Source organism: Acomys russatus, chromosome 31 (genome assembly GCF_903995435.1).
Source record: "Acomys russatus chromosome 31, mAcoRus1.1, whole genome shotgun sequence".
In the NCBI taxonomy this organism is placed as follows: Eukaryota; Metazoa; Chordata; class Mammalia; order Rodentia; family Muridae; genus Acomys; species Acomys russatus.
Genome location: NC_067167.1, coordinates 7,636,363 through 7,924,720, shown reverse-complemented (window position 1 = coordinate 7,924,720; position 288,358 = coordinate 7,636,363). Strand labels below are relative to the sequence as shown.

At 43.4% G+C, this 288,358-nt stretch overlaps 5 protein-coding genes across 12 annotated transcripts in view; 2 read left to right on the top strand and 3 right to left on the bottom strand.

The window, feature by feature from the left end:
• Ric8b (RIC8 guanine nucleotide exchange factor B) overlaps nt 1-94,503 on the top strand; it is a 97,997-nt gene extending 3,494 nt beyond the window's left edge. The window contains exons 2-13 of one of the 7 annotated variants that reach the window (XR_007830056.1): nt 5,054-5,101; nt 27,577-28,185; nt 37,562-37,656; nt 50,680-50,908; nt 51,616-51,711; nt 60,037-60,181; nt 69,641-69,785; nt 80,449-80,568; nt 83,705-83,788; nt 87,380-87,518; nt 88,176-88,347; nt 93,847-94,503. Coding sequence is in view for 4 of the 7 variants with exons in the window: in XM_051139936.1 (XP_050995893.1) it covers nt 5,054-5,101; nt 27,577-28,185; nt 37,562-37,656; nt 50,680-50,908; nt 51,616-51,711; nt 60,037-60,181; nt 69,641-69,785; nt 80,449-80,568; nt 93,847-93,958 (1,599 nt within the window). In the remaining 3 variants the exon portion in view is untranslated. Of the gene's footprint in view, nt 1-5,053; nt 5,102-27,576; nt 28,186-37,561; nt 37,657-50,679; nt 50,909-51,615; nt 51,712-60,036; nt 60,182-69,640; nt 69,786-80,448; nt 80,569-83,704; nt 83,911-87,379; nt 87,519-88,175; nt 88,348-93,846 lie in introns of those variants that run through there. The other 6 variants (XR_007830058.1, XR_007830057.1, XM_051139936.1 and 3 more) reach the window with 6 other exon arrangements.
• A 56,530-nt stretch (nt 94,504-151,033) lies between these two features.
• LOC127183648 (four and a half LIM domains protein 1-like) lies at nt 151,034-155,778 on the bottom strand. The gene is made up of 2 exons (XM_051139723.1): nt 155,534-155,778; nt 151,034-152,593 (listed from the first exon to the last, which is right to left on the bottom strand). Exon 2 carries the CDS (start codon nt 152,041-152,043, stop codon nt 151,201-151,203), a length of 843 nt encoding a protein of 280 aa, XP_050995680.1. The 5' UTR covers nt 152,044-152,593; nt 155,534-155,778; the 3' UTR covers nt 151,034-151,200.
• Nucleotides 155,779-156,109: 331 nt separating this feature from the next.
• On the top strand, nt 156,110-170,670 carry Tmem263 (transmembrane protein 263). The gene is made up of 3 exons (XM_051139725.1): nt 156,110-156,289; nt 163,973-164,039; nt 169,332-170,670. Exons 2-3 carry the CDS (start codon nt 163,979-163,981, stop codon nt 169,616-169,618), a joined length of 348 nt encoding a protein of 115 aa, XP_050995682.1. The 5' UTR covers nt 156,110-156,289; nt 163,973-163,978; the 3' UTR covers nt 169,619-170,670.
• Nucleotides 170,671-173,807: 3,137 nt separating this feature from the next.
• Nucleotides 173,808-175,215, bottom strand: Mterf2 (mitochondrial transcription termination factor 2). Its single transcript, XM_051139722.1, has one exon. The coding sequence runs from the start codon at nt 175,121-175,123 to the stop codon at nt 173,966-173,968; it is 1,158 nt and encodes a 385-aa protein (XP_050995679.1). The 5' UTR covers nt 175,124-175,215; the 3' UTR covers nt 173,808-173,965.
• Nucleotides 175,216-183,422: 8,207 nt separating this feature from the next.
• Nucleotides 183,423-243,672, bottom strand: Cry1 (cryptochrome circadian regulator 1). 2 transcript variants are annotated; one of them, XM_051139721.1, is made up of 13 exons: nt 242,812-243,671; nt 210,042-210,150; nt 203,012-203,154; nt 200,039-200,223; nt 199,267-199,355; nt 197,873-198,013; nt 197,480-197,791; nt 194,942-195,093; nt 194,242-194,444; nt 194,045-194,140; nt 185,098-185,169; nt 184,917-185,024; nt 183,423-184,091 (listed from the first exon to the last, which is right to left on the bottom strand). In XM_051139721.1, the coding sequence occupies exons 1-12, from the start codon at nt 242,967-242,969 to the stop codon at nt 184,921-184,923; spliced, it is 1,764 nt and encodes a 587-aa protein (XP_050995678.1). In that variant the 5' UTR covers nt 242,970-243,671; the 3' UTR covers nt 183,423-184,091; nt 184,917-184,920. The 2 variants fall into 2 exon arrangements, with proteins under 2 accessions (XP_050995678.1, XP_050995677.1); XM_051139720.1 differs by lacking the exons at nt 183,423-184,091; nt 184,917-185,024; nt 185,098-185,169; nt 194,045-194,140 and having other exon boundaries at nt 194,147-194,444; nt 200,039-200,178; nt 242,812-243,672.
• Between the last annotated feature and the right edge of the window lie 44,686 nt (nt 243,673-288,358).

The window sequence follows — 288,358 nt, the reverse complement described above, 5'->3', positions numbered from 1 at the left end:
GAGGAGAAGAGTTGAGGCTATATCCTCTCCCTTTTGTCAGGATTGCATGAGTTCAGTGTGGAGAGAACCCAGACTAGGACCTGCTGCTTCTGTGGCTGCTCGAGTAGCCCAGGGCTGTCTGCTTTCAACAAAGCATGTGGCACTGACCTGATGTCACACAGTAAGAACTTTGGGGATCTTTCGCACTCTTTATCTTAACCTTTGCACCTTCTAATGGTGTCATTACCATGGGCTATCTCTTACCATGGTCAGAGAAGCCAGTACCTATCTGATTCAGAATACACCTGATTTCTACCGAGGTACAGAAATTCATTTTGATGTAGTCTTCCTTCTGATTCAGAATACACCTAATTTCTACCGAGGTACAGAAATTCATTTTGATGTAGTCTTCCTTCATTCACTGGCCCTTGTTAACTTAGTGAGAGCAATCTCTATTCCAGAAAGGAAAAAAAAAAAAAAACCTTGTCTGTATGTCAAGGGTAAATGGCTTCAGAATAGGAAAATAATCCTTTGAAATAAGAGTGGCCGTTTCTCACACCTAAATTCACTTATTAACATTTACTGAGTACCTGGTAGGTACTGTGTATTTTCCTAGGAGTTTACACATATAATTCTCTTATATTAAAATAAGGGAGACAGAAGCATTTCCATGTATCTTTACATCGGAGATCAAGGTCCAGAAAGACAAGACTGAATACAGGCTCAAGAGCACACGGCTAGGAAGTGGCACGTGTGTGTGGTCTTAGATTCTGCAGCGCTGTGTTGCCTTTCCTTTGTTGCCTCTGGTTTCGAGCATAGGATGGTTTTGTTGTATTTTCAGGAGTAGTATACTACTTTATTTGTAACTGTTGAGCCGTAAGCACTCTCCTGTAGTTGCAGAATGGGCTGTTCGTTTTGAGATGTTTTGCTATAGTTTAGACTACCAGACTCTCGGCCTTCTTCAGGCTCTGTTGTGATAATAGGCTTTAGTAGAGAGGTCCCCGTTTGCCGTTATCTTCCTTGTCGTGGGGCCTGAGGTACATTGTAACATTGTGATTTTGTTGTTTTTGTTCTATGGAGACAGATTCCCTGTGTAGCCTTGGCATCTTGAAATTTGCTTTGTAGACCAGGCTGGCTTCAAACTCAGAGACCCACCTGCCTCTGCGTCTCAAGTGCTGGGATTAAAGGCGTGTGCCACCGCCGGTCACGTTGTGATGGTTTGAATCGCAGGAATTGGAGGTGGTACTGGACATTGAACCCAGGGTCTTGCCTGTGGTGAGAATATGCTCTGCTACGGAGCTGAAACAACCAAGCCTGTCAGTAGGTGAAGAAACTGACTTGATTAACTATGACTGCTAAATCAAAGAGATGGCGTGAGAACCCATAGAGGCCACCTGGGCATGCCACTGTCCCACAGCCATCTCCAGCAGGATTTTGCAAGTGTGGCAAGTTTATGGTCAGATGACGGCTGAGATACTTGAGATCCTGTCATTTAAGTAAGTCTCCAGGAGTTAGTTACAGGGCTGATAGCTCTGAGTTTGTCATTTCTGTGCTACAGAGCGAGACCGGTGAAAACTAACATGGGAACAGCTCGAGAGATGCGGCCTCTGCATTTGAATGGGGGATTTAAATATCCCGGATCATGTAGGAGGACGATTTGCTTTCTATTTTTGAGGCTGAGCTTTGACTTTGGGCTCGCCCTAGGTTTTTGCATAGAGATATCCTTGTTACACCTTGGTCTTAGTTCCGGATTGTTTTACAGTCTGTTTGGACTTCTAAGAAGTAGTCTTTGAGTGCATCTGTGGACATCAATGAACTAACTCCGAATTCTCTAATAAGTCAGTGTTCACCCAGGTACTAGAGCAGAAAGCATGCAGTACCAATACGAGCAGCAATTTAATGAATACTTACCATGTGCAAGGTGCCATCCATACCATATAAAAAGTAAGGGAAACCTCATTGATTGTAATGTGCAGGCTGACCAGGCTTGCACCTAGTGAGCAATATAGGTCTGGACTCAGACTTGAGGTTGTGTGATGCCTGGGTTTTTTGGGGGCTTCTCTTTAAGGAATAAAACCTGCAGTCATGAGGCTGGTGTATCTGGACTCATGAGAGGTTCTAGCTTGCTTGATCTTTAAATTGAGCAGTGATTTTACTCTTTGGTGTTTATTTGATTTGCTCCTGTTCTGGAAGCAAAGTGTATAAAAAGCTGATGTTGAGTGGCTAGCAGCTCTAGAGAGGCATGTATACCTAGAACGTTAGTTTTTTTCTCACCATCCGAACTTTAGAAAGGGGAGTGAGGCAACAGGACCGAAAGATCAAAGCCAGCCTGGGACACTCCAAAAGCCCTGTCTCAAAAAACGGAAAAGTATGTGGAAAGTGTTGGAGGGAGAGTACGTTAGGTCTGATGTAACCTGGGTAAATGAAGTTAATCTTGTAGACCCCAGCATCTGTTAGATACAAATGGTCTTTGACACCTGAGTTTCTTAATAGCTTGGTACACTCAGAGTTTAATTTCTAGTGCCCCATGCTAGTCTATTTTCTACTTAAATTAAGCTTTCATGCTGGCTAGATGGGGCTTTTGAAAACCTTTATTTTTAAGATGCTGTTTTTTTTATTATGTTAAAATTGTTATTTAAAGTTGTTATTTTATAATCAGTCTTGCAGTGATAAAGCAACAGAAAAGTGAAAAATTGGCCCCTGATCCTACTCTAAATTCTCACCTAAAGAGAATAATTCTATGTAGGAAATACGTAGAAGATATTTTTGTAACTTACTGAGTATCTCTCCAAAAAAGAGTTACTTTTTTCTGTCCTAAAAGTATTTAGAGAAGTATAAAGTTTTAACAACTAGATACATTTATTCCAAATAATTTACAGAATTAACATTTTATGTAGAATGGCAAAAACTAAGCCTTTTTGGTTTCTAAGTATAATTCTCATTTGTAGGGAGCCTTTACTGACTTTCCACTTAGCACATTATTAGCCCACTAACAGTGTGAACCTCAGGGTCTGTAAATTCCTGAGTGTAGTCCTCAGATTTACGGCCTCCTCTTCACTTTCCCCTTCCTTTCCTTCCTTGTTTGTCATTTTTTTCCTTTTTTTTTTTTATTCCTAAGATTTTTTTTTTTTTAAATTATAAAGTAATCCCAACGAGTCATCTTCCTTTTAGTTGCTACCTAGTATTTACTCAGATCAGTATGCTATATGTTCAGTAGCATATTGTGGCATACACGTACACTCATTCAGCTTGCCTCTTTTACTACATTACAACAGTTGTGACTATGCTTACTTACATAATTTTTCTCTTCATTCTGCATGACTCCATTAAAATAAATTCATAGGAGTAGGAGTTCTGGGTCAAATGGGGTAAATATTTTTATGACTTCTTGTATGTGTTGCCAAATCACTCCCGTGAAAGCTTTGTGTCAAATGGTACTGTTTCGGGCAGCATTATGCCAGCTTGCCATGTCCGCCCCTCACATGGCTTTCTGCCTTCAGTCTTGTTCTCAGTCTTGCTCTTGAGCCCATGAGCTACTGCCCAAAATACCCTTCCAGAATGTTGTGCACAGTCCACCTGCCCCTCCCCCGGTCACCGAAAGCTTACTGTCATTTTAGATGTGACGGTTGAAATCCCTACCTTTCTCTCTTGGGTCACCTGGTTCAGTTGGTTTGATCCACGTGTGAGTAGCCTCCCTGAGCGCTCCTTAAGTGACCCTTATTTCTTAACCCCCTGTCTTCCCTTTGACTCTTTCTTACACTCAAAACTGCTTCCCTCCCAGCATTCCTATAGCTCACTTCATTTCAAAAACCGTGTCTGCAAAGCTATAAAACAGAAGTACCAAAACAATGCTGCCTTTCACTTAAAATAGTTATTCATTTTATATGCATCCGTGTTTTGCTTGTATGTATGTCTGTGGCATGGTGTTAGACCCCCCCTGGAACTGGAGTTAGAGATGGTGGTGAGCCACGTGGGTGCTGGGAATTGAACCTAGGTCCTCTGGAAGAGTAGCCAGTGCTCTTAACCCCTGAGCCATCTCTCCAGCCTCTGTTTTTCACACTTAATATCTTTATTTTATGGTGCGTTGCTAGTCCTATATGGACAGTGAGATAAACGTGAAGAGCAGTAGGGAGTGCAGAGGAGTGGCCTGTTGGTTTGCCTGAGGAAGCATTTAGGTGGGACTCAGGAGAGCACTTGCTAAATGTATGTGAGAGAATCCTAATGCTGTGCTCCTGGTCTTGTGACCACCATGCTTATGCAGACAGTCGTGACTCTGTCCGTTCTCTTCTGTTTCCGCTACACAGTGGCAATTATACACTCCGGCCAGTCATTTCAGGGGAACCACGACACTCTCTTCTCTTTCAGTTAATTTTTCCTTAAAATCATTAGTAATAGCATCAGCATCCTAAAACATATATAACTGTTTACTGTTGTCAGGCAGTGAGGTGTTTTATGTGCCATAGCTATTGGAACCCTCATGTCACCCTCTGAGCTAAGTATTACTTGACTTTCACAAGGGGAGCCCAGGTACTGTTTACTAGCCTCAGTCACAGCTAGTAAGGGAGGGAGCCTCTTTTCCAAAGTATTGTCTTTCTCTGCAGTTTCTCCGATGATTTCTCAAGGAATGCAAAAAAGAAACGCCCAGCACACTAAAAGGCCTTTCCAAACCTCTGTCCAGCCTCGGTCTCCACTCTTATCTTCATGCGGATGCTGTCCCCTATTGTCCCATGTTTTAGGCTCTCAGAGCTGTCAGGCTTGTCACTGTAGCACTCAGGTCCACACATCTACAGCAAACTCCTTATTGTCCCTCGAAGTCCAACTCAAGCATCCAACGCCTGGTGCTAAGTGTCCCATCTCTTTTGGGTAGTTGCTATCTTAATTCTGCCTCCTACTGTATTTTTGCTATAGTCTTTTCATGTGGCTTTACATTTATTTACTTACATGTCTGTCTTACTTTAATAAGAATATTGAGATGAGCAATATTTTATATGAAAATTTGTTTGTGTATTTTGTTTTTAAAATCTTTAAAAATTACATATTAAAATGACATTGTTTACTTTTTTCCCCCTCTCAGCATAGGGCTACTTTCAAATTCGAATCAACAGATGAAGATAAAAGAAAGGTAAGGCCTGTGTGTGTGTGTGTGTGTGTGTGTGTGTGTGTGTGTGTGTGTGCGCGCGCGCGCGCGTGTGTGTGTTACTCCTGGGCGGTTTAAGCAATGGACTTGTTTTCATCTGGTGGTTGTTGGTTACTTTTTGGTTTCAGTTTAGTTTTTTAGGCATCCTGAGAGGAAAGAAAGGTGCCAGGTTTAGGACGGGTCTCACACAACCCCTCCTCTTCACCCCGCAGAGCTCCTGGGTTTACATAAATGGGGGAATGGTTCAGATGGGACACTATCACTAGACTTTCTTACTGCTAAAAGGTTGCCCTCTTTTGGTGGCAGAATTCCAGGATGTACAAAATGCCAGGTGAATATAAAGCTCATTAAGTGTGGAGCAGGCAGCTTTTCCTGCTGCTGTCCCTTGAGCCGCGTACTCTTCCCAGCACTGTGCTTACTCATATTGTTACTGTGGTCTAGGCCACTGGCTTCATAGTGACAGAAGAGACTAGACTCAAGAGACTCCCACATAAAGGAGTTAGGATGAGAGACGGTGTGTCAGAAGTGTGATTGTTTAACATATGCCTGCCTGTTGGCGTTGCCTATGGCTGCCTTTCTTGGTGGGTTAAGGCATGTTAATGGGGATAAACCGCTCCTGCCTTTTGTTTGTCTGGATTCTGTACCTCTGTCCCAGCCTCACAGCTTCCAGGGTCAGATCAGCCTGTGGCTGGGTCAGGATTCAGTATCAGCATCTTAGATGCTGTAGTGGATTGGTACCCTTACATATGCCCACTTACCTCTCTATGTCCAGCCTGTGCCGGCTTTTCTTTACCTCCTAAGATTTAGCCTTCTAAGTCTGACCTCTATATGGATTACTGCTTCAGTGTTTTGTTTGTTTGTGTTGCTATTTCTGAGACAGGGTTTCTCTGTGTAGCCCTGGCTCTCCTGGAACTCGCTTTGTAGACCAGCCTGGCCTTGAACTCCGCCTGCCTCTGCCTCCAGAGTGCTGGGGTTAAAGGTGTGTGCCACCACCACCCTGCACTGCCTTAGTTCTTGAGCTGTCCTCCTTTCACTTTCTAGTGACATGTGGTTCTAGTTGCCTGTCCGTAAATCTGAGACAGCCATCTGGTCGTGTCATTCTTAGCCTTAAAATCTTTCCGTGATTTCCTACGCTGACAGAATGACATAGTAGTGTCAGTGATCTGATCTTGGCTTACTTCTGCAGCCTGTTTTTTTTTTTTTTTTCTAGTTTCCTCTTGTTTGATGTTGTCGTAGTGAACGTTCATAGCTACCCGCACAGACACACTCTTTATTTCTTCCTTCCTACCTTGCTAATTTACCTCTGCCTGTTGTCTGTTAACTCCTCTCTCTGCTAAAGCCCGAGGCCGCTGCTGACTAGTATTGTTACTCATCTCTGTTCGTCACATCTGCAGTGCTGAGTACACGATGAGCACTCAGAAAGTCTATTAAGCGAATGCCGTGGAGTGTACAGAAGGCTTACTTCTGGATTTGGACAGTGTAGGTGAGACAGAAAGATACCGTTTGGAGTAGAGACTTATTGAATGAATATGCTTTTGGGGTAGCTTTTAAAACTGGCCTCCTTAGGAACAGCTCTTTTCTCATGAGCCAGAAGCTGAGGAGTAGACAGCAAGCACAGGCATATCTGTAGATGATCGTCAGGAAATGCGTACTTGACAAAATAGCATAGTATCTGTGGAGGAGAACCAGGGGGTAACTATTAAAAGTTAAGATGCCTTTTGCCCCCTGACCCAACTAGGTCACTTTCGGGGATCTTTTTTGTTTAGATTGAACCCAAGTGAACAAAATTTTTTTCATCAAAACATACATAAACAGCAACAAATTGGAAACAACCAGTTAGGGTATATTGGGAAAAAACAATGGCATATAGACAAAACGGAGTACTATGAGGCAGTGAAAAGAGAAACACTCTATTATGTGCCATTGAAAAAAAAAGCAGAGTAAGGTATTAAACAGAGCCTGTGGAATGACAGACTTATGATAGAAATTCAAGCTAGGAAGGCAGCTACTCTGAGTTTGATGGGGAAAACCCATCCTCCATTTGTAGCATTCCTGCAATACTAGGAGTCACACTTCAGAAACTTTAATAGCGCTTTTATTCATCATAAGAAGTACATTCAGAGCAGGAGAGATCACCCAGTCACAGAGTCAGGACTCAGAATTCTGTCCATAGTGCCAGCGGGAAATTGCCCGGCGCAGTGACACATGTGTAATCTCCGCACTGGAGAGAGACAGGGAGAGGGAGAGAGAGAGCGCACGCGTGCGGTGGATCCCTGGAATACACACTCGAGAGCACACACCTGCACATACACATAGGCGTATATGCATGGGCATACCTTGTGAATGTTAGTGGGGAGGAGAATGTTCATGTATTAATGATACGTGTTGTGTGTGTTCTGTACGGGGAATAGAAAACCCTGACATTTTCTAACCATTCTCCCTACTTACTGGCTGTGTACATGGGTTTGATTCCAGCAACCTTCCCCTGATATACACGCAGTCCCCCAGATAGTCGGGCTCCTTCTAGTCCTAGTATTTGCGTGTAAGTGCACAAGTTCCCGTATACTTTAAATCATTGCTAGATTACTCACAACGCCTAGTACAATGTGAATGCTGTGTGGGGTTGTTCCCCTGCGTTGTGAGTAGTGTGAAAACGTTGCTATGTGTTCAGTGCAGAGACAGTTTTTCTGCCTACTTGTTTTGATGCACAGGTTGTTTGGATGTGTTGGTGTGGAGATTGCCCTCTGCTGCCTTTAGATCTCAGGAGAGAGTAACTTGTGCACTGGTGTTTATTGCAGTTTGTGTGTCGGCTCCTGCTTCTTGGGAGGTCTGTTATAAACAAGTGTCATTAGGGACCTCGCTAGGTGATCTTCATTAATGCAAAACATTGGCAAACAAATCCATCTCAGTCTCCAAGGGTTAAAACCATTAGTGGCGCTTTGATGCCTAGGGTGCCTTTCAGACACTGATAGGGAAACCGTGGATAGCCCCATGCTGACAGCAGTAGAAGAAAGTAGTAGGCACTTCTCTGCCTTGAGCCCAGTGTGAAAATATAAGGAATCAAGTTAGTGTACTTTTTCTCTGGCTATCCGTGTACTGTCTTTTTTTTTTTTTTTTTTTTTTTTGAGTTATTATTTTTTTTTGTTTTATTAGTTTATTCTTGTTACATCTCAATGGTTATCCCATCCCTTGTATCCTCCCATTCTTCCCTCTCCCCCATTTTCCCCTTATTCCCCTCCCCTATGACTGTTCCTGAGGGGGATTACCTCCCCCTGTATATGCTCATAGGGTATCAAGTCTCTTCTTGGCTACCTGCTGCCCTTCCTCTGAGTGCCACCAGGTCTCCCCCTGCAGGGGACATGGTCAAATGTGAGGCACCAGAGTACGTGAGAAAGTCATATCCCACTCTCCACTCAACTGTGGAGAATGTTCTGAGCATTGGCTAGATCTGGGTACTGTCTTAAATGTGCCTCTAGAACAGTGATTCTCAGCCTGTGGATCCTGACCCCTTTGGAGGATCAAAAGACTCTTTCATAGGGGTTGCTTAAGACCATCAGAAAACACAGATATTACAACTCATAACAGTAGCAAAATCACAGTTATAGAGTAGCATGGAAATAACTTTATGATTGGGAGGGGCACCACGACATGAGTTGCTGTAGTAAAGGGTGCCAGCATCGGGAAATCTGAGAACCACTGGTCTAGAGCCTTCTGTCAGATCTCCCTCACTTTCATAAAGTACAGTGCTGTGCTAAAAAACACCAACCAAAATCCACCCATAGTAATATCTTTCTTATAGAAAACAATCTTTGTGACAACCTAGAATAGTGGAAGGGGCAGTGCTCTTCAAAATAAATTGCCATTATGTTAATTTCCGTTGTGATTTTCAATTTTACAAAGATTTGCTTCTCCCCACTAGTGCCATTTTACAGTGAGAAAAGCGAGGTGTATGCTCACACTGCTGGAATGTGGAGAAGCCTCACATGGCCAGGGTCGTCCATTGTGTGGAGTTCTTCGGTACTCACTGCTCCGTAGCCCTGTCTCACTACCTTTTGAAGGGTATTTTGGGATACTTGAAAATATGGTCTGGTGGCTCACTTATCTCTTATGTCATCACCATTGAGAGCTCATTTCAGAATCAGGCTGAAGTTGGGAGCTAGCCTAGGGCAGTGTATATACTTCTTAAGGAAGAAAGACGGATGTGATTCTAATGGTTGCGCGTATGATGCAAATCGTGCCAGGTGCGTGTAAAGCGTGGCAGAGTTGGATAGACGCACCTGCACTTGCTTTACATCCTCCATCCGCAGTGATGGGCTGTGGTTACCTGGCAGTGCACACCCAAATGTAGCATGCAAATGTGTCGGGTGGGGGAGCAAGGGATGAATAATGGGCAACCCACGTCTTGAGACAGTGAAAACTCTTGGTTCAACCTTTAACACAAAACTTCCCTCAAAGACCAGTAAAGAGTAGCACAATAAAACCTGAAAAAGATGTGTCATAAAACGAGTAGGGCTGGATCACAGCTCAGGGACATACTTTGCCTAGCATGTGTGAGGCTCTGGGCTTAGTCTCTGTCCTAGCGAGTGGCAGAGGAGTTAAACGCTTGAAGCTCCTTGACTTGTAACTAATGCTACAGCTCTGTCACCTGTGGAAAAGCTCCAGTTGTCTATGGTAACCGTGTATAAACCCAGTTTCCTCAGAAGAGTGAACACTAACCTATATGTCTACCCTATAGGCATATTTCATAACTTCATTCTCATTTCTCCCAAGCCAGGGTGCAGTTGCTCAGTTGAAATCGTGAGCTCTGTATGGAGACAGGACGCCTGGATTACTTACCTTGGTTGTTAGCTCCCACTACTGCTTGCAGCTCTGAATAGGCATCTATAGTAACGTCAGCGAGGGGAGGCAAGGGGACTTGGAAGTTGAGTGGAGGCTGGAGTTAGCGCATCTTGTGTGACTTTGTGTTGTATATTCTATTCTATTCTTTATTTCTTTATTTATTACTATGTATACAGTGCTCTGACTGCACGTACACCTGCATGCCAGGTGAGGGCACCAGATCACATTACAGATGGTTGTGAGCCACCACGTGGTTGCTGGGAATTGAACTCGGGACCTCTTGAAGAGCAGTCAGTGATCTTAACCTCTGAGCCATCGCTCCAGACCCTGTGTTGTATATTCTTTTAGTTATACATCAGAATTGCAAAATGCAATGCACAATGCTGTTCACTGAGGAAGCAGGATACAAAAGTATATTTGAAAGTGATCACAGCTGTGCAATTCTGATAAAAACTACACAGAAAAGTGCAATAAGGGAACCCACTAAGTGTTGCCACTTGAGTATTTCTGCTGTGGAATAGGGTTTTTTTTTCTTTTGTAAACTTTTGGATTATAATATATTGTACTGATTTAAGAACATAATTATATAATAACAGTATAATATAAAATAGTATTTTAGAATAATGTCATTGGGGCGTACATAAACATAAAGCAATGCTTTCCTTTTTTTTAATTGTGTAATTTTTTTTTTTTATAATTGAACTTTCTTGGTTACCTTATTAAATTAGAATAATGTTATTTACAAAGTCAGTTTATATAGTGAAATAAATGTATATGAATACAAAAGCCATTTCGTTATATTAGATATTTCAGTTTTTATATTTTTCTTTTAGACTTGGATCTGCCCAGCACATTATAGCATCAGCAACCCACACATTTCCTCAGGAGTCCTCTATACCAGGACACGTGTTAGGCTTGGCTTCCCAAGTTGCCTGTTGGTCTGTGGTGCATCCTCAGTTACAGACACACAGGTGCTGGCAATTGTCACTGTGACTATAGAAAACCAGCTGCAATTGTGTGTATCACCTTCCTCCAATGAAAATGTGCCAAGACAGAATTGTCGTTAATCCCTGACTTTGAATCTACTCTTGGGATAGCTCGAGGCACGGGTGCTTGTTCTGACAGCCTTTGGTTCTTACTCTGTCAGCAGAAATTGTCAAACTCTCTTTTTTACTTAAAAGAAAAGGCTTAATATGGCTTATAAATTTGAATCGAACTTTATTTGATGCCTTTACCTAAGGAAATGCATAGGTTACTTAAATATAGTGCTTACTCTGAAACTAGTCTCCCGAAAGGTAATTTTCGGGCAGGAGACAGAGTTCAGTTGTGGAATGTTGGCTCTCAGCGCCTGCCTCCCTGCCTCTTCCTCTCCCTCTGTCCCTTCTTCACAGCTGTAGAATACATCCTTGCATATCCAAGGTTTGGGGGCCCCACCCCTACAGATGGTGACTTTAAATACTTTTAATCTCATTAAAATACATGCACACAATACCAAGTGTACACATTAGGTTTTTGTTTTTTAAAGCTCCTGCCTAGCAGGACTCTAGCCCAGATCTTAACTTTAGTTCTAACCAAGCAGCTAGGGTTGTATTCCAGGCTGTACCTTCCACTGAGGGTGCTTTACCAGGGAATTGGAGGGGTACGTCTAGGGGGAAAGGACAGAAAAGCTTTTCTAATTTAGGGTCTTTATGTGATCTTATAAAAAATTGTGTGTGTGTGTGTATGTTGTGTGTGTGTGTGTGGACAGGACACTGTAAATGTGGAGATCAGAGTCTTGCGATGTGGGACTCTGTCTCTAGCCCCGTGGCTGGAGTGATGGCTGCGCTCTCCTCCCTGTCAGGAAGCAAGGTCTCTGGTTTCTGTTGTGCGCTGCCAGCTTTGGCTGGTCCTCCTGTCTCCACCTCTTGTTTCTCCATTGGAGCACTGGCCTTACTGATGATGGAGTCTAGCACACCTAGCTTTTTGTAGTAGGTTCCAGGCTAGAACTCATGTCATCAGGCTTGCTAGCAAATGCTTTTACTTATTTATTGAGCCATTTCCCTGCGGCCCCCCCCCCCCCGTGATCTTTGTTATATTTTAGGATGCCTGGCTGCACTAATACAAATAGCATCTTTAATTTACATTCTGGCATTTGGGTATATTTTCTCATTTAAACATGCCACTAAGCTCATCTTTCAGCCATGATAGTGTGTGGAGCTCTATAAAGTGTCACCCCAATGAAACCTGTCAAAATTACTTTTTAAAATAAGCATACTTAAAAAAAAAATAATCTCGAGTATATAATGAAGAAAACATTCACTGAAAAAATTCTGGAATTCAGTAAGGAAAGTGAAATTGGTGATACGTGTACGAAGACCTGCAATAAACAGGTGCAGTAAAAAGAACGTTCCAGCTGCTGGTTGGGGGCTGTTTCTCAGGAGGAACACAATGTTTGCATTTGTCATCTTGCCTTTCTCTTGCTGCCAAAAGAGTTTGTCCCGTCTTTGGCTTTTAGTAGTTGGTTCTTTCCCTCCAGCATGGGTGTGGGGGAAGGGGGGCTCTGATTCAGGTTGATAGGCCCCCGTCTTCCAAGTGCTTTGACCAGCTGAACCATCCTGGGACCCCCTTTTGTGATTTTAAAAGCATCTGTGTAAAGCATTGTTGCCTGTTATGTTATGGTGAGCACATAATATATATGCATACAATGTTTTTGCCAAACTAGCACAGAGGTGAATGGGAACAAAGCTGTATTGAAGTGATTCCAGATGGTAACTGGAATCCACCAGAACAAATCAAAAGAACCAGAGGTGATAATAAATAAGGCCAATAAAACAAATATATGCTTACTCTCCTTAACATGGCTTCTTTAAAAGGTAATAGAAGGTAGCAATTATAATTATTGTTGGGTTTGCGACATTTCCAGATAAAACATATATAACAGTATTACCAAAAAAAAAAAAAAAAAAAAAAAAAAAAACCAAACCAAAACAAAAAAAAACTATATAGGAATGGTATTTCTATACTTTCCAGAATCTGGAGCTGATTCAATAAGATGCAACCCTTTAACAGTTTCTCATGTTGTGGTGACCCCAACCATACAATAATTTTTATTGCTACTTCACAACTCTAATTTTGCTACTGCTATGAATTGTAATATAAATATATGTTTTTGATGGTCTCAGGTGACCCCTGTTTCAGGGTTGTTTGACCCCAAAGGGTCCCGACCCACAGGTTAAGAACCACTGCCTTAAAGTAACAATTTAAGTACATAACTCAGAGATAGATGTAGGTAACTATAAGACTTCACTGAGAACAATTAAAGAAGATCCAAATAAATGAAGAAGAAAAAAAAGCCTGTCTATGGGTTGGAAGACTTACTGCTGCTAGAGTATCAGCCTTCTTCCCTCTTGTCCACCAATTCATTATCATCACTTCTAGAATTCTAGGTGGCTTCTGGTTGGAAATTGACAGGCCAGTTCTGAAGTTAAAACAGGCATAGAGTAGCCAAAAGAATCAGGGAGGGGAAAAAGGCAAATGGAGCTAGGTATGGTGAGGTATGCTTGTAATCCTGGTATATGGGAGGTAGAGGCAGGAGGCAGGGGCTCGAGGCCAGCCCTGGCCACTTCAACAGTGTGAGTCCATCCTGAACTACATGTCTCAAAGAGGAGTGGGAGGCAGAGTCAACAGTTTCAGAAATGGACAGAGCATTGGTAGTCAAGACTGGAGCTAGTGTGAAAGTGACTGTGGCTGCTAACCAGTGAAGGATACTTAGATAGCCATGTGTAAAAGATGTGGCTGGTCCTTTCCTTACTCCACGCCACATTCAAAAATGAAACTGGATCAAAGATCTGAGTCTATGAGGTGAAGAGGTAAAACTTACTGGGGAAAACAGAAATCTCCATGCTTAGATGATACCTAAAACATAAGCCAACGGACAGATGAACTGGACACTGTCAAAGTTAAAAAAATTTGTGCTTTAAAAGACACTACCAGGGAGACAAAAAATAATAATCTGCAGAATTAGATGAAACATTTGAAAATCATACATCTAGTAAAAATTTCACCTAAAATATATAAGAAACTCTTTGAAAAAAATTTTGAAGCCTTATGTAGTTGTTTTTGTTTTTTGAGACAGGGTCTCTCTGTGTTAGCCTTGGCTGTCCTGGACTCACTTTGTAGACCAGGAAGGCCTTGAACTCACAGTGATCCTCCTGCTTCTTCCTCCCGAGTGCTGGGATTAAAGGCGTGCACCACCACACCCAGTGCCTTATTTAGTTTTTAAAAGTGTGTGAGTGTTTTGCCTGCATGTATATATGTGTGTGCTGTGGGCATACTTGCTGCCGGTGGAGGTCAGAAGACAGGATCAGATCCTCTGATAGAGTGATAGATAACTGTGGCCATGTAGATGCTGGGAACTGAGCTCGGGTCCTCTGCAAGAGTAGCACATGCTCGTAAACTACTGAGGCATCTCTTCAGACTCTTTGTGTGTTTGTTTTTTCCGAGACAGGGTTTCTCTGTGTAGCCTTGGCTGTCCTGGACACCTCGTAGACCAGGCTGGCCTAGAACTCACGGAGATTTCCCTGCCTCTGCCTCCCTGAGTGCTGAGATTACAGGCGTGCACCACTGTGCCCGGCTGCCCTAGGAATTCTTCATCAGAATATAACTGAATTTAAAATGAACAGAGAACCAAAGATTTAGGTTCCCAAAATAAAAAAGTGACATCATTAGTTATCAGAAAAAGGTAAATCAAAAGTGCCGTAAGAAACAGGCTTACCCCTACTAGGATAGAACAAGAGATAACAAATATTGACAAGCATGTGGATGTATTCAAGCCTTCACACTGCTTGTAAGAGGTGATACAGCCAGTCTGGAAAATAATGTGACAGTAACTCACAAGTTAAACTGAGTTACTAGCTGGTATACCAGTTGTCTCCTCAGTGTTGAGAGTGTTACAGAAAGAAATATGGACGGAGTCCGTGTAAAACTGCATGCTCACAGCTTTGCTGCATACAAAATAAAAAAGTAGAAACAACCCAGATGCCCATCAGCAAGCAAATGATGAACAAAATAGATTATATTCCTACAACAGAATAGTTTTCAGTTAAAAAAAAAGAAATAAAGCAACTGATGCGTGCCAAATGGCAAATGGACTCTGAAAAGCATGGTAAGTGAAGGAAACCAGACACAAAAGGCCAGACAGAGGTCGGATGACTTCTGTTAGTGTTAAACATCTTGGATAACAGGTCCTTGGTGACAGAAAATAGATTAGTGGTTGCCAGGGACCTAGGACTAGGGAAAAAGAGGAGTCAGGATTTACTGCTAATGGGTATTGAGTTTCTTTGGGGAGTGATGAAAATATTCTAAAATTAGCTAGAGGTGATGGCTGCACAAGTGTGAATATGTACTCTAAAAACAAATAGGTTGTGCACTTCAGCAGGATGGCTTTATGTGACTTACAGCTCAGTACAGCAGTATAAAAAGAAGGGTTAGTATAAACAGTATACTATATGCCCGTGAGTCTTACAAGCCCTGTATGTGCATTTAACCTTCATGACAAAGCTTTAAGGTACACACTATAGTTTTTCTTGTTTTACAGGAGAGGAAACAGAGGCATACAGGGAAAATACTGTCTAAACTAGTGAAGTGGTAGGCAAAGCTGAGCCGACCGGTTCCATAGCCCATGTGTTACACATATCAGGCTAGACTGACCCATTACGTGGCTCATAAACCCACTTATTTTCTGACTTAGCTATCTAGAATTTGAGATTTGTTGCAGAGCGTAGACAGAGCTTTGACACTAAGCTGATGACCAGCATTGAGAGGCCACCAGAGGGGCTGGGTGCACGTGAGAGGACGTGCCTCCAGAAGTTAGATGTAGTGCAGATTTTTTTCAGGTACATGAGAACGTTTTGCTCTTGCTAAAAGTGTAAGGTTCCTTTAGTTAGTAGTTCACTTCTCAGAAGTTTTGCGCATGTGTCAAGGCAAGTGGACTGTTTATATGTCTGCAATCACTCCAGCATGTGGGGACTAGATAGACATTAGCAGCGGTCCTAATCTTCCCAACAAAGAATGCAAACTTGAGATGGGGCGCGTTTGTTTGTTTGTTTCTTCACCTAAGATCACAGCTTGTGTGGAAGAGCAGGGCCAGAGCAAGTCTTCCTTCCCTCTTCCTGCCTCTAGTGATGGATCATCCCTGGGCAGCTCATCCACAGCTCACAGGGGAGCTGGGGGCCCTGATCTCTTCCCGTGATCCTCTGAGCTACCCTGCGCCAAAGTCATCGTGCTGAATGCTTCTACTGATGCCTCTTTCCCAGCAGCCACTCTGCATTAGTTTTCCCAGGCTGTTCACCGTTCTTCTGTTGCTCAGTGTACTCTTTCTCCTGCCTAACAACACACTTACAAGAAGCTTTCTCTTACTGAATTCCTTGGATTATTTATTCAGTATTTTAATATATAGCTCAAGTTGTTATATATTGAAAAACACTTAGCACTTATTTTACATATGTTAAATTTCTAATATTATAAATTGAGTCATGTTCTCTTATTGCTCATTAACCCAAAATAGATGTTTTTCTTTTTCACTTAATATCTCTATTAAAATTTTTTTCTCATTTGGGGACTCCTGATATACAAGAAATGAAGATATTTCTGTAACTGCCAGTATTAACCTTAAAAACCTAATTTTTCTCCAAGGCTAAAATTTTGTATATGTACTGTGGAGAAAAAGAATTTTTTTAAAAAATGAAGACACTTAAATAGTAAGAGAAACATAGTGGGCTGGTTTTATGTTTGAAGAGAAAATGTTTTTCCGTGTGCATTTCTGTCTTCATTCAGGAAAGGAAGGGCAGCTGATCATTTGTAAATTTTCCTTTACACCTAAGCTGTCTTTTCCATCTGTTAAGGAACATTTGATAGCACGGAATGTCATTCTCAGGATTGCTAATTAGCAAAGAAACTTGAGCCAAACCAGTTTCATGGTTGTTACTCCGAGCTCTTGGGTCTTCTGACAGATACAGAACTGAGCCAGCAGGAGTGTACTGCTGAACAATGACGTATCCAAGAAGGGATGGTGGGCTGGAACTTCAGAGTAAAGTAAAACTTCCCCCACAGAGACAGCATCTAGTAAAAACGAGAATTACATTATCTTCCATAATAGGAGATGGGAAAAAAACCCTCAAATGTGTAAACATAACATTGATGTAAATAAGCATGAACTAAGATGAGTATGTATTCATTTAGAAAATCTGATTAACTTTTTTTATTTAAAAAAATTTAAGTTTGACTCCCAGAATCATTTTCTATAACCTTTATTAAAAGTATGTTTCACTATTCTAGCAGCAGTTCATTAACTGTTTAGTATTTTTAAAATACAATTTTTGAATAGCTCTCTTACAGAACTGACAAGCAATTACTGACTTATTTTCCTTGGTTTCCTCCTCTCCCTCCCTCCTTCCTTCTCTCCTTCCCTCACCTCTCCTCCCTCCCTCCTTCCATCTTCTCCCTCCCTCCTCTCCCCCCCTCCCTCCCTCCCTCTTTCCTTTTTCCTTCCTTCCCTCCATCCTCTTTCTTGCTTGCTTTTGCTCACCATAGAGGGCAAAAGTTTAGAACTATCTATCAGATTCAGGTGGCTGACCTTCAGTTCCAGTTAAGAACTAAAATTAGATCCCCATGGAATACATACCCACTGTCGTCTGGTGGAGACAGTGGGCACAGCCTTGAGCAGTCAGAAAGGCATCAATCCAAGGGAGTTTGCTTTGACTATAAAAATTCCTTTGACATCTCTCATCTTTAAAAATGTAAAAATTCATATGACTTTTGTATTATAATTTGTAACGCGTCTTTAACATACACATTCCACACCCCAGTGTTTTAGAATCATCATGCGCTGAGATGTACTAGGACTCTGACATGGGGCCATGTCCCCAAATAAATGTGCGTGGTTCTATTTTAAGATCAAAATCTTAGGCTGTCACTGTAGGGGTCCTGGTTGTTTTCAGTGAGTACAGATGATGTAGCGCTGTAGTCAGGATGGGGAAACTAGCAAGTCCATGCTCATTGAAAAGAAAGTGGGAGACTGTACATATAGCTGATCTCATTACCAGTACAAAAGAAGAGCAGAAATGCTTAAAAAAAAAAAGATAAAAAGTATCAAACTGTGTTTAAGGATGCAGGTCTCTTGGGGGGATGGATTACAATCCCCATTTCCCCTCACTGGACTAATTTAATACAGAGTAAGTTTAATGTTGAGGATACCCATTTTGTACTTTATTTTTTGTATATGACAAGTATCACACACATGTCATCTCCTTTACTCCTCCCCACAGCTCACAAGACAGGTACTCTTTACAGATGAGGAAGTTAAAGAAGCTTGTCATTGTCCAAAGCCATAAAGCTGAAGGGCATGGCAGCCGGGAGTGAGACCCAGAGCTTTAGAGCCTGTTCATTATCGGGGACATGGTGCTCTGTACCTCTCGGGGCTGCAACAGTGACATGCTTTGTATGTGTGTGCACAGATATTCAGTGTATCTGATGTACCTGGGGGAGGTCAGAAGCACATCACAGAGTCTACCTGCCACCAAGTCAATGAGAGAGACTTCACAAAGTCTTCACAAAGACAGTTCAGTGTCACAAGTGTCCAGTGCTGTAGCAGCAGGCGTTAAGTACTCCGGACTTAGAGCTGTAAGAGATCATTTCCTGCTGTGGGATGGTGAAAGAGATGACATTACTTTGAAGATAGGACTAGCTGAGCGAGGGGGGCAGTTGAGAATAGGGAATAAAGAAATGAGAGTGTAGAGGGGCTCATACAGATATTCACAGTTTACTCTGCTGAACCGAGGACATTGTGACACTAGTAGTTGCCTATGCATTTTATAGAGGTCAGTTACAGGGGCTCTGACCTCTTTCTTGCCAGCTGTTGAGCTTGCATGTGTTTTCTTCGATGTGACCATTACGGGACTATGGCAGAGAAAAGCTTGCCACCAGCAGTGTTGTCTTCTTGTTGCCAACTTAAGGAAAAAGCCCCTTACCTCGGAGGGAATGCCACTAGCCAGGTTACCCAGTCGGACAGCAGGAAGTTCTTTGGCTTCACTTTCTCCTCCACCCTCCAGATCGTTCATCCAGTTCTGCGTCTCTGCACTTTCCCCAGCGTCACCTCTACTGTATCAATTCAGACTCTGTCGTTTCTCACTGGGGCTCCTGCACAGCCTGGGAACTGCTCTCTGGGCTTCTGGTCCTGCCTCCCCTTCTGCTTACCCATTTTCCACATTAAGCTAGTGCTGTTCCCAAAGCACAGATCTCATCATTCTCCTGCTCAGCACCCTACTGTATGTTCCTCGTTCTTCTCTGGATTATGCACAGACTCTCCATCCATCTCACCATGCAGACACAGCCTACTCTGTCTCCGCTACAAAGAGAAAGGAAGACTGTCTCTCAACCAGACACCCCTCTGTTACCACCACAGCTGTCTTGAGTGGTATCTACTGTCCACTTTCCCCTCTTCTGGATACACCTTAGAAACTTCTTTCATCAAGGTCCATATCACAAGATCTAGCACTGCCAAATCTTTAGGCTATTTGACCTCTCTAATTGAAACTGCTGAGCCTTCCATCCATAAATGCTTTCTTCTGTCTCCCACAATACCCACACTTCTAAATTTCCTCCTAAAGACCAGCCATGCTGTTGGCATTTTCCAGGGCTCTCGTACCTTCTCTTTCTGTTTTCCTGTATGCAGCCCAATCCAGTCGGAGCCTACTCACATATAGAAGCATAGCGTCAGCGGCTGCTGAAGGCTCTCCCCCACACATCCAGCTTCCCGCTTGACAGTTTTATAAGCATTTCAGACCCCTCATGACCTCACAGAGCTCTCTACGCCTGCCCTTTCCATAGTCATATTCCTGTCTTTGTTAAGTATGTTGATTAAGCCAGAACATTTCTCGCAGACAGCACGTCCTGTCTGTCTCTTCCCTCTCCTGTCACCACTACAGCGGAAGCTGTGTTTGCTCTTTTCCGATCTTTTCTACACACAACCAGGTTGATTTTCTTTTGCTTTTACGTTTTAATTGGGTTTATCTCTTCTCTGCATAAACTCTTCAGTGACTTTTCATAACAGTAGAGTGAGACCCCACAGGACCTGATTTGGGTCCACCCCACAGCAGCCTGCTGCTAGTCTCACCACGCGGGCTTTTAACACCTCAGACACACCAGGCTGTCCGTGCTGCTTTCTGCTGCTCTGTGCACTTAGCAGTTTCTCACAGTCTGAGCTTGCTTTAAGTATCAACCAGGCTAACGTTTCTTTAGTTACTAAGCATCTTGGCTACTTCCATTTGATGTTTCATAATATCTCAGTCATGTTTATGTTTATTTTCTGCTTTTATCATTCGTTTGTGATCCACTCATCAAAATTAGGCCTTTGTTCAACCCACCCCCAAACACACATACACACAATGCTAGACACACACCTAGTCTGTGTGCTAGGTGCCTGATCAGGGTTTCTCAATGACGGATGCTGACTTGGTTCTTGGGAGACATTTGACAATTTTTCCATAGATATTTTTTATTGTGGTGACTTGGTGGCAGTGCTGGTGTGCTGTTAACATTCTATAGAGGTTAAAAATGCCAATAAATGTCTTGAAACACAAAGCAGCCTTCCAAAACAAAGACTTTTTTTTTCCTAATTAAAATTGTCAATACTACAAGAAACTTCTGGTTTAGATCTATGAGAACATTTACTACGTTAGCATAGCTTATAATAATTTGTATCTTTCCATTTGACACTAAACTTAAGCCTTTACCATTGTCTTTCCCACACCACCTGGGATTTATAAAAGAGACACTTAGGGAATTCCTGATTGTGGCTAAAGAAAGGAACAAATGACTGTACAAACTAGCCATGGGAAAGCTAGCCTGTCTTTTGGCATTAAGTAGAAAGAATAGCTGCTCAGACTCTGTAGTAGACCGTAACAGCCATCATATGCAAACTGGTAGCATATAGAGAATTATGGGAAGAGCATGCATGAGATCTATATTTCAAGCGTGCACTCTGCTCAGCTTAAAACTAAATTGTAACCAAAGAATCAACACATTTAAAATGACAACCAAGATAGAAGTGGCTTAAGGAATTAAGGTGTTACCTTTTGCCAGGCGTGGTGGTGCATGCCTTTAATCCCAGTACTCGGGATGCAGAGGCAGGTAGATGGCTGTGAGTTTGAGGGACCCTGTCTCGGGGAAAAAAAAGATGTACCCTTTACCTTTCAAGTAACAGTTCAGAGGTGACCACCTAGGCATGCGAATAGCTTTGCTCCAAGAATTTATTCAGAGAGGCCTCGTTTCCTTCCAAGTCAGACATCATGGGGTAAGGAAAATCTCAGAGTTTTAAAAGGGCCTAGACTGGGCAGGCATGTCTAGGCTGTGCTGTGGACGGGAACAAGAAAGGGGAGAAGGCAAAGCCGCTGCCTTAGGTAAATCATAGCCATACTGCAGCAGCAGGAGCTTGGTGACACTGTGTCTCAGTGGCTGGTGTGTTGTACCTGAGCAGTCGGGGTTACTACCTAAGAAAGGGGAGGTGGAGCCTTGGTGGACAACTCGCCATTTTCACCTCCCACCTAACAATGACATGCTATGTCAGCATACTTGGGAAGCTTTATGTTTTTATTCTCTGGATTCCAGTTGGTTTTAGTTCCTTTGTTATATAATCAAAGAAAGCTTACAGAAGATAAACTGTACTATCTGTAACTGCACCTCACAGGTCACCTGTGATGAAGGGCTCCTTATATCCTAAACTGCAGTAGAATAGTACTTTTGTGAAATACAATCACAATCACTAAAAGAAATAGCCATATTCTTTTTAAAATTAATTACTTAATTAATTAATTTTGAAATAGCCATATTCTTAGCTGTCCCGTCAGTGTTAGCCTCCTGTGGAGATGGCAAAGTGAACACTCTCAACTTTTACACCTGTCTCAGCGTTTGTCCTCATCTCTCTCTGTCTGGTAACGGGCTCTGAGTGGCCCCTTACCCAGGTGATGTGGTTTCCGAAGTGTTTTCTGAAAGCCTCTCTTGGGTTCATGTGTAGACCATGATGTTAGGTTTTTAAACGAAGGTCTTTTCTCTGTGTTTTAAACTTGATATTTGCTTTTAAGATAGTTTCCTCCTGGAGTACAAATCAGAGCAGGTGATTTGAATGTTCCTGTTTGTTTCCTAGCTTATCTTGTTCGTTTCCCAGCCGAAGCCAAAGCTGATCTTAGTTCTACAGATGCATAAGACCCTGCCACCCCGGGCTGGGAGAGGGGCCCTTTAGGGCCTTTCATATTAAAGCCTAACAAAGTGACATGCTCAAGATCACAGTTACTAAGTGGGAGGCACTGTGGCACAGCCATTGGTCTACAGCAGAAACTGCAGTGGCCTCAGGGGATCTGGGAGGAATCCTGGCCTACCCTTTAGCTCGGGGGTCTTCATGCAGTCATGTGGTCCTGCTAAGAATCGTAATGAGTATTCAATATGTATTTCTTAAATTGCGTGGCATGTATAAAGGTTCTTAGTAAACTGCAATGCACAGAACAAAAATTAAAATTGGGAAGCTATACCTTGTAAAGCTGAATCCACTGAGTTTTCTGGACTCAGTTGCATTTCATGCTGAAGCTGCAATGAACAGGAATTACATTCAATGTGTCCACGTAAAGTGCTGTGTGCGAAGGCCTGGAGAGGAGCCAAGAGTGCATATTGCTCCTCTAGGACCCACGTTCAGTCCCTAGTGCCCAAGTACACTGTGTGTAACTATCTCCAGGGCATCTAATGCCCCTTTCTGGCCCCTCAAGGTACCAAGCATGGATACATGTAGGCAAGCCACTCATACATATAAAAAAAAAGAAATATTTTAAAAATTTTTGTTTATATAAGGATCCTATAGCAGCTGGGGGAAAAATGAAGGTTTTTTTTTTTTTTTTTAAAGTTTATATATTTTTAAAATTTATTTTTAATTTATATATTCACTTTACATCCTGGTCGTAGCCTACTCCCTCTTCTCCTCCCAGTCCCTCGCCCCACCCTCTTCACCCTATCCCCTACTCCCCTTGTTCTCAGAAAGGGAGCCGCCCCCCCTCTATCCTCGCTACCCCCACACCCCAACACATCAGCACTGAGCTCCTCCTCCTCATCCACTGAGGCCAGGAAAGGCAGCCCAGTTAGGGTGAAGTGATGGAAAACAGGCAACAGAGTCCATGTCTTAGCGCCCACTCAGCTTTCTAGGGACCCACATGCAGATCAAACTGCCCATCGCTTACATATGTGTAGAGCTGGAGACCTGCCACAGGGCAGGCTACAGGGAGGGTATGGGGATGTCTCTAGCTGAGCCTCCTAGCAGCAGAGGACATGAGACTGGGAAGACCACCTTCTAGCCAGGCAGGACTTATAGTGGTATGAAGGGAACACCAATCTACTTAGAAAACCTTCAAACCAAAATTTACCCTACCTACAAGATGTATAGAGAGAAAGAAACTGAGGAAATGACCAGCCAATGCCTGGCCCAACCTGAGACCGACCCATGGGAGACACCATTAAGGATACTCTGCTATGTTTAAGTTTGTATTTTAAATAACATATGCATTAAGTAACCGAAGCCATTCTGGAAAACTTTCCTTGTGTCAAAACCTTTTTCACAAGAATAGACATCCCTGCTGCTTTCTTTCCTTCCTAGAAAGAAGTGTTAAAATAATGTTGCTAAGATGCTAATGTTTGCAGTCTAAGAATTTCAGTTAGTTTTGTGGTTTGCCCTGTGCTCCGTGTGCTCTTAACAGTTACGAGGAAGTAAAAGAATGAAGGTCACCATGAAGGACTGTTGGTGTCTGTGTCATGGCGTCTCTTAGAAGATGCATGTGATATTGCTCCCATTATACAAATGGGAGCCTGAAGCGCAGAGCGTAGCTGCTCTAAGTTAAATGACGGGTCTGATGATGTACCTAGCAGCCTACCCCACCAGGATGATGTACCTAGCAGCCTACCCCCACCAGGATGATGTACCTAGCAGCCTGCCCCACCAGGATGATGTACCTAGCAGCCTACCCCCACCAGGATGGTGTACCTAGCAGCCTGCCCCACCAGGATGATGTACCTAGCAGCCTACCCCACCAGGATGATGTACCTAACAGCCTACCCCACCAGGATGATGTACCTAGCAGCCTACCCCACCAGGATGATGTACCTAGCAGCCTACCCCACCAGGATGATGTACCTAGCAGCCTACCCCACCAGGATGATGTACCTAATAGCCTACCCCACCAGGATGATGTACCTAGCAGCCTGCCCCACCAGGATGATGTACCTAGCAGCCTACCCCACCAGGATGATGTACCTAGCAGCCTGCCCCACCAGGATGATGTACCTAGCAGCCTGCCTCCACCAGGATGATGTACCTAGCAGCCTGCCCCACCAGGATGATGTACCTAGCAGCCTACCCCACCAGGATGATGTACCTAGCAGCCTGCCCCACCAGGATGATGTACCTAGCAGCCTGCCTCCACCAGGAGGAGCAGGCTCATAATGGCAAGGTCGATTTCAGCCAGGTCTTTCTGATTTGGACGCCATTGTAGTACATTTTCTTCTTTTATAAAAATGAAATCTTGTGATAGCTTTTAGTTGTTGAGGCAAACCCAAGGGAAAAAAAGGGGTGCATATACTAAATACAAGGTGACAATGACTAATTATGGCCATGACATTCCTTGGGAGGGAGAATGTCGGGGGTTAAAATGGTCAGGGAACTTGGAGTAAGAGTTAAGCTTAGCTTAGAAACTGACTAACGTATAGGCAGAGGATTGGTGTACATAGAGGGGAGAGGGTCAGAGCACAGAAGAGCTAAATGTGAGGTAATTTGTCAGGAACTGCAGACACAGAGGGTGCCTTGTGTGAATAGTATGAGGGAAAACTCAAAAGACAGGGTAGGCCAGCAGCAGATGGCTCTACAGGTAAAGGTGTTTGTTCCCAGAATTCATATGGTCACATGTTAGAAGGAAAGAACCAACTCTCAAAGTTGTCCTATGACCTCTGCCCATGTCCACATGTGTGCGTGTACGTACACACACACACACACACACACACACACACACACACACACACACGTAAAAACATTTTGAAGATAGATCAGAGGGACTTAAATACCACATTGAAGACTTTAGGATTTTTTTTTTTTTTTTGTCTTGCCATTATGCATAATAGAAACCTGTGTTAAATGCCCATCACATGCCAGGCCTTGTTCTAAGTGTATAGATACGTGTGTGATATTAAAGATGAGTGCAATGTCTAAAGAAAAAAATAACTTACCAAGGTCATAGCAGCAATAAGTAGAAGGAGCAGATTGAATGAGTCAAGTTAATGCCAATTCCTGTTCTAATCACATCACCCTATGTGGTTGTAGGTCATCACACCATCCTATTCGGGTTGTAAGTCCTTAGTAAGTCAGACAACCTTGAACAAGTGTTGCCTCCCTCCTGTATGGTTTCTTACATTTAAGAAAGGGCTTGTGATCTGACAGCGATGCTCATTTGTACCACAGCTGTGCTTACACATCAGCCCAGGACACCAAAGAAGTTACTGTATTTGGGCTGGTGGCTTTAGCTCTGCTTACTGTTCTGTGTTCTATGCATCTGCATTTCAGCATTCATCTGACAGAGAGCCTTAGTTAACTTCCTAACATCTAAGCTGTATTAGTTTGTGCTGACTGAATTTAGTACTTTTCAGAGTGTGGTTTCTGAACCACCAGAGGAATAGCATCATCAGTACCCTTGGTAAAGGTGCAAGCCTCCTCCTTCCCCCATACCTGTTGAGGCAGAAACTGGTGGTGAAGTATAACAGTTTTTAATGGCCTCTTGAGTTCATTCATTCATTCATTCACTTTATAGGCTGATCTCAGCCCCCTCCCTCTTCTCCTCTCAGTCCCACCTCCACACCCTTTTCTCCCCATCCCCTTCTCAAGAGAAGGGAAGGCCCCCAATAGGTACCAACCCACCCTGGCACATCAAGTCACAGCAGGATTAAATGCATCCTGTCCCATCAAGGCCAGACAAGGCAGCCCAACTATGGGAAAGGGATCCAAAGGCAGGTACCAGAGCCAGAGACAGCTCCCACTTCAGTTGTGAGGGGACTCACATGAAGAACACGCTGGACATCTGCCACATATGTGTAGACCCAGCCCATGCATGCTCTCTGGTTGGTGGTTCAGTCTCTGTGAGCCTCCATGGGCCCGGGCTAGTTTCCTCTGAAGATCTTCTTGTGGTGTTGCCTGAGCCATCTTTCTAGTTCCGTATTCTAGGTTTCTTATGCAAGGTGATAGGTCGTTTCTTTCTTGGAAGAAAAAAAAAAAATGTGGTGTGGTGCAGACTGTTTGACATTCCCCAGGATCAAATCACAGAAGTAGTGTGCACAATGTATGTGTTTGTTTTAATTTGACAGATCTGAAATGGAGGGTTTCCCTGCCTTAAATAGTTTTAACAACTGCCATACTTACCTCTAGCTCTAGATGACACCCATTGAAACCGCCGCCTTAGGAGTGGTGTTAAAACAGTAAAAGAAAGCCTTTCTATCTGGCATGACAGGGATAGAGTTGACATGGTTATGGGATTTTTCTTCAGGTTGTCAAGTAAAGCCCTTCATACCTTTATGTAGAGAACATATTTATATTTAAAATCAATATTTTCATTAGATGTGTTAATATTTCCATTAGACATATGACTAGGCTGTATCAAAGTTGCCTATGATCTGGGAGTCTTGCCAGAATTGTGCTTGACCCTAGGTAGCTTCTTTTTGAAGAGTTAATGTCTAATGGTAGGCTAACAGAAACTATTTTAAAAGTCTTACAGGCTGTACTTGTTGTTTTTGAAAAATAATGAATGAAGTATAGAAATGTCTTTAACAATAGAATAACACTTGCTTGGCCTATATATGAAATTAATTTGGGAAATGGAGACCTGTAATTTAAGAAGAAAACTAACATTGAATTTTGAGGCACTGCTATTGAATTTGGCAATAATACGAATAATTTTGAACCATAAGGTAAGCACTCAGCCGTCAGAGTGCTGGCTGCTCTTCTAGAAGACCCAAGTGTGGTCAGCACCCACATTGGGTGGCTTACAACTGCCTGTGATGCTGGCTCCAAGGGAGCCAACATCTTCCTCCCTCCACGGACACCTACACACAGCATGGACCAGTTCCCACACTCTAGCCTTACCGCTCAGGAGGGAGCACCTGGGGTTTGCCCTGATTCCCCTTTGCCCCAATACTACACTTTTAAAAGCCCTGATAAGATTCATGCTCCCAAAGACATTTTATTCTAGTGGTTTAAGACAAACTATGTGGTTTTAAGAGAAAAAAACAGCGGACCCAGAAGGCAGTGACTACATCTCCCAGCTCTTCGGTGCCACTGATCCACTGCCCAGTGCAAGGTCCTCACTCTCTGGCCCCCATTTCAGTATCTGTAGAAGTGAAAGATGTGTATGACCCAGAAGCTGTCTTCTAGTTGAAATGTTTTTGTGATTTATAGAAACGTTAAAGCCCTCTTATAGCCACGTCTTTAGCCTGCATTAGTAGACAGCGTTTTGTTTGAACTCATTTGTGCCAAATAATGAAGGCTTTTTTTGCATGCTTGTTCTTGTTTTCAGAAACTCTGTGAAGGCATATTTAAAGTCCTTGTAAAGGATGTCCCAACAACATGTCAAGTGTCCTGCCTGGAAGTACTCCGCATCCTCTCCAGAGACAAAAAGATTTTAGTTCCTGTAACAACTAAAGAAAATATGCAAATACTGCTGAGACTAGCCAAGCTCCACGAGTCGGATGATTCTTTGGAGAAGGTGTCTGAGTTCCCTGTTATTGTGGAATCCCTGAAATGTCTGTGTAACATCGTGTTCAACAGTCAGATGGCACAGCAGCTCAGCCTGGAACTGAATCTTGCTGCAAAGCTCTGTAACCTCCTGAGAAAGTGCAAGGACCGGAAATTTATCAATGACATAAAGTGCTTTGACTTGCGTTTGCTCTTCCTCTTGTCACTCTTGCACACTGACATCAGGTCACAATTGCGCTATGAGCTCCAGGGACTACCGCTGCTAACCCAGATCTTGGAAAGTGCCTTTAGCATCAAGTGGACCGATGAGTATGAATCAGCCATAGACCATAATGGACCTCCTCTCTCACCTCAGGAGACAGACTGTGCCATTGAGGCCCTCAAAGCTCTGTTTAATGTGACAGTAGACAGTTGGAAGGTGCATAAAGAGGTAAGGTTGGGAAGAGTACGCACACCTGCCTGGAATTAAGTGTGGGTTGTTCTTAAAGCTGCACACAAAAGAGGAACGCTTGCCAGGCGATGGGATGTAGGGCTTTGATCCCGGCACTTGGGAGGTAGAGGCAGGGGCATATCTGTGAGTTTGAGGCCAGCCTGGTCTACAAGATGAATTCCAGGACCGCCAGGGCTCTGTTACACAGAGAAGCCCCATCTTAAAAAGAAAAAAAAAAAACAAAAAAACAAAACCAAACCAAAGAGGAATGCTAAATTAGGAAGTGTAAAAAGTCCCCAGATCCCTCATTAGTCTGTTTTCTGAACTGCGAGGCATTTTCTAAGTCGCATTCTTTCAAGGGCTGGAGAGAGAGCAGTTAAGAGCACTGGCTGCTTTTCTGGAGGGCTTGGATTCTGTTCCCAGCACCCACATGGTGACTGAACCATCTGTAACTCTCCGATGCTCTCTTCTGGCCTTCAGGGGTAACAGGCACGTATATGGTACAGACGTACACACAGGCAAATCCCATACGTGCATAAATAAATAAGGCTGTGCTGAAGAAGGGCTGCTGCTTTGTAAGATGCAGGCAGACTCTGTGGAGTTGCCTAACTACTTGTCGTCTTTGAGTGCCCTTTAAGAACAATGTTCAAGTGACAGATTGGAGAGAAACAGTAGCCAACGATAGAGTATTGTATTGGCTGCCATCTTCAAAGTCAGGATAAACCTGATCAGTTGAAATTGACCAACCAAAGCTGATATCTGTTAAGAAGAGTAAAAACCATTAAATGCGCTGTTGTAACAGTCTCCAAGGGTTGCTTTGTGGTGTGTGAGAGCCTCAAACCACAGCTAGATGTTCATGTATACATCAGTCAAGAAAACAGGCTCGTTCCACCAGAAAGTCGGAAGTGTTGTTCTAAACCACTGCACTTGTTTCTTGACTAAGATGGCTCTCTGTAACTTGGACCTTCCAACAACCCCAGCTGAGGCAGAGTTGATAGTCTACATCTGAGACCCTGCAAGAACAAAGTGCTAAGTGTGAAGTTTAGTTCGAGGGAGCCACAGTTTTAATGGAAGTCTTCCCTTCATCAAGAATCCTAGCATTTCCTTTTCCTTTTCATTAACCTTAAGAGCCAGCACAGTTCAGCTCGTGCCTTTGAGGTTAACATTTTGCCCTGCCCATTTAAAGTAATTCTCCCCCATGTTTTTGCCAGCAGCCCACTGGAGAAGGATTACCTCAGCACCGCTATAGTGGCAGCATACAGGCATCTGAGCTGTAAAGTGCAAATAGGTCTGTATTTTGAAAGCAAATATTTGAAGATCAGTGCTAACAGCTGTCTCAGATGACAGCAGTGTAGTCAGCTTCTACTGAGACTTGGCAGGAAAAGATGTGGAAAGCCCACATGCTCCATTTATGCTTTGAAACCAAATATTTGGAAGTGTTTAAAATGTTATGTCTCTGCTTATTTGGTACCTTCTGTGATTATTTTCCTTACACAGTTTGTTTTGGTGCTTTTTAAGATCTCCCTTTAGTTGTACAACGCCTCTGAGACTGTTGGTTTGCCATTGTTATGCTGCACTGTTTGGATGCCTGACAAGATGGCTTCTACCTCAGTGGCTGCTCAGCAGGTTGTGTGTGGGAGGCACGTGGTAAGGATCAGGACACTAAGATGAGCTTTCCGCAGTGTGCTTCTGCTAAGTGACAGTGCGGGTGTGGAGCTCTAGAAAATGTTGATGTAGGAAAGCCTCCCTCAGTGTTCCAGAATGCTTCTTCTCCAAGCCATAGGCTCTCTCCAGAACAGGCCAGTGGTCCGAGAATAGGTTTGTCTATGTAAGCCATGGGGGCAGATAATGCTGCTTTTTTGAAGTATGTGTCATGAATGTGACACTGGGCCAATCCTGAAACTTTCAGAAATATAAACAGTACTGAAAATAGGCTCTTTGACAACCTATTTATAAAAGAATGTCTTCATGTGGCGCTGTATTCAACAGTCGCTCAACAGGTGTTTATAAACAATTGCTAGACATTATCCCAGGCAGTGCAGAGCGCACTGGCAAATGCTAATCGTTGTCTTTGCGTTCATGGACCGTTAGTTTTGTAGGTAGAAATGGTCACTAAGTCAGCAAATAGATGTGTAAAGTTGTGGTTAGTGCCAGGAGAGGAAAGTGCCTGCATGGAGACACTCTTGGAGGTCTCGCCTGGGGTGTGAGGGCTGAGAATTAGCCACCTGAAGCAGGCAGGGACAGACGTTTCCTAGGATGAAACATCACTTACAAGACACAAACCAAAGCACAGAGTGTCTTTTTCTGGGGCACTCACAACTCAGCCTGCAGAGATTTCTCATCCAGTACAGGGAGGCTTGGGGGAAGAGTCCACGTACCTGGAAATCAGTGTCTTCTGGTTTTGTCAGACTAAAGATAATTACTTCAACCAAGTGAACCAGTGGAATGGTTAATGTTTTAGATACCAACCGAAATAAAGCAATATGAAAAAGTTATTGAGAATCCACTTTTAAAATAAGTCATATTATTTTTCTTCTTAGGAAAACAGTGCAGACTCAGGCAGTATAAGAAAATGCCACAGAAGGGACAAAACAATACAAATTACCTGCAAGCTCACCACTCGGAAACAAGCACCGCTTGCACTTCCCAGGCATTTCTTCATTGCATAACATGAATAGAAAGAGGCAGCTTTACAAAACGCAGTCATATTACAGTGCTCATCTCTTCCCACGCTGTTCTTGAGGAACAGTGGTCTTCAGGGCTGAGGGTGTGACTCAAAAGCCCTCCTTAACGTTGTGAGCTCTCCACAGATTGGAGCCTCCAGCTTGCCAAGATAAATTGCTTTTAAGAATAAAGCTTTCACAATGTGTTCCTTCTGGCCTCCGGGGGTGAGTCTCCTAGGTTCCTCGTCTCTATGCTGAAAAGAGACATTTTAGCAAGAAAGAAGGAACCTTTGATAATTTTGCTATTGCCATTGCTGTTGTCTCTTTAGACTTGTGTGGAATAAAAAGGTTCTGCAGCCAAGACAAACTTTTGATCCTTCTCCCTCACTGAGACGTATCTGAGGTGATGAATCTTCTGAAAGAACACTTGTAAGCTTAAAAGCACTTGTGAGTGTAAACAATGCTGATAGGTATAAATATGAAAATAGAATTCCTCATATTTATCTGCCTTTAACAAACCTTACACATTTAACAAACCACATTTAAGCATAGATATATTGAATTTTCTTGTGTGGTCTACATTCCTAAAGTTGAGGGGCTAGACAATTTTAAAAGCTTAAGGTTTTTAAAAATAAATCTTGACTTAATATGTGCACCTGCACTCTTAAATGTAGGGCATCTGTCTTTAAAATGTGTATAGCCCAACAGGTAAAGAAAATAGAGACGCTTGCTTTGGTTTTAGCTGGTTTCGCAGACATTTTTTGATGTCTCCTTTCATTTACATTTGACCAAAAGCAGAAAATTAATGGCTGGGTGTTTCTTGTTGTTTAACAAATTAGTACCACTTGTTCCTGTCCCAGGGTTACATCCCTGCCGCCTGCAAATGCAGCATAGCAGATTAATTTGAGGATTCCTTTCCTTAAAGGCGTCTCATTTCCACATGTGAATTGAGCTGCCTTTTCTCTCCCTCCCTTCTCTCCCTTTCTTAGAGGTAGTCTATCTGAAAGGGTGAAGTGGTTTCTCTAGCAGGGTACATATAAGGTTAGTTCTAGAAAGTTAGTTTTAAAATAATCTTGTCTTTCCCTAGTTTGGTTTCCTCAATAGCTCTGTTGATGGAGCGATTCATATTTCCCAGAGACCCTTGACTTAGCTCACATTCCCTCTCTGCCTGCCCGAGTCCAGGTGCAGTAAGAAAGCTCAGGGCCAGCAGACAGTAGAGACAGACAGGCTGTGCAAACAGAGGAGACGAGTAACAGGTGCTCAGAAGATGTGTGCACCTAGTAGGAAGCACCAGAAACAGTCACTGAGAATGCCACATGGGCTTAGTCTAGAGACTGCAGGAGATGGGAGAAAGGATAAAAAGCTACAGGCTATGCTGTTGAACCGTTTCGACAGATTCTTCTTTGAGCTGGTCTGCACCAGGTTCTGAGTGAGGCACAAATGCAAGGTGGAGCAGCCTGCGCTAACGTAAGTTTAACAGGGAATGACTGCACAGTTGTACCTCATTCCATGGCTGCTGCTGTGTAACACCAGACATAAATTGGTAATTTATAAATACTAAAACTTTACTTTATGTTTCTAGAGGTTGGGGAGTCCCAGATGAAGATGTCATAGCTGAAAAGGTTCCCCATTGTATCATGATGTGATAGAGATGTCACATCAGGGAAAAGACTATAAAAGAGCATGCTGAAGGCTGGGCAGTGGTGGCACATGCCTTTATCCCAGCACTGGGGAGGCAGAGGCAGGTTGAATCTCTAAGTTCGAGGCCAGCCTGGTCTACAGAGTGAGTGCCAGGGCAACCAGGGATTCACAGAGAAACTCTTGCCTTGAAAAACCAAAACCAAAACCAAAACCAAACCAAACCAAGCCAAAAAACGAACGTGGCCGTGACAGGCCTAGAGTTCCTCTGGTGATAGCTTTCACCTGTTGATTAGGGCAGGAGTTCGCAGTAGTGCCCATTTTAGCATTCTTCCTAAAGCTTTTAAAAATTTATACATATATGTGTGTGCCTGTGTGAATTTATACACACGAGGTGCATACAGGCACTCACAGAGACCAGAGGGCTGATATGAGTGCTGGGGACTGAACCTGTGTCCTCTGGAAGAGCAGTAAGCAATCTGAACCACTGAGCCATCTCTTAAGCCCCTGAGCCTATTTTATTTTATATCATTCTATTTTATGTTTTTGAGACTAGGTCTCACTATGTAGCCGTAGCTGGCCTAGAACTCACTATATAGACCAGGCTGGCCTCCAACACATAGAGATCCTTCTGCCTCTGCCTCCCAAGTGCTGGGATTAAGGGTATGTTCTATGATACTCAACTGTAAATTTTATTTTTAAAATTTATTATTGTATGTATGTGTTTTTGTTTTTTTGGGATTTTTTGGTTGTTGTTTTGGGGTTTTTGTTTGTTTGTTTGGTTGGTTGGTTGGTTTTTCGAGACAGGGTTTCTCTGTGTAGCCTTGGCTGTCCTAGACACTCTAGACCAGGCTGGCCTCAAACTCACAGAGATCTGCCTGCCTCTGCCGCTCGAGTGTTGGGATTAAAGGCGTGTGCCACCATGCCTGGCTGTATGTGTATGTTTATGTATGGTAAGGGTGTTGCACACATTCTGCCATGCACATATGGAGATCAGAGGACAGCTTTGTAGAGTTGGATCTCCATCTGTCTTAGTTCAGGGTTTGAACCTAGGTCATCAGGTGTGCGTGACAGGCATTTTTTTTAACCTCCTGAACCATCTCTCTGGCTCTACTCTCCTGGTTGACTAAAAGTTGCTAATGATAGCACGCCTTTAACAAAACTTGTTGAGTTATAGACTAAAAGGGGAAAACAAAGTGTACAGATAAACCTACCAGCACGCAGTTGACTGTTCATGATACCTGGAAGTAGAACACAGAAGTGGATTTTTAAAAGAGAAATGGTACTAGTTCAAATGGACGCAACAATGGGTTTCAATCCTTACTCTATATCTTATACAAAAAAACCTAACCTGAGTTAGAAAAGAGACCTAAATACATCAAATTAAATACTAAAGCTTATAGGAGACTTTATGACTTTATCTCAAACAACTCAAGCGTTTCTGACATAAGCAATGACTTGTAAAGAAGACAAAATAAGGACCAAACCGTAACAGAAAATTTAGCAATTGGTCTTCATTAAAATAAGTTTTGAAGATGTTTTAAGGAGAGGGACTCACTCCTAGAAGCCTAGTGCTCAGGAGGCGGGATTCAGTCCAGCCACGGGCACAGTGAAGGAGAGAGCGGCCGCACTTGGGTGCCCTGAGCACATGGAGAATGCTTACAGATTTGTGCACATGGTCTTCCCAACAGGACTTTGGGTGACAGGCTTGGACAGGAACTGTCCAAAGAGCTGCACAAATGCCAGGGAACATAGGCAGAACTGTTTGACTCTGTCATCTTAATGTGATATTCAAACCAAGAAACTACCACATGCCTATGAAGTGATTGTGCCGTGCAGAAGATGTTGCTAGAATTGGCTGTGGAAGGTGCATCCTTCTTTTTGAGGTGTTGGCTAGTTGTATGCTTGAAAATACTGCTTGGCAGTGCTCTCTAAACTTCAGAATCTAAAGTGTGACATGTATACAGTCCTTATGACGCAACCTTCCCTCTCCTGGGTATGAACCCAGTACATTCCAGACAACGTATGACCGGTATGTTTATGGCAGCAGTCTGCAGAATCCCCCAAACAGGAAACAGTTAAAGTGTCCATTGAGAGGAGGATGGATATGTACATTGTGATGTAATATATTCAGTGAACTCACATTATATCAGCGCTCTTTTGGAAAAACTGCGATATGCATTATGATATACGTGCATGTATACGGCGGCCAGAGGTTCGCGGTGGTTGGCTCCTCAATCACTCCCCACTTTGTATGTTTGAGGCGGGGTCTCTCACTGAGCCTGGAGCTCACGTTATCCACTGAGCCATCTGTCCAGCCCCAGTAATCCTTCCGCACTGTACCCAGTGTTTTTTTCTTATCTGTAGTGAAGGCCCCAAACTTTCTCATGGCATTGCAGACCAGCGACAGGTAAGCTGTCAAGCACCAGAAAGAACCAGTGCAACTGGGTACGACATGGATCAGTCTCAGGACTAGAGAGACTGGGAGTCTGTGTTTTGTGGTTCCAGTCATACAAAGTTCAGTGGCAACAAAACTCACTAATGTGGTATTGGACATTAGGGCTCTCGAGAATGCCCTCTGTGGGACCAGGAAGTTCTGGAGTTCTTAGTCCTGGCGTTACGCGACATTTGTGCTGGTCATTTTGTGGAAAGTTATTCAGCTATACTCTCAGAAATTGGGCCGTTTTCTCTCTGTATATTATACTTAACACTTGGATTAGAATTTATTGTTCACCTATTTAACATACGCCTTTTGCCTTCATGATGATAATTAGTGGAGGAAACAAAGTTGAATTAAATGTGTGAAGTTACAAATTGAGATTTCACAAAAGAAACTTTAACAAGACCAAATAAAGGAGCTTCTTGGTGGTAGAAAAGGAATTATCAGGAATTATCAGACAGCCCAGGTTCAGAAGTTGCTCTGAACAGGGATGGACAGAGACTTAGATATGGGCCAAGGGGACATTTAAGACAGAAAATACAGTTTGGGAAGAAGTGGTGGGAGAGGAAGGGAATGGGGTAGAAAGCGGTGTTTGCAGTTGCAGCCTGGGGAGAGACCACCGTGGTTAGTTTTGTAAGAGGCTTGTCCTGGTCATCGTGAGCAGAGTTTGGTACCTCTGTAATAAAGGACTGCCTGGCTTAAAAGGAAGCACAACAGGGTGTGGTAGTGTGCACCCACAATCCCTAGCAGTGAGCAGGAGCAAGGCAGGGGTGTGAGTTCAAGGACACCTTGGTTTACATAGTGAGACCCTGTCACAAAATAACAAGATGTGGAGACGTGGCTCAGTGGCACAGCAACCAGGGGCCTATCCCGGGTTTCAGAGCCAAGCAAGAGAGCATGGGATCTTACCAGTGGCAATAGTTCAGTTTGACATAGGTTTCATGTGCTTCATGTAGTTTAGGGCAAGTAAGAGTATACTTATTTACAAGAGAATTTTCACTCAAGTAGTGGGGATGGATGGTGAACGCAACAACTTGTATTCCTGCCCTGCAGGTTCTAGCGCCCTTGGTTCCCCCTGGCCCTCCGTCCTCTTACCTTCGCCAGCCCCCTTCACTCCCACGGTGGATTCTTCGCCACACCTCATTGCAGCACTAGCAGTCACACTCCATTTCCTTTCTTTCCCTCACTTCCAGATCTTAGTCACAGTTTTAAAGTGCTGCTGTGCAGACCATTTTCTTTAATTCTCACAGAACTTTTGTGTTCGTGGTAATGTGTGGGAGGGAACTGAAGCTCAGCAGTGCGGGGCTGATGTGAGGTCACGGCCTAGGCCCTTGCTGGACTCCCAGTGCAAGCCCGTCCCACTTTATGCCTGAGGCCTCCATCTTTCCCCATCCGTATGTGATGTGTTGTTCAAAGGATTTTCAGCTGTCGTATGATAGTGACAGTGTGTCCTTTTGTTTGTTAGGGTCTGTGAGAGGAATCGTAGGAAGACTGAATTCTGTATGTGCGCAGGCATGATCAGTGCGCGCATTTCGCTTTAGGTGAACATAGTTGTATACTAGGAGCTTTTAAAAATTAATTGCTTTTGAAGTAACTCTAAGGCAGGCGAGTTAGAGATGCGGGGCGAGACCCTGTCTCAGTAAAGAAAATAGAGAGCAATGAAGAAAGACAGCCGACGTCCACCACTGGCCTATGCACACATGCACACACACATCACATATGCGTGTACATCACACACACACACACACACACACACACACACACCCAAAAAAGAAAAAAAAAGATGGTAATGGCCCAAGATCTTGTTATAGATATAAAGGTGCCAAAGATAAAACAAATGATTATTCAGAGCTTGATTTATTTTTCATTGTTAGTTTCCTTCTCTTTGGTTCTGTGTCTTTAGTTCACTGCCAGTGAATAAGTATTGGGAAGGTTCTTACTGGGGAGACAGTTCTGATCATTTGTCATAGTCATGTGGGACCTAAGAGATGAAAAAGATGGATGAAAATGAAAGTGGTGGTCATCCATGGTGATATATACCTATTGTAAGCTCAGTATATTTGAGAGGCAGAGGTACAAGGCTTACAAGTTCAAGACCAGTCTGGGCCACATAGCCAGACCCTATCTCAAAAAAAAAAAAAAAAAAAAAAAAAAAAATTATTGTACTCATTACTTTTTTTTTTTCCGTTCTAAGAGAATGCCGTTTAATGAGGAGGGGCCCTGTACTCATTACTTTTGAAAGCTAAGAGATGAAAGAATTTTACTAAAAATGGACAACTAGTAATAAAAGAACTCTCTCAATATAGCTTACATTTGTCCAAACTTAGGTTAGTAAACTGGCATGGTATAATACAAGGAACAAAGGAGTCTAATCTGTCTGGAAATGAAAAATTCTTAAGTGGAATTGAATTTTCTGAACAATAAAACAGGGTAGCTAGGTCAATACCTACTGGCCCTGGCCGTTGCTGCAGGTGGTCGCGCTCTTCATGTGAAATGGAAACAGTTTGTTTATTGCTTTGGAAGTGTTGGAGTGCCTTGCCGCCTCCCTGTATGGCAAAGGAATGTTTGGGAGCAAGTGCTGCTTGTCAAGGCTTCCGACCACCAACGTCTCTCCTCCTCCTCTTATTTACCACAGAGTGACTCTCATCAGTTCCGTGTCATGGCAGCTGTCCTTCGCCACTGTTTACTAATCGAAGGCCCAACTGAAGACAAGACGGAAGAGCTGCACAGGTGGGTGCCCTTGGTGTTGCTATCTCGGCGAAGTGCACCGTCTATCCCTGCTGTCTCAGGGTATCTGTTCTTGATGGTTGGTTATGAGCACAAGAAAGTGAAAGTACTGTACTGAGTCAGGGAAGCTAGACCCACGCCTGCGTGTGAGGCCTGTGCGCTGTCCGCTTTGACTCCGTTATGGTGAGCTCCGTAAGACTCTCGCATTTGTTGTATTCAACAGGAAAACCCAGCATCGTGGTATCACGGCTGTTATTGATCCCTTTGAGATTAGGTCCCGGACCGGGAGTGTCACTAGTGGTAGGTAGAGTGTTGGCCTACCAGGTATTGAGCCTTTTTTTTTTTTTTTTAAAGGAACTATTTTTATCATCACACCAACCTTTTTCTTTTTTTTCAAAAGGTAAGAAAACTGAAGTCTCCTTATTACTAAACTCAACTAATATTTTCATTATTTCATTTTAAGGGTATTTAACAAAAAGGTATATCCTATGTAGTAATCATTTAAATAAAAAACAACAACAAAATAAGAATAGTGTCTCCTATTAAAATATATAAGATAAGGTTGAGGAAGGTGGCTCAGTGGGTAAAAGTGCTTGCCATTAGACCGTGAGGATCTGAGTACAAATGCCCAGATTTCATACAAAAGCTGGATGCAGTAACAAGAGTGTTTGGAACCCCAGTGCTCTTCTGGGGGAAATGGGAGGTGGAGACAGAACCTCATGGGCCAGCTAGTGTGATGTATGCATCAGGACACCAGAGCCATGTCAGAACAAGGTGGAAGACAGGGACCAAGGTCACCTGAGGTTATCTTCTGACCTTCCCGTGGCAGCGGCCATATTCACACACACACACAGCAGTGCACATACAGCGCTCTCTCTCTCTCTCTCTCTCTCTTTCTCTCTCTCTCTCTGTCTCTGTCTCTCTCTGTCTCTGTCTCTGTCTCTCTCTGTCTCTCTCTGTCTCTCTCTGTCTGTCTCTCTCTCTCTCTCTCTCTCTCTCTCTCTCTCTCTCTCTCTCACACACACACACACACACACACACACACACACACACACACACACACAGAGTTATAAAGGCCCTTCCAGTACGTAACTTGACTGTTGGAGACATTAATGGCATGCTGTTCATCATTCTCTGGGGCTTGGCGTGGGCAGCTCCGTGCAGTGTTTGTCTCCTGTGCACAAGTCCCTGGGTTTAGTTCCCAGCACTGAAAATACAGATTACTGTTCTCTGAGAGCAGCCGAAGAAGAGTTAATGACATTTCAGTGCTCTTACCTGCTGTACATTAGGTTTGTAATAACAAAACATTTGACTTCAGTATAAGAACTATATTCTGTAAGACTACAAATGGCGGCCACGCATGGTGGTACACACTTTTAATTGCTGTACTTGGGAGGCAAAGGCAGGTGGATCTCTGTGAGTTCAGGTCCAGCCTGATCTACAGAGTGAGTTCCAGGATAGGCAGGAGTATTACACAGAGAAACTCTGTCCCCAACAAAACAAAACAAAATGAAAATACAAAACCAACCAACAAAACAAAGGCATGTTAAATTGTATAGAGGTACAAAGAAATAACGTAGGCATCCACTCTGCTTTGTAAAGAAGTTAACATGAACTTTTCTATTAAGTTACCTGTGGGCACTTAATAATTTCCAGATATGTCTTAATTAAAAACTGTATAAAAGCTTAGAATAAATTACACAACACGCTAACCCTTAGCTGTTATTTTCAATCAAATCTATATTATTTTACTTATGTGGAGTAATATACTTTACGTCACGCTGAGTTTATAGGTAGATTATTTATATACACTCTCTACCCTGTATGTAGCCCTTCAAAATGTTTTCTTCATGATTGGTGAGGGGGGCTAGGGGGGTGCCATGATGCAGCGCTCCAGCAACACTGCAGAGGTGAGGGCATGGGCATGCTGTGTCCAGTCAGCCTGACTGTGTGCTGTGAGACACCGACTCTAAAAGCATCGAAATGTTTTCCTTCGCCACAGATCAAACAGTCCTTTAATTTTCTGGAGACAGTGCCCACATTATCTGCAATAAGTCACATCCTAAATGACGGCATTAAGCATTTTTACTCTTTATGGGTTTTTTTCTATAATTAAGAGACACTAACAATTCAACATCAAAATTAAAGGTGTTTTTATTTTAAAAAAAGCTTAGTGCATTGATTTCTATTTTTTCTTTCTTTCTTTTCTTTTTTTTAAAATCATATGCCCAAGGTTATATGGAGAAAGAATTCTGGTGGGCACCACTGTGCTAGCCACACATAGCTCTGCCAGGATTTTCCCAAGGATGGATTTCAAATCTTTTTTTCCCTTCTCCTCTTCTTTTTAAAAAAATTTATTTAATTTTTATTTTATGTGCATTGGTATAAAGGTGTCAAATCCCTTGGAACTGGAGTTACAGACAGTTGTGAGCTGCCACGTGGGTGCTGGGAATTGGACCCGGGTCCTTTGGAAGAGCAGACAGTGCTATTAGCCACTGAGCCGCCTCTCCAGCCTGGACAGTGCTTAGTATGAGTCAAGAGAATCAACCTACAGACAGTGTTCAGATTTTTAAAAAGTAATCAAATTTCTTTACCTTTATGAGACTCACATGGCCTTTTAAAATCTGTCCCTTTATTTTATCTAAAGAGTTACTTTGCTTAAATCCATTAGCTACATCGTTGAGTATAAATTTGTATCTGAGAGCACAGCCAGGATTATGAGTAGTTCTCAGAGGCACTCTGGAGATTAGGCTTGCTGCTGTCTTAGCAGTTTGCCTATGGTGGCCTTGTATGCCCTTTTAATCAGAAGAAAGTGATTAGTATCAGGGTGAGCAATGATGACATCCAGGTTAATACACACACACACACACACACACACACACACACACACACACACACACACACACACAGAGGGGGGAGAGAGGGAGGGGGGGGGGTGGGAGGGGAGAGCTGCTCCAATGTCAGGAGCTACTGGGGACCTACTAGAGCTGTTAAATCTGTGTCGTTGCAATGACCTGAAAATAGTAATTATATAAAACTGTAAGGTGCAAGGCATAGATTGGATATTTAAAAATGATACTTAAAAGTCACCTTAAAAAAAAAAGGTTTATTTGTTATTTATACAGTATTCTGCCCACATGTGGGCCTGCCCGCTACAGGAAGGCACTGGATCTCATTACAAATGATTGTGAGCCACCATGTGGTTGCTGGGAATTGAACCTGGGACCTTTGGAAGAGCCGAGAGTGCTCTTAAATTCTGAGCCATCTCTCCAGCCACTCTATTCTTTTTCTTTTTTAGGTATTGTTTTTATTAATTTGAGAATTTTATACAATGTATTTTGAGCATATTCACTACTGTCCCTGTGTATTTCTTTACAGGGTTTCTTTGTGTAGCCCTGGCTATCCTAGAACTCTCTCTCTCTGTAGACCAGGCTAGCCTCAAGCTCAGAGATCTGCTTGCTTCTGCTTCCCAAGTGTTGGGATTAAAGGCATGTGCCACCACTGCTCAGCTCTGTGCCCTTTTTCAGCGCTTCGATTTATTTTAAGAAACACTGTGGTGACACAGGTAGTACTGGGCAGGTAATGTGTGGTGTGCTAATGAGACTCCGTGGCTTCCTGGCCCTGGCCCTTCCTAAGCTCTTAGCAGCAGCTCCATCTACTGTTTCTTCTGTTAAAAGCGTAGTAACTTTTAAATGTAAGATTTAGTCCAAAAGTTTTTCATCGCTTCTTGAATTTTTAATGTTTTATCTTAGAAATTTATTTTTGTGTTTACCCTTTGATCATATAAAGATACTTGTTTTCTGATAGTCTGTATTTTTCCCCAAAGCCAGAAATCCCATTCATATTGATGATAAAGATACTTTAGAAATGAGAACAAGAGCGAGCCTGACAAGTTAGTTTCTGGTCTGTTCCTCTGTAAGTCTGCAGCATTGCGTTCATGAGAGAGGTGAAGAAGGCGAGGCATGATGAGTGGGTTAGCCCCACGAGGCCTGGCCTCCGTTTTCAGTCTCAGCTTTCTAAGCAGCGTGTCTGTTCTCAGCAGCTAGGTCATTATCAGCACTGTGATGTCCTGTTTCTATTCCATCTGCGCCGTAGCAGCACCCCTCCCCGGGGTCACTGCACTCACCGTAGGGACTTAGGCCCCAGCCTGCTTCCTTAGGCTTATGTGGAAGTAGACAAGGGCAGCCTCCAGGCTGCAGGAGGATGACACCTAGACTCAGCGTGGTTGTTGTAGGTGCTCAGTTCTGGTTTCTTCTTAACACTGTATCAGCACATGCTCACCCATGTCTTTGGTCTATGTTGAGTGAATTTTTGTGTGTGGTGTACAAAATCCTCTTCTTTCATTTTGTGTGTTGGATATACAGCTTCAGCCACCGTTTATTGAAAAGGCTTTCCTTTCCCTATTGCTCTCCGTACTTGTATGCACATGTACGTGTGTGTGTGTGTGTGTGCGTGCGCGCGCGTGCGCAGACACACACACCAGAGAGAGACAGAGAGAGTGTTTGTGTGAGTTTCTGGATTCTTTATTTATTGGCATTGGTTTGAGTATCCTTAGGCCATTTGTATACCTTTCTGCTTGAAGTAGCATAGTCAGTTTTCACACCAGGCAGCATTATCCTCCAGGCTTTCCTCTTGCAGGATCGTTCAGACTGTTCAGTCTCCTGACGTTTTATATGAGTTTAAAGGTGATGTTTTTAAATGTTCTATAAAAATACCAGTGAGATATTGGTAGGAATCATCTTGAATTTAGAATATCCAACTCCTAACACTATTGTCTCCTAATCACGCTTTAAATTAAGTATTTGAAAATGAGCTGATTTTTATGTCTACTTATATTTATTTGTTAGTAAGCACTTAACCATGTGTTAGGCACCGATTTGAGCTTTAGGGTTAAGAAAATATCAAAGACCTTATTAGTTGTTTTCTAGATTTACAGTACCAGCCATTAATTCCTGCCTATTGAGGACAAATTAAGTTTAAATAGATGGCTGCTGGTTACCTTAAAAATATAAAGCCGCTCTTACACCTTTGGAAATATCTTGTCATTGTTTTGGTTTGTGGCGTTACAGTTGAGTAGGGCTATTGCTTCCTTTTCTCCCTTGGTTGATTTCCTAGTACCATGGGATACTATGAAAACTCGGCCTCAGTATGGTAGCTTCCACGTCAGTGGTGGAAAGACTCTCCAAGTCCTTGTACACAGTGTGTGCTGTCTTCAGCAATAACATGTTAGGTTCAAGACCTGGAAGTCAAGTAAGGGCAACACTAACAGACTCTATGGCTTGCCCAACCCCCTGTACTCCCCTGACTACCATTGGAAGGGAAAATTTCCATAGTTGGCACTAGCATTTTTGGTAGCTAGTCTATGGCTCCTGAGAGAAGCAGCATCATCCCAGGTGATATCATCCCAAGTCGTATAATTTTCTCTTAAATAAATAAATAAACAATATTTTAAGGAAAGAAAGAAAGAAAGAAAAGACCAAAGCCGGTAGTCCATTCTCCGGGAGATTCGCCAGTTAGTACACACAGGAGTGGTGAGTCTCTCTCTCTCCCCCCTCCCTCCATATCAGTGAACAAGCTTGTATGAGAACAGACAAAGACATTGACTTTGGAACGGTCAGAGAGGGAGACATTTTTGTTGTCGTTGCTGGCTCTTTTCTATCGTATTATCTGTACATTAGTTTTTCAGGTGAGAAGGGTTCTCTAGCCTGTGTGTCCCGCTGAGTGCTGTTCTGAGGTGTCTTAAGGACACCCACGGCGCATGCCCGGAAAGAACCACACTAAATGGAGAGAGAAGACATAAATATTATGAAAAGTTAAACAACAATTCAAGACGAGAATAGAAAGAGACCACAAGACAGTTTGAGTTGTCTTCAGGGACTGACTCCAGTAACAGTTGCCAAAGGACAAGCTCCCTGCGGTGTGGGGTGAGGGGCTTCCTCACAGGCCTGTCCTCCGCCTCTTCTCACCCACTTCCCCACCTACCCAGTGGGTTCTTTTCCTGTTATCTAAAGACTTAGAGTGTTACTTTCTTGCCCGTCTATCCCTAACCATCAGTTCATCATTTCAACCTCCTTCTCCCTCATACCCCGAGAGTCTCAACACCCCAACTCCAGGTGAGGCCGACAGCCTCCTCAGCCTGTGGGGACATGGTCTGCACTGCACGCAGGGCTGTGCTTCAGAAAGCCAGGGTCTGCCTGAAGCCGTTACGGCTCTTCTCAGTCACAAGGATCAAGAAGCCTTCTTCATGGTTATCATCCGTCCACTTAGGGCCCGTGGCCCTGCCGGGGAAAGCTGTGTCCCCTGATCACTTCCTTCTTTCCTCCTCTATCCATGGCTCTGCCAAACCTTACAGCCTGTCCCAGGCCCCACATAGCTCTGTCGGCTCATACCCCACTTTTACTTAGCTACATGGCTTGGCAGCATGGGGGAGGCGGGCATGATTGCTGGAGCCCTAAAAGCCTTCAAACTGTTTCTTGGCATAGTCATAGAAGCCTTGGCTTGTCTCAGCCCTTCCTACAAGACTTCAGGGGAAAATACTATGCCGAGTGTCACGTAGGCTCCCTGCAATGGATGTGGGAGTATATTCTCACCATGGCAACATGCCAGTTGCATCCAATTCTTCTGAATGAGAACTGTCTCTCACTGTGTAGTGTTGGATGCATCCATGGAATTAGATCTGAGGCGCTGGCCTCACTCTGACAGTATCCTCCTTTCTGTTGTCAAGCAGAGCGTTCTCATAGCACCGACCCACTCCTCCTCCTGCCTCTGGAAGCCTACCATTCTACAAACCAGATGGCTCTGTGTTCAAAATAGTCTGCCCTTCCTTTCTAGACATGGTCTGCTTACTTGGGCCTTTGCATTTGCCCCATCTGGAAGCTTTGGAAGCTTTTTACCCAGGTGTTCGTGCGGTTGGCGCCTTCTCATCATCTAGAACTGAGTCCAGATGCAACTCGCTCAGTTAGGCCTCCTCCAGCCTCCTAATCTAAACTCGTGTGTACATATGAACATACATGTACACATACATAAACAGTTCCTATTCCTATTTTTTCATCGGCTTCTTTTTTTGTGACATTTGTTACTAAAATAATATTGTTCCTTTATTTTCTCGCGCGTTTCTTATTTCCTTCATGTTTATTATAACTTCTGAAGTTAGAAGCTTAAAAAAAAAAAGTTCAGACTGCAGAGATAGCTCAGCAGTTAAGACCACATACTGCTCTTGCAGAAGACCCAAATTCAGGGTCTGGCACACGTTCACGCAACTCACACCACCTGTAACTGACTCAACTCCAGAGGATCCAAGGCCCCTTCAGGCCTCCAAGTGTACCCAACACATGTGTGCATTCCTACACACAGACATACAGACAAAAATAGGCTTTTTAAAAAGGGATACAAGATATCCTTAACACCTAGGCAAGTACTCAAATGTTCATATGTGCATATACATACATACATACATACATACATACATACATACATACATACTGCATACACACATGTATGTATGTGTTTGCTTACAGAACAGATTAATTGGATGGAGGGATGGATGGATGGACAGATGATGATCTTGCGAGCCGGTTAACAGTAATTGGAGACTCAGGCAAGAGCTTCCCTAAGCCCTCAATCCTTTGCCAGTACCAATAAATTTGTTGCTATCTGTATCTGTTCTTGTTTCTTGCCGGTCTCAGACATTTAAACGGCTCTCTTCCTGTACAGTGCTATTTTTACACCTTTGCTTTTGCCTCCTAAGACCTTATTCTAGCATTATCTCCCCTTCTAGATCTTTGATCTCCTTGAGTGTCTTCGAAATATGAATATGCTAAGAGCGATCTCATTTGTAGGAGAATGATAGGTCCTTAGGAAAACTCTTATCACTGGGCTGGAAGATGACTCGGTGGGTGAGACACTGCTCTCTCAAGCCTGCAGCTAGTCATCTAGCGCACTGCTGCCTGTAGCTGTAGCTCCCGAGTTCCCACACCCTCTTCTGGCCTCTAGGGCACCTCTACCACCACACACACTTGCTCGCACGCACACACATGTGTGCACATACACATATAATCCCCCAAACCTGTGTGGTGGAAGGAGAGAATTGACTCACGTAAGTTGTCCTCTCACTTCCATTTCAAGTACCATGGTGCGCGCACACACACACATAAACACACACAAACACATGCAAAAGAAATAAGATGTAATTTTTTTAAAAACTGTATCCCTCAGACCTGTTATCATATTTGTTACATTCCCTTTACAACAATCGTTTTTAGCGTTCCCTGTACCATTGGTCTCCAGAGGTTTTGATCATCTCTAAGCCTCGTAGGAATTCTTTTTTTCTTTTTTTTTTTAATTTATTTTTATTTTATGTGCATTGGTGCTTTGCCTGCATGTATGTCTGTGGGTGTCAGATTTTGGAGTTACAGACAGTTGTGTGCTGCCATGTAGGTGCTGGGACTTGAACTTGGGTCCTCTGGAAGACCAGTCAGTGCTCCCAACCACTGAGCCATCTCTCCAGCCCAGGAATCCTTTTTGAACACACCCTCAAGTGTGTTTATTTCCTTGTAAATTATGTTCATATATAGCCATTTTATGTGAAATAAATCATGAATTCTATATAAAAATAAGAAAGGGGACAATAAAGTAAATTTTAAAGTAAAATTTAAAGTTAACCTACCACAAGCTTATTGTATTCTCAGTTACCAGCTTTTTCTGTATATTTTACACATTTGGCATTCAGATGTGTTGCTACTGGTGATGGCTTTTTTGTTAGCTCATTTCTCAGGGTACATTGCATGTATCAGACAAAAATGATCAGTAACACAATGGATGTAGCTCATATTTTATAAGTCCCATCTTTAAATTTTAAACTTTCTTATTTCTGTTTTATATATTAGATGAGGTCTCACCATAATATAACCCTGGCTGGTCTCCAGCTGGGAATCTTGCCTCAGCCTCCTGTGTGCCGAGATCATGCCTGTTTAATTTACAACTAAAAATAAAAATTATGTCTGGGTGTGTATATGAGGTGCGGGTATGTGTGCAAGGGTACTCGCGTGGAGGCCAGTTTTGTGGAGGTGGTTTTCTGTTTACAATAGGGACCAGCCTCAGGTTGTCAGGTCTATACTGCAAGCACCTTTACCCTCTAAACCTGTCCCAATTTTCAAAATCTTAAAACAAATTTCTAGTGGTGCATTTTTGTAATCCCCGCACTCAGGAAGCAGAGGTCATTGTCAGTCAGCTTAGAACACAGGATAAACAAGCGCATAGACCTTGATTTTAGTAATGACTTGTTGGTACGACACCAGAAGAACAGACAACAAAGGCTAGATGGGAATTCATCAAACTGCAAACCTGCAGTGCACAGGAAACTGCCAAAGTGAAAACATACCTGTGCCACCGGAAGCTATCTACAGGCATCCCCTTCTTCCTGTCTGGTCAAGGTTAGCATCTAAAGTATACATTGGAAATTTTTTTGCTTTCTCTTTCTTTTGATACAGTGTCTTGCTTTGTAGCTCAGTCTGGTCTTGAACTCACTCTGTAGCCTAGGAGTGCTAAGATTGTGGGCGTGTGCTACCATACCCAGCACGGGATTCTTATAGCCAAGAAAAAAGAGAAAGGGAAAGGAGGAGGGGAGAGGAGGGGGGCAGGAAGGCAAGAAGGAAGAACAAAGGATCTGAATAGACATTTCTCCAAAGAAGACATGCATAGGAATGTTTAGCTTTTACTAATCTTCTGTCAAATGCAAATCAAAACCTTAAGATTCCCCTCACATCTGTTAGAGTGGCTGCTTAGAGAGCAGGGTGTGGAGAAGGGAGAATCTTTGTACACTGGCAACAATGTAAATTAATATAGCCATTGTGGGAAATAGTATGGAAGTTCTAAAAATTGAAAATAGACGTGCCATTTGCTCCAGCAAGCACACTGATGGGTGGATATCCAACAGAAGTAAAAATCATCGTCCCAAAGAGATACCTGCACACTCGTGGTCATCACAGTGCCACCCACAATGTCAAGGACGACCACATAATTCCTGTCAATGAATAAATAGATACAGAAAGTAGGAAGAGAAGGATAGAGCGGGGGGTGGGGGGGAGGTGGGGGGTTGGGGGGGAGACAAGCTAAATGTCTAACAGCCGGTAAATGGATACATGTAGGAAGTGTGTGCGTGTAACAGAATAGCATTCGACCTTCAGAAAGAAAGAAATCTTACCACTTTCAAGAACGTATGTAGATGTAGAAGATACTATAACAAGTTAAGTAAACCGGACACAAAAAGACAAATACTTCAAGATCCCCCTTTAATAATCTAAAAAGGGCCAGGTAGTAAGATAGAGGTGAGGAAGGACCTGGGGGGAGGGGCATGGGAGTGCTGTCATCAGTCAGAGGCACAAAGTTTGTAGTTCTGACTCAGTGTTGCTGTACAGCAGAGTCTATAGTTAACAATCTCGTAGCATATAATTGACATCAGTTAAAAGGGTAGATCGTAAGTACTCTTACCACAAAAGAAAAAAAAAGTAAACCATGTCTTTTTAAATAAATAAAGAGAATAGGGGAATCTTTTGAAGATCTTGGTATTTGTTTCTACTGGCTTTCTTTCCAAGCTTGAAAATACACATGCAAGCCTCAAATGTAAAGAAAATATATTTGATTATTTGATTGTACGATGTGTTACTTGATTGGTTTGAGCCGTTAACATGCTCCTCGCTGTCATTTGGCATTTGTTGAGTTCACCAATTGATGGTGAGACTAGATTTGAGGTTGTCCTCCCCTTCCCACAGCTAACAAGCCTTTAATCAAGGCACAGAGGAGCTCTAAGTAAACCTTGCTTTTGAATCTGCGTATCAGGAGGGGGCTGGGTGCAGGAGCTAGAGGATGTCATGGCACAGTGATTAATGGTCCCTAGGAACTGAAAAGGAGAGTAATATACACAGCATTTCTACCCCCTGGAGTAGGAATGCAAACACCATTGTGCAAAGCTGTGCATTGTCACTGACTTCCTGGTAGCTGGAGAATCTCATGCACTCTTCTACCACAAATAAAACTGTCAGAGAAGTGACAGAGCTCACAAGGTTGACCTTCCTACTTAAAAAGAATAGCTCAAACACAGTGAGCCAGAAAATTAATTTTGTAGCCGATTGAGAACTGAATTGTTTAATAAGAAATGAGAAAATTGGAACTTTTCTTGAAAAGCCTCAAACACCCAAATATCTGTTGATTCCAGCTCTACATTTGGTTTTCTTAAATGTGCCGAATTCCTGGAAACCTCTGCTTAGAGCCATCTAAAGGAAAAGCATCTCTTTGTAATGGAGTGGCATCTATTTGGCCTGGTCTGTAATCGATTTAGAGGACTACACTGCTGATGGTCTCCAGAGATGGTTGTCTTGTGTGTAGGGAGAACCCTAGCATTTCAGAATGGCTTGTACCGTTTCAGAAAGTAGTTCTTAGGTAAAGCTCTCTCTCTCTCTTCTCCCCAGTGACTCTGTGGTTTTTAATAATAACCCGTTTCCAAATGCTAAGTGAGAAGCAAGCCATTTTAAATTATAAGTAAGGAACTGTGGAAGCCTGCAAAAAAAAAAAAAAAAAATCTAAAGTTTGTGTGAAAAGTGGTGGTTTAACTGCCTTTGGGTGTCACAAACGACAGGAGAGTGTGTGACAGTAACAGTAGCTTCACTGAGGACAGCAGTAACGTACACTTTAGCAGAAAACCGTCTATTCACAAAAATTGTTGGATTGTTTGTTTGCCTATACTTCATATTATTTTTATTCCCACTCATTTTCTGCATTGTCTGATTTGTATTGAATTTTTTAAAAAATTATTTTCCATAATATAAAAAGAGTGAAATATTGATTCATGGAAATAAAGCCATACTTCAAGTAAAAAGAAAGAAAAACCTTGGGATTCTTTTTCTATTTGTCTTGTTTTTTAGAGTGTCACTATAAATTACATCTTAAATCGTTGTGATCTAAATTAAGACAGCATCAGATGGATTAAGCCCTGACTTTGGTTTCCAAGTGGTTACACTTTTCAACTGTATTTGCAAGAGTTATTTTTAGTCAGGCTGTGGTTATTTTTAGACTCGCTTCTGTGTCACTAGGAAATGTGATGCCTGTCTTTCCATTGTTGTTTATCCGGAAGTCCTGGGGTACAGGCTGTTGAGATCAACTCACACTGGAATGCTGCCTCTTCTGGCAGATAAAAATATAAAATATACATGGAGGAAAATATGTATATTGACAATATGCCAATTTGTACTAAATCTCTATTATTATTTTAACCTCTTCTGTACTGAGCAGTAGACCAAGGTTTTTAGAGAATGCCAGAAATACAAGGTTGGGGTTCCCCCTGCTGGCATGCATCCTGGACTCCTGAACAGACCTTGGAAAAGCAGAAAGGCCTGGGAGAGAGATTAGAAACAGCAGTGCTGGCTTCTTTCAAGAGACCTGATGACAGAGAGGGGAAACAGGGCACCACTTCTTTCCCCCTGAAAATGTCATATTAAAAAAATTGGTTGATTTAAACATTGTATTTTATACATTAGAGAAAACAAATCTTAACACTACAGTACTATACTACAGTACAATACTACGTTGCTTTTGAATGCTGCTGCCTCTGTGATAAGCTGCTTATACACACTGCTTCTCAAGTGCTTTATGTTGTAACCTAAGGAATAATAAACCAGCGGATCCACAAAAGGAGTTCATTCCCCCGAAGAAAGTGCAGAGCGGGCATTGTCACAGTAAATTAAAGCGCGCGCATTACAGCCGACAGATTCTTGTTTTAGCATTTCAGAGGGTGACGTGGCATCCTGTGATTGTGTCTGCCCATTTACCATTGCTTCTTTTTAACTTGCCATGTGCATGTTTGAGACAGTTCTTTATTTTCCTTTGTAAATGCCAAGTAATATTAATGGCTCATTTTGAAAAAGAAAAATTTTAATTGACTCCTAAAAGTCACCTCTGAACTTTGTATTATGTTTGCATTTTAAAAGCCTGTTCAATCAAATTAAAATATTGTATTTTCAAATTGCCTTTCAGTAATGCCGTCAACCTTTTAAGCAATGTTCCAGTCTCTTGTTTGGATGTTCTCATTTGTCCATTAACCCATGAAGAAACAGCCCAAGAGGCGGCGACTCTGGATGAACCACCCAGTGATAAAACAGCCGAGGAAGACCCAGCTTTGAAGAGCAGTACCATGGTATACAATGGCATGAATATGGAGGCTATTCAGGTCTTGCTCAGTTTTATGGAGAAGAGAATTGACAAGGTAAGGCTGCTAGAGTGGAGGCCTTGCGTAGGTGCATCTAAAGACCGGGTGTGCCGGCAGAGAGGCAGGTCACACGGCATGGGCTCCCATGGAAGCTCGTTGTGTATACTTGGCATGCTAGGTAGTTTTACTTTAAAAGTATTTTATCATAATAATGATGAATGAGCAGAAACCAAGTGAGTTTATTTAATGTTGAAAATTGCATTTTTACAACACCAAATTTATAACTCGTGTCTGAAAGTAAAGGAAGGAGTATTAACTGCTTTGCATAGCTACTTTGTAAATGTTAAAGTAAAAACTAACCTACTCTAAAATAGCATCTTCAAAAGTGTTTCCCCTTCAGTTTTCTCTAGTCCATCACTCAGTTTCTCTGGCAGATGTGTTGAAAGGCAGCAGTATAGCACAGATGGATCTGAAAAGCTGTTGCTTCATTGAAGCACATTAGCTGCGCTGGTGTAAACCCAAGAAAACATAGGGGGAAAAAAACCAGAAAAGACAAATCTAGATAGTAAAATAAAGATAGTTTATGGAAATATTATTTAAAGTAAAGCCTTGGTATCATAAGCTGTATCCTCCCATTGCTCCTCTTCCCTCCCCTCAAAAAAAAAAAAAAAAAAAAAAAAAAGTCTTCGTATTCTCAGGTTACGTGGAGGAGAGCCACACCCTTAGGAACTGAACTAATATGGCATGCATGGTTTTCTTTATAGGGAAGCAGCTATAGAGAGGGTCTAACTCCAGTTCTCAGCTTATTAACAGAATGTTCCCGAGCCCATCGGAACATCCGAAAATTTCTCAAAGATCAGGTAATTGCTTCCATCTTAAAGTTAAAACTTTGTGTATATGTTGTTAACATAGAACTAATAAATTCTCGTGATAGTTCTCTTTCAGAAAGTCAGAAACCTCCCAGACAAAGATAAATGATCTTGTGTACGTTGTTACTCATTCATGTACCTAGTAAATGTTTCCTGAGGTCTGTCACGTGCTGTTCGTTAAACACTGCTCTGAGTACTCAGCCCTGTGAGGGTTTCACTCTTACAGGCTGTACCTTATAGGAGATTTTTTTAAAAAGCTGTGTAAGAGTAGGGCGTGATGAGTGTCCTATAGTCGGGGAAAGCAGGGATGGGAAGGAGAACGTCCTTAAAGAGGTGAGAGCGAGCAGAAAGTTGCATAAGAAACAGTGTCTCTGAGAATGCTGAGAAGACTCTATCAGAGAGAAAGCCTTTAGGGTGCTCAGATGTGAAGCTTTGGGGTGCTTAAGAGGAAGGAGGCAAGGCACCCAGTGTGACTGGACAGAAGACTGAAGGGAGAGACTGTCAGTGCAGTGAGAGAGTACACAGGGCCGATGATGAGGTTGGAGAGCACTTTGGATTCTCTCTTAATAAGATGAGAGAACACTGGAATGTTTTCAGGGGGATTGAGAGGACCCCATCTGTGTTGAAAAACACTTCAAGTGCTGTGGGTAAGAGAGCAGAGTGGAGCCTGCGTGGATGGCTGCCATAGTACTTAGTGAGAGTGTCCTAAAAATGACCGAAGGGGGTAGATGGTGGTACAGTAGTGGCCAGAGTTCCTTCGTGGAGCTCCGTCTTGACAGTGCAGCTCACACAGTGCACTGATAGATTGGGCCATACACTGAGAAGAAGTGATAAGCTTTGAGCCTTTTAGATTCTGTCTTAAACTCAAGACGTTGACAGTAGTGGACTCCCTAAGATTTCAGTTTCAAACACCTTCTTTCAGTGCCCCTTAGTGCTTTCTTCCAGCCTGTCTCACCCCATAAATACTGTGCCTTTCTTGTCGCTCCTCTGCACCCTCAGCTCTCTCTAGCTGAGGCACACTCTTCCACACTTCATGACTGTAGTCACTGCTTTCCAGACAGCTTGAACTGCGCTCTACCTCCGCCTGCCCATTTTGAAAACAAAACAAAACAAACCAACAAAACGGTTTAGTCAGCCTTCTACCTACTGTTGGCTGCTACTGAGCACTTGGACTGACCAGTGTCCCTTAAATTTAAGACCACCAACATCAAGTGGCTTCCCAGCACACTCCAATACATTTTAGGCTCGTTTTTCTTCAAACAGAATCCCACGTAGCCCAACACTGTCCTCAGACTCACTATACAGCTGAGGAGGGCCTCCAGCTGCTGATCCTCATGCCACTGCCTCAGAGTGCTAAGGTTATGTGTGTGCACTACTGCACCCGAGTGTATGCAGTGCTGGAGCTCCATCCCAGGACCACGCATGCTAGGCGAGCCCTCTGCGGACAGAGGAGGTACATGCACTGCATGCGGGTTTCCACCTCCTTGAAACCCTTGCTTCCTTTGGCTCTTGGGACACAGTAGAGACCTTTGCTAGCCAGCTTCCCAGTCCTAAATGTTTGCATGCCTAAGCCAATGCATCTTGTGCCTTCCTCTCCTCCCTTGCTGCTCACACTCCAGGGTAGTGATTTCAAACATATCTATATGCTGATGGTTCTTAGGTGTGTACGCTGAAATTCAAATCTGAGCTGTCCTCAGATCCTTGGCGTTCATGATGAAGCGCTCATGTTGACTCTGGCTATGTCGTGGTTTTCCTCTAGTGCAACCCAAATTGACCCCATAACCTCCCACCTCCTTTCCTGGTGCTTCCTCTTCTTTTCCCACGCCATTACTAGCACCATACTTTATTTCACTGGCCATTTATAAATTAATCCGGGCCATTTGGTCAATGGTGAAAGTTAAGTAGGCACCTTACTGTGTATCAAGCACATGAATAATGCCGATAAAAGGCACCAGAAAGCAGGAACTTGTTACTTTAACACAGATACCTTAAAAACATGGTCCCTGTTTCAGCAAGATAAACTAGCCAGCTCAGCGTGTTTATAAGTTTGATTCATTTAAGGCATTCTACCTTTACTAGAAGAACTTGATAAAGAATAACGAATGAAAAGATTTAATGGGGCTGGAAAGATGGCTCAGGTTAAGGGCACTAGTTGCTCTTCCAGGTGACCTAGGTTCGATTATCAGCACACATCTGTCTATAATTCCAGTGCCCTTTTCTGCTTCCACAGGCATTGCATGCACACCTTTTTTTCTTTTTGTATCTCGCCTGGCTTGCATGTACATCTTGCATAGACAGACATGTAGGTAAAGCACTCATACACATAAAATAAAAAGAAATACTTCTTCTTAAAAGAAAATATTTCATTTTCTTTGTTTTTATGTGTTAAAGGAAGATGAAGCTTCAAGTAAAATGTGTATGTTTACTTTTTCTAATAAGGAAAGCTAAAGAACCCTACTTGTTAGCCACATACTGTGTAGATGCATGGCAGGACAGGTAAACGCATAACTAAATTTATAAGGTTTATTAGTCTTTGTTTTGTCACTGTAATGAAATCCTTGGGCAGGACATTCTGAAGAATACTGTGGGGTGGGGCTGGGGGTCTCACCATTCTGGAGGCCCAAGGTCGAGAGATCAAATCCAGTGATAGCCCTCTTACTGCCATCCCAAGGGCATGCAGAGCTTCACATGGCACATTAGTTACACTGCTTGTTGCTGGGACGAAATCCCTGACAGAAGCAACTCAAAGGAGGAAGAACTTAGCCTGGCTCATGGTTTAAGGACATGGTCCACCATAGTAGGGAAGGCATGGTAGCAACAGCAGCTTCAAGTTGTCACATAAGGCATATAAACTGATGGTTCATATTTCATCGAAGCATTCCTTCAAAGGTACAGAGTGGTGGCACCCTGTCTGAAAACAGTAAGAGGTGGCTGGGGTGGTGGCCCAATGGGTAAGAACGCTTGCTATATAATCACGAAGACCTGAGTTCAAATCCTCATTACCCTCATAAAGAAGTTAGGGATGGGCATGCGTGCCTGTAACTTCAAGCTATAGGTGCTTAAGACAGGAAGAATGGTGAGGATTAGTGGCCTAGCTGTAGGTACACTGAGAGACCCTGTCTCAAGGGAATAAGACACAAGAACGATAAGCAGATGCGCAGTGCCCTCTGGCACCCATGTATATGCCTGCATGCAGGTGCATGCACAGCAACAGCAAAGAGTACAAGGTTTCACAGAGGCAGGGCAAGTTTCTTCATCTTTAAATATATATATATATATAAAAAGACTATTTCTTCCAGTATACAGCGATGGCACAGCCACTAGGTATATATTTCCATTCCAAAAGAGAAGCAGAAGTTGGGGAAGGGGCTCAAAGGTCCAGGGATGGGCAGTGGGAGTGGGACCTCTAAAAGTTTGGCGTCTAGGGCTGGGCGTGGTGGTGCACACCTTTAATCCCAGCACTCGGGAGGCAGAGGCAGGTGGATCGCTGTGAGTTCGAGGCCAGCCTGATCTACAAAGTGAGTCCAGGACAGGCAAGGGTGCACAGAGAAACCCTGTCTCGAAAAACAAAAAAACAAAAAAACAAACAAACAAAAAAAAGTTTGGCATCTTAAGCACTCTATAGTCTCCTACAGGTTTGCTGTACGTTGCCCAGATGGCGGCTTGCCACTGTCCGTGGCTTTTCTGAGCTGGCATGTTGCTGCTCAGCCCTTGTTCCTTGGGTCCCTTGGGCACCACTCCAGCATCTCCCCTGTGTGCCATCCCTCCAGACACTCGTGGCAGAGGCTCTGAGCCCGCTGCACATTTCTGCTTGGCCTTCTTTGAAGTCTTGGTTGTCGCCATCAAGACCTCATGAGCCTTTCACTCTGCACACCTGCAGAACCAGCGCCGTGCCTGCTTGAGCCACTGCCACTGGTTGAACACAGGGAAACAAATCCTGAGGTGGTCTTGGATAGTAAGCCAGTAGAGAGTGCCCTGGACTCAGTCCCTGAGACAGTGCTATCCTGAAAGGTCCCTTGGCCTGTCCTGAGGGGTGGAGGGTGGCCTAGAAGATTGAGGAGATGGCCTCGAGGCTTTTATGTAACCCTCACAATTAGCATTCTTGCCGGTCTGTAGCAGTCTCTCTGAGTACCTTCTTTAGCCTTAGTCCCTTTTCCTGTTCCTTCCTCGGGTAAGCTGCAAGTTTTATGAGTCTTCCGTTTCCTTTTGCTTCCAACACTTACTATAAATCTAACAGTAGCCAGTAACACTAACATCATAACCCAAATGGTTTATTGTTTTGAAATTTTCTCTAGCCAAATAAACTAGTCCAGCATTCCTAATTTCAGCCTCTGCAGTCTTAGGACATGGAGCCAGTGTGGTCAGATTCTTTATGACTGTGTAATAGTGATTGCCTTTTTTTTCCATGTTCCCATCAGAGTCTCATTCCTATCCAAAATTTGCTTCCTAGTTTCCTTCTTTTCTGAGCCCTTACCAAAATTCCAACTATACTGTTCACAGCACTCAAGACTTTGTAGCCTGTTCCTCCAAATAGTCCTAACCTCTTCTAGTCACCCAGTTCCAAAGCTGCCTCCCCATTTTCAGGTATAGTTATAGTAACAACCCTACTCTGGTACCAATTTCCTATGTCAATCTGCTCATCACTAGTATAATGAAATACCTGGGGCAGCCTAACTTAATAAAGCAAATAGATTTTCTTTAGCCCTGGAGATTTTAGAGTAAGGCACTGGCATTGGCTTTGCTCTGATGAGGACTGCATGGCATGTGACAGAAACACATATGCAGGAGCAAAGGGTCACGTCTCATAGCAGAAAGCCAGTGTGAGCTCACCCTAGGCATATTTGCCCCAACATGCCCCCAACCCCTGTTCTTCAACTGCTTCCCGACTCCCAGGGCTAATTCTAACTCAAAGACATGACTTCCTCTCTTCCTCTATCTCCCTCCTATGAGCTGCCAAAATATACAGCTTTCCTGTCCTTTTGTTTTTCTTTCAAACTCTTAATAAAATGGCCCTTGGACCTCAAAGAAAGGGAAGGAAGGGTGGAGGGAGAAGAAGGAACAAGAAGGAAACAAACTTCTGTGCATAGTACTCAAGAAAGGCAGACTTGACATAGTATGTGGTCCAGGGTGTGGCTCCTTGGTGGAACATGTGCATGCCATTCAGAAGGCCGTAAACTCAGTCTCTAGCACCAACGGGCACATAACAGATCATTAGCTTTGATAATACTATAGCTGAAGTTATGCCTAGCTACTTACTGTACGTAGTAGCAACCACCTTATTAAATCCAACTCGTGCATACACAAAGGAAATTGGCCTTGAGTGCTCTTGTGTTTGAGCAATTACAAATGAAAACCGTGGAAATTTACTGACCCAGGTTGTATTGATCTAGAGACTTAAAGAAAAGATACTGTGTTTGAAAGAGAAACTGGATACAACTTATCAAAAAATTGTTGGGGTATATAATGTAAGAAGAGATATATGTGTCATTTAGGAGTGACGCACAACAATAAAGTATTAAATCTTTAAGAGACCCCAAAAAGTAGCTGACAAATTTTTACATGCTAACCTTTGTCTTTAGTTGTACACACTGAATATTATTAAGGTAGATGCATTCTGTAGAAACCACCTGCCGAATGTCTCAGCCTTCTAGAAATGGGAATTACGCCTGGTAGAACTGACTCAGTCAAATAAGAACGTGTTCTGCAATGACATTATTATGCCTTCCATTCTGCTCCACCCTCCTAGAGATATTTACATATGGGCCTTATAGACATTTGGACAGATTCCTTGTCCGGCATTTTTGTCTCCATGTTTTAATTTATAAGCTATATTTCCAGTCCCTGTATTTCCTTGTATACTCACTGTGGAAAAAGAGAGATGGAAGGGGGAAAGTTAGTTAACTGTGTCAAATAAATGCTGCCTGTCTACAGTCTGTACAGGTGCACAGTAAATTGTTCTTCAGCTGTGCAGTGTGCCTCGTTTCCTGGCTCAAGGCCTGTTACATAGAAGGCCCTTGCTGTGGTTTGGGTGTAGTTTCTCCTCTTAAGAACATGTGTTAGAGACTTCATGTCCCCAGAGTGACCATGGTGGGCGGTGATGTGGAACTTTTAAGAAGAGTGGCCTCATAGGAAGTCCACAGGGGGCACTGCCTCAGCCAGATCAGGGTAGTTCCTGTGAGGCCCTTCAGCTCACTGGAGCTGGCCTGACCCTTGAATCACTCTCTGGCTTTCTGCTTATGTATGTGATTCCTTTCTTCCTACAAACACCCACGCCTCCATTAGGCCCTCAAGAGCAATAGAACCAGGGGATAGGATCACCTGATCTTGGGCTTTAAATCTCCAGAACTGTAAACTACATAAAACTCTTCTTCTTCATAAAATTAGCATACCTTGAATATTTTCTTATGGTAACAGAAAATGGATCCATATGCCATCTATTGAAAATCACTTGGATTTATTCATTTCCCTCTAAATCAACAAATATTTATTGGATATCTATAATATTCCAGGGACCAGGAAAAAGACTAATAAAGAAAGGGGGAAAACTGTCCCTATGGAACTTTTTTTAATTAGGATAAGCATTAGGGTTAGCAGAGATGATCAGAAAGCAGGACACATCCCAGAGCATGGATGTGTGCTTTCTAAGAGTCACAGAGTGCACTTTAGTGGAAAGAGGCACACAATAAATACTATGCCAGGTGCTTGGAGTATGAGGAGAATTGTAGAAGACTAATAATGGGAGATGGGGAAGGAAGCATAAAGAGTTAGTGAGGGCGAGGTCAGGGAATATTTCCTCTAAGTGCCAATTGCACAGAGAACCACAGGGAGAGATAAAGGCGATGGAGGCGGGGAGGGGGGGTCCTGTTGTTATAGCTAGCAGAGAGAAAAATACCTGGTGAAGAAAGGTCATCTCTTCCTCCAAATGCTTGAATCTAGAAATGTTTTAGATTTATAATATTTTAGATTTGGGGGTATCTGCATAAGATATCTTGTAGTGGGACACCAAGTATAAATATGAAAATTTCCATGCTTTGTATGATACCTGATACTCAGAGATTTAAGATAAATTATACATTTTTAGCATACCTTCACTTAACCTATTTCATGAAATTCATTTCCCTTGCCATGTACAATTCCTATTTGTGACATCATGTCACCACTCAAAGGTTCCAGATTTTGGAGTTAGGAATATTCAACCTGAAATAGCCATTTTAATTATAAAATTAAACAACTAAAAAACATAAATACAGATTTTTTTAAAAAATTAAATCTTGCATATGTTGCTAGAATTGAAAGAATTAGGAAGTCAGTATGGTCAGGCACTGTGGCTCACACCTGTAATTCCAGCACTCAGGAAGGCAGAGGCAGATGGATCTCTGTGAGTTCGAGGCCAGCCTAGTTTACAAAGTGAGTCTAGGACAGCCAAGGCTATACAGAGCAACCCTGTCTCAAAAAACACCAAAAACCAAAAACCAAACCAAGTCGTCATGGCTTGGGCTCTGAGGAAGTATGGGAAAGAATGGGAAACCATGGGTGTTGGTGCGTGTGGGGAGGGGTGTGTGTGTGTGTGTGTGTGTGTGTGTGTGTGTGTGTGTGTGTGTGTGTGTGTGCATGCACACGTCTGTACAGGGCAGAAGACAGGACAACCTCAGGGGTTGATTCTTAGACACCATCTACACACTCTCTCCCCCCTTACCCCTCCCTCCCTGTCCCGAAACTGGCCAGCTAGGCTGGGCTGGCAGGCAGCAAGCTCTAGGAATCCTCCTGTCTGCACTTGCCCCCATGCTAGGACTGCAAGCCCACGCCTGGTTGTTTTCTGAGTACTGAGCTCAAGTCCTCACGCTTACACAGAAATTGCCTTACTGGCTTTACTCCTCCCTTTTTGTTTCTGGAGTCAGTCTTGCTCTGAGGGGCTAAAGCAGACTTTGAGGTCTTCTCCTCTCTCACCCTTCCATGCACGTGGATCCTAAGCCTGTGTGCTGTCATAGCCAGCAAGAAAGAAGAACGTGACAGACTTTTAAACTCATTTTTGCTGGACACCAGCAACACTGCAGGTGCTGAGATAGCCAGATGACATGGAAGACATGTTTCTGTCCAGACAGAACCTTAGTGCACACATGTGATTATGTGAGGTCTGGTTATTGTTGGCAATGCTGAGGGCTTATTTCATTTTATTTAGAAGTAACAGTTATTTGTATTTGTAACTCTTATTCAAAACTAAGTGTAGCTTTTCTTAAGACTGACCAGTTGCATGGTGCCGTTCTCATGGACGCTAGGACCCTTGATTAATGATTCTTTTTTCATTTATGCAATCAGGTTTTACCACCATTGAGGGATGTGACAAACCGACCGGAAGTTGGCTCAACCGTGAGAAATAAGCTGGTGCGCCTCATGACGCATGTTGACCTTGGAGTCAAGCAGATCGCTGCTGAGTTCCTTTTTGTCCTTTGCAAAGAGAGAGGTAGGTTAAACTCTGTTTGCCTTATGCTTTTTATCATATGGAGGAAATTTGAAAAAATTCCTGTTGGGTATAGTATTTAATTCCAATCTTTGCAGAGCTGTCTACTTACCTGTTGTTAAGAGTGGCTGTGCAGATGACAGGGAGTAATAATCTTACAGCCTTGCTGTATGCTCCCGAATTCCTTAGGCCATGCAGAAAACACACTTTCCAAACACACAGGCAGTTAAACTTTGTCCTGTATGTGTTTAACCCAGACCTCAAAGCATCTCAGGCTTGGGAACCATTGTATCCCAGCAACTACATGGTGGCCCACAGCCATCTGTAATGAGATCTGGTGTCATCTTCTGGTGTGCAGGTGTGCATGTAGGCAGAACACTGTATACATAATAAATAAATCTTTTAAAGAAGAAGAAGAAGAAAAAGAAGAAGACGACGATGACAATGACTGCCCAGTAGATCAGACACTGCTGTTTTAGTGACCAGGTGCAATTCTCCTAAATTGCAGTGAATGTTTGATTTCCTCACTGAGTCCTTCAGGCTGTAGTCACAGAATGTTACCTGTTTAATATACTGGATAAAAGTCCAAAAGTCTAATAAGACCTGGCCTGTACCCTTGAGATAACAGTGATAATATCATTTCTTCTTGTTTATTAATATCTTTGTACAAAAACCACTGATTTTTATCTCACTTTTTTTTTTTTTGAAGAATCTTAGTTTTGAGAGATAATTCAGAGATGAAAACACTTCCCTCAAAATATTTATTTATTTTTCACTTTTGGGAATTGAACTAAGGGTCTTATACATGCTGGTCAATTGTCTTCAAAAATCCTAAATCTTCTCTTTTCTTAAACCGCATACCTGACTTTCTAGTTCAGCCACTTAAGTTCCTGTAAAGATGGTACATTATTAGCAATATAATTGAAGTGTTATTATAGTGTTGATAACGGCTTTCAGACGTGACAGTTGTCATGTGCTTGACATCCTGTGCTTAAACCCACTCAGTTCCCGCAAGGGCCCTGGGAAGGTGATACACTTCACTTTCATCTTCTTGAACTTGTAACTTGTGTGATCTGAGAAAAGACTGATCTTAGCGCTGCGTCTTGTCGTCAGGTGCTTATCATAGCTCCTTACGTGCGCTGCCAAAATAGTGGCTGATTGAGTCTGTTTTTCTTAGATGAAAAATGAGCTATATGGAGACTGGAGAGATGGGTTAGTCAGTGCTTACAGAATAATCTGAATTGGAAGGAAGGAAGGAAGGAAGGAAGGAAGGAAGGGCCTCAGTTATTGGTCCCACCTTCTGCCCTGTTGTAAGAGTCTCTAGTGTGTAAAGTGACAGATGGAAACTGACCCTTTGCAACAGTGTGCTGCTTGGAGAACAGAAGGCTTCAGGGGTTGGAGAGGAGCCACAGCTGTTGAGCCGCAACCCAGTGCTGCTTAAGGAACTGTCAGTTCCCCTCCCTTCACTCCTCCCTGCTCCTTATCTTCTCTCCGCTCCCCCAGATCCACCCCCCTCCGTCTCCCATCAGAAAAGAACAGGCCACCAAGAGACAGCAATCAGATGTGACAAAACAAAACGTAGTAAGACAAGGCAGAAGCCCTCGTATCGAGAGTGGACAAGGCAACCCCACAGTAGGAAGGAAAGAGTCGGAGACACACCCATTCCCACAAAACCACCAAGCTAACAGCTGCAACATCTATGCAGAGAGCCTTGTGCAGACTCCTGCAGGACCCATGCTTCAGTCTCTGTGAGCCGATCTGAGCCCCGCTTAGTGATTCTGTGGGCCATGTTCTCCGGCTGCCCTCCATCCCCTCTGGCTCCTACAATCTCTCCATCCCTCTTTCCTCTGAGGGGAGGGACCCAGTGAAGCCCTCTCTCTGCGCAGGCTCCCATCTGCTGTGGGAGCACCACCATTGCCCTGGTATATTTTGCAGGCAGGACAGAGTGCTGGTCAACATGGTTGGGTAGGTGTCCGGGTTTCTCTTTCAGGAGCCTGCGGAGAACCTTCCTGCACCAAAGAGACTAGAATGTAGGGGTGAAGGGCCCACGCGGGCACCAGTTTGACCTCTGCGTGTTTAATGAGCTGTGCAGATGTTTGTTTTCTTGGCTTTCTTTAAGGTATTTATTCATTTCCTCCAGTTTGTGTTTTCCTGGCTTTCTTTAAGGGATTTATTCGTTTCCTCCAATTGTTTGCTTGTATTTTCCTGGATTTCTATAAGGGATTTATTAATTTCCTCCTTAAGGACTTCTGTCATCTTCATATAGTTGGTCTTAAGGTCTTTTTCTTGTGCTTTGGCTCTATTGAATAATCAGGATGTCTGTGGTAGATTGCTTGGCTCTAGTGGAGACGTACTGCCTTGGCTGTTACTCTGTTCTTATGCTGCCATCTGGGTTTGGGGCAATTATAGGTCTAGGTACTGATTTCTGGCTTCGTCTTTGTTGGGTATCTACCTGTTCCTGGTTTCTGTTTCCTCTCTGGATTTTCAGAGTGTGGTGCTGTTGCTCCCTGTTTTACTGGCCTGCTCAGCTGGTGTGCTCACAGAGAATATGCCTGCTGGTGTTGGAGGCTGGGACACAGCAACAAATGGGGGAGGGTCGGGAGGGGAAGGCACAGCTGGTGATGTATTGCAGTTCTGCAGGCAGCCCACCTGGTCTTCAGGCAGCTGTGACCTGCAGTTGAGCATGGGGCATCTGTTTGAGTTGGGGGTTGGCATATAGCAAAGAGTTGGGAGAGGGAGGTTAGCAGGTGACGGTCTGTGGGATCCACTGGAGATGGGGCGTGGGGCAGGGGGTCAGGGAGGCTGCAGCTGGTGTTCTGGTGCAGTGCTAGGGATACACCTGAAGGATTGGGGTAACAGAGAGAGAGCAGAGAAGGTCTGTGGGCAGATCAAATAACATTCTTTTCTTTTCTTTTCCTTTTTCCAAGATGGGGTTTCTCTGTGTAGCCTTGGCTGTCCTGCGCTCACTTTGTAGACCAGGCTGGCCTCAAACTCACAGAGATCTGCCTGCCTCTGCCTCCCCGAGGGCTGGGATTACAGGCCAGATAATGTTCAAACAGTCACAGTAGCTGAACGTTCTCTTAAAGACAGACAGAGCTGAGGGGAAGGTGCTGTGGTCAGTGCTCAAACCACAGAGTAATCAACACTCAGAAGCAAGACACGGAGGATGAAGTCTTAGAGCGACTAGGCCTGGCGGGAGCACCCAGGTGTCGTAAGTACTCACTTGTGTGAGGCCAGCCCGCTTCTCCAGCCAGCCGGAGCCAAGGGTGCTAACTGTGGTCATGCTACTGGCCTGGGTTGAGCTGTGACATAGCTAAGGTTTCATTATTCTCCACAAAGTTGGTGCTTTCTGGAGATCATGCTACAAGAAAAAAAGCTAAATTCAGAAAATCAAATGCTACTACCTATTTTCTTTCATATGTGAAGTCTAAATGAGAGAGAGAATATGAATCCTCGGTGTAGAAAGAGGACCATGAGATGGGGGAGAAGGCCTTGTGGTACCTGGGTAATGGAATCCACGTAACATGAAAGCAGGAGCGAAGGCCGTCAGGAAGAGAGGAAACCAGCGGGAAGTGGGCAGAGGAGATGGAGGAAGTGGGCGAGTAAAAACCAGATATAATGATATGTGCATGTGAGAAAAGCATAATGAAGCTTATCACTTTGCATGCTAACATTTTAATAAATTTTTTTCTAAAAATAATCATTTAAAAACTACTTTCTTCAGGCTCCATAAGAATAGTCTACATAGTATAACCAAAGAAAGTGATATGTGAAATAATTGACTCTCTCAGTATGTGGCAGGCACAGCAGTAGGGGCTAAATTACAGCAATAAATTCAGCCCAAACTCCCTTGGCCTGTAGCTCATACTTGGATTTCTCCTTGTGCCTCTGTCCCTGTGTCAGGGCCGTAGGCATCTCTCTAGCTTGGTGGTAAATTGCTTCTTATGTTCATGCTTTTCTTCCTGTCTTTCCAGAGGCTTTCCTCTGAGCTGTTCCCCTCTGTTCTTTGCTTTAATCTTTAAGCTGCCCTTGGTATCTTCCTTTACCTGTCAGTAGCCTTTACATCTTGGCATCCTAAAAGACTGCTTTCTTTTCCCAGTATCCCTACTGCTTGGGGAGAGCTCCCCTTGCTGCTCACTAGCCATTTCCTTTCTGGTTCCAGTAACAGTGGAACGTGCTTCCCACGGCCACGCCCTACCTACCGACAGTGCTTTCAGCAAAGGCACAGGCTGCCTAATTCTCTGAAGCTATTGGTATTTTTCATCTTTTTAAATTTTCATTTTGTATGTACTGGTGTTTTGCCTGCATGTATGACTGTGAAGGTGCCAAATCCCCTGGAATTGGAGTCACAGACAGTTGTGAGCTGCCATATGGTTGCTGGGAATTGAACCCGGGTCCTCTGGAAGAGCAGCCAGTATTCTTAACCACTGAGTTTGTGGTCAAGTGACAGACCTCACATCTGTGTAGGCTTTCAGCGCTGTGCCTGCCAGGGCCGCCTCATTAGGACACGCTGTAGGGCTGCACACTCCAGCGTCCTCACAGCATCAGCTTGCTGAGAGCCCTTTGATTCGGCAGCATCTTCAGGTGTAACACAGTCAGTCACCATGACAAAGGAAAGTACCTTCCTGTGCACCCACGTGCATCTATAGAGCAGCACCAGAAAATGCCCCTTTCCTCAGTAAGCCAGGGGGTCAGTTTCTGCTCCTCCTTTCAGTGTCCGACGGGGTGTTGTACGGTGTGTTAGGCACTGCACTAAAAAGTAGCTAAAGAATTCTCCAGTACTTCTCTGCTGCAGCTTTCTGCTCCATTTGTCTCCTTTCTTTGGTTCTTCCCAATTTTGAGTTGTTTAAAATCCCAACAAGATTTCATTTGACTTTATTTTGGAGGCATTCATGTGGCTCAAATCATCTCTGCAACCTGCTTGTCACAGAATTGGTATATTGTTCCAGTAAAAAAGCAGTAAACATTGGTGTCATTAAAGTACCAGGGGTCATGTTATTAACTTAACTTCCAGAGGGGATTTCTTTATAGAAAGAAAGCAGTTAATAGTGTTGTAGTTACTTCTCTTTAACCTCTTCGGGTCTTTTATGGCTGTTGGGGTCTTAGGCCATTTTGTGTCATTTTTTTTTTTGAAGATTATTTTATTCGTATGGATGTTTTGCATACATCCGTGTCTATGCAGCGCTGTCATGCCTGGTACCTCCGGAGGCCAGAAGAGGGAATGGACCCTTTGGAACTGGAGCTATAGACAGTTACAAACTGCCATCTGGATGCTGGGAATTGAACCCAGGGCCTCTAGAAGAGCAGCCAGTGCTCTTAACCACTGAGCCATCCCTCCAGCCCCTGTTGCATCATTCTTAAGTATAGTCAGTTAAACTATTTGTTCATATTATTTCAGTTAGGCTGTGTGTGTGTGTGTGTGTGTGTGTGTGTGTGTGTGGTTGTTCGAGACAGGGTTTCTCTATGTAGCCTTGGCTGTCCTGGACTTGCCTTGAAGAGACCAGGCTGGCCTGGAACTCACAGGGATCCACCTGCCTCTGCCTCCTGAGTGCTGGGATTAAAGGCCTGCGCCACCACTGCCCAGCTGAGGCTTTAAATTTTTTAGTTAATTTTTTTTTTATAAGTTTCAGGGTTTTTTTTCTGGAACCGCTAAACATCTTTATTTTTTTAAAACTTGTAGATCGGGTACAGCTCAGTGGTACTTTGTGAGGCCTGGGGTTCTAGGCGTTAGTGTTCTAAGGGCTTAGATTTGTGGTCCTTGATCATCAGTGGATTTGTATCTGGCCGTTAAGATCCTGTCTGGCCTCTGGGAGTATTCAGAATGCCTGTATACCCCGGGCATTTATTTTGTCCCCTTAATAACCCATCATGTTTTCTCTTACTTACTTCAATCACTGCATCTTGACGCACTGGCAACAAGAGACAGCGTATCAGATTTATTCAGAGATTCAAATTACTATCCCTCATTAAATACTTATATAGTGTCTGCCAGTACCACTGAAAAGGAGTGGAGCTACTAATAGGTTTTAAGGTTAAAATTGTCTAGTTTAAGCTGCATGAGGTAGCACCTGCCTGGGATTTCAGCATTCTGGAGACCAAGGTAGGAGGTAGGTGAGGTCCAGCCCAGCGTGGGCTACATACTGTAAATCTCACTTAATCTACTTATATTACTAACCCATGCTTCCATGATCACTAACATAACCAGTTTTTATATCCTTGAAAGGAAGAATAACTTCATTTGCCCCAGGAGTGGGTATTTTCTCTACCAAAGGAGTGTTCTCCAGTTGAAGTATTTTAAAATTTAACAACTTTATTCATGTTGTCCATGCTCTCTATAATCTCATACTCTGACTAGAAGCTCCCCTTTTCTTATCTATTTCTCTATGTTAGCCCTTTTTAAGGGCCTCAAGGGGCTGGAGAGATGGCTCAGAGGTTAAGAGCACTGACTGCTCTTCCAAAGGTCATGAGTTCAATTCCCAGCAACCACATGGTGGCTCACAACCATCTCTTCTGGCCTGCAGGCAGAATGCTATATACATAATAAATAAATAAATTTAAAAGGGCCTCAAGATAATTTTTGTTTTTTAAAATTTATACATGAATACTATATATGCATTATTTCTACCACCTCCACTCCTCCCATGCCCCCACTCCTCTCAAATTCATGACTTGTAATATAATTATATAGTTTTACACACACACACACACACACACACACACACACACACACACACACCCTGAGTCTTTCGTGTTGCTGTTATCTATGTGTGTTTAGGGCTGACCACTTGGGGTTGGATAGCCTATGGGGAGCTCATCCCTGGAGAAGGCTGACTCCTCCTCTCTCAGCAGCCATTGAGTGCCTGTAGCTCTTCATCTAAGGGTGGGACCTTGTGAAATTTCCTGTCCATGCTGGCATGCTGACTGATAGTGTCATGCAGCCCTTACTTAGGAAGCCATAGTGTTGCGGTTTGATGGGTGCAGCCTCCCCATTGTGTGTGCAAGACACTGTCCAGGAGCAGACACACTGCATCTCTGGCTCTCACAGTCTTTCCACGCAATCTTCCACAGTGCTCCCTGGGTCTTAGGTGTAGGTATTCATGTAGGTGTGCCGAATGGAACTGTGCACTCCCACTGTCACTTCCTCCCTGCGCTTTGTTCAGCTGTGGACCTCTGTAGCAGCGTCCATCTGCTTCTTTGGTGAGGGATGAGAGCTTTATTTATCTGTGGGCATCAGAATAAGTACTTAGATGGAGTTAGAAATAATACTGGATTAGGAAAATGGCAGTAGTAGATTCTCCTGTAGGGTCATGGCCTCTCCTGCTAGGGATAGTTAGCTAGCTTTACAGTACCAGGCTTGAGTTCCTTCCTATAGAGTGGGCCTTCGCGCCAATTAGACAGCTGTTGGTTAGCGTCAAGATAAATGTGCCACAGCTGCACCACGGGGAACATCTTGCCAGGCCAGTCATAGGCACTGCAGCTAGGACTGTTGCTAGCTTTTCTCCCTCGGCAGTTGTGTAGCACCTTGAGATGCTGTGAGAGTTAATCCTTAGAGAGGATTAACTTCCAGGGCATTCCAGCTTCAGTCTTGTGTCTGAAGTGTGTGGCATCCTCAGCAATAGGCTCTTCACTTCAAGTTCTGGGAAGCAACTGAGGGCAGTGGCAATGGCCTGTATTGTTTTGGGAATCCCTTTGGGCCCTCCCTGACCAACAGCTCAAAGTGAGGTTTCCTGTGCTTACAACTGGGGTTTCTGTTAGTCTATGGCACTTTGTAGGGAACATTATTACCCCACGTGGCATAACTCTATGTGAACTACACACACACACACACACACACACACACACACACACACACACACACTGTATGTGCTTCCTGTGGCTTTTTCAAACATTCTTAGTGTTACTTACCTCTCCTTCCATCTTGAGTGTGATCCTCCATCCCCAGCTGAAGTCCACGCAGACATTTTCCCCTTCCTTCTTCTCAGCACCTATTCGCCCTTCTCTGGATTTTTTCCAGCATTATTTTTTTGAGGTAAATGCTATGAGTACTGGTGCTATTTCAAATGTATGTTTCATCATGGCTTAGTACATAGAAAAATGTATGGTTTTGTTTTCTGAAGTTGACCTTAGGATATCATTTTATGAACATTCTTAAAGCCGAGTAAATGTTGGTTTTTAATCTTTTTATTATATACATAATTACGCGTCTTGAAGTTGTACCTGAAGAAAACAGAGCACTCCTATATAAAATTGCCAGTGATTATTTGCTATATCCCTTAAAAGGTTGTAAGTCTCACACACACACACACACACACACACACACACCTCTACAGTACAGAGTTCCTTTGCAAAGATTTTTGTGTCGGCTCATTTAAAGGATAGTACTCTGTCACCAGGGCAATACTTACAAAGACTTGTACCCTGTACCCAGCATCTGAGACTGTGTCTGTCTGTCTGTCTGTCTGTCTGTCTGTCTGTCTGTCCATGTCTGTGTGTCTCTATGTCTGTGTTCTAACATAACAGTTTATTTAGTATACATCAAAGAGAAAAGAATGAGGGGTTACTTTTGCCACATACCTTTCTAAAGAGCTCAATGGTTTTAGTTTGTGAGATAGGCAGTTTGTATTCTATTTCCACAGATGAGAAAACTGGGCTAGAACTACAAAATATTTTACCCAAGTTCAACCAGCTAGTAATGGTGATAGTATTGAAATCTAGCCAGTCTTACTCAGTGGGCGTCCAATGTTTATATCTTGTTAACTTTTTATGTTTGTGTGTGTAGGTGCACATGTGTGCACATATGAAGGTCCAAAGTTGACGTTGGAAGTCCTCCTCAGCTGCTATCCACGTGATTGAGGCAGGGTCTGTCGGCTGGCTCTGGAGCTTGCCAGTCCCTAGGAAATCCTGTCCGTCTTGCAAGTGCCTGCCCAGCTTTTACATGGGTCTGTGGATCTGAACTCTGGTCTCAGACCTGTGTCACAAGCACTTTATCCACCGAGCAATATTTCCAGCCTGCCCTGCCCTGCTAAGTGGCACTTTAGCCTGTCCTATTTGCTAATACCCTTTAAGTGTTATTATTTCTTATATATTTTCCTTCCTATCCTAAAAAAAATTAAGGTTGTTCATGCCACACATGAAATTCCAATCTGACTTTCATCATCTTTAGTTTAAAGAAATAAGATTAGAGAAAGCGAACGGGCAGCTCTTACCATTGGGGGCAGAAGGTCTCACATGTGCCAGAGTGTGTGCAGAAGAGGAATGTCAGAATTCCGATACCTAAAAACAGTGTCTGAGTCTTCATGGCAGGTAGGAGCGTTTGCAGGTAGTTCAGCCTCACCACTGTGTGCTTCACAGCCTCCCAAAGGGCCTGCTATGGAGGCGTCTGCACCGCCCCTGTGCTGGTAAGTGGGTGCGGACGGTGAATACCTTAGGATCCCTGTCTAAAACCCTGTTGTGTTTTTGCAGTGGATAGCCTGCTGAAATACACTGGCTATGGGAATGCTGCAGGACTGTTGGCGGCCAGGGGCCTCTTGGCTGGAGGAAGAGGAGATAATTGGTACTCAGAGGACGAGGACACGGACACTGAAGAATACAAAAATGCAAAACCAAAGTACAGTACCAAGTTTCTGTTTACTTAAGTAGCTGTGTCTTTCAGTTAGTGGTTTGCCTTCTACTTTCTTTGCTTTCGTTTTCCAGTTCTTTGTCTGGGGAGTTTGAAAGTTTTCCATCTACTGGTGTTTCTAGAGACAGTTTCAAATAGTTAGTACCGTAGAGTGTCTTCAAGTGATTGAAGAAGCAGAGTATTTCATGAACTTCATTCAACAAGTCCATTGCCCTCTTTGAAGCAGTAAAAGTGCTGGCGATTTTAGATGCTGACCATCAGCTTAAAGGAGCGTGCTACTCTTTGCCTTTCTTTCCTTCCATGAGACTTTATGACATGGAGCTAACATCAGGTGTTTAAGTTGGCTGTTTGATGTTTCAGTCATTTTCAGTACCCTTGCATAAAACCCGTTACAAGTCAAAAAGTACTGCAACAAAGCACATGACTTTAAAAGGAAAGAAGCTGGCTCCGCACCGCATTGTCATCACACGTACACGTAGGAACTTGGCTTTTAACAGGTGTCTCAGTACCCTGAAGGGACAAACCTGAAATTCTGTGTTGTCTCTGAATCAGTTTGCACAAGTTATGGGCATTCTTACTTTCCTAAAAGAACCACCACCTCTCCTCCTTGCCTTTCTCTTCCCTCTGTTCTTTTCCCATCCTTCGCATCCTCTCCAACCATCATCTTTAGTTTTCACTTTCTAGGTGTCATTTGAGCTGAGTTTGCACTGGGTCCCATCACTGGCTGCTAATAAGGCACCCTTCATTTTGGGCATTGTAGGTAGTTCTACTGGCCTTCTTTTAGAGAGTGATATAGGTCATGAAGTAGGTAACCAAGAATAGAAAATCGGAATCTGTAAGATCAAGTATAGATTGTGTTCTGTTGTCATGAAAATACTAAATTGCATAAAGTGAAAAAAAATTACCAATCTCCAATCAGGCAGGAACAACATGGCCTCTGTGTGGACAAATGGGGTTTGAGTACATAGTGTTATTCTTAGCATCCTAACACACTGCTTCACCAGGATCTTACAGAATGTTAGCCAGGAGACAAAGGCTCTAGAGAGGCAGGGAGTACCAGCAGTGGCTCTTCAGCAGTGAGATTTAAAGACTGCTGCCACCTAGAGGCTGTGGCTTGAACAGCTCCATCAAGATTTTGAAAATAAAATGGAGTTGCATGTCTTTAAGTCAATATTCTGAATTAGTCTTGCAAGCTCTTTTTTTTTTTTTTTTTTTTTCACAAACTGCATATAACACTTCATGTCTTTTCATTTGAAGCTTAAAACTATACTAGTTGCAGAGTCTCTCTTTTTGTTGTTGCTGTGTGTTTGGGGTCGGGGCTGTACTCACTGTGTTGCCCAGGCTGGTCTCAGCCTCACAGACTCAGGTGATCCTCCCTCCTTGGTTTGCCAGGAGCTGAGGCTACAAGCACACACCACTATACCCAGCTAGAGTCTCGTATTGCAAATGATGACAAAGATGACATCAGCGATGTCTCACATCCAGGGCATGTGGACACAGTCACATGCTGTAGAAAACTCCTAAGCATTCCTAGATGGTTGGTGTCTTTGCATTTCAGTATATCTGGTTGATGTTATCTAATCGCTTTTATAGTGCTCATGGCCATGTGACTAAGAAATACGGATGGTACCATAACAAGAAGGAGCTCAAAGAAAGCACAGGAGCATTGGGTCTCTCCCAGCACTGTAGGAAACTAACTTCCATTGTGTTTTAGAGGTGATAGAGGCCCCAGGAGCACACCTTTTCTTTGAATCAGGGGTGTCTGACTTCGTTACTGGCTTAGCTCTCTGCCATGGGATGAAATTGTGCTTGGGCTTTGCAGCCTTAATGAAATTTTTCTCAGCTCTTAGACTTGGCCATTTTTTTTTTAATCAGTAAATTTTTTAACTGATAAATCATAAAATCAGTAATGACTGATTTCCCATTAGTTATTACTAAATGTAAAATCATGTGTCTTTGAAATGTAGCTCATTATAAGCATAAATGCATATTTTCAAGTAGATTACACTCACACCCCCTTTAAATAGGTTAGCGTCTGTTTTTCTGTCAACATACCCCCCTCTCAAGAGGGAACCTGGTGGAATCTTTAATACTACTTTAAAACATATTCTTCAGCCGGGCACGGTGTGCATGCCTGTAATTCCAGCACCCTAAGAGACAGGGCTGGTGGATCTCTGTGAGTTCAAGGCTGGTCTATAAATGGAGTCTAGGACAGCCTAGGCTACACAGAGAAATCCTGTCTTAAAATCAAACAAATAATACATACATACATACACACATATACACACATATACACACACACACACACACACACACACACACACTTCCAAGGGTTCTTGTGGAAGTGACAGTGAATAGCATACTTTATCAACAAAGGCACCCTTGTCACTCTAGGGAGTGACCCACGGCTCTGGAGGAACTTGTTAGCAGCACTTTTTGCCAATCTGATCAAACTTAGAGTCGGCATCTGAAAGGATTGCTCGTTTTACTGTACCCTTTACCATTCAGCGTTGTCAGGGTCCTACTCCGCTTCTCTTATGATACATGTATTCACAACAGTTGCTAGTGTTGGCAGAAAAAATCATTCCTCATCCAGCTGGCCCGAGTCCCGTTGTCAGAAATGTAAGTGGATTCTGAGTAATGCACCAAGGTAACCTGTAATCTTTTATTGGAATCTAAAATCAAGAATTGTGTAGAGCTTTCATCCAGGCTTTGGGACCCAGCTACTTTTATAGCAGTTTTTCCTGTGTCAAAATAAATGTATTTAATAGACTGGAAATGGCTTTCTGCAACTAGGCACTTTTAAACAAAACACACTCATAGACTCAAGTTCTGTGCACATGGACATCTAGCCAGTTGGGCTTTAAGTTTTCAAACGTAGTCCTTTATCAAAGGGAGCCAGCTAGCTAAACTCTTTTTGTCTGTTGGCTTGTTTGTTTAGTTGGTTTTAAAGAGGATCTTTCTTTGTAGCCCTAGCTGACCTAAAACTCACTAAATAGGTTAGGCTGGCCTCAGATTCACAGAGATCCACCTGCCTCAGCCCACCAAGTGCTAGGATTACAGGCCTGTGTCATTACAGCCAGCTAAATTTAATTTTACACTGCTGTCTTTCATGCTTCTGAGCATAGAGCTTCTTAGTCACTGTTGTGGGAGGATGCACGGTTACTGTGTTTGGCTTCCTTTCAGCTTTGGACCCGTAGCTTTCAGGCTTGGTTTCCAGGCACCCAGAGGGGTCTGCAGGAGGACAGAGCCAGATGTAGCCAGAACCCTGGGTACTTTCTGACTGTTTGCACACTAGTTTGTAGGGTCCAGAAGCATAGAACTGTGCTCAGCACTACTGGGCTAGTTGTCTGACTGCGGTGACCTCAGAAGGGCAGTGTCCCCAGCAGCTGTCTCCTGAGCACACGGTGTCGAGCCTGGCTTTCCCTCTCTCTCCCAGGACTTTGTTGTGCTGCGCAGGTCTGGCCATAACTGTCTTGTTGTCCTGCAAATTGTGTAGTTTCAATATTCCTTAAAGTGAATGAACCACAAATCAGGACTTGTAGAGTTTTCTCTTTGCCTAATCTGGGCTGTGTTTGTACATACTAGGATTTAATTAATTTTTTAGGGACTAAGGTTTATGACTAACAAAATACATCTAAAATCTGGTCACAAAGAGACCCTAATTGAAAACAAAATTACTACTCCTTCTGCCCCCTCCACACCACCTCCACATACTGTTAGCCTCTGTAATACTTGCACTTTCCAAATGGAGCTTTATCAATCTGCAGGCTGACACTGAGGTGAGAATCCTTCTGCGTCACCTTCTCAAGCACTGAGGTTATGGGCATGTACCACCACACCGCTTCAAAGAAAGCTGTCTCATCTTCACCCTGCCTACACAACGTAAAATTAGCACTCTAGCCAATTTTAAGTGTAAAAATCAGTGGCAGTCTTTTTTTTTTTGGGGGGGGGGCAGGGTGCAGGTTTCTCTTTATAACCTAGGCTGACCTCACACTCAGCCCTCCTGCCGCAGCCTTAACAGTACTGGGACTATAGGAGTGTACTACTGAGCCCAGCCTATCTCCAGAACTTTTCATCTCCCCAGTAAAACTGTGCCTTGCCCTGCACCCTATCCTAGCTTCTTCCTGTATGAAATCAAGAAACCTCATATGTGTGAATTCATATATAATAGGTGTCCTTCATGATTGGCTAATTTCACTTAGTGTGTCATCAGGGTTCATCATCCATCCTGTAGTACATATCAAAATATCCTCCCATGTTAAAACTGAATGACTCCGTTCTATCTAAACATTGTATTTACCTGATGACTATCGAGGGCCTCTTGAGACGTCTCCACCCTTTTGCTCCTGTGAATAATGCTGCTAAACGTGCGTGTCTGGTGCTTCTTCAGGTCGCTGCTTTTGTTTCTCTTGCGTCTGTATCACCTGTGGTTACATGTTCAGTGTTTTGAGGAACTGCAAGTTGGTGTACACCTCAGCTGTACCATTTTACGTTCCTAGCAGGACCACAGGGCGGCTTTTTTTTTTTTTTTTTCCTATATGCTCACAATGTGTCATTTTCCAGATACCAGTGGGTAAAAAGTGGGGCTTGTGATTGAATTGCTCCTGCAGTCTACCTGCCACTCCATTCCACCAGTCAGACAGGAGCATGAGCTTGCCCTTCATGAATGTCCCTATTCCTAGCTCCTTGACTTGGTGAGCTTTCTTTGATAATTGCACAACAGAAAACACATGTGTCTTCACATGGCCTGCCATCCGTGAGAGCACAAGAATGCCACGTGACTCACTGTCATCCAGTAAATATTCATATTCATCTTAATAATGCACTCAAAATTTAGTTATGTCGTTTGCTCATAACTTGTCACCAAGCTGAAACTTTGGCTTATTCCGCAATCCTTTCCCCTTTGGCTGTACTAGTGACAGAACCATGGCTTCGTGCATGACAGGCTAGCTCTCCACTGCCTAGCTCTCCGCTGTGTTTTCAATCACCTTTGACCCTTTGATTCTGTTCTCAGGTCTGCAGTTACTGTGATCATGTAAATTCTGAGTCAGACAATGACAGTTGCTTAAAACTGTAAAGTGACTGAAAACCAAGGTTCCCACTGTGCTTTTGTGCACCTTGTTTCACTGTGCTGTCACCACCTAACCTCCTCACTACTTGTCACTCACTGGACATGGGCTCCTGCCTGAGGCCCTTGTGTTGAGTGTCTTCTCTGCGGAGCACCCCTCCTCCAGATAGCTGCTGTCTCTCGTTCCCTCCCTGCCTCCAGGTACTGCTCAGGTCTGTTCTCTCTGTACAACCTGCTTAGTCCCCTGGGAAGCCTGGTTTCACCCTTACATCTCCATTCCACCTCACACCCTTTACTGCTACACACACACACACACACACACACACACACACACACACACACACGCACAGCACTTCCTACCTTCATCACACCATTAGAAGGTAAGTTGCATAAGAGAATGGGACTTTTTTTTTAAAAGTCTGTCTTTGTACAAATGTTTGTTAACTGCGTTTATAAAAATTTAATTATTCTATGCTTGAGTCTTTTGCCTGCATGTATTCTGTGCCCCATGTGCGTGTCTGGTGCTCCTGGGTACCCCAAGAACCTGGCAGATCTTCTGGAACTGGAGTCAGAAACAGTTGTGAGCATCTGTGTGGGTGCTGGGAATCAAAGCCAGTTCCTCTGTGAGAGCAGCCAATGTTCTTAGCTGCTGAGCCGTCTCCTCAGTCCCTATGTTAATAAATGCTTTGAGCTGTTGAGTGTTTGAACCAGTCAGCACCTCCCATGGAGAAACACTGTAGCCAGGGTGGGGCTCAGGAGAGGAAGGCATGGATCATTGCTTTTGGTGTTTGCTCGGGGAAGTGCAGGAACCAAGTACCCTGGGCATGCGCCCAGGAAAGACAATTTGAGCTTTATCCCCATGGAGCCTTTTCTCCATGTATGCTCCCTTCTTTCCTGGTCCAGGCATACAAAAACGCCTTTTCCTAAGAATCTTTTAGAGGGTGCAGCTTTATCAGCATGTAAGCAGGACTTTGCCCACAGTTACGTTTTGTTTGGCTTGTCCTATGTAGTATGGAGAGGGGGGGCGTGTATATTTTTGTTATCATTTAAAAAAGTGCTTTTTAAAATAATCTGATCCGTTGGCAACATTTAGAATGCAGGTATTTCAGATGAAGATCTGTTTCTGGCATCTTTATATAAGTGACAAGTTCTCCTGCTGTTTATGGCCTCACCTAGCAGGCCACTGGTGGAATTGGTTACAGGTTTCTGTCGTACCAGGCAAGCATTCCTTTGCTGACCTGTCTCCCATCTGAGGACTTGACAGTTTCATACATGTATATATGCTTTCTATAGTACCCCTGCTTTCTCTTTTCTCCCTTCCATCCCTGTCACCAACCGTTCCCCACAAATCCCTTTCCCACATCTGTGGGGTTTTCCGTTTGTTTGTTTGTTTGTTTGTTTGTGTTCTACTGTGTTTAGCCAGTGCCACCTATGCAGCAGTGGATTTGGAACTGTCCCTTGTAGTTTGGTGGGCGAAATCTGAAGGTACTGACTCCTTCTTCCCCAGAATCTTTCAGAAGTCAATAGTTTAGCAACAAAGGTAGGCCCCCTTGAGCCCCTCACCCACGTAAGCCTAACTGTTGGCAGGCCCATTCTTGTCCCTGACCAGGGCAGGCAGCTGCATGACTTGATTGCAGTCGCTCTCTCATCCTAGAAGACCGCATTCTGCTTCCATGCTCCCTGTTTTTCTGCTCTTATGTTCTTCCTCTGTTTTCCGTGAGCCTTAGAGATAGTGATATAAATGTCTTTTTAGGGCTAAGCTCAACTGTTTGTTTGTTTGTTTGTTTGTTTGTTTTCCAGCACCTTTTTCAGCCAAGAATTTCTGCATTTACCACCATATATTGTAAAGAAAAACTTCCCTAAGGCTGTTTGTTTTCCCTAAGCTAGCGTTTATCTGTGGACAATAACATGGATGCTTAGAAGGCAGTTTTGAGGCCATGAAAATTTAGCTCAATGAGCCTGTGGCCTCTCCAGCCTTGGATTTTTAAACCTGGTTTGAAGTACCACCAGACTTGAAATGTCATGCAGAGGAGCCAGGAATCCTATCAGAGCAGTTGGCTGCCCCCTGTTGGTACTGCCACTGTTGGAGCAGTGTGGCCCCTTCTTAGCGAGATTTTTGAGTAAAACTTAAGCCCTGCCTTAAGAGGCTTGACGCTTTCATATAGCTGAGTTTTCATGTAGTTCTTTTTTGTTAAGTGATACTGATATTGACCAGAACAGCAACAGCTAAAAGAGTAAACAAATTGAAGTGTATTTCAGCTTTTATACACATGTTCATTTGCTCATCGTGTTTTATTATGTCATAATCCTCCTGTTGCTGGGCCATAACATGCCAGTTTATGAAATGGACTTACTTTTTAAAAGGAATTATGGTTAGTAGCCACAGGAGTTCAGACATTTGTCACCTAATTGGAATATATAACTAATCACTGGGCTGGATGGTGGAAGAGGGGAAGAAAACCAAGGTAAACAAACAAACAAATAAATAAATGTATGTGGCTGCCCTGCATAGGTCCATCACAGTTAGTGTCCTTAAAGGAATTAAGACTCAGTCGTCAAACAACATAAAAATAACCCCAGAATTTACAGTGGTACGATTGTGAAATGTAAGCGTTTAGTCTTGGATTGTAGGGCTTAGTGGTGCTGTGTGTTTATTCATCCCAGAATGTGCACCTTTATGTTCTTGTTGCCATGGTGACTTGTTTTCTCTCCTGGCTGGAGAGGAGAGATCAGGTCCACCTGCTTCTGACACTGCTCACAGGCGTTTTTCTCATGTGAGGGTGACACACTTCATTATCCTGGCTTGTGGGTTATGTGGTTTTGTTTACATTCTCCTGAATAGCATAAGGAAAAAAAAATCTGTTCAAAGGCAGAAATGAGCCCTGAGTCCCTGGAATTATGGGAGGTGGGGTGTTGGGAAGGCATTAGGATGTTTTCTACATGGGTGGGTGAGAGGCTCAGTCTAAGAGAGCTCAGACAGCAGGGGACTTTGTCACTTGGGAGCTAACCTCTGAGCAAGCCCTGAGTCATTTTGGCAGTCAGTGGACTCAAGAGCAGCTTCTAAAAAATGAGCATCATTCCAGCAGTGGAGGCAGAGGCAGGCAGATCTCTGTGAGTTTAAGGCCAATCTGGTCTACAGAGTGAATTATAGGATAGCCAGAGCTATAGAGAAACCATTTCAAAACAAAAACAAGATACCAAAAGAAGAAGCACTCTGCCTAACGTAGGAACCCATGGCTGACTGTACTGAGGGGCCCACAACAACACAGAGCTTACCAGTTTCTCACTGGCATGTTTCTGAGATACATGGTTGCTTGTGCTAAGATCATTGTTTTCAGGAAAGTCTACAGGTATGAGTCTTCAAATCACACTTCTATCAGTGTGAGAAGCTGGCTCTCAAGTGACAAATGAGTGTGGTCAACATAGTTTATGTATCTACCTTCACTTCCCTAGAAGGCCTGGTTTCATTTGCTTGAGGGTAGTGTTTATCTCTAGCAAGTATCTTTATTTATCTATAAGACTAGCTGGTTTTTTTTTTTTTTTAACTTAACAAGTAGCAAGAGCCATGTGCCTGAGCAAATAATGAAGGGTGAACACAGCATTTCTATACATTTTTCCTTAGAAACCTTGTTCAATTGTTCCTTTAGTTTGGGAAATAGAGTGACTCCTTTAGGCATTTTGTGCTGGCCTCTAACTAGAGGTCTCTTTTTCTTCTCTGGGAGAGTAAAGAACAGTGTCTGAATCAGGCACTTGAGCCTAGTCTTTCAAGATCACAGGGACTTACATGTGGATCTGAGGTAGGGCCAGCTCTGAGTTCCCCGCGTGATCCTCATGTACAGTCAAGACTGGGACTAAGTGACCAATCTGCATGTTTTCAGCCTCCTAACGCACCCTAAGGGCTACCTAGAAGCAAGTGGGTAGGAATGAACAGATTTGGGGCCTCTAGATCCCCAAATCGTCTGTTTGCCCTTATTCCCACCTTTTTCTCTGAGTAATTCTGCGATTTTCTGTCTTGCACATAGTTCACTAGTGGGAGCAAGGGGGTTTCTTGGTTTGTTCATTTGTCATTTTAGGGGATGAGGGAGGGGTGCTAAGGATTTAACCTATGGCCTCACACCCAGATTTCCAGCAAGTGCTCTACCAGCAGCTCCCTTTAACCCTTGATAAATCACTCAGGCTGACCTTGAATTTACACTCTTCCCTTTCGGCCTGAGGCAGGAATCTCAGACATGCACCATCAAGCCCAGCAGTGCAGAATTGCTAACCACGGTTCTAGTCACAGGCCCTATCAAGAGCAGACAGACTTCACATCTCGTTTGCTAAGACCGCAAGTGCAGACCCTTCGCCAAGAATCTGTGTTGTGTAGCCTTTGAGGAGTATAGGAAATGTAATGGTAGCAAGAGGTGGTTTCCCATGAGCTAACCTTCACTATGACTAAGAAGTCTCAAGTAGGATGGACACTGGCCACCAGAGGAGCACTTGATTTTGGTGTCTTTAGTTGGCTCACGTGACATTTTTCCAACCTCTCACAGTTTGCTCTTGACCATGTCACCGCCTTGCTTCCCCTGGCCTGGCCGGGAAGCATTGTCCTTTATCTAAAGCCCTTAGAAAGCCATTGGCTACGCACGTGCTGCCTGCCGGGGTATTGTGATTTTCATCATTAGAGCAGGTCCATACTTGGCTGCTACATGAGGCCATAACTGTACTCATGTCTTCTCAAGAGTAATGTTCTAAGGTGTTGATATTTAGCAGACACTGAGAAGGCTATGTTTTATTTCCCTTCCTCAGTAAAAAAGGAAAGATAGGAATGTGGCCTTTTATTTAAGAGTATCATTTGTTTGGTGTTAAAATTTCATACGAAGTTTATAAGAAAGCCATTGCTGTTGAGTACTGCTCTAGACCTGTTTGCAGAAAGCTCAGGTGCCGTGCTTGTCTCTTGGTGGGCTAGAGTTTTCCCTCCGTCAGATGGATCCTAATTACTCCTCTGCCTTACCTTTTACGTTTGAAACACTTAGTACTTCCGTGGTCACACTAATGGACTAATTTCCTGAGACTATACATTGGCAGGCTTGCATTTCCAGATTGCAGCCTCTCTGCCATCATTTTTCCAGGTCGGGGGCTTTTTTCCTCCTTTTTTTTTTGGACATGTTTGTTTTATGCTGTATCACAAATGGATTTTCTCACTTCACTTCTGAAAGTATTTGACCTCTTACAATTAATGAATAAGAAGTGCATCCAAGGATATTTGTTCAACTGCACCAATCAAATTTTGTATTTTTAAAAGCAGCCATGCCTTAAAAAATAGTTGGCAAGTCAGCTTTAATTTTTAAAAAGCCCATTTTCCAAAACAAACTAATAATAATAATAATAATAATAATAATAATAATAATAATAATAATAATAATAATAATAATAATAAAAACATTCCTATAGCAATTCTATACAATAAAATTACTATTGAAATTATTGCCAATTTTTGGCTATTATACTCTTTCTTATATAACTTAAAATTTGGACCAGAAAAGTATAGAAAGAGCATAATTCTAAAACATACAGCATAACTTTTTTTTCTTTTTGTAGCATTAATCTTATCACTGGTCATTTAGAGGAACCAATGCCAAACCCTATAGATGAAATGACAGAAGAACAAAAAGAATATGAAGCCATGAAACTTGTCAACATGCTTGATAAACTTTCCAGGTATTGTATTCCCGTCCATTTTTTGCTTGGTTTCTAAGAATGTTCTATTTCTTTGTCTCTCTCACTGAGAGTTACCATAGAACAGCAACTCTGGCAATCCATGTCTATTGGAACAGGGAGGCCCAGGCAGCAGCAGTCAAGGGCCGCCGATGGCTTTTCTCCACGTGCGGCTTCTGGATGTGCGTTCCTGAGAGTGTGAGCACTCAGTGCTGAGGCAGTAGCTAGCCGTGGCTGTGCTATTAACCGACTAACCTCCCTGTCTTCCAAAGGGCGCTGTGAGTTAGGCTCAGTGATCTTGCTGCTTCTCGTATTTTTGTTTCAGTCTGTTTTGGTTTTGTTTGAAGCCATGGTGCGCTTTTTCTCCTTTCCTTTTTTGATGTGCAGGTTGGCAGTATTGCTTTTTGAGTTGCTGCTGAAACCAAGAACTCTAAAATGCCTTATACGCAACAGGAAGAAGTGAAAAGAATAGCTCAAATAAAGGACTTTTTTTTAAGCAGGCACTTTTACTAATTAGGAGTTCCAAACACAACCGGCCCATCCCCTCCTGCTTCACATCTCCTTCCTTTCCAAAACAACCCGTTTTGTAAATAATTAAATGAAGACACGGTAATCAACAACTAGCTTTTCTTGAGGAGTTATTAGGAGGTGATCCCTGTAGGCTTAGATGGGCTGCCTTCTTTTCCCGTCATGTATTCAGCCACTGTCTCCTGTGAGTCATCTTGAGTGAGTGTTTCTTTGTGTTGCTGACAGCCACCATGTCAAGGTGAATCTCTCCCTCTCATCTCATTTTTCACATAACCATAAGGCTGCTATTCATCCCTCAAGAGAAATAACAGTTAGAACAGAACAGCCATGAGAAGGGAGGGTCTCTCGGGGAAGCTAAACTGAGAGATGGCTGCGCTGTGGCTTCACAGAATTGTGGCACATGGGACTATTTTGACATTCTGTAGTCTTAAGCTTTCAGCAGTGGCACCGGTAATGTGTAGAAGCTGGTTAACAGCAGGAAGCCTTGTTATCTACAAAATGTTCTAGAATTTGGTGACTGCTCACTACTCACTACTAAGTGCTTTGTCCTTCCCCAGCATTAGAATTTACTACTCTATTTGTGCTAGTCAAAAGGCATTTGGCCTGTTTGCAAATTGCATTCTCTTTCTTTAACACAGTTCTCCTTTATATAACAAGTTCTTTCCCAGAAGGACTTAATAGTAGTCATAGAGACTGTTACTGGAGCAGCCTTATCTACAGTAAACAGAATAGCAAGCTCTGTGTGAATATATAAAAATAAAATCTGATAGCTGGGGAAAGAGTTCAGTGCTGAAATACAGGCCCTGGGTTCGGCCCCCAGCAGCCTTCTTTCTCAAAAAAAAAAAAAAAAAAAAAGAAAGAAAGAAAGAAAATAAGAATATATATAAAATAAGTTGTGTGTAGCTGACATTGTCCACATGGGCCTGGTGCAGATAATGAAACATGGCGGCATCAGTATGTTAGAATGAACATCAGTTAGAATGAAGTCAGTAGAATCCATCTGGTGGGAGCTAGAAAGGAAACTGTAAGCAAGGACCTGAGTGGACTGTATTAGGGCTTGAGCACAGCAGATCACTCGGGTAGTGTACGTGTCTTGTCGTAACAATAGGAGTTGCTGGCAGCTAGCATGGATGCTGTACTGGTCCCCTTTTAACCCACATGAGGAAACACCCAAGTACAAAACACAGAAAACAAGGAACAAACTACCCAAGATAATGCACTGTAATCTAGATACTCAGCTTATTCTTAGAGACATCATCAATTTCATACGGTGCCCTATTGGTTTACATAAGACAAAGAGGTCCTTCTCCGTTTAATCTCTGAGGAATCTACATATTTTTTGCATAGTTTAGAAGCTACCAATAAATAAACCCATAAGTATCAATTCTGAAATGCCCAACTTCCATCTTATTTAAACTGTGTATCAAAGAAGACATAGCATTCACCAGGAGCCCAGCAGGTGCCTGGCTCTCGCGGAAGGGGGTACTGCTGTTTGCATGTATAAGGCAGAGCTCAGATGTCTTGTGTTGGCTTTGATGGTGCCTACTTTGCCATTAAAGCAAAAGTAAACTTGAAAATAGTCATAAATCTTGTTGACTTTTTGCATGGTGTATGGTGGGTTTTACATTGTCTGCCTCTGTGTGCTTTCTAACATTTGCTCTCACTGATGACAATGACAGCCACCTGAAGGTCAGCAGCAGGTGTTCCAGAGCAAGAATGCCAAGAATAAAAGCATTCTTCATGCGTCTTTCATGTTCAGTATTATTCATCAGTCTGAAGCGTCATCTCTCTTTTCACTTTTTCTTATTTTTGACAAAATAAGAAAAAAAAATGCCATACAGCCAGGTAGAGTTAAATTCAGTGCCATACATACAGGAAGCAGTTACTAAGCAGCCCCACGCGCGTGGCAGTGAGCGAGAAGAGAGGTTTGGAGGTGAGGGAGACCGTTTATGCCGTTGGAAAGCTCCTATGCTAGTGGGAGAAAAGGCTGCATGGTTTATTCCAGAATACAAAGTAGAAATGGCGACAAACAAGGTCTGTATTGAACCGTATGCCCCAGGGAAAAGGAGCAGTCAGTCCATCCTCTCTGAATGGCTCAAGGAGTCTTTCTCAGGGAAAGGAGGTGGCATGTGGCTGATGATCACGTTTAGGAAGTATTCTAGAGAGAAACAGAAGTGACCAATCAGTGTAGGGAGAAAGACTTCATCCTTTTAAGTCTTTGGACTTCACGTACTGCATCTTTCTTGCCGAGAGCTCAAGCAGACACACCTCCTCGACCAAGGGGAGGTGCAAGGACCACAGAAATGCCCAAACACTTCCAAGCTCATAGTCCATTTACTTTTGACAGTTTATAGAACACTCACTCATGTGTTCTCTCTCTAGCTCCATGATAAAGTGAGACTAGGAACTTCCTTTACCAGAGCCCAAGGCCTCTGTCCTGTCCACTGTGTTACTGTGTCTGTCTGTTAGTGTTTGCCAGAGCACTTCTTAGCATCCTCTCAGCAGTCTCTCCTGCACCTGATAAAGAAAGGCATGTGAGTAGAGGATAGATAGGACTGGAGGTGACGTGGCCAAGGCATGGACACTAGACACTTCCTTTTTTCATCCATAGGAGAGCAGATGTGAAGGACCTGCACCAGGATGGTGGTTAGCAACAGTGGCCCATGCCAAAGCACTTACCACAGTGATGACTAAGGTTGGTCATGCCAAGTACTGTTCCTGAGCCTGGTGTAGGATGTAGATGTGACTGCCCAAAGCAGGAGACACTGCTGTGAAACTTGAGGTCTCATTTCCATCTTGCCTTCATGCTAGACACAGCCACTGCTTTACGGGGCCACAACCTCCACATCTTTATCTCAGCTAGACTTGGAAAGGTCGAGTGAGGAGGTTAGCAGTCAGAAGACCTCTTACTGAATGTGCAATGACCCCCCCCCATTGATTTTTTTTATTTCTTTACCATAAAGATCATGCCTGTGTCTAACATTTCAACTCCTTTATGTGGGGATGGCAGCACTTGGAGTTTTTCAAAGCCAGGAAATCATCAGAACCCTATAAACACTGTTCTGTCTTGCTAGTTTGGTGCCTTGTGCCCCTGGCATCCCTAGTGTGTGAGGATGGAAAATGGAAAGGACTTACCTCCACATTTGAAAGTCTCCTTTTGTTTTTCTCTTTTTCTTTATAAAATAACCTGCAGGGTTCAAGGCTTCAAAGTGTAGTTGTCAGTTCCATTTCTTGGCCACACCTTATCAAAGTAGAGGCTTTAAAGGAATGCCATAAAGAAATGTGGGCCATGGCTAACTAATTTAGATAAGGGGTATAGATTTTTAAAATCTAGAGTAAGTATGATATTTAGTAGTCAAGCCTGAGGTATTAGTTTACAGAAGACATCATTTGACATTTGTAGCATGCCTGCCTCTCCACCTCCTCTCTCCTTCTCAGACTGTGAAAACAATAGTAAACCCCTGTGCTGAAGCATGGCACCACAATGGTGACTGTGCAGTGGGCAAGGCCAGTGGGCCTAGCACAGCTGCCTTCATCTAGCGGCACCTCGCTCATTCTGCTGATGCCTTCAGCAGGCTCTGGCCAAGGGCAAGAACACTGTCATTATAGTGTTGTTTCTACTCCCCTGACCCCCTTTATTTCCTTAACTGAAACCAGATGAGTTGATCGTATGCTCCATTCTCACTCTAGAACTGTCTAGTAAGGCACATCGCCCATTTGCTTATACCAACAAAACCTGTGTTTTAGATTGTATGTTAATAAATAAATGATGCCTGTTCTGCTACCACTTCCTTCCCTCATCCACTCACTGGTCACTAACCATGCTCCCCACCCCACTTCTGTTTTGCCAGCAACATTGATATACAGACAGGGACATGGCTTTCTTAGAGCTGCCGTCAACTATAAGAGGAGTACACTTGAATCAAGAGATTAGTGTTGAACTCAGTAAGGTTCTGAGTGACTTAGGACTGGAAAGTAAGAAATACATACCTTTTTTCTATGTAAATAAATCCTATTGTTCATCTTACAGAAATACCAAAGTCCGTAATTGCACGTGGCTTTATCTAGTCTAGGATACACTTTCTGGGTGCTTTTCAGAAACACAACCCACCTTTTTTAAGTAACCTAATGCAGGCACCAGAGTTCAAAGATCATAATTGTTCAGGTCAGGCCATCTTTTACAGGGTCTGTACTGTCCGTTGTGAGACTACTAAACACTTGACGTGAGGTTAATCCAAATTAGGGTGTCCTCTAAATAGAAAGAGAATGGAAAGTGTCTCCTTAATTATGTAGTAGACTATTAATTGAAATGACCAATTCTTGTACCGGATTAAATTGAAGCCAACTTTACTTCAATTTCCCTTTCTGTCTGGCTAGTTGGACATTGAATATCAATATGATCAGTCCGCAGCTCATGTGGTGGCTTGCCTCATATTTCTAGCGTACAGCACTATTCTCCATCATTGCAGTGCCATGAAAATTCAATTAAGAGAGCTTGGCGCTTTCTATAAAAACCAAGAGGATTGTTTTGAGAAGCTTGATTGTAATCATCTTCAGATGATAGAGGACTGTCTCAGTGGCTAGACACCTAAGTAGGGTGTCCTGTGCCCATTGTGGCTGAAATGGCTTTTGACAATTTGAAATAAAAATACTCTGCCTCATAGTTGCCTTTCCTCCTTTAACTCTCAGGTCTTCCCGGTTAGAAGCGTGTGTTAGAACATGCTTTATCTAACATGCAGACCTCCTATTTAATTTTGTTAATTTGGGCAACAATGTAAAAGAGTTTTCTAAGAATGTTACCAAGAAGTAAGAAAGAATGCCGTTGCTTAAGGCTCGAACTAAACTGTGTTCTTTCTGTACTGTCCCTAACCTCACCCTCTAACGTGTCCCTAACTGCTGTCTAACACGAAGCCATAGCAGATTTTTTAGAGGCTTTGCGTGCTATCTTCTAACAGAAATGAGAATAATAAAAAGCTAGCTTGGTGCTTCAAAATGTGAAACTGCTTCCATATGCGCTCCCTGTTTCTCACCAGCACAGTCTTGTGGTCTAGATAGGATGGGAGTTGTATTAAGGAGTGAGCCATCAGTGGGTTAAGTGACTGACGAAAGAGCAGGCACTTAAATGACATGACACCCCCAGAACACCTCAGTTTCAAAACTTCCAGACACTGTACTATTTTGAAAAATTACCAACAAATCTGAGAAGTTCACCAGTCTTATTATTTTTAAATGAAATGTGTTTTAAATAAGTACAAAGCACCAAAGACCAACAGTGAGCATGTTCACTTTGACAGGTTGGAGGTTGGAGATACATCATCCACCCCTGTTTTGTCATTTTTAAAACAGAGTGAATATGCTAATCTTAACTTTAAGACAGCTTCTCATTACAGAGTGGAAGGGTGTGGTGTTATGAGAAGCACACCATGTCCATTTTTATTAGGGCTGGCATGTTTTACCAATGGTGGCTTAGTGGAAGGTCTCAGAATTCTTTATTAAGATGCGATTGGAGGACCAATTTTATTTCCTGTGAAAAAGCCACCATTCCCATTATTCCTCCTCAGTCAGTGTCCTGGTGAAAGATCAGTAAATCCAGTCATCTGAGAAAAGGTGAGGAAACAGTGTCCACATCCCAAAGCCACTGCACCCAGAGCATCCCACGTGCCTGTGTAACTCCTGCTCTGAGAAGGGCTATCACCAGCTGTGAGAAACCCATGTACTTCAGAGGCTTGTGACTACCTCAGGCACTCACTCCAGGCTTGGAGTTCAGCAGACACTGCAGAGCTATACCCTCTGGGTCATCAGGGGATCATCCCCATAGGCATTTTGTGTTAATTAAAATACTTCATTTATCTACTAATGTCTCATGCCATCTTTCAAAGGCAGAAAGGAACTAAATATGAAATGGCTAATTTAACATGTCAGGGCTCTTTTTCCAGGCCAACCTCACATTAAGAAAGGAATCCCTGGGCCAAAGTAATGGTTTCCCAATTATCCTGTCTCAGGTTTTGTTGTACATTGAACAGAAGTCAACAAAACAAGTATGTAACAGAACCTGGCTAAATAGCAGCACCCTCATTAAAACTGGGAATTAATCAGGGGTGATTAAAGGAAGCGATGCTTCCTAGGCCCCCCTTTTTCTTCCCTTCTAATCATAGAACAAAATACGTTACACAAAAGGCTCAGAACTATTATGCAGTGCTCAATTAGAGGGAGGTGAATAGGTCTCTAACATGCTGTTTTATCGAAAGAGCAGACTGGTGTTTGCATGACTGTTGTTTCATTACAGACCCTGTCATTAATTCCATGTGTCAATACTGCCCTGTAGTACACAGAGCAGACAAGAAAGAAGAGCCCTTGAAAACAAGGGAATGATTTTTGAGTCGTTACCAAGCTAAGTGGCAAGCGGGAAGCTGAAACTCGTATAGGTAAATTCGAAGGGACTCTTGGGAGATCTGCAAGTGGGAAACAAAGATGTGTTTTTACCAACTGCTTGATTGTGTCCTGCTTTCAACAAGTGCCCTTGACTCGAACGCTTTGTTTATATTGCACAAAGCATGTGCTGTGGCAAGAGTATTCTCTTGCTTCCAGGTCAAGCAAGGTGTTACACACACACATCTGACCTATTCTGTGTCGTGCAACTGGGCATGTTTTTCTCTGAGACCCAAAACTGCATCATGGCTGCTGGGGGAGTCAGACAGCTACTTGAAGCCCTAAAAGAGTGTGCCCATCCCGACAGTTCTGAGGAGGTACTGAGGCCCAGCTACCACAGAGTGCCACACCCACAGGAAGACGTTAAAGTGTCTTTGGAAAACATGTTATAAAGAACAGAAACTTTTAAATATGTTTAAATTCTTTAAGTTCCCACCCCTAGGTTTAAGGACCACTTTTTTTTTTTTTTTTTTTTTTTTTTTTTTTTTTTTTTTTCGGTTTTCATTGGCAGTCCCAGGGGTGAGGCTGGGGCGAAGTAGGGTTTCTTTTCTCGGCCGTGCGTTGTCTGTGTCCTCTTGCCTGGCCACGCCCTTATAGACTATGGTTCCTTATCGTTCAGTAAGATCAAATTTCTAAATGATGTTTCGTTCCAGTTGAACATTCTTGGAGGCTTATCTCTTCCCTGGCCAGATGCCTGATCAGATGAGAAGCCATGATACTGTCACAGTGCCTAGAATGGGCTCTTTATCCAGTAGACATCACTGTACTTTTTGGTGATAACGGGGGCAGTCTTAACTGTGTTAAGGCCTGTGTATAGCATTGAAGGTAAGTATGAAGCAGTTGTTGCTATGTGAATATCTTAACCCTGATACACATTTCAACCATGATGTTTATTGGACACCCGGCCATCATTTTTTTAGAGAGGACCTCCATAAATGTAGGGCCAGTGGTAACTCTTCATAAAATGGCCCAGGGAGGGCCACGATGCCATCTGGGTCCTGTGTGTGCTACTTGCCATTGCTTTCGTAATCATTTAATCACCTGCTGGCCGATTGCAGAAAAGGTTTGTGGTCGTGATATATGTTATTGACAGGCAGGTGCTGTGGTGACCATTAGGTTTAGAAGCTCTTGATTAGGAAGAAAGGACTAAGAAAGGGCTAGGATGGTGATTTTGAGTGTCTTAAAACCACAGTAGCTTTTTAAGTAACTCAAACTTACTTAGTACCCTCATACTTACTCTGACAATTAGTATAGAATATTGGGGATCATCTTGTCCAACCCCTCATCTTATAGCTCACAGAGGCAAATGGCTTGCCCAAGGACTTGTAACAGACCTAGAAGATAGAATGTAGACCTCCTAATGTCTCAGACGTGAGAAGTTGAATCTGTACCAGATGGTGGCTGGCTTCTGCTGGCCTGTCTGCGTCATCTGATGATGGTGACTCATTGTAGAAGCTGTCACAGCTAAGAGAACTTCCTGACATGTAGTCCCCTGCCATTCTCCACTTATACCTTGGCCCATGTACTGTATCCTTTCAGGAAACATTTATTAAGCATCTACTGTGTGCTCTGCCCTAGACTAGATCCATGAAAACCACAGCCCCGGAAGAAATGAACCCTGCCCACAGGTTGAGCATAGTCTAGGAGAGAGCTGTAAAGCCTTGGAGAGCCTTCTTCAGGATCCCCTGTGGATTCGTCACCCTTTCCCGACTCTGCAAGTCTTGAAAACAGCTGTGCTCTCAGATTGAGCCTGTCTTGTTCGTGGCTCAGTTATGAGGAGTCTGTACAGTGCATGGCTTCTGTATAAAGGCCAGCTAAATGCAGTTCACGTGCTTAACCGAGGCTCTGCTCTCTAAAGCACTGTGCTAGAACACAGGAGGAGGACGTGAAAACTGATGGAGGAAAGCATAGAATGGAGTCTCTTTGTATGTCAGAGCAGTGTTGTTTGTAGCTTTCAAAATTTGTAGCAATGATTATTTTTAATGAATACTCTTATAGGAGATAAAAGTACCTTCGTCCTTGATCCAGCCAGCCAGCTGTAGAGCCTAGGTTTCTAGCCCCTCTTCGTGCCTCATAGCACTTTTGAGCTTTCTTTTTCCTTTTCCTCAGCTGAGCCAACTTGCTTGCCAATCCTGCACATAACTAACTCTTGCTTCTGTGCCTCCCCTTGACTAATTCTGCTTCTGGGACTCCTTTCTTCCTGTGACGACGCCATGTCTTTGCTGCCATTACAGTGTGGCCCCAAGTCCGCCTCCTGCAAGGAGCCTGTAGAAATGTGTTTCCCCCATGCCACTCCGGCATGTGCATCACCGTATGATGGTGAGGGGACATTGCTGTGGGGTTCATAAGTAGGTTCCGTTCTCTGTCCAAATTTTACCGACCTGGACACAAACAGATCACAACAAAACTGAGATACCCGCAGCGTTCAGCAGGCTGTCAGCAGTGAGTCTCCAGAGCAGAGATTTTGTTTGGTGTTTGTATGGTGCTAGCATTAGGGCAGAGAAGGAGAAGAACAGACAAGTCAGACTGAGAGGATGAGAAACAGTCCGGGCTTCATGGTAAAACAGTCAAGCTAGCAAGCAGCCCAGCCCTGTTCCCACACAGAACACTGCACACACCACTGGAGTCCACTGGTGAGCTGTAGGGCTCAGGGAAAGCAGGACTCCGCCTGTGCCTGTCAGTCATCTTCAGCCTGTTGATGTGCTGTTCTGTGATCCTTTCAATATTGTGTAACGTGTGTATGTGTTGTCTTCCAGACTGACTAAAGTTTCTTAAGGACGGGGACCATGTCTTTTATTTGCTTCTGCATATCCTCCCCCCCCCCCCCACTCTGTGACGTAAGGGAAGCTTTCTGTAGACAGATAAGGAACAGCAGTTCAGCTCCAGTCATAGCCCAGCCACTCCTGCACACTCGCTGTGTGCAGTTGGCTTTCATGGTCACTGAGTGAGGTGAGTGCTGCTGAGACTGAACTCAAAGTTGAGAGTTCTCGTGGGCTTGCCGTTAGTGTAGCTCCAGAATCCAAACCCAGGTCTGCCTTCAGAACCTGTGTGTGCCTTTCACTCCCCCACAGTAGATTCTCGGCTCCTCTACCGTTCACAGAGCTCTTTGGTCTGTAGTGTTGCTGTTGTTGCTACCACTGCTGTGCTGGGACTTCTTACGTCATCACTGGGAAGTAGGCAGCCCTAGTATTGCCAGGATCCCCATTTCACAGATGGGGAAACTAAGACTCAGATTTGCCCAAGACCGCACAGCTGGTAAGTGGAGGAACCCTAGCTTACAGTCTTTTTGCTCTTCCCACGACATCACATTGCATTGCTCTCTTAATTTACTTGCATGAATGCATGACTTTGTGACCAAGTTTCACTGAGGCCTTTCCTACAGCAATGTCAGTTATATGCAAGTCCCGCATGGAACCATGTGGAGAAGAAAGTAATTCATGCCTTTTGAGCAGCTTCCGTTTTAGTGGAGGGGGTGATAGAAAGCACCCTCTAAACATGCCTAGGATAGCTCATAAGTGAGAATTAAAAGATGGGTCCTCTTTGTTCTGTAAACTAACTATTGTAATTTGACCATAAAACTGTGTAAGAGTCATAATTGCTCCCAGTTGTCAAGTTGGACTGAAGGGTAGTAATAAAGATAGCAGATTTGACTTGGAAATATTCTTCCTGGGTTTATATAGAAGGTAGCCGGGTACTTCACACATTCGTAGCTAGCCCCAGTGTTGACCTTTTATCTTGGAAACACGATTGTGTTAGTACTGTCAGTGATGGTGTGTCTACCAGGCAGTTTATGACTGTGTTTGGTAGGGCCCCTGCCAACCCTACTCCTGCCTCTCTTACCATCCAGCTGGACCATCCCTCACTGTCTTCAGCTACCAACACCTTGATGCTTAGGGCATTGGGTTTTCAGAGTTTTGTGTTTCAGTTTGGTTGGCTTGGGTTTGGGGTTTTGGAGCTTTTGAGCCAGGCTCTTGTCTTTACAGATGTGTGCCACCACCTCCAACCTTCAGACCTAGAGTTTTCTTATCCTTCAGTGTGCCTTTCCCAGCAAGGTGCCCCCTGGCTTTGCATCAGTTACTAGCATTCAGTATCAGGGAGCTCCTCCCCACAGTAGACCTAGAAAATAGAACTCTAAACCGTGCCTGGGTCCCAGCAGGGCTACAGAATGGCTGGGGGCTCTGCACTGCCATGTCTACCTGCTTGCCCCAAAGGCTGCTCCAGCTCTTTGTGCTCCACTGAGTCTGTCTGTGTCTGGCTCCTGTAGGTAGTGCCGGAACCTTAGTATCCGCCCTGGAGCCATAGGGACACTCTCTACCACTCACCAGCCGCCTTCCACACCTGCCCGAGGCAGGGCGCCTTTCCTTCCCACAGCCTCAGCTGTGATCCCTCTGTCCCTCCTTTCCCATACACCATTAAAATGACCTCCCAATGCCTTACCTGTCTGCCACCTCTGCCGGTGTGTCTACCGCAGCACTCCCAGAGGTGTGAGCCAATAGACACTGTACAGGATCAGTGCTAAGCTCCCTCCATTCAGCTTACCCTTACCTCCTGCCCCTCACTTCTTCCTTAAACCTCTACTCCCTAAACACTGGCCCCTGGTCCAGCCGTGAGCACAGAGCACAGAGCAGAAAAGGTGAATTGACACAGTCACACAAGACAGTGGGACCTGACACAGTCTCCTTTGCCAGGCACGGGCTCTCTCACCTGTGGTGCCCTCTCTGCCTCCCTCAGGTAGCGTGGCATGCTTCCTCTGAGACGCCACTTGCAGTTCTCCTGGGACATCTACCCCATCTGTGGCCAGATTCATCCTGGCTCTGTCTGTTTTGTCTACTCACCAAGGGCAGCACTGCAGCTTGTCTTCCTCTTGTGCCCAGCAAGTGGCAGTTCTTTTCACGTAATTGCTGAGCCGTAAACTCAACTGCTCAACTGCTTTTCCATGCAGTTGGTTCAGTCCATTGAGATGGGGTTTACTGCAGAGGGCACTGCACTGGGCTGTGGGGGACCTGTCCCAGGCCCAGCTCTGCTACAGAATGGCCTTGGGTAAGTCACTCTGCCTCCTTTTAAAGAAAGGGATTGGACTGAATGATCTCTGAGCCCCTTCTGACCTGATGCTTTGCGATTCTGATCCTGTTGCCTACAAATGACACGCAGGAGCCTCAGTTTGGCCATCCAGTCAGCCATCCACATTCCCCAGACAGAGAAGCCACCCTCTGCTGCTAGCCAGAGCCGCTTGCTTAGGCTCCTGTTGCTTTAACCCTTGTCACTGAGCTGAACTTACTCCCCAGCTGGGCCATCACAGCTGTGTGGCTGCCTGTTCCCAGGAGGGAACCTTCTTTGTGTTGCCCCCAAAGAACTGTAGCAAAGACCAGAGGGGAACAAGTGTCACTGTTGTCCTTCACCCCACAGCCCACCAACCTACGGCTGCCGCGTCATGTTTTGCCATGGTGTTGGGCAGTGCTGCCCATTTCCATGAGAAATCTGTGTTAAGCGGCTCCTGAGCCTTTGATGGCCCTCTTAAATGTGCCCTGAGCCTGTCGGGAGTGGAAGGATCGGTGTTAGCAACTCAGTAGGTACAGCCGGCACAATCTCCACGTGATAAATACTGCCTATGAAAAGATTAAATAAATCTTTCCTGGTGATTTTTGATTGGCTTAATTAATAATTAATCACCTTAGATGAGGCTGTAACTTGTGGAGTGGATACAATTGGATTAGGTGAAGAGAGACAGTTGGGGAGCTTTGAAGAGATTAAAATGGCTGTCAATCCCATAATTAAACTGCCACAAACAAAAGCAATGGTGTTTTAAACAAAAAGAAGGAAAGAGAGAGAAAGGGAAAGAAAACTCGGGAAAGCCAACTGATTTGAAATGAACCAACAAGCATTTGTGAGTCAGAGATGATGGGGACAAACCAAATCTGACAGATTGATTCCATTAGATGGAGCATGTGTTTACTTCTAAGTTGAGCAGGTGACACTCTGCTTGCTTCAACTTCTCTAAGACAAAATGAGTCCACAAGAGGAAAAGAAAGTTAATTATTCAAACCCGAAGAGACCTGCTCCTTGTCCTGAGCACATTGGAACCTTGACTTCTCCTACTTTAATTGGCTTAGGTTTGGCTTGTGTGAATGGGGCCTTTCATGTCCCTCTTTCTTTCTGTGCCCCTTTCATCTTTCTATTACAAACACACAGAGAGCTTGAGAGAAAATACTTTGGTTTTTAAAGACTTCTCTTTTTAAAAGGATGTGGATTTGGGAGGGGGAGGGGTGTGTGTGTGACGCTGGTGAATACTTTTTCTTTCTTTCTTTCTTTTATCTCTTTTTCCAGAGAGGAGTTGCTTAAACCAATGGGGCTAAAGCCTGATGGGACAATAACGCCTTTGGAGGAGGCGCTCAGCCAGTATTCTGTCATCGAAGAGACCAGCTCCGACACAGACTGAAGGCATCGTCACCTGCTCCACTCTCAATATGGCTTTTATCAGCATCTTTCTCTGTAGCTCCAGGGGAACCTTCTTCTCTAAAACATTTATGCCCTTGCTTTGGCTAGAAACACATTAACTGGTTTACTCATTGGGAATCCAGCATATTTAAGAGGTGATCCTGTGTTTTCTGCGACATTGAGGCATTCGTACAGAGCTGCAGTTAGGTGCAGTTGCGGGGCTAGAAGCAGAAGCGGCCATCCCATCTCATCCGGACGGAGTACGGGACTTCACTCTGCAAAGCAGCCCTGGTCCAGTCTTGTTGCCAGGACTCCTCGCCGAAGACTCAGCCATGTCCTTCCGCCCACGCGTGTAGACCGCCCCTTCCGAGTCTCTCCAGCAATCCAAGGCACGTAAGCGCCCGAGGAGCTGGTCAATAAGGGCTGAGGCGAGTGACTCCTCAGATCAGCGCTGACTGAGTAGAAGCCAGGCAGCTGCTCTGTAAACCTAGCCCCACACTTCATTTCAGTTTTCTATAAACATGGAAACACACACACACACACATACACACATACACACACACACAGCCCCAGACTTACAAACCTACTACACTCTAAAAGTTTGTATGTCACTTAGCTAAAACTTCAGATTACGTCTCTCCCTGTGAGGAGTTAGAAATGATGGTTTAGTTCCAGGCAGCTACACGTGCCTATTTATTGCTCATCTTCCTGAACACTACTAGTTACGTAGGGCTGGACCACCATCTGCACCATTGCATCCAGAGCGTGCATTCTGAGGTCTCGCTCAGGGTGCCAAGTACACACTCATCCTCCAGGCAGCAGAGAGGATGGGGCTCCCCGAGTGGCGGGAGTTCTTTCGTGGCCTGTGCTGGGGGTAGGGAGCCAACAGCACCCATTTGTACATAAAGGTCATTCGTATGTCACATGTTTTAAACAGGGGTCTCTGTGTGTATTTGTGTGTGTGTGTGTCCTACCTTTCTACCATATGTGATCAGTTTAATGGTAACTTTATTTATTTAAAAAAAAAAAGAAAAGAAACACAAATAGTTACTATTAAACTGATTAAGGCTGTTTATTTGTACTTTTAGAAATGGTCATATGAAGTAGACGTGCAATCATGTAGACAGTGGGCCAAGCTGATCAGTGGCTAAAGTTGAAAAGGGGTTGGTTTCCTTTCATATATGTATGTATGTGTAGATACACATACATAGATATATGCACACACATAAATTATGTGCTTAACCACTGCCTTTTAAAACTTTAAATTAAATAAAACATTGGGGATGATTGAATTTAGTCATCTGTGTGTGTTTCTTTATGGATACAGGGGCTAGCAGTTTATGTTTTCCAGTGTTTTCCATCCGTTGCCTCACTTGTCATCACACAGCCTCTTTAAAGGACAAAGTGCAGAGTGCTAGTGAGAATGGCATGTGTCCTAAGTTATTTCTAGCAAAACCGCATATCAAGAATTGAATCTCGAAAGACCTTTTAGCTGCCAGAGAGATGTCAGTTTGTTACAGTGTACTCCGAGGGGATCCCGTAAAGCACGGTCACTTCGCTAAGATTTACGTTCATTTTGAATCTGTTTGATTGCATGGCCTTTAAGCCTCCACGCCCCCACACAGAGGCAGAAGAGGAGTGGACCGGATTTAAAGTCAGCACACTGAAAGCAGCAAAAGAAGTCGGCCAGGGTGGGAGGCCTGCAGCCCCCATCCATCCCAGTTCAGATGGGAGCGAGCACACCCGCCATGTGGGGGGAGAGAGAAGCACCATCCAAGGCGGAAGCGAACCTGGGACTCTGCTTACCTAAGAGCACTCAAGCCGGCCCAGAAAGTAATGTGTGTGACAGTATGGCCCTAGGCATATTTTCCTAATAGTGGCCCTGAGCTGCTGTAAAAGAATAAACCAATCAGAGTGCTTTGTAAAAAGACGAGGGAGTGTACATACACGATAGGACTTTCAACCATAACTGTTGAGAAGAGTTTGTGGTGATCCGTGTTTTAGCCAATGGCACCACCAAATAAAATTACCGTTTTATTTGGTAGTTCATGATTTTAGCTTAAGTGGGGGGGAAAAATCCAAGAAAAGGAACTTAATGATTTTGTTATTTCCTTCTACAAATCCACTCTGAAAGTATTTGTATAATCTCTGGTCAGATAGCTTTTCCATGAGTGTCAGCTATTTCCATGAGTCTCCTAGTAACCAGGACGTGCCCTGTGACATGCCACCTTGCTGGCTCTGGGCAGAGTACTCGCACGGTGCTCTAGTTGTTCTCTGAGGCTTTCAGCGAGTTCCTTTCAATGTGCTGGGCACTTTTTTCTTTTCTTTTTTCTTTCTTTTTTTTTTTTTAAGGACTGATTACTAGAGGATGGACTAGCGTCACCTTGCACACAGAGTACTGAGCATCTACTCCGTGTCATCTCTGTACCATCACCCGTCTCGGGGCAAAGCCTCTCCAAAGAACTTCCCCTTAGCTCCCCAGCCACACAGCAAGTCAGGGGCCAGCTGCAGGCTTGACTCCAGCCCCTTCGCCACTGCATGCCGGACCCCAGAGCCAGAGGCTTTGACACGGACAGGCAGACAGACGGAAGCAGAAAGGGCTGCTGAAGGTGGTCCTTCTTAGGCCGTTTTAAGCAATAACTATTTTAGCAGCAGTCTCAGACTCTTCCCATCAGGGAATGAAACCCTTGGTCAATTCCATGAAGACCTGGGTGCCCTTAGGTCACAGGCCAGTGGTGGGGGCCATTCCTCCTTCAATGTGTGACCACTGCAGTGTACATCCCTTTTGCCTACACTGGACTTGAGAAGTAAAGGCTGGATGGGAAAGCATATTCTAAAGCTCCGTAGAAAAACAGTTGCCAGATGGCCATGACCCTATCGCGCATGCCCAGTGGTCCTTGGCGGCAGGCAGGCCAGATGCTACACCATCCCTTCATATATGACACAGCCTGAATGAAGCTTTGCGAGTGACTGGACAGTGCAGGACTAGGTGTCAATCTACATCAACTTTCTTCCTCCCTCCCCCGCCCCCCCCCCCCGCCCTCCCCCCCCCCCCCCCCCCCCCCCCCCCCCCGCCTGCCCCTTTGTCTTATCAGTCATGCATCCTCCTTGTAGAATGTTTGGGAAACACGGGAACAAACTAAGTTATTGACCCCCGAGGCCTCCCACCCTGAGAGCATCACTGTTAATGTTTAGTGTACGCCCTTCGTATATTTTTTCTATGCATATATAATTTATTTTACTACAAGATTGGGATCATGCTATGTTTACAGATTTGTACCCTGCTTTCTTTAACATATTGTGAGCATTTTCCCATACCAATAAATACTCTTCAAATGTTCGTGGCTCTGGCATTCCGTTACATGAAGTGTGGCAAGCACTGCTTGCTGATCACGGCAATGAGCATTATTACTTACAACCCCCAGATGCCACCCATTAAGAAGAGGTTGCCTTCTGTCTTTCGGGTGAAAGGCAGCCTGGGCCTCTGCATAGTAAAACTCAAGTAGCTGGAATTGCTGGGAGGCACAGGCTAACCCAGCTGGGCGCACGGTTCTAGAAACTGTGGTAGAGTGTCATGGCAGCAAGATTAAATGCCCAGGAAGTATTGCAAGGTGAGTATCAAGGGTGCCAGGTGACTTGGAAATGGTAAGAGTGCTAGCCATGCTTGGCTGGGAGCCTGGTGCTGTCTTGGAGGTGCCTGCTGCAGTTGTGAGGCATAGATTGCTCAGAGGTGGAGCACATATGGTCTTCAGGAAAGCCAACGGGACACCATTGGTGGCACCTGATGGACACGACACGGAAGAGGAAGAAAGGATCATGTTCTAGGAAGAAGTCCTGAAGCCAGAGGAGGAGCCAGAAGGACTAGGGGATGTGACTGACCTGCTGCTGAGCCCAGCACTGTTTACCAAAAGACCATGCACAAAGTTTGTAATTGACACGCGAACGTCAGCATGAGCTTGCCAGGTACTGGAGAAAAGCTGTACCGGTCAGAACTGGCTCAAAGTGAAACTCATAGGCAAAGGCATACGATGTGTCTACAGACACAAGGAGACAGTGGGCATGGCAGGACAGGTATCTCGGACCTTGGGACTGGGCAGTGAGGAGTCCTATGACACAAAGTCCTCTGCTCTGGGGCAGGCTAGATTGGAGAAAAGATAGACAAGGTGGAATGCCATTGCCTCAGCATCTGTAGGGTAAGTGGAGGGGGGGGGCTAAAATAGAGCATGATGGGAGGTGTGGACAAGGGTGACTCAGGAAATAGAGCATGATAGGAGATGTGGACAAGAGTGAATCAAAAAATACTCAAAACTGCGATCACACAAACAATCTAGTCTGAAGACAAGAAAAAACTTTAGGAAGTGGAGAAAGGAAAAGACTAAGGGACTAAGAAGTGGGTTGGGAGCAGGACAGGGGAGCTACAATTATTCCCAAGGGCCTAGAGAGATGGCTCAGTGCTTAAGAGCACTGGGTGTTCTAGAGGATCCTAGCTCAAGTTCCAGCACCCACAAGGTGCCTCACAAACACCTGTAACTTTTTAAATCCATGGGATCCAGCGCCCTCTTTTGGTCTTCACAGGCACCAGGTGCACACACGCACGGTACAGACAGACAAGCAGGCAAAAGACTCATCTACAAGAATTACTTCCAGCGCTTTTCAAAATTCTCCGGTCGCTATGCTAACTTCTGCAAGTGTTACAAATGATGAAGGCATTTGTCTCATAAAGAGAACAGGTAGGCTTGACTCAGCTCCAATTGTTTCGATCCCAGGGACCTCTTGGCTTTGGGGCCTGTGTTAAGATAGCACATCGTGGTAGGGAGTGCATGCCACCTGCCACCCGGCTTCCTGTCACTCCTCCCCTGGGCCGTGCCTCTCACCCTCCCACCTCTGCCTACTCCCTGGAAACCCAGCCCATAATTGACAAACCAAGAAGCCCTTGGCAGATCTATCTTGGGCGTCTGCAAGGAAGATAACAAAACTCTCCTCCCCGCTAGGGCTGTGCTAGTCACCCCATCCTGAAAGACCAAACCACAAGCCTCTTAGTCTTAATAATTCCTGGAATTTAAAAAAAAAAAGAAAGAAAGAAAGAAAAAGAAAAATGGTCCAGATAGTTTGCGGTCAGTGTTCCTGCCTGGCCTGGCCAGTGCATTTTATGTGCTTTTCTCTGTAAGAAAAGAAGGGTTTTGCAGGCACAGTGCGTGGGTTGATTAGAGATTACCACCCCACCCCCTTTCTCTTGGTGTCAATTAGCATAATTTAAAAGGCAAAGGCCGAGGGAGGGGGACTCTCAATATATTTGGTGCCCGCTTTGGGTCTTTGAACTTTTCCGTCCTTTGGGGCTGATTACGGCCAAGTGACCCATATTTAAAAAGCATTTACAATAAAATGATGCACTTCCTTTTGTGCCATCAGCTTTCCTGATGAAAAGCAAAAATGTTTTAAAATTGTCTCCTTTTTGTCGGTGGTAATGGTTTGCTATATTTCAGCCTGTCCCCCTTGCAGCCGTAGAAAGGGAAGAGTAATAAAGGCACAGCTGTAGACACTTTATGGCCTGCTTGGGGGGCTTCTCGGGGAGGAAAGGGACAGATTGACTGTGTGTCAACAAATGCAGCTGGGGGAAAAAAGAAAAAGAAAAAGAAAGCTTTTAAAGACCTCTGCCACAACTTAAACTCTAAGATAAATGATGCCTCCTATTTGGGAAGAAGAAAACATGGAGGTGAAATTCAATAAAGACTGGCTGAAAAGAGAAGAGTTCCAAAGGCCTTTCTCGGTAGCGAGGCAGCTCCCAAGAGAAATGAGTGAAAGTGGCCACAGAGAGGGGGGTGCATCCCCAGGGGACAACAAAGACCCAGCCATGCCGGTTTCTGCCAGTGTGTTACTGCACCAGGCTCAGCCCTGCTCAGGGAGCCTAGCCAACTTGGAGGATGCCCTAGGGGATGAAGCCAGCCCTACTTCAGGCTCTGCTTGATGCTGCATCTGAGAAGAGGGCAGAAAAACATAACGTGACATCCCCCCCCTCCCCCACCCCGGGCGGAAGACTCTGAGTCACCTTATGATGAAAAATACCCCAGCTCTGACAGTGACCAGCTGTATGAGGTAAGTATGTCTGTGAGCAATGGTGGTCTGGAAGTCAAAAACCTTCCCTTCCCTATGTTCAGAAGACTTCCCAGTGGACCTTAAGTCCTAACATTTCCATCACTTCTCAGCAGTGCCAGACTGAGGAGTAACCCTCTAATACAGGGTCCTTTAGGGGACTTTCCAGAAAAGCCAACAGTCCCCAGGCATTTCCAAATTGCATAAACAGCGCCATCAGTCTGCAAGCTCTGTATAGACACATGCCAAAGATCAACTACTTGGCAAGAAAGACAAACGGCTAGGTCTCCGGGACGTGGCTGATTGGAAGATTAGTTGTTGCAACCGCTTTAGCAAAAATGTGTGCTTATAAATACGAGCATCTCCATGGTTTAAAAATATGAACTCTGAAGTCACTCACCCAACCTTGCATGGGAATCGATGTGTCAGCCATTTGCAATGCTGTGTGTGTGGGCGTGTGCATGTGTGTGTGCGCATGTGCATGTGTGCATGTGTGTGTGCACATGTGCAAGTGTATGTGCATGTATGCATGTGTGTGTGTTTATGTGTGTGTGTGTGCATGCGTGTGTGTGTGTGTGTGTGTGTGTGTGTGTGTGTGTGTGTGTGTGTGTGTGTAGTACCTAACAGAATATGGACACATAGGAAGAAGGGTAGTCTTCATTATCCGCATAAATGGCTTCCTCTCAGGGGCTGCAGCAGGCCAGGAGGAAGTTGAAGGGCTCTTCAGGGCTTCTCTGATTTTCCTGGACACAAATACCTGGGCATGCGGGTATATGAAGATCAAGGCTCAGTGGGTCTGGGAGGCCAGAATCTGTATGCTTAGGTGAAGGCCGGCCTGCTGCCTCCTTAGGTTTCTGAGAAAGTATGGCTGAGGAATATGAGAAAATTAAGTGAAGTGGGGGGCTTGCATAGACGAAGACAATCTAGAATATAATGTTCCCAAATTGATGTGAAGAACCCATTTAAACCTGGGTGACTGAGAAGCATGGCATAAAATAACTAGGTGCCATGTTAATTAGAAAAACTAATGGAAACAGAGAACCAACTCCCACAAATGGTCCTCTGATATGCACACATGCCTTGGTCCTCATGTGGCAGTACACACACACACACACACACACACACACACACACACACACTTGGTCCTCTAACATACACACACACCATAGTCTTCATATGCCAGCAGTGCACAATTACACACCTAACTACACATAAATGGTCCTCTGGTGTACACACATGCCATGGTCCTCATGTGGCAAAACACAGTATCACAGACAGACAGACACACACACACACAATTAATTAATGAATAAAAACAAACGAAAAACAAATAAATAAATGTGTAATTTAAAAGAATTGTAAAGGGGACTGGAGAAATGGCTCAGAGGTTAATAGATCTTACAAAAGACCCAGGTTGGGTCCCAGCACCCACATTTCAGTTCTGCATGTAACCCCAGCTCCAGGGCATCCAGCACCCTCCCCTGCCTTCCATTGGCTCCTACATGCACACAGTGCACAAACATAGATTCAGGTATACACACATACATACACATAAAATAAAAACAAGCATGTATTTTAAAACACTTCTTTTAAAGACTGGGTGGAGGGTAGTGCATGCCTTTAGTACAGCACCGAGGAGTCAGAGGCAGATGGTCTCTTGGGTTTACATAGTAAGTTTCATGCCAGCCAGAATGCACAGTGAGAACATGAAGAAGAAGAAGAAGAAGAAGAAGAAGAAGAAGAAGAAGAAGAAGAAGAAGAAGAACAGGAGGAGGAGGAGGAGGAAGAGGAGGAAGAGGAGGAAGAGGAGGAGGAGGAGAAAGAGGAGGAGGAAGAGGAGGAAGAGGAAGAGGAGAGGAGGAAGAGGAAGAGGAAGAGGAGGAGAAGGAGGAATAATAATTAGGCAAGCCAGGACTATTCTATTATGTGAAAACATCAATGAATAAGTATGCCTGGCTCGTTATAAGGGAAAGAGTATTTTCATATCTGACATATCATCAAATACTCTCAACAAACTTCTGAAGTAGGTTTTAGCATTGTTCCCACTTCACAGACAGCAATTAATTTGTCCAAAGTCACCAAATCGGTGTAAGTGAGGCTAGGTTCGATTCTGACAATCTGCGTCTATATTTCCCTCCGCTGTAACATCTTACACCCAAGCTCACCTTCCCCTGGAGAGGACAGATGACCTTGTTATGGCTGTATCCTCCTAGTCCACCTTTCGCCTTTTTTTTTTTTTAATCCCACTCGGTAGTTCCACACCTTGAGTTTCAACAAAGCTATAAAGTGTTTGTGGAAGATCTCGGAAGGCGTGCTACATAGTTCACCAAGGCTGGGCGATAATAATCTGTAAAAGGTTAGCAATTTGAGTTCGTAAGCAACATACACATACACACACACTCAAGTTGCCTCAAGTAATAGAGGGTTTTTTTTTTTTTAAAAAATATTTTTATTTAATTTTAATTTTTGTGTGTTGGTGTGAGGGTATCAGATCTTGGAGTTACAGACAGTTGTGAGCTGCCATGTGGGTGCTGGGAATTGAACCCGGGTCCTTTGAAAGAGCAGGCAGTGCTCTTAACCACTGAGCCATCTCTCCAGCCCCAAGTAATAGAGTTTTAATTAAGGATGTGTGTGTCAAGATGGAGTGTATCTTGGCCTCATGAAGCCAGAGGAATGCTTAGGAGCAGGGTGAGAATAAGGTGTCCAGCACCGGGATCCAACAGGCCCAGGAAGAAACTGGTTTAGAGAATCCGAGCCCTGGGAGGATCGCACCCCTGAGCTCCAAGACAAAGCATAGATGAAGATACACACGGGGCTGGATCGGCTGCGTTACTCAGTTCAGCTGTGGGCCACGTTCCCAGAATCCCTGTCTCTGTAGGAGTCCACACCGCAGCTAGCAAAGTGGGATGGCGAGGGAAATGTAGAGGGAGGACCGGAGAGTCGGGGAGGCTTCCTGGAGAGTGTCGGGGTGCGCTGGTCCCAAACCACACAGCGTCCTCCACTGCTCATGCTCAGTTCCTTAACCCAAGGCCTGGCACTGAACACTTGGCTGAGCCAGTCACCGGCTTCCTGTGTTCTTAGTCCTGTGCTGGGCTCGAGTATCCTCACTAGCCACTCCTCTTCCTCTCTGGCTCCCCCCCCCACGCCACGCCCCAGCATAAATATACGCATCTCTGGTTCAGACCATGACTGGCACCCTTGGCCCTGGGAAGTTCTTCTATAAGCCGTGTGGTAAGAGAAGAGAGATGCTTGGAAGTCGCAGGAAACCGAATTCAATGCACAAAAGAGTTGTAGTTACCTTCAAAGCAACCCCCTTGGTAAAGATGGGGTCCTGGCTTCTGAATTTTAGAATCAACCAATAGAGAAAGCACTGAAGGTTTAATTATCACCCCAAACAGGATTTAAATTTCGTCACTCTCAAGTTAAAGCGAGGAGGTGAGAAGAATTAAAAGCTCACTATATGAAATAGTCCAATAAATAAATAAATTTTTAAAAGGACAAAAATCTGGGTGGGTGGGAAAGAGAGGGCTGCATCAGGGGATGTCATGAGAGGGGGTAAACGTAACCAAAAGATAGTGTACAAAATCCTCAAAGCACTAATTTTCAAAATGAGGGGAAAAGACAGGCCTGATACTAAAGACTAAAAACAGAGCTCTTCTCAGAGTCTTCTAGAAAGGGTGTGGCTCTTGGCCCGCTTCCATACTGAACTCCAGAGTGTGCGGTAAAGCCTGGGACACAGGCTTGAGCAGGTGCTGTGTGGAAGGAGGCCACGGAGTCCTGAAAGCCTGAGGCCCCTTGGAGATCCCCTACGTCCAGCTCCCTTATCTCACAGATGAGGAAACCGCTGCGAAGCTCACAGTCCCATTTTGGGGCCAAGCCAGAGCCTGGAGGAAGAACCGTGCTGAGGTTGCCAAGACTCTCCCTGCCTCAGCTGCAGCCCGGTGCTCACACAGAAGATAGCCGAGGTAGAGGAGCAAGCAGCCTCTGGGGCCAAGGTGGCTGGAGAAGCCAGGCCGTGGGTGAGGGCGCCAGTAAGTAGACAGTGACTCCTACTCCCCCCTCCCCCACCACTAACCAGGAACAACAGCTTGAAATTTCTTTCTAGACGCCTCTCTTCTCACCTACCTATTCTTCATTTGGGATCCGACTGGAGAGTTTTACGTGTTTCTCACTATTTCATTACTACAGCAGGGCTTAAGTTTTTGAGGCTTTCCAACGGGGGGGGGGGGGGGGGCGTTCCCCGATGCTAGGTAAATGAGCTTGCTACTTCAGTGTCTTGGACCTCACTACGCCAGAATCCAGGAGTAGCTCCGTAACCAAGCCCTGTGCCCCTGGTAATTTGCTTAGTGTGGATTCCTAGAAGCAGATCGCTTGCCAACAAGGAAGCAGCTCACCCAAGGCTTTTGATGCAATCCAGCCAAACTGCTTTCCAGGAAGCAACCCCTACGTTTTCTCTTAAGGAGCCATTTAATAATTACATTTCTGTGACTAGCTATATTTGCCTTTAAAAGTTAGTTTCACCTAAATTAAAAAAGAAGAGTCTTTTTATTCCACGGTGACCTTCTGTATTCCTTGGCACAGCGTTCGACACATTCATTCATTCATTCATTCATTCATTCATTCAAAAACATCAATAAAAGCCATATTATTTAAATAGTATATGCATTAGTATTGGATATATATAAACACTTATAAATACCATATACTCTGACTCTATGAAATGGCACTATTATTGTCTTCATTAATCAGCTGAGAAAACCAAATACCCAAAGAAACAAATCATCACTGATTTGTTTGGAAGTCCAGCTTAATTCTGAGACCCACTGGCTCGCCAGGATCAACCAACACTGACCTCAAGCCGGACCTAACTGCTCAAAGAGAGTCAAGGGGTCCCATCAACCCAGTTCCCGTTGCCTGGCATCTCCCTTATACTGATCTCATCATCTTCACTGTAAACACCCCAGTCCCTCTCCTCTCCACCATATTGGGTACATACACTTTGCCCACTGCCACCCCATGTCCGCTTCCCCGCCTTGGGGTATCCAGGCTGGTCTGGAGGCAGGGAAGCTTAGCCAGGGCAGGTGGGTACAGTGCAGAATCTTGATGGGGTGGTGAGTGCTTGAGCAACAGCCTTCCCAGGAGACAGCTTCGGTGAGACAGCTGGTTAAATTGGGCAGGGGGGGGGGGCGGGGGCGGGGGAGGGAGAAACAAAGGCTATTTACACCTTTAGGGAGTGGGTAGAGGTTTTCGGAGTGAGTGTCCATCATTGGCCAATGCCAAGGTGTTAGGAAAGTTTTATCTGATGAATAAGGAATTGCAGGTGCTTTCTGTACATGAGAGATGGGCATGGATGAGGAGAGAGGAAGTTTAGCCTACAACCTGGCTGCCAGACTATGTGGCCACCTCAAAAGTGGCAAAGGTGGCGTCCGTAAGGCTACGTGCACCTGGACGTGGTCCTGTTCCTGCTTGTGCCAAGGTGAGATTTTCAGTGTTTGGACATGGCTCAACCTCACTCTTGCTCAAGGCCAGCTCTCCAGACCCACAGACTGCATCCTATGCCCGGCCAGTGATATCTAGTGCTAAACAAGCCAGGCACGATTTGAGTCTCGGTGGAGCTTACAAACTACATGTTGGGAAGCAGACCGTAAGTAGATTGACAGGCAAGCAATGACATCAGTACAAACTGGCAACGTGCTTGTGGCAGCTTGCTATAACAAAACCCCTGACAATGGACTGTTTTTGTTTTTTTTAAAGATTTGTTTATTTATTATGTATACAATGTTCTGCCTGCACGTATGCCTGCAGGCCAGAAGAGGGCACCAGATCTCATCATAGATAGCTGATAGCCACCATGTGGGTGCTGGGAACCGAACTCAGGACTTTTGGAAGAGCAGCCAGTGCTCTCAACCACTGAGCTATCTCTCCAGCCCCAATGGACCATTTATAAAAAGATTTTTTGTTAGTTATTTTTCTTGTTCTTGCAATAACATACATGACAGAAGTAATGCCAGGTTTCTTTTGGCTCACAAGTTCAGAGGGTATAGTCATCGTGGGACCCATGGCACCGGGGGTCTTGGTTCACGGTGGCAGGAATTTGCAATGCAGGACACAGCTGGATTGGGATACAATCTTCACCGGCCTACTCCAAGAATGCTATGAACACTCCCTAGTCTCCAGGTCCCCAAATTTCGGTGACTTTCCCAAACAGGGCCACCAACTAAAGGCTAAGTGACTCTATGGGGGAGGGGAGGGGGACACTTGACACTCAAACCATAACAGATATATTGGTGCTCACAGTTTTGGCGGGTAGAAAGTTCAATATCCAGCAGCCAGATCTGGGGCAGGCCTTGGGCTATTGCTCTTTGTGTTGGAAAGGCGGGGAGAGAGCAGGTGTGAACAGAGGAAGCATCAGACAGAAGGAGGGGCAGCCACAGGCTTTCGTAAGCAACCTACCCTTAACGTGTGATGTTCTAGAGACGTGATCCATCTCCAGAAAAAGACATTGACCCCTTCACAAAGGTGGAACCTGCGAGATCTAAGTTCCCCTCAAGGCCTCGTCGTCGTCGCCCAAAACTTTCACATCTGCAATCAAATTTCAACATGTGAGTCGGGCAGTGGTGGCGCACTCACCTTTAATCCCAGCCCTCGGGAGGCAGAGGCAGGTGGATCTCTGTGAGTTCGAGGCCAGCCTGGTCTACAGAGTGAGTCCAGGACAGCCAAGGCTACACAGAGAAAACCTTGTCTCGAAAAACAAAACAAAAACAGAACAAGTTTTCAACACGTGTTTTTGGCAGATTTATGACATCGAAGCAGCAGCAGCATTAGAAAGAAGATTGTGCAGGAAGGTAGGAGAAATACTTTAAAAAGTTAGCACAGAGCTGGGCGTGGTGGCGCACGCCTTTAATCCCAGCACTCGGGAGGCAGAGGCAGACAGATCACTGTGAGTTCAAGGCCAGCCTGGTCTACAAAGCAAGTCCAGGACAGCCAAGGCTACACAGAGAAACCCTGTCTCAAAAAAAAAAAAAAAAAAAAAAAAAAAAGTTGGCACGGAAGCCCATCTACAAAAGGAACTTCTAGGTTGTGTGTTTCAGCCTCTTCATCCAGAACCCAAGGAAACCAAGGACCTTAGGTTGGGAATTGTGGCAGTTTGAATAAAAAATGACTCCTATTAGGCCCATAGGGAAGGGCGCTATTAGGAGGTGTGGTCTTGCTGGAGTAGGTGTGGCTTCTTTGGAGGAAGTGTGTCACTAGAAGCTCAAGCCTGGCCACCGTGTCACTGCCACTTCCTGCTGCCTGCTGATCCGGATGTACAAATCTCAGCTGCTCCTCCGGGAAGCCATGTCTGCCTGTGGGCTGCCACACTTCCTGCTGTGACCACAATGGACCAGGAACTGCAAGCCAGCCCCAACCGAATGCTTTCCTTTATAAGAATTGCCTTGGTCATGGAGTCCCTTCACAGCAATAGAAACCCTAACTGAGACAGGAGGTAGCTCAGTGGTCGGTTGAGAGCCTGCTTAACATGGATGAAGCCTTAGTCTAATGCCCAACAACACGAACACTGGACATGGGAGCTACTGTGAGCATTTCCTCCCCGGTAAAGATGAGAACAATGTCTACTCTTCCTCCTAAGGTCTTCATGACAAACCAAAGACTCAACTCCATCACAATGCACCCTGGGGAAGCAGCGAGTTTGTTAGGCTTCCTTACAAAGCATGGGTAGCAGGCTGAGCAGGAAGTGCCATGCCGCAAAGTCCGTACCTGGCACTGCGCACTGGTCTGAATAAGAATGGCGCCAATAGGTTCATCACACTTCTGAATCTTTGGTTCCCAGTTGGTGGAACTGTTTAGGAAGGCTTAGGAGGTGTGGCCTTGGTCATGGTGTCTCTTCACAGCAATAGAAAAGTAACTTTAAGAACATGGAGATGCCCCTCCCCCCTCAACCCCCCATGGCCAAGTAGATGGAGTCCCCTTCACCTAGTTTTCCTCAGCTTACATACTCTAGCTCCTCCTCAAGACCCTCCCCTACCGCCCACCTCCAAGGATGCTGCAATTAGGGCAGGATTGTCTATAAATGGCTGGGAAGAGCACCTGGATTCTCAGGTGAAAGTTCAACCGTCCTCCCTACCCCCTCCTCCCATGAGGGAATATCTTCAGTCGGCCGGCCCAACTGTGTTGCTCGTTTGCAAGCAGACACAGCTGGTCTTGATCTGCTCCGAGAAGGTAGTGCTAGGCAGCACTGACACGTCGCTGTTACGGATGTCACAAGAAGAAAATAATAACCGGCGGTTTTCTCCTGCTGTACTTATGTATACACTCGTAAAGCCCCCACAGTAAATGAATGCGCGGAAAGCGGGGGGGGGGGGTGAGATACAGCAACACTTCCTGATGCTCAGGGAGTCCCTCCCACCAGATAGCAGATAACTAAAACACAACCATGAGAGGTGGCCACGCTTTTAATTCCAGCACTTCTGAAGCAGACGCAGATAGATCTCTGTGAGTTCAAGGCTAACCTCTTTTATATAGCAAGTTCCAGAACAGCCAGGCCTACACAGTAAGACTTCCTCAGAAAAGAAAGGAAAACAAAAAACAAAAAAACAAATGTTCAAACAAAACGCCACAAAATCTATGACTCAGGAACCTTCAGTTGCTGGGGAAAGCCCACAAGAAACAGTATGGTACAACATACACTTGGTAAGGAGCAGAGAAGAGATTAGAAAATAACAGAATGCCTGAATAAGTACATAGTCCGAGACCCTTCGAGGTCGGTTTACATGCACAGCCGGGCTTCTGACCCAAGGGCTTAGCTTGACAACCCATCACTTTCAACACACCAGTCTTGAAAGCCAGCAGCAGTGCCAGGATCCTAACCCTGAGTCAAGAGCTGACTCAGACACTTCAACAAGGAAGTTTACCCCAGGCCCTAAAAGTCCCTGAAGTTTCCACTCAACTGTCCACACCACAAGATGACCTATTAAAGAAGACTTGTGTAGTGTCAGTGTTTGCTCACCACCATCCCCAGAGTCAATGCTTAGAAAAGACATAGGAAAGGTTTGAGGTTACTTCACCGGGAGTCGACACGCCCCTCCTCAGGCCCCGCCCCGGACCCAAACCCCAACAATTGTGGATACTCCCCCCCCCCCACCATCTACAGGAGACCTTTGGCCCTGACGGCTGCCCAAACTGAAGCCCAACAGGATGAAAGGGAAATCCAGGTTCCGCCAATCAAAGGGATGGCTTGCGAAGCTCCTGGCTGGTTGTCACTGCAGGATGACAGGGAAGAGGGAGCACCAGCAGCTGATCTTTTTAAACTTCTGGGCAAGCCCTTTCTTTCCTTTGGAGAAGCTGCGACACTAAGCAGAGATGTGGGGGAGGCTTTACACACCAGATGAAGGACACTTGGGCGTGGGTGGGGTCTGAGTACACAGTGGGCGTGTCGTTTTGAGGTGAGGGCGTGGTCTGTTGAAATGCTGTGGCCAAGGGCTGTAGGGTAAGGCTTGAGAGAGATTTGCATAGAACATTCCAGGAAGGCTTGGGGGGTGGGGCGGGCGCTAGCGTTAGGCATCAGCCTCCAAAGAATCCATCCATCTTCATTGCCACCGAGCTTTCAAAAAGGTGTATTCTACCTATTGCAGTGCCCCCACCCCTCAGAGCAAAATCCAAATTTCACGTGCACGATTAGAACATTTGTACTCAGCTCTATTCAAACAACTACTTTATATATGTTAAATTATTAAACATTAAGTTGCTGTCCTAATTTTATTTCTATTGCTGTGATAGACACCATGACCTAATGCAACTCGAGGAGGAAAAGAGCCATTTCATTTTACGCCGAAAGTCCATCGAGAAAGGAAAGTCTGGGCAAGAACTCAAGGCAGGAACCTGGAGGCAGCAACTGAAGATTCCTTCCGGTCCTCCCTGCTCCTTCTGGTCCTCCCTGCTCCTTCGGGTCCTCCTTGCTCTGTAATTAGACCGTCCATTATTCAACAGCAGGTATGCCGCAAGGTGGATCCCTCCACTGACTAGGACCACATAGCCGGTCTGCTCTTCACAACAACAGTAACATCTATGGCCACTTGTTTCTTAAATAGGAAGTGTGGAGTTAGAGTTCATCATCCACTTCGGCTTGTGAGGTTCTGAGTGCGGTAGCTGAAAAAAAGATACCCAGTTTCCTCTTGGTGGGGCCAGTGGACTAAGGGGACACACACACACACACACACACACACACACACACACACACACACACGCACACATTCACAAGGCAGAGCCTTCATGTAATTACTTCCCAAATGTCTCACATCTTCACCCCATTACACTGAGCGCTGCGTTTCATCATATGACTTGGAGAGGGACACCAGCATTTAGATTATAGTAAGATGGTTAAAGATTATGATGCCAAAAAAGATAAAATAATGATGTAACATCTTTTGTAATATATCAAGTGGTTAATAATAAATGCTGGGTGTTTTCTGAACCCTAAAATTTGTGGTGCCAAAAGAAAAAAACTTGATTTTTTTTTTTTTTAATTGAAAGGTCACCTTCAAGTCTTCCTTGACCTCTGGGCATTCCTGTGAGAGTTAATTGAAGTGGGAAGAACTATCTTAGATGTGGGCTGCACCATTCCATGGGCTGAGGTTCCTGTACTGAATTAAAAAGAGAAAGCACGGGGGTGGGGGGGCACATGCCTTTAATCCCAGCACTCGGGAGGCAGAGGCAGGTGGATCTCTGTGAGTTCGAGGCCAGCCTGGTCTACAAAATGAATCCAGGACAGCCAAGGCTACACAGAGAAAACCCTGTCTCAAAAAACCAAAGAGAGAGAGAGAGAGAGAGAGAGAGAGAGAGAGAGAGAGAGAGAGAGAGAGAGAGATCGCAGGCTGGAGCGATAGCTCGGTGGTTGCGAGTAGATACTGTTCTCACAGAGAAGGTAAGTGCAGCTCACAGCTTGCTTCTGTGCTGGGCAGCTCCCAACTATCGATATAGCGCCTGTAACTCCAACTCCGGAGGTGACCAACGCCTCTAGCCTCAGGATTTGAGAGAGCACAGTCTTCACGCGAGGCTCGTGCCTGCCATGCGCTTCTCAGCTGCAGCAGCAGGACCGAGAGGCTGTTCGCTTACATCTCAGCGCATCAGAAAACAGCGAAGTAGGGACCAGAAGGAAGCAATAGGCCATAAGCCCCCCTCCACCCCCCACTGCCCCCCACCCCCGCCCCGCAATGAAGCATCTTCTCCGCTAGATCCCAACTCCTAAATCTTCCACCACAAACAGAGCCAACAGCTGGGGACCAAATGTTCAAGTGCAGAAGCCTGTGGATGCTGACATTTTACACAGAACCACGACACAACAACGGTTCAGGAAAGTCCTAGAAAACAGAATTAGATCTGGGAGGAGTGTCCAAGCCCCAGGGCTGTTGTCACTGATGGGAAGTTTGGGGCGGGGCCTCTGCGAAGTCACTTGAACACAAGGGACAGGTACTCACTTCCTGAGTGACCTCCAGTACTGCAAGTCTGAGAAGCTCACGTTGAGAAATTAGTTAAAATACGGCTCCTGGAGTCCTATTTGAGGGTCTCTTCTTGAGGATCCCAGGAGAATAAGTCTAGTGAACAAAGCAGAAGCTATTTTTCAACTGATGGAAGATGCGGGGGGGGGGGGGAATGGGGGGGTTAGGTGCGACTTGAAATGGGGCTTTGGAGAGGTAGGACGCCCTCCAGCCACTAAAGAGTGACAGCACAGCTTTAATCCCAGCACTTGGGAGACAGAGGCAAGCGGATCGCTCTGAGTTCGAGGCCAGCCTGGTCTACAAAGCAAGTCCAGGATAGTCAAGGCTTAACAAAGAAACCCTGTCTCGAAAAAACCAAAAAAGTGACAGCAAAAGAGAAACCACGCCCTCATCTCAAAACGACACGCCCACTCCATATTCTCACACCACCCACTCCCAGAGTCGTATGCAAATAAACTCCTGGCATTGGGGGAGGGGCAAACCTGTGGAACCAGCTTGGGAGCTGGTGGGTGAGAGCCCAGGAATAGTCACTTGAGCTGAGAAAGAGGCCTGGGAAACTATCGGGGAAAACCCCTGCTCAGAGGGCCGCAGGGGAAGGCAGTCTCCTCCAAAGCCAGGCTTTCTGGATTTTTCCTTTGGTGGTTGTTCTCACTCCAACATGTGGCTGTAGCAAGCAGATACTTCCGCGGGGCCTACCCAGCTTTCTCTTGCTTCTAGGAGAGCTTACCCCATCCCACACACAATCGTACCTGTTCTTGCCTTATTTTTACCCCAGATGAGGGATGGCCCAAGGATGAACAGAGGAGCTCAAGTATACTTGGCAAATACCGTTCCCGGAAACTATGTCCCAGCCTCGGCAATGAGTCTGGGCGTTTTTTTGTTTTTTTGTTTTTGTTTTTTTTCTTCTTTCTGCACTGTGGGTCAAAATAGGAATTGTAAACAGACATATGAACCACTTTCCACAAGGCGGCGAACACAGGCTGCCAGGCAGCATGTGATTTGGAGGTGCTGACACCTTAAGCAGATCTGTTGAGGCCAGCTGATAACCCTGACCAAGAGACAGAGAGGCTTTGTGTAAAGGAGGCTGGAAAAGGGTCGTCACTCCGTAGCTGAGAGCTGGTCTGGTGAAAGGTGGAGAAATCCAGACTCAGTTTCTGCCCTCATCCTACAACAGCCATGACGGTGACAAAAAGAAGGAACACTTTCACAGACTATCCTCACTGTGCCTGGCCATAATTCCATGCACGCATCCAGAATTCATCAACCATAAACGCAGATGCTTCACACAAGGTCTTTGGCGGGCCCTACTCTGAAGGCTCCCTGGTCTCGTGAAACTATGACCTGTAAAAGTAATTTTATTCCCCCGGCTCAACTGTTATCTCAGAGGCTAACTGCCTCCTGCTCACCTAGGCCTCGTCCTGGAAGCTTCTAGCCTCCATACGATCTAACTCAGGCCTACAACGTTTTCAGCCTCTGAGACTTACTGCTTAATGAGCTCACCCTTACTTGTTCTTTCTGAGCTGTGGGCTGGCTGGTTCAACTCAGCTGTTCTGGGTCAAACTCTTCTCCCAGATGATTTATTTAATCTGGCTTCTCTCTTGGCCCAGAATTGCTCTGCTTGGCCTCAAACTAACTCAGCAATCTGGTCTAGTCTTCTGGCTTCTTCTCATTTTCTGGCCTTGTTCCATCTTCACTTGAGTTCTCTCTCAGCAACCCCATTTCTCTATTACTGTCCTGGTAAAAACTCCTACTCTCCTCTCTGAATTGCCCTTTAAGTAGCTTTCCTTTCCTCTCTCATTTTGTGAAAGTTAGGCATATCCTATTCTGTCAAATCTTCTCTGATTTGTCACCTTTCCTGCCACTCAATTAGACATCATTTTCAAGCACATTGGTTCTGAAGGGCCAGGTACTAACCCTCTGCCAGACACCTGACCCTTTAGTCCAACCAGGGAAAATGAGTCTCAAAACTAAGGCCTCCCTTCCCTGCCCCCAACCCAAAGATTTAGAGGTTAGGCTGAAGAGCTGGCCTGCACCAGGAGCTATGGATCCTTCACTCTGTGGCTGTTTTAAAGGCCACTTTCTTCACTGCTACAGAAGGGAATCTGTCTTCTCCAAAACAGAGGCTCGACAAACGCCTTAGCGTCTCTCCTAACACAGGACAGGGCTGTGGGGAGCAAGGTCTGGTTCCAGTCATTTCAAAAGCCTGCCTCATCAGGAGCTATAGAGACCACACTGTCTCTCTCTCCTGTGTCGTGATCTGTCTCCTCCTTCCTCCCTTCCTCACCACCTACTCCCAACTGGGTCTCTTGTAACTCAGACTTGACACACAGCCACGAGTGACCTTGAACGTCACATCCTCCTGCCTTTACTGTCCCAGTGCTGAGATTACAGGTATGTCACTCTGCCCGTGGTTGTATGTAGTGCGTGGAGTCAAGCCTAGGGTCTTGAACATGTTAGGCAAGTTCTCTACATCCCCCGACATGTTTTTTTTTTTTTTTTTTTTTTTTAAACAGCATAGAGAGCAGCTGCTTCATGCAAATCATGACCTCTGATGCAGACCGAAACAATCCACTCTGTCATCTCGCACTTTTCCAAACCTTCCCGGAAGGTTCAGCGATATTTACAGACTCGGATACTAACATGTCTGCGCAATGATCAAGCTGAGGACACCCTGGGTTCTTTTCAGCTTAGGTTCCTTTACAAACAAGCTCTGGGGGCTGGGGAGATGGCTCAGCTGTGTAAGCTCAAGGCTGGAGGCTCTGAGTCCAGAGCCTTATCACCCATGTCAAAGGCTGGATGCTGTGCCGTGGGCCTGTAACTCCAGCTGGGAGTTGGGGGTTGGGGTGTCAGGTGGATCTCCAGAGCTCCCTGGTCAGCCCAAGTTCAGTGAGAGACCTTGTCTCAAATAACGAGGTGGAGAAGGCTGGGGCAACTCCAGGCACAGTTGTGTGTGTCTGTAAATCCAGTGCCCTCATAATGAGATGGGAGGTGTGTTGCTGTTATTTTCAAAGTAGGCCTAAATAATGTTTCTTATTAGCCTTATAATTATTTATAGCAGTATTATCTAACCCACTTTCACAATCAATAAAGACACAGACGCCTGATAGATTTTAGCATAGCCTTATTTCACCTGAGGCTGGGCAGATATCACCTCCTATGTTACCTTTTATGATCTACCGGCCTCTCTCCCACGCCATCTGTTTCAATCATTCCGATCTAGGTACCTCCCATCCATAATTCCATAAATACTTGCTTATTCTTGCCCCGCTTTCCTCCACCCACACTGATCCATCTATGTCTCCTCTCAACCCCAATCCATGGCGGCTCCTTTCTTTCTTCCTCCTCCAATACCTGCCCTCCTTCCTCCCAAGATCCTTCTGTTCCCAAAGCTGGCAAACTTTGGCCACACCTACCTCACTCTGCCCTGCCCAGACTTAGGCCTTTTAATGAGCCAATCAGGAATAGTTTTTTAGGCAAGGTTACAAACATCATTCTGAGTGTCTGCTTGTAAAAGACAGTAAACAGACCTGGGGGCGGGGGCAGAGCAACCAAATAGGAAGCACCAGTCCATGCCCCAACAGAGGTGGAAACAGGAAAATCCCTAGCTGCCCACAGGCCAGCTAGCCTGGCATATATGCAGCAAATGGACCAAATAAGGTGGGAGATGAGAAGAAACACTGGAGGTTGCCCTATGACCTCCCCACATGCACTGTAGTATGTATTGACCTACACACACACACACACACACACACACACACACTGCAGAATGATGGAGGACGACATTTATCATTGACTCTGGCAGCCACACAAGCACACATGTATACACGTGTACTCACCCCATACAGACACAGTCGGCTGTGTACACATCATTTTTCCTCAGCTGCTTTCAACCTTGAAGAACTTCAGTTTTAATACTAGAGCAGAGTTTGAACCCCAGCCTTTCCTCAACTATAAGCTGGAGCCAGGCATAGTGGCATCCACCTACAATTCCAACTGTTCAGGGGATAGAGATCGCTTGAGCTCAGAAGCTCCAAGACTGGTCTGGGCTACACAGTGAGACCTCATTTCCAATAATGATGGTGGTGATGAAGGTGATAGCGATGATGATGATGGTGGTGGTGATGATAGTGGTGATGGTGATGATGGTGGTGGTAGTGGTGATGATGGTGATGGTGATGATAGTGGTGGTGGTGATGGTGATGGTGGTGATGATGGTGATGGTGATGATGGTGGTGGTGGTGATGATGGTGGTGGTGGTGGTGATGATGATGATGGTGGTGATGATGATGGTGGTGGTGGTGGTGATAGTGGTGGTGATGATGGTGGTTGTGGTGGTGATGCTGGTGGTGTGATGCTGGTGCTGGTGTGCTGTGGGGTGGTGCTGCTGGGGTGGTGTGTGGTGGTGGTGGTGTGGTGATGTGATGGTGTGGTGGTGCTGGTGGTGCTGTGATGATGGTGGTGGTGGTGGTGCTGGTGGGTGGTAGGTGGTGGTGCTGCTGGTGGTGATGCTGCTGGTGATGCTGGTGCTGGTGGTGCTGCTGTGTGTGGGTTGCTGCTGGGGTGCTGCTGCTGGTGGTGGTGTGCTGCTGGTGTGGTGCTGCGGACGGGGGGTGGTGGTGGTGCGAGCTGCTGGTGGTGGTGCTGCTGCTGGTGATGCTGCTGGTGGTGGTGGGTGCTGCTGGTGGTGGTGCGGCTGAGTGGTTGGTGTTTGCTGAGGATGGTTGTGGTGTGCGTGGTGCTCTGCTTGTGGTGGTGGTCCGCTGGCGTCCTCCGCTCTCCCCTGACTTTCTCACATTGCTGAGTCGATACTCACCCCCTACAGAGAAAGCATAACCCATTAACCTATTCTTTAGCTTTTTTTTTACCCTCATCTTTTTCCGACCTCTCCATCCCACCTCGTCCCTCCTGCTGCTTACTGAAGCCAAGGAATTGTCCTGAACATGCTAATACTGGGGTGTCTAAAGTACACCCCCATATGAGACCCCTGTTCCAGTCTGTGTGGGGGAAATGTGATCTTTGAGCTGCAGATCTGGAGGAGGTGTAGGGGTAGTGGGCCGTCCCTGATAAAGGAACCTCATCACTTCCAGGATGAAGGATTCGGCCTTATGGGGACAGCTTCTCCCAGCAGGCAGCACTGTCTTTGCTGCCCCACAGAGCCACCATTCAGGCCGCATGCTCAGCTCTGCCAAGCTCCCAGAGCGCACCGGATCCCCTTCGCTGGTCTTCAATGCCAACCGTGTGAAAGAGGCCACTTTACCTCTGGTACAAAGGGCCCACCAGCCTCATTCACAGGGCCGGAACATACCAAGGTCCAGATGTAGGGTCGCAAAGTAACACTTCAGCACAAAGTCCACTTCCTGCCGTTCTCTGGTGTTTCTCACACACTGAGACCAACACACAGTGGCTTGTGTTTCCCACCTGGTGTCTCCCCAGATGTCAGCTCACGCTGTTCTGGGGGAACTGCTTGAGGAAAAGTCCTAATCGCTTCACTCCTCCTCACCTGCCAAAACAAGCACAACAACAATAGAAACACACACAGACACACACACACACACACACACGCACAAAAAATAAAACAAAACAAACAAAAAAACCACCACCACCACCAACAAAAGACCCCTTTGGCCTCCAGATGGCTGGCCCGGAGAAGCCAGGCAGCATCTGCCATTTAGAGGGGTTAAGAAGTGGCCTCTCAGGAACCAAGTCCCAACCTTGGCATCTCTGTTGCAGTGTCTCATTAGCTTTAGCAGTCATGTCTTCGAGTCTCATCTCCCACTCACAGTGTTTCACATAAATGCAGGTGACCCCGTGACTGGACCCTCCCTTGGAGCCCATGGCTCATCTCTTTTCACAAAGCCCCGCTAGTTTCAAACATCGTGTCTTAGTGTGTGTACATTTCTGGGGTTTAAGCAATGGCTCAAGAGTTAAGAGTTCACACTGCTCTTGCAGAGAACCAGACTTTGGTTCCCAGATCCACTCCTCACCTCTGTAATGCCAGCTGTGGAGGCTCTGATGCTCTTTTCTAGCCTTTGAGGACACCTATACCCATGTGTACACACCCACACACAGATACATGCACACACACAGTTAAAACAAAAATAAATCCTTAAAAATATTATTTCTGAGCTGAGTTTTGTAAAAGCTAACTTTTATTCACCCATTTCATAAGTTGTGTCAGAGGATTACTGCCTGTCTGCTAACCTAGGAATCTAGGCCTAGTCCTGGAAGCTTCTTGGCCTCCAGACAATCTAGCCTAGGCATAGAACATTTTCAGCCTCTGAGACGTACTGCTTAATAAGCTCATCCTTTCTAGCTCTTTCTGAGCTCATAGCTGTCTGTTTCAACTCAGCTGTTCTGGCTCAAACTTCTCTCCCAGCTGACTGATTCAATCTGCTTCTCTCTTGGCCTCTGAAATCTCTGCTAGGCCTCAATCTAACTCCAGTAATCTTTCCTAATCTTCTGGCTTCTTCTCATCCCTGGCTCAGTCTTCACCTGAGTTCCTTCTCTGCAACCCATCTCTGTATTACTGTCCTAGTAAAACTGTCTCGTCTCCTCTCTCTCTCTCTCTCTCTCTCTCTCTCTCTCTCTCTCTCTCTCTCTCACACACACACACACACACACACACACACACATTGCCTCTTAAAGTAGCTTCCTTTTCCTCTTTCTTCTCATGAGAGTTGGATGTATCCTATTCTATCAAATCTTTCTCTGATTCATCACTTTTTCTGACACTTAATTAAACATCACTTTCAAATGCGGGTGCTTCCTTCTACAAACTAACTTTGCCTTCATTGTTTGGGATTAAAGGCATGAACCACCGCACCTGGACCTAAGTTTTTTCTTTACCTGATTCTTGCTCTACACCAGGCTGACCTTGAACTTGCATCTGCTTGCCTCTGTCTCCTGGATTAAAGGCATGTTTGTATTCCAGCCGGATTACATAGACCCAGGAGGCCTTTGGATGTGATCTCTTGCCAGAACAGCTATGTTCTGAATTAAAATTCCTCTACAAAGTGTAGTAGTTCATGCCCACAATCCCACCACGTTGGAGGGCTGAGGCAAGAGTCTCAAAATATCAAGGCTAACTTGGGCTATACAGTGAGTTCCAGGCCAGTCTAAGCTTTGGAGTGAGACCCTGTGTCAAATAAATAACAAAATGAATCATTCACAAGAACATTTTTTTTTTTTTTTTAAACAAACTACCTCGGCTATTCTGTATTGGCTTGCTGTCTTTAGGTATAAATGTTTTTTTGTTTTTTTTTTTCCGTAGTTACAAAAAGCATTCTGTAAAAAGCAATTGGTTCTTAGGCTTACAACTTTAGTCCAGAAGAGTAGCAGTTTAAATAGTACCTGGTCACAGCTGCATAAACACTTTTCTATAAAAGTTAACACCATTTTTTTTTAAACGGGGGCGGGGGGGGGGCGTTGCAGCCAGAAAGGGGCGGTGGGGTGTTGTTAGGAAGCACTGGGTCCAGAATTCAGCAGCTTCTTTCTTAAAAAAAAAAAAAAAAATCAGTTGGATTGCCAGTTGTATAGGCAGTGTCCTTTTGTTTAAAAAAAAAAAAAAGTTTAGACTCCACAGTGGAAAAACTAACACTGTCACTAGGATATGACGAAACCATGGAGAAGAACTAGCCATCTTGAGGCTCGGCAGAATGGCCGGCGGCATCTGGTCCCAGGACCTTTATCGTCAGCCTTGTATACTCTATTCAGGACTCTCAGGACGATTGTTGGCATGATGTAGACAAATTGACGCAAATTAGTTTAGCACGGGCTAGGCAAAGTTTAAGCTGGTTGAGCAACACACGTGGGCCACATAGCAACAGCTTCCAACCCTGTGCGAAGAAAAGCGCTGGATGCGAAGTTGGCGCAGACCCTGCTCAGCCGGACTCAAAGCCGAATTGCAAATCACTGGGCAGGCACAGGAAAGACAACAGGGGAGCGGACAGGAAGCTGGCCGGGGAAGCTGGAGCCCCCACGCCGCCCGCCGCCGACCCTGAAGGCCCGGGTCGGTTGAGAAAAAAAAATGTCTCCCTGAAAGTGCCGCTAGCCATGCCTAACCCCTCCCCCCACCCCTCCCACCTCCCGAACCCCCCCTCTCCCACCCCCCACCCCCCGCCACCGGTTATTTCACAGCCACAAATCCTCAAAGGGCTGGCCCCAAAGATTAAGGGGATTCCGCCCACTTTGCTCTTTACTTTGGGTTGAAATATCTCAGGACAATTTCTTTGGGGCTGCCGTCACACAGACCACCTAGAGGGACCTTCTAATTGTATTTACAGTAATTTAATTACAGCAGGGACAGCTTCAGACGGCAGGATTTACCAAGATCGATACTGTGTGTGTGGGTGCCGTTGGTAGAGTTTCAATCTGTTAAATGAAGAAGAAGAAGAAGAAGAAGAGGAGGAGGAGGAGGAGGAGGAGGAGGAGGAGGAAGGAGGAGGAGGAGGAGAAGAAGAAGAAGAAGAAGAAGAAGAAGAAGAAGAAGAAGAAGAAGAAGAAAGGACACTTCTGAGTTTGGAAACCTTTATAGATTCTCGTTTTTGGGATCAAGGCTGGGCGGATCAAGGGAGACACTCATTTTCCTAGAGTCAATAGCCTTTGTTCATATTACCTTATACTCAGTGCATGCATTCTACCAACTTGCTCCCCGACACACTTGCACACACGGATACCGCACGCATTTAATTCAGGTGTCTCTGGGTCTTGGGACTTGGTGGACAGTTCCCTCCTGGGCTGAGAACTGACGTGGGAACGGGAGGGAGAGTTACTTTTATTTGCAACCCGCCTTCTTTTGTGTTGTTTTTTTTACATTTTTTTTCCAAAACGTTTTTTACACAGAACATTTTAAAGTCATTTCAGTGTACCATCGAAAGGGAAAAACATTCCTGCAAATATTAAGTCATAGGAAAGCAGGTGATCTGCACGCAATTCTGCTTTTAGGTTGTTTGACTAAGCGGTCAAGGAAACCTAATGGCTGTCTTTCCTTTGGGGGCCTCAATCTTCCCATTTGAAATGGGAGGGAAGCCGGGCATGGTGGTGCACGCCTTTAATCCCTAGCACTCGGGAGGCAGAAGCAGGTGGATCGTTGTGAGTTCGAAGCCAGCCTGGTCTACAAAGTGAGTCCAGGATAGTCAAGGCTACATACAGAAACCCTGTCTTGAAACACCAAAAACAAAAAACAAAAAAACAAAAGAAAGGAAGGAAGGAACGAAGGAACGAAGGAAGGAAGGAAGAAAAGAAAGAAAAGAAAAAAAAAAAAAAAGAAATGGGAGGGGAGAGGCAGCCAGGGACTTTAAAAGCAGCATGTGTTTCTACTGCCATCTAGCGGTCAACCTGGGGTTCTGAGACTCTAGATTTTCTGAGAGAATCCGGAGCGGTGGGGTGGGATGGAAACTGAAATAAAAAAGTTAGTAGATACGTGTACATCTTCCAGGTTCTTTTTTTTTTTTTTTTTTTTTTTCGAGACAAGGGTTTCTCTGTGTAGCCTTGGCCATCCTGGACTCACTTGTAGACCAGGCTGGCCCTCGAACTCACGCGATCCGCCTGCCTCTGCCTCCAGAGTGCGGGATTAAAAGGGCCGTGCACACCACCACACCCGGCTCATCTTCCAGGTTCTTTTTTTTTTTTTTTTTTTTTTTTTTTTTTTTTTTTTGCTGATTTCTCTATTTTTTTTCTTTTAAAAAAAATTTTTTTAATTAATTTATTCTTGTTACATCTCAATGTTTATCCCATCCCTATCTTCCAGGTTCTTAAGCACATTCTGAGCAACAACGAGAATAAATCTACACACAAATGCTAGGATGGATAAAACTTACATTTTAAAAAGAGCATCAGGGAACGTTAAGAAGGACATTTAAGGCCAAGGGTGGTGGTGCGGAGGCAGTCTGGCCCAGGCCAGCCAGGCCAGGGCTCTTTTACACAGATAAGCCCTGTCTCGAAAAACAAAACAAAAAACAAACAAACAAACAACAACAGCAGCAAACAGACCAAAAGAATATTTAAATAATCACATGACTTGGAAGTATTTCTGTCATGACGGCTGTCTGATTGTGAGGAGTCTGTCACGGCAAGGACCAGGGGGGTAGGGTGCAGATCTCCATATTTTGAGGGCGTCAGCGTTTATTGTGCGTGACTATAGGGTGTGTTCGTCACTCCCCAAAATGAAATCCCATTCAAACTAACACGTATTTTCCGCTGCGAGTTTTCCATCTGCTTGGGCAGTTGAACTCGATGTCTTACACAGAATTCAAATTAAGTGTGATGCGTGTGCACAGATCTCTCTCCCAGCCTCCTTCCCCAACTCTGTCCTGACAAAGGAATAGGTTGTTTTAATGCCACCCCCAGGTCTCCATATCCATGCATTAAAGGCATTGGAATAGATGCTAACGGGATCCTGAGGTGCCCTTTGCCTACTTGCTTGGCTCCACTGTTGTAAAGAAACGGAGAGATGCTGCCACCTGTTGGTGACACCGCGAATTATTTGCATTTTAGGCAAAACAACTTCTGCATTCAAATTCACATTTCGAAATTCAGCTGTGATCTCCCGATGAGCTGTAGAAGATGTTGAATGCTCCCATTTAACCCCCTGTATGTCTCTTTGTCTGCTTTCTGTCTTTTGAACAGCATTCGCTATAGCTAACTGCGTACCTGCAGTCCCTGAATTTGGCCAGCTAAGACAGCAGGATCCAGAATTAAAGGTCATTCTTAGCTTCAAAGTGAGTCAACTTGGCCTAGAAGAGACCTTGACTCAAAACAAACAAACAAATAAACAAAACAAACAAGCTCAAAACACCAAGTGTGTGGAGGCGGGGGTGGTGGGGGTGGGGGGTGTATTGTTGGATGCGCTGCTTCTTGGTCACGTGACACGAGGCATGCGAGCCCACGATTACTGGGCTTTTTCATAGGCCCAGAAATATGAACCCAGGTTCCCGTGGACTAAAACACGTGAAATTGAAACAAAATAAATCTTCCCTCTCTTTAAAAACAGAGTCACCACAGTGTTCGTCCCCCAACACACGGCTGTTCATCTGTTCCGCACCGGGCGTGCTCGCTTTGTTTACGCTATCGTAAATGGATTGTCTTCTGAACCCGTTGCCTGTGTCTGTGAAGACGGAATGTGTTTGCAGCCTTACAGACGTCGCTTCTTGTTCATAGCCACTTTTCCTGTTGGTTCTCTTTGGTTTCCTGAGTTAAAATTATTAGCATTTACAAGCGTATGAGTCATACTTCTTCCCCCCCCCCCGCCCCCGCCCCATGTTTATTTTCTTGCGTTTATATGTGTGTTGTGTTTGATGGGCATCTTTGACCCTTTCGTAACTCGTAACTTTAGTGTAATGCCTCCATGAAACAGGAAGTTGGGAGCTATAAAGTTGGAGACTTTGTTTTCGTTTTGAAATACATGTATGGATCTCTCTCTCTCTCTCTCTCTCTCTCTCTCTCTCTCTCTCTCTCTCTCTCTCTCTCCTCCTCTCGTCCTCTCTCTCTCTCTCTCTCTTCTCTCTGTGTGTGTGTGTGTGTGTGTGTTTTAACCATGCCAAAGAAGGATTTCAATCTTACTGGCTTTTAAAATCAAGACTGATGGGTTAGCAGTGTAGGTCACTTAGTGAATGCTTGCCCAGCATTTGTGAAGCCAGCGTTTGCTCTCAGCACCCCTAAAGCAGGTGTGGTGGCACCTTATCTCAGCACTCTGGCTGCAGAGGCACGGCTGGCGGTGGGGGGGGGGGGGTACAGCGCCACGGTTAAGAGGACTTGCTGAGTAAGCACGAGGAGCAGCAGCCAAACATCTTCATCCACACTGCAAGCCAGGCGTGGGAAAACACCTGCAGCTCCAGCTCCGGGGCGCCTAACACCCTTTTTTCTGGCTTCCGCTAGCGCGCGCGCACACACACACACACACACACACACACACACACACACACACACACACACACACACACACTGGCGTGCACTAAATCTTAGAGGAAATTTCTGGGTCACCCTCAGCTATATTTCAAGTTCAAGGCTAGTCTAGGATACATGAGACCTTTTATCAAAATAAAAGACAAAGAACATTGACAAAAAACAAAAACAAAACAAAACAAAATCCAAAAAACAAGAATAGGTCCTTGGCCAGGGTATATACTATATTGAATGTGCTGATACTATTTTATTTGGGAATTGTCATTGATATTTATAAAATGCTGATCTGCATGTTTCTTCTTCTGCTCAGGTTTTTTGGTATTGTCATATGCACTTCATGAAAATAATTTGAATACCTTCCTCTTTTTGTAGGCTCTACATTTGCTAAGTAACATCCTAGTGCTGTGTTCCTTAAGGAAGGACAGAATAATCCTATGAAATTGTGTAGGCCTGGTGCTCTATGAGAAAACATGTCTCCGTTAAATTTTTCCTTATTTCTCCCATGAAAAGTAGTTGGTTTAGATTTGTTTACTCTAAGGTAGGTCCCATTTTTCTATAATTAAACAACCTTACACCTACGTCTTTCAAGCTCATTAGCACAAACTTGTGCAAATTAGTCTCTATTTAAGCAATTTTCTAATTTTCTGTTGCTATTATTTCCCTTTTGCATTTTATTCTGTGTGTGTGTGTGTGTGTGTGTGTGTGTGTGTGTGTGTGTATGTGTTTTCCCCCACTTTCCCTTTGTTCTCAGTTTCTATCCACTGCATTGCATGGGCTAACATCAGCAGCCCTTGACTGGCCACCAACTTTCCTCCAAGAGCTGCTGACCCTTTAGCAACCACTGGAACCTACTAACTGAAGAGAGATGATGTTCTGTTGTTAAGGGTTCTGGGTTGTTCCGGAGCAGAGTGTAACCGCCTGGCAACATTGTTTCAGTGGGTGGGGGAGAGCTGGACGCAGTATCCGTGCACCTAGAAGGAGGCTCGGGAGTTCAAGGCCAGCCTACACTACCTATCTACTTTAAGGCTATCCTGGGTTATAGGAAACCCTGCTAACAAAAACTTACCTACTGGACAGTGAGAGTAAGAGCTCCTGAAAGTTTTTCTAACTTCTGTCAGGATTGTTTCCTTATAGTTCTTGATGGTTGACGAAAGCATTCACCCTATGAGTTCCAATCTGTGTAACTGCTTTGAGCTCGGGTGTGTATAATTTTGTAATTGGTACTTTTCAGAAAGAACTGTTTTTACATCCCGTTTCATACATACTTTTGAAAAGATTTCTGGTTTTGTTTGTTTGTTTGTTTGTTTGGTGTGTGTGTGTGTGTGTGTGTGTCTACAAGTGTCCTGCCTGCCTGCCTGTCTGTCTGTCTGTCTGCCTGCCTATGTGTGTGTACCACGTGCATGCCAGGTTACTCATAAAGGTCACAATCCCCTAGAACTGGAGTTACACACAGTTGTGAGCCACTACATGAGTGCCGGGAACCATATCCGGATCGTCGGAAAGAGCAGAAAGTGTTCTTAAGCTCAGAGCCACGTCTCTGGCCTCTTGCCCCCTCTTTAATCCTGCATGGTTAAAGAGTTACATCATTTCAAGCCAGGGGATAATTTTAACAATTTTATTAAATCCTAGTTTTATTATATTATAATCAGAGAATGTTATCTGTGTCCATTCTTTTTAGAATTTCCAGAGAATTTGTGCTTTAGATATAGCCAATTTTTGTGAAGCCTCATCAAAGCCTTTTTGAAAGGCTTCTTGAAAGTTTAGAGCTTTGCTTTATTTAATTTGCGCCTGAGGGAGGAACTGCAGTAACCCTCATTAGTTAAAAATACATTTTGAGGGATCTGGAGAAATGACTCTGCTGTGTGAACGCTTGCTGCTTTTTCAGAAGATCCAGGTTTAGGTGCCGGGCCCCACGTGGTGGCTCACACCATCCATAGATGCAGAGGATCTGACATGCTCTTCTGGCCCTGAGGGCACACACATATACACATAAAAATATCTTCAACTATATTTTGAGGCAGGGTTTGCCTAACCTGGCCTTGAATATGCATTCCTCCTGTTTCCCCTCAGCCTCTCAAGGAACTGGGATTCCAGGCATTTATGAGCTCTTCCTTTATTTTTCTTTGCTGCTTATACATTGGTTTATTCTTTAAATAAACTTGTTAGTTTATAATCTTTGGGGTTTTTGTTGTTGTTTTGGGGTTTTTGTTTGTTTGTTTGTTTGCTTGTTTTTCAAGACAGGCTTTCTCTGTGTTAGCCTTGCCTGTCCTGGGCTCACTTTGTAGACCAGGCTGGCCTCGAACTCACAGCGATCCGTCTGCCTCTGCCTCCCGAGTGCTGGAATTAAAGGCGTGCGCCACCACGCCCGGCGTGAATCAGTTTTAAAGAGTGTGTCCTATGTGTATCATAGAATGCATTTTGTTTTATGAAAAGGAAATATTTATCTTTTAGAGTGCCATAACATAACTGCTGAAAACAGTGTGATAAGTGAGAGAAGCGAGACGCAAGTGGGCATATGCTTCCACTCCTATTCACTTTCTAGGCTAGCAAACCCATAGACAGAAAACCAGTTGCTGGCTGCCTGGGGCTAGAGGTATATAAAGGAAAATGCGAAGTGACTGCTAGTGAACCTGGGGCTTCATTTTGAGGTGATGAAAATGCTCTAAAATAGATAATAGATATAATCGAACCGCTCTCGATATATATAAAACTGAATTGTACACTTCAAATCGGTGAATTTGTATCTCAATAAAGCTGTGTCTAAAAACATTTTTTTTTTTTTGGCTCTGTTCTGCTGTCATCAGCTCTACTTACTCTCCTGGCACACAGTTCTCTAGGCTCCACAATCGATTCGAGTGCAGGCTAGAACATTGCCAGGAAGATGCCTGGTGAATATTCTAAGGTAAATTTGCATTTCCTACCCAAGCCTCTGCTGTGAGCGGTACACAGCCTGGACAACCTTCTAAAAGCAAGCCTGACTGCAAGCCTTGGAAGAACACAAGCACTCTGCATGTCATGCCATCTGGTCTCCCACCAAGTACAGTCCTCTGGACCCATCTCGCTAGGATTGCATCCCTCTGTGCACCCCACCCCCACCCCCACTGGACTGTCTCTGGAACTCAAAGCCACCCTCTCTCCTGCTCCCCACACAGTGGTTCTTATCCAAGCCCAACTGTGATAAGGCCCTGATCTCATGTGTCATATCCTCTCCCAATTATGTCCTTTCCGGATCTTCCTGGGCCACATGGTGCTCTCATGGGGGACTCAACTGAAACTGCTATTCTAGGTTTTGGGGATCCTTATGTGTGGATCATGGACACTGGGAACTGGTGGGTGGAATCCACTCTGAGCTACACAATCATTTCCTGTTATCTTCCTCACAAGTGTCAGGACAGCGTCACTTACTCTAATGGACCTCTGCCCCACCTGGAGACTGGAGACCACCATTATAGTGTATTTCCCAGGATGGTACCCCAAGCAAATCTGTATCCTGTTCATAATTTTCATCAAGTGCCTTTGAGACTTCCTGCCTGTAGGCTCTTTCTAACAGTGAGGATATGACATTTTGCTTTCAGAAGTGTGTATGTGTGCAAAAGCATATATTATATTTACTGGTTTTCCTCTTTTTTTCTCTTTCTCCTTCCCCTTTTCCTTACTGTTTATTGTTTTATTATCTTTTTAATCTATTATTCTCTCAGACAAGACATACCAACCAAATCTTTCTCCTGCTCCTTCCTCCCAGTCCCTCAACTTTCCCTCTCCACGCCCCCCCCCCCCAGATCCAGTGTTCTTCTGTTTCCCTTCAGAAAAGAGCAGGCCTCCCCAGGATATAAACTGAGCACAGCATAGTAAGATGCAATAAGACAAGGCACAAACAAGACAAGGGACAAACCAAGGCTGGGTGAGGCAACCCAGGAGGAGGAAAAGGGTCTCAAGAGCAGGCAGAAAGAGTCAGAGACGCTACCCACTCCCCCTCTTAGGGGGGTTCCACAAAAATCTGAAGCCAAACAACCAACACATATTTTCAGAGAACCTAGTGCAGACCCATGGAGGCTTTGTGACTGCTGCTTCCGTCTCTGAGCCTTTAAGAGCCCTGCTTGGTTGATTCTGTGGGCAGTGTTCTCCTGGTGTCCTCTGCCTCTTTGGCTCCTACAATCTTTCCTCTCTGTCTTCCGTGGGATTCCCTGAGCTCTGCCTAATGTCTTGCTGTGGGTCTCTGTGTCTGCTCCCATCCGCTGCCCGAGGAAGCTAAGCACTGATGAGTATAAACAAATGTCATTGGGAATCATTTCACTGACTTTTTTTTTTTGTTCTACCCTAGGTTTCTGGGCCATCCAGACAGTGTCAGGCATGGGTTCCCTCTTATGGTGGAGACCTCAGAGTAGACCAGTCATTGGCTGGCCACTCCTACAAGCTCCGAGCCACTAATCCCAGGACATCTTACTGGCAGGACTGGTTTCCCCATCTACACTAGGCTTCCACGTCACATTCCTAAGGCCCCCCAATACTGGTCCTCTCTCCCTCCATTCCTCCTTCCTCCACTTCATCCCCCCTGTTCCCATCTCCACCCATCCTCAGTCTACCTGTAAAATCTATTATTCTATTTCTCTTTCCCTAACTCCTCCACCCCACCCCCTTGAGCTCTCCTTGTTACTTAGCCTCTCTGGGTCAGTGTACTGTAGTGTGGTTTCCCTTTACTTAACAGCTAATGCCCACTTATGAGTACTTGCCATGTTTGTCTATTGGGGTATGGGTTGCCTCACTCAGGATGATTTTTCTAGTTCCATCCATTTGCCTACAAATTCCATGATATCATTAAAAAAAAAAAAAACACAAAACTAAGTAATAATCCCTTGTGTAAATGTACCATATTTTCTTTATCCATTCTTCAGTCGAGGGACATCTAAGTTGTTTCCAGTTTCTGGCTATTATGAATAAAGCCGCTATGAACATAATTGAGCAAGTGTCCTTGTGATAAGATGAAGCATCCTCTGGGCCTATGTCTAAGAGTGGAACAGCTGGGTCTTGAGGTAGATCTATTTCCAATTTTCTGAGAAACTGCTGTATGGACTTCCAAAGTGGCTGTACAAGTTTGCACTCCCACCAGCAGTGGAGGAGTGTTCCCCTTGCTCCACATCCTCGACGGCATGAGACTTCGTGTGTGTTTTTGATCTTGGCCATTCAGACAGGTGTGATGGAATCTCAAAGTAGTTTTGATTTGCATTTCCCTGAAGGTGAAAGATTTTGAAAAGCTGAGTGTTTCTCAGCCATTTGAGGTCCTCTATTGAGAATTCTGTTTAGTCTTGTAACCCCATTTTTAATAGGATTATTTGGTTTGTTGATGTCTAGTCTCTTGAGTTCTTAATATATTTTGGATAGTAGCCCTCTATGGAATGTGGAGCTGGTGAAAATCCTTTCCCATTATGTAGGCTGTTGTTTTGTTCCATTGATGGTGGAACAAACAGATGGCTTTCAGCTTCACAAGGACCCATTGATTGATTGTTACTTTTAGTGACTATGCTATTAGTGTTCTTCTGTTCAGGAAGTTTGTCTCCTGGGCCAATGAACTCAAGGCTATTCCCCACTTTTTTTTCTGTGAGGTTCCGTGTGTCTTGTTCTATGTTGAGGTCTCTGATCCACTTGACTTGAGTTTTGCGCAGGTCAATAGATATGGATTTATTTGTATTCTTCTACATGTAGACATCCAGTTAGACCAGCACAGTTTGTTGAATATGGTTTTTTTCCATTGTGTATTTCTGGCTTCGTTCTCAAAAATCAGGTGTCCATAATGTGTGGATTTAGGTCTGGGTCTTCCATTCAAGTCCATTGATCAATGCATGTTTTTATGCCAATACCATGTGGTTTTTTATTACTATAGCCCTGTAGTCAAGGATAGTGATAACTCTGGAAGTTCTTTTTTTGGGTAAGGTTGTTTTAGCTATATTCTGGGTTTTTTTGTTTTTCCATATGAAGTTGAGTACTGTCTTCTCAAATCTGTAAAGAATTGTGTTGGAATTCTGATAGGGATTGCATTTAACCTGTAGATTTCTTTTGGTAGTATGGCTACTTTTATGATGATAATTCTACTAATCCATGAGCATGGGTGAACTTTCCATGTTTTAATATCTTCTCCAGTTTCTTCCTTCAAACACTTGCAGTTTTTATCATAAAAGTATTTCACTTTCTTGATTAGGGTTACCTCAAGATATTTTATATTGTTTGTAGCTATTGTGAAGGGTATTGTTTCCCTGATTTCCTTCTCAGTCCTCTTGCCATTTGTATATAAGAGGGTTATTGGGTTTTTAAAATTTGTTCATTTACATACCAACTGTAGCCCCCTCCTTCATTGCCTCTTGGTCCCACTCTCCCTCAGTAATCTCCTCTTCCCATCCCCCTAGTCCTCAGAAAGGGGGAGCCCTCCTCGCCTATCATCTGACTTCAGCCTATCAAGTTTCATCTAGACTGCCTGTATCCTCTTCCTCTGGCCTGGCAAAGCTGCCCCACCAAGTGGAAGTGATCAACTTGTGGGGGCCAGAGTCCATGTCAAAGGTAGCCCCACTCCCCATATTGTGGGACCCACAAGGAGACTGTGTTGCCTATCGACTACATCTGAGCAGAGGGTTTAGGTTTTCACCATGCATGGTCCTTGGTTGATGCATCAGTCTCTGCAAGGCCAGCGCACTTCCTTGGCCCAGATTTGTTGGCTCCACTGGTCTTCTTTTGGAGCTCCTGTCCCCTCCAGGTCCTTTTGTGCTCCAACTCTTCCATATGACTCCCTGGGCTCCACCCCAAAGTTTTGGCTGTGAGTCTTGGCATCTGCTTCAATGCCCCACTGGGTGGAGTCTTTCAGAGGACCTCTATGGTAGGCATCCTGTTCCTTCTCTTCAACCATTTCTAGTGTCTATTCTATTTGTCTTTCAAATGAGAATTAAGCATTCTCCCTAGAGTCTTCCTTGTTATTTGGTTTCTTTATTTCTATGTATTATAGTGTGGTTATCCTGTGTTATGTGGCTAATATCTGCTTATAAGTGAGTATATACCATGCCCATGCATGTCTTTTTGGGTGTGGGTTACCTAACTCAGAATGATCATTTCTAGTTCTATCCATTTGCCTGCAAATTTCAAGATTTCCTTGTTTTTAATAGCTGAGTGCAAATGTATCACAGTTTCTTTATCCATTCTTCAGTTGAGGGACATCTAGGATGTTTGCAGATTCTGGCTATTACATATAACACCGCTATGAATATAGTTGAACATCTTTCAGGTATATGCCCAGGAGTGGTATAGCTGGGTTTTAAGATAAGACTATTCCCAAATTTCTGAGAAAGTGCCAGATTGATTTCCAAAGTGCTTGTAAAATTTTGCACTCCCACCACCAGTGGAGGAGTGTTCCCCTTACTCCACACCATTGTCAGCATGTGCTGCCACTTGTATTTTTTATCTTCACCATTCTATTGGGTATAAGGTGAAATCTCAGAGTCATTTTCATTTGCATTTCCCTGATGACTAGGGATGTTGAACATTACTTTAAGTGTTTCTCAGCCATTTGATATTCCTCTGTTGAAAATTTTCTGTTTAGTTCTGTACTCCATTTTTAAAATTGGGATATTTGGTTTGCTTGTGTTTAATTTCTTGAGTTATTTATGTATTTTAGATATCAGCCCTCTTTCAGATATAGGGTTGGTGAAGATCTTTTCCCAGTCTATAGGATGTTGTTTTATTCTGTTGACAACGTCCTTTGCCTTACAGAAGCTTTTCAGTTTCATGAGTTCCCATTTATTAATTGTAGATCTCACAGCCTGAGCTATTGTTGCTCTGTTCAGGAAGCTGTCTCCTGGGCCAATGAGGTCAAGGCTTCTCCCCACTTTTTCTTTTTCTTTTTTCCCTCAATGTCTGTTGTTATGTCTCCCTTTTCATTTCTGATTTTGTTGACTTGTGTACTCTCCCACTGCCTTTTAGTTAGTTTGGCTAAGGATTTGTCTATCTTGTTGATTGTCTCAAAGAACCAGCTTTTGGTTTTATTGGTTCTTTGAATTGTTTTCTTTGTTTCTAATTTATTGATTTCAGCCTTGAGTTTGATGATTTCCAGCCATCTACTCCTCTTGAGTATGTCTGCTTCTTTTTGTTCTAGAGCTTTCAGGTATGTTGTTAAGTTGTTAGTATGGGATCTCTCCCATTCCTTTATGAAGGCACTTAGTGCTACAAACTTTCCTCTTAGGATTGCTTTCATTGTGTCCCATAAGTTTTGGTATGTTGTGCCTTCATTTTCACTGAATTCTATGAAGTATCCATGGTAGTCTGATAAGATGCAAGGGGTTATTTTGACTTCTTGTATCTGTTGAGGTTTGCTTTGTGACCAAGTATATATGGTCAACTTTGGAGAGGGTTCCATGAAGTTCTGAGAAGAAGGTATATTCTTTTGGTTTTGGGTGAAACATTCTGTAGATATCTGTTTGGTCCATTTGATTCCTGAAGTCTATTAGTTCCATTATTTCTCCATTTAGTTTCTGTCTCAATGATCTATCTATTGGTAAGAGTAGAGTGTTGAAGCCGGGCATGGTGGCACACACCTTTAATCCCAGCACTCTGGAGGCAGAGGCTGGCAAATTGCTGTGAGTTTGAGGCCAGCCTGGTCTACAAAGTGAGTCTAGGACAGCCAAGGCTACACAAAGAAACCCTGTCTTGGAAAAAAAAAAAAAAAAAGAAAGAAAGACAGAAAAAAAGAGTGAGGTGTTGACGTCTCCCACTATTAATGTGTGGGGTTCAATGCGTGATTTAAGCTTTAGTAATGTTTGTTTTACAAATGTGGGTGCTCCTGTGTTTGGGGCATATATGTTCAGGATTGAGACATTTTTCCTTTGGTGAGTATGAAGTGTCCTTCCCCATCATAATTGATTAGTTTTGGTTGAAAGTCTACTTTATTAGATATTAGAACAGTTACTCCAGCTTGCTTCTTGGGTCCGTTTGCTTAGAATACCTTTTTTTCCAGCCCTTCTCTCTCAGGTAATGTTTATCTTTATTACTAGGATTAAATCCTAATGCTAGGATTAAAAGCATGCAACACCACTGCCTGGCTATAAGAATTTTTTTTTTTAATATACTTACTATTTCCATAAAAATACTTTTGAGAGAAAATGTTGGGCCTTAAACAGATAGCTGTTCAATAAATAATTTTTTAGATTATGTTTTGAAATAAACACTTTGACACAGTAAGCATTATTAAGCTCACTGGACAGTGTTCACTAAAATTCTTGAGATTTGATTAGTAAAGCCTTCTTTATGAATTTCACCCATATTGCCTCACTTTTTAGACACCTGAGCTGCTGTATTCTTAAAGCCTGCTATATTTGGAAACTAACATTAACATAAAAATCCAGGACAATACATATGTAAAGCGTGGCTGTCCTATATTGAGACAAGTAGCTTTGCCTATGGGCACGGAATTTAACAGAGCTATCAAGTTTACTTATCCACACCTGCCCTTCTGTCAGAGTGCTTATCAAGGGGGGGAGGGGGAGGCCATCCTGAGAGGAAAACTAATGAATGCACTCACATCACTCCAGTGGTAAGTACACTTTAGGTAAGCAAATTTCTTATAAGAAATGTGACTTTTAGTGCATGCTGAAAATTTATTATTTACTTTGAGTCACTATCATGTTGGCATTGTGGGTCTTCATTAATTTTTTTAAATGACAAATTTGATGTCACTGTCTATGTATTTTAAATTAAAATGCTTGAAATGTGACTTAAACATACCTGCTTGTAGAGAGAACAAGTAAGCAAGATGAGATGTTGGGTTTTATCATCAGTTGTATGTATAAATAAAGAAAAATGTTGCATTAAGAAGTGACTAAGCTGCTGCTGCTGCTGCTGCTGCTGCTGGTGGTGGTGGTGGTGGTAGCACACACCTTTAATCCCAGCACTCAGGAGGCAGAGGCAGGTGGATCTCTGAGTTTGAGCACAGCCTGGTCTACAGAGTGAGTTCCGGGACAACCAGGGCTACACAGAGAAACCCTGTCTTGGGGGGAAAAATAGAAAAAAAGTGACTATAGTTTAGTATTGATTATAGATGTATTATGCTTGATATTTTAAAGCATAAACTGCTTTGTATATTTAGAAAGATTTGTTTAAAATGTATTTTTAGCCTCCAAAGGTTAGCAAAGTTTCCTCTTCTTTGTTCCTATTTGTTCCTCTTTTCTTTTGCAAAACTCAGTCCAAGACTTTTTTTTTTAATGTGTTTATTTATTATTACGTATGCAGTGCTCTGCCTGCATGTACACCTGCAGGCTAGAAGAAGGTGTTAGATCACATTACAGATGGTTGTGAGCCACCATGTGGTTGCTGGGAATTGAACTCAGGACCTCTGGAGGAGCAGTCAGTGCCCTTAACCTCTGAGTCATCTCTCCAGCCCCCCAGTGTCAGACTCTTAAGGGTGCTGGTAACTCACATTCCATGTCTATTCTGAAATCCCAGCCTTGTCTTCCTACCTGCTGCTGGAAAGTTACTCCCATGGTGCTAAAGCTAAGGGAATCCATGCAGAGGAAAAGGCACTGAGGTATTGCTTGGGGTAGAGTTAGTTGAAAATAATCGTAACTTGGTGTGCCACTGGCATAGCAAGACAGATTATGGGAAGGCAGGAAACAAAAATTAACTGTATGGTAATGATACATGCAATTGGAGTTAGAGGTATCCATGTGAACTCATGGTTGTCAATATGAGGGGAAATTTCATACACCTCTCTCTATGTATCTATATATAACATAGAGTTCTGCAAACTTGGATGAGCTCTCTTCAAATCTAGGCCAGGATGAGCATCAAATAACAATAGTAATGGATAACAAAATACCAAATAAAATACAAATTCATGAGTCTGTATTCATTTAACTAAGAAGATAAATCAATTGAAACTTAGATGAATAATGAGAATACTTATGAAGCCTCATGTTGTCTCTGCAAAAAATCCCGACTTGTTATAATGATGGCAGACCAGTGCTATAGGACCCTGGATTAACCAAGCTGTTAAACAGAATACGATGAGCCAGACCAAGCCAGAGCACACATCACTCCGGCATCCTGCTGCTATGTGGTTGTCTCTTGGTGCCTAACAAGTTACTCCAAATATATGATAGAAAACACAACTGTCAGCCGGGCGTGGTGGTGCACACCTTTAATCCCAGCACTTGGGAGGCAGAGGCAGGCGGATCGCTGTGAGTTCGAGGCCAGCCTGGTCTACAAAGTGAGTCCAGGACAGCCAAGGCCACCCAGAAAAATCCTGTCTCGAAAAACAAAAAAACAAAACAAAAAACAAAATAAGAAAGACAGAAGAAAGAAAACACAATTGCCACAGGGTAAGGATTTGCATAAACCACAGCAAAGGAAGTTGCCTTATTCTACAACACCTGGGCCTTCAGCTAGGAAGACCATAAGTTCCGGGTGACTGAAACAAGGCAGGGGGCAGAACAGTCTGAAAGGGTCTTTGCCCAGTTCGTTGTCTAGTGGGGAAAATTCAAAAGTGCTGGTCTTGGTTTGGGCTGTGAAACAGAGAAATCTATATATGGCATGTGTTCGTTTTCTGACAGACCTGACACAGAGTCATCTGAGAAGAGGAAATCACAGTTGGGGGAAAAAATGCCTCCATAAGACTTATATGTGAGGACAAGCCTCACATATAAGTCTGGAGAAGGCATGGTGCCAGCCCGGGGCAGGTGGTCCTGAGCGGTATAAGAAAGCAGGCTGAGCAAGCCATGGTGATCTAGCTAGTAAGCAGCACCTCGTCATGGCTTCTGCCTCAGCCATGCCTCCTCTGGGTTCCTGGCTTGCTTCAGTGTCTGCTGTGGTTTCCTTCAATGATGAACTGTGATGGGGAACTACAAGCTGAGATAAACCCTGGCCTCCCCACGTTGATTTTGGTAAGCATTTGTTTGTTTGTGTGTTTGTTAGCATAACAATAGAAACCCTAACTAGGACATGTCTTCCCCATATGACTTTGGTGCTGAGTTCTGAGACCCAGCATCCAAGAGGGACAGGACAGCAGAGATGTTTCAATAGCTATGAGGCTTTTTCTTTTTCTTTCTATTTTTTTTTGCTTTTTGCTTTTTGTTTTGTTTTGTTTTTGTTTTTCGAGACAGGGTTTCTCTGTGTAGCCCTGACTGTCCCGGACTCACTTTATAGACCAGGCTGGCCTCGAACTCACAGCGATCCGCCTGCCTCTGCCTCCCGAGTGCTGGGATTAAAGGCGTGCGCCACCACACCTGGCCACATCCACTTCTTTTACAGCGCAGACTGGCCTTGAGTTTGGGATCTGCTGGGGTTACAGAGTTGGGTTAGGGTTATTATTTTTAAAAAAGATTTATTTATTTATTATTTATTATTATGTATACAGAGCTCTGCCTGCATGCACACCTGCAGGCCAGAGGAGGGTATCAGATCATATTATAGATGGCTGTGAGCCACCATGTGGTTGCTGGGAATTGAACTCAGGACCTCTGGAAGAGCAGCCAGTGCTCTTAACCGCTGAGCCATCTCTCCAGGCCCATCCACTTCTTATTAATAGAGTGATAAAGCCACATTCCTGAAGGTCATGACATAAGAGCAAAAACTAATGGAAAACTCATTCCCCCCTCTTCTAAGTGGCTCGAGATTTTTGTGTGCCTACCCAAATCTTTCCTCTCTTTCTTAACCAACAGCTTTGATGAACATAATTTACATAACTCCTGCCTGTTTTGTGTGTACCACACAATGGTTTTTAGGAAGTTTACATGGTGTACGGCCATTGCCACAAGCTACCATTGGAACATTTGCATCACCCTGACAAGGTCCTCACGCCCATTTGCAATAAATCCTCAGTCCCCTCCCCGAGCCGCCTTCCCCGCCCCCACGCCCCCAAGGCCCAGGTAACCGGGCATCTGCTTTCTGTCAGCCTAGCATTGCCTTTTCTGGACATTTCATATAAATGAAATAATACAACATGCGGTCCTTAGCGTCTGGCTTCTTTCACATGTAGGAAACAACCTATTTGGGATTACCGGGGAGTTTAAGCATGCAGCTAATCGTTATGTTAAATGTACTCCCAGAGGCGACTACAGGAAGCGCATAGCTGAACGTCAGAATGAGCCGATACCTGTGAAAACCAGAACACCAGCGTGAGCTGCAAGGGGAATTATGGGAAAGATGTTTGGATCAGTTCAAAGTGATCGCTAACAGATGTTGAAAATCTGCTTCTTCTTATTAAGCATCGATGAGACATAACAATGTATTTATAAACTAGTATGTTCCATTGAGTCTCGAGTTCTCATTTCCCCTACATGCGTAGCACATTGCATTCGAAATATGTATATGGTGTAATGCATATGAGTAGTGCTTCTTTGTATGGCTATACAGTTAATTCTCTTTATTTCTGTCGTTCATAAGGTTGCCGTGAATAGTGAATTATATCAAACACTGAATCACTGTCCCAGAGGGGATGTAAGATTAGGTTCCTGTCACATGTCAGATTTGCGTCAATCAATTCATCACCAGGTAAGCCTGGTGGTTTTGTTGCTGTTGTGATTGTTGGTTGTGGTGGTTTGAATAGGTATAGCCCCCACAGACTCATGCGTTTGAATGCTTGCTCCATAGGGAGTGGCACTAGTGGGAGGTGTGGCCTCATGGAGGAAGCGTGCCACTGTGGGGAATGAGCTTTTGAGGTCTCAGACGCTCAAACTAGGCTTAGTGTGGCATTCACGTCTGCTGCCTGAGGATCTGGATGTAAAAATCTCCGCTACCCATCCAGAACCATGTCTGCCTGCACACTGCAGTGCTTCCAGCCATGATGATAATAGACTAAGCCTCTAAAACTGTAAGCCGGCCTCAGTTAGATGCTTTCTCTTATAAGAGTTGCTGTGGTCATGATGTCTCTTCACAGCAATAAAACCCTAAGACATGGTTGTTTAAAGAAATAGTATTTAATATAGACGTGTTGAACATGGCCAACAGCTGTCTTCAGGCTCTTGCCTAAAATGGTCATTTATAGTCCCACTCGCCATTTCTCTGCATTCTCACCAAGGCTTATTATTGAGTTTCTTCCTCCTCCTCCTCTTCCTCTTCCTTCTTCTTGATAGGCTCTTGCTCTATGTGGTCCAGGTGGCTTCAGCCTCCTGAAAGCCAGGATAATAGGCGTGCCCTATAGCACTTGGCTTATTGCTTTTTTGTAGCAAGTATTTATAGCATGTGTGATCTTGCCATGGTTTTGAGCAGTCAAGTGTGAAGGGCCTAAGTAAGAAGAATGCTTGGTAAGGATGAGGACCAGCAGAAGGCAAGGCAAAGGCACAGAAGATGGAAGGAGTACCACCAAGTCTTATGGGGCTTTGACTTCCACTCTGAATAAGATGGATGCCACTCAAAAACCAGAGGCCTAGAACCAGACCAAAAGGAATCATTGCAACGAACATGTGGAAGATGCGAGGGTATACTGTGGGACATGCTACAGCTTCCACAATGACATGTTTTCCATGTTTTGCTTTGTTTGCTTGTTTTTTATTTTCTTTTAGGGGAGGTTGCAAGGGCAGAGGGTAGGTACGAGGGGATCGGGAGAGGAGTGGGACTGGGGTACATGGTGTGAAACTCACAAATAATTAATAAAAGGATTTTTAAAAGATGATGTCACGAGGGGCTGGAGAGGTGGCTCAGTGGTTAAGAGCCCTGTCTGCTCTTCCAAAGGTCCTGAGTTCAATTCCCAGCAACCACATGGTGGCTCACAACCACCTATAGTGAAATCTGATCCTCTCTTCTGGTGTGCAAGCTCACAATGCAGGCAGAACAGTGTATAAATAATAAATAAATAAATCTTTAAAAAAAGATGATGTCACTAAATGATGTTTAGCAGATGAGTCGATGGATCTAACATAAGTTCTGAGAGGTTCACACTGAATCCTTTGCTGCAAACAGACTATAAAGAACAAATAATACTGAGACTGTTTAGGAGGCTGCTAATATAATCCAGAGAGACATGGTGGGAGCTTAAGTCACAATAGTAGCAAGCAAAAGTGGTGAAAAGTTGATTGGGCTTGAAGATGTTAATGTTACTTTTATAAAACGGTGTTTTATAAAATTTCTCTCTTAACCCGGCTATCACACAAATACTTGCCACTTTATTATATTATTTAAACAAGCTTCACAGCACAAGAACTGAACAGTTATCTCTCTATTCTTAACCCTCTAAGCTAATTTGGTTTCCTCCCATGGTACATTTCGCAGATACTTGCACTCTGTAGCCTTCCCTGTTCCATATCTCTCTCCTGGTTCCTCCTGGACCATTGCCTGTGGCTGAGAAGACCCTGGCTAAATCCTCTAACTCCTTCTCCCTTGGCTGGCAGGAAGTCCAGCCCTATTCTCTCCCCTGCTCAGTGATTGGCCATAAGGTGCTTTATTAGCATGTCAGCCGACAATTGGGGAGCAGAGTTTATTCAACATTGAGACAGGAGATTCTCAGAACAAGGCTTGCAACCAGATATGGGAGGATACAGGAATCAGCATTTGAATTACACAATAACCTTATGCCTACAGGCGGATGTAATTGGACTTCCTCAGAATTGATAAAAGGTGAGGACAAAAGAGAGTGGAAAATTGAGGAGCTCTAAGGATATAGTTGCATCCCCTGGCTTAGTAAAGGGTGTTGGAAGATGAAATTTGAGGGGTAAACTCAAGAATTCATTTTGTACTACAAGTTTGAAATGACTGAAATCTATAAAAGTTATAGCCCTCAGTGGGAACTTTCCAGTAGATAGTTATTAGACCTGCAAGTCTTTTGCTCAGGTCAAAGACCAGGACTATGGATATAAGTTTAGGAGTAGCCAGCACACGGATATTTAAAGCTATAGTACTAAGGTGAGATGCAATGTAATGGATGGACTTGATTAATCGCTTTGGATTAAGGTGTCTAATCCTGAGCCCTGGGGCACTACAAAGCTTAGAAGTCAGGATGAAAAGGCACTAACATGAGAATCAGATGAAGTCCAAAAGACTAACGAGGTCTGAGGGGAGAATTCAAGAATCCATCCAAACAGTAGCGACTCCACTTATACCATCATGAATTCAACTATAAAAACCAGAACGCTTGGGAAAGGAAAAGTGAAGGCATCTGTAAAAGACAAAGGATTTATCCATAACAGGGTCAAGGTGTCAAGGTGACCTTAGAAGGCCTCCTTACAGTAGAAAGAGGAGAGTTAATAACTGTCCAGGATTATCGCAAACGGAAATATGAAGTAAAGTTACAGGAAGTAGCACTGTGTGTCATTTTACATTTTGCTATGGTGATCAACAGTGTGATCAAAGGCTTGGGAGTCTTCAGCCCCATGGACACTAACAGATCCAGAAGTTCCCCTCTATGCCTAGCCTTTAGACCTAAAGGTAGAATACATAGTATTTTCAACAGTCTATCACAACATGGCTACTGTACATCGAGCATTTTCTCTGCTGTCCAACGTTCTACCACTGAGCTCTATCTTGCCCCTCCATTCACCTTATTTCCTAGAGTTTGGATTCCAAGTGTCCCCCAAAGGGCCATGAGGGGAAGGTTCACTCTTCAGGCACCACTGGTAGTTGGAAGAATGTTCAGGACGTAGGCCAAGTGGGAGACCTTAAGTCACTGGGGTCTACCCTTGAAGGGAGCTGCAGGGCTCCTTCCTTTCCTCTTCCTTTCATTTGCTTCACAGCCATGAGTTGAGAGTTTTTCTCTGCCGGGTGCTCCTGCTATGATGTGCTGTCTCACTTGAAGCAACAGGGTGAACCAATCATTGACCAAGATCTCTCAAAACGCGAGTTAGAACAAATAGTTTCGTGTTATGAATGGACCATTTCCTGTATCTGTTATAACAATAGAAAGCTAACTAACACAAGTATGTCCTTTAATCATCACCACACTCTTAGGAGACAAGGACTATTAGCTCACATTTCTGAAATGACAGAAAAGAAGTCATGAGTTAAGAATCTTAACCAGGGCTGGGGCGATGGCTCAAGCAGTAAAGGGCTTATCTCGTAAGCATGAAGGTCTGAGTGTGGTTCCCAGAACCCATGTGAAAATGCAGAACAGGAAGCAGAGACAGGTAGACCTTTGGGGTTCACTGGCCAACCAGTCCAGCCTAATTGGTGAATTACAGGTCAATGAGAGACCCTGTCTCAAAAGAGGTGGGTAGTATTACTGAGGATGACACACCTACACACACACACACACACACACACACACACACATACACCTGCACACACACACACACACACAAACACACTCACTCACACACATCTATACCCATTAGAAACGAGAGACCTTGTCTCAAAAGAGGTAAGTATTACTGAGGATGACACACCTACACACACACATGCACACACACATGCACACACACATGCACACATACATACACACACACACACACACACACACACACTCACTCACACACATTTATACCCATTAGAAACACAGACAAATCAACAACAGCAACAAACTTGATCAAAGGAGCAGAGATGTGATTCAACACCAAAGTGTGGTTACCACAACAGAACTTTGGTTCCATGCCATACCGCCAAATCACGGTGCTGTGGAGCTCAAGTTTCATCTGTCAAGGCTCCCGAAATCTTGGGAGAAGACCAAAGGAGCTGAAGCTAAAATCTTCCCTAAGTGTAACAGGGCTGGCCTATATATTCTCTTCCAGCTTTGTTAGTCTTACAATCTGTCCTTGTGTGAAACAGTGACTGTGTGGTTGGTGTATTTGGGGGGGGGTTATTAACTAGCAAAGCACAGAGGCCTTGAAAAGCTAATTGTCCCCTTGGAAAAGAAACGATTAGATTCATATAAGGATGCGCCCTGAAGGCGAGAAAGGAAAGTAGGTCAAGTAGTCGCTGATACAAATTTCAGCTCGGAGAGATTAATGTTGGCTTCTTCGCACTCGTTATAAGGATCAGTTGCTATTTCCCTTCCTGTTCAATGTGACTATAAAGGACAGACTCCAAAAGGTACCCTAAAGGAATCCTCACCATGCCTGGAGTCAGCTGCTTCTGCAGCCCGCTCGATATTAGTGTTCTGAGTTAGTGAAAATCCATCTACACAGGCTGGAAGACTTGACGTGAGATGCGAGGTCTACTTAGCCTTCCTGTAAAAAGGAGGACCACGCCTTTTACAACGCAGACCATTTTAGGCAAGAGCCTGAAGACAGCTGTTGGCCATGTTCAACACGTCTATATTAAATACTATTTCTTTAAACAACCATGTCTTAGGGCTTTATCACTGCGAAGAGATATCATGACCACAGCAACTCTTATAAAAGAGTTTTGAAAGACTAGTTTTTAATAAGGCTCCATCTTGCTGGTTTTCACCAATTCCCGTTTAACTCTTTACCGCTTGCCCTGACTGGTGTCGGCATTTTCTTAATTGATGATCAGTACGGGGGTGGGGTGGGGTGGAGTGGGGGGAGGGGGCAGCACATTGTATGAGGTGCCACTCCTGGGCTGGGGGAGCAAACCACTAGGCCGTGCTCTTCCATGGCCTCTGCATCAGTTCCTGCTTCCAGGTTCCTGCCCTGCTTGAGTTCCTGTCCTGAGTTCCTTTGGTGATGAACACTGGCTGTGCAAGTGTAAGCCAGATAAGCCCTTCCTCCCCAGCTTGCTTTTGTGTTATGGTGTTTCGTTGCAGCAACAGAAACTCCAAGGCACCACTGGTAAAGCTAATGGTGGGTGAGTTCTGCCCATTTTGAGTTGTTTGCTTCAAGGTTAAGCAGAGGCTCATGTCAGTCCTCGTTGTAAATCCTTTGTGATTAACAGTAATGGTTCCTCCATGGTGATGTGGGGGAATCCAGCTCCACTCTTTATACTTATGAAAAGGCGACGTGGCAGCCATAGGATGGAAAGTTTGAGAACATTCTGTGCTGTATCATGGGATAGGTCCTAACAATTTAAAATTCATTTTTATCCAGATACTTTTTCCAGTCACATCCAAAGCTATTATCTTTATGTAAGCACAGACCAGAAGACAAACTTAGGTGGGTGTCATTTCCCAGGTGCCTGCCCATTCTTTTTCTTCTTTTGAGACACTGGTCTGAAACTGCCGAAAAGCCCCAGGAATCTTTCCATCTCTGCTTTCCCAGAACTGTGGTTATAAACACACACACACACACACATACACACACACACACACACACACACACCTGTTTAATCTGTGTTGTTTTGTTTTGTTTTGTTTTTTAAGAAAAGAAGTCATCTCTAGAGCCAGCGCTTGGGTCCTCGTGCTTGCAGGGCAAGCTGAGCAATCTCCCCAGCCTCTCTATCTTTAAAAAGGCTTTAAAAAATGTGTATGGGTGTTTTGCCTGCATGGGTGTATATGCACCACATGAAAACTTGGTATCCTTGTGGTCAGAAGAGGACACTGGATCTCCCTGGAACTGGAATTACATATGGTTGTGAGCTTCTAGGTGTGTGTCGGGGGGGGTGGTGGTGAGAATAGAACCCCAGTCCTCAGGGAGAGCTGCCAGTGGTCTTAACCATTGAGCAATCTCTCCAGTCCCCATAGCTATCTTTTATGCACTCAACCAGTCCCCATTTTTTTTTTTAAACTTCTCATCTTAGAGTTTATTTGGATCACCTTTAATATAATTTGTAAATGCTTGATGGACATGTCTTTTTTAAGGGAGTAGAAAACATCTGTCCTTCACCTAGTGCTAATCACATGGGAAATATGTAAAGATACTCCAGGTTTTGGATAGACTATTCTGGTTACAAAAAAACAAAAAACAAAACAAAAACAAAACAAAACAAACAAACAAAACAAACAAAAAAGCCACTGGTTACAAATCCCTTAAGTAACAAGAACAATTATAGAAAAGCTCAGCTGTCCACAGGAAAAACGTGATCTACATAGCAGAATTAGGTTGTAGCATATCTTAAGTTGCACTATGCAGGACAGAGCACAGACTCAAACAGTGGTAGTCCAGTTTCTCTACTTGCTTCTATAGAGGGGCGTTTGAGAGCAGAAAGTAGCCAACTGTGGTCAAATCTGATGAACAATTATGCAAAAAACCTAAGAGCAAATGGAGCATTTTCAGTGCAGCAGTATTATTAATACTCCCCTGAAGGGCTGTCCATTAGGAATACGGGGGAGGGCCCTGTGTGCTTTTAGAAGGGCCTTACTTTCATGGTGTCAGGTGGCCTCGCCTCATTTCAACGTGAATTTTCTTCCATTTCTACATTTTTCCTATTTTAAATTGAGCTTACTGAAGCAGCATTTATGAATGAAAAATTATCTATTATCATAGCTTTGACAGATACATACATTGTGTAGCTGCTATATCTCAATCAAGAAACAATAGCTCCCCTGCCTCCCCCAAATCTCTCACATCTTTAGTCAACCTCTCCTATACTCTAGTCAACAAATGTTTCTTTCATATATATATATATATATACTTTCATATATATATATATATATACGTACATACATAGGCTCATGCCATACCTATACTTTTTAGTTTAGAGTCTTTCACTGAGAATGGTACCTATTCATTTTGTGTAGTTTGTCCCCAAGTAGATTTCACTGGCCATATGTGCCAACATCTGTTTATATAGTCACTAATTAAAGGGCTCTCAGAGTGCTTCTAGCTTTAGGCTGTTATAAAATAGTATGTCTTTGTTTTTGTATATATGTGTATCTGCTTGGGTTGATATCTAGTGGGATGTCTGGGTCATAATGTAAGTGTATTATTGATTTTTTAAAAAAGAACTGAATTCTCAAGACATTTCCCCAAGTGTTTGTTCAGTTCTGCATTTCTACTAATAAATCATGGCATTTGGACAAAAAAAAAATAACCAAGTAGATTTTCATTGAGAGATATGTATATGTGTGTGTATGCACACACGTGTACAAACACATGTAGAGGCTATACATCTACTGGAATCTTCCTGGATTGCTCTTCACTGATTGGTTGGGCTGGTCAATGTATCCCAGGGATCTGCCTGCCTCTGAGATGGCAACCCTAGGTTCACACCACCAGTATATCTGTCTGATATTTTGTAGTACTAGATAGATTTTTACAGAGGTGCTGGGGATCCAAACTCAGGGTCTCAGGTTCGCATCGCAAGGCAAGTAAATAGCAAGTGAGCCATCTCTTCAACACCCCTTATGGATTTGATGTTCATTTCCCTGATGCCATGACGTTGAACAACATTCCACGCACTTACTTGCCTCCAAAGTATCTTCTTTAATTACTGGTAATTCAATTAAGCACTCATTTTAAAGCTGGTTTTCTTTGAGGGGTAAAAAAAAATTTCATATACATTGGATATAAATTTACTGTGCTTTAGAAATATTTTCTCCTAGTCTGCTACTTGTGCTTAAATGTTTCTTTTGCTTTGTTTTTCTGTTTTTTGAGACACGGTTTCTCTGTGCAGCCTTGGCTATCCTGGACTCGTTTTGTAGACCAGGCTGGCCTCGAACTCACAGACATTTGCCTGCCTCTGCCTGCCTGAGTGTTGGGATTAAAAGCCTGTGCCAGTGCACCCAGCTGTGTTTTTCACAGCAGTATCATCTTAAGATCAGTGTGTGTGTGTGTGTGTGTGTGTGTGTGTGTGTGTGTGTGTGTGTGTATGTGTGTGTTTTGAATTTAAACGGCTGGGAGAAAACCTGTTGGTAAGCTGCTTGTTATGCAAGCAGGAAGAAGCCCTGAGCTCAATCCCCAGAACCCATGTAAAAATGCTTAAACTGTTGGTAGGCACACACTTGAAAGCCCAGGCCCGGAGAGACAGCCCCACTGACAGACTTGTGGTCCAGCCAGACTACCCTTACTTGGCAAGTTCCAAGTCTCTGAGTGGTCGTGTCGTAAAGAACAAGGTGGATGGCACCTGAATGACACTAGAGTCGCATCTCTGGCTTCTACACCCATCTGCATCTGTCCTTTATCTTTTAGTGTTAGCCCTTTCCATAATGTGTTACATATATCATGCGCAGACAAACACACTTACTTTAATGGATTATGCTTTATGTTCTGAAAAGTGGTTTCCTAGCCCAAGATCACCTAGATATTTTTTTTTCCTAAAAGTTTTATAATTCTACATTGAGACTAAGGTCCACTTGAAGTTGTTGCACTGGGTACAAGCCTTGAGCTGATAGGCTGAAGTACTTTTTTCCTCTTTGAAGTGATATATCCAGGGCTGAAGATGTGGCTCAGTAACAGCCCGTTTGCCTTGCATACCTTGATCCCCAGCACCTAGACATTTTTTTTCAATTATTTCAGCCTCATGTATTTCCTTTACTATCTTGTTTTGTTTAAACCATTCTTGCTATGTAGCTTAGGCTGCCTTGAACTGTCAACCCTCTTACCTCAGCTTCCTGTTGCTAGCACACTCAGTTCCTTTTTGGAGGAAGTCAGGGAAGATACTGTGGTTGAACCGAGGGTCTTTTCACATGCAAGGATGTGCTACACCACTGAGCTGTATCTCTGTATTTTAGGTAGACCTTCAACTTGCCATCTTTCTACTTAAGTCTCCTGGGTAGTTTGGGATTACAGGGTTGAGCCATTAGACAACTTTTTTTTAGTGGTCTTCATTTAACAGGCAATGTATGTATAATCCAAGGAAAGAAAACCACCTAACTTTGCTCTGACAATTTGATAGCTGCTGAAGAAAGGGCGCTTTCTTATCTCATTCTTTAGAAAGGCTCAATAAGTGTTGCTATGGGGGCTTCTTGGTTCTTGTCTTGCTGAAGGACTCAAGAAGAGGAAAGTTTCAGTATAAGATTATCAAAGCAAAGCATACAGTCCCAAGATACAGTGGGATGTACCCACAAGGGGTAGGTTGTAGCTCAGCAGGTGGATTTTGAGGAAAACTTTTATAAATCTTTATGAAGTGGATGGCATATCAGAGAGGTAAGTTGTAATGGTTAGTGCTGTCAGTTACACAGAATTGAATACCTCCTTGGGTGTAGGTCTCTAGAATTGGCTGCAAGGGATAATTTTATACTAACTGATGTAGGAAGGTCCGTCTTAACTGTGAGTAGGGTCACTCTCTGGGTAGGAGACCCTAGACTATATAAAGCGGAGAAAGCAAAGTTGAGCACTGGCTTTTATTCATTGTTTTCTGCTTTCCCACTGTGGATTGTGATTGGCTGCTTCAAGTTTCTCCTACCTTGATTTCTTTGCCACGATGTACCTTTGACTGTTAGAATAAACCCTTTCTCCCTCAAGTTCCTTTTGTCAGACTATTTCATATCACAGCAAGAGGAAAAGGAAGACATAAGGTGATCCTCTTTCCCTCCAAAATCATGGTGAACAGAGCCTCCTTTCTTTCTTTCTGTGTGGCTTTTGTAAGGCTACACTGAAATGCTAAATAACAGCAATTGGCAAAATGTGGCACAGGCATTGATGGCTATTCCTTTAGGAATGAGAGGTACTCTCATTTTGTTTACTTTGATATTGTCTCATTATATGTGTGTGTGTAATACCATAACGGAGAATACAGTAGCTAGGTAATCTTGTATTTCGGAGAAGTAGGTGGTAGTAATCTATGAAGTCCACCTATGAAGGACTGTAGCCATCCACACCTGAAAGCTCTAGAACAAAAAGCAGACACACCCAAGAGGAGTAGATGGCTGGAAATCATTAAAGCCAGGGCAGAAAGCAACAAATTATAAACAAAGAGAACAATTCAACGAATCGACAAAACCAACAAGATAAACAAACCCTTAGCCAAACTAACTAAAAGGCAGTGAAAGAATACTCAAGTCAACAAAATCAGACATGCAAAGAGAGATATAATAATAGACACCAAGGAAACCCAAAGAATTATTAGGTCTCACTTCAAAAGCCTATATGCCACAAAAATTGAAAATGTAAATAAAATAGACAATTTTTTGATAGCTACCAATTACCAAAATTGAATCAAGATCAGGTTAACAAATTAAATAGTCTTATACCTTCTAAGGAAATAGAAACAATCATCAAAAGTCTCCAACCAAAAAAAAAAAAAAAAAAAAAAAGCCTAGCACCAAATGGATTCAGCAAAGAAGACCTTCAAAGAAGATCTAATACCAATTTTCTTTAAACTATTCCACAAAATAGAAACAGAAAGAACATTACCAAACTCATTCTATGAGGCCACAGTCACCTTGACAGCTAAACCACACAAAAACCCAACGAACAAAGAGAATTTCAGACCAATTTCCCCTATGGACACCAATGCAAAAATAGTCAATAAAATACTTGCAGGCTGAAGAACACATCAAAGAATCCAAGAACACATCAAAAATATCATTCACCATGACCAAGTAGGCTTCATCCCAGGCATGCAGGGTGGTTTGATATATGGATATCTGTCAATGTAATCCATCATATAAGCAAACTGAAAGAAAAAAAACACACATGATCACTTTCTTAGATGCTGAAAAATACAACACCCATTCATGTTAAAAGTCTTGGAGAGATCAGGGATACATGGCACATACCTATACATAATAAAGGCAACATAAAGCAAGTGTATAGCCAACATCAAACTAAATGGAGAGAAACTTAAAGCAGTTCCACTAAAATCAGGGACATGACAAGGCTGTCCACTCTCTCTGTATTTTTTCAATATTGGACTTGAAATGTTAGCTAGAGCAATAAGACAGCTAAAGAGGATCAAAGGGATACAAATGGGAAAGGAAGAAATCAAAATATTACTATGTGCAGATGACATGATAGTATACATAAGTGATCCCAAGAATTTTAACAAGGAACCCCTACCGCTGATAAACATCTTCAGCAAAGTGGCTCGATACAAAATCAATTTAAAAAGATCAATATCCCTCCTTTATACAAAAGACAGACAGGCTGAGAAAGAAATTAGGGAAACTATGCCCTTTACAATAGCCATAAAAAACCTAAAGTGTCTTGGTGTAACTCTAACCAAGAAAGTAAAAGATCTGTATGAAAAAAAACTTCAAGTCTCTGAAGGAAAAAAATTGCAGAAGCTATCAGGTGATGGAAAGATCTCCCATGCTCACGGATCGCTGGATTAACATAGTAAAAATGGCCATCTTACCAAAAGCAATCTATAGATTCAATGTAATTCCCATAAAAAAGCCAATACAATTCTTTACAGACCTTGAAAGAACAATTCTCAACTTCAATTGGAAAACCAAAAACCCCTGAATAGCTAAGACAATCCTATACAATAAAAGATCTTCTGAAGGAATCTCCATCCCGGATCTCAAGCTGTACTATAGAGCAACAGTAATAGAAAACTGCATGGTACTGGCATAGAAACAGACAGGTGGATCAATGGAATCAAATCAAAGACCCAGAAATAAACCCACACTCCTATGTTCACTTGATTTTTGACAAAGAAGCCAAAACTATACAATGGAAAAAAAGACAGCATCTTCAACAAATGAGGTTGGTCTAACTTGTAGAAAAATGCACATAGACCCTTATTTATTGCACTGCACAAAACTAAAGTGCAAGTGGATTAAAGACCTCAACATAAAACCAGACACACTAAATCTGCTAGAAGAAAAAGTAGGGAAGAGCCTTGAACTCTGTAAGGCAAAGGACACTGTCAACAGAACAAAACAACAGCCTACACACTGAAAAACGATATTCACCAACCCTACATCTGACAAAGGGCTAATATCCAAAATATATAAAGAGCTCAAAAATTTAAACACCACCAAACCAAATAACCCAATTAAAAAATGGGTACAGAACTAAACAGAGAATTCACAACAGAGGATATCGAATGGCTGAGAAACACTGAAAGATATGCTCAACATCCCCAGTCAGTTGAAACTATTCTGAGTTTCCATCTTACACCCATGAGAATTGCTGAGATCAAAAACTCAAGTGACAGCACATGCTGGTCAGGATGTGGGGAAAGGGGAACACTCCTCCATTGCTGGTGGGAGTGCAAACTTGTACAACCACTTTGGATATCAATCTGGTGCTTTCTCAAAAAATTGCGAATAGGGCTTCCTCAAGACCCAGCCATCCCATTCCTTGGAATATACCCAAAAGATGCTCCACCACACAATAAGGTTCAAAGCAATTTTACTCGTAATAGCCAGAACCTGGAAACAACCTAGATGTCCCTCAACCAAAGAACGGGAAAAGAAACTGTGGTTCATTTACACAATGGAATACTACTCAGCTATTAAAAACAAGCAAATCTTGAAATTTGCAGGCAAGTAGATGGAACCAGAAATGATCATCCTGAGTGAGGTTACCCAGCCCCAAAAGACAGGCATGGTATATACTCACTTATAAGCGGATATTAGCCAAATATACAGGATAACCACACTACAATACACAGTCCTAAAGAAACTAAATAACAAGGGCCCTATGGAGAATGCTTAATTCTCATTCAGAAGGACAAATAGAATAGACACCGGAAGCAGTTGAAGAGAAGGAATAGGAAGGAAGTGGGCCACCAAGGTCCTTGGAAAGATTCCACCCAGCAGGGGATCCAGGCAGATGCTGAGACACACAGCCAAACTTTGATGTGGAGAGCAAGGAGTCTTATGGAAGAGTTGGGAAACAGAAGTACCTGGAGGGGTCAGTAGCTCCACAAGGAGACCAATGGAGTCAACAAATCCAAGCGGAGGAGTTGTAGTGCTGCAGAGACTGATGCACCAACCAAGGACCATGCATGCTGAGGACCTAGACCCTCTGCTCAGATGCAGTAGATAGGCAACATAGTCTCTTTGTGGGTCCCATAGTATAGGGAATAGGGACTACTTCTGACATGGACTCTGGCCCCCACACGTTGATCACTTCCCACTGGCAGGGCAGCCTTGCCAGGCCACAGAGAAAGAGGATACAGGAGGTCCAGATGAGACTTGACAGGCTGAGGTCAGTTGTTAGGGGAGGAGGGTTCCCCTTTCTGAGGACCAGCGGAGGGACGGAGGGGGTACAAAGGAGGGAGGGTGTGACCGGAAGGCAACGAGGGAGGGGGCTACAATCTGGATGTAAAGTGAAAAAAAAAACCCTAAAGCAAAATATCATTAATTTAAAAAAGGACAGGAGGGTTAATTTTGTAAGCTTCTAGTAGTTGTAATTTTTAAGATGCTTGAAAACAGGCTTGGCTTTTCAGATCTACTTAGAATGTTCAAATCACCTGCATTCCATGTTTTAAAATGGGGACACCTATGCTCCTTGTACACATCATGTGGCTATGTGGTTAGCACTTTTGTAAAAAGTACTTAAAAAAGGAGAAAATAAGCCACATAGAACAATTAAACGTTAGTTTGTGGAAGAGGTCAGCTGAGAATTACAGCTAAGTTCAAAATGTTTATTTTCTGGAAATTCCCAGAAAGGCCAAAGTTTTGATGAGGAAGCTGAAGCATACATTCTGGATAATTCTTTTTGTGTTCACAGAAGAGGGTGAGCAGTGAGTTTGAGCAGTTGTGTGACGACACAGTGAGTCCCAGCTGATGCTCGAACATCTCAGTGGATGTTTTCTTATTGCACACATTTTTCATATCATGTGGCTACATAGTTAGTCCTTTTATAATCTATAGGAAACATTCAGAAGAGTCTAAGTTTTTGGTTTCCTATTGCAGCAACAGGGAAATTATTTTTGCTGCAAGGTTGTGGAATCCTAACATAATCACTGTGCACTCTTAGCTGAGCAATGCTGTAAAATGTAAGAGAAGACAGAGGGACAACTTCGTAGAGGCGAAAGCCCACTCTTCCCCTATGGCTGGAGCAGGGCAGAGAGAGTAAGAACACAAAGCATGGGTCAGATGCCATTTTATAGGACAGGAGCTCTTGCCAAGTTATTGCTTTTTGGCACATTCAGGACAATACACCTGCCCATCATGAAACACAAAGCGCTTGCTCGCCAGGTTTACAGAACAGGTTTTGCAGTTGAAGCAGAAGTCATGCCAGCAATGTTCTTCATGGCCCACCACATTGGAGCCTTTCCCAAACCCAGTGATGGGGTTGTTGCATCCAGCACACTTCTTGGCCACAAAATTCTTGTAACAATCCACACAATAATACCTGTCTTCCACAGCAGTGAAACGTTTCCCACCCAGCTCCTTAGAGCAGGAAGCACATACAAAGCACTCGCTATGCCAGAGCTGATCCTGGTAACTGACTCCTCCGGCTATAATGGGCTTTTTGCATTTCGCACAATACTTGGTAAATACATTCTTATGGCAGGACACACAGTAGAATTTCTCGTCTTTAGGGAAGAAACTTTCGGTTCCGATGACTTGCTGGCAGTTGCTGCAGGTGAAGCAGTTTATGTGCCAGATGGTACCCTGGTACTCCACATTCTGGTCTCCTGGCACAATATCCTGGAGGCACGCCCTGCACTTTGGGGAGGCCAGGTGAGTGGCACACTCGTTGCACAGGATCTTGTTTTCCCAAGACACAAAGGCCTCAGTGGCCAAGGGTTTACTGCACTTGGCACAATGGAAACAGTTGTTGTGCCAGTAGCGGTTCTTATACTGCACCTCCTTGGAATCTGCACCTATCGGGTTGTGGCATTCCTCACAGGTGTTGGCACAGTTCTTGTCAAAGCACGGGAGGCAGCAGTACTGCCCGTCCTTCTGCACATACTTCTTCCCCTGCAAGGCAGTCTGGCAATAGTGGCAGGTGAACTTCTCAGACATGGTGCCTTACCGCTGCGGAGACCTCACACTGGATGCGCAGAGACCAGGATGTGGTTGGGATAGGCTGGCTACAGTTAAGACTAGCTCTCAAGTTGATGCCCGGAGATGCTTGCCCATGCACAGTGTAGGTGGTCTGCTGGGTGATGGATATGAAGCTGTGGTTTTACAGTAGCTTATCAGGCTGTACAAACAGGAAGAGGTCTTGGGCTATCCTCTAGGACCACTCTTCCCAGCTCCACTACTCATGTCTATCTTCTACCTAACAGCATGTTTTCCACTCCGTAGAAATAGATGGTACAGATAACACAAAGAATTACCAATGCACTTTAGCCAAAGATCACCAAGAATTCCTGCAAGCTGAACAGGTTGAGATTATCGCTCATCAAAGAGATGGAGAATCACACTGCACCTCAGCCGTAGGATGTAAAGCAGGGGCCTTAAGGTTTAGGACTGTGTTGGGTGTTTTGATGGAGGGTTTAAGGGAGTAGAACCTTCTTGCTTTTTGTGATGAAGCAGGATGACTGTATGATGTTATCTTCATAAATTTTACCTATAAAGAGGAAAAGCTACAATGAGTAAAGCTATGAAGAAGCGACAGCCACTTTACTAGTTGGCACATTCTACTGTGTATTCAAAATCATAGAGTTTGTTCAGGCTCAAATTTTAGAAAGTAGTCTTGTTTTTGCTTTGACCATTACTGATTATAAAGTGGCCTTGCTTCATGCTGTCTGGCTTAACTGGAAAATACCAAGGCCTAGTTCTATCAGGCCAGCTCCTACCAACACTACAACCCCCTTGATACCATTGGGACATTGGCTAGATTTCAGGGACTGCTTTTATCTCTCAGAAGATAGTGATTAAATTTCAGTGTAGTGGCTTATACCGTAAGCCCATAATTTATAGCGATCAAAAGTTTTGAGGCCAGCTGGCTTACATAGAGAGAGCTTATCTCAAACAAAAATATGATAGGTAAGAACTTGGACCGTAGTCACAAAATTGGATTTTATAATTTTATCTTCAACAGTTGTGAGGGTGGACTAAATAATCTAACTTATCTGCTTTAGTTTTTTTGTATGAATATAGAAAATATAATAGTTATGTTATTATTGAAAGAAGTGAGATGACACAGACTAACAGCATCTGTCAAATAAAATTTAAGTTAAAAAGGGTAGTGAGTCAAAGAAAGGAAAAAAAAAAAAAAACCAGTTTAAGTGTCTGTGCCAGGAAACCAAGTATGAATGTGAGAATAGAAAATTATTATTTACATTGGATGGTAACCTATTCAAAGCTACTGATTATTCAGTTCAATTCAAAATATTAAAAGACTGTATTATATAGGAAGCATAAAAAAAGTGTTTCCCTTATTCTAATTTGTCATATAAAGTCCAATAGGAACACTGTGAAGATAATGACAACTAAAAAAAGGGGGGGGGGATTTATTCATACAAAGAACTGGAACAGGCTTGGGCAGAAGGTTGGATCACTTTTTCAACCTCAGTGCTATCAGCATATAATTTATGTCTTATTTTCACAGTTCTGTCTTCTGACTTGCTACTTTCTAGTCTTAACGTTTTGAACTAACTACCTCTGTTAAGCTATCTAGCTAAGAACTATCTAGATAGCTAACTATTATCTAGAAATATTACAGAAATATTATAGAGATATTACAGAGTAAGAATCAAGAGCTACAAGGCAGGTCAGTCTATAAGATAAATAGGGCCTTGTTTCATTCGGACTCCTTCTGGTTGCATCAAGATTTTTGAAATCAAAATAGAAACAATTCAACCAAGATCTCCATAGTTATTCTCATATAAACAAGAGTGGGTGAGAACTGAATGAAATGGCATTCATTTTCAAAGATATGTATATATATATATATGTATAGATCTTTAAAAGGCTATATATCCTTTATACATACATGTGTGTGTGTCTGTGTGTGTGTGTACTTTTCTGCATGTATATCTGCACACCAGAAGACAACATCAGACAGTTGTCATTTGCTATATGGGTGCTTGTAATTGAACTCAGGACCTTTGGAAGAGCAGCAAGTGCTCTTAACCTCTATTTTTCCAATCCTGGTATTCATTTTTATAGGTAAGAAAACTGAGGCAGTAAGAAGTGATGGAAGTCAGATTAAAAAAAAAATACAGGCCCACCTATATTTGTAGTTTCAGAAGCAACCAAAAGCTCCCCAGTATCTTCATTGGTTTATGAACTAGAATAAACCACTGCTCTGAATTAAGGCCTTAATAACTGGCAAAACGATGCCAATTTTGAGAAGAAAGTTGTAAGGTGTAATTTCGCACATTGTTAACTTTGCCTAGTGTTCAATCTTCAAACTTACCTATTAAAATCCCATTAAGAACTCAGTATTCTTTGAAAATAAAAGATAGGTGCTTGGTAAACACCACAGTTCAGACTCTCCTAATCATCCAACTCATGTGAAAGTGATAAGATTTGTATTCTTTTTACATTCTGTAGAACAAGATTATCATAATTTCAGCATAGTGATCTAAATCGATTTAAATCATTGATTTGGTAACGACTAAGCTGAAGCCATAGTCTAGTTTATTCTATCTAAGAACTGGAGCAAAGTTAGCTCCCTCTCAGGATTCTTTTGGGGGTCTTTGTTAGCATCCCCCTTTCTGAGCCTTGTCAATACTCACAACAGTTACACACCAGGCTGATTAATTACCCTTAAAAATTGAGGTCTCTCAACCTGTGTATGCTTCCCCTTGCTCATTAAGCTTTGAAAAATCTCACATTTTGGTAGGATTTCACAGTTTATAAAGCCTCTTTACACCCACTTTTTATCCTCTCAAAAAGTTTAGGGTGGATTTATTGTCATCTTTTTTTTTTTTTTTTTTTTTTTTTTTTTTTTTTTTTTTTTTTTTTTTGGTTTTTTGAGACAGGGTTTCTCTGCGGAGCCTTGGCTGTCCTGGACTCCCTTTGTAGACCAGGCTGGCCTGTCATCTTTATCTTAAAAGGTGTTGAGATTCAAAAAAAAAGCTAATAGCGTTTATCTAGTTCAGCAGACTTCTCTCCTTTGCTCTGTCCCCTGAAAGCTCTCTGCACTGCTCTTCCCACCAAAGGCTGAGGTAGCGCTGACCGCGCAGAACTCCACAGACGACAGCATTGATGGCAGCTCAAGACTTTCCGGGATCGCACCAGGAACTTTTTCCCAAGGTCGGACAGAGAGTGAAGGGTAAGAGACCCGAAGAAGCCCTAGTTAGGCAGTGACACTAGGGCAAGTTTTCTCACTTCCAGTTCATTTCTCATAATGGACTTATTTTTGTCACCAAAATTCAAGGCCCCACCCCCCCCCCCGCAAGACCTGGGCACTCGTTGTGTGACGAGGGCAAACCTGATGGATTTTTACTCCCAAGGAATCCAGCTGTAGGATGGGCAAGAGGGAAAGGAAACAACCAACCCGCCCCCTCCCCCCCAAAGAAAAAAAGAGCTCACACCAATTAGCTAGGCCTCGCCTCACCCTATCACTTGGTGACACAGGCGCGCAGGGTGCCCTGGGGAGACTGGCTGACAGAAGGCCCTGCCCGTCACTCCTTTAGGGCGCGGCAGCTAAAGAAGGACGCAGCCCCCGGGCGAAGGAGAGGGAGACACTGGCGACCATGCCGCCCTCCTCAGGGGAGAAGTTCTAAATTCCCATAACCGTTACTTCTCTCGAGCCCAGCACGGCGGCTGGAAGCTCGGGCGGAGGCCGACCGGCCCGCGCGTCCCAGGGTTGCGCCCCTCGCCCGCTCTGATTGGACGCCGGGGCGGAGGAGGCGGGGGGACCCTCCCCCCTCAGCCTCCCAACCCCCCTCCCCCCTGCAGGAGGCGCGCGCAGGCGGGCACGGGTGGCTGCTGGGAGGGCTGCGCGCGCCGAGCGACCGGTGGGCGCGGGAGGGTGGGGTGGGGTCGGGTGGGGTGGGGGCCCGGGGGCGCGAGCGCGCGTGCGCGTCGGAACCCGAGGCGCGGGAGGAGGCGGGAGCTCCGGAGGCTGCGGAGGGGGCGGGTCGCGTCAGGCGCCACGTCCGCAGCCAGAGGCCGCCGCCGCCGCCGCCGCCGCAGCTGCCGCCGCCGCCGCCTCGGACCGAGAGAGTCTTCCTGACTCCGGAGCCTGAGGAGAGAAGCATCTGGATCGCCTAGCCGCCCCGGGGCCGCGTCACGGCCTCTGCTGTCCCTCTCCGTGCCACCGTTCCAACCTCCGCCCGGACGCCGCAGCCCGTGGCCCCACCACCCCGCGGTGAGCGAGTCGGTCCCGTGTCGGAGATGTGTGTTGTGGGAGGGTTGCGGGGGGCGGGGGATGCTGGCCTGGATGGTCGCCCTCCGGGTCCTTTCCGTTAGCCCTTCTCCACCTCACCTGCGCGACCTGGGGCCTGGCCCGCTGCTCCAGCCTGGCCTTTTTGGGGGGCACTGAACGTGAAGGGGAAGGGGGAGGGGCAGGGCGTCGTTGGTTGGGAGGGGGGAGGCGGATGGAGGTTGTGCTTTTGGGGGTCACCCAAGTGGGTCCGTGAGTTCGCAGACGCGGTGTTTGGAGTTGGGGGGACTCGCTCCTGGAAGCCTGCGTCTGACCTCTTTGCCTTGAGTGTCGGGCTGGCGTAGTGGAGACGATGGGGGGCATCCCAGGAGGAGCCCCGCTTCCTTGCCCCACTTAACTTCAGACCTGTTGATAAACGGTCCTGGTGGGTTCAAGTACACGGGGCTTGGCTTCCAGCGGAGATTCCCGCTGCTCTTCCTTTAATTGGGAACTCCACTCCCACGCCTGTTCCAAACCCGCAGGTGTGGGAGCGAAGGGGGGCGCTGGCCGTGTCAAGGGACGACTGTGGGGAATCCTGGAGCCGCCGTCAGTGCAGTCACTACCGACCCCAGGCTTTATCCAAAACCGAACCTGCCCTGTACATTCATGGCAGCTTCTAGACTAGTCCGGGAGCTTCCACTCCGGATCAAATGGGATGGTCTCTCTTAAACCGGTCATCCTACGTTGGAATTCCGCAGGAACTAGGGTGTGCTGGGTGGACAACGAAGGAGGAGCTGCCCAAGCCAGTACTTAGCCATTAGGGTCATTTTCTGCCTCTCCTGCCACGTCACTCCTCTCCTAAGGGGGGGAAAAAAGACTTGCTTGTGTCTAAAGGCTAAAGGTGGATTCAATGAGAGGAGCAAAGGCTGCTGGAAAGCGTTAGAAACACCTAGACTAGGAATAAAAATCTTATTTGATTGTGTCTTTTGTATCTTATGAACCCTGCTGATCCAGAAGGAAACACAGTAGTTATTTGTATCTGCTTTTGGTTAGTGTTTAAAACTTGTAGTTGTTTACCCTTCAAGGGCTATCAAACCTACAGGTAAGTGTCTATTTCCACTCCTGCTTTAGCGACGTTTAATAAACTCATATACATCTGCTTTCATTTTTCACTTTCATCGTTGTGGTCTTTGTTATAGCACTTATACCAGAAACTAAGTTCAATAAAAGCATCATTAGAAAAGTTTAGGTGATGTTTACATTAGCCAAACATTTAAGTCAAGTGTTTGTGGAAAATCTTAACTTTCCTGCTTCAGTCCTTGAGTCTTTGACCTTTTCCTACTTCCTGATGATACTGCACCAGATTACATACAGTTAAGAGCAGGGGCTTTGTATGTATGCTCATACATTGTCTCAGCGGGATCTAGCACAGAGTCCGGATGCTGCCAGTATCTAGTGAACCAATGAAGTGTTTATTAGTGAGGATGACTGAGGTACTGCTTCTCTGGCTTGGAAGACTTTTTAAAATACTATTTCATATTTCTTTCAAGGAAAACACTTAAAATTCTATTTTGACACTCTGCATTATTTGTATTTTGTGTGTGCTTTTAAAACTTTCTTGGATACAAACTCACTGCCTGTAGTCTATTTGTTGTTGATGTAGTTGGCAGGAGCCGCCTTTTACACAGTGTTCAGCATTGTTAACTCAGAAACATAAACCAGCAAGGTGCTGTCTTTGTACATTGCTTTTAGTATATGTGCAGTTTTGAAACTCCTCGGAGTTGGTGAAGACGTGAGCATACGCCAGCTTCTATATAGCACATGCAGGAGAGTTCCCTTCCTCCTTGCTAGTCAGGCTTTCATTCCTGCTGGCCTAGACCTCACTGTGCAGAGAGGCTTGCCTAACTTGAGGCAGTCTCGCTGTAGCTTCACAACAGTTGGGATTATGGGGGTGAGCCACCATGCCTAGCTCAGGCTTTTTCTTATATAGGAAGACAACTTGTGTAATGTATTTTAAAATGACTTTGAAGGTAAAGCATTGCTCACTGCATTTTGTAGTTGAGCTTTATATTGTTAACTTACTTGACTTTGGAGGGTTATACCTAGAGGCTTAAAGCAAAACACCTTTTAGATCTTGTTTTCTTTGTGAACCAAAAGTTGTTTGTGTATAACATGTTGCAGAAACCCACAAACAGCATTTCTTCATAAATGATTTTATTTTTCTTAACTCACACATAGCACAGAAGGAAAGGTTCCCAACAGGTGTTTGGTTACTTGTTTCTATTATTGGACTAAATTACTCTCTCGGGAATAGTGGTATTGATACTTGCTCAATATATTTGCCAGCTGCTGTCGTATTCTGCACTGGATAAGAATTTTCCCATTAAAGTGGCTGCTGCTGAGTTCACTGTCTTGTTGTACAGTCCGCAGTAAAGAAATCTTAGAGTTGGCATGATAATGGTTTATCTTTTTCAGGACCAAAGGATTGAACTGATTATGTTTATAAAATAAATTAAGCCCTTTGCTTTGATCTAAGGTTGTTGTCATCATTGCCTTCTTTAGAAAAGCTTAAAAAAAAAATACTAGAAACTTGGATGCATTATGAGTGCCTAAAAAGCAAATAACATATTAATATATTTTGTTTCCAGGAATGATCAAAGTGGCAATTGCTTAGAAAGCGTATTCTCACTTAAGGAAGTTCTAGGTTAGAATAGTGCCTGTGTGTGTCTTAAATGCATAACAGGGTGCAGGTAATTAGTAGGGTTCAAGTGTTAACGGACTCAAGAATTTAGAACAAATGGCTTGTACAGAAATTAATAATTTGGGGAGCTAGAGAGATGGCTTAGTGGTTAAGAGAACTGAGTGCTCTTCTAGAGAACTGCGGCTCAACTCCCAGCACCCACATAGCTCACAAGCACTGACTTCTGTTCCAGCGGTTGGGATGCCCTCTTTTGGTCTTCATGGGCACTGTATGCACATGGTGCACACACACACACACACACACACATTTGTGCACATCGGTCAAAACAATTTTTTTTTTTTCTTTTCAAAAGGGTAACTTTTATACATTGATTTCTTTTTGAGATACAGTCTTGTTTTCTAGCTCTGGCTGGTCTGGAGCTCACTGTGTAGCAGGCTGACCACAAACTCATGGCAGCCCTGCTTCAGCCTCCAGGATGTTGGGATTACAGGATTGTAGGACACCTGGCTTTCAATTTGCAATTTTAGGTAAAATTTAGTATTTAATCTTTTTGTGTGCATTGTAAAAATAATCAGATCATATGGTACTAATCTTTTATACTAATCTTTGTGTTAAATAGCACTCCCCTCTAGTATTTGATCCTGATAAGTTGTTTAAATGCCTGCATTAGATTTTTAGTAATCTTTCGGAATCTTATAAATTTCTATCTCGCTCTCTATGAAGCTATACTAGCTATTCAACGAATACTGATTATTCACTTGAAGGTTTGCTTTACTAAATTATCTTATTCAGTTGACTTAAATATAATCTAATAAAGGCTATAAGCCTGTTCCATCAATCATTAGTATGATCACATCACCCACCCTCCATAGATTAAGTTATCACTTAGTATTGTCTAAACTTCCACTTGTCTCAGACTGTCCCAACTTCCTAAGTATAATTGCCTAATGAATATCTTCTGTGGATTTCCTGAAGATATCTTATACAACTTTCTGTAGATGTTCTGAATGCATCTAAGATACAACTTGTTTATCCTTTTTTTTTTTTAAACTTATTTATTATGTATACAGTATTCTGCCCGAATGTATTCCTGCATGCCAGAAGAGGGCACTAGATCTCATTATGGATGGTCATGAGCCACCTAGTGATTTCTGGGAATTGAACTCAGGACCTTTGGAAGAGCAGCCAGGGCTTTTAACCTCTGAGCCATCTCCAGCCCCAACCTCAAAAAGCCCATCATCTTTTGATGGAATGGTTTCTTTTCTAGTGTATCTTGTCTTGGTTATAATTTCTGCATACTTAGTTGCTCATTCTAGAAATCTAATACTCCTATAAGCTTGTTTTAATGCCCATGTTGGCTTTATACAAAAATTCAAGTATCTGACTATATGAGACATTAAGGATCTGAAGATTAAGTAGTGAACAAAAAACCCCAAACCCTTGTTCACACAGACCTTACATTCTAACAGGGACGCAAGTAAAATGGACATTAAGTGACAGTACGAGCTGGGAAGAAATCAGAGTAGAGTAAAAACGGTAGGCGGTGCGGAAGAGAGTGCTTGCCTAGAGATCTTATAAGGAGATGTTTGTACAAGGACCCCACTAATCTCTCGCAATCCTGACAGCATATAATTTTTTTTTAAAAAATAGCATTTCTGTTTGGGTTGATAGGGGATCTGCAGTTTTGATAGCATTTCCTTGCTGGCTAAGGATATTAAATGCTTTTTAAAGCATGCATTGGTTATTTGCAGTTCTTTTGCAATTGTTTAGTTCACTTGGTCACTTACTGATTATAGTATGTGTTCTTTTGGTGTTTAATTTTATTTACATATTCTGGATATTAACGAGAATATATAGATTTTCTGTAGGCTGTCTCTTCACTCTGTTGGTGTTTCCTTAAGTGTGCTAAAGATTATAGCTAACAGATTTTTTTTTTTTAAGGGAGCAAGGGTTTAGTTTGGGTCAAGGATTTATAGGCATATAGTCCTCCATAGCAAGGAAAACATGGCAGAGTTAATGGTATTAGAAACTTGTAGCAGAGATTCCTCTCCTGGTTATGGATAAGAAATCTTAGCTACCTTCTTAAAGCACAGACCTGACAGTGTTACTCTGCACATGGTTCCTCATTGCCCATCTACAGAAGGATGAAGTCAGTTCATGTTGTTTAGACTAACGTCATGTCTTTAGACTATTATAAAGCAGCTATGATCTATAAGTGGTGGTATTCTATTTTGGATATAAGATACATATAGGAACACTTTGAAAAAATATGTATTAAAAAAAAGTTCCCTAGCTAGGTATGGTGGTGCATGCCCTTAATACAGCACTTGTGAGATCAAGGCAGGATTTGAGTTCCAGGTCAGCTTTGGCTACATAGGAGACATTCTCTAAAACGAGAAAATGAAATGAGATGTATATATGCATGTAATTTTGTATTTTGTGTAGATCATAGCTTCTATTGATCATGTTGACCATCAGCCAATTGACCATGTGTTTCTATGTATCTAAGTATATGTATGTAGATTTGTTGTTATATAGTGGGATATAATGAATAATTTATTAAGAAGTGTCTCAAATTTAGCAGTCTATTGGGGGAAGAAAGCAGCTATACAATAGTCATTTCTCCCCCTCCCCCCCAGAAGGTACACACATATCTTTCCAGGATTTTCTGCATATTTTGCTTTAGAATTTGTTAAATAATCTCATTTTAGGGTTAGGAATATATTATTTCTACTTTAAATCTCTAAAGTTATTTTTCCTTTGCCACATACTTTATGCCAGTTGGGATTCTAACAGGCATTTCTAGTACTAGAGTCTTGAACACGATGCTGTATAATTTGTTATATTCTTACCATGAATATAGATATAAATAGAAATAAAATAGCTTTCTAGTTTGAGACTTTGCTAATTAAGTCAGGTTAGTCAAGAATTTCATTTTGGAGCAATGTACAATCTGATACTTTTGTTCTTTTCTGTATATGATTATATAGTTGTATTGTTACCTTTTTTAATCATATGAAATGATGTGCTAAATTCATAAATCAAACCAGATTAGGTGCTGCTACTAAGTGTCTTGAATCAAGACTTTCACCAGAGCAACTAAAAGATATTTACCAATCACACTGTCTGTGTTGATGAATTTTAGGGCCCACTGGTCTTTTTAGAGGCTGTAAGACATCACAAGATGTAATGCATGAAATTAAAATTACCTTTGTGAAAGCCTCTCTTTTTTACAGTCTGATGTGCCACCCATAGCCAAGTCATGCGCTTTCATGCTCTTTCCACAGTAGTAACCAGGATGATTTCTCCTCTTTCTCTTTCAGGCAGGACGTAGCTGGGTAGCTCAGGGTTGCCTTGAGCTCCAGGCCTTCCAGCTTTAACTTCCCGATGCTAGGTCATGGGCCTGAGCCACCACACGTTTTAATACCATAAAAGTGTAAATCAGAATACCTCATTACTCCCTTCAGTGTGTCTCATTGCCTTCCGTCTCCCTCTGCTAAAAGCCAGCGTCCACCATTGCCCGCACATTCTCTGATTTCATCTCCTAGTGCCCTGTCAAGTAGTCTCTTCATTCTTACTAGCTGTTCTAGCTGCTCCAGGTAAGCTCTCACCTCAGGGCATTCTTTTCTTGCTGTTTGTTGTGCTTGAGGTCTCTTCATCTAAATATCTGATGCCTTACCTCTTTCAGGATGCACCTGAAACAAAGCCTTCGCAGAGTCTCTTCTCATCCATTCCTCACTTCTGTAGCATTTCGCACTATTTGACATACACTATAGTGTTAGTCTATTGTCCTCCCCAACTAATGTGACTGTTGCCCTCGGGCAGGCCTTCACTGCCCTTTGTACCTAGAGCATCGTTTAGCTCACGTTGATGCTTAATCACCACTTGTTATTTAGTGTATTAAAGTTCACTGTACATTTTCACAGTGCCTTTTAGAATTCATTTTGTGTATGTGTGTACATGTTTGTGTGGGTGTGATGGCCAGCAGGTGTGTAAGCATAGGTATGTGTATGCGTGTTAGAGGTCAGTATTTGGTGAGTTCTTCAGTCAGTTCTCCATCTTATTTTTTTTTTTTTTTGAGACATGGTTTCCCACTGAACCTGGAGCTCACTAATTCAGTTAGACTGGCTGGCCAGCAAGCCTCAGAGATCTCAGCCTCCTCAGCAGTTCTGGGTTTATAAGCATAAACCTAGATTTTAACTTTTTTTCTCTAAAGTAGGTATTGGGATTCAGAATTCAGGTCTTCAGTGCTTGTGTGGTAAGCACTTGACCCACCAGCCATCTGCTTACCCTCCTCACAATATCCTTTTAATATCTGTTGTTTATGCATAGATATAATAACCGAGTCCTCAGAGACAGAGGACTAATACTTGGTTGACTGCGAGGCCTTAGAGACACAGGACAAACACTTGACTGCTGGAAGCATAGTTCTTGTTTTCTTTCAGGCATGATCGTATAGCACAGTCAGTTTTAGGCGTATCCTGTCTTACCTTTCAGATCATAAAGGGATTGGGAAAAGGAATTCTTACATTTATTTCATGCCTTTATTTAGAATTAATCATACTTTATGGTTTTCTACAGGCTTTTCAATTCTGTCCTATAACCAAGAAATAAAGAAGACACTCCAGTCTTGCTGACTCAGGCGTGTTGTCGGTACGGCAGGGATCTTACTTTTCCACGCTTTTTATTCCTGTCCAACTCTCTTTCACTTGTAGTTTCCAGGTTAAATTGAAGTTCCACAGGAAAAACAATGAAGGGAAACTTAAATCATCACTGCCATTTTCTGTTAGTGTTGCCAATAAAATTTATGTTGTCCATTCGTGTAATTTCAAGTCTTTTGTAAACTCTACAGTTTGAAATAGGGGATAGGATGTTACTGTCATGGTAGGTACTTAAGAATGTTCTCTATCTAAATAAAATTGCTTAAGTTGATTTAAAACAGCATGTGCGAAGTGGTAGTTTACTCTGAAACATGTTTTGTCTTACAGGTGATCATGAATCAGGCAGATAAAAATCAAGAAATTCCATCTTACCTTAGTGATGAGCCACCAGAAGGTAAGCATGTGCCGGACACTAAGATTGAAAGGAATATATTGGTAATTTAAAGCTATGATCGTTTAAAATGTTCAATGTAAAGAATCATAGCCTTTTATCTGGTCAATAATTGAGCTTTTAAAAAGAAAACACAGACCTTGGTGAATAGACACAATCTCTATTATTTAAGGTTTTCTTGTTACACTTTTATTTCAAGACCATTTGACAAGCAAGAACATTGTTTTTATTTGCAAAAGTGTGGGAGGCACATGATAGACTGTTTAGTTTAGATGTCCTGCACACAAACACACCTAATTCAAGATTCGAGATTTAAAGAATTCCTGTCATTTCTTATGTTATAATTGATACTGCGCTTTATGTTCATACATGGTTTTGGGTTCTGCTTAATTTTTCTTTCTAAATTACATCTATTTTATTAGCTTGAAAATTGTGACATGGATTACTCTTAAACTTTCTTCTGAAAGCCTTGGAAACACTATTTGTGTCCTCTCTCCTGTCCTAACTCTGTACATAAAATGACTGTAGTTATTTTTACTTGTGTTTTTGATAAAGCATAATATAAATGATAATATCCTTGGGGAACTGCATGTTGATTCCTGAGCTAAAGGGCCTAACTCTAGTTACTGCATTTCTTCCCAGTTCTGTTGTCCCTGCCTAAAATTTTCTTACGTGGTAAGGTACAAATCAAATTTCTGAGAAGCTATAAAAAAAAAAAAAAAAAAAGAAACAAACCAAAAATATAAAAATAGCAATAAGATCTTACAGATAAGTCTAAAAGAAGATGTTTGTCATGGTGGCTGCTGACCCATGTGCTCCCCTCCCAGCAGTGTGAGATAGAAGCCAGAGGACAGCAGCTTCACCACTTGGGTATACAGTGAGACTCTCCCACTCCTCCCCTACGAATGAGGAGGAACTATCTAATTGGTTTAATTTAGTTTAGTGGAAAAAACCTGAAAATTATTAGCTCAGTTTCTTGCTTTTTAAAAAATAGAACAATTTGTATAAGTTTATTATATACTCTGGGTAATTTACAAATATAAATATTTTAAATTTGTTTCCTATTTCTATGTCTTGCTTTTTAAAAACTTGTTAACTAGGTATAGTCGTGTATGCTTTTATTTCCAGGACTCAGGAGCCAGAGGCAGGCAGCTATCTGTGAGTTCAAGGCCAGACTGTTCTACATAGTGAGTTTCAGGATAGCCAGGGCTACATAGTGAGAACTAGTCTCAAGAAAAGAAAAAAACAAAACAATAACCCCACCTCTTTTGTTTTCTCTGGAGATAGGATCTCTCTCTGACAAGTATGCATCACCATTCCCTGGTCCTTATCTTCAGGGAAAGATTTTGTAGCATAATAAAGTTAAGCATATGTATTTTTTTGAGACAGGGTCTTCTATAGCCTAGGCTTCCCTCAGACTGAAGTCCTATGCCTTCTCACTGCTCAGATCTAGGCTTCCCTCAGACTGAAGTCCTATGCCTTCTCACTGCTCAAACCTAGGCTTCCCTCAGACTGAAGTCCTATGCCTTCTCACTGCTCAGATCTAGGCTTCCCTCAGACTGAAGTCCTATGCCTTCTCACTGCTCAGATCTAGGCTTCCCTCAGACTGAAGTCCTATGCCTTCTCACTGCTCAAACCTAGGCTTCCCTCAGACTGAAGTCCTATGCCTTCTCACTGCTCAAACCTAGGCTTCCCTCAGACTGAAGTCCTATGCCTTCTCACTGCTCAAACCTAGGCTTCCCTCAGACTGAAGTCCTATGCCTCTCAATGCTCACCTAGGCTTCCCTCAGACTGAAGTCCTATGCCTTCTCACTGCTCAAACCTAGGCTTCTCAGACTGAAGTCCTATGCCTTCTCACTGCTCAAACCTAGGCTTCCCTCAGACTGAAGTCCTATGCCTTCTCACTGCTCAAACCTAGGCTTCCCTCAGACTGAAGTCATATGCCCTTCTCACTGCTCAAACCTAGGCTTCCCTCAGACTGAGTCCTATGCCTTCTCACTGCTCAAACCTAGGCTTCCCTCAGACTGAAGTCCTATGCCTTCTCACTGCTCAACAGGTCCTCAGACTAAGTCCTATGCCTTCTCCTGTCAACTGATCCTCGACGAAGTCCTATGCCTTCTCACTGCTCAGATCTAGGCTTCCCTCAGACTGAAGTCCTATGCCTTCTCACTGCTCAGATCTAGGCTTCCCTCAGACTGAAGTCCTATGCCTTCTCACTGCTCAGATTTTATAACTAATATATTCAAATGCTTACTTGTATCTTAAGTACTTTATTTTTATCCATTTAAAAATTAAAAATTTATTATTCTTAGTAGTTTTAATATTTGTATTTTAAAACAAATTTAGCAGTGGCTATATCTTATATTTGTGTAATACTTTGTTGGTTTTAAGTATTTGTTTTCCATATTTAATATACAACTATCATGGGATTTTAAAGCAAAATTTGTTCTAGCTGATTTCCCTTCCCTCATCTCTCAGCTCTTCTTTCCTGTGCCCTGTCTCTTCTCCTGGTTACACGTACTCCTTTGCCTTCATGTCCCCTTTCCTTAGCATCTCTTCTTGCCCTCCTTTGACCTCCTTTTTAGCTTTTAGGTTTTATCTGCATTTCCTTCCACTTAGATACACACATGCGTTATAAGCTAGGATCCAATAGGAAAGAGAGGACATGCAGTTACCGCTGAGTTTGGGTCACCTCGCTTTCCAAATCCACTCACATTTCCTGCACATTTTGTAACTTCACTTTTCAATTTTACAGCTGAATATAATTCCATCTTATGTATGTACCACATAATACATCTCTCATACATTTTCAATATCATCTTTTGATGGGCTGGTTCTTTGCTGTAGATAGAGCAGCAGTGAACATGATATGCAAGTATCTCTGTGTTATGCTATGCTGTCTGTGAGTATGTGCTCAGGAAGGGCATAGCTGGGCCATATAACAATTGTTTTTTTAATTTTTTGAGAAGCCTCCATACATAATCCTTGTACTGGTTTACATTCCTTCAAGCAGTGCACAAGGGTTTTTCTCTCCTCAAATCCTCACCAACATTTGCAATTAGTTTTTAATTTTTGTTTGTTTCTTTAGAGACAGAGCTTCTCTATGGCTGACTGGTCTAGAACTTCTATGTTGATGTGGGAAATCAGATAGAACCAATTTTTCTTGCAAATGACATAATGATCTTTTGTATGTTAATGTGGAAAATAAGTATTTAGGGAAAAAAAAAGTATTACACAGGTATATATCTGCCTTCTGCCTGCCTTCATGTGGCACCACAGCTTACTAGTTTTCATGGTAGCAATTCTTACTTAGGTGGATGGTATCTCACAGTAGTTTTAATTTACATTTTTCTGGAGAGCTAAGGATAGCAAACACTTTGGCTGGGAGAGCTTTTTTGTTTGTTATGATATTTGGACTTTAAGAAAATAAAATCTGTCCTGTGGCACAGACCTGTGATCTTAGCTCTCAGGAGGCAGAGGCAGGCAGATCTGAGTTCAAGGCCAGCCTGGTTTACAAAGCGAGCCTAGGACAGCCAAGGCTACACAGAGAAACCCTGTCTTAAAAAACAAACAAAGGAAGGAAGGAAGAGAGAAAGAAAAAAATGAAATCTGTATATTAATTCTCTGATGTACAGCTGGCAAAGATGTTCTCCTGTTCTGAAGGCTGTTTGCTCTTCTGATAGTTTCTTGTGCTGTGCAGTAACCTTTTAATATCGTGTAGCTCCAACTGTTAGTTCTGGGGGCTCTTCCTGCCTGATGCACTATTTGGAATAATCATTTAAGATTTCCTCAGTTAGCATGTGTAAAGCTGCCAAGCAATGAAAAAAATTCTTAAGGTGAATTTATGTCTTGTGTCTTAGAAAAGCTCAAGTTTAGAACTTTGAAATAAGAGATTTGTTACCTATTTGATACTGTTTATATATTTTTATAAATCTTTTTATTGTTTGAAGTGATAGAAGACAGGTACATCCTTGCAGCTGCATCTGTAGTCAGTTTCTTGTGTTCTGGAACTTTCAGTTATAGATTTGTGGGAAAGTGAAGTGAAAAGACAATGCAATTTTAGTATTATTTTGAAAGAGGGTTTACCATGAATCCCCTCCCCTCAAAGTCCTTAGAGATCTCCTGAGTACCTTGAGAACCACATTGTATAAAGATGATTATTTTGGTGATTATTGGTTGCATCTTCATTAAGAAATTGAAGGCTACATATGTTTATATTTTTATTTTCTCACACTTTTTAGGGTAAAATTTTAGGCTGGGCGTGGTGGCGCACACCTTTAATCTCAGCACTTGGACAGAGAAATCCTGTCTCGAAAAACAAACAAACAAACAAAAATTTTAGTAGAAGAACTGTAAATCAGGGAGACATTTAAAGCACATCTTTTAAAATGTGATTCTATTGTATAAAGTGTTTTAGTTTCTACAGTATTCTTTTTATAAAAGCTATTTCTTTTTATGGGTAAGATTTAGCACTGAGCCACACATGTTGTGTGACACTGTTCCTGGGATGTAGTCTACATGGTTATTTGTCTAATTACTCCAGATAGAGAACCACTGATAGATCAAAGTCCAACTTGGTGAACCAATGAGTTTAACTGGAGTTACTTATAGGAGTAGAAGTGATTCAAATACTGCTGCATCACCGAAGTCCACCAGTGTGGGTGACAGCTCACGGAAACTGGAAACGTGGAGCATGCTCTACAGCCTGCAGGCAGCTCAGCAGGTTGGAGAGTGACCCTTTCAGGTAGCTCGCTGGTCTCTGCTTCTTGCAGGCACCTCAGCTTGTCTGAATGTCTTTTAGCAGTACTCACAGATTATATATGCTTGGGGAAGTGAATGTAGTCAGTTCCAGGAAGTTCTTGAAACTGTTTTTATTTGTTTACTTTCTGAACTTAAGGAGCTTCTATGTAGAATGGAATTATCACCTTCCTTTCAATAAAATAGTCTGTGTCTTATCTTAGCCAGCTTCCCTCCAAAATGGAAGATTTTAATCTCTGAAAAATGCTACACAACACTGTGCATACTGGTGCACACCTATAATCTCAGTGTTAGTGAGGCAGAGATAAGAAAATTGAGGAAAGCGCGGGCAACATTAACAAGACCTTGCTTCAAAAGATGTAGCTCTGGACCAATGTATAATATAAAACTTCTGCAGTTGTACTCAGACAAAGGCCCCTGACTGTGTACTCAGTAGAGTGGGGTTTCTCAGATTAAGCTGGATGTGAGGAAGGTTACTTAATGATTTTTAGTGTTCTTAGGTCTGTATTTGACTGTTATACCATTTTCTCTCATTAGGGTCAATGAAAGATCACCCACAGCAGCAGCCGGGCATGTTGTCTCGTGTGACTGGAGGAATCTTCAGTGTTACAAAGGGAGCTGTTGGCGCCACCATTGGTGGTGTGGCTTGGATTGGTGGAAAGAGTCTGGAAGTGACCAAAACAGCTGTTACAACTGTGCCTTCCATGGGAATAGGGCTGGTGAAAGGAGGCGTGTCTGCTGTGGCCGGAGGTGTGACAGCTGTTGGGTCTGCTGTTGTAAACAAAGTGCCCTTATCAGGAAAGAAGAAAGACAAGTCCGATTAAGAGACAGGTACACTTGCTCTCCACAGCATATGATGCCAGTGGCATTGAACTGCTCAATTACAGACTACAACCAGGTCAACCGCTAAGCTGTGTTGAAAGTATTGGTGACTGGCTGCATCTAAAACAAGAAGAGACCAATACTATCACAGTGTATGAAGGCTTCTCATCCTTAAGTTCAGCTTTTTATCTTGTAAACTGTTACACTTGCTCAGTTGTAACTCAAGATATAGTATGTTGAAATATTTGCTCTAAGTCTTTCAGTTTGACTAAAAATGTGAAAGTTCCACTTAGTAGATGATTTTACAGTTCCATGTTGTGTACAGTGTGCCAGGTAACTCATAGGACCCTTACAAAGGGACTCTTGAACCACATAAACTGTACCTTTGATGTGCCTAATAGTTTCAGATGTCTTAGTTTTTTATACCTATAGTGGTTTAGGCCAAGAGGCATTCTTATTTAAGCTCACAGAAAAGTAGGAGGAATTGAGAAGTTTAGAAGATAAATGGTTTTATGATACTGTTAATTGTTTTTTGTTAGATAAGTATTCTATTTGTTTAATCATTGATGCCTTACAAAAGAAAACATCTTTTCTAATACCTTAAATATGTGCAGTTCTTACAATTATCAGTGGATTCTTTTAAAGGTTGTAAAGCTAGTTTTCACTCTTAAAAATCTCAGGAGTATTGAGGTGAAGGCATTGCCTGGTGTCAGTGGGTGAGACAGTGCTTGGTCCCTGTTGTGAGCGGACATGGAACGTGGGTTTAGCACTGGGGCTCATGGTCCCATCATCAATACACCCCACAGTGCCTAGGGAACATTTCTTAGCTGATCAAAAGCTGTGTGGGAAGTTTCATATTGAGAAAGAACAAATAATTAATTTTTAAGTTCTTATAATTATCTGAAGCTTATTCTGTCTTTAGGATGTCCTAAATAAATTATCAGTAGTAATTCCTTTAAACATACAATAAAAGCAACTATTAAATATATGAGGATTGACTCTTCAAATGAATGAGATGGGCTCCATACATTGGCTTTGAATAAAAAAACCAAAAACATAAGTGCTTTCAATTACTTATATAGGTTTTTGTTTTGTTTTTTGAGATGGGGTCTTCTGTAGCCTAGGCTGGTCTTGAACTGGGTATGTAGCTGAGGATCACCTTGAGCTTCTAATCCTCCTGATTTCACCTCCCAAGTTCTGGGGCTACAGGCAGTGGGCACCATGCCTGCTTTATGTGACGTTAGGGCTGGAACCCAGGGCTGCATGCATGGTAGGTGCATCATACCCACTGAGTGCATCCACAGAGAAATGTACTCATGCTTTTAAATTATGTTCTATTATAACCCTTTAAAGCAGCTGTGGACATACCATTCTCAACCAGCCTCGGGGCGGGATTGGCGGTTTTTGATGTGGGTGGTAAGTGTGTTGTGTCTTGATGTGTCGTCATAGCTCATTCATTCTCATAGAATGTAACTCAAAAGTCCATTTCTTTTTGTTTTAAGTTTCATGGAAACTTAATAACTGACATACATTTGGCATTTATTTTATAATATAACCCCCCCCCCAAATCTTAATTCTCTTTATACCTAAAACTAGAAATCTGTCTCCATTCTGCCCCTTGGAGAGAGAAAGGGTGTGCAGCCTTGACATATGTCAAAATGTAGTGTCCTCGAGAACACAGGGAGATCACCCTAACATCTAGTTTTAAACGTTTGTAACTCTTATGAGTATTCTATTAGTAATGTGAACCAACAAATGGATAAAAATATATAACAGCAGGACTTTCCAGCAAATTTATAAATACTCTTGAACTTTTATACTCATACAAAACTTAAAAAATCACTGAGTTAAATTCAGAAGGAATTAAATGGTCATTTATTTCATGCAATATCATTTAAGAGACATTTGTTGATACATCGGGGAAATGTCTTAACAAATGGTATTTTTTACATTTTAAAATTAATGGACCCATTTTCAGTGATGTAAATAATGGTATTGGAGAACTTGTTTCCTGCTATTTAGAAGAGATTAATGACTCATTGCTGGTTTCTATTTCTAACTTAAAGGCTCTGCTGTGCTTTGTACCTGAGTTAGTCTAAGTGTAGGCTTAGTTTATATGCTTGCATATTTATTTTCAACTTTGCTTATCTTTAAAATCACTTGAGGAAAAAATGGCTATAATTAATTTCTGCTATGAAAAGCCACCAGGTAAATACTTTAAATTGTCTTAAATGCTGAAGTACAGTGTTATTCAGAGGGGCTTTTACAACGATAGCAGAGAACTGTACAGGTGTATAGTTAGCTGTAGTTCTCACTGAAATGAACTTGCCATTTGATGTTGTGTACAGCTATATATTTCAGTCTCTTCCAGTTTATTTACATAGACTAGTAATTTGACCTGTTAAACAGGACTAGTTCACTTCAAAAAACTATTGTTGTATACACCTGGAGGCCTCTGTTAGTTTGGCTCCTTTTTTGAGTGGGTTTGGCACAGCGAAGATATATCTGTGTGGCCACTGGAATGACTGATCTAATAATGTTGACATGGATACTGTATTTAGTGAAATGTCAGATAAAAATACCTGATTGAATAATGCGGGGCTTTTTGTATTAAAGGGATGGGAAAGAACACATGAATCTGATAATAAAGGACTATGATCTGCAAAGATGGAATGTTTCCTAAAGATCTACAGAAATAAATGGAATTTTTAAACAGGATCGTATTAAAAGTTAAGACTACTAGCAGTTCAGGAAGTGCTGTAGCCAATTTTCTTTGTTGATAATTTACAAACATGATATTTGGATGTAGACAGAGCAGTAAAATACAAATACAACTTAAACAACTAAAAGACTGAAAATTGAGATGCTTAGGTTCTGTCACCTCAGTTTGTTCAGTTTCTTTAAAAACCTTTGTGGGTTATTGTTAGGCACACTAAAGTGTGAAAGCTGAGGAGTTACAACTACGGAACTCTTTTCTACTGTATATAGTTAAGAGGCCAACTAAAGATTGCTGCTGCAGGGATCCCATGCCTACTTTGCCGTGCTGGGATTACAAGTGTGTTTAACCACACTTGGCATTTTTTTTTTTTATGAGTTTAGGAATCAAACCTAACTTGGGTTCTAATGTCTCAAGGGCTTTGTTCCGAGCCCTCCCCTTCCATTCATGCCCACCCCACAGAGCCTTCTTACCGCCCTGCTCTGCCGGTTACTCTTGACAAGGTCAGCCAGTGCCTGCCTTTTTCATTACTTCTTCTCTGTATCTTAGTTGCCTCTTCGTGGCAATCTCATCTACAGCCATGGCTTTAAATGCCTCCGCAATGCGATTGGCACTGATGCTTATCTCCACTTCTGACTTCTCACAGCTCTACACTTGGCCATTTGTCTGTTACGAGCCACTTCACAGTTGACAGGTAACTGTAGAGGACCAGGTAGCCTGTACTATATTCCAGACCTGCTTTGAGAAAGTAGGCGAGTGCATGCATTCTGATAATTGCCAGGACAAAGCTCTAGAGGTTCCCAGTGCACTTAGAATTGAACTCCTGCACCTTAGATGGACCAGTGATGCTTCGAATGAAGAGCGCTCTCCCTCCTTCCCTCCCTCCCTCTATTCCCCCCTCACACACACATGTATATATTCAAGTACACACTTGTGACTGCATCCAAGGTGAAGCATGCATTCTGCCGCTAAGCTACAGCTGCCACTATCTGGTCTTAACCTTTTTCTTGACAGACCTGAGTGCTTCTGAGTCCTACTGTAGAACATATATTTGCATTCTTTCCTGTTGCTGTGCAGGGAAAGGTGGAAATCTTTTTCTATTCCTGAGGCTGAACAGAATTCAGATCTTAATAAATCTGGATTCTGCCATGAACCTCATCTGTAAAATGAGGAACATAATAAATGTGTTTCCTAAGAAATTTCAAACTAGTCCTTCTGGATGAGTAACAGTCCTCAAAGATACTCATTCTAAGTGAAAGGTGAAGTTAGCTCTCTCTAAAGGAATGTGGTGTTGGCCTGTGAATGACTCAGGGCTGCGGCTGAGGGAATTACACTCTGTGTACTTTTGTACTATGTACACTTCACGTACCCTGATAAGAGTATGTACTTGTCAGTTCCTCCAAAATGTGTGAAATACCACATTCCAGCCACTTAGTTTATAATGTTTTGGAGTAATAATTCAAGGACAAAGTTACTGTTTAAATACAGTTTATAGTTTAAAATACAGCAAATGAATCAGAAACCATCAATTATGAGATAACTTCAACACAACTGAGAATCTCATTAGGTCCTGAGAATCATTAGTGCTTATAAGCTGAATTGCTTAAGCCTTTGTGAATTGGTCACTTTGCGATCACTCTTCAACATTTAATGATGCCACAGGGTTAAATAATGGCCTTCTTTGTTTGGGTTGCATTTTACTAAAGTTAGCTTCAAACTCCTTTTTTGTTCCATTTAGACTTGCTAGATGTCCATCTTCTATTCTGTAGCCTAAAGAATTCAGCTTTCTTATCCTGTATTGAATTATCTGTGGCGTTAACTCGAGCACCATCGGCGACTCCCTTATTTGAGCTATGGAGATCCCTTCTTTCAGCAGTGCCTGGATTCTCTCTCCTAGAACCATAGCAGGATAATAAAGAAGCGCCGGGCATTTCACAACTAACTGCCGGAGGTCACAGTCTGTACACTCAAAAGTAGTCTTAGTGAAGGAAAGACTGTTCTGGATGCTTCCTGGCTGAAGTTGGAAAAGAAACCCTTTAAGTTTGGACAGAAGCTGAAGAATCTCAGAGTTTGTGAAGCCTTGTCCTTGAAGAAATTCTAGTATTTCATCTACAGCTGTAGGAGAACTTAACACAATGAATGGATTTTGGCTTAATAACTTGAGTAGCCACACTTTGGCATTAGCCTCAGAGCCACCTAAATTTAGGTAGCTCTCCTGGAGAACCCCAATCATTCGCCTGTTGTTCTCTACAGGATTGTGGAAAATGCTAGAGGCTGTTGTCAGAAACCTGGTGATCACCACATTCTTGAGTCCCAGCTCTTGGAAGAACTGAACATTGAGCTTCTGGTTCTCCTGGTCCTTGATGGTAAAGAAAGGTTCTGGAAACTGCTCGATTAACCGGATTAACTCAGTTTCATTTCTGCAGACCATCTGCCACATTTTCCTTTTGCTGTCAACAGCAGCAGGACTGCAGACAATTGCTTCTGGGTAGCGTTCTAAAATACTGGCTATTACAGTTTTGTTGGCACCTAGTTCTTTCAAAATATTTGTAATTTCTTCCACGTAGGTTTCGTCCTCCAAAAGCACCCATCCTTTCAGCCTGCGGATTTTGCTAATGTCCACTGAACATGCATGGAGCTTTTCTACTGTTCTCGTGTTTTCTCTGTTTGCCTGGCCATCCGTTTTGTAGGTGAAACATGCTGAAGGTGGTTTGATTTTCAGAGCTGGTTGAAGCTTTCTGAAAAGGCATATCCTGCAGAGCGGGTATCCTGTCAGCAGCCTCCACGACATGCTGTGGGCACTGGCTAATCCGCAGGTCCTCAGGCTGAGAACATCCACACTGTGCCTGGGTGGAAGGTGAAGACGATAAAGGAGCACTGGCTTTTACAGCAGACACTTGGAAATCTGAGTTCTAAGCAATAACTAGAAATAACTAGAAAGTCCTCTTTCATTGTAAAGTAGTCTTGCTGATGAGCTATAATCCAAACAGGTCAGTTTACTTTACTTGAAATGAGTACATAAATGCATATTTGCTTTACTATAACTATGCAAATGAAACTTGTTTTTATAAATTTAGGGTTAAAGTAAGTCTTAGCCAGGCAGCGTGAGAAGTGTTAAGTGACGACCTTAGCGAAACCTCTGGAAATGAGGTCACTGTGTTGGCGACGGTACTCGTTCGCCTAATGGTACTCTAGCCCATGCCTATACCTGGCTCTAACTCATGCTGCAGTGTTGGGTACGTTAGTTGCCTTCAGTCAAGCACAGGAGTGACTTGAGCAGTGCCGCCAGTGTCCCCAGATATCCCCCGCCACCTTCATCTATTAGCAGCCGGCTGCACTGAAGCATTGCAGCCTCTGCTGATGGGAGGGGCTGCAGCAGTCACTTGAGTCCCAGGGTCCTGGCTGGGCCCACGCAATGAAGTAACAGAAAATGGTCAGCAGGAAAGCACACATGTTTATGTCATACAGGTTGTATACATCATGGAAGCCCATACAAAGACGAGACCCTAAACAGGAGAGGCTACTGTGGTGGACAAAGGCAGCAGATGCAAGGAGCTTAAAAGCTGCGGCATTTCAGTAAGGTTTGGTGTCAGGTTGTCCTTAAGAAGGGAGTTGCTCCTTCTACTGTAGTAAGGCTGGTTTTCCCATCAAACTTTCACCAGCTCTTGAACAGAAGAGTCGGAATGGCTTAGCACCTACTTCCAAGTGGCACTCATTTAATCGTCTGTGTCATGGTATGAAGTATTATTATATCAACCCCTGCACCACTGTGTCTTGTTTCTGGTAACATGCACATGCCCTCGGGTTGGGTAAATGTTCAGTTCCTGGAAGTGTTGTTGGAGTGTCAGTCCTGCCATACAGTGCTGTGTCCTTTACAGCTTCCTGTACTCAAAGATTGGAAGGGGTGAGTGCAAAGACAGCCACTTGTAATCCTTGTAGCCACCAGTGCTCTTGCCGTACAGGCTGATGGCTTTCAAACCTGTCCTCATCCGAAGGATTACTCTGAGGAATGTTGATTTAGAGTGGTGGCTCGCTGTTGGGGCCTACAGAGGCAAAACTGTAGGTGTAGCTTCTGTTTTACTCACAGTTTAGTTTTCTTCAGGTCACTCCTAATACCGTGAGGTAAGATAAAAAAATATATTTTAAAACAAATTGAAAGAGAACTTTGAGTTCTAACAGGAAGGAGTGGTAAGTGTGATGAAGCGCAGGCAGATCTGGGTTGGGGCCTCCTCCCTTCTCACTGTGTGACTCTGCGGGTTCAGGCCTCCCAGTTACACTACGTGCTGGGGAGAGGGGAAGGGTCTGCGGCTGAACTGCCTACGCCAGCCCTGGCTGTAACTTATGGAGTGATCCTATAGTTCGTTAGCTTTAGACTAAACATAGTAATTCAAACAGAGCCTCATGGAAAACTTGTCAGAGAGCATTAAAAACAGCCCTGCTCTGTAAAGGAGAACAGCACCCACGCCTTGCAGTGGTCAAATGCATGAAGTACGTGAAGACAGCCTGGTACATAGTAAGTATTTAATAAATGGTAGTTATCACTGGGAACTATCAGGAACCAAAGTCTTGTAGTGATACAACTTTAAACTGAATTTTAATGTGACTTGGGGAGGTGGATCTGGAAAAGGGGTCAGGGTAAGAAGTAGGAGGGGTAAATATGACCAAAATACATTGTATGCATATATAGCATTCTCAAAGAATAAAACTATATTTATAAAAGGCTTTGAAGAGGTTGCTTATTTTATTGTGAGGCACATAAAAGATGCCATCTGTGAGGAAGAGGCCATCCCCAGAGTCTACAGGTGCCCTATCTTTGTCCCCTGCAGCCTCCAGAAATGGTGAGTAATAAGCCCTTGTTACTTGTGACTAACAAATGTACAGCCCATATGCATTAAGGCAAAATGTTTTCTTCTGCTAAACAAACAAACCCCAAATCCTGAGTTTTAGATAGAAGTACAATTTACAAAGGGCAAACGAGAATGTTTAAGTATGCCAGCTTTTCAAAGTAACTCCATAAAACTAATATACACTGCAGAGTTGCTGAATTTCTACGGAATATAAGCAGGAGAAAAACTTACAACCCCACCATTTATAGGTAATTTAATACTTTGTTGTTGTTGAGATAAGGTCTTGCTATTTAGTCCTGGATGGACAGATACTTGATGTGTAGCCCAGGCTAGCCTCAAACTCAATAGCACTCATGCCTCAGATTCTTAAGTGTTGGGATTCCAGGCATGTGCCATGCTTGGTGACAGCTGTTCATATTTTACTATGTTTTTCTTAAATAAGTCTCACTTCCTTGTAATTCTTTAAATATACAGAGCAAAGCTACACATGGGCATTACATCAGAATCCTGTCTACAAAGTGAAACTGCAAAAACTCAGTCTCTGCGCAAGTCCCCAGCAGCCAATGGTTCTTTGAGGGGTGGGGCAGCCCTTATGTAGTTCAAGCAGCACATCAAGTAGCTGGCTCCGTTTTGAGGGTCTCATCTTGCAGAGTAACAGACCACCTGAACCACATTTCCAGGGCAAGGCACTCCCACTGACAGGCACCTCTCAAATGAGCCGAGGGAGAAGGCAGACCGTAACCCAGTTTCTACTGCTTAAAGCATCAGAACAGTCAAGGCTGCATATCTTGCTGCCTTTCTTCTGCCGGGCACAGTGTTAGCAGTAAAACTGGAATGCCTGAGTAATAAATGTATGTTACAATTCCTTATGAAGTCTAACCATGGCTTTAGAATGCTGGAGAAGCACCTAGAAGCGACACCACTTAGGCCAGGTGTGCTGACTATGGCTCGCGCCTGCTGCCGAGTGGCTGTGTTACTTGCAGGTCTGCGACATGATGAGCACCCATCTGCGTGCATTTCATGTCTGCACTTTAAAGTGAGTTTCTAGAATCCCAGAGAGCGGAGTAGAGAGCCACAAGGTCGCTACACTTACAGTCAAGAAACCCATTTCAGATGCTCTCCTAGAGAACAGGAGCGTGTAAGTAATTCTCGGCTGTTCTGAAATGTGGAAAATAACTCACTGGTGAGGTTTGGTTAGCGAGGCTGACCTTTGGCTAATATGTTATTTTTGGTCTAGATATCTGACTTTTTGTCCTTGATAAATCAAAAACATTGACATAAACTAATTATAGAAGAAAAACTTGCATTTTCAGTTACTGCTATCTTTTAACACTTCAAAATAACCACCTTTAAAAAAAAAATCGGGGTGGGGAGAGGTTCTTACACTGTAATTCTGTTTTGGCTCCCAAATGCTGGTGTGACAGGCATGGGTTGTCACCTTTTAACAAGTTATGTAAGGTGTTAACCGAGGCATGTAGGATTTCAACCATGTTCAAGCATATAGCTCAGTGGCAGAGGGTACTTTGGCCATGCTGTATAACTTTTAGGCACTACATCTAAGACTTTTCCTGTACTCATGAAACAGTAACCCTCCACTCCTGCTCCCACACCTGGAAAGCTCTTCTCCACTTTCTATCTCCACTCCTCGGTAGGTCATGGAAGTGAAACATATCACACTTTTTTTTTTTAAATTTCTAACTTATTTCATTTAGTGTAATGCTTTCAAAGCCCATTAATGCACAAGTGCCAGAACAAGGCACATTTCTCTTCAGTTGTAAGAGGTTTTCACAACAGATTTTTTTTTTTTTTTTTTTTTTTGGTCTGCGTGTATGCTTACGAGTGGGTACCCATACAGAGGTCAAAGAACAACTTGAGGTGTTGGTCCTCCCCTTGCACCCTGCCTGAAGCAAGGTCTTCCCATCACTTAGGATGCCTCCCCCTCACACTTTCCACGCAGGCTTTGATTGTAGGCAGTCTCCTTCCCTGTCTGCCTAACTTGCAATTCCTTGCACTGGACAGGGTGCTGGGACTCCTAGCCTGTGCTGCACACGTGGCTGTTTCTGTTGGACCGTCTTAATCTGTAGGAAACTCCCTCTTGAGTGCTGTCTTCTGATGGGTAGTTTCAATTCTGGGCTTCTGTAGTTTCCAACATCTTTTGACCATTTGTTTTTCAAAATATTGTCTTGCCTGACCTCCAGGCAACTCTAGGCTCCTTGCTCTCCCCACAACTCTACTCTGTCCACCCTGTATCTGACCCCTCTCAAGGCTCATCTTTAGGCTTGGTAGCCTGAAATTCCAGCACTAGGAACGCTGAACTATGAGTTTTAGGCCAGCCTGGTCTACCTAGAGTTTACAGGTCAGCCTGGACTACAAAGTAACAACTTGTCTCAAAAAACCAAACTATATTGCAGTGAAAAAAATAGAGACCAGGAATTTGAGAGCAAGGTGTGTGTGTGTGTGTGTGTGTGTGTGTGTGTGTGTGTGTGTGTGTGTGTGTGTGTGTGTGTGTGTGTGTGTGTGCGCGCGCGCGCGCGCGCGCGCGCGCGAGTTTGGGAAGGGCTGGAGGGAGATAGGTGGAAACATTGTAATTATATTTTAATTAAATGCATTAAAAAGATGGACAGGTTTTTCTAATTAAAAAAAAAAGTAAATATCCATTCCCTCTTACCTTAAAATCCCTCCTGAAAGATCCCGTCCTTGTCCAGGGCTTCAGTCAGTTCACTTGGGACTTATTTGTAGTTTCTCAAATGTGATCCTGTCACCTCTCTGTGAAAGACTTTTCAGCGGCCCTTTGGGACAGACACAATAATTTGTAGGCAAGACTCTGGGCTTTGTTGCCACCCGAATCCCCATCTGACAAACGGCAATCACTTCTCAGTCGCTGGGGTTGCCACTAACATAGTCTTCAGAGACCATGGACTATTCTCACTGTGCTGTCAAATAACTCCCGGAACTAAGTGTCACTTTCTCAAGGAACCACCTCAAGTCCCCATTATCGGCTTCTACGGCACCATAGACAGCAAATGTACCTGGGTTGGCTGTGACTGTTCACGTTTCTGCTTCAATACCCGACCGGGGCAGACCCTTTGCACCCCCATATTCTAAGGAGTCAATTCCCTGTCTTTCACGGGCTGGCATCACTGACTCTGGGAAAGTGGGGGGCAGGCCCCTTCCTGTGTGCTTTCGATTTCACAGTAGCGTTTATACAATTGTTTTTTGTTGTTTTTTAAGCTCAGGCTGCCATCAGGGATGCTAGACACTAGCTCTCCTGGGGAAACAATTCATACGTCTGTTGGGATCATTGAGAATGTGAGAGTTCCAGAAAAATAAGGCCCACCACACTTTTTTCACTTCAGGAAGCATGGGCAGCCTGTAGTATCTGTGTAGGCACGGGAGGGTAGAGGCTAAAGACTGTGGTTCATTTCCTGTAATGAGCAAAGAAACATGATCCACAAAGCAATAACATCAAATTAACAATTCAAGACCATGAAACAGCGCAGAGGGCAAAACTGAGTTGCGTCAGCGCAGCCACGCTGCCTCGGGATTAATTCCTGATTAGCCGTGACTTCAGGAAGTTACCGCATCTTTTTCTGTATCAGTAGTGTGGGCATTAGGAACAGTGGAATGCTAAATGAGTTAATAGTGAAAGTCATTCAGAGTATCAAAGCAAAATAAAACAAAACCCGCACATCTACTGCTCCACCTTAAAGATAAAGTCAGGATGCAGGTGTAGCTTGCCCAAGACTGTCCATCTGATAATGGCAGCCCTGTTCTTAGCCCTGGGTCGAAGGGACAGTAATGCTGTTGGTAAAAAGGTCACCTAGTATTGCTCTCTACAGTTTCACGTCTCTTAAGCAATCTTGATGCTTAAGCACCAATTAGGTGCTGATCTGACAGTTTCCAGTGAATCCCAATTTTGCAAGCAAAGAACCACAACGTTGGTCAGAGTAAGAGCACTGCCAGGCCCTTACAGAGGGCTTCCTCCCTTTCCCCAGAGACACTTCGTACCCATGTTCTCGTTGAGCAGCTGCTAACCCTGACCGTGGTGGGCTGGCATGAGACTCAGCCCGGGCTGGAGGAAAAGGGTGCTCACCTGAGGGCAGCAGTGCAAGCACAGCCGGGAGCCCCCAGCTTGGCTTTGTGCATTGCTTTCTCACCCTGCTCTGCCGGCCTTTTCACCCTGGAAACAGATGGGCTGGTAACCAATGAGAGCTCGGGAAACGGAAGCCGGAAGTCACGCCCCCATCCCTAAGCGTAGCCAATTAGAATAAGGGTACAGGCTCCCGGGGGAATTAACGTGCCACGCAACAGCCTATTGCCTCTCCTGTCACCTGGCGCTTGTCTGAGCGAACGCTGGTGATTTGGTCGCCTTGCCCCTTAGACGATATCACAACCAGTTAAGCAGGGGCGCAGGGAGGGGAGGAAGAGAAAGAAAAAAGAAAAAGATGCTGTTGTCTGTAAGATGGAGCCATTCAGAATTTTCTGAAGTTTAAAACGTTGAAGCCTGACTTTCCTGCCCATTCCCACGGCTGCCATAACCACCAGGTCTGGTTTCCTAAAAGCCATTCACCCCTTTCCTTCCTAGATATCTTTGCACAAATAATCGTGCTAAACTTGACATCCGTGATGGATGCCTAAACTCATAAGCCAAGCAAACTAAAGAATCCTCCTCATCCATCCATCCATCCAACAAATATTTACAGCCTGCTGCCACAGCGTCAAGCACGACGGGAAGTGAAACGTACTAACAACATATTAACCACAATTAGAGTAACATGCTAGCGATGAGGCCACTTGCACTCTTGGGTGTGCCTTTTCCTTTCTTAATAATCTGTTTACTGATATTTCACTCAACTTAAAAGACATGACTTTCTCTCTCTCCCCTCCTGGTGCTGCCAGGGTTTTCACATAACCTGTACTATGTTTTCTCTTAAACTCTAATAAAATTGTTCTTTAGCTAATTCAGGAAGCCAAATAAATAAAACTATTATTATTTTTTTAATTATGTTTTTAGTTTTATTTATTTATTTATTTATTTTTGCGACAGGGTTTGGTTCTCTGTGTAGCTTTGGCTGTCCTGGAACTCGTATGTATACTCTGCTGGCCTCGAACTCACAGAGATCCACCTGCCTCTGCTGGGATTAAAGGTGTATGCCACCATACCTGGTTTAAACAAATGAAATTTAATACTTCAACCTCTGGTAGGACTTTGATGACTTAACTCTGCTTTATTACGGGAGAATACTGCATTCAAGGATGGTGCTGAACTGGAACTCTGATCCATACCTCGCTTTCCCTTTTGTGATTCCGTCTGGTCACAGTGTAGACCAACCTGGGGCAGCTTTCTCTGGAAGAAAACAGATCACCCAACAACACCCAGTTGCCCACATGGCAGCAGTGTTTCTATACCAAGATGCTCATTTACTTATATTGAAAATGAATCTGCTCCCACAGGTGGCGATGACTCTCAGGCCTATGACTTGCAGTTCTGCACAATACAATCAGGTCCACAGGAGGATTTGGTGAAAAACAGCTGGAATGCTACTGTTTTTTTAACAGCGGTGGGAAGGAGGGTGGGGCCTGGTCTTCTTGACTTTCTTATTGTTCGAATCTACTGAGCATTGTTAATTTGTCATAAGGCACCCACGGCCTTACACATCCTAGGCAAATGCTCCACTGCTGATACCCTATTCCCGCTCCACTATGCTGAATGCTTATTACTACCGAAGGTAGGAAAATGAGAAGCCAGTGCCTAACACTGCCTGTAGTGCCAAAGTGCCTGATGGAAGAGAGCAAGGAGAGCGGCAGTGGTAAGAAGAGCAGGGAGCCCACAAGGCCCAGAGAGCATGCAGCTCGCAGCCAACATTTACTGGGCTCAGCAGCGGTATGTCCTGCAGTACTTATGAGCACTTTACAGGAAACTGGACTACAAAGCAGATACTACTCTTATTCCCATTTCAGAGGAAAACTGAAGACAGAAAGGAAAGGTTTTGTTCAGGATTCCAAAGCTAATAACTGGAAGAGACCGGCTTTGCATTTCAGAACCCACACTCTTAGCTGCTGCCTTACAGAGCCTGACGTATACCAGCAACACATCTCATTATGTGAAAACAAACCAACCACGTTTGAAATCTTTCTTCTAGATAATCCTGAAAAATACCACTTTGCTAGATTGATAGTACCTATTCTCTCATTCAAAAGAGCGACATGTGGTTTCTATTATTTGTAGTCTATTCTCTGTAATTACACCTTACACAACAGTTCTCTTACCAAGGACAAACACTATGTAGAAATAAACACCAAGTACACAAGGCTCCATATTTGCATATACTTTAATAACAAGTCACTTGAGCTGTAAATTCAGCACAATCCACAGTGTGAGTCCAGCAGCTGTACATGAGGCTTAACACAGACTGTTCACGCTGACAGAGGCATACACATTTTGATTACACGTATTTTCTAGAGCATTATCAAAGGCTGCAAAATTAGGTCAAACGATGATGTCAAGAAAATGTGTCCTAAAATGTTAACAAAATCTTTTAAGAAAGTCTAAAAACTTCTCATTTTCCTGCAATGACTCTCAAAGCTTTTGAGTTTTATATCAGAATATCTGTTAACTTTAACTTTTACCATACATGAAAAATTATCAAAAATATACCGATGAGTCTATACTAACTGTGACTGTATTTACATTAAGCAAATCTTTTACCAAGTTCTTTATATACAAATCACCACTTGTCCTAAGTGACATTCGTTAAAAAGTTAAAAAACACAGAAATGTTATCAGAAGTAATAGGTTCGAAATGTAACTCTTTTCCATGAATGAATGAATGACATTTTTAAATAATTGAAATGAAAAGTACTGACTTTCCCACCAATCACAGCTGCGGCAGCACTCCTCCTGCATACTTTCTGTGATTTAAAGAGGGAAAAGACAAGTAAAACTTCACTGCAAAGAGGTAAGCAATAAAAACCTGCTGAGCATTTACTGACTTTAAGTTCAAGAAATGGATAATTAGGTTGTCACAAAACTAAGTGGTAATATAAACAGTTTAGGATAACCAAACATGAAAAACCTTTAAAAACTGGCAAAAAGCAGGATGTAAATACTTTTCTTTTTTTTTGTTTTTTTGTAAATACTTTTCTTATTAAGTCACAAAACAGTATCACAAATTGAATTGAACTTGATATAGGCATTAGCTTTACTTCTTCCAAAAAAGGCCCAGCTTTGCTTAAAAATTAATGATTTAGGTTTTATAAGCAGCACAACAGACAGTGAAAGAAAGCATCAGCAGAGCACAGTGTGTTTGAGAACCCCAGCGCTTGTGAGGATGATGCAGAAGGATCGCTGCAAGCATGAGGCTAGCCTGTGTGTGAGTTCAAGGGTAGCCTGCACCTCACAGGGAGACCTGGTCTCAAACCTTAACTATAAATATTTACAGTGAAGTTTTGGGGAAGGCTTGAGAGGAATCATGATAAAGTTATTAAAACAAGGAGGCTCCTAGTTTGGGACTTGTAATTCTATCTTATGAGATCCGTGTCTTCTTCAGAACCACAAGCTTTTTAAGTTGACACAGTGGGCTCAGGAGCATGGCTCCAAGTGCGGGGCTTCTCTCCTGGCCACTCATTAGCTGCATTTGTAACAACTGCTCATGTGCTGGACGACAGATCAGTCCTCACTTGGAAATCAATTATATACTCTATGAAAGCAGGGAAGAAGAAAACCCAAGTATTTACCGTGTCAGTTACTGCTCTGTCGCTGGACTTTGGGACCGATACTCTGTGTATCCTCCTCCTGACTAGGGCGCTTCCCACTGCCGAGGCCGGGGCCCACAGAGCTTCTCCCTGCATGTTTACAGAGGCGCATGTGAGCTGGGCTAGGAGGAGAGCACAGCACACCTGTGTGCATCACCCTTACCTTGCTTTAGCAGGTGAGTTTGCTGACTGTCTCCGTGAGCATAATGTAAAATACCACTTCCTTGAGAGCAACCTGCATTGAAAACAAAAGAAAATGACTTAAGAATGTATCAGGACTGTAAAGCCAATTTTTAGTGTTTTTATTTAAGTTTACTTATATATCTTCCTCAATCGTAACTCAGCCAACATGAGTTCCAGGACAGCCAGGGCTACACACAGAGAGAAACCCATTAAAAAAAACCAAAACCAACCAAACAAACAAAAACCAAAATCACAATCTTAAATCCAGAAAACCTAAATTCACATTGACTGTTGACAGTTCAAGGCAAAGCCACTGGTTGTCTTTTATTCTTATTTTGAGTGCAGTGTTTTCATGTATTTTTATGTGTATGCACGTGTCATGTATGTGCTCATGTATGAAGGCCAGAGGCTGATGTAAGGTGTCTTTCTCTATTCTCTCCAACTTAGTTTTTCAGACAGGGTCTCTAGAATGCATGGCCAGTGAGCTCCAGGCCCCGTTTCTTGCCAGTGCCAGGGTTAAAGATGTGCATTGCCACAACTAGGTTTACATGTCTGAGTCATTGTACCACAGGCACTTTGCGAAGTGAGCCATCTCCTATTATTTTTTTTAAGGTTTAGTTTAGTTTTGGTTATGTAAGTATGTGCATGTGAGTGCAGAGGCGTCAGAAGTCCCTGGAGCTGGAGTTACAGGCACTCGTGGGCACCTGAGGTGAGGCTGGGAAGTGACCACGGGCGCAGCACATCCTCCTAACGGCTGAGCTGGCCCTTCAGCCTTTCTTTTCTAGCATACCCTTCCTTACCAGATACAACTGGAAATGTGAACACAAGGGAAAACAGCAGTGAGAAAGATCCGCTTCCTTCTTCCTGCCCTTCAGTCCCCATTCTTGTCAGAGCCCCTTAAGAACACACTTCAGTGGATAAGGAGAAAGGGTCTGCTAGCAGAGAGTGAAACAACTCAGAACGCAAGGACAAGACACTGACGTGCAACAGTTACTTACACAATCCTATCAACCCTTTCAACAAGAAAAATGTGTCATAAGGAAACTGACTTCCTACCACAGAAAAGCTTTCCAGAAACACTTTTTTAGTCAGTGTGCCCAGATTATGAAAAGCATATGCAAGCCAGGTGTGGTATATATTTGTAATCCCAGAAATGGGAGACCAAAGCATGAGGTCTAAGTTCAAGGGCATCCCTGACAAACACACAGTGAAACTATCTCAAAACAAACAAACAAACAAATGAACTAACTTAAACCATAGAGAAGGAGGGACAAAGAGCAGATAACCGCATGCTCCATGGGATAGGTCACTCCAAGACTATACTTATTTTTGCTGGGTATAATGCTATATACTTGCAATCCCAACACTGAAGGTCAAGGCAAAAAGATTGCCACAAGTTTGAGGCCAGCCTAGTCTACATAGCAGGGTCCAAGTCAGGTATAACTATATAGCAAAACTCTTTTTAGTAAATGAATAAATAAATACGTGTTTTTCCCCTTTTATTGACAATAGATTCTTGCTGAGTGGTGGATGCACATGCTTTTAATCCCAGCACTTGGGAGGCAGAGGCAAGAGGTTCTCTTTGAGTTCAATTCCAGCCTAATCTACAAAGCAAGTTCCAGGACAGCCAGGGCTACAGAGAAACTCTGTCTTGAAAATTAAAACAAACAAACAAAACCCCGACTTTTCTCATGCAATATATCCTGATTACTTTCCCTTCTCTCTACTCTTCCAGTTCCTCCCCCTCTGCCCTCCCCTCCAGACCCCCCCCCCTTCTGTCTCTCATTAGAGAAGAACGGGTTCCAGGAGGTAACAACCAAAGACGACAAAGTAAAATATAGCAAGATAAGGCTGAACAAGAAAACAGAACAGAAGGAAAAGATCCCCCAGAGCAGGCCTAAGAACCAGACTCACTCATCCACACTCAGGAGTCCCATAAAAGTCCTAAGCGGAAAGATGTAATATATATGCAGAGGACCTGGTGCAGACCCAGGTAGGCATGCGCATGCTGCTTCAAGACTACTTCTTTCTTTTTTTTTTTTAATTTTAATTTAATTTTTAAAATGTATTCACTTTACACCTCAACTGTAGCCCCTCCCTCATCTCCTCCCTGCCCCACCCTCTCTCCTTCTTCCCTCCCTATGCCCCACCCCTAGTCCTCAGAGAGGGGGAAACCCTTCTCCCCTACCAACTGACCCCAGCCTATCAGGTCCCATCAGGACTGCCTGCATCCTCATCATCTGTGGCCTGGTAAGGTACCCTGGCAGTTAAGGGATCAACATGCAGGCAACAGAGTCCATGGCAGGGACAGCCCCTGCTCCTCTTATTAGGGGACCCCTATGGGAGGCTGAGCTGCCTATTGGCTGCATCTGAGCAGGGGGCCTAGGTCTTCTCCATGCATGGCTTTGTTTGGTGCATCAGTCTCGGCTGGGCCCCCTGGACCCAGATTTGTTGCCTCTGTGGGTCTTCTTGTGGTGCTCCTGTCCCCTCTGGGTCCTTCTATCATCTCATTCTTCAATAAGACTCCCTGCGCTCTGCCCAAAGTTTGACTGTGAGACTCGGCTTCTGCTTCAATCCCCTGCTGGGTGGAGTCTTTCAGAGGACGTCTACGGTAGGCTCCAGTCCTGTACCCTCTCTTCATCTGCTTCCAGCATTTATTGTTTGCCTTTCTGAATGAGAATTTAGCATCCTCCTTAGGGTCCTCCTTGTTACTTAGCTTCATTAGGTCTGTCCATTGAAGTGTGGTTATCCTGTATTATATGGCTAATACCAGCTTATAAGTGAGTATATACCATGTGTGTCCTTCTGGCTCTGGGTTACTTCACTCAGGATGATCTTTTTCAACTCCATCCATTTGTCTGCAAATTTTATGATGTCCTTGTTTTTGATAGCTGAAAGTATTCCATTATGTAGATGAACCACAGTTTCTTTATCCATTTTTCAGTTGGGAAACATCTAGGTTGTTTCCAGTTTCTGGCTATTACAAATAACACCACTGCGAACATAGCTGAACAAATGTCTTTGTATGACGGAGCATCTTTTAGGTATATTCCCAGGAGTGGTATAGTTGGGTGTTGAGGTGTAGCTGTACTCAATTTTCAGAGAAAGCACAAGATTGATTTCCAAAGTGGTTGTACAAGTTTGCACTCCCACCAGCAATGGAGGAGTGTTCCCCTTTCTCCACATCCTCGCCAGCATGTGCTGTCACTTGAGTTTTTTATCTTAGCCATTCTGATGGGTGTAAGATGGAATCTCAGAGTTGTTTTGATTTGCATTTCCTTGATGGCTAAGGATGTTGAGCATTTCAAGTGTTTCTCAGCCATTCAATATTCCTTTGTTGGGCATTCTCTGTAGAGATCGGTACCCCCATTTTTTAATTGGGTTATTTGGTTTGTGGTGTTTAGCTTCTTGAGTCCTTTATATATTTTTGATATTAGCCCTTTGTCGGATGCACAGTTGGTGACGATCTCTTCCTAGTCTGTAGGCTGTCATCTTGTTCTGTTGACAGTGTCCTTTGCCTTACCAAAGCTTTTCAGTTTCATGAGGTCCCACTTATTAATTGTTGATCTTATAGCCTGAGCTATTGGTGTTCTGTTCCAGGAAGGTGTCTCCTGTACCAATGAATTCAAGGCTCTTCCCCACTTTTTCTTCTAACAGACTTAGTGTCTCTGGTTTTATGTTGAGGTCTTTGATCCATGTGGACTTGAGTTTGTGCTGTGGGATAAAGGCTGATAAACACCTTCAGCAAAGTGGCTGAATACAAAATAAACTAAAAGAAAAAAAGTCAGCAGCCCTCCTTTACACAAAGGTCAAAAGGGCTGAGAAAGAAATTAGGGAAACAACATCCTTCACAATTGCCACAAAAAAACCAAAGTATCTTGGTTTAACTCTAACCAAGAAAGTGAAAGACTTGTACAAAGAAGAAGAAAGAAAACCAAAAAACCTTCAAGTCTTTGAAGAAAGAAACTGAAGAAGATATCAGAAGATGGAAAGATCTCTCACGCTCATGGATCAGTAGGATTAACATAGTAGAAATGTCCATCTTACCAAACGCAATCTACAGATTCAATGCAATTCCCATCAAAATACCAACACTTTTTTTTTTCTTTACAGAACTTGAAAGAATAATTCTCAACTTCATTTGGAAAAACACCCTGACACTAGCTAAGACAATCCTGTACAGTAAAAGCTCTTCTGGCGGTCTCTCCATCCCTGATCTCAAGCTGTGCTATACAGCAATAGTAATAAAAACTGCAAGCTACTGGCACAGAGACAGACAGGTGGATCAATAGAATTGAACCAAAGACCCAGAAATAAATCCACACACCTACAGACAATTGATTTTTGACAAAGAAGCCAAAATCATACAATGGAAAAATGATAGCATCTTCAACAAATGGTGCTGATCTAACTGGATGTCTACATGTAGAAAAACGCAAAAAGACTACTTATTTCTAATGAATGTTCATCAAGTTTTCTGTTTGTTTTGATAACAAATTCCATTTTTCAGGCACTGAGACTTTGGAAACTCGTTATCTTGGATAACCATCCCTGGGAAGATATATCTTTACACTACAATAAAGAAGCAAGCCAGGCCCTGGTGGTGCACACCTTTAACCCCAGCACTCAGGAGGCAGGGGCAGGCAAATCTCTGAGTGACAGGCCAGCCTGGTCTACAGAGCAAGTTCTAGGACAGCCAGAGCTACACAGGGAAACTCTGTCTCAAAAAACCAAAACAACCAAAAGAGAGATGGAAGGGAGGAGAGAAGGGAAAAGAAGCACTCTCACTGACACTTTAATTTGCATGTAAACATTTTTTGATCCTGTCATTTGTAGAGTGGCCATTTTCAAATTATACCTAAAGCATTCAGCATATGAACTTGTAACAGGAATAAGGATGACCGCACTTGGGACTTGCTGCATGCAATATGCACAACAGTATCTACGCCCTCCTGAAGCTATGTCAATGTTTTTAATGCCACGGAGATGTACACTTTAAGATAGACACATGGTATCTATGTATCATGTTCTATGTATCATATTGCAACAAAAGGTCAGAAGATACATTTCTTTTTGAGACAGTGTCTCATCATGTAGTTTAGACTGGCTCTGACCTCGAGAGCCATCCCAAGTACTCATGTCCATCAGTGGCCCTGCTAGCAATACATCGCCACTACTGTACTTACTTATACCTTTCCATGTAACTTTATCTGTGGTTTACACAGCCGCTGACAACACTAGGAATATAAGCATTATTAAGACATAGGCTCTACACCACAGGGCTCAGGGTCCACGAGTACCATGTAGAATATAGACTATAATTACAGGCTGTTACTAGGATAGGGTGCTGATTCTGAGGGGGAAAGATCAGCTTTCAGTAAGAGTCACAGGAAGGTCCCTGGACAAGTGACAAAATAACCTTGGTTTCAATTCCTCAAGCTCATCAGTTCTATTCCTAAGTGAAGGACCTCAAAAACAAAGTGCAGAGTAAAAACTGGACACACACACACACACACACACACACACACACACACACACACACACAGAGACACAGACACACACAGAGACAGAGCCCCTTCTCACACAGAGACAGAGACACGCAGACAGACAACAGATATACACACACATACACATCACACAGAGAAAGAGCGCGATACAGACAGAGCCACACACAGAGACAGACAGACACAGACAGACAGACAGACAGACAGACATACACACACACACACACACTTCCTAATGCATGTCTTTGGGATCTTTACTACAGTTATACTAAAAAATGCTGACAGCATGTAAGATATAAAAAAATGAAAATAACAGTGTTTTATTATACTTTGTATGTGTGAGGGGGGATGGGAAGGGGGAAAAGGAATGGGGAGGGAAAAAGGGAAGGAGAGGAGGGGACCTGTGAGAGTTCTGTCCTATCATGTGGGTCCTAAGGATTAAACTCGGGCCAGGCTAGGCAGCCAACTTAACCACCCAAAGTTAACTTTTTAAGAAAGTATTTCCTACCCACTGTGGTGATGTATGCCTGGAATCTCAGCACTCAGAAGGCTGAAACATCTGCTGTGGATGTCACGTGACCAGCTGCCTTAAGTTTCTGCCACCACCACTTCTTTGCCATGGCAGATTCTATCCTTGATTGTGAGTTAAATAATCCTTCTCCCTTACACTGCTTTTGTGAAGATGTTTTATCATAGTAAAGTGAGTGTTTGGCTTCAGACATCCTTTGGTCTCTACCTGCTGCAGGGTGTGCCTAGTACACCCTGCCCCCTCCCCCGAAGTCTCCAGGCCAGGGACAGAGACCCTGCCGCCCCTCACTACATAATGCAGATATTTGGTTCCCACTCTCTTTGCCTCCTTCTTTCTGTTTCTCTTCCCTCTCCCCCCTCTCTCTTTGCACCACTCTTTTCTTCTCTCTCTTTTCTCTTATCTCCTCAATAATGACACCCCAATGCCAGCAGCAAACAGTCATAGATAAATACGCTGCCCCTTATTCATTTATTATCAACAATGGCTGAGAATGTGGTATAAGCTTACAGTTTTTGTTTCTACATTAATAAAATTCATTTTGAGGTGTGTGTGTGGGTGTGTGGGTGTGTGCGTGTGTGTGGGTGTGCGCCTGTGTGGCAGTCAGAGGACAACTTTCAGGAAGCTTCACCTTTAACCAACGAATGGGTCCCAGGGAGTGAACTCAGTTCATTAGGTATCCAGGAAAGGAGAGCTACTGCTTTTTAAACAAATCCATGGTGATTATAATTTTTTTGAGATCTCATTTGCAAAACAAAGCACCAAACCTGCCATCTATTTATCATGTCCATAATCACAGCCCTACAGGCTGATGGAAAATGAATTTGAGGCCACAGCCTAAGACAAAGTACCAGACTCTGTCTCAAATGAAAAAACAGGCGGTGGGGCAGGGGTGTAGCTAAATTGGAGTTCTTGCCTAGCTCACAGGCAGCCCTAGGTGTAATCCTCAGCATCTCCAAAGAACTAGGTACACGGCTGGGCCTGAGATCCCAGCTTCGGCAGGGAGAGGCACAAGACTACGTAAAGCAGCCCTCTACACTTCAGACTGGGAGCACTCTATGGGTTTAGAGTCTGTATGCCTTTTAAATGCCTCAGAGAACCAGACCCCCAAAAGTAGTGTAGGCAAACATTTACACGACTATAGTGATTTCATGATGAATTCTTCTGTAACATGAAATAGATTGTATTTTACAAATGTATGAAGCAAAAGTGGCTCGGTTTGACTTGCTCTCATGATCAGCCTTTACGGTAACTCCAGATGAAGGACTGAGCTCTGAGGGGACTAAGGAGCAGTATGCACTGTCACTGTGCACCAGCCAGGTACCTGGTGCCAACTAGCGCCCATCCCTCTGCTTCCAGCTTGTCATTAGAGCACTCCACAGAGCCTCTGCCTCTTACACTAGGGTGTGGGCTGATGAGGCAGGCTGTGAACTGAATCTGAAAGAACTTTCAAAATGACATACTAAGATTTACTTCAAAATATAGGAGATCAGCAAAGGAACATTCCTGAAGTCAACTGTCATCCCTGGCAACTCTTTGGGTGAGTCATGTCCCAGCAATGAAATACAGCACCTTATAAGGCATACACACCACACCACATCTACATAGCAGGCCCCCAGAGGCAGGAGAGAGGCAGAGCTGGACTGCAATCTTATGCAAGCACTAGCTGTGAGATCCTGAATGAGCCAACTAGCTTTCCTAAGATGACTTTCTCAAGTACCACGTGAGGACCCCACTACTAAACCTCCCCAGAATGTCACGATGTAGCCACCCCACCCTCCATTTCAGGGTACAAGACTGGCAGTATAAATATGTTTTTCTTCCCCACAAGACTAGTATGCATGCACCTTTCATAGAGACACAAAATATTTACTTTTAAAGGGATTTTATTCTCAGATTGGGAATATAGCTCAGGGTGTAGAACAGTTTCTCCTAACATAAAAATTCTGGCTTTAATTCTCAGTACCACCACAAAAAATGCTTTATTTCTAATCCTAGCTTAGAACATGTACCTTTAAAAAAATGATGTATTGAATCTAGCTACTCAGCCTTATGTGAGTTTTGGTTGTAACCTTAGAAACTAATGTAATGACCTGAATTTCCAATATACACTGGCTTTTAAATACTACAGATATGTATGCATGTGTGCAGACAGCTAGAGAGGCCAGAAGAGCGTGCCACACTCCTGAAGCTGGAGTTACAGGCAGTGTGAGACATCTGAGGTGTGTGCCGGGAATGTGACTCGGGTCCTCTGCAAGAGCAGCAAGTGCTCTTAACCACTGAGCCATCTCTCCAGCCTCTAGACTGACTCCTGACAGCACCGCCACACGTTAAAAACTGTTTAGCTTCACAGGCAAGACTTTGTAAGGAAAACTCATATGCAAAAGGATGATGCAAGTCTGTGCTCCATGCTTCAGCTGTGCTCACAGGACTACCGACCTTTTAAATGATCTTCTAGCTGAGGTGTCCCTAGTGAGAGTAAAAGGCAATGGACAGTCTGAAAATAGATCTGGACTTCATTTTATACCTCAGGCAGATCTTGATGGTAGTGCTGCTTAGTGGGAGACCATTTATGTCAGCTTGCTTCCCAGTACGACATGAAAACAAAAACCAAACAAAAACCAAAACAAAAACAAAAAAAACCAAAACGCTCATCATTCAGCTTACAAGAATTTTAGCTGACTCCACATCAACTCCATGTAATGATGTTTTACATCTTTAACATGTTACCAAGGGAGGGAGGGATGTATACATGGACACTTGAATGTATGTACACGGACAACTTATAGTTTTAAAGACAGCTTTTAAAAAGGTAAAGTGTGCTCTAATAGGGCCCCTCAACAGTGTACTTGGTCATTAGGCTCCTTGGTTACCGACTGTAGACACTTGTCACGTACTTCCACTGCTGCTGCAGCTTGGCGCACTTTCTCCAGGTGCGTAGCCCATGAGCCCGCCATTCCCGTTAGGATTAGAAGGGACTGAGGCAAGAAGACCTGAAGGGAGACATGTTTGCATTAAATTATGACCAAGAAAAGAGTGAGTGAGAGCTGCACAGCTGGCGGGGAGACGCAGGGCGGCGCTGGTGGCAGCTTACCTAGGCCCCGGTACCGCGACAGCTGCTGGTAGATCTGCTTCATCCTTTCAATGTTCAGGCGGCTTGCCTCTGCATGGTTCACCATGGGCTTCGGGTAGTTGACGCCTATCAAACACTTAGCTACCTTCTGGATCCCTTCTGGTGCATTCCAAGGATCGTAGATGTATTTTGCAGGGAAGCCTCTTAGGACAGGCAAATAACGCCTTTTGGGAGAAGAAAAAGTTGGTTTTTTTTTTTAAAATGAACTGTTCTATAAGCACATTATAACAAAATATGAACCATGAGTGACAAAAAGCAAACCAGTATCATTTCATGATTTGTTTATTCTTCTCATCTCTACTGTCCACTAACAATACAGAGTATCTTGAATTCAGAGATGAGTCTGCCTCCCAGGTGCTGGGATTAAAGGTATGTGCCACCATGCCCAGCAAGACGAAAGACCACTCTGAAGGGTTGCTTAAGCAAAAACAGCTCTTCTTCGGATTAGCTAATTTATTATTGTTGTTGTTATTGTTGTTTGTTTTCAAGACAGGGTTTTTCTTGTAGTCCTTGGCTGTCCTGGACTCTCTCTGTAGACCAGGTTGGCCTTGAACTCAGTGATCTGCCTGCCTCTGCCTCCCGAGTGCTGGGTAAAGGCGTGCGCCACCACGCCTGGCTGGATTAGCTATTTTAAACTGAACAAGAATCTCCCTTGCATTACCTGATGTAGTCGCCATTGGGATCTGTCCTCCTACCAAAGCCAACAGGGCAGTAGCAGTGGAAAAACTGTTGGAAAAAGGAACTACAGGACAGCCACATCCAGCTCCCAGCATTTATGCTCCAATCTGCGTCAAGCAGTAATTCTTCAAAGACCTTCGAAGTAATAGCAGCCAATTAATTTACACACGCATTTACCGAAAGCAGCATTTCTAAGGTCACTATAGATCAAAACTCAAGACAAGAAAATCTGGGTACAACTGTAAAGACTAAACATTCCAGGAATTTATGTTCTGTTCTAATAAGCAATTTCAGGGAAAGACTAGCCTGTAAATACAGCTTTCTGGATGGAACATACTTCCATAACTGTGGAGGTTGGAATGAAAAGGACCCCACAGGCATGCACACAGCTGTGTGTATGGTGTATGTGCGCGCGTGTGTGTGTGTGTGTGTGTGTGTGTACATACACATGCTTGTTCTGTAGCTGGTGGAATTGTTTGGCAAGGATTAGAAAGTGTGGCCTTGTTGGAGACAGTCACTGGCAGGGGCTTAGGGTTTGAAAAGCCCACACTACTTCCTGCGTGTGCCATCTCTCTCTCTCTCTCTCTGCACTGACTTGTGGATCAGATGTAAGCTCTTGGTCACTGCACTTGTGGGTCAGATGTAAGCTCTTGGTACTGCTCTAGTTTCACACTGCCACACTCCTGTCAAGATGGTCACAGATTAACCATAGCCTCAATTAAAGGCTTTCTTTTATAAATTTCCCTGGTCATGGTATTTTGTCCTGACAATAGACAATAACCTTGAAGTGCTTCTGTAGGGAAAGTAAAAAACTTACTCAAATCATTGGCTTTTAGAGAACTGTAAGACATAAGTACATTTTAAAAAGATAGTATCTCATTTTAAAAAAGCAAAACTATTACAACTAAACCACACCCAAAAAAAAAAAAAAAAAAAAAAAAATCTAGAATCTTGGTATGCTGCACAGACAAAGGGGGCATGCCAATATAAATGCAGTAGCATTATAGTTTAAATTTCAAATTCTTTGATCCAAAAGAAAATATAATTAAATCATGTATCAATACATTTATGCTGGTACTAGATATGAGATGAAAAAAAAAAAAAACCCTCAACAATTAAAACACAAAAACCAGGTTAGAAATAGCCCTTGAGGAGGTGAGACGGCTCGCTGGGTAAGGAAGGGTGCTTGCTGCCAAGGCTGATGATGTGAGTTCAATTCCCAGAACCTACACGGTGGAGAGAAGCAACTTTTACAAGTTGTCCTCTGACCTCCACACATGCACAAACAATTAAACATTTTAAAATAAGAATTAGTTCTTGAATTGAAGCATTTATGATGTAGCTGAACAAGTAAAGAGCGTGTGAGTCTTCTTTGCAACCACATGGTGACGTTATGAAATGCAGTGTGTTCCAATGGATGCATTAAAGGATCACTAAAATGGTAAAATGAGGTAAGATGACACAGTGTAAATCTCATTAATATGAACTGTTTCTAAGAGCTCATGGCTGAATATGACAGAAACTGCCACCTATAAATTACTTTTCTTACTCTTGAAGGTAAGCCTATGATGCGGCCCAAGCTGGCCTTGGATTCCAGATCTTCTCATGTCTAGCATGCAGTATGGGATGACAGGCTCACACTGCCACACAAGGCTAGACAGAAATAGTTCTTTTAATGGGAGGATGGTTTAACCACAGAAATGACTTTTGGCTAAGCAATTCAATTAGTTCCTGCCTGAGTTTAATGCTTTGCTCTCAGAAACTGTCTACACTGTGGGCATTATGTGCTTTATCCACTGGACAGCTAAACCACAGAACAGACAAGTGCACCCTACCCCTGCCAGCCACCCTCTTCCCCATCTCACACTTCAGCCCCATGTGGCCTTGAATTTGTGATGCGTCTTTGAAGGAGAGATAAACCTGTTTTTGTTATGATCCCAAGTGTGGGATGGGGAACGGTCTTGTGAGAACAGGTGATGTTAATCCACTAGAAGACAAACCACTTCATGCGGGAGCTTGATTGTTGCCAGCTAGATAGATCCATGAACAGACTCAGGGAGGAGATATGTAAGTGAACCAGAAACAAGAGGTGGGCCTTTGGAGACTTGGGATAGTTTTGGCTGTTCATTGCTCCACTTCGAGATGCTCCTGGAGAGAACCGCTTGAGGGAAGGCTTCGGGGCTCCGGGCTCCTGCTGAGGTTCTGGGTTCTGATTACTCCAGGTTCCAGTGAAAAGACTCCATCAGGAGAATTGTTCCTTGGAACTGATATCCTTACGGTTTTGTTATTATATTCTTTAATCCTCTTTTCCTATTGTTTTGGTTAGTTGGGTTATCAGTGACGTACTCTCGGTTATTAAGTTAGTAGTAAAATATATTTCTTAAGAAAACTGAGCCTACACTTCTTTCCCTCAGACTCCCAGGCTGCTCAGATTTCAGATGTGCGCTAGTAAAACAGACTCCTGGAAATTTTTGTGATAGCTGCCAATTCCTTCACATGCTACATCGATCAGAGCATTTACCTTCATCCCTTCTTCCCAACTGATCCACAGGTCACCACGTGTGAGGAAACATGCAACTGCATGTCGGGCTAAATGGTGGATCCAGCCCTCCTGACGAAGCTGCGTCATGATGGCATCGATCCATGGGAAGCCTGTCCGGCCTTCTGCCCATTTGGCCAGAGCCTCAGGGTTCTTATCCCAAGGGATCTGAACGCAGATGGGGTTCCCTTCCATTTTATCAAAGCGTGGGTTGTTTGTTGCTGCTGTATAAAAAAATTCACGCCACAAAAGTTGCCCATAAAGGGAAAGGGGAGGGGAACTATTTTTCTTCACCTGTGATAAAAAAACAAAAGGTATTGTCAGAAAAATGTTTTTAAAGTATTTCAAAAAGTATACTCTGACTTCAGATAATACCTTTTTGTAGAGATCGGTTAATTTGAAATAAAATAGCCGACATGATAAACAACCAAAGCGGAGATAAGGACTGAGTCCGGTTGGGCTTGCAAGCAGGGAATTTGCGTTCATTCGAGGTCTTTCAAAGTTTGCCACCCAGGCCTAGAAACAGAGACAGCTACATTAATGTCTTTAATCACATTAGAAGAACGCTCAGGGTTATGCCAGCGAGACAGCTCAGCAGTCTATAAAAGCACCTGCCACCAAGCCTGAGCACATGAGCTCAATCCCCCAGGCCCACAAAGGAGAGGCCTAGCCCTATGGTGTGTGCGCACGCACACGCAGAGTTCAAAACTGAGGATTCTGAGAAATATATTATTAACCAGCATAAATCCCTGATTTATTAATTTTAGAAAGAGACTTTAAAAGGTACGTTTTTGTTCACTGATGCCATCCATGTGCAACATGCACTCATGTGAAATAAGTGACTTTCAGATCCCAGCATCCGGTGTAAAGCACCTGCAACCTGTCTCTTTGGATACTGAGGTAAAAGTAGAATACAACAGTGCCCTTTGTCCACCAGTGCTTTTTCTAAGAGTTCAGATGCTCATGGCCAAATAATGATGAAATTCCACAAGTAACTTCAGGTTCTGAATAACTTACTATAGCACAGATCATAACTATTCTGTTTTACCATTTGTGATTGTATTAATCTCCTAATGCACCTAATTTACAAACTAAGCTTTAGTCAAAAGTGGCCTGAGAGTGCATGAGGGTGATCAGCAAAGGGAGCAGTGTAGGAGGGGGCGATGAACCGATCAATACCTGTGTGTCTTGTTAATCTGTATAATCAGTAACATTAATAAAGAAATAAACGAGACTGTATTATGGTATGGCCATAAAGGCACAGACATGGTAAGCAGAGGGCTTTCTACTCTCTGGCTTCAGGAATCACTGGTGTCTTGGGCAGAGGAGCAGCACTGTAGGCAGGCGCCTGCTCCAGCCCGGTCTGCTCAGCTGACGCGGGTGGACAGAACAGAAGCAGCAGCCCAACACGAGCGATGGGCACTAATCAGGAGGGAGGAAAACGCTTTTAAGTGATGGTTCAAGGTGATCTCAAAACCACCAGACTTGTGTTGGTTTAGCCATTTCTGCCAATCATCTTCTTTTCTCAGCAGTCCTTTCTTTTTTTTTTTTAAAGTCTACGAGTAAGCCACTCTGGATATGCCGATCTCATCTACACAAGTTAAAGTCTACGAGTAAGCCACTCTGGATATGCCGATCTCATCTACACAAGTTAAAGTCTACGAGTAAGCCACGCTGGGTATGCCAATCTCATCTACACAAGAATGAATCAATCTTATTTTTGACATGCTCGTTTAGAAGTATGAGCAGGTACATGATCCTCATCGCACCTTTCTTTCCAAATGCCTTTCCAAACGTGTGAGTGCTTCAGTTTCTCCTCCAGGCCACACTGCAGAGGACAGGCCGTCTGTATCAAAGCCTAAGGAAAACAGGGAGGGGAAAACATCATTATTATTAGGAAACAAAAATAATGTTTTACCTGACCACAGGAACTTGAGGAACAAATTACTCTGGGAAATAAAATAAAATAATTAAATAAAAATGATGAGAGCAGACTACAACTCTACAGGCCTACACAGGCCTACCGAGGACTGACTGCACACGACTACAGAGGCGTACAGAGGAACGACTGCACAGGACTACACAAGGTTAAATAGGTCTACACTGGCTGCATCTAACGTGAGACTCCTGCCCCAAAGGCTACAATGTGGCTATCTTGAAAATTCACATCTTCTCATGACAGCAGGTCACATATTAAGAATGCACAAGATATTTCCTTATGAGATTATTTTTCTTTTATTCCCCCTCTGCTTTTTCTCTTCTTCCAATAAAAATGCATTAGACTTGAAATTTTCAGGTGATTTATGATTATTAACTTTAAAAAATATATTTGTAAATTATTTCAGAATTGGATACAATGTATTTGATCATATTCACTCCCCTTACCCTCCCCTAAGCCTGTCTAGATCCACCTAGATCGCCCTACCCATCCTGAATTTGTGTTATTTTCTTAACAACCCATCAGGTCCACTTTGTGCTGCCCCTATACTGTGGGTAGGTTATTAACCTCTAAGCACAATATTTATTAACAGGTGCACCCACCTAGCTCTTCCAGGGAAGGAACTCCGTATTTCTCATCATGGTCATCAGACAGAGGGGTCGTACACTTTCCTATCACATCTGAGGTGATGGTCTCTGCTGGCATCTCCAGTGGCTCCATCTTGCTGACGAGAGTCTGAAACCTTTTATAAGTTAGAGGTGGCTGTCCACCATTGAGTTCTATGATCCTATTAGGAGAGCAAGTAAAGCACGGTCAGTAAACGACAACACACTGTGGCTCAAAAAGGGCTAATACCAGGAAATGCATCAATTAAGACCTTTTGGGTGTTAGCTTCTGCTATGACCAGAAATGTGTTCAACATGATTAATAACCCTAAGAACCATTTTCTTGAATTCGTAGTGTCTATTAGGTGTCAAATAACACACTACGCAAACACCACATCGTCGATGACAAGTCTTTGGGATAATGAGTGAAAATAGCAAAGTGGTTCAACTAGCCTACAGGCTACGTATATAAAAATTAATATAAATGGACGAGTGAAAAACAAGCCAATTCAAGAAATCTCAGAGGCACCAAAAAAACTAAACTAGGCTGATAATTACACTAAGAAATAATAATTTAAAAAAAGTGCTGTCCACAGTGGTGGTGCACACCTTTAATCCCAGCACTGCAGGACAGCCAAGGCTTTTATACAGAGAAACTCTATCTTGAAAAACCAAAACAAGTAAAGAAAGAACAAACAAATAAATAAAGTGTGCTGTGTATATTTAAAGTTTACATCATGTTATAGAAAGCATACAGTCATACTGAAAAGCAAACAAACATGTGGTCTATTACTGTTTTGTGGCTAGAATAGTTAAAATCTACTTATGTAGCAAAACTCCCAGGGCAGCACTATGTCATTAACTACAGCCCTCATGCTGTGCCTCTCATCTCCAGATGTTCTCATCCTACGTATCTGCTCCTCTTGTCCCTTCTCCTGCCTCTCATGTCCTCTACCGACTGGAAGACTATATTGCTGTTCTCTGACTTCAACGTCTGTATGTCTGTTACACAGTAGCAGCCCTCATCTGAGCTTTAGTTTTCTGTGGTTTCTGCTACTTGTGTTCAGTTGTGTTGCAAAATTACTAGTCTAGCCTCATGCAACCTATTGCAGCACACTGTTCTAACAACAACATTGTTGTCAACCTCCCACAATGTATAATTCCAGACAAGCTTTATCACGGTGTGGTGTTTGGACAGACAGCACAGCGAACTCACTGGTGGTTCAGGGCACTCAGAAGGGCGTTTGGAATGCCTCGCTCATGGCTAAGGAGAGAAGCACCATGGATACACGCACCCTGCATTCCGAGTCATTCAGATTTAAGCGTGTTGTGTAGTTATTGCTGACCACTAGGCGCCTCAATCCAGCCGTGCTCTAGGAACAGAGCAGCCAGCAGCACTTCCACAGGTCTGGTAAGTCGCGGCACTGTTTCCGAGGAACTAACCAGACTTTTCATTCCAGCCGTTTGCTTACAGTCACAGCTTAGACGCAGCGTTCCCATGTACAACTGTAGAGATGGAGGCCAGCCTTCCAGAGGGCGGGGTAAACTGTTACCACCCTTCACCTCTCCAGGAAGACGCCACCGGGAATGCTATCCTCCTGACTCTAAGGAAGCCTGCTTTGGTTTAGTATCTTGAGATTACATATACTGAATTTTGTTGAATGCAATGATGCTACAATGACACTGTTAAGTGTCTCTTAATTATCAGCAAACTGAAATTCATAGACAAGATTTTATATAGAACATATAAATATATAAATATGATAGCTTTTGGTATATATTCACAATCAAACCAATAAAAACTAATTTACAACATAGCTGATTCTCCCACTTAGAAGCAACTTCTCTTATCCTATTTTGCCTCCTTATAGTCACTCACTGAGGTTACAAAAACCGGTAAGCCGGAAGGCAAGTGTTTTTTTTTTTTTTTTTTTTTTTTTACTGAATAAATAATATTTATTTATTAATTATTATTACAATGTATTTATTATTTATACAGTATTTTGCCTGCATGTGCGCCTGCCCACCAAATCTCATTACAGATGGTCATGAGCCACCATGTGGTTGTGGGAATTGAACTCGGGACCTTTGGAAGGGCAAACAGTGCTCTTAACCTCTGAGCCGTCTCTCCAGGCCCAAGGCAAGTGTTATTAGCAAGAGGGCTTAGCACATCTACTTTCACACGAAGGGAAGACATTTTGTCTGAGTCAAATCATGATTTTATTCATCCACTTGCTAAGGGAAGTAAAATCAGTTTGTTACGTTTCTTATAGAATTAGTTTAACTTGGTACAATAGGTAAGTAGCTTAAAAGGTAAAATCATTTAATAGGTATATAAATTGTGATATTTTCATATTTATGAAGTCAATTTCATGCCAGAAGTCACTGTAAGCTCACACAGCTTATGAACCCCTTAAACTCAATCTGGCCAAAGCTTCCCAGGGACTGACTCATGCTTCAGTAGACACAGTGACAGACAGGGCATGATGCCATGGTGCAGGGCTCTAGCTGGCTAATTATGTTACTTCAGTTTTTATCTCAACTAAATGAAAGAACAAGATAAAACAACCACACAAAATATGTCAAAGTAATCTATGGCTATGTGTCAAATAAGCTATAAGTTTAATAATACTAACAGCCCAGAAATGCAACAGGCCAAGTTAGCAATTGAATAAAATGTGTAAATGTAAAACTGAAATGCTAAATATTTTTTATCTTATGCGCTATGTCTACAATTTTGGTATTACATCTGAGTGAATACAAATCATTCAGCTAATTACATAGCAGCTAATTAAAATGCCATGGGCTGGATATACACCCATTTAATTCTTCTACAATTCTCATTCGATTATTTCCATTTTCATAACCTAACGCAACTATGTACTTAATATCACCCCTCAGAGTATCTAGAAATGTCTACGATGGTAAGTGTCATTATGTATCTTCTTGTAGTTAACAAAGAAGCCTTACTTGTCTAGGTCGTATAGTGTGTGGGAAATGCGCACGATGACTTCCACTCCGGCCTCAGTGGCCAGCTTCTTGATAGCTGCATCTCGTTCCTTCCCAAAAGGCTCAGAATCATACTCAATAGAAAGTTTAGTAATGTTCCATTCCTAAAACAAGACAGGAAAGGGGGCAACACTATATTACAATTTTATAGTTATGTTCACCTTGTAACAGTAACTGAGAGGTTCCAAATCTATAATTATACATAAGTCAAATCTCAAATATGCATGAGGAAAGCATACAATCTGTCAATGTTAAAATATGCAAATGACAAATATATGCTAACGAGACTTCAGGCACTGTGCCAGGCGTGAGCCAATCTAGTCACATACTTAAATGTGCTCTCTATAGTAAAGTGCTTAGGTAGTGCTTCCTCAATTACTTACATTACCTTATGTGATTCTGAATGAAAACCACCTCAGTTTGCCATTATGTAGATAAAGTTAATTTTTTTTTAGGAGGGACATGCTTGAGTTCACAGAGACAGAACATATGAACTTATGCCTGCTGCCTCTATGAACTGCTCTTCAGCAAGCCTTGGTAGCTGATATGGTATGAACTGTTTTGCTGAGAATGAGCATTTTATTTCTAACTATTACAATGTTGGCAGGAGCAAACTTGGAACCAGGAATAAAAACAGCAACTACTAAGTGATACCCATTAGTAACATATGTTTATAGTAGCTATAAATAAGGAAACTTTGACTTAAGATAATTAAATTATTTTTTCAGGAAGGTAGTCAAATTTTTTTGAATTCTAAAATCTACTCTGATTTACTTCAAAAAATAAAAGAAATCCTATAACTTTACTATTATTTAACTGTAAAATCATATTATACATTTACTTTGCTATTATTTATTTGTTGTTATGTGTGCGTGTGCCATGGAAGAAAGCATCAGATCCCTGGGAGCTAGAGTTATAGGCCAATGTGAGCTATCTGATGTGGGTACTGGAATCTGAACTCAGGTCTTCTAAAAGAGCAGCAAACTCTCTTTACTGTATATCTAGCCCAGTAGGTATATTTAAAGCAGACTTAGGCATTTATCCTATTTTTTTTCCTAGAAATAAGTCCTTGAGAAACATTGATGGATTAAAAATAAGCACAAAGTTTTGGTAGATGGGCACATTTCCAGCTGTTTTGATTTACACTCCCATCAGCACTACCTTAGGTCACTGCCAGCTGTATGTATTAGTCATCTTCTAAAGATGTCTGCAAAACTACCAAGAGAAAAATAAAACATTTAAAGTTTTTCTTTCTTAAAGGTCTTGAATGTAACAACAGTTAATAGCTGTTTGCCTTCAAGCAAAACTGAGGAGTGGAAAATAATTATTTCTTTTGCTGCCATTCGTATTTGTTAGTACAAATATGCTACTTTTGAAATTTAAGAACAAAATGTAAATGAGGGTAGAAACATTGTGTACACACATTTATATATTTACTTGCTCCATGGTAAGGCATACAGACTAGTAGTAAAAGCACAGGCTATAAAGCTGAGACTGCCCTGGTGAAAAGACTGCTCACTTGGCTAGGCACACTGCTAACTGCCCTTAGCCTGCACGGTGTACTAGTGAGCAGAAAGCACAGAGCGCAGATCCCTAAGCGTCGTGCTTCCACGTGCACACGTCTGTACACTGCACCCACCGTCCTCTTGGCGCTGCTGTGTTAGCTGTGTGGTCACGTAGAGCTCCTTGTAGTCTAATGACCCTCTACTGTCTGAGTCATGAAAACCTTTTGCCTAGGGAGCATCTTGCAATTAGCTCTGTCTTGTTGTTGTTGCTTTGTTTTTTGAGAAATAATACTTCAGATGGTGGTTGAGGTGAGTCAATAAATAATACTCCCTGCTAGTTTTGCTGTTTGAGATCAGGCATGTAAGTCAGAGGGCTAAAGGTAAAAATATAAAAAGCCTTATTAGTAAAGGTAAATTGGAGAACCTATTACTAGGTTTAAGGACAAATCAGCTCGCTGATAGTTCACTATTGAACTGAACAGCAGCGTCCTTAACACTCCCTAAGGAGCACCTCCCTTACGCTCTGGGTGCCACTCTAAGACAGGGCACAGAAGAGAAGAAAATGTGTGTGTGGAGGAGAAAAGGAACTATCCGCGCCATACTCATCCAGTTCTCCCTCCTAAGCTCATCAGCACGCCTCTCGCTTCGTCCCTGGGAATTAGCGAACATCTCTATAAGGGAAGCTGAAAACTCCAGGGAGAAGAACAGTCCCTGAACATTAAATGTTATTAATCCACACACCAAATACTTCTAGGAAGCGCCTTCTCTGACATGTCCTTGCACAGAACAACCAGCAATGGCTACTGAAAAAGCCTAATGTCGTGCCACCTAGCAAAGGAGAAGCGCTTCGGTGCCCAGCTCACTCACAACGCCCGGCAACGCCGAGCGTCTGAGCAGAGGTTCAGCACACTGAGGACTGCGCTGATGGGTCTCCAGCCTTGTTTCGGTTCACTTATCTCCAGTCCTTTGCTTCCTTTCTTCTACTTTGGAATTGGCTTAATTTATTCCTTTTCCATTTTTAAGGTGCAAAGTTATTTCTTTGACTCCTTCTTTTTTATGCTAATCCTGAAAACTGTTGCCTTCCCCTGAGCGCTAGTAGACGTCAGTTATACATGTATGGCATTCTCTTGCTACTTATTTTTAATTTAATTCTGTTGAAGTCAGAAAGTTATTATGAAACTTCAGTTGTTTTAAGTTTTCTCATCTATTTTATGAGTGCATATGGTCCGTTTTGGTGAATGTCTATTCTGTAATTCCTGGATTCCCTGTCCTACAAATACCAGTTACATCAAACTGACAGGTGACAGAGTAAATAAACCCAAAGGAATTCTTCACAACTGGCAGTTTAATAATGACGTTTTTAAGCAGCTGAAAGGAAAATCAGAACACACAATGCTTTTCCATAAGTGTGTGTATGCATGTACCTACCTTACATTAATTAATAAATGTATTTATTTAGTACGTGAGAGAGAGAGAGAGAGCAGGTGCCTCAACCTCCAGGTGGAGGTCAGAGGAAAACTTGCAGGAGTCAGTTTTCTCCTTTAATGATGTGAGTCCCAAGATCAAACTCAAGTTGTTGGATACGGTGACAAGTGGTTTTCCCTGCTAAGCCACCTCCCTGACTCTGTGTAAGGTAGCTTGACAAAGTCAGATGCTATTCTACCCAGAAATTAATGTGTATATTTAACTTTATTTTATGTGTTTGAGTATGTTGCCTACATGTATGATGTGTTTCACAATGCATGCAGTGTCCTCAAAGGGCAGAAGAGGGCACTACATCTCCTGGAACTGCAGTTACAGATGATAACGAGCTGTTGTGTGGGTTCTAGAAACCACATTTGGGACTTGAGGAAGAGCAGTTAAGTGTGTAGTCACTGAGCCCCCTGTCCAGTCCCAGTACTGTTGGGGTTGGTGTGCTGTTGCTGTGTGTTTAAATGGGAAATACTGTCCCCAAGGTCTGGTTGCTATCCAGATGAGTACATGTTGTGTAAACTTTGATCACCAATATTCTCTGATTGGTTAAAATAAAGAAAGGCTGGAGCCTGTAGCTGGGCAGACTAGAGGTAGGTGGACTTGAGTGCCCAGGCTGGAGGTCTCAGGTAGGGACAGGACAGGGAGCAGGACAGGGAGAAGGAAGATGGCCTGATGGAGCAGATGCAGCCCAGACAGGAGGGCTCGGGAAGTAACTTGGGAAACAGCCACACTAGCTTAGAAAATTAGCTTGAATCGTACCTGCCCTGCTACTGTGGTCCTAATATATGATTAGGCCACACAACATATCTGGAATAAGGAAGTTTATTTGGGGGAGGGAAAAAGGAGTTAGGGTCCAGAGGAGAAGTAGAGGCAGATGACTGGACACGTAGACAGGCAGACAGATAGGGACAAGGCCATGAGGACAGAGGATGACAGAGAGAAAACATGTGGACAGAGGGAAGCTGGAAAACACACACACACACACACACACACACACACACACACACACACACACACACACACCGACCCTCCCTGCATGGCAGGCAGTCGAGAGCTGCTTCTAATAAACCTCCATTTACGTACTTTGACTTCCTTGGTGCGGCAGCTGAAGACTACAATGCCCCACTCCTGCCCGTCATTACCCTTTCCTAGCTCCCCGTGTTTTGAAAGGGAGGAATGTCAGTGTACAGCGGTCCAGCGGCTTCCTTCAAGGTCCTAGCAACATCTTATGTTATCATCTGTGGCCACCGCCAAGCATGCCAGGTTTGTGTGGGGGTAACAGGGCCCCCTCCCCTATCACCACTCCAGCTTTCTTGGTCTCTGTCTGTCTGTCTCTGGGTCTCTCTGTTCTCCCTCTGTCCCCACACTCTTTTTCTCCTCTTTCCCCCCCTCTCTTTCTGTCATGGACGCCCCTTTCTCTCCCTCCCTGCCCTCATAGCTCACTCACTTTATCCCTTCCCCAGGCCACCTCCCTCCTTCCCTCCTTTGCAACAGATCTGTTGTGTGGCCTGTAATTCCTCAGGGGGTACACCTCGGCATGGTGACCCCACCACTCCATTATGCAACAACTGTGCCAAAGCTGTTTAAGCAAATTGATGTCTCCGTCTTGATTTGGGGGGGGGGGGGGGAGGAAGCTAGCTGGGTTACAGAATAGCACTCTAAAGTTTAAAAAAATATTCAACTGCACAGTGCAGAAAATTCAACACAATATAAAAAAAATTGCTGGCCTGAGAAAAGTTTGTTTAAAAACAAAATGAAAACCTTGGTATTTGTAATAACAGAATCTTAGAAGACATTTTACTTATACCAAATAGACTTAGACGCAGCACTAACGTGCTTCTCTCCACACACTGCCGCTCAGATGAGCTGTGGGTGAGCTGTCGCCATTATTTCCAGTTTATTTTCCTGTCAAAGCTCTTCCACACGCCTCGGTTACATAAGAATTCCACTGTAGTGAACAGTTTCTACTAGCTAAGTATTAAATGCTTCTTTCATACTAGCAAGAAAATAAAGTAATCCTGATTTGTTGCCCAGCACTGGAGACTTTCTCATTCATGCAAAGGAATGCCTCTTTTGCATTAGAAACTTCACTATTTTTACTGCGTATAGTGGCACAAGCTTTTACTCCTAGTACTAAGGAGGCAAAAGCAAGATGAATTTCTGAGTTCAAGGCCAGCCTAGTCAACAGAACAAGTTCCAGGAAAGCCAGAGCTACAAAGAGAAACCGTGCCTCGGGGCAGGGGGCAGGGGAGGGGGCACAAAAGAAATTTCTTTTCTTTTTTTTTAACCATGAAAAAAAAAAATCAATTCAAGAATGCAATGAATTTCCAGGCATGGTAATGCATGCCTGTAGTCCCAGCACTCAGGAGGCAGAGTTTGAGGACAGCCTGGTCTACAAAGTGAGTCTGTGACAGTCAAGTCTACACAGAGAAATGCTGTCTAGAACACACACACACACACACACACACACACACACACACACACACACACACAGAGAGAGAGAGAGAGAGAGAGAGAGAGAGAGAGAGAGAGAGAGAGATTAATCACATAGTTGCAACACAAGCAGATATACAGTTAGGAAGCTTATATGTAGTAAACAGGAGGGGAAGAATATAAAAGGACAATCAGGAAAATCATCTTCTGTCTGCTCTGAGACACTGAGATGAGCTAACTGTATGATATTGGGAAATTCATTTAAGTTCCCTTAGACCAAGTTTTCCATTTGAGAAGTTTTCATTGGAGTAAGACCAGGAGCTACGTTAAGACTTTTAAATCAAATCAAAACAAACCCAACTCCCCCAATACTGTAACTTTATATTATTGGTAAAATGTCAATTTTACAATCCATTGACATGAGAAGCCGTTGTCTTCATGTCTTTTCCGCAGCTGTGATAAACTATTTTGACATAAGCAACTTAAAGAAGAAAGGGTTGACTGTGACTCAGGCCCAGATCACGGTCCCTTGAAACAATCTGATCGCATCACATCACATCCTCAATCAGGATGCAGAGAGTGATGAACCACGCTGCTTCTCAGCTCCCCTTCTCCATTTGCAGTCCAGGATCTCAGCCAGGGGACGGTGCCACGCACAGTGGCTGTGTCCTCCCACCTCAGTTAACACAGTCAAGACAACCCCACAGTCCTGTTCAGAGGCCTATCTAAAGATCAAGCTGACAGCTGAGAGTGACCATCGCTGCCCTCTTTAAAAGATATCTCACAAAGAACATAAATGCGGACAAGGATGTTCACTGGCAATGCCTGTATTAGCACGAGACCCAAGGGAAGAATAACCAAACATTTAGTAGAAAACCAGCAGAAGAAATTAGAATGCACTGATAGATGCTACCATACATCTGTATATGCCAATACTATGAAGCCATATAAAAGACCCAGGAAGTATTAAGAAATGATCCCCACCATGTGAGTCAAGCACGGGGCAGAAGGCTGTGTATACTTCTCATTTAGCTGTTAAAGCAGAGGGCAATTAACACAGACACAGATGTCTAAGCACTCAGAAATTCTTGCTCATACAAAGGATATTTCTATTAGCACACACAAAAAATGTAAACAGTTGCTGCTTTGAAATAGTTCTCTGAGGTCAAAGAAGGAACTTTTCATTTTAAGTTTTTTCTTATGTCTAATTTTATGATTGGTATGGTCATTAAAGAAAAGAGCTGCATTTTAAAAATGTTTATTTTTTCCCAAGACAGATTTCTCTGTGTAGCCCTGGCTGTCCTGGAACTCACTTTGTAGCCCAGGCTGGCCTTGAACTCAGAGATCTGTCTGTCTGTGTCTCCCCAGTGCTAGGATTAAGGGTATGGACCACCATTGCCTGATCATAATTTTTATTTAAAAATACTATCTTCTATGCTTTTGTTATTTACCAAATATGTTCATTTTTTACCAAGTATGTTTAGTTATTTACTGAGTATTTTCTTTTCTCTGGCAAAAATTATTATTTATATATATATATATATATATATATTTTTTTTTTTTTTTTTTTTTCAAATTACCTTGAAAAGCCTGGGAAATACATCAGCTGGCTGTCCACGAATCACAAACAGACGAGAATTTAATTTTCGTAGATTGGCATCAAGATCCTCAAGACACTGAAGCAAAAATCTAGAGAAAAAATATTATAACTCTTAAAAATACATATTTAACAGGTATAAAATATTGTAACATTAGATCATTTCTCAAGTGAAAAATACCAACTCGTCATCCTCTTTACCAGTAACTCAGTATTTTCAGAAACCATACTTAAAAATGTTTTTGATCACATCAGAATATCCAGTATTTTAAGCAAGTCTTGAATTAAATCACTAACTTTTATAAATAACCTAGTAAAAATTAACTTGTAAACATAAAAATTATGTGAACAAATATCAAAGCAATTAAATGAAACTTTCATTGTTCAAACCTGATAAAATTAATTTTTTCTTCATGAAAACACCACTTAGAAAAATCTAGAATATTTTTTATTGAGAAAAATGGAAATGTTCTACTTGGAAACTCTGACCACCATGTGAGTAATTTAGGAATCTGGGGTGTGGTGTGGGGCTACACACCAGCAAACAGAGCCCTTGAGAGACGCATGGCCACAGGGCCACAGGTCCAAGGTCAGCCAGGGCTACATGAGACCCTGGTTCAGAAAACAGAGCCAGCGGATCAGTACTTTCCTAGGGAGCACTGCAGTCACCCACGTGAGCGGAACCATCACACCCTTCTCTAAATCTAACAGTGTCTACTACAAGAAGAAGGAAAAGCAGGCCGGAGAGATACTGGATTGCGTTTCATGGAGTGGGTGAGACTACCCAGACTTTCTCAGTGACGTAAACAGACATGAGGTTTACAGATGACAGACACAGGGAAAATTCTGGAGCTGTTGGGAGGACTGCTTACTGTGCATGTCCTGTTATGAGGAAACAGCATCCCCAAGAACAAGTCCAAGAGGGCGGCCTACTCTGCAAAGTTCAGTGCCACTGTCTGCCCAGCTAACCCCGCCCAGATGCTACTCCTCTCAGCTGGCAGAGCTCAGTTTGCCTCAACTTTGTTTCTTCTATGATCTTTAGGTTAAAGTTGATTATTTGTTTGCCTTTCCCACAAGCGACATCCTCACTGAGAAGTAACTGTGAGGAATATGCTAAGAGGAAAGGCAGAGCATTCCAGAAATGCATGATACAGTATGGTAACCAAAAACTAAATGGACCAGCCACACATCCAATCCCAATGGCCAGCAGTCCCCACACTACCAGCACAGAGCAGAATATTTCTGTCATTGCAAGGCTACACCACACAGCACTGTCCTGAAAGTTGGCTTAGTCTAGAGATTATTTGTGTTCTTAGTCCACTCTCATGTCACTGACACCCAGAGTCTTGCTGAAATTTTCACAGCTGTAGTTACTAGTGACATAAGTGGACCAGTTTGGTCTGACACACTTCTCCTTTAGCTTTGGGTGTCATGGTGACATACCCATGCACACACGAAAGACACTCACCATTTCATCTTAGGAAGTCTTATGGTATTGTTAAACAGGAAATAAAACATTGTTCCCACCTTTCTATTTCAACTCTCGCCTTTCTGTCTTGATTTGGAGTTACTTCCTAAGACCTGAATCCTACTCCAAGACCTAACTATTTTGAGGGAAGGCTGCTGTTAGTAGATATACAGTGATAAAAAAAAAAAAAACAAAACCTGAGGGTCATAATATTGCCTGTATTTGTACATAATCTAATAAGTGAGATGTGTTTATGGGTAGTCATGTAATTTCATGTGTTTTTTTAGCAAGATTTTTTTTGGGGGGTGGGCACGTGATCTTGTGTAGTTCAGGCTAGCCTTGACCTTGCAATGAAGTAAGGATGGCCTCAACTGGCGGATCTGGACCCAGGCAGGTCAGCTCAAACTACTGTACCAACCAAGGTCAATGCATGCAGTAAACCTAGAACCCCTACTCGGATCTAGTCAATGGACAGCACATTCTCCACAATTGTGTGGAGAGCAGAGACTGACTTGGACATGCACTCTGGTGCCCCTACTTGACTACTTCCCCTTGGTGGGGAGACCTGGTGACACTCAGAGGAGAGGAAGAGACCTGATAGGCTGTGATCTTATAGTGAGAGATGAGGTCCCCTTCTGTCCCAGATCTAAGGGAGGGGACTAGGATGGAGGAGGGAGGGAGGGGTAACGGGAAGATACAAGTTAGGGGATAACAATTGAGATGTAATCTTAATAAATTACTTAAATAAAAAAAAAAGAATAGAACAAAGTAATTTAAAAAATAACTACTTCCATAACATGGGCTGAAGGGAGGTCTGTATTGCAGTTTCTTGTTTAGTGATTAATGGTAGGGCCCAGCCCACTGTGGGTGGTCCTGGGTTCTATAAAAAAGCAAGTTGAGCAATCCAGGGGAGCAAGCCAGTAAGCAACACTCTTCCATGGCCTCTGCATCAGCTCCTGCCTCCAAGTTCCTGCCCTGCTTAGTTCCTGCCCTCACTGCTTTTGATGATGAATTGTTATATAGAACTGTAAGTGAAATAAACAATTTCCTCCTCCGCCCACAAAAAGAGGGATGGCCTTAAACTTCTGATCCTGAGTTCTGGGATTCTAAGTATGTGCCACTGTGCTAGGTTTCTTTATATGGTGCAAGAGATTGAATCCAGCACTTCTCACATGTGAGGCAAGCATTCTATCAACTCAGCTACAGCTGTGGCTCCAAAAGAGATAGTTTACTTTTAAAATAATTGTTAAAGATTATCTATTTGTGAGCATGTGGATGTGAGAGTGGACATTCATCTGGTGTGTGGGTATGTGTGTATATATAACGTAATGAACTATAACATATACATTTACACACACACACGCACATCACTGAAAGGCAGAAAAGGATGTCGGGGTCCTCTTCTACAACTCTCCTAACCCTGAACCTGGAATTTAGTTCTGCCCTGCTGGTTGGCAGCAAGCCCCGCCAATCCTGTTTTTGCCTCCCCAAAGCACTAGTATGACTGGTATTTGAGGGGCACCGATTTGTTACTGCTTCCTAGGATCTGAACTCTGGTCCTCACAACTGTCTCCACCTCTCCCCAAGGTATATTTGAGACATGTTAGATGTAATAAAGATCAAAGAATTCTCTGATAAAAGAAATGGAATAAACTACTTTTTTTTTTTTTTTTTTTTTTTTTTTTTTTTTTTTTTAGTGGCAAAGAACTTTAATTCCAGCACTTGCAAGGCAGAGGCAGGCAGGTCTCTGTGAATTCAAGGGCAATCTGAAACTACATACATAGTGAGTTCCAGCACAGCCAGAGCTACACAGTGAGACCCTGTCTTGAAAAACAAAACAAATCAAAGCAAAGCAAAACAAAACAAAAGATTAATAAGCACAATGCCTGGCATAGAATAGGCTCTTAATTTATGATAGATATTCTTATGAGGACTGTAATGTACAATGAAATGCATAATGAAAATTAAGTTAGTTTTTTTTTTCTTAAGTAGAAACAGCACAAAGCTTAGATGTCCAAGGCAGAGGTAATCTCTAAATCTTTGCTGTATCATTCAGTCCACATTTTCTATTGAAACTGGCAGTAAGAATTTTTCATACTGAACTTAGTGGTAGAAACATGTCTATAAGATGTAAGGTGAAAAAGAAAAACACGGCAAAATGATATAATTAATTGATAAGAAGAACAACCAAGTCTAGAGTAACATCATGCACATGAATTCATATTCACACACCCATCCATAAAAGCACATACAAATGACACACAACAAACACAGAAAAATATGTGCATGTTTCTTTAATAAAACAACATTTGTACTGCATGCATCAGTTTATGTTTAGATGTGTGTGGAAATACCAGGAAAGTTACTAATCAAGGTACTTATTACATCTACCACTGAGAAATGGAGTTTTGGGTAGAGATAAAAATACACTAATTTTAGCTTCACTAAAAAAATCTCAGAATTGACAACCAGTGCACATTCCTTCAGCATAGAAAGGGTGGGACCCTTCCTCCTGCACCTGGGTAACTGGCGCTGAGCACTCTTACAGAGCAACAGGCAGAGTTCATTTTTCTTAGCACCCACTGTACAGATGTTCCATAATCTTAACAGGTGTAGCAGGATTATTCATCTGAATTTCCTTGTCTACAAAACTGGAGTATAATAGGACCCACATCATAGGTATTTCTGTGAGAGCTGAATAAAGTAACATTATGTTAGACTCACCAAGCAGTGCCTGCTCACAGTGAACACTATTATGTGTTATTTAATACTTTCTGGTCTCCTCCTTGCCACTGACTTCTATTTTTACTACAATAATTCTGGTTGTATTTACTGTCTTAAAATAGATCACCTACTAACAATCTCTGTCACCTAAATCCATTTCAGTACACATTATCAAATCATTGTGAGGCACACGTTCTTATGCAAAGGTCTTCAAGACTCATTCCTTATATAGTAAAAGCAAAGTGTGTACTCAGCTCCTGTCCAATGGTTCCAGCTTCATTTCCTGCCCCACTCTCTACTGCTCTCACGAAGCCAAGCTACTATTCTTTTAATACACGTTCATTTTCTTAGAACACATGATGTACTCTTTCTCAGTCTGAAATAATTTTGCCAATTCCCATCTCAAGTTTATAGCTCACTGTTAAGTTTTAGAACTAAAGGTATTTTATTCTCTCAACTGTACAGGAGAATGAATTTAATCCCAGGGAAAATTCAAAGTGCTTCTTATAGCACACAAACCTGCATGTAAACACACACACACACACACACACACACACACACACACACACAGAGAGAGAGAGAGAGAGAGAGAGAGAGAGAGAGAGAGAGAGAGAGAACATGCCACCCCCTTCTGTGAACTTCATACTAAGTATTTGCTTATGACTCTTGCATGCATGGCTTTCTCAACCTATGTTTCCGTTTCTACATCTGACAAGTGTCATCATGGCATGTCTTGCATAGTCTACTGAAAAGACTTGAAGTCGAGTAAAATGCTAACAGGCTTGTTTTACTTAGCCTTTGAGAGGATCAGAAACACATAAAACCAGCTAGTTTCACATGGCTAATATCTATCATACAGAAGTTACAGTTACTTTTCCTTCAGAACAATCTATTCTTAAGGTGGGCATGGAGGTGCACACTTGCAATCCCAATACCCACGATGAATAGCAGGATCCCGAGCTCAAGGGCTACATAGGCAGACTCAACTGACCCACCTTAAAGAAAAAGAAAAAAGCTAGAATACCTGTTTCTGAAAACAAAGCCGGCACATTCTTATATATGTAAACACTTGGGCATGGCAATAGAAAAGAATGAATTAGTTGGATGCCCAGCTACACAGAATCTCACTGAATGTGTACCTGCATCTGAATGTGACTGTGGGCCAAGGTTTTATCATTCCAGTGACAAGGCCAATGCTAATATAAATATCTATTTATTTAAAGGTACAGTACAATAAAAACTCAAAATTGACTAATCTCAAAGCCTGTAATTCTGTGGTGGCACTACAGGAAAGTAAACCTTTAATAGTGTGGGTTCAAAGTGTCAAGTCACTGATCAGTGACATTTCTTTCTAGTGATAAATGAGAGCTATACAAACTCTAACCCTTGTCCTTTGCCTCAGGTTAAAATAGAACCACTCAGAGTTCAGACTGTGTGCTCCAGAGAACACATGTCAACACTCATATGTTATAAAGATATGTGCCCTAAACAGCAGTCAACACTCAACAGACGAATTTGGCATGCACTGTACTGTCATGTACTCTCATATTAAAGCTTGGCTAATAAAGCAACAGACTGATTTTTAAATAGGCCAAATAGTGGAAAAACCCACTATAATCCTTTACTGTATAGAAGTACAACTTAATTATATACCGAATGAGCCACTGAAATGGAGAGAATTAACGCACTTTCTCACTTTAAACATTAAAGAATGTTCCTGTAGGAAGCACTGCCTTTCACTACTATAAAAGCGTATGTGTAGTAACTTCCTTATACCACTTCCAAAAGATGATTTCAACATGAATCAACAGAAATAGTTTCTAAAGTAGGTCATCGCTATAGCAACCAGTGGGTGGTTTAGCATACTCCCATCACAATGACCTACTTTCTAGTCTGTGCTAGAATAGCTTATATAACTAGTATTTCTAGTTCTATCTATAAAATAGTCTGAAAAAGGCAACGGCAAGATACAACATAATCCCACTGCTACTGAAAACAAGGCATTATGAATTCACATAATAAAGCACAACAGAATAATGCCATCTGTTCTGTGTTGTAGTTTCTGTACTGTGTCTTATACAGTCATCAATGGAAACTACTCTTAGAATTTCAAAACCAAAACCATAAACTGTTGACCCTAGAGAACTGACTTAAAGAATATAAACTAATTAAAACCACATGAAGAACATCTCCCTGTATTCTCTACATATGCAACAAAAGTTAAATTAAAAAAAAACCAACAACAATAAGATCTGAACCTACTATCATAAATAAAAAAAAAAAAAAAAAAAAAAAAAAAAAAAAGGATATTCCCAGCCATACCCCAAGTATTTTATTAGAGATTTAAAAATTATAAATAGCAACTGGTATCTTTAAGTATGGAAGGATGTTTTCATGTGCCCCACTTTGCTTTCCTGTAGTCGGCCAGCTGTAATACATTTTCTCCCCAGACAAGGCTTTAGCATTTAATACAGGTAAAGTATATATCATGACGGTGAATTCTGCCCTTGTCAGATTCAAAATTAAGAGCCCAGATCCACAGACTCACATCAGAACACAGTTATTTTCACAACAAATGTTTTGCAATACTTTGTTTAAAATCCTAAAACAAAATTTATAGATGTCCCTCTCAGACCTCCTCTCAAAGAAACCAACAGAGGCAGAACAGGGCTTCTGGTGTGGTGCTCAGGCAGGACCCAAGGCGATGATGGTGGGCGCATTCCAACAGTACAGAACTTGCTCGGCATGCTCAACGCTCTGGGTTCACTTCTCAAACATCAAAGATTAAGAACTTAAAGAAGTAACGAAAAAAAAAAATTAAATTAAAAGAGGCCAGGCCTGGCAGTGCACAATTGTATTCTAGCATTCTAGTATTCTAGGATACTGATAGAGTATCTAAATTCAATGCCCTCCTAGAAAACATAGCAAAACCTTGACTGAAAAAATTAAAGACATTACATGATAATTTTAAATTCAAACGCTCCAAAAATAGACTGGTGTAGCTGTGTCACTGGTATCTCCAACAGGATAGGCACCATTGTTTTTGGTGATGTGACTCCTGGAAGCATTAAGCATGACTCGTTTTTGTTTTTGTTTTTGTTTTCCAAGACAGGGTTTCTCTGGGTAGCCCTGGCTATCCTGGACTCACTTTGTAGACCAGGCTGGCCTCGAACTCACAAAGATCCGCTTGTCTCTGCCTCCACGCCTGTCTTATGCATGACTTTAAATTCTGAAGCTTCCTTGATGTGCACAGGTAGTAAATAAACCCAGAAAATGTCAGTATATAAAACAGTATTTCCATACCTGTGGCTTGATATACAATGACAAGAAACTTTGTGCTGGAATTTAAATGTGAGACAACACAATTACTGTCCAAAGCACCACATGCTACACACTAAGGAGAGCACCCCACATGCTGCACACTAAAGAGAGCACCCCACATGCTGCACACTAAGGAGAGCACCCCACTTCTGGCCTCTCCACTCCAGTCCTCTCGATTCCTTACATCCAAAATTGCCTCAGAAAAAAAATTTCTAAAATGCCTTCTAAGGAGCGATGACTAATTTCATTCACGGATGTGGGAGATAAAACGGTGATGCTCTAATGTCCACAGCCCGAGGCAAGGTACTTGAACATGCACATGACACACAAAAGCTCATTATAACCTTTCATGATGAAAGGAACATGTGTAGCCCGAATGAGTAATCCTGATAAACCATGAAAACTCAGAAGGAATAAAACGTTTCTTGGCTTCTCCTCCTTTTCTACTAAAAATTCAAGACTGCAGTGATGGTGGGTAAGAACCGTTTACTAGCAGCACAGTTTAACAGGCGGAGAAGGAGGAGCAGAATTACTGGCCACTGGTCTGTAACTGTCAACTAAGGCAAGGTTTGCTACTTTCCAACACTCACACAGTTCCTGCCATACTGAAGTGCGATAAATTCCCACCCAACGAATCCCCAAACAAATGAATTATGTCATGAGAGGGATTTTAAAGGCCTGACTCAATAGTCCATGGAGAACCATGACAGGGAACAAGTATTTGCTGCATGTCCATTTTGCTAGGTACTCATCACGCAGCCCTACAAAACATGCCACTTAAATATCCTGAGGACCTGAGCTCAATCCCCAGGACCCTCATGGCCAAAGGAGAGAATAGATTCCTGTGGTTATCCTTTGGTCTCCAATCACAGGCTACACAGTGTATGCAGGTGTATGTGTGTGTGCAAACACACAAATACATGCAAAAAAATTTAAGGGCTGGAACAATGTCTCAGCAGTTAAAGGCTAAGTTCACAACCAATAACAAAAAACCATGGAATTTAGTATGAATGTGTGTGACTCCAAAGCTGTGCCCTCTGCACTGTGTAACACTGCTTTCCTATAGGGCATGGAATAACGTGTTGAAGTGCCTGTGGCAATGCCATCCTGTGCTGACTCATGTTTGCTTACTTACACAGTTCTCAGACCTCTACTCACAGACAGTCACACCTGCCTTGGCAACACATTGAGATTTCTATGACCCTGACCATAGTCCAGATACATTAACCAAAATAATTAATGTAAACTAAAATAACTAAAGGTTTATGTCAAAAATAATTATCGTGTTATGTTTTGAATAATTAGTATGCTGTGCCAGGAATGAACATTTCAATGTTCCTCTAACTCTGATATAAATTGTGTTCTTTGTGTGTTTTAAATGGACTCAACAATCCCTGAGTGTAGGCACCAGGAGACGCTGAGGCATGCTCCTGGTTGCTGGCTAATAAAGAACTCATAGGCTTTTAATTGGCTTAATCGGGACGGTTGTCAGTATATTTCTCATATGACTTATTATAAGAAAATGTTTCAGAACAACTAATCTGACAGCTTTAAGGATACAAAGATGGATAGTTTTCTTTTTTCCCTCGAGGTGGGGGATAAATAAGCACTGTGTCCATTCCCTGTGACTAAACACCTGCAAAGACAACTTCCGAGAGAAAGGCCGCATTTTGGCCCAAAGTCGCACAGCCTGCAGTCCGTGGGACTTTTGCTTAAGTTAGAAAATGAAGCCTGAGGTGAAGCAAACGGCTCGTCTCTTGGCAGACAGGAAGCAGTAAGAACGAAGACGCCTGGGAAAGACCTATCTTTTCAGGGCACGTCCCACCCCTACTCCATGATGTACATTTCCAACTAGGCCACACCTAGTTTTTACCACTTCCCAATAATGTCATCAACTTGTGAATCTATCAATAGGCCATCAGGATCGAACAGCCTTTCAATAGGGTCACAAAACAGAGACCAACGTTTCAACACCTAAGCCACAATGGGTGGGAGGTAAATGGAGAATGAAGAACTCCAGTCATACTATGGAACAAGCTACTCCCCAGGCCCCAAGTGCTCCCCAGGCAGCGGATTCTTCACGCACGCTCTGTTACACTTCTGCTGAGGCACTGCTACTCACAGAAGAGACCTGAATCTGTGTGAGCATGTGTGTGTGTGTGTGTGTGTGTGTGCGCGCGCGCGCGTGCGCATGTCTTGGGGTAGGAAAGAACGGTGTCAATCAATTAAGATATTGAAACAAGAAAGGTAATCAGAGGAAAGCATGATGCCTAAATCAAGGAAACTCACAAAACGCTAAGAATGGTGGGGAAAGTGTTACTGAAAAATGACTATAAAAGCACCATACTTTGTAAAGTAATGTGTCTGTACCTTAGGCTTTACCACTTAAAAATACATTAAAAGTCGATGCCAAATGAAGTCTTTTACTAACCTTGTTGAGGGTACACTGGATTAAGATACTCTAACAGAAACAGCCAATTAGCTCATAAACAACCGAACTGAACATTTCTTAAAATAATTCCCTGGGTTGCACTAAAAGCGGGTGCTAGAGTCAGCATTAGCCTGAGGATTTCTACAAAGCTCTGGAAAAGTTGAGCTTAATCCAGGTTAAGGAAGACAGAAAGTACAAGCGCCCAGCTCATCAGAGTAAGGAAGCTAATAATAGAACCTCCTTAGCTAGTCAGGGCTTCCAAAGCTTCACTCCCGACTCAAATGTAAATATGAGCAATACTAAGTCGCAGAGTAAGTCAGGGTAAAAAACTGCCCATTTCTTCCCAGTCTTGGAAAGATGTAAAATTTAGCCTTGAGTAGACAGAGTAAAATAGCAAATTCACAGTGGGCAACAGTGGTGTGATCAGAGTGCAGCCTGATTAAAGAAAGCAAATATAGCAATGCTAAGTCAGCTATGTCAGTTACCATATATACTCTGAGGCAATGTGATAGGAGACCATTGTGCTAGTTTTTCCTAAGTTTTCTTTTCTATGTGTGAGCATGTGTATGTATGTATGTAAGTGTCTGGTGTCCATGGGAACAAAAGAGGGCACTAGATCTCCTGGAATTGGACTTACAGACAGTAGTGAACTCCCATGTGGGCACTGGGAACTGAACTTGGGTCCTTTGCAAGAGCTCAAAGGACTCTTAACCACTCAGCCATCTCTCCAGTCCCAAGAACACCATTTTAATAGGACATTTTCCCTAATCCTATATTTCCAGTCTAACCATGAAACAGGAAATCACACAAACCCAAACTTAGGTCCATTTTCCAAAATATAGAAGGTCATTAAAATGTAGACAAATCTGAGAAGTTGCTATACAACAGAGGAAGGAGATATTTAACCAGATTCAATGTTGTACTTCATATGAAATTCTAGGACAGAAAAAAAAAAAAAAAAAAAAAAACCCACAACCCAATCGTGAAATCTGAATAACGCCTAGACTTTAGTGAGTAAAGTAGTCTCTCAGTTTTGACAAGAAAAAATATTAATATTAGAGGGGACTGGAGATAGCACAGCAGTTTTCTATATTATTTAGCATACTTTCTACATGTCTAACATAATTCAAAGTAAGTTTTATTGACAAATATCTTTCCTGAGAATGTGTCATCTCATTGAAAGTCAAGGAATTTAAATGACAGAAAACACTCGAAATACAGCATTGCATTTAAAGTAGAGCCAGGTTTGCAGTAATCTGAGTTACCAAATGTCTATCTATGCTTCTCTATGCCCCTCCAAAGGAATGCATGTGACTCCCACCCCCATACAAACATGCATGCACAAATACCAAATCCTTTCAGATTCTTAACGTCAATACATGCTACAAAAATTACACCAAAAGTTCCACAGAAAATCAATCACAAAACAGAGAAGAATAAATTGAGTTGCAAATTGAGAGATCTGAAAGTAGCTGAGAACTTTTTAGAACTCATGAAGGGTATTACTTCAACAAAAACATGAAACAAGGTAACAAATAGACAGGTTTAGGTAGGTTGTTTGGAGAAGGGAAGAGTTGGAAGAAATGAAAAAAAAAAACAAAAACCCAAAGAGATATGGAGGGGGGTGAGATTATGGAGACAGTAATTTAGAAAATGCTTAGATCTGAAAAATAATGAAGATACACCTAAAGCTTACTGACTGCAACTTAAGTAGTACTGACTGTGTGAGTCTGTCTGTTTTCCCTCACTACATCCAAATGTCTGAGACAACCAACTTCATAAAGAGCAGCAGTGTATTTAGATCGTAATTTTAGAGGCTGGAGTATCGACTGGACAGCCCGAGTGGTTTGGGCTTCTGTGCAATGGAAGATGACGGGACTGTAGAGGGAAGTGAGTCACATCTGTAGCTGGGAGGCAGAAAGAATGAAAGGACGAATGTGGATCTACGGTCCCGTAGAGAGCAAGCCACTAATGACCAGAGGACTTCCTAGGAGGCACCACCTCCCCTAGGGGTCCACAATCTCGCCACAGCATCTACCTTGGATCCAGTCTTCAGCCATGCAATGTTGGGGAACACACAACCCAATGTCTAAACAATGATAGGAGCTTAGAAGAAAATATATCAGCTTAAATACTTACTAGAAAAGGAGACTTTAAATTAAGTTAGAAAACAGCAGGAACTCCTAAAAAAGTAGAAAAGGGAAATTATAAAGATGTGAAAGCAGAACACAAATTCAGAATAGAAAAAAGGTCAAAGTTATCACATGAAGAAAGTCATATAAGCAGTAGTAGAAAAGTAATATAAAAAATATGGTAGTTCATGCCTACAATCCTAGTACTTAGGAGCTGAGTGAAGACAGTTACTATGAGTTTGAGGCCAGCCTGGCCTACAGAGTGAGACCCTGTCTCAAAAAACAAAATAAAGTAAAATAAACTCTGGTAAGAGTAATTAAGAAAACAAGAGAGGGCAAAACAAGCAATATTAAGAGGGGGAAAGGCGTACTCTCAGATATTACAATACAGTATGAAGAAGTGTTATGCAGATAAATTAATACTTAAAGGCCCGTCCGTGGGAGATGGCTTACTCAGCAGACAAGAGGATGCAGTCTGATCCAGGTATCCATGTAAACGTCAGACAACCCCATGCTGTGGAGGTGGAGACAAGGGCATCTCTGGGCCTTGCTCATCACCCTGTCTAACTGAATTGGTAAGCTTCAAGTTCAGTGAGAGACCCTGTCTCAAAAACTAAAATGGAAAACAACTTGAAAAGACCCTGGACCGCTGGCCTCCATATTGTACATATATGATATGCATACCAACACAAACTCAAGTGCAAAAAGAACACAATAAATAATTCTAATAGCTATTAAGAAAATTGAAGTCAGGGGTGGTGGCACACACTGAGGCAAGAAAACTATTGAGACACTGGACCAGTGTGGGTTATATAGTAAGTAGGGGGCAGGCCAGGACTACATAGCCAAGCAAAACAACAAACAATCAAAGCTGGCATGGCAGTGCATTCCTATAATCCTACCGCTCAGAAGACAGAGACAGAAGGGCCAGGAATTCAAGGTCAGGCTGGCCTGCATGAGACTGTCACAAAAAACTAGGGTTGGGAAGGTGGGGATTAATAGTTTAAAAGTCACAAAGAAATTAAGTAATGGATAATTTTACAGAGGTTCTTGTTTCATAAAGAGAAGAGATCAAAAACTAAAATTTCCTTATTCCTCTTTGATCTAAAAAAAAACTCCACAGCTATTTATAATCTAGAAACCATAATCCTTGTCTAATTTTAGACACTCCTGCGCTGTGGCTCCACAAAGTCAGGCTGAATCAAGTGTAATATACACTCTAGACTTTAGAGGGCTTATATATAACTAAATAGCTTCTGCCTAACATGCTCTTAAAAGCATGCTGTCCTAGATCTAAATCTGATGTTTGTTGTTGTCTAACAGTCTTATTTGGCCTTCAGATTAATAACTTAAAAAATTATACTTACAAAGCCCCCATAACCAGCACATGCTAACTACTCAGGTGTGATGAGGAGTTGAGTCACATAACCAACTATCCATTCAACATCTACCAAAAACTCACTGAGAGATAATTCTGTATCACACACTAATGTGGTCCCTGGTGATAGATGAAGAAACAACAGCGCATGTCTAGTGTCACAAAGCTTGCATGTTAGAAAGTGTCTGCCACTATCAGGCAGGAATCTCTTTACATACTCTTAGTAAAGCTTCGTGTAAGTACTTCTTAGGTTCCTAATAATGGAAAATGAGGGATGTAAAATCTAGTAAAATTTCTTATATTAAAGTGGCAAAATGAGGACATTAAACCCTGTCTGTTTGGCATAAATTCCAACCTCTTGAGGCATCACAGTATATGTTAATGGTTTGAACTTCCATAAAGAAGTAAAAAACAGAGTAAGGGGATATAGATGTGGGGGTACAATTTTATCCAGCATGCTGCTCAGTTTTCACCATGTAACAAATACCTGAAGTAAGTTCAGTCCTAAAAGGAAAGCCTTTCTTTGGGCTCACAGGTTTGGCGGGTTCGGTCCATGATCAATAGAGCTGCTGCTTTTGTTGCTGTTGTTGGTACAGCAGCACACCATGGCAGAAATGTGTGGCTGCAACAAAACTGCTTTCTCAATGATCTAAAAACAAGAGTGGAAGAGGAAGAGACTGGAAAGATCCATGGCTCCACAGTCCTCTTCAAAAGCATACCCCCAGTATGGGAAATAATTGACTCTGGACCCCAAACTCTTAAAATGTTTAATCAACTTGCACAGTACCTGGCTGAGGACAAAATCTTTTACATAAAGGGCAGCCTTTGGGCCACATTCCAGACACAGCTGAGCCACACAAGGGTTTACTAATGATATGCCACTGACAATTCAGACACCTGCTTTAGAAGGTGGCTTCAGAATATCTTCTGCCAAATATCCGTATCTCAGCACTAACTCTACTCTTCCTTCAACTACTTAAGCAAAGCTTAACTTACTTGTTGGAATATGACAGACAGGCTTGTGCTGCAGAAGGTACCAAATCGTGACTTTTTAGCTTGCTTATCCTGTAGCTCCAGGCAGTTACCCTCTAAATAGTAGTAGCTTTACCGTCTCAGTTGCTTTCATCTACTGGGCTCTGTAATTTTGATCCATGGAGCCGCCTTCATAGCAGGGAAGAAGCAGAGAAGAACACAGGGGACTTTATAGTGCCTCAGCAAAGCATATCCTCACATAGTTCAGTCCGTACACAGAGCATAGCCTTGACAGATGCAGAGAAAGCTGAGGAGTGAGTAGGGTCAGAAAGAGAAACTGGATAATGCCAAGCCCCATGCCAGCGTCCTTACTTCTCTCTCTTCCTAGCCCCACTGTGGCAAGTCGCACCAGTTTGCCTTTAAATACAACTGCTGCACTTACAGAACACCACAGACAAGGTGAATCATTACGAAGTTCTTTGGGTTGTCCCAGAGTGAGAGCAGGGGCACATGTGGTCAGAGCCGTCTAGCTGGACAGTAACATGGCAACAAGCTAGCAAACACATGGCAGACAGAAGAATTGGGCAGAACTCACCCTTTTATCTGGAGTCAACTCTCAGATAGCCTACTCTGAAACAGAGCCTTAATTAATTCATGAGGGAGACAGGCACAGGCCCTCATCACCTCTTAAGGTTCTAGTTAATACTGTCACAAAGTTAATGAAATTTCAATAGGAGCTTTGGCAGAAACACGTTCAAACCATGACACCTAGGATGAACAAGAACCAAATGGAGTCGATGTATTCCAAGGTCTTTATGTTGTCAGAGAAGAAGTAAAAATATTATTTATATTGGCTTTGAGCAGTCAGTTATGTTTGTTGTTGTTTTTAGGTACCCACCAGAAGAACACTAAAACAACACTGAAATAAATTATAACCATTATAGAATAAAGGAAAATAGTATAATTAAAAAGTTTTTCTTAGAGAAATATAGCTTAAAATAGATTCTGGCAAGGACAAGAATGAAGGGAATGTTCATGAATTGAGGCAACATGGCATCGCATCAAGTGAAACAATCCAGATAGACTAGACAGTATGTGGGGGCTAAAGAGGCTGGTTCCACAGAGGCATAGAGGAGACTAATGGCCACCAGAAGTTAGGAAGGAGAAAGGAAGAGAGGACAGAGGAAGACTGGAAAACCGGTATCAAAGAACAGCTACATAGAAGCAACAGCCCTAGTGTGTAGGTGGGTGTCTATAGCTTATAATAATTATTATGTAGTTCATAAAGAGCTAAAGGGGAAGAATCTAAAGGGTCTCAACATAAAGAAATAAAAAATGTTAAACACGATAAATATAGTAATACAATTTGATTATTTTATACTGCATACCTGTATAGTGATTAGGGACTATTATGTCAATTAATTATTTAATTGAAAGAGGCTAACGTAAAACACTTTACTACATAAAATAGAGCCTGTAGATACAAAATATAAAGAATATATAAAAATATAGTAAAAACACTGAATACATACAAATGGATTTCTAAAATGAGAAAAGAGAACAAATCAGGAATGAATTTAAAAAGGTAACAGCTAAAACATTTTCTAAACTGACAAAAGACATCAATACAGAGGTTCAGAAAGGTGGACACTTCCATAAGGAATATAAAGTAATGTACAACTTACCATTTAAAATATTGTACAGCACCAGAGACAGGGAATATTTAAAGCCAGATAAAGATGGTATGTCATTTTCATAGAATTAATATTGGGAGCAGCAGCTGATGACACACTTCTAGTATGTGGGGGATATTAACTGTTACCTCTAGTCCTACACCACAGTGTAAAGGAAGCTGGGATCTGGTACGAAAGGGATATTTTTGAGCACCAAAAGCTTGTATGCTAAATGCTTGAGTACCAACTTGTCGAGCTATTAGGAGGCAAGAGAATTTTCTGGAGCTAGGGCCTGGTCACAGAAGGACTACTAAGCACTAAGGGGTCACTTGTGACCTGATCTCTCCTCCTCTCCCTCTTGTGGCTTCCTAGACGCTGTGCGGTCATCAAGCACTTCTGCACTAACACACATTCCCATCATGCCATTCAACATGGGTCCAATCCATGGAGCCACACAACTGTGAACTGAAATCTATAAGGCCATGAGCTAAAGTACAACCTTTCTTCTCTAGTTGATTCTCAGTATTTTGTGAAACTCTACTGCACAATCTTCAGACAAAAGGAAGGAACTTGCCCCTAGACCCTCCACTACAGTGAACTCTGAAGTCAGGCCAGATCAAAGTATAGTATCCAAAGTGGAAGATGTGACATGCGCGGAGGAATGACGAGCACAGAACGTGGCAAGGTATGTACAGAGTCATCGCTGGCCTTACAAATGATGAGAAGGCCAAAATGACTAGAAATATAATACACACCAGAAGGGGGTGAATTAGTGTACAATTTAAATGTAGGTTACTACCCAATAAAGGATAAATTATTGATTAGCTATAGGCATGGATCTATATGCACTATTAATAAACAGTGAATAGTTAAAAGAATGCATACATTCCAAAGTAATAAAGAGATATTAATAAAACTTAAATAAATAAATAAAAAAAAATTAAAATAACAAAACAGAAAGCAGCAGCAGAACAGGAGTAACAACAACAACACCCCTATAAAATAAGATGATTACGTAGGGATGTAAAGATGGCCTAGCAGTTAAAAGTACTTGCTGCTCTTGCAGAGGACCAGGGTTCCATTCCCAGCACCTACATGCAGTGCAAAACTAACTGCAACTCCAGTTCAGTGTACCCAATACCCTCTTCTAGCCTCCCTGGGCACTGCACATACATGGTGCACAGACATATATGCAGGCAAAAACCCCATATGTTGTGGGAGTTTTGGTTTATATGGAAACATGTTTTTATTTTAAACCTAGGTGTGAGATATGGGGACTGCTCCAGTTTGTTACGGTTGATAGCAGCCTCCTGAGAGGGCACAGGATCTTAGTCAGCTGTGAACTGCCTTGTGCAGGGCACAGTCTTTGTCACTGAGGATAAAAACCAGACCCAGAGAGACACTGGGGCTCCAAGAAAGAAGGCTGCTGGGGTTCTCCCCTTCTGCTCCTGGTGGCTGTTAACGCAGTATGACAGAAGTTGGACAGATCCTGAAATGGAGACTGGACTTGCCTCAAGGAACCCCACAACCCTAAACAGCAAGTAGCAGCTAAAGAAAACTATGCCCCCTCTCCCCACTGACTCTCCTACCTGGTGTTGGGGTGTTGGAAGGGATTTGGGTAGAATAGGGAGAAAGAGATTAAATGAACCCAAAGTAAAAATAGACTTTAAAAATATGCCAACACTCATACATGTAAAATGTATAAATAAATAATTTTTAAAGGATGACATATAAATCCAAATGCCTTGGTAATAACATAAACAGGCTGAAGAAGCGCTTTACTCAAAATAAAAACTATTCAAATAACTGATAAAAATGGAAAAGCATGCTATTCACAAGAACGTCTAAAATATAAGAGCCTAGAAAGGATGAAAAATAAAATATAAAATTTTGTTATAAAACTATCAAAGACCTTGCTATAGTGGTATTAATTATAAATGTAACAGAATTTAAAGCAATATACTATAAAGTTCACAATAATAGACAGCAGAAAAAATATCATCTATTTTATATATACAACTATAATTCATAATAACAAAAACAAAATGCTTCAATTTATGGGGTATTACATTATAATAACATTTCTGATACTATAATCTCAAATGTGTAAGGTAACAGTCAACAGAGCTTCACATCCAGATCCATGACTCTAGGGATTTTTGCCAATAGTAACTGACTGAGGCGCTAATCCTCATTGCCTACTTTGACTGGACTTAGAATCACCTAGGAGACTGTGAGACATATCTGGGTGCAGCTGTAAGGGCACTTCTAGCAATGATTAAGTGATGAGGAAGACCCGGCCTGAATACAGGGGATGCTATCCCACGGCATGAAAGGGAAAGAACTGCTGGCATTCCCTCTCTCCTTCTGCCTTCCAGCACATGAACTGCTCTGCCATGCCCTCTTGCACGATGGACTACACCTCAGCAACCAGCCCCTCCCTTAAGTTGTTTCTGTCAGGATTCAGTCATGATAATGAGAAAATACAGAGATAAGCACACCAAAAACCAGTAGGGAAGATCTGGATAATACATGACAACTCTAGCCTAACTGTAAAAAAAGAAAAGAAAAGAAAAGAAAAAAATCAAAGACTATCCTCCTCATAGCCACTGTGTGTATCTTGAATACATATGGTATATACACAGGCCATTTTATCTGAGTATATATTTGATCATTAAAAGTCAAACATTTGTCAAAGAACTGAAATAATATACAGCATATTTTATAACTTCTTGTATTTAAGCTGAAAAATAGTATTAGAAGTTAACTAGAAGACCTTATAATGTTATAAATATTTTAAGTATATAATCAAGAAAACGTTTCTAAATTGCTAATCAAAGGAAACAGCTATGGTAACTTTAGAAAGTTATTTGGAACTTCTTAGCAATGAAACTGTCACATAAGGGGACCGTCAGCTACAACTAACTGTAAAGGCAAGGAGAGGGACACTCATTACCAAAGTGCTGACCCCAGTAAAGCAGAAAGGCTAAAACCACATTGAGCATAAGAGGCTATTTCAAGCCTAAGTAACTGCAGCACTTCAGAGTATGAAGATGTATATAACAATGAAAAAAGAGGTCACGGGGAGGATCTGGGGGAAAAGGAAAACATTATCAAAATATATGAAAACTAATTTTTCCAATAAACAAAGGAAAAAAAGAGGCCATAAATTTTGAAAGAGGGCAAAAATGAGAATATGGGAGGATTTGGGGAGAGAAAGGGGAAAATGATATAATTATATTATAATCTCAAAAAGTAAAAGAATTAATTACAAATTTAATATAAAAAGGAAAATGCAAAGAAATAATATATACATTTAAGCCTATATATTAACATATATAGATGGTATTTACATACGCAAAGGTTAAATGTATTCTATTTTATGTAAGAACCAAGGTTATTCAGTCAATCTTCTTACTGAAACAGAAATTAAAATAGATGAATAAAATATCTTCCTAAAAGCAGCTAAGAGCTAACAGACAATAGGAATCACTGTGATGGTCTGAATAGGCATGCCCCCACAGACTCATGCGTTTGAATGCTTGGCCATAGGGAGTGGCACTATTAGGAGGCGTGGCCTTGTTGGAGGAAGTGTGTCACTGTGTGGGTGGGCTGTGAGGTCTCCTATGCTCAAGCTACACCCAGTGTGGGAGCTTCCTGCTGCTGCCTGTGGATCAGGATGTAGAACTCTCAGCTCCTTCTCCAGTGCCACGTCTGCCTGAACAGCACCACGACCCACCATAGTGATAGTGGACTAAACCTCTGAAACTGAGCCAGCCCCAACTTGTAAGAGTTGCTGTGGTCATGGTGTCTCTTCACAGCAATACAACCCGAACTGAGACAGTCAACAAACAAATTAGTAAACAAACATGTCAAAAAACAAAACAAACAAACAAACAAACAAACAAAACCATGTCATCAGCTTCTCTCCAATTGGAGTGCTGATCCTAGGGAGCGTGAACTGTTCTGATGGCTTCACAGTGCAAGGGGACAGACATCAGGGCTCAGTACCAGAGTAAGACATAAAATCTAATGAAGACATTGTGAAGCATTAGGTCAACAGTCCCAAAAGGCCACACATACATAGTAAGGAAGGGGTGAGGTAGAAATATCCCCCCTCCACACACACTTTAAGGTGAGGTCTCCTTGGCTCTTTGAGTAAAGGGGGAGGGGCAAGCTGGAAAGCACTGATCAACCCCTGAGTGGATGTGCAGGCCAAATTTAAATTTTCACTTTGTTGCAAGAAAACTTAAAATGCCCTGGAGTGGACTCAGTGATTCTACTACCTCTAAGAAGCTTAAACTCTCTCGAGAAACACACCTTCTGTATCTCTGTATGTTTCCACAATTTTTCAAAGACTGTATGAAAATTTTCAATGTGGCTCTACGGGGTAGGTGTAGATGACAGTTTACCTCTAAAGGAATAATCATTCTTGATAGTAACAAAGGAATTTAAGAGGACATAGTATTTTTAATAAGCTGAAAACAAACCCATCAACATAAAAGTTCTATATTCATCAAAACAGCCTTCAATAATTAAGACAAATACATGAGATATTTTTGATAAAAAGCATTTTTCTTCAAAAGATGTCACTGAAGAACATTCTAAATTGTATGTTTCAGGCACAAGTGAGGAGATTACAGATGATTACAAGGTATGCAAGAAAAGATAAAAAGAAAGAAAATCACTGGATTCATACTTTCCACATACTTACAATGCAGGAGGAAATAACTACAAAACACCCAACACACTCTAAAGTACTGTACAATATTTAATGATGCTTCTGTAAGCAAGATTAAAAAATATGAACTGAAGAGAAAATCATAAAAACTGAATTTTAAAAAAGCTCAAGAAATGCTGAGTAGAAAGATTCCTGAAGGGCCTGTATGTATAGGAAACCATGACACTGGCGGCACTGTGGTAAGATCTGTGTTCTGAGTATGTCCTTGGAGAGTTCCTGTGCTTGACCCTTGGTATCCCTGGGGGTGGAGTGGGGGGGGGGGGAGTGGTGCTGTGGTGCACACATTTAGTCTCAGCACTTGGGAGGTCGAGGCAAATGTATCTCTATGAGTTTGAAGCCAACCTGGTCTACAGATCAAGTTCCAGGACAGCCAGTGCTACACAGAGAAACTCAGTCTAGAAAAACCAAAACCAAACAAAACAAGAGGAAGGCCTTATTAGAAGCTGACTAAGTCTTGGATACTGCACCCTTTGAAGGGGTAACTTTCGCTCTTCTAAGAGCAGGCTGGTTTTCATGAGAGCAGGCCATCACAGAGCAAGGCCACCTGCTGTACTCGGTCTCTTCTGCATGCGGTTATTTCCCTGGCTGCTTTTCACTCAGGTTACAACCTGGGCAGGGAAAACAGGTGACCTGTGAGAACAGCACCGTGTTATTTAGAGGAACTGTGATACAAATAAACCCCTGTCTTTATAGTGTCTAATACTTTATAATAGCAATATAAAACAGACTAAGATTGATAAAGTAGCCAATCAGGAAGCAAAATAATACAACCGTTTAAAAAGGTAGCCTGTCTATCCAATCATGAATGAGAATAATGAGAAAACTGTGATTGACAGTGGGGAAGCAAAAGAATACCTCTTTCTATCCCTAAGAGTTTTCTCATAGGTCCAAAGCCTGAAGATGAGAGAATTAGCTCATAGGCAAGTAAAATTAACAAGAACTTTTATGTGTTAGGAATTTTAAAATAAATTTTAAGTGCAAAAATTGCTAATAATGCTATTTATTTATTGTGTAGCTGTGGTACATGTGTGTGGAAGTCAGATCAACATGGGGTGCCTTGTCCTGTTGCCTGTCTAGCCTCATTCCTTCTCTCCCCAGCAATAGGGTTACAGACATAGCATATGTCTGGCTGTTAATATGGGTGCTACACATCTGAACTCAGGCCTTCATGCTGGACAAGCTCCTTTTACACACTGGCCCACCTCCTCAGCCCCTAGGTCATAGCTTAATCAAGGTTTGTCATAGTCATACTGGGGTAGGGGAAAAGCAGTTTATGAAAGAAACACCAAGCCCCGCCCTAAGTAATTATTTGATAGATGTAGGTCAGAAACTGGAGGTGTATTTTTTTTTTTTTTAAACTTCCTTCAAAACACTGGAAAAGGGCTAGGAGTGAATTTTCTATGGTAAAAGATATGCTCTATTATAGCTGGGATAGCTGTTACCTGGACATATCAATTTATCAAAATCCATCAAGTTATATGCATTTAGGATCCGGAGCAGGCAAATGTAAGCGGCAGTTTGGTACCCTGGGACCACCGTTTGCTATTGCACCACGTACATCTTCTTGTACCTACTTGGCAGCCCAGTTCCTTCAGCTGCGGGTACACACATCCTTCCCTGAGCAATGCAGATCCCAAATCACCATTTACATCCCTAATAACCAACGTGGCAGCTGCTCTGGATGCCACTCTATACTCTGACACTCACAGAGTGTATATATATGGTTCCTCTCTATACTGCTATATTCCCCTCTGTTAATCATTCCATCTCCGTGGGATATGGAGGTGCTTAGTGCTGAGAGGAAGTGGGGTTGAGTAGTTTCAGAATGGAAAGTTTGTGACATGGTGACCTATTTAGGCAGATCCAGATATGGACATCACAGTGGACTTTGATCTCCTGCAGCTAGTTAAATGAAAACTAAGGAGGGCTTTCTCTTTGCAGAAGGAATTACAGAGGGGTTGGAAACAACATGAAGGAGCTGGGGGGGGGGGCAATGAGCAGTTTCTAACTAACCCCTGTGATCATGTAGTCAACACATTAGAACTTCATGAAAGGTTTTGGATTCTCTTTTTTTTTTTCTTTCTTTTTTTCTGAGACAGGGTTTCTCTTTTAGCCCTGGCTGTCCTGGACTCACTTTGTAGAGCAGGCTGGCCTCGAAATCAGAGAGATCCACTTGCTCTGCCTCCCTGAGTGCTGGGTTCACAAGTGTGTACCGCCGCACCCACTGAGACTGAGTTCTAGAACTAAGGAAAGGTCTGCCTACTGGCCCTGGCCTGCGGCCTAAAGTAGCAGAGTGTGAGCAGAATGAAGTCAGAGAGATGCAAAAGAGAATATGCTTTGGAGCTCGTGCTAATGACACCTGCCTGCCCTGCAAGGTGGAAAAGTGACGAGAGCTCTACAGCACACCACCTTGGTTTACTCATGACAGTAAAGATGTGCAAGCTGAGGTCCCCAAGGGAGAAACCAGCTTGCTCCGTGTTCCAGCTTCTACAGGGCTAAGTGACTGAACTGTGTGATGATGGAGGATAAACATGTTACAACAGGCCATAAACAAACTATCTTGGGCTATTTTCAGTCCCTTTGAAAGCAGTCATTGTCTGACGGGAAAGCCTGGTCACTACCAAACCCTTTAAAATGTGTTAACAGACCACCAGTTTCAATCAATCCGATGGCCAAGGATATCACCAGCTGTAATCTGAAACCTCTAAGGACTTTCCTTGCTTACAGTTCACACCAGTGCTTGTTAAATTCCCTAATTTTAATGACTTAATTGTTCTGTAACTAATAAAACTCATATAATTACTTCCACAGTGAAGCAGGGTATTTGGGGCAACTGGAATCTGTGACCTGTGTCCCCAGGCTAGGTCACTCATATTTGGCTGCAGAATAAACTCTTCCCTTTGAGGTGAAAGCTGGGGTTTTGTTTGTTTGTCTTTAAATGACAGATGTAGTATCTAAAGCTCCTTGTGTCCTTGTCATCTTTTTTAAATTTTAATTTAATTTAATTTAATTTTGCTTTGGTGTTTTGGCTACATGTGTGAGGGTGTCAGATTCCCTGGAACTGGAGTTGCAGACCCTTGTGAGCTGCCATGTGGGTGCTGGGAACTAAACCTGGGTCCCTGGGAGAGCAGCCAGTGCTCTTAACTGCTGAGCCATCTCACCATCTCTGTCCTTGTCATCTTACCATCATAAGAGGAAAATACATGAGCTTCCGTTATTTTTTCTTTTCTCCTTCTTTCTTCCTTTTTCTTCTTTTTATTTTGAGGATGGCCTCAAACTCTCAAGATTCCTGCTTCAGCCTCTCAGATGCTAGGTCTACAGGGTGTAACCTCAGTTAACATCAGAGAGTTAACGGGCACAGTCTGAGACTTGCTTCCTCAATAAATGTCTTAACTCAAAGGTATCCCAGGCTCATACTTACTATATATTTACAGAAATCAATCAACTGGTGCATCTTCTTTCACCCTCCCCTCTCCTGCTAGCCCACTTTGTCTCTACAGATGGCTTTATCACTTTCATGTAGAGCCCAATCTTTAATAGCAATAAGGTAATTATGGTAGTTTCTTCCTTATCTATGGTTTCATTCATTATATTCTCAATTACCTAGAGTCAAGAGAGGCCTCAAACATTAAACAGAAATACCAGAAATTTGTGGCTTTTAAATAGCTTTTATTGAACTATATTGTTTAGATTATTCTATTTTATTATTTGTCGCTAATAGTCTCTTAAGCATTATACATATCAGTAGGGTCTGATAAACACACATGGTTATATATTTGGTGGTGTTTTGGGACACCTGGGAACATCTTAGAAAGTATCCCTGTAGATAAGGGAACAAGTGTATTCTTTTCTTTTTTGGTGTTTGGAGGCAAGATTTCTCTGTGTAGCTCTGGCTGATCTGTAACTCTCTGTGGACCAGGCTGGTCTTGAACTGAGAAATGAGTCTGTATCTGTCTCCTGAGTGCTGGGGTTAAAGGTGTGCACAATCACTGCCAGGGTACTATTTTCAACAGCACAGCTCATGGTGCATATCCACTTAGATGCCCTCCTCCCTCTGTGGTGGTAGTACTGAGCATTAAACCTAGGGCAAGGGCTCTACTACTAATCAACCTTGCCCTGCTAAGCAACTGAGAAGGTGATGATATTATTGACCACACCACCACCATTTTATAGTTCAATAAAACAATAATTCTGAAATTTGTATCCATTTATCCCATTGAGCAATTCCTGTATCTTACTTCCTCATGTTCAATTCAATTAGATCTTCCCTCTCCCCGACCCCACCTCCTCTCCTCTGGGAAGGGGCTGTTCACATGTGCTGCACAGGCGTGTGCATGCTTATATGTGTTCATGTCCATGGTCAGCTGTCTTCTAGATCTCTTCTTCATTTATTTGACAGAGAGACTGAGTCTCTCTTTTATGTATGCCTTGGGCCTAAATGAACTCACAGAGCTCCTCCTGCCTCTGTCTCTTGGAGCTGAGATTAAAGGTCTATGCCACCACATCCAGTACTTTATTTTTTAATGCAGGGTTTTTTTACTGAACGTGGAGCTAATCTCTAGGTGTCTGCTTGTCTCCACGCACAAGTGGTATGAAGGCTGGAGATCTAAACTCAGATCTTTCTGATTGTACAACAAGTACTTGAACACCTGAGCCATTTCTGCAACCCCTGTTTTTTGAAAGTCTCATGTGGCTCAGCTAGACTCAGACTCCCTATGTAGTAAGGATGACCTTGAACTCCCCATCTTATTGTCTCCAACTCCCAGGAGCTGGGATTACAGGTGTGTGCCACCATGCTTGGCATTAGATCCTTTTGTTATTAGTTATATAATATGAGCCCATATTTTGTTTTCCTATTCAAACTTTATTTCTCACTCAAACTTCTACCTTTAAATGTGCACGAAGAGATATCTGAAATATTATATACCATTTAACATGTTATTTCTGATTGACAGATTTAAGTTTTTAAGCCTCTATGTACTAATATGATTTGCTTGGCTTCTGTTATAAAGAGTACATTTTTACAAAAAAAATTATTTTAAAGTCTCTAACGTCATCTAAATCTTACGACTATTTAGAAAGCGAAAGGCTAGCTAGAGTAGTGGGTGGTGTGTGTCTATAACCCAGGACTCAGATGTTTAGAGCAGGAGGGTTGCCATAATGTCAACCTAATAAGATAGAAAGAAATATGTTAATAGGTTTGTTTATCCTATTGAGGGTAAGGTCACAGACACTGCTTAATTCTTACTTGTATAGAAGATAAAATTAGGTCCAAATACACTGCTAGAAATTTAAAGTAAACATTTCATTTTACCAAAAAGGCCAATAAAAGTAGAAAAAGAAAAATATGGATGAAAAGAGGCAAGAATAAAATTCTGAAGACAGCAATAACAATAAATGTGAAGGGAATCATATTTTGCTATCAAAGGCTAAAAACTCAAAGCAGGTTATTCATCTATGATATAGAGGAGTCATTCAAGCTGGACCTGGTAACATGGGCCTAAAACTGTAGCCACTTGGAAGGCTGAAGGAGGAAGGTTCAACGGTCAATGAAAACCTCACCGACTTTGTGAGATCCTATCTCAGAAAATTAGGATGAGGGCTGGGGGTGTTGCTCAGCCATACAGTATGTGTCTAGCTTGTGTGACGCTCTGCTTTCAATCCCCAATACTGCTTCCTGACAACCCCCCCCCCCAAATAAAAGACCAGGAAGAGGAACTAGCATTCGAAGGAAAAAGAAAGCCAAAGATAAATCAGATAAACAAGGACAATACCATTCAAAGCCAAAAGTACTCACATAAGGAGTAAACTACAGAAGTATTTGTAAGCCACAGTCCATAGGATGGATGCATACAGTTCATTGCTTGCTTCTGTGCGGACTGTAAGCTAAAAGCCATTTTTATATTTTTAAAGAGTTGCATAAAAATATGAAAGAGATCCGACTTATGGTTTACAAAGCCTGATACACACACTTTGCATGTCCTTTAAGAAAAAAGTTATTGTCTTTGGTCATTTTGTGCAATTATAAAAGAATCATCTAAGACTAGGAAATTCATAATTTATAGAAAGTTTGTGTACAGTCAAAAAAGGATGTCCAAGACCCAGGACCCAGCATTGGAGAGTGCCTCCTTGCTTTATTGTTCCATGGGAGGAAATAGAAAGGTATGAACACAAGAAAAGAAACCATTTCTAGTATCACAGCCCTTATGGCTAACCACCTCTTAAAGCATCTTGTCACACTGAGGGTTATATGTCCATCCAACACATGAACAGTAGGGAATGTGTTCAAACCAAAGCAGCTGCCAACTTCGCCTATTCAATTAGTTAGATGGACAAAAGGTGTGAGACAGCATGATTAATAATTCTCTGATGCACAGAGGCCTCTGTATGTTAAGAAAATCACACTTTTATTATATATACTGCTGTCACTTAGCATGTCCAGTAAGTTTTTTCTTTAGTGAGTTGATATTGGCTTATATAACTTTCATATGATTACACTAATTTGCCAATCTTTTATTTTTGTTTTCAGGGATATATATTAGAAAGAGGTTTTCCACTTCAACAGTATTTTGTTCTTGTTTAAATATTTTACTTCTGACTTTACATTTTAAGTTGCAAGAAATTAGCTTTCCCAAGACACTTCTGAGATCATGAGAAAATGACAAAGCTCTAACAGCAAGACAGCAGAGCTGATATAAATGGAGGGAGTTTGTGAGGTGTTGGACCGAGAGGAAGGAGAAGGAGGGCGGTGAGCAGGAGTGGGTGACGGGGCTTTGGAAGACCCTGAAACTCTTCTTGCTGGAGAGACTCAAGCTGTATTCTGCTGGACCCCTGAGGAACACTCACAACTGATGCAAACCTACTACCTCACACCTCCCTCACCCTACACTGTTAGAGAACAGAGCCTGGGCGAAGAATACAGCACACTGTTGTCTCTGCATCTAAATGCTGCTTTTCGGCAGTTACCTACTACCTTTGGCTCTGACTACCTTCCCACTCCCTCTTCAGAGATGATCCCTGAACCCCAAGGAGAACAAAGAAAAGGAGGCTTTTTAAAATGGGTACTGCTGAACTATACATCACCCCCAATTTTCTGTAATTTAGATTAAGAAACACCTTACCCAGCCGCACTTCTGAACTGCTACTGTGTGCCCCTGGGAATTTCACATCCACGGCCATCTCATCTACAGACAGCAGTAACTCTCCTTTCCCTTCGAGTCTGTGGTCCTCACATTGCACACATCTCTGGCATGTGGCTCTGGCCAGAGCCGTTACCCTGCTCCAGGCTTGACAGCTTGTAACATTACCCACCAAACAAGAGGCTTTGAGTTGCTTTTCCGTATCACCAAGTATCCTTTTGTTTCTGGCTCAGAACTAGTTTTTATGAATAAGTCATGCTGGATTTTATTAAGTGTTTTCAACATCTCTGGAAATGATTTTTTTCTTTGATCTATTTACTTATATTAATAATCAACAATTTACAAGAGTATATTTCCAGTACTGAATTATCCTTGCATTCTTGAGATGAATCTAAGGTAGTCTTCAAAAGTATTTCTATATTCTCTTTAACAAATCTTTATGTGGGTTCCTTTTATTTACTGTGTTTAGAAACCATCTGTAGAACACTGACTTACGTGTTCTCAGAACCCTGAAGGGTTGCTGTTTCCTCTGGGTTGGGCCTGGTTGTCCCTTTTTTAGAGCTGAACAGACCACAAGACCTCATAAGATCTGGCTATTAACACTCCTCCAGAGACAGAGAGTAGGGGGTCACAAGGTTCATGAGACCCTCACCATGGCCACCCTCTTCCTAAGGATATAAAGAAGCAAACAAGTGACTGGGGTGGGACTTCCTGCTGACATGGCTATCTGAGTTGACCATGCTCCTGTAAATACATCCATTGGTTCAACAGGCTGGATTAGGCGGAACCCTTTCCTTGTTTTGTCAATGCCCTCTGAGAAGTCAGTAGATGTCACTTTACATCTCTCTGGAAAGTCACTCAATAAACCTATGAAACTATCTAGACCCTGGACCTCATGTTTTTTGTAAAGGTGATTCTTTTAATATTACTATTATTTACTATTTTTATAGGAAGTTGTTTTTCCTCCCTCCCTCCTTTCGACCACATCTTGCAATGGAGTACACGCTGCCCTCTAACTTTCAGCAGTCTTCCTGCCTCAGCCTCCTGGGTCCTGGATTACAGAAGTGTACCATCATGCTGGGTGATGACCAATAAAACAGAAAAGCAGCTAGTAAACCCTAGACCCAAAAAAGAGAAACCTTAATGCTTGTTAGCAAGATGCTAACAACTGGAAAGTAAGAGTTTAAATGTGCTATGTATTGCAGGAATACATATAAAAATAAAAGTTGCAGATTAAGTGTAGATATTTGAAAAATATGAAGTTAAATAATCAAACTAGAAAAATATATCAAACATGATCTATACGTTTCCTACTGAACTCATATACTAGAAGGAAAAATGGGTAAGCATATAGGTAGATTTGTAGATTTAGTTATGAAAAATTAAGGTTTTATATGTGATAGCTTCAATTATGAAGTTAAAGTTTAAATGATAAAACTAATGTATTCATTGAAAAAATTTTAATTTTCTTTTCTGAACTAGCCTTTAAAATAGTTCAGGCTGACCTCAAAATCACTAAGCAGCTAAGGGTGAGTACCTGAGTCTCCTGTCCTTTATCTCCCAAGTCCTAGGTTACAGGCATGTACCATCACACCTGGCTAGCAAGTTTTCTCAGTTGCAAATTTAAGATATGTATTACAGGCTGGAGCGATGACTCAGTGGTTAAGAGCACTGTCTGTTCTTCCAAAGGACCCGGTTTCAATTCTCAGCACCCACATGGCAGCTCACAAACTGTAACTCCAGTTCCAAGGGATCTGACACCTCACACTAATGTGCACAAAATAACATTAAATAAATTATTTTTTTAATATATGTATTACTGGGCTGGAGAGATGCCTCAGAGATTAAGAGCACTGGTTTCTCTTCCAGAGGTCCTGAGTTCAATTCCCAGCAACCACATGATAGCTCACAAACATCTATAATGAGATCTGGTGCCCTCTTCTGGCAGGCAGGCATACATGCAGGCAGACTACAAACCAAATCTTTTTTAAAAATATTTTTTTTTTTACTTAGATACATTACTATCTAAGTCTTAAATAAAGTAGCTGCTTCATTTTTAAACACTAGATCTGTAAGAAAAAATGAACCAATAAATATCAGGTGACTACTACACTATAAAGAATGCAGACTCCCCCACAATACCCTACAGTTTCTTTCCTCACTTCCTTTAGGTTTATGTTTTCAGGCTGCTTTATATTTCTCTCCAATTACACCACACACACACACACACACACACACACACACACACACACACACACTTCTACAAGAATGGAAGATCCTCAACGACAGCAAGGATTCACTGCTGTAAATTCCTAGAAAAATAGGGAATCAATTTTTGATGTAATGAAAATTCTAGCATCCCTTCTTCAGGAAGATACAGTCTGCTAAATGGAAAAGAAATGAATACATATTACGTCTGCTAGGGTCTGAATGCTGCATTTCCAATCTCTAAAATTCTTATGATACAGCCCTAACCTCTAATGTGATGGTGTCATGGGGCAATCAAGTCAGCAGATCTTGCCCTTAGGAGTGTGGCAATTCCCATGATCAGACCTGTGAGAGTCTTTTCAATTCCTCCACAATGTGAGAACATATAGAACATGCCCTCTAGGATGTAAAATGCCCTTGCTAGATATCAGATCTACTGGTGCGTTGATCTTGCACTTCTCAGCCCCTAGTACTGAGAGGTACGTCTTTTATTTGTGGTTTCCTTGATCTAAGGTGTTGTTATAGCAGCCCAAGCCAGCTAATGATGACAAACATTCATTTACAAGAGCAGTTCATCCTAAGCATGTGTAGGAAGGAACATCAAACAAACGGTGTCAGAGTTCAGAAGACTATATCATCCAAGATCAGATAATGAAGGTACCACAGGAAAAAGTGACACCTGGGCTGAGTCCTGGAGAGGCAAGTAGACTTTTTAAAGTTCACGGTTTAATGACTATTCATGGAGGTGTGCAGACAAAAAAAGCTATGTGCCCATAGCTGTACCTTCCCAAGCCCCCAGTTTCCCCAGGACTCAGTCGCCACTAAACTGCTCTCTGTGTCTTTGCCCGTCGTTGTGGACAGCTCATATAAGCACAGCCATGCAATGTATGAAGCTTGATGACTAGTTTCTTTCACCTAGCATGCTTTCATGGTTCATGTTTTACTGCACTTATCAATATTTCATCCCTTTATGGCCAAGTAGCTGGTACATGGATATACCACATCACGGCGCCCAGCAATCAGCTGGTGGACATGTGGGTTGTTTTCACCTTTTGACTATGGTGATATAGCTCCTTTTGACCATGCTCAACCCCACAGGCAACTTGCCAGCCCATCCTGTGCTAGCCATTTTCTCATCTTCCACCTGGATAAATGAAAGTCACCCAAGTGGTTTCTCCACTTCCTGTCCATCTCCAATGCTCTCGATTCACTGTGTTCTCAGAACCGCAACCTGAGGAAATGTTTTTTTAACGTAAGCCAGATCCCGTCACTTCTCTACTCGCACTCCTATAGTCCCTGCCACTTTACTGAGTAAAGTCACAGCCCTTAGTAACTATTATCAGGCTCTGCTCATCTGGCGCTGTTGTTATGACTCTGACTTCATCACCGGCTACTTTCCCACTCATCTTGCCCTCATCATCCCGGTTGGCTGTTCCTTCCAAAGGTCAAGCACATTCTCGACCCAGCCTTTCCTGGAAAGTTCTTCCTGTAGGTAGCTGAATCCACCAAGTCTTTCGAATCTGCTATCACCTTCGCCATTAATTTTCACATTAACCAACACCACCACCACCCCCACCCCCCCACCCCACCCCCGCGCCATGGTTCCGAGTACAGAACTTCACACTTACTAGGTGCAGTCCTCGTCCAGGGAGCTATAGCTCCGTACAGCTGACGTTATTTTACATTCTGGCCCCGCCCCCACCCCCGTCTGCCTTCTCTTTTTCTTTGCGGCACTTCTCAGATCCTAAAAAGACTACATCTAGGTTTTCCTTTCTCCGACGTTAGCCCGAAGACGACAGACTTTTCGCTCATACGCTATCGCTCACGTTCAAAGCTACGCCTGGCGCGTAAGCTACCAACACATCTGCTGAACTAACGCTTTCATTTCATTCAGGCACACAAGCATCTATTCTGCTCCCCCGCCCTCTCCCCCAACAGCTCATTTCCAGTGGCGATTCCCTAGAAGGATTATACGCTGCCTCGAAAGAAAAACTGTGCTTTATCTTGTCAACCACAAGGAGGAGTTGAGAGAGAGAGAGAGAAAGAGAGAGAGAGAGAGAGAGAGAGAGAGAGAGAGAGAGAGAGGAGGAGAGAGAGAGAGAGAGAGAGAGAGAGAAAGAGAGAGAGAGAGAGAGAGATGGGCAAAGAGAAATCTGGTAATTCTTTCCCTTGTTTTTCCTCCTCTAACCTCAAGGGGGAAGAAATCTGGATCCGACTATAATAAATGAATGGTTTTTCTCCACACTATGAGTTACCTAGACACACACGTCAACATTAAAGATTACAACCCTTTCATAGGCCGAAGGAATCGAGGCCATTCAGGTCTAGGAGTGCTTAATTCTACTGGTGATTTTTTCACAGATCAGGGAGAGTTCCCATCAACGCAGCCCCATAACTTCCCGGTGAAGGCCAAGATGTTCTAGGTCGCCAGTATTAACTCTGTACTTTTTCATATCGACCACATTCACAATTCTCAAACGGTGACAGCAATTCGGTCCCTGACACTAGCTCATCGGCACCGGGTTCGCGTCTACCGCGATCCATTTCCCAAGCGCTTCGGACTCACCGCCACCTGTTGATGCCCACGTTGGAAGAGCCGGCGAACCAGGGGTCGAGGATGTAGACGCAGCGGATGGTGTCGGCGCCCTGGATGCACTCCTTCAGGGCGGGATTGTCGTGGAGCCGGAGTCCCTTTCGGAACCAGTGCACGGCGTTCACCCCCATGCCCAGGGCGCGGCGGGTCACCCCGACTTCCTTTACCGAGAGGCTTCAAGGGAGAAAAGCCGGGCTCATAACCGACACCTGCGCTTCCAGGAGAACCTCCGCACGCGAGGGGTCGGGAAAGGGCGGCAGAGAGGGGACGGGAGGAGGCGACGCCGAGGCAGGGCGCGGAGGCGGCGAGCGTGCAGCTGGCAGATGAATGGAGGCTGCCGAGGCGCCTGGGTCCACGCGCGATGTCCTTTAAGAGCCCGCTCCCAGCGTCCCGAGGACACGCATACCTTCCAGGGCCTGCGACCCCCGGAGCGTAAGCGAGCGCGCTGGGCTCGAGCCGCCACGACGGCCCGAGCTGGCCGCAGCAGCCCCGGGAAGCTCGTCACGGAAACCTCGCCCTACCGAGGCGGCCCGGGAGGAGACGGCGGCGCGCCCGAAACGGCCTCCACGGGTGTCCACGGCCTCCGCGCGACGCGGCCTGTGCGCCCCGGAGTAGGCAGCGAGCTTGGATAGCGCGGGTTAGAGCTCCAGGCCGCTGGACGCTCGCCGGGCCGGTCACCGGTCCCGAGGCTGCCCGGGTGACTCCGCCGCGTCAGCGGCCTCGGCCCCGCCCCCGGCCTCTCATTGGTCGGCAGGCGCCCCACGTGACCACCGGCACCTCACGTTTCTGAAGTGTGTTTACTACGCTGGCTCGGACCCCGGCTCGAGCCGCGCCCGCTGGTGCTTCCCGACCCGCGGCGATCGCTGGACGCTCGTGACCTACGTTCTCGCGCGGGAGCCTGGCTCGCAGCCTCTGCGGGTCTCCCTCAGCCCCAGGACGCTCGCGGGGGGCCACAGGCCGCGGGGAGGGGAAGGGGAGGAGGCGGAGTGCCGCTCCCCGGGGCCGGGGACCGCCTCCATTGGCTGAGGCTCGCGGGGACCCGGATGAGCACGGGGCTGCGGGGAGCTCGCGGGCGCGCGCTCTGCTGGGCACGGCGCGCGTGCGCCCTCGCGGTGTAATCGGAGGGGGTCAGGGGACGGGAGCGCGCTCAGGAAGGTCTAGGGCCAGTTGGGTGAACCCCGAGTGTTAATCGCGGAGCTGAATGAGAGGCACTGTAGGAGGAGCCACCGCCGAGTTTCAAACCTCGGTTAATCCGAGTTCCCTTGCTGGGGAAGGAGCGTAAAACATCCCCGTTAGCCTTTTTTTTTTTTTTCCCCTTTTTTCTTTCCTTTTTTGTTTGTTTGGCGCTGGCACCTTTGCGCAAGCTCCTGAGAAGACAGGTCCGAGAGCAGATATTCAGCTCTTCCCGGTATTTTATAATACTGTCGATATATCGTCAATTTATCAAGCCTACCCTGTTACACGGAGTGTAGTTTAGAAGGCATCTTGTTCGTTTTGGTTGGTTGGTTGGTCAACTGAAGTTAATTTTGAGAAGAGGAACCTCAACCAAGTAAAGGCCTCCACCAGGTTGTCTATGGGCGTTTTCTTGATTAATGACCATGTGCGTGGTGCCCACCGCTAGGCAGCTAGTCCTGGGCAGGTTGAATAAGAAAGTAAACCGTATGAGAAAGCAAGCTGAGCAAGCCATAGGGAACAAACCAGTAAATGGCTTTCAGCCTCCATGGCCTCTGCTTTAACTCTGTTCGCAGGTTTCTGCTTTGAATTCCTGCCCTGACTTCTCTCCAGGGTGGACTATTAACTGTAAAGTGCAACAAAACACTTCCTGCCCCAAGTTGACTTTGCTCATGGTGTTTTACTGAAGCAGTTGAAATCTTCACTGGAACACAGGGTCCACGTGTGCACCTTTGCCAGACTTTCCAGCAATATTCTAGGTGCCATACTGTAGACAGGGTCTCAGGCAACCCTGTCTTACCTTGAACCTGCCTGCTCTGAAACTGAGGGTAACTCTTGATTCTCCTGTCCTCATCACCCAGGAGCTTATGTTCATTTAGGATTATTTATTTATTTATTTATTTATTTATTTATTTATTTATTTATTTATTGAGACAGGGTATCGTTGAGTTGTCTAGGCTAGCCTTTAGCTCATTCTGTAGCCCAGGGGAGCCTTGAATTTAGATAACTCCCTGCCTCAGCAGCAGGTGTGTTCAAAAGAGATAACAAAACAGACAAACCTAACGACCAAACCCCCAGCCCTCGTGGAGGTTACGATTTGTTTCTTACGCTTTATCTGTGCTGGATTTTTTTCTTCTGATAGAGGAATGCTTTTTGAGATCTACAGCTCAATATAATCATCTTCCCATTTTGGACCTCCCCTTCCCCCCAAAAAAAAGGCTCCCTAATTTGTGAAACACATTCTTTACCTCTAGTATAAACACAGCACCTCCCTGAGCCCTTCAATCACGTATCTGATGTATCACTTGTCACACTGTTACGAAGACTAAGGAAACATTTGTATTATAATACCTAGCTGTATCGCTTACTGTATAAGCATGTCTCCTGCTTTCCTCCAGAGTGAAGCTTCTCAGGGACAGGGTCTCTGAGTCCAGCTTATGTCTGTGTGTCATCCATACCCACTATTGATGTTTGAAGTGTGTGGCTGAATGGTAATCGAACAGATGAATGAGTGAAGGAAGGCAGAGTTGCTGGGCACCGGTGCGCCGGTATGTCTGCCACAGTTAAAAGGAGGAAGGAAACAATGATAGTTCCAGGCTGAACTGTGTCCCCTTCAGATTCTTACAATAACCCCCTTCCCTGTGAAAAGGACCACATTTGAAAATAAGGTTGAAGATAATCAATTTAAGATGAGGTAATTTACTAAACTGTCCTCTCATCCAGTGTGTCTGCACATGGAGACAGACATGTGTACAGGGAGAACACCATATGAAGACTAAAATTCTGCATGACCACAAACCAAGGGACCAGCAGAAATCAGCAGTGCCCTGGGACAGACTCTGCCTTAATGCTTTCAGAGGCAACATGGCGCTCCTGAAGCCTGCTTCTGGACTTCTGGCCTCTAGAACTGACCCAATAAATTCCTGTTGCTTTGAGCTCCATAATATGCAGCACTTTATTATTATGGCAGCTCTAACAAACGACAGCAGGAAACTAACTTCAATAATTTAGGGAACCAATGTCTAAAATAGTCTTCTCTGCCTCCACTTTGGTTGCTATAGTAGGAGCTCTTCCTTTTCTCTTCTAGTTTCTGCAGGAAAATGCGTAGGCTCAATTTTCTTAACCAATATATTTTATTAACAACTTAGTGACCGAGCACTTATAACCCGACTAACCAAAACAATAGGAAATGAGGATTAACGGACACAATAACAGAACCGTAAGGATATCAGTTCGGGGGAGCGATTCTCCTGGTGCAATCTGCAGGATTTCTTCTGGAACCTAGAGTAACCAGAACCCAGGACCTCAGCAGGAGCCGGAGCCCGAAGCCTTCCCTTGAGCGGTTCTCTCTAGGAGTGTCTTGAAGTGGAGCGATGAACAGCCAAAACTATCCCAAGTCTCCAAAAAGCCCCGCCTCCAGTTCTGGGCTCATTTATATATCTCCTCCCAGAGTCTGTTAACAGGATCTTTTCAGCTGGCAACAATCAAGCTCCCGCCCGAGGTAGTCGGTCTTGTAGTGGATTAACCTCACCTGTTCTCTCACAAAACCGTTCCAATCCCGCACTTGGGATCCTAAAAAACAGGTTTATCTCTCCTTCGACTATGTGCATGAAGGCCATAGAGAATTAAGCACAGTGTTTATTTTGGTAGGGAGGCCTGATGTTTTTGTGGTCCCTTACTAGGGACCTTCTGAGCCTCTCATCACCTATGCAGATAATCTGAAAACAGATCCATGCCTCCACTTGGATTGTGTTTTATTCCAGGACCTTATTTGTGTGCTTTTAAAAAGATAACAGTGTTTTGTGTTTTGCTTTTAGCAGTTTGAAAGGAAGCAGATTGTGGTCTAAAGACTGCTTTCAACCAGGTGTGGTGGCACATGCCTTTAATCTTAGCACTTGGGAAGAAGGCAGATTGCTGTGAGTTCGAGGCCAGCCTAGTCTACAAAACAAGTCTAGGACAGCCAAGGCTACACGGAGGAACCCTGTCTCGAAAAACAGAAAAGGAAAAAAAAAAAAAAAAAAAAAAAAAAAAAAAAAAAAGACTGCTTTCAAGCATCCAAATAAAATGATGGGAAGAGAAGAGAAAATCAATCCATGTAGAGATGATTTCTGTTTATAGATTGTTCATTTAATAGAGATGATTTTTTTTTTTTTGAGCTGGGTGGTTGTGATGTATGCCTTTAGTCCCAGTACTAGGGAGGCAGAGTTCAAGGCCATCCTGGTCTATAAAGAAAGTTCTAGGATAGCCAGGGCTGTTACACAGAGAAACCCTGTTTCGATAACAGACAGCACTGAGTGCATTCCTCAAATGCAGAAGGGTTTTAATGACACACAGACCGTTACTTTAATATCTTTGGATTGGGGAATGGAAACTGCCATTTAATAACAACTGTGATTCGTTGAGCGTCTGCTGTGTGCTATGTCCTATATACAGTGAATTAGTAATATTTGCGATAATTTTTTTTCTCTATAGCATTTTTGTGGGTATTGGGGGTTGTGCGGTGGCATCACAGAGAAGGTAACTTTCAACTTCTTCACACTGAGAAACACTTCCAGGTCTTGGTAGTAACTTCTCTGTGTTTGCTGCCATCAGTGGACGCCCAAGTTGTGTCTTTTCAAACCATATTGCTGGTCCAGTAAGTGTTCTAAGACGCTCTGAGTATGGTGGCAGCTTGGGCTTTCAAAATGATGGACAGGCCCAAAACCAGGTCCGAGAGCAGCAGGAAGAGCCTCATGGTGGCTGTAGGGACATCCTGTCTCTGTGAATTAGTGGGAGGGCATGTTGAGTGTAATCTTTATAATACTATTAGGGTACAGTTACATCTAGTAGGGTAAGTTAAATCTTACTGATAAAGTAAAATTCCAGGGCATGAGTAATAACACTAGATGAAAAGCCCAAACTGTCTCTGAATCTAACGCTCTTCTCTTGACATATACAGCCCACCTCTGACCGGCATTCTTTTAGAGTGAACTTTATGTATAAGCATTGTCACCAACTGACTGTGGTGTCACTTGGAAGGCTGAGGTAAAAAGATAGCTGTGAATTCAGGACCGGCCAAGGCTATTAAGTGAGGCCCTATCTCAAACAAAACAAAGAAGAAATACACACACACACACACACATACACACACACGTGAAATTCTGGTTGGGCCCAAAATCATGATAGCAGTAGAAAGAATATAGGACCAATAGGAAGAGACTACTTCAGTCTCTCGCCGTTTATCTATGGCAGGACTGCTATGATATCAGAGTGGTTTGTTCCTGAGGGTCCATGGGTCTTCTGTGTGGTGAGATGAGATGTTGGGTCATCTCTCCAACTATACAATCAATTCTTCTGGAGACTATGCTAATACCCACTGGTCATGTATAACACTGTACTTAATTGACACATCAGTTATCAATTACTGCATCTCGGCTCCAACTTCACCTTTCGTTACCTCTTGGTGCTAGAAGACCTTGTCAGAATGTCTCCTTTACCTCTAGCCTTAGGTTACACATTACCAGTGGAACGCAAAGATGGACCCTTGAGACAGGTGGAGCATCTCTTCTGAGTTCTGGTGTGCTTCTGTTTTTGTTTTTTTTTTTTTTTCCTGTTTCTTTGTTTTGTTTTTCTGATCCCTACTCAGTGGTTGGCAGAAGCCCTTGGAAAACAGACATATGAACCAATTTTCAGCAGGTTTCAGTAGCAGGCTGGCTGCTGGCTTCCCAGTGTGTCTTGCAGACATCCTGGAAATTGGTTATCCGGCCTCAGCCGAACTGCATTTTGGGAAAGTATTTTCTCTGGTGACTCCCAATCATGGTTTTTCTGCCTACAAGCCTCTGAGGAGTGACTGGAGAGTAGTTCTGGTGAATTGCCTTACCATCTAGCACCCATAGCCACACCCTTCTCTAGCAGGGTATAAATCCTACCGTTGGGGAAGACCTCTGACATCACCCTTCCAAACGCATCTTCGGTACTCCTGTCTTAGTACTCAGACACAGGTTTGAGGTGTTAGTCTATGTTTCCCTGTCGATCACTTATTATAACTCATAATTCCTCTTATTAAATATTCCCCACTTAGTTTGGCAAGTCATATTGGTCTCCTGGCTATATACTGATGCAATCTATAGCTGACCCAGTTTATAAGGAGGCACATGGAAATAGTCTTCTCTCTGTTCTTAACCCCCCCTTGCTGACTGAGTGCATTTAGAAAGTGTAGTTACAAATGTAGCAACATGATAGTGTGAAATATTAGCCATGTTGTTCCTCCTTGAAGACTTTTTTTTTTTTCTATCCTATGATGATCTTCCTGCAGGTCATTGGATACCAGTCCAAACCATTAGCATCTGTGATCTGGCCTGATCTTGGGGCAACAGAACTAGAGGACAAAGTCTTGTTCTGAACTCAAGCCCTGGTCCAGGTGGAAATCAGGAATGTTTTTCTGCTTCCACTCTCTTTCCTCAAACACTCTATATATGTTCTCCATGCTGGACAGCAATATAAATACAAGGGAAAAGATGAAATGAGATGGATGCGCCAACCAAGAAGCATGCATGGACTGGACCTAGGTCCCCTACACATATGTAACCGATGGGCAGTTTGATCTTCATGTGGGTCCCCTAGTAAGTTGAGTGGGTGCTCTCTATGAATGGACTCTGTTGCCTGTTGATTGCCCCAACAAAGCAGCCTAGCCTGGCCTCAGCGGATGAGGAGGAGCTCAGTCCTGATGTAACTTGGTATGCTGCGGTAGGGTGGTGGCGGTGGGTGGTGGTAGGGAAATGCTCCTGTTCTGAGGACAAGGGAAGGGGGAATGGGGGGGAAGAGGGCAGGAGAGAGGGACTGGGAGGAGAGGAGGGAGGGGGCTACGATCAGGATGTGAAGTGACATAAATTAAAAATAAATTTAAAAAAGATTCTTGAGGGCAGTAGATTTCTTACTTAGAATGGCTGGTAAGTGGGTGTGAAGGAGTGCGGTCTTCATGACTGGTGAGCAGACAGAGACTGGCATGGTTCTGATCCATGTGTGTGGGGGGGGGGAAGGGGGAGGGAGGGAGGGAGGGAGATGGAGATGGAGCTGGCTTCAGCGATCCTGGTCCCAGAGCTGTGGCTGTTCAAACAGTAGCTGCAGAGCCATGCTGCAGCCTCAGGCTAAAGATCATCAATAACACTGACCTTATCTTCCTCATCAAGTTTGCTCCTTTGTGCACTGTAGACTTTTGGGGGTACTAATAATGATTTAAAACTATTTCATCAAAATATGCATCCTGATTATTATATGTTTGACACTTCACTGGCATCCTCCATCCCAGGCTTATGGGTCAGCTTTGTTAGTCATAGGAATCTTTTTCTCCTGTATTTATATGTCTGCCACAAAAAAAAAAAAAAAAAAAAAAAAAAGAGTAGACTCATTGGTTCACAGTACGGGTGGTTAAACTGTCAGTTACGCCTAGGGGGCTGGTTAAAACGGAATCTCTGGGAAGTGCCTGGGAACTTGAACGTTTACCACATTCCAGGTGTTGCTTCTATTGCTGGTACATGGGCCACCCTCCAGGGATCTGACGGGGAGTTTCCGTTGCCTGTGACTTCCTAGCACCCATCATTAGACGTCATTTCTTGTTACCCCTGAATAGTATTTCATGACTGCAATACTACATCACAGTTTGTTTATCTTTGCACCTACTGAGGAAAAAAAAAAAAAAAAACTCGCTTGCGGCCAAGCTGATGCAATTATGAATAAAGCATCTTTAAACAATAACAACAAAAACCCAAACAAATAAAAACCAAATCGAAAACATAATGAAGAACGTTGAAATCTGCGGGGGGTGTGGTGGGGTGGGAGGACGCGGGGGGGGGCCCGCCGGAGGGACGCGGGGGGGGGGGGATGGGGTGTTTGTTAGGACTGTAGCATCGATACAGTTGGTTAGTAGGGAGGCGTGAAGGGATAGAAAACACAGATGGATAACGGGGGACTGTGTCTCATGTTTCTCGTGGCTGTAGAAGTGCTTCCTAACGGGCATGGGTCCGTGGAGCTTGCACATTCACTGAGGATTAAACCAGCCGCAGGCCGTTGGCATCGTGTGCTGAGATGGTAGCCATCACAGAGCGGTCCCAGATAGAGCAGCAGATTCGCGAATTGCTTCGGAGAGTAACCGAAGCCACAAAAGAACTGTTGGGAGATCTCGGAATGACAAGCATTTTGAGTTCAGGGTAGAAAATAGACAAAATGACTTTTCTTGTCTGCAAAGCCAAAGGCACTATTTGTTGTTAGGATAGTGTGTTACTCGGAGCTTATCCGGGCGACATACTGGTCATTCTAACACTTCTGCCTCTTGACTGCTGGGATTGTAGGTGTGCGCGCCAAACCTGGCTAGATTTTTAAGAAAGAATAACTATTGGGCAAAAACTGAGAGGCAATCAAAAGGAAGCCAAGACAGACAGACAGACAGACACACACACAGACACACACACACACACACACACACACACACACACACACACACACACACACACACACGGACTGCCAGAACAGAGGCTTTTCTCACCCTTAACTGCTTGAATTCCAGGAAAGCCATGAAGTTACCGGGTACTGGGTGGAGCCACCTGGAGGCAAGAGAAAGAAGTAAAGGAGGTCCTGTCTTATCTGAATATTTGGTGTCTAATCCCAACAATGCGCTCAGCTGCCTCCACCTCCACCCATAGGCTTTTCTAGAATCTTGGCAGCTTCCACCCCAGTTAAGCTCTTTATTACCTTTTTGTTAATCTGAATCTTATTCTTTAAAGGTATAAAAAAAAAAAAGAAAAGCTCCCCCCTCTCTGTCTCTCTCCTTTCCTTCCTTTCTCTCTTTTTCTTTCCTTCTTTCCCCCCTTTTAAAAGAAAGAGTTATGTAGTCTTGGCTGTCCTGGAATTCTCACTATAGACTAGGTTGGCCTCCAACTCAGAGAGATCCACCTGCCTCTGTCTCCCTGAGTGCTGGGATTAAAGGCACACACCACCACCCAGAGACAGGTTTTTCTCTGAGTAGCCCTGGCTGTCCCTGGAGTTCACTCTGTAAATCAAGCTAGCCTCGAACTCAGAGATGCACCCCTCTGCTTCTGTCTTCCAAGTGCTAGGATTAAAATCATGCGCCTAGCTTGGGAAATTATTTTCTATGTATCAATTCAATTTCTTTTCTAAAATAATTCTTTTTGCTGTACACGTATGAGTGTATGTACGTGAGTGTCTGCATGTGTGCATCAGATCCCCCAGAACTGGGGTGACAGATGGCTGTGAGCCACCATGTGGGCCCCAGGAGCTCAACTCTAGTCCTCTGCAAAAGCAGTCCATGCTCTTAACTACCTCTCTGCCTCTCAATTTCATTTCTCTACTTTGCCACGTTGGCAAGGAGTTTACCCGTGATTCTTAAAGCTTCCCCACTGCTTCCCGGGGACTGTATCCAGGCATATGGCACAGACGGTATGTACCATCTGGGGCCCTCAGTGTGACCTTACTGGTCTCTGCACAGATGGTCGCTGTCTCCTTTCAGATTTGGGTGCTACTTGCTGTCTTTGAATGCACAATAATAGTTTGTTTTATGAGATTGTTGTTTTTTTTTTTCATTTTAATTTTTATAATTTATTCACATTATGTCCCAATTGTTAACTCTCTTGCTCATATCCTCCCGTTCCCACTCTCCCTCCCTTTTACCTCCTGTTCCCCTTCCCCTGTTCCTCTGACAGGAGGGACCCTCCTCCCCTACCATCTGACCCCAGTTCTTATTCCGATAGCCTGCATCCTCTTCCTCTGTGACTCCATATCTTGGGCACCAGATTCAGTGTCAGAGGTAGTCCCTGCTCCCCTTATTAAGGAGTCCATGTGGAGAATGAACTGTCCATCGGCTACATCTACACAGGGGTCGAGGTACTCTGCACCCATTATCCTTGGTTGCTCCATCAGTTTGTGCAGGGTCCCCTGCTCCAGATTTGTTGGCTTTGATGGTCTTGTGGAGCTCCTGTCTCTTCGTGGTCCTCCTATCCCCCCACTCTTCTCAGTGCTCTGCCCAGAGTTTGGCTGTGAGCCTTAGCATCTGCTTTGATCCCCTGCTGGGACATTTGCTCAGTTACGTTCATAGCAGCTCTATTGGTAATAGCCAGAATCTGGAAACAATTTAGACGTCCCTCAAATGAATGGATGCAGAAATTGTGGTACATTTACACAATGGAATACTACTCAGCTATCAAAAACAAGGAAATCATGAAAATTGCAGGCAAATGGATGGAACTAGAAATGATCATCCTGAGTAAGGTAACCCAGACCCAGAAAGACACACACAGGGTATATACTCACAAGTGGAAACTGGGTTTTGTTGCTGCCATTTCTTTTTTTGTTTGTTGGTTTTTTGTTTTTGTTTTGTTTTGTTATTCGAGACAGGGTTTCTCTGTGTAGCCTTGACTGTCCTGGACTGGCTTTGTAGACCAGGATGACCTGAAACTCACTGCGATCCACCTGCTTCTGCCTCCTGAGTGCTGGGATTAAAGGCCTGCGCCACCACGTCCAGCTTATTGCTGACATTTCTGACAGTTCTGGCAATGACCTAGCAACTCCTGCTGCTGCTGTGCATTGTGGGACTCTGCTCTCCCTCTGTTGCTGCTGGCAACTCTATCTAGTCTCTGGCAATCTAGATGCTCCTTCTTGATCCTCTGAGATACTTTACTCCTGCCTTCGTACCTGCCTCTCTCTCCAAGCAGTGGGAGCTCTTTAGCTAAGCATTGGTAGGTAAGTTGCAAAAACATAGCGTATATACTGACTGCGGATAGGGGTTGGCAGCATTGTTTCAAATGACTGAAAAGCCTAGAAGTAGGACTTATTTCAAGAGTTGGTTGAGCCAGTCCAAAACATGGCAGTATGTGTTTCTAATTCAGTAGTGATGAGGTCACAAGTGATCTGGACCCCACTCAAGCGTGGCCCGCATGCCCAAGAGACAAGCCGTCCCCTCCCAACACTACCCAAATGCATATCAATGAACAAATTAGCAAGTGTTGCTGTTTCAAGCCGGTTAATTTTGTAGTGTATGCATAACAGTGATATGAAAACACCGTTTGCTTGCTTGCTTGTTTGAGACTAGGCTTCTCTGTGTAACAGCCTTGGCTGTCCTAGAACTTGATGTGTAGACCAGGCTGGCCTTGAACATAGTGGGTTTTGGGACATCCAGGGCTACATAGAGAGAGACTGTCTCAAAAAGAATTTAAAGTTTTTATTTATAATTTTTTGAGAATATTATATAGACATACTGTATCTATGTTATTTCTACACCTCTTGTTCCCTGACCAACTCTTTCTGTGGCCCCTCTACTCCTTCTCAAATTCAAGACCTTTTCTTAAATTATCATTTTATGCACGTGTGCACACACGCATACACATGTACATATTTAGGGCTGACCGGTTGGGACTAGATAATCTATCAGGAGCTCTTATCTCTACCAAACCTGAGCCTTTCTTTTTGGCAGCCATTGCTCCCTGCAGCTCTTCACCTAGGGGCAGGAGCTTGTGACACTTCCCCTATGTACATTGGCATGTCGGCTGGCACTGCTGTTACGTAAGTCTTGCCTAGGCAACCAACCATAATGTTGCACTTTCAGGATTCAGGGTCCTTGCCTTGTTTGGAAGACACTATCTTGTAGCAGGCATCCTGGTCCTCTGGCTATTTCAACCTTTCTGCCCCCTCTTCCATGATTTTTCCTGGGTCTGAGGTGCAGGGATTACATCATAGGACGGTAATTTGGACTGAGCACTCCACTTTCACTTCCTCTGTGCATTTTGATCAGTTGTGGACCACTGTAGCTGCCTCCATCGGCTGCAAAAAGAAGCCTCTTTGATAAGGGGTGAGAACCTCAGTTATCTGTGGGTTATCAGAGTAAATACTTAGAATATGGTTAGAAATTATATTGACTTAGGAAAATGACAGTAGTAGTTTCTCCTTGGCTTCAGCGATTTCTCCAGCCAGGGATAGTTGGCTAGGTTTACAGAAATGGCTAGTACCAGAAATGAATTCCCTCCCACTGAATGGGCCTTAAGTCTAACTAGACAGTTTTTTAAAAAGTTTTATACATTTGTATATTATATGTTGAGCATATTCTCTCCCATTCTCTGCTATCCTTTCTTTTCTTATCCTTTCTCTTATAAATTAGTCCCCTAGACAGTTAAATTTCTACTTAAAATCAAGAATGAAATGGAAGGAAAAAGGAAAGACCCAAAATGAAAGGAAACATACGATATCTGTTTTTCTGAAATTGGCTGAATTCACTTCACATGATTATATCCAGTGGTACCCACTGTGAAACACTTTTAAAAACCAAGGACGAGGACTGACTCCCATCTTGGAATAAAACAAAACCATGTCTACTATTGGCTCCTCTGAGCCTTGGCACGGTCGGTAGCCTCTGCTGCTGCTGGTCTCACCAGACTCGGAGGCATCATCACAGTCCTTCTAACGCTGGCTTCCCCTTGTTGAAAGACTTTAAGGAGATTTCTTGCTGGATCTTCTGGCATAGTCTTACATTCCTGCTGCTTGGGAGGGTGAGGCAGGAGGATCAGAAGTTCAAGAGCTGCCTGGGCTTCTGGGGTAAATTCAAGGCCAGCCTGGGTAAACCAACAACACCCCTGTCTCAAACTAAAAATGATGAAAAGGGATTGATGATAAGGAAGGACCATGATAGGAGCTGAGTAGGACCGAAGTGTAGTGATAATATATGTTTGAAGATGTCACAACGAAGCCTGCGCTCTGTGTGCCAACTAAAACCGACAGGGAGGGCTAAGAGTGCACTAGCAGAGTACACGCCTAACACTGTGGGGCGCGTGGACCACGCCACCAGGGAAACCGGCACGGGGCTAGAACGAGGCTGAGACTTATCCAACCCCTGAAAAATCTCATTCCTGAGACTGCCTGGAGTTAAAAATCGCTCCATCCCTGTTCTGTGCCTGCACGCCCCGACTCCCTACCTCAGTCATACTCGAGGTAATTCCGTAGCCTACCACCTGGAATTTTTCTTCATACAAATATAAAGGATTCCCAATACCCCAGCCCCAACCAATGATATGAGCCCAGTCCCTGAGGCTCATATAGCCTTTGTTCACCCCAAATAAACATACACAAGCTGTTTCACCGATTGTCTTCTGAGAGTTCCTGTGTCCCTCGGAGAGCTCTGAGCGAAAAGACTGAAACACTTGAAGAGCTGTTTCCCAGAAGGCTTTCTCTCTCCCTGGACTTTCACCGCCGGACTGGGACCCGTCGGACCACCCACCCGACTAGGCTTCATTCCTTCATCCGGTGCCTGGGTGCTCTGAAGGGAGGAAACCGACCCTTGGCTGCTATTGCCCAAAAGAACTCTAACACTAAAAACCTTGGAGAAAGCTTTCTTCCTGCGGCACTCCCATCTGGACTAGGATCCCGCAGACTCGCCCGGTCCTGCTCCTCTTCACCGTTTCCAGCCCGGTGGACTGGACACCCTGAGAGAGGAAGCAGGATCACACAGCACACGTGAGACCGTAAGTTCAGTCCCCACTAATGAATTTTTTTTTTTTTTAAAAAGAGAGAGATTCTTATTTCTTGCCTAGTGTCTAATCAGCTCAATTGCTAGCAGTTTATTGCGTATTCCAGAAGGAACCTTATCAAGATGCTACCGAATCAGTTTTCCAGATGCAAGAATGTAGAACTTAAATGAAAAGTTATTCTTTGTAAATGTAACTTTCGAAATCTTCATTGAATCACTCATTAAACACAAGTTTCTCCAAAATCAACTTTCAAGATAACATTTTTTTTTCTTTAATTTCAAAGATTATAATTCCAGACACACCTAACGGTTGGTGTCTTCACGTGCTCAAATGCATTTTCATCGGCTTTCTGGGTTTGATGGTTTCCTTCGTTGACGAACTTTGGCTGTCCTGGAACTCATCCTGTAGGCCGGGGTGGCCTTGAACTCAGAGATCTGCCAGCCTCTGCCTTCTGAGTGCTAGGATCAAAGGTGTGCACCACCATGCCTGGCCCCAGGTTTTTCTTTAATTTCCTTTCATTTTTCTTTAATTCCTTTGGAAGCATAGCTGGGTCAGGTCTTGCTCTGAGGTCCACACTCCATTTATTCCACTTAGCATAAGGCTTTTCTTTAATCTGTTCACACTTCCTGGTGCTCCTTTTCTGCCCCAACTGTGCATTTTGTATTCTTATTTGCTCAGCTTGCTCCTTTTCATTACAGATCTGCACAAGATTGGCCAGCAATAGCCACACGACACAGCCAAGGCTAGATTGTTTGGAAATGGCCTCTGCCAAAGTCATTAATCCATGACCGTTCAATTTAGCCTTGGGCAGATTATTTTGGACAAGAACAGAAAGCAGCCACAATCTTTGCCAAAAAAAATCACAAGAACAGTCTCTAGGCCACATAGTAATGCCCTTCTCCCATGAAACCGCTAGAGCCAGGCTGCCCCGCGTGGTTAAGACTACCCTCAACATCACTGTCTTCCACGCTCCTATTGGTATGGCCCATTAAATCACTTTTTCTAAGTCCAAAGTCAAAGTGGTCCATGTTCCTCCAAAACAAAAAGCATGGTCCGGCTGGTCACAGCAGTAACCCAGTCCTTCGTACCAAACCTCTGTCTTCATTAGGGTTTCTGTTGCTGTGGAGATATAACATTAGCTCTTAGAAAGGAAAACATTTCACTGGGGCTTGTTTACAGTTCAGAGGTTTAGTCCATTATCATCATGGGGGGAAGCATGGCGACTTACTCGGTGCTGCTGGATCAGTAGGCAGCAGGAAGAAAGAGACTGACATTGGGCCTGTCTTGAACATCTGAAACATCAAAGCCCACGCCCAGTGATACACTTCCTCCAACAAGGCCACACCTACTCCAACAAGGCCACGCCTACTCCAACAAGGCCACACCTCCCAGTTGTGCCTTGGGGAGGAGGGCGCGGCATTTTCATTCAAATCACCACAGTTGGGAATCTAACAATTGATATAGGCATAACCCTGGTCCTGGTGCCACCCAATGGGACGAAGTGTGGAGAAAGGTGTGAGCCGGGTAGGATGCATACGCCTGGGAGGCGGCAGCAAAGACACCAAGGAGCTCAGCGTCCGCATGGGCTACTTGAGACCCTGTGTCAAGGAAAGAATCAGGAAACAGAAACAGGAGGTTGTTCCTTAGAATATGGGAACGCGCAAGGAAAGGAAGGGACCAGCACAAACTGAAAAGCAACAGAAACTAAGTCCTTACAGTAAAGGTGGGACAAGCAGGGGAAATAGGCAAGAAGACGCTAAAGGCGCTTCATAAAGAAAAAGCGGTGAGGAAAAGGCTATCGCAGAGCCACGAGCAAAGGGGACAGTAGGAAAGGGAGGAGGAGGTGTCACAGCCAAAACAGGGCAGGCCACCTGAAGGTCACATTTCAGCGAGGAATTTTATTAAAAATATTATCTGTGGTGACAGCGACTCTCAGATCCACCTGCAAAAACAAAACAAAACAAAAAAAACAAAGAAGCAACAAAAAACCCAAGGAAAGATTTTCCTTCAGAAGTTCTCCTGGAATAATATAAATACACAATGTTGAGGCACACCTACATTGAGACATGTCCAGACATGTCTAGGCCATAACTACAGCCATTTTGTTTTTAAGTCTCCATTTTGATCATAAGGTGAACTTAAGTTCAAGTTCTCCGGCTCTTCCTGCCTGAATACTTGTGTTAGCATTCTGCTTCAGTCCGCCTACTTGTGATGTCATTGCTTACCCGCCACTGGGGCGTGACCCTGCCCAGGGCTATATAAAGGATAGACCCTCCTTGTGCGCGCGCGCGCGCTCTCTCTCTCCCCGCTCTACCTGCTCCATCCTCTTACTTTCTCTCTCTCCCTCTTCTTCTCTCTCTCTTTCTGGGGTACCCCTACTCCCTTTTTTTCTTTCCCCATTCTCATTTAGTAAACTCTTCTACAACATAGTATCTGCTGCCTGGTATCTTCTATCTATCATTGCTTATATCATATATAACAACTTGAATAGCCTTTTACTTATAATTCAATACTTGTTGAATGTTCTGCTTGCATTAAGGATATATGTTCTATAATGCCTTGCTACGTTTTCTCCCAGAATGGTGGGGAACTGGAAAATCCTGTATCCTATATATTCTTTATCTTAGCTAGTCAAAATGATGTAATGCTGCCCACCCCCCCCCCCACTCTTCCACCCCCCACCCCCTGCAGCCTTGCTTCCTATACCTGGTTACTTGGTTGTAACCTGGTTACAGTTTTCCTTTCTTTCTTTTTTTTTTGGGGGGGGGGTTGAGACAGGGTTTTTCTGTGTAGCCTTGGCTGTCCTGGACTTGCTTTGTAGACCAGGCTGGCCTCGAACTCACAGCAATCTACCTGCCTCTGCCTCCTGGGTGCTGGGATTAAAGGCGTGTGCCACCAGTTTTTCTTATAAGAAGCCTGCCTCAGAAACAGACCGGCATCACAGTTTGGGTCCCAAGTCCACTCCGTGTCTCTGATCAGTCAGCCTTTGTTCAGCGTTCAATAAACTTTCATCCTTCTGAGTCTGGTGTCCTAGTGGTCAGTGTGGAGCTATTTCTCAAACCCCAACACACAGTACATCTTTCCATATAGCAAGATGAGACCCTACGCAGATCTCCCGCTGCTACTACCACTCTGGTAGGTGACACAGGTTATGATCCGGGTGAGGGTTTGAAGAGATGAGGAGAGGAGAGATAGAGCAGGGATCACAGCCTGGGCCACGGCCATCACTATCTCTCCTGCCAAGCATAAGCTGCTGAGTGTATGGCACAGACACTGCTCACATGTTCACAGTGCCTCTGCCTCTCCCTCCTTCCTCATTCCCATATCAAGCTGAATTTTAGTATCACATAGTTCCCAGGACTCCATTTCATCCTCAAAACCATCACCCACCATCAATAAAACATCAAACTTGTACAGATGGCAGAGATAAACGTTGAAAATATGCTTAATTTAATCAGACAGTACAACTATTGATTGGATCCTATCAGTGTGGAGAAGCACCATAAAGTTTGGGGCGGGCAGGCTTCTAACGCAAAGAGAAGGTGCAGGAGGCAGGTTCACAAACACAGTCATTGCCTGCTTCATGCTTTGCATCCTTTCACAGGACAATTCTCTGGGCTAAGCTACTCCCACCTTCAAGACTGCAGCTGGTGCTGTTCGCCAAAGTCATCACAGCCGAACTTGTTGACTGCGGACATTCCCTCTAGGGAGAATTGTATGACCTTCTTCTGAATATCAAGCCAGCCCTCCCAAGCAGTTCTATGCAATTCTGACCTAAGGGCACATGACCTCAAAGTCTCTGGGAGGGGCTTGAGGATGTAAGTGGGCAAGAATGAAGGAAGGATGCTCTGTCTGTGCAGTCTTGGGGAAGCCATCACACCTGCTGGGTAACCCTCCAAGATGTTCGCTTGTACTTCCGCCTATAACCTCTTCCTCACTGTCCTGTAAGTAAGCCTAATAAACTCATCGGTTTCCCCAGGTGAACTTATGTGAAACCATACCTTAATGTGTTGTGCTGGATAGCTTTATGGCAACTTGACTCAAGCTAAAGCTGAGAGGAGGGAGCCTCAATTGAGAGAATGCCTCTATAAGATGAGGCTGTAGCAAGCCTGTAGGGCATTTTCTTAATTAGTGATTGATGGGGGATGGCCTACCCTGTTGGTGGTGGTACCATCCCTGGACTGGTGGTTCAAAACTAAAAAATACAGATAAATGGCATTGAGATCGAAGATTTAATAAATACAAAAAAGATGTAAGAATAATTTCACCAAAATCTTGGCATCCAGATTGGTCTCTTCAGGAGGTAAAAATTCAGCTTCTAGGGACTGGAACTTTACCTCAAGTAAAACAAAGTACAACATGGGTTGAGTGTAGAGGGGCAGAAGGACAAATAGAAAAATTAAAGCCATGTGTGCCTAATCTAGCCATGAATTTATGGGGATGTGATTCACTGCAGCAATGGAAAACACAGATTAACATTCCTCTAATCTCAGAAACAAACCATAAAATAAAGAATGTTTCTATTGTAGTAAAAAATAGCCATACACTGACTAATCAGACACCAGACTCAGGTAAATGGAAATTTATTGAACGCTGAACAAAGACTGACCAGTCAGAGACACAGTCTGGATTCAGGAACCAAGATTGTAATGCTGGTCTGCCTCTAAAGCAAGCTTTTTATAAGAAAAACTGTAAGACTGGGTGTGGTGGTGCACATTTAATCCTAGCACTTGGGAGACAGAGGCAGGCAGGTCACTGTGAGTTCAAGGTCAGCCTGGTCTACAAATAGCGTTCAGAACAGACAGAGCTACACAGAGAAACCCTGTCATGAAAAACCAACCAACCAACCAACCAAAAAACAAAAGCAAACAAACTGTAACCAGCTAACAACCAGGGAACCAGATGTAGGAAGCAAGGGGAGGGCGGCATAACATCGTTTTGACTAGGTTAAAAAAAAAAAAGTGTTTCTAACTGACCTTTAATTTGATTTGTCTTTTGGTTTAGAGACTTTACAGAATGTCCAGGCAACCAAGTATACAAAGTTTGAGTAATGAAACCATAGAGACATAACAATATAAAAGGTTATTCTGACCTTATGAAGTGTTAGCAGGAAGGCGGAGCCTGAAAAGTTTAACTTAATTTCACTTTATGACCAAGATGGAGACTAAAGACAAAATGACTACAGTTATGCCAAAGGCAAAAGCAGGCGTTAACACAAGAGCTAGAGTTATGCTGAAGAAACTAAAGCAGGTCTCAACAGATGGACTATAGTTATACGAAAAGTTAAAGCAGGCTTCAACACTTCTGAAATAATATTAAAAAGTAGTACGAAGAACAGTCACAAATGGCCCAGATTGTCTGTCCATAAGCAGGACACAACAGCTGCAGAGAGACATTGGACAGTAAGGGGAAAATCTGCTGAATTAAATCAACCTGTATATTTTAAAGATGTGCTGACTTCAGGATGGAAACTGGGACATATGTTACATTGGGGAAGAGGTTTTGCCTTTGTTTCCACAGGAGAAGAAAAGAAGCAAAATGGATAGCGATTAGATTCGAACGGGAGAAATCTGAATAAAAAGAGGCAATAGTTCATCAGACAACTTGGTCATTCAGTGCAAACTAATAAAGACTAACAAATGCCTTTCATTTGGTCAGGCATGAAAAGTAAAAATAAAAAATAATAATATTTTGGAATGATAATTTACCAAAGACACACTTGCCTTCCTGGCTTGAAATTAAAAAAAAAAAAAAAGGAAATTTCCTTTAACTACATGTCTTAATTCCATGTTAGAATATTAGATTGTAGATGGCCCCTTGGCCCACACCATCTGGGACATCAGCTTTTGAGTTTTCTTCTCCAATACAAAAATTATATTTTTGTTTGGTATTAAAACACTTAATAGATTTAAAATGTTTTAAGTAAACTCAAAGAGTTGCTATAGTTTAAACTTGTATTCTAAATCTCTAAGAGTTGGAGTGATTTGGAGCTAAGATAAAATATTTGAGCAGGGCGGTGGTAGCCCATGCCTTTAATCACAGCAGAGACTGGCAGATCTCTATGAGTTAAGTTGTTTTCTAAGTTCTAGAGTTACGGTGAGCAAGGTGGTGGTGGTGGACGCCTTTAATCCCGCACCTAGTGACAAAACTCAGATACATATCCTAATTTGTACATCTGTACACTAGAGAAATCACATACCATATTTATAGATTATTCTGAAAACACTGTACAGGGCTAATAGAAAGACAGCTGATTTCCAGTGGGGACAGGAACAAAGAACAGCTTTTGTGACTGCAGGTGACCTCATCTCCATGAATACATACCTGACCAATATTGAACCAGATGATACCCTTATTATGGGTTTTTAATTTATTGGTGAATTGGCAACTGGGGACTCTTCCTAAAGCAGAAAAGAGTCCACCAGCCTTTGGCTGTTGGTTTCTACTGCAAACGCTTTCCATATATGGAGAATAACCATTCTCTCTTTTTCTTTACACTCAGTCATCACCCACCACCCTGGGGTCATAAAGGCGCCCCTTACAATGGTGAATTTGATCTGTCAGAAGGCAGAGCCCTTTGCAGGCTTAGCCATGGAAGGAAAGGCATCAGAGCAAAGCTGGTACCTATCTGAATGCCTTTGTGACCAGGATGTAGCAAAGAGGCCTGTCCCTTCCCAAACTGAGGAAATAGCTCAGTTGCCTATAATCCCCATCCCTAGACCGCTCATCCCTCCCCCAAGAGAGGCGCACACTGGACTGTGGGAACCGGTGGACCGGTCACAACATTTGGCTAACTCATGGTTTGCTGATGGAACCAAAAGCAATGGAGAGCTGCAGCCTACAGACCGGGGGATGATGGGATGGCCAACACTGAGGAAGGAACCACAAAACCACTGCAGCACTATTGGTTTTATGATAAACAACTAAGAAAAGCAAAAGGAAAAACTCTACCTCCTCCAATTCATGGTGCATGAGCAATGGTATAGAGCTAAACACTCATCAGAATGGAAGCCCACAAACTAACTGGCAGATAAGTGGCAAAGATATCTGGTCACGGGAGGCACGAATGGAAATGACAAAAACCTAGCAAAACGTAGCCAAGACGTAAGATTTTATGCAGCTCATAGAGGTAGGACAGACAAAAATGTCTGAAAACAATAAAACCGTGGACAAATCGGCATCACGTTTAATTAAGACTAGAATATTAAATTTTTGCCAGGGAACAAACTCAGAATAAATCAGCAAGACTAGTAGATTGCACATTCAAAAAAACTCAAAAGTGTATCCCTAACACTAGAAAATAAGGAGAAATGAAGAACCAAATGAAACCAGGACAACCCTATGAGAATAACTATTATAAGGAATCTGCAGCCAGGCAGGAGTTCACACCTTTCAACCCAACACTTGGGAGGCTGAGGCAGGCACATAAGAATTACAGTGATTTAAATTTAAAAGCAGCTTGCAAAAGGCAGGCTGAAATTCAAACTGAATCCCCCTTGTGTTCCAAAAAATAAATACACTTAAACCTTGAATATATATATACACATATTTTTCAAAATTTCAAAAGAATTTTTAAAAATCTCCATTGAAAGATGATATTTTTACTGTTGAAAAAAAAAAAAAAAAAGTAATTTTGCTCCAGGAAAGATGTACTGTTAAAAAGAAGCCTCCCCACTCTCCCGGAGTTAGAGTTGGTCAGAGTTTTTATTTTATCTTTCCAGGGGAATAGAAGCATCTAATTAAGGAATCCAGGGATCGCTGGACAAATGAAACATCTGAAGAAAAAGGATGGATCATCAAAAGAAAATGTCCTAAGAAAAAGAGTAAATTGGCCAAGTGGTATCCCTCACCTCCAGCTTGTCTCTGCTGCCCTCTATCGACTTAAGTGGCAAATAGCAAAATAGCCTTTTTTTTTTTGTCCCAGTTCAATTAAAACTGAAAGCTGGCTTTGGAATTGGAGCGTGGCTATTTCCTTCTGTAAACCCACGCATGCTTGTTGAAGGAAAAATCCAAAATCTTTGTCTCATATCAGAAGATCCACCTGGTAGGGGACAGAGGAAAACAAAACACAAAAAGCAACTATTTATTCTATTAACACTAACCTCATAGTCTTTTGGTTTTCATTTAACTCTTTAAAACTTTTCTTCGGGTATATAAATGTTATCTCAAAATCTATAAGGTTATTATGTATGTATAAACTTTCTGCCGTGATACTGGCAGTCATACAGAGTGCTAATTAATTCTAGAAACAAGCTTCAGCTAGCCTCCTGTGCGTGCTTTCAGGTTTGAGTCTGAAGCAGGAACAAAGTTTGTGTCCCTTGGATGTACTTAACAGATTTCGGTCCTTCAACCCTTCAGAGGTCTGATAGCGACTGTGCCCTGGCTCTTCCTTCTTGAAATAAGAAGGCATTTAACCTGTGGGATCCCACAGTTGAGAGACTTTGGATTTTAAGAGAGATTTTGGATTCTTTTTAAAAAGAGATTGAATTTTCGAAGTGTTTACATTGGTAAGACTGTAAACGTAAAAAAAAAAAAAAGTTTCATATTGTGATGTCGATATTAATGTGTGATCCTGAGGACAGACCAGAAAGGTTGTGGCTTCACAGTGATGCCTTTGTGTGTCAAGCTGACAAGAAGTCAGTTGTGCTGGATAGCTTTATGTCAACTTGACGCAAGCTAAAGTCATCTGAGAAGAGGGAACCTCAATGAAGAAAATACCTCCATAAGATTAGGCTACAGGCTAAGCCTATGGGGCATTAAAAAAAATTAATTTTGGTTTTTCAAGACAGGGTCTCTCTGTGTAGCCTTAGCTGTCCTGGACTAACTTTGTAGACCAAGCCAGCCTCGAACTCACAGCGATCCGCTTGCCTCTGCCTCCCAGGTGCTGGGATTAAAGGCGAGCGCCACCACACCCAGCTGAAGCATTTTCTTAATTAGTGATTGATGAGGGAGGGCCCAGCCTGTTGTGGGTGGTGCCATTCACCCCTGGACTGGTGGTCCTGGGTTTATAAGAAAACAGAATGAGCAAGCCATGGGGAGGAAGCCAGTGAGCAGCATCCATCCACAGTTCTGCATCAGCTCCTGCCTCCAGGCTCCTGCCCTGACTTCCCTCAGTGAAGTGGAAGTGTAAGCCAAATAAACACTCTTATCCCCAGCTCGCTTTTGGTCATGATGTTACCATGTCCGTAGCGACCCTACGACAATTGTCACGTGAGCCTTAGAAGGAGAGGTAGACATTGTCTTCCCCAGGAAGGAATTTTAGCAGTGGTCATCAGTTGGAGTAAGTGACTAGTTTTCTGAAAGTACAAATGCACCATTTAAATTTAATTTTTATCTTTTTTCTTTTGGTGAGAAAAAAATCGCCTTAGAATTCATATCTCGCTTTGGACTAAAAGTCTCTGGCAAAAGATAAACAAATGTAACTTGCCTGGATGAAAATACACACTCAGTTTGAGATTCAGTACCTATTCCCTCAGTCCTAGTGCACATTCATGCATTTTTTAGCTTTGGGAAGACTTGAAAATAAATATGGAAGCTGGGCAGTGGTGACGCATGCCTTTAATCCCAGCACTCAGGAGGCAGAGGCAGGTGGGTCTCTGTGAGTTCGAGGCCAGCCTGGTCTACAAAGTGAGTTCCAGGACAGCCAGGGCTACACAGAGAAACCCTGTCTCGAAAAAACAAACAAACCAAAGAACAAAAAACAAAAACCAAAAACCAAAAAACAAAACAAAACAAAACAAAAACAAAAAACACAAAAAGGGAAGAAAGAAAAGAAAGAAAGACCAAGGGAGCAAATACACAGTGTTGGCAAGCTAGGGGCAGTCTGTGTATATTTCATATTTGTGATGTCTATGTATATTTCATATTTATGATGTTTTCAGTGCTTAAAAGATGAGATGCATGAGGACACCTGAGAGATTAATCCTTAGGTTTCAACTTGGAGCGCGCGGGGGAGAAGCAGATAGTTTAGATTTGTGGCTGCTTGCTAGGAGGTATAAGAGAATTTTTATGTCTCACTCACCATACTATGTTGGCGTCTTTAAGAGATTCATTATATTTATAAATGTAATTGAGTCTGCAAGCACTTGGGGATATTTCGCCTGTCTGAATTGGTAATTAATGTGCTTGAAAGAAGAAAATTGAAGATGCTAAACTTATGAGTGCAATTTAAAGTGTTTTAAGGGAGGTTTAATTAAACCAACTGTAAACAGAACTGGTCAAAGGGGCTTTGGTCTGTGTGAGTTGAGACTATGAACTCACACTCCCTTTTTTTTTTTTTTAGAATGTACTGCTAGATTTATTAACAGAATAAGAAGAGTCATCTCTCGAGGTTTAAAAGAGAAACTACACTTTAAATTTGCCCACCTTAATACATGGAATGTAAGTTTAAAAGTCATGTTTTCTGCTCGCACCACCAACTTCCCACCTCCTTCCCCGTCTCACAGACAGCAAGCTAAAAGAGAAGCCTTTAAATTCTTTCCTCCCTAATTTTTAGCAGAACTACTGGAAAAGGAGGAGAAATCCCTGGGTGCATTGAAATCTGAGAGGCCAAGAGGAGGGACCTGGGACCTTGGAGGGCTAGGGAGAGCACCTGAGAGGAGGAAGGCCACTGAGTAGGGCCTTTTTTTTTTTAAGGAGCCACTTATGTGTAATGGATTCACATTGGTTGCAGTGTTTTACTCAGAAGACTTCCTTAAATAATAGAAATGTTTTCTTTACTATGATTTGTTTTTGTTTTTGTTTTGTTTTTTTGTTTTCCGAGACAAGGTCTCTCTGTGTCAGCCTTGGCTGTTCTGGACTCACTTTGTAGACCAGGCTGGCCTCAAACTCACAGAGATCCACCTGCTTCTGCCTCCCAAGTGCTTGGATTACAGGCGTGCGCCACCACACCTGGCTTACTATGATTTTTTTTTTCAATCCAAATGTAACTTACCAACTGAGTTTGGTGGTGCGCACCTTTAATCTTAGCACTCAGAAGGCAGAGGCAGGTGGGTCTTTATAAGTTCCAGGCCAGCCTGGTTGACAAAGTGAGACCTGAGACCCAGGACAGCCAGGACCTTGTAGAAAGACTTTGTCTCAGGGGATGGGGGAACAAAAAATTAAAATTATGGGTTAGAGAGATGGCTCAGCAGTAAAGAGCACTGATGAGCAGGGAGGTCAGTTCTGTTCTCAGCACCAATGTAGCAGGTGACCACAGTCAGTGGTTATCACTCCAGGACCGTGTGTGTGTGTGTGTGTGTGTGTGTGTGTGTGTGTGTGTGTGTGTGACATTCTCTTCTGGCTTCTGAGGGCACCAGGCATGCACATACATGCGGGCAAAACATCCACACTCGTAAACTAAAATAGTTTCAGACGTGCCATCTTGAGGCTTGAGGACCTGAGTTCTAATTTCTATCATCTAAATACAAAGCCGGGTTGGGGGGTGGTGGGAGTGGGGGTGGGGGGAGGTGGGGGAGGGGCGCCTGCAGGAGTGCTGTGACTCCAGCCCTGTAGGGTGGGGACAGGAGCTCTCTGGCGGCTTGCTGTCAACCAGCCAAACTCCAGGTTCGATGAGCGTATGGAATAAGGTGGCGAATGATAGAACAGGACCTCCTTTGGCCTTTGTGCACACACATCAACATACACCACACACACACACACACACATACACACACGCACACACACAGACGTGATCACAGGGGGCGGGGGGAGGGGGAGAAGAGAGAGGGAGGAAAACTGATTAATAAACTTTGAAATGGCTTTATCACATCTACTCTTTGAGAAAGTCAGAGAATCTTTGTTTTCACTCTGTGTCTGTGTGTGTGTGTGTGTGCATGTGTGTGTGTGTCTGTGTGTGTGTGTGTCTGTGTCTGTGTGTGTGTGTGTGTAAGCAAGGGGGGAGGGAAGGAGAGAGGGAGGGAGAGAGACAGAGACAGAAAGAGAGAGAGAGAGAGACAGACAGACAGAGAGACAGACAGACAGACAGAGACAGAGACACAGAGAGAGACAGAAAGATTGAGACAGAAAAGATGAGGACATTACACAACACACACTCACACACACACAGAGAGAAAGCGAGTAGCGAGCGGACAGAGAGAGAGAAGATCTGAGACACACACACACACACACACAGAGACAGCGAGAGACAGCGAGAGAGCGAAAGATTGAGACACACACACACACAGAGAGAGAAGAGAGAGACAGACAGACAGACACACAGAGAGAGACAGAGAGAGAGAAAGATTGAGACACACACACACACACACAGAGACAGAGAGACAGACAGACAGACAGACAGAGACAGAGACACAGAGAGAGACAGAGAGAGAGAAAGATTGAGACACACACACACACACACGCAGAGAGAGACAGACAGACAGACAGACAGACAGAGACAGAGACACAGAGAGAGACAGAGAGAGAGAAAGATTGAGACACACACACACACACAGAGAGAGAGAGAGAGACAGAGAGAGAGAGAAAGATTGAGACACACACACACACACAGAGAGAGAGAGAGAGACAGACAGACAGACACACAGAGAGAGACAGAGAGAGAGAAAGATTGAGACACACACACACACACACACACAGAGACAGAGAGACAGACAGACAGACAGACAGAGACAGAGACACAGAGAGAGACAGAGAGAGAGAAAGATTGAGACACACACACACACACACAGAGAGCGAGAGAGAGAGAGAGAGAGAGAGAGAGAGTCTAGTTCATCCTGGCTTCTAACTCACCACATAGCGAGGATGACCTGGAATTCCTGATCCTCCAGTCTCTACCTTTGGAATGCTGGCATTACAGGTGTGGCCCACCTTACCCAGGTTAAACTCTGCCAGGAAAGGAGCTCATGGCTTCATGCACGCTATGTTGTTAGCACTCTAACGACATCTCTGTCTCCACAGAGAACATCTTGATAGAAACTAGCCTAAGGGACAGTAGGCTTTGCCTTTTGTTGAGTTTGGGTTGCTGTGACTACTACCATGTGACTAAGCCCAAGTTGGTCTGTTGGGTGACACTGAATCCAGTGAGAGAAGGCCTCAGTTATTTTAATTGACCCAGACAGCTGTAGTGACTAGGTTTATCACCCTGAGGGGATGGTGATATCATCGCTGCTGGTAGGCCGCCCTTTCTGTCTGGTAGAAAATGGGACTCCTTTTTTTTTTGTTTGTTTGTTTGGTTTTGTTTTTTCACGACAGGGTTTCTCTGTGTTAGCCTTGGCTGTCCTGGACTTGCTTTGTAGACCAGGCTGGCCTCGAACTCATAAAGATCCTCCTGCCTCTGCCTCTCTGTAGTGCTTGACAATGAGACTCTTGACTCCTGTACTGAAGATTTGGTTAATAGCATACAATTTTAAAAAGACAATCTCATAAAGAAAAGGCTCTGTGCATCATATTCAAGGGGAGGAGGTCCCCCTCAGTCACAGTCATAGGGAAGAAGAATGGGGTGAAAGCGGGAGGAATAGGAGGATGCACGGGATGGGATAGCAATTGAGATGTAATATGAATGATTTTATTTTTCACTAAAAAAAAAAAAAAAAAAAAGGTTCTGTGTATGTTCTGAAAAAGATACTCTACTTTTCTTTTTCTTCCTGAAGCAGACATCAAATGACTCCCAAATTTTATTCATAATGCTTTTGAAGATACTTATTGCCTCAAAGCTCTGTTTGAGAAAAATGTCTTCTGAAATCTCTGGCCCAGAAGGGCGATTTATGGGCCAGTTTAATTAGCTTCCAAAGTAACAGTTGTCTGCATTTCTATCCACAACTTGTCTTTTCTGGCACACCCAGCGATTTTAGCATCTTCCCTGGAACAGCGCAATAGGAGTATTAGCAATAAGACATGTTAGCTCCCCAAGGGAACGCTGTGTGTTGGTTCTCTCAGTGGGTTCTGGTGTGTGGACCACTTTCTGTGCAGACAGCCTGCGGTGGTAGCAAGTGCCGTTATGCTGGTATTGCAATCTGCAAAGTGCTGCATTAAAGGCCCTGTCTTGTTCGAGCAGCCTTTTAAAAATGTAATAGCTGCTATTTCATCTTGTTTGAACATCTTGTAGGAAGACGTGACAAGTCAATTCCAAAATCCCTTGCCTGCCTTGTGGTCTCTCCTCAGCAGAAGGAAAAGGATGAAAGTAGCCTCTTATCGCTCTGTTTACAGCCAGTAATGTGGCTTCATTAGGCCCCCCTGCTAATTACTTCCTGAAAACAGAATGGAAGAGACATAGGGTGAAGGGAATGGAGCCGCTAAGTGCTGAAGAGTTTGCGAGGCTATTTTATGTAATATCATGAGTGCTAGCCACCTGCCCCCCCCCCCATGCTTCTATAAAGAATACATTAGGCTCTAATCCAAGTTGTTCACATTACTGAAACTTTTATAACACAGAGTATGGTGTGCTTCTCGAAGTTTACTAGTTAACGCTATCTCTATGTATCAGTAACTTCTTACTGTAATTTCTGTAATTACAGTGCTTACTGTAAAGCACTTCCGCTGTCTAGCATTTTATTCTTAGGCATTAAAGAGATACAATTAAGCCAGATGTGGTGGCATGCACCTTTAATCTCAGCATTGGGGAATCAGAAGTAGTTTGGGGCCGGTACGGTCTACACAGCAAGGCCCTATCTTACAACAACAAAACAACAAAAACCCAAAACAATTATGTTTCAATTGAATAATAGGACTTTAAAATTCAAGGCACACCAATCTTTTTGTTTGTTTTTAATCACACCCAACATGTTTACCTACATTTGAAAGTATGTGTTCAGTTATTAATAACGGCAAAGAATGGCAGGTCTTACCCGGAGAAGTGACACAGTTCTGTTGATCAGATTCAACAGTCACCACCTGACCACGTGCTTATCAATCATATGTCCAGGTAGGGAATGCCAGAAGTGACACTAAAGTTGAAAGGTCTGAAAGGTCTGCTGCTTGACCTTTCAAAGGTCAAGGCCAGCATTCGAACAGATGTCGTCCAAGTACGGCGGCTGATGCCAAACTGTGGCACGACCATGGTTCCTAGGAGACAGCTATTAAAGGGAAGTTTGGACAAGAAGTAAGGGCAAGCACTGCTGGTGTGGATATCAACATGTTTTTGTTTTGATCTCAGGTGTGGGATGGGGAACAGACCTGTGAGAGATCAGGTGATGTTTATCTATTGGAAGATGAACCACCTTGGGCATATATATATATATATATCAGGGCTTTTTTGGGTCTTGGTATTGTTTGGCTGTTCATCACTCCACTTTGAGAGAGAACTGCTCCAGATGGCTTCAAGGCTCCGGGTTACGGCTGCTGTTTCAGGTTTCAGCAGCAACTTTGGTGGAACTGCTGGTCTGCTGAAATCCTGCCGACTACACCAGGGGAACCGCTTCCAGGAACTGAGCCCAAAATAAGGTCTACTTCTCCTGTTCCCATTAACCTCTTTTCTCTCCTATCTAGGGTAGGTGGGTTGGAAGGGAGGTGTAAGCATTAAAGAACCCCAAATAAAGTAGGTTTGGAAAAGATTGAAGCCTGCATACCCCAGGAGAAAAGCCAACGGTAACAGGCAGGTATGACTTTCAAATTACCAGTGGGTGGAGAGCAAGACCACGGACAGGTCTTGTCAGTCCAGGGAAAGTTTCATTGGGTCTTTTATGAAGATCCTCCTAAATATCACCTCAAAGTGAAACACGCTCTGGGTGCTGTTCAAATCTACTCGTCCGATGGCCCTTTCCCTGGTCCTTGACCTGTTTCTTGCTTCCAACTGTCACCCTAATTGTCTCCAAAAGGTGTCCAAAGGTGTGGTTCAAATCTTCGGTGTGTCCTCAGGTACCCGGTGCATACGGACACTGTCTTTGCAGCTACCTGGAGAATATTCTCCCTCGCCAATCGTCCATCATGAATGCCCAGGACACTGGCAGCGTTGTGTTCAAGGCTTACCCACAGGTTCTCCCTCAGACTTCAACTGCTGAGACGGCTGAGCACCGATTTCCAAGGGTTTGGGTGAGGGAGTGGCTACGGTTTTCTTCTTCTTCCGGCTTTGCTTAATGCTCAGGGCCCCTCAAATCCCTCTCACTACACCGCGAGTTCCGGGGGGACAGCATCAACAGTTGAGAACCTTTCTACAAAGTTTAACCGTATCAGTTCAATATCGTTGCTATGGACTCATCTTTCTAAGCCGCAGAAGATGAATGTCTTAAGGATTTATAAAGACCATGTATTATTTAGCCATTGTTTCTGACATCTATATTCTCTTATTTGTGTCTCAGGAATTTATTTTCTGCCCATTGTGTGCTGATTCTTATGTCAGGATCTAACGGTAGAAAAAAATAATAACATATATTTTCTTCAGGAGCGCATGGCTTTGTTAATGGAAATGGACAGGGGCAGAAAACAACATACATCTTTTCCTCAGCTTTCAGCCTTCTTGACAGAGAATTTATTTTTGTGGCATACAGCAGTTTAACAAAATAGGCAAGATTGTGGCTGATCACATACCATGGCATATTTAGGGATGTTAATACAGCTTCAGCAATGCCTACAAATATAGCCTAGAAGAATATTAGCTTCGTCTTCTTGTTTGACAGTGATTCCCATGTAACCGACACATCAAATAAACCTAATTAACTTAACATCTCTCACAAGGTGTGGGACACGTTTCGTTGAGATTCTAGCATCCTCTGAAAGCTCCCATTTACTCAGTGACAAAAGGAGTTAATTTAGGATTTGATTTTAGAAGTTGTTGGGCATGTCAGAGAGTTCAAAAGCACCTGACCTCATGAGATGGCATTGATCTGTTTAGCCGAAATAATAAGACAAGGTTTCCAAAGGCCAATTTAGGAGGTTACATAATAGCTAGGAGCAAACCTCAGCAATCAAAGACGTGGTCACTGACAACAGAGAATCTTCTTTGTTACCTAGACAAAGACAAGAAAAAAGTTCTATGTATGATCCCAAGGGCACCTGCGTCTTCAGATCCTAGCTTAAAGCTTTGTCTTTGAAGGCACTCTGGGTGCCTCTTCATTTTCCTTAGCATCTTCTTCCAAAAGTGACTCACTGTTGTGAAATAGGTCATTTCCATATTTATCTTTAAATATATACACAAACATGCACACACACACACACACACACACACACACATTTCTAATCAAAACATTTCTTCTATTTCTATATTTTAAACTTCATGTCAGTTGAGTAAGGCGGATTCTTGTCCTCCGTGGCTTGGTGTTTGTGACTCACTTTTTTCTTTTCTTTTCTCTTTTTTTTTTAGGACACAAAGGTTTATGTGTTTTTAGCCATTACAACAGGAGTTCAGAAAGATCTCAAGTTTTACACTGATGTTATCAATTTTACAAAAAGAGAGACTAAAAAAACAAAAGTGACAGGCAACAGTGACTCACTTTTGAAAGCCAGCCAGCTCTGTTCGTTCTCATTGGCTTATAATTTTGGCTTCCGTCGGTTTCCAGAGATGGCTATGGTCAACTCCTTTGCATTTTGTGCGTATGCCATAACCTGCTTTAACAAGGGGAGAGGGCCTACGGAAGGAACCCAGTGTCCCACCCCCAACAGCTGCCACCAAAGGCCCCACCACTCAGGAGTCGTCATCTTGGACCTTCCGGCTCAGCAGGGAGACAAAAACTGCTGTGTGGCCGAGTCAAAGAGAAGCCACAGGAGGCAAACCATTCAGTCTACAGAGCTATATGAAATCATAAAGTGTTTCTTTTTCATAAGCATAGCTTGTGTCATGTAATGGGCTTTGTAATAAATCAAGTTCCCACACAGGTTTGTCAATTTCAGGGTTGTTTGTTCTGTTTCTGTTTATCTCAGTTACTATCTGGTAGGGTAGGTACATTTAATTTAATTTAATTTATTTTATCTTTTTTTTTTTTTTTAACTTACAAAATAGGATGTATAATTAGTTCTTGGTCCCCCCCCCCCCCATGAGCGTGTACGTATACATGTGCTCGAGTGTGCGTGTGAGCACTTGAGTGTGATATGTGGACCCATGGATGCACGTGTTGGGGTTAGAGGAGGATGTTGGCTGGCTTGTTCTATCAGTCTCTATCTTATTCCCTTGGGACAGAGGTCTCCCACTGAACTTGGTCACCATTTTGATTACACTGCCTGGCCAGCAAGCCCCAGTGATGCCTCCTACAGTGTTGGAGTTATAAGCGCATGCAGCCATGCTGGTTTGTTTGTTTGTTTGTTTGCTAGGTCATATGAAATAACAACTGCCAAATCTCTATCTCTATGAGTTGACCCTTATTTATATGCTGCTCACTGGGCAGGCCAGCCTTGCATCTTTTCCATTCTGGAATCTGGAGTCTGGAGTCTGGAGTCTGGAATCTGGAATCTGGAATCTGGAGTCTGGGGTCTGGAAAGTCTGGAATCTGGAGTCTGGAGTCTGGAGTCTGGAATCTGGAATCTGGAGTCTGGGGTCTGGGGTCTGGAAAATCTGGAATCTGGAATCTGGAATCTGGAGTCTGGGGTCTGGAAAATCTGGAAAATCTGGAATCTGGAATCTGGAGCACCTCACGCTCGGAACAGATGTTGTATGGGGACGAGAGAGCAGATCTGCCGCAGAGATAGCAAAGCTTCAATTTGGACAAGGACCGCAACATTTCTTTGCACCCGTCACCAAGCAAGCAAACCACATGGCCAAGCCCCATGTCTTGGAGGCTGGGGAGCTGTCATCCTGTCACGGGGAGGGAGGGAAGAATGGCAGGAAACAAAGGCACATTCTACCATCCTTGCCTCTTTCTTCTCTTTAAGCAGCCTCTGCACAGGATTCCTAAAACAGGGATTTTGCTACCTAATCCACAGCTGCTCTTGCTTGGCCCAATTACATAATTACATCCAGTTCAAAAGAGCCATATCGGATGATTTGTTTGCGCTTTACTTTTGACACTCTAATTCCTTCAACCGTTAGGTTAAAAACCCACTGAAGGGGCTGAAGAGATGGCCCAGCAGTTGAGAGCACTTGCTGTTCTTCCAGAGGACCTGGATTCAGTTCCCAGCACCTACGTGGTGGCTCACAACCATCTGCCAGGGCATCCAATGGCCTCTTCTGGACCCTACCAATACTGTACACACGTGCTACGCACATGCAGGCATGATACTTACTCCCACAAAAAATAAGTCTGTATAACCACAGAATCTGCTGAAAGTCATGAGGATACAAGAGAAGTGCACATGTTCAGTTTTGCTGTTTTGATTTACTATTGAAAAGAGCCTTAAAAGAGAGGCCTGAAAAAAAAAAAAAAACCATTAGAGCTGGGCGTGGTGGCGCACGCCTTTAATCCCAGCACTCGGGAGGCAGAGGCAGGCGGATCGCTGTGAGTTCGAGACCAGCCTGGTCTACAAAGTGAGTCCAGGATGGCCAAGGCTACACAGAGAAACCCTGTCTCGAAAAACCAAAAAAAAAAAAAAAAAAAAAAAAGAGAGAGAGGCCTGCAGTTCACGCACAGGCTGTAGGCTCCTGCTGTTTACTGCAGTTGCCCTTTCACACATTGTATTGCCCGCTATACTACACTGTGGAGTACGGCTCATCTGTTTTGTTTACTCTAGCGGCTCATCGGCCAACACAAGACTTGCGGGGAGGGAGGGGTAAGATGTGTCAAACGAATAAATAGGCTAAACTGAAATCTGACCCAGTCTTCCAAATGGAATGGGAATAGTCAAATTAGCTAAAATCAGCCATCGTCCCTGGATGCCTACGACGAAGTGAAGACGCGCCCTCTCTATAACAATTCAGGCCTTTGGAGAATGCTTGTTTTCTGCACAGCCCAACCACTAGCAAAAAAACCCCCTGCCTTATTTTCACCTTGTGTTCTTCAAGGCTTTGCAAGCCAGAACCTGCGAGGCTGGCACCGTTGTATGTGTTTTGAGTTACACCTCTCTCAGGGCAGCACCATGTAAGAGCCTAATAAAGGCTGACAGCCTGTGTGAGTAAGAAGGAGGCAGCGAGCCATGTCACGGGGGTTTTCTGTTTGCGAACCAGCTTTTCCCTGATATAGAAAGCCACCGGCAGATGTCATGGCTGATCTTTGGGATGCCTGTAAACTGTCTGCAGTGGTCTCCCCACTGTGGAATGTTTTATGTTGTAGGATGATTGTTCTTCATCATCTCCTATGAGCAAGGACAGATAGGATGTGTTTATTTATTCCATGCACTGGGGACCGATCACGCGTCTCCTCTGCGCCGAGTCCTAAGAGAACAGAGGTGAAAAATAATACTGACATGCCCCGCTGTCTTGGAGAATTACACAGAGGAAGGCAGCTTGTTCAGTGAGTAACTTCCAGTGCTCGTGAGCTGGGCAATGCTGGTCAGCATCTGTGACACTAGGCGGGCGGGCGAGTAAAGGAAATGGGGTCCATGTAGTCTAAGAGTCAAGGGAGGTCCGGAGGGAAGTGTTTCTGGTAAATTCTGAAAGATGTCTGAGTTATCTGGACTGAGAACCAAGGGCAGTCTTTGTTCTCTTCATGAGAGAGCTGTTGCTCACGGAGGCTCTGAGGTAGGTTTCCTAGGCTGGGCTCCTTGCTCAGCCATCTCTACCACTTACTCTCCGTTTCTCTGACTTGGTCAGTGGAGAGGGTATTGGTACATGACCATGGGCTATTTGTCAGGATCAAAGGAGTTAGTTGATTTTAGCATCTGTCAACGATAGGCACTCAGCGTGTGCTGGACTCCATTGCTATTTACTGGAATATTCCTCAATAGTATTTGCCCCTCATTTCTTTTTCAAATTCAAAGATCTTTTGGCTGTGAGTTAGACTTTTGCTAAAACAATGGTTCCGAACTCCTAGATTTCACTAAAATACACTGAAAAATAATTTTTTATTTTATTTTTATATGTATGCATTAATGTATGTATGTATGTATGTATGTATGTATGTATGTATGTATGTGTGCATGTATTATGTACCATGTGTGTGCCTGGTGTCCAAAGACATCATATCTCCTGGAACTGGAGTTATAGATGCTCACAAGCCACTATATGGGTTCTGGAAACTGAATCCTTTCCTGTGCTGGGTCAAATGCTCTTAACTCCTGAGCCATCTCTGAGGCTTCTAGGTTTTTCTTTTCAAAGCACCGCCTCCCTTTGGTTTTGATTGCTGTGTGTCCTGTGCAGCTGGTACATGAACGTCTGACCAATGACATGACAGTCATAGGTAATCGATAATATACATCATATCGCATATAATGAGACATGTTTTTTTCTACTCCCATAAGAGTTCTCCTAGATTACACAACCAAAGCTGTGCCTCTGAATCTTAAGAGAGCAAATGGCAGACTCATTTTAATGTTATTGAAACAGAAGGTCTTTGTAGTGAATTATTATTTTTTTTAATTTGCAATCAGTTTTAATTGCAATCTTTTTATTCTCACTGGACAATGTAATCCCTTCAGTCTCCAGTCTCTATCACATCCGCAGCCACTAACTTTCCCTGGCTGTTTAATGGGGATCTTAACGGTTACATTTTGGGGATGCTTTGAAGTCTCTTCCCAACAGTGGGAGCACTAACAGAAAGGCACAGGACGGAATTAAGTGCTCTCAGGCTGCTTAGACATTAGGAGCAAATAAAAAGGACTGAAAGAAAAAGCAAAGGAAGGGCCCCTCCCCTCCTGAGGGAAAGAGAATGGAATAGACCTAATAGAAAGGCCTAGGGTAGAGGGAGAAGACACCGCCTCGTAATTACAAACGGTTTTTATTTCCTGAAAGTATACTCAAGACTAGAGTGTAGGGGTGGAAAGATGTTACCCACCCCACTCCTCATGAATGCCACGCCCCACACATCTATAACAAAAGACAAGTTAATAAAAAAGAAAGCATCAGGGGGCGGGGGAGGCTGGAGAGATTAAGAGGCTTAGAGGTTAAGAGCACCATCTGCTCTTCTGAAGGTCCCAAGTTCAATTCCCAGCAACAACATGGTGGCTTACAACCACCTGTAATGAGATCTGGGGCCTTCTTGTGGTGGGCAGGCACACGTGCGGGCAAAATACTCTGTAAATAATAAATAAATCTTAAAAAAAATAAAGCGTTATGAATGTACTTAATTAAAAGTCTTACATGACACAAGAACCTTCAGAAGTGAACACTCAGGACTGGAGAGATGGCTCAGTGGGTGAAAACACTTGCTGTTCTCCCAGATGACCTGGGTTTGACTCCCAGCACATGGTAGCACACAACCATCCCTGATTCTTTGTTCCAGGGGGGTTCTGGTACCTTCTCCTGGCCTCCTTGGGCCGGCACACACTGCTAAGACATACGTAGGCAAAACATCCATACACATAAACTAATAATTTTTTTTTAAAAAAAGAAATGAATACAAATGCCCAGGGAAAACTATTTTTATGCTTTGGCTCAATGAAGCGTTTAGTTGTTTGTGTAGAAATGCGGACAGACCAAGCTGTGCTCCAATGATAACAGACTGTGGTAGAAACCAGCAAGGCAAAGCTTGACTGCTCAGCTGCAGCCTCTGACACAGCTGGGCCCTTCCGGAGCGAGGGTCCTATGATCTGCTTCCCAACGTGCGAGGGCGTGACCTTCATGGCTTCTTCCCCCTTTCTCACTACCTCCCACCCCACACCCCACATTGGGGTAGCATTTCCGGAGACCCAACACAGTCAAATACCCATCTGAGTCTTGAGTGTTGGGAGTTTCTATCTTCTAACTTACCCATTATTTGAATCTCGGAACTCTTTGAGTTTCAAGGTATTCCAGAACTTTCTTCTAGCCATTAAAAAAAAAAAAAGTCTGTCCCATTTTTGTTCACATCAATACACAAATATACACAAAATTACTGTAAAACAGGACTCTATGGTTCTCTTTGGGTCCTTGGATTAAGGGAAGGAAGCCTTTTTCTTTGCTGTTTGAGTTTCCCTTTACACAAGTTTAGTTTTGTGTTTAAATGTGTGCTGTTGATTTGCCAAGAGGACCCAGAAACTCATTCTCAGGCTGAAGAAATTCCAGTGGACACTGCCAACCAGACACTGGTTGACTGGAGAGGGAATGATCAGATTTTATTGGGGGGAATTTCTGTCTCCTTATGCGTTGTTGCTGGGGGGTTAGAACATGACATCTACAGTTGGGTTTTACACAGTTCTTAAGGGTTTGCTTGTTCCTGAGACTGCTTCTGCTTGTCTGGAAAAGGCAGTTCTACTGTGCAGCTACTGGCTATGTTAAATGTGCCCATCCCCAATAAACGAAGCCAAGGAATCAGTAAAAGCACTGGGCATAGGACAAGTCATAAGCTGGGTGTGGTGGCACACTTGGGAGGCAGAGGCAGGCGGATCGCTGTAAAGTTTGAGGCCAGCCTGGTCTACAAAGAGAGTCCAGGACAGCCAAGGTTAACACAGAGAAACCCTATCTCAAAAAACAAAAACAAAAGCAACAACAAGAACAAAAGACACGTCATAAATCTGATTCCTAGAAATCACCTCTGGTCTAGGTTGGCCACACATTGATGCTCATCCCAATGTCATTTCCCCACATGTCATTTTTAGCAGGTTGAAAGGCACAAGGTGATGATATAAAATCAGCCCCTTGGGGAATATTTATTCATTTCCTAAGGAGCTCCCCCGCTTGTCTGAATTCATGCAATGAACTGCTCTGTAAGGAAGCCAGTGTGCACCAAACTTGTAGCTGTCCCAGCTCCGTAGACAGAGGCTGTGACAGAGCCCATAAGTCCTCACCCCATGCCAATGGTGTTCATACTCCGTGTGCCCTGGCCTCATTTCAAACCAAAGCTTTAGTAACAGTCTATGAGAGAACCTTCTTCTTCAAGACATGCACATATTTATGATACTGCAAATGGAAGGGAAAATGCCTAAAGTTTAGATAAAAAGGCTTTTCCTGGCTTCCGTAGAATAATCATCTTTCTAGTGCTCAGAAAGCACTGTAAAGCCACTTCAAAACATTCATTTGCATGCGAGTGCTTTGCCTGCATTGGCGTGTGCACCACATGCACGCCTGGTGCCAGCAGAGGTCAGAAGAGGCCGTTGGATCCCCGGGAACTGGAGTTAGAGACAGGTGTGAGCTGCCACGTGGGTGCTGGGAACTGTCCCTGAGTCCTCTTCAGGATCAGCAAGTGCTGCCGATCACTGATTTGTTGCTCCAGTCCTGGTGTAATCAGCTTTTTTTTTTTTTTTTTTTTTTTTTTAAGCAGCAGATCTCTGGCTACCATTGTGATTTTAGTATGAAGACCAGAGGGAACCAATGGACCAGTTGTGAGTCAGGCAATTCCAAACGGAGCTGGGTCATGTGATGTTCCGGGGTGGGGTTAAGGGAGGGAATGCTGCACCTGTGTTAAACATTCTACAGACCTGGTTGACTCATTAAAACGTCAATGATTGTAAAGAGTTGGAGTATTGCAGGTCCAGGGCCAACACTATCATGGCCTGACTTAGACCTTCAAATAACCATCTGTTGTCCACCTCTGTGTGTGAACTAACACCTTTTGTGACTGGCAGGTAAGTCCTTAGGATGCACTCATAGACCTCCTAGGTGCTACCAACCTGAGGCTAACAATGCCACTGGGCAGCATCTAAGGCACTGAGTGGATATTTCTCTGCTTTGCTGTAACCTACCTACCTGGGGTCCCCAGCACCACGTCTGTTAAATTCCTTGATTTATCATGTCCCTCGTTCTGTAACAAATACAGACTCACGTGACCACGTCTATCATAGGCCATGGCATTTGGGCATTACCTGAGTCCCTGTTCCTGGACTACAGTCACCCATTCTTGGTTTCATAATGGCCGTCTCTTCGTATTCCCTTTGATATAAGGCTATGGCTTTTTTTTTTTTTTTTTTTTTTTTTTTTTTTTTTTTTTGTCTATTTGTTTGTTTTGTTTTTTTGCACAGGCAGACAAAGCCTTCAGTCTCCTGACCTAACTCAATGCGTCCTTTCTACTGTCTCATTTTGGCCTTTGAACATCTTTGTCAGTGTTGACTAAAGGATTATGACATTTGGGTCATTACTGTTAATGGTCATCACCCTGTTTGGGGCCTCATAAGTGTTCTTGCCTCTCACTGTATTTTGACAACCTATCCAGGAAGGTGTTCTTAGTTATCCCACTCATGGCTGAAAAGATCAAGTGAGGGGATAAATAATTTTGCCTGCATCTTAAAGGATAATGAAGTAGAATCGAGATTTAAATTCAGTTCTTTCTGACTTACTCACAACACAAACTCAAACATGGAAGATCATATTTCAGTTCCTCAGAGCCATCTTTTCTTCACAAGAGTATGTAATACCATCTCTTAAGGCTCCCCGCCTAAAATGATCCTTTGTGATGTAACTAACATGGTCATGAGGCCCTAGGATCTCCGTCTTTTACAATGCGCTTTCCCTGCCTGGTCCATAGTGACATCAGTTGTCATCCCTTCAATGCAAGCTCTCTCCTTCCTAGTTACTAACCTTATGGCTCTGACACAAAATTCTTCTATTAATTTGGGGCATGGGCTAGCAGCATCAAGGACATCTATAAACAGTGACTTTCAGCGCCCTGGAGGGGTAGCTACTGAGGACATCATATGACAAACCAGGCATGGCTGGGCAAGACAAGAGTGTGAAGCCAGTGTGGGCTCTCCTCCGCCCCGCCTCCTCCACTCCCACTTCCAGATCCAGGCAAACAATACCTCATAAATAATCTGTTCCACAGGCTTCTCTGCCAGCCTCAAATGGGCTTGGAGTGTATTTGGCTTGGTTTTAAAAAGGGTGCGAGTGAAATGTTGTCATCTAAAATTGCCCGGAATCCATGTTATGAGACCAGGTGGGTCTGGATTTGGAGCAAATGAAATGCGAGGCTGAGTTTAAAAGCAAACACGATGGAGAAGCTTGTTTGACTTTAGAAAAGGATTCGATTACCCTTGGGACTCTTTAAATCGGGACGTCCCGCACTGCAATCAAAATGTAAATCTCCCCATCCAGCTTTGGTTAGCACACATGACCCTTCAGAAATATGCTTGCTTCACCAAGTCAATGAAGCCTAGCAAAGCGGAAGACAGACGAGAAGTCCTGGGTATTTCTTATAAAAACTGACACCCAGAAAAAGCTCTTCTTCCTATTTTTAAATGATAAAGCTGCTCTAGAAGCCCAGTTCGTGAGAGAGATCTTGTTTTTAAATATCATGTAAATACTCTTTCAAAAACACTGGGGTCAAGACTTGTTACTTCCTACAAGCAGAGGTTAGCGTCTGCTCGAACGCACCACTAGGTGGCGCTCTAAGAAAGAGATGGCCAACACCTTGAGGCTTGAAAGCAAAATCACTCCCTTTTCTCCTGCCTCTTCTTAAAGGCAAAGGCTTTGCTCTGCTTTCCTAGAGGGTCCAAGTTCCCTGCCCTGACCGCCCAGCTCTGCACCGTTATTTGTGCATATTGACACCCACAGGAACATTTCTTTTAAGAACTGTGAGGTAGGGAGGTGAGGAAGCCCCTGTTATGTAAGCCGTTAGCTTGTAGCCTCTGGTCACGGAATCACAGAGCCTATTAGCCATCATCGTGCTAATGAGGATGCTGAGGCTGAAATGGAGGACCCAGACTGCCTCCCTCTTTGCTTCAGGTTGAGCGCCTCCCAGCATTTGGGGCACTATGGTAAGGGCTTATGAAGAGGGAAATGATGGAAGCCCCGAGGGGACAAAATGGCCTGGTTGGAAAGGCGTTTGGCTCAAGAAGAGCTTATATACTGTGAGTGGGCGGATGTTAAAAGCCTAGGACTTTCTTAGTCTGCTTCTCTCTGATTTTCTTTCTCCTGTTCTTTTATTCATGTCCCCCTAACAGAACAGATGACAAATGTCAGCTAGTGAGTCCGTCTTGGGTCTCATTTCTGCCAGGCAAACCACCATTTCCCTGATCAGCCACACTTAGAAGCTTATAAACCCTGTGGCATGGATTCCCGCGTGCTTGGAACCATTCCTGGGGAGAAGGGCGTGGCATTGAACAATGCAGACGAGACCCTGGCTCTTATAACAGAGGAGAAAATAAGTGTGAGTGATTAGTACCCCGGAGGAGAAGCAACAGCAGCAAAGTCAAGAGGGAGCTAAAGAGTTCAGGACAGAGTAACAACTCGCTCAGGGAGAGGCTTATCGAAGAGAGCCATTTAGTGAGGAAGAAACAGTAAGGAGACTAAAAGATTATTTCTAAATTCGTGTGTGTGTGTGTGTGTGTGTGTGTGTGTGTGCACATACTCTTGTGTACCCGTGTGCATGTACATTGTGAGCGTGTGTGTGCGCCGGAGCCCGTGTGCATGGGTGTGTAGACTAGTGTGCATGTGCATATGTGCTCGAAAGCACATGTATGTGTGTGCCCGCATCAGCACCAAAGCTCATGTGGGGGCTCATGTGAACCATGTCATGTTTTGGGCTCTGTCACTCTCTACCTGGAGGACAGCCATCAAGCCCCAGATGCTTCTGTCTCCTCCCCCTTCCTAGGGAGATCTGTCCCTCCCCCATTCCCTTACTCTATACCTAAGCTCTGTGGTTCTATGGACTGTGGCTTGGGTATCAAAGACTTAACAGCTAACTGCCACATACGAGCAAATTCATATCATATTTTTCTTTCTGGGTCTAGGTTACCTCACTCAGGGTGATATTTTTCTAGTTTCATCCCATTTACCTGTGAACTTCAAGATCTCATTCTTTTTAACGACTGAATAATATTCCATTTTGTAAATGTACCACATTTTCTTTATCCATTTTTCTGTTAAGGGACATTTAGGTTGTTTTCAGATTCTGGATATGATGCGTAGAACATTGTTGAACAGGAGTCTCTACTGTTGTATGGAGCGTCTTTTGAGGTAGATCTATTCCCAGCTTCCTGAGGAGCTGACATTCTGGTTTCCATAAGGGCTGTACAAGTTTGCACTCCCACCAGCAATGAATGGGTGTTCCCTTTGTCCCACATGCTTGACAACGTCAGCTGCCATTTGTTTTATTGATGTTGGTCTTTCTGACTGGCGTAAGATGATGTCTCAAAGTAGTTTGAATTAACATTTCTCTGATGACTAAGGATGTTGAATTTTTTTCTTTAAGTGCTTCTCAGCCAGTGGAGTTTCCTCTTTTGAGAGTTCTCTGTTTAGATCTGTACCTTATTTTTAAACTGGTTGTTTGCTCTCTTGATGTCCATTTTTCTTGAGTTCTTTCTAAATTTTAGATATTAGTCCTCTATCATGTGAGTTAGTAAAATCTTTTCCCGTTCTGTAGTTTGATGCTTTGTCCAAATGACGTTGTCCTTTGCCATTCAGAAGTTCCACAGACTAGTCTGAGGCTCGGATGTGTGATGCTGCGTATGGAATCAGCTCTTCGAAGGATCCTAATTCTTTTCAGTGTAATGCCGTCCTGAAGTTTTATTTTTATTTTTTTTTAAAGATTTATTTATTTATTAGTATGTATACAGTGCTCTGCTTGCATGTACTCCTGCAAGCCAGAAGAGGGCACCATATCACATTACAGATGGTTATGAGCCACCATGTGGTTGCTGGGAATTGAACTCAGGACCTTTGGAAGAGCAAGTGGTGCTCTTAACCACTGAGCCATCTCTCCAGCCCCCTGAAGTTTTATTTTTCTCATTTGCCGCTCCCAACTATGCTATGTGATATTTCCTACCTCCCTGGGAAGGAATCCCTCGTGATTTCTTGGGCAGGTTTAATAACTCTCTCATTGCCTAGGTGATGTGAACAGTCTTGTTTCAGAGTCTACACGGACCAGTTCGTTTCCATGACCCCCTTGTCAAACTTGTGAGTTCTGTTCTTGGCCCCACACAGACGACACTCTTTGTAGGCCCAGTGAGTTTGGAGTAGAGCACCTGAGATGACCTATTTTTCTTCCCAGGGATCCTGAGCACACGGAGGAGGGATGGACATGCATATCCTGAGGCTACTCAAAATGAGAGCAGTGCAGATGCGTCATGCCTTTGGGTCAGCCCAGTTCTATCTAGCGATAGTGATGATGCCCTTGCCAGTGGTGTGCATGTCTTTTCCCTGCGGGTGCTCACTCTCGCTTTCCTCATCCTTGAGGACCATTCTCCTCCCACTCCGGTTAACATCTCTTTACTTGATTTATGGGACCTCAGAGCTACTCACTGGCTCCTGCTCTCCAAGTTATGTTGATACTGCTGGAAACGTCAGAGTTTTCTAAAGTTGTGTGCACCACGTGAGGACCACAGAGGACTGGGATAGATGGAGGCTTGTTCTATCTTCTCTCTGGTCATATCATGGTGTCCTTTGGGTATTTCGTCCTTCTGTAGTTCTTATACTAAGATGCTTAACTTTAGTTAAAGCCAAGTAAACAGTGTTTTTTTTTTTTCTCAAAGACTCTGAAATCTGAAGCTACACCCATCAAGCACCATTCTTGTTTTCTCACACTAGAGAGAGAATTGAGAAGGTTATTGTGCTATTTCTAGGTTTCTAGAACATTCTCCAGGAGGTCTTACCACATTATGCTTTCCTTGATAGCAAGACAAACAGATATTAGAGATAAAAAACAAAGTCATTAGAAAAGGAGGTGCTTTTCTTTTGGGGATAGCATAATAAAATGCCGTAGCCAGGGTGTTTTAAATAGAAGAAGTTTACGTTTCATAGCTATGGAAGATAGAAATTTGAGATTAATGTGCCAACATGTTTGGGGGGTCCAGTGAGGGCCATCTTTCTGGATTACAGAATGCTACCTTCTTAATTGTTTGGATCTCTCCCTCTTCTTGTAAGGATATGAATCCCATCAATAGGACCTTATCTTTATGACAACTTTTAAGCTCAATTATCTTCTAAAGGCCCCATCTCCAAAAGCACTACATGTGAAGTTAGGGTTTAAACAGAGGGCTTTTGGGGGACACTGTTCAGTCCATGTTGCTTCATGTAACAAAGGGGCTTCTTGGCATATAGGAAGAGATGTTCTCTTGCCACAAATACTGAACTTAACTGGCAAATTTTTCTCCACACTTCTCATGGCTATCTATTGATGCGAGGGGTGATTAGTTCTAGATGAGGTATATGTGCCAGCTCTGGGCCTTTTTAGAAATCCTTGAATGTGTGTCAATGGGCCCAATATCTAGTAGCTTCTGGAAAGTTCCTTAAGCTAAAAAATTTGGGCTGTCTAAATGCCTTTTTGCTTTCAGCTCTGGCCCTCAGCCTCCAGAAAATACCGAGAGCAACAAAATCCATCTTACACTGTAGCTGCGTATTTGAAAGAGCTCTCTATTACAACTGCATATTTCATGAGAAATAGCACAATGAAAAAGATGAAAATTTTATAATCCTGGATTATGGAAATGAACTGGTAAACAAATACATAATCTAGATAGGGGTAGGGAACCTGGGAAATGTCACAGTTTATATTGAGTGCTCTGGGAAGATCTCTGAGGAGAGGAGGGTTAAACCGTGGCGTGGGTGACGGTATGGCGTTGCAGCAGAGAGCACAGTAAGACCAAGGTTCTAAAGGGGGAAATAAGCATGCTGGGTTCCAGAGGGAACAACAGATCTGTGTGGTCGGAGTTCAGGCAGGCAGGAAGTGAGGTCAGAGAGGTGCGTGGTTTAAAGCATACGGCAGGCTATCTCAAGAAACGATTTTTGTTTTGAAATACAAAGTGCGGTGGCTGTTCTCAGTTGTCAACTTGACCACATCTGGAATGGGCTACAGCCCAGAAATGGAGGGCACCCTTATGAGGGGTTTTCTGTTGGCCTTGAAGTGGGTGGGTCCGCTACTAGTCCAGGACCTTTGACGTAGGAGAACACACACTTTGGAGCTGGATCTTGAGGTGGGAAGACACCGGCCTTTAATCCAACTCTTGAGGTGGGAAGACGTACCGTTAATGTGGGCCACACCTTCAGCTGGAAGTCTATATAAGCACACGGAAGAAGGCAGCTTTGGCTCCTTCGCCTGCTTGCCCTTGCCTTGCTGGCGCAGCCATTCCTTCACTGGCACTGCAGCCTGCTTCTTCAGGATTCTAACGTACGAAAGAGATCAGTTGAGACATCCAGCCTGCTACTGGATTGTTGGACTTTCAGTTCACAGCCAGCCATTGTCAGATTAGCTGAACTGCAGCCTGTAAATCATTCCAATACACCCCATTATATATATACATATATATATGATATATGTCCATATCTATCTATCTATCTATCTATCTATCTATCTATCTATCTATCTATCTCTAGCTAATATATATATATAGATCATAAGTTCTGTGACTCCAGAGAACTCTGAGTAATACACACAGGAAGCCCACTGTAACGCTTTAAGGTACACAGGAGTTCCACTGACCGGCTTATCATCTGAAAGGTCTCTCTCCCTAAATAAAGAGAATGGCCTGTGAGGAGATACGATAGGAAGGATTGCACAGCGGCCTAAAAAGGTATGCCTGCATCCTAATCCCCAGAAGCTATAACTATGAACTTAGTTTTCAAAAAGCTCCTTTGCAGACACAGATAAGAATTTCAAAATGGGCTAACTCTGGATTAACTGATGGCTCCCAAATCCAGTGACAAGTGTCCCCGTGAAAGACAGAAGAAGAGGTGGCACACAAAGGAGAAGGCACTGGGGTGGGGAAGGAAGCAGAGACTGAAAATGGTGCAGCCACAAGCCGAGGAATGCTGGGAATCACCAGATCTGATGGCCAGGGTTTTTGTTTGTTTGTTTGTTTGTTTGTTTGTTTGTTTTTGTTTTTTCCAAGACAGGGTTTCTCTGTGTAGCCTTGGCTGTTCTGGACTCACTTTGTAGATCAGGCTGGCCTCGAACTCACGGAGATCTGCTTGTCTCTGCCTCTGGAGTGCTGGGATTAAAGGAGAGCACCAACACTGCTCCTGATGGCTAGTTTTTGCCAATTTATCACACACCAGAGTCATGTAGAGGAGGGCACCCCAGCTCTGAGGAATTGGCTTCATTAAATTG

Bases quoted from the DNA above. Each gene is read 5' to 3' on its own strand.
- Tmem263 (XM_051139725.1), top strand. From the start codon at position 163,979: ATGAATCAGGCAGATAAAAATCAAGAAATTCCATCTTACCTTAGTGAT. The intron at 164,040-169,331 runs GTAAGCATGTGC...TTCTCTCATTAG, and splicing joins TAGTGATGAGCCACCAGAAG to GGTCAATGAAAGATCACCCA.
- Mterf2 (XM_051139722.1), bottom strand. From the start codon at position 175,123: ATGTCGTGGAGGCTGCTGACAGGATACCCGCTCTGCAGGATATGCCTT.
- Cry1 (XM_051139721.1), bottom strand. From the start codon at position 242,969: ATGGGGGTGAACGCCGTGCACTGGTTCCGAAAGGGACTCCGGCTCCAC. The intron at 203,155-210,041 runs GTAATTTGAAAA...GTCTTGTTTTAG, and splicing joins TATTTCCCAGGCTTTTCAAG to GAATGGAACATTACTAAACT. The intron at 194,141-194,241 runs GTAAGCTGCCAC...GTCTCCCTTCAG, and splicing joins GTCGCGGTACCGGGGCCTAG to GTCTTCTTGCCTCAGTCCCT.
- LOC127183648 (XM_051139723.1), bottom strand. From the start codon at position 152,043: ATGTCTGAGAAGTTCACCTGCCACTATTGCCAGACTGCCTTGCAGGGG.